Below are 288,358 nucleotides of genomic sequence, written 5' to 3' on the forward strand. Positions count from 1 at the left end.
TATGTAGACCAGGCTGACAAAAAGGTATCTATTGCTTTGAGTGATAATAAGATAATTTTTTTTTTAAAGAAAACACATTTATTACATTTACTTCACAGAACAACACATTCCAACATTTTAAAACAATGAGTAAACATAAAAAAAAAAAAAACAATAAATAGGTACACCCAGAGGTAACCACTGTTCATACTGTTAAGCTCCAAGCCCTTTTCCCGTGCGTATTTCTAAACAAAGGTTTTTAATTTCACACATTTAGTTTTGACCTTACATATTTTTCCTGGCATTTGCTACACACCTGTGAAGTTATTTAAAACAGCTGCATAGCATTCCTGTGGGGCATTTGGTTTATCATTCATTGCCCACAGTAGGCGTATAGAGATGAGTGCGCCCATCCCAGCTGTTTCATTAGGCTCCAGTTAGAAGTGTAATAGTGTGCAACCAACATCACAACCCATATCTACAACATTCTTGCATCTCTAGGGAGTCTCCCATGGCTATTTACGGGTAACCTTTGACCCATGCCCCCTCTGGAAGTAACTGCTTCACGTTGCCTGGTTTCATACCCGTGCCTCTCTCAGGAGAAGAAAAACACATGGTGCCTTGTGTTTTGCACACCTGGCTGCCCTCACTGAGTGTGTTTTGCACACCCAGCTGCCCTCACTGAGTGCATTTTGTACACCTGGCTGCCCTCACTGAGTGTGTTTCCGAGGTTTATTTGGGTCGTGCCATGGCCATATTTCTGTTCTTGAGCTGTTTTCTGCTGATTTCTGGCTCTCTATTTCAAAGCCCACACCCACTTTTCCACTGTGGCTGGAAGGATTTCACAGGGCGAGGCACAGCCAATCTGAGACTAAGCAGAGCCTGGCAGCACTGGGAGGGACGATCTTGTCTTAAGTTTCCAAAGGGAGGCCCCTCAGTGCACATTGCCTGCGCTGGCCTGGGCTCTGAGCATGTAGGGCACTGATGAGTAACTAACATTGTTTATTTGAATGAAGTTTTAGTTTGCCCTCTTCAAAGAGTGACATCAATTTCCAATTTATTTTCTAAAGTGGTTACTCATTTAAAGTTGACCTTTAATGGAGATATTCTTTACTGATACAGAATATAAATAAAGAAATCTTACCTTACTTAAATGTTGCCTTAGTTGTTTTCCTATACCAAGAGCCCCTGCAAACTTCTCATCCCTCAGATAAAGGCGAATCACTGTTTGAAAATTAGTATTTTTTGAACAGGGTATTATCTCTGTAAAGATTTAAAAAAAAAAAAAAAAAGCTAGGCGTGGTGGTACAGGCCTGCAGCCCCAGCACAATGGAGGCAGGCAGGAGGCGTCAGACTGGTCTACACAGTCAGACTCTGTCTCAAAACAATAAGACAAGTAGTTAAAAAAAAAAAAAAAAAGTAATAGCTTGTAAGACTCATCCCCAGGCATGAACTCTAAAAGAGAAAAATGTTCTATTTGGGTTCCAAATTAACCATTACTAGATTGGCACCTAATCTAGCCCTCTGAGAAATAAAAGCTCATGTTTGGTAAAGTAGCTCTCCAGGTCACAGAGACTCAGGCACGGTGCCCACTCCTCCTCCTCCGGCTCCTTACATCCCCTGGCTGTCCTAACTGGCCTGGGTATGATTTAATCTTAAAGCTAACATGGCTGAATCGGGACTCCTCATTTGTATGACTACTTCTATCTGAGGCCCCAGATCCCATGCTTTTCCTTGAACAGGTGACTCTAAACTGTGTGGGTGGCAGCTGGCATAAAACCTGGACCTGTCCTTGTAACCAAAGGTCTTCCTCAGCTGGGTATGGTGGAGGAAGAGAGTACAGAGTTCAAGGTCATCCTTGGCTGTATGGTTAAGTTCAAAGGCAGGAGAGCCTACAAGAGTCTAAATAATAATAGTAACATATTAAGAGATATCTATCCTATTTACACTAAAGATTCATAGTAGGCAGGTGCCTTCCATTGTGGCAGTGTGTACACATATTTCTACAAATCTTCTTTGTCATGATTTATCCTAGCCATCTCTAAGGGAAAGACTGTTAAGTGCCCGCCACAGGTCATTCACAGCTGTTCTACTGTGGGAGGGGCCTTCTGGTCTGTACAAATCGTTTAAGTGCTGTAATTAGCCTGGAATGTACAAGTTTCACGCTGAGAGCCACGACTCCCTTCAGAAGTCCCACTCAGCCCCTGGGCTTCAGCACTCGGCTCTTCAGTGGCTGGGCCAGCAGGGTGGACAGGTGGACAAAGGCTGCTCCACCCACCACCTGGGCCACACCCTGCCTGCTCCCCACAGCCTGCTCAGGGCTTCACTCACAAGGTCAGGCACCTGTAAGTGCTTAAGTAATGGATGATTAACCCAGAACCTGACCCATTTTTTTTTTCTTTCTTTCTTCCTTTTTGTAATGCTGGGGATCAAGCCCACTAGCTAGGCAAGTGCCATAACACTAAGCTACACCTGCAGCCACACATAATTTTGGAGAGAAGTACGTAAAAAAAAAAAAAAATCCTAGATAAGAGCATCTAATATTACTTTCTAGTTAAGTGGAATCTTGACTAGTTAATGACCTGCTCTGACTAACTTACCTGACTGGGATTGAGAGGCGGGGGGGGGGGGGGGGGGGGGGGGGGGGGGGGGGGGGGGGGGGGGGGGGATGGGGGGGGGGGGGGGGGAAGCGTAAAGAGGGTACCTTCTCCTTCCTGCTCTGGGACTGTGAGCCACAGTCTGTGATAAACACGGTGCCATTTTTATTTTTATTTATTTTTACTTTTAAAACAATCTTATTTTACTCTTTCAGAAGTATTGGGAAATTTAGAATAAAAGGATATTTGGTGGGGGAAGAAAGTAACTTAAAGAAGCCAGAAAATTAGTGTTCTTTATTAGTGTAAAAGTTTCTGGACAGTTATGCTTTCTCCAGGGCCTTTGGCCAGAAACTGGGCAGCATTTACCTACAGCGCCACACTCACGAGGAATGTTCTCAGAGGGAGAGCACATTGGTTTACAGGGATGGTCTCCTTAGGCTTCAGTTAATGTGACATATGCCCTTCTAGAAGATCAGGATGGTAGGAAGGCTCCTTGTAGCCTGACAGGAGACACAGGCACATGCACTTGAGAAATGTGGCCCTGCTGCAAAAGATGGAACCCAGCTGCTCCCGCCTAGGGCCAGTGCTGGGAGGCCAGAGTATTTCCCAGCCAAACTCCACTAAACAAATTCCCAGAGTTATTTTTCTTCAAAGTAATTCTGATATTTATTTTTTATAAAAAAGACAAATCACATATCAGAGAATACAGTTTGGATTCTGAGACTCCCATCAGAGAGGTTTTACAATATGTGTTTACACACTCTTGAGTCAAGTCGGGAGCGGACTGAGAAAGTGGGGCCATCCGGGTCAGTGCGAGTGACACGAGGACTTCGCGTCCTTTGGACCATAGACTAGTACCATACTGTTGCTCGAGCCGACTGGACTCGGGTTTGGCTTTGGACGTTCACGTTGGTCTGGAGTGGGCTGTGGGTTGCAGACTCAGCACACCTGACACTGCACTCTTGTTTTCCTATGTGTAGATGAAGTGCGATTTGCCAGGCCTGCTTTGGTGCCTGCCCCCATGCTTTCTGGGCCAGTATGGCTTTCCTCTCTGGAACTGGAAGCCAAAGCAAGCTCCTGCTTTTGGTCATCTGTACTTTATCACACTAACAGAAACAAAACAAAACACTATTGCATCAACGAATGTAAACATTTGACATTTTGAATATTCCTATTTAAAGAAATTAAAAAATTGGAAGCTTTATGTTTGTAGCACCCAGTGCGTTACTAATTGCATCCCACATTAATCAAATATGCATTGTCTTCAAGAGCCACAGGAGATAAATAGTTCAGGGTTAATAAAGAAGAGAGAACAGCAGCATAAAGAAGCAATTACATGTCACAGAGTACGCCTTAGAGGAAATGTGCCCCAATAGGAACAAATTCATGTAGCAGGTCGCTCTGTTTGCTGGTGAGGACAGTGAATGCAATTTTGGGGACTAGGAGGAAAGTGAATGTGGGCCCTTTGCCTCTGACCAGCCCCTCCTCCTCCTCCTTTGCCATCCTCCCATCGCACCGAGCTGCTCTGCCCGTCCTCAGCACTAACTGCCTGTGCACTACGGTGCACACTCTTTCCTCATGGGATCACAGGTTGCTTAGGACATGCGTGCTGCCTTACGCGCCTTCAGCTCCTCCACAGGAAGGGACATTGCTGACTAGTCAGTTATTTAAACAGAATACTTAAGGGAGTGATAATTAAAAACAAACAAACAGTTTTCTCACTAGGTTTCAAGTAGAAGAGGAAGAGAAGGCCACTGATGCAGTCAGTAGCCGCGCAGTCTTCTGAAGCACATTCACCGTAAATGAAGCAGGCTCTCCCAATGGGAACATTTACTCCGTATTCCAAACACATTTTTGGGCTGTGCTGATGACAATGACTTTGCATGATCAGGTACGAAAGTTACCTCTAAGTTTTCCCCTTTCTGGCTAAGTAATAGCGCAGCCCAAAGTCACCCACGGATTTCTAAACAACTCGTTTTAAGTTTTAGTGTCCTCAGTTGTGTGTTAAAGAAGTAAAACCCAAAGGCTCGCCATGTCAGGGCAGAACAGGGAAAGCAGCTGAATTACAAGGCTGGGAGAGATGAGAACAGAGAAAGAAAGTGTAAGATTAACTGTGGGTTCCCAGCTCGGCGCTCTCCTCAGGAGCCAGGGCGCACTGTCATACTCAGAGTTCTCTGACCAAGCCAAGTAACAGACCCAAGGAGTCTCATGGGAAGAGACTGAAGGAGAGAAAGCCATTTGGCTTGTCTAACAGGACATTAGGAGGTCTAAATTGTCCCATCTCCTTGAGAAAACATATTCCTTTTATGTATGAAATGGGAAAAACCACATCCATCATCCTTGACGGTTGAAGCACTACACACCTTTGTTGTGTTAAAGCATTCAAGAACGTCTTTGGGGAGGAAAAAAAAGCGGTGAAAGTTGTCTCTAAAATTCTCAAAGACAGGGCTGGGCGGTGGTGGAGCACGCCTTTAATCCCAGCACTCAGGAGGCAGAGGCAGGAGGATCGCTGTGAGTTCGAGGCCAACCTGGTCTACAAAGTGAGTCTAGGACAGCCAAGGCTACACAGAGAAACCCTGTCTCAAAAAAAAAAAAAAATCTCAAAGACAAAAGCAGCTACTAAGAACATGCAGAGACTAAGTTGGGGCCGTTTCTTAGGACAGCAGCTCTGACTCAGATGTCTCTTAGCAGAACAAGACGGCAGTCATGGCAGTCCAGAGCTTCTTGAATATGAAGGTACATCCCATGCAACCCAACTTCTACAGCAGTTTGCTAGCCAGAGCCTTTGAGACCAGCTCCGTGAGAAATGTAACTAGGCTCAGCGTTTGGGTTATTAGCTGAATATTAAGGTTTGTAGAAATGAAATGACATAATGTCTGAGATTGGCTTTTAAACATGTCAATAGAAAAGTGGGAGGGAGCAGGTGAAGTAAATTCAGCTAAGTCTGCAATTACTAAGCCCAGGGATGGGTGTGCGGGAGTTTTTCCATATTATTCTATTTGTGTATGTGATTGACAGTTTTCATAACGAGACTTTAAAAAGTGTTAGGAATTACAGCTCCTTATAAACATAGGCCCGCGCTCTAATAGGATATAAAGCTACGCTGGAAGTAAGTAAAGCTGGCCTTAAATGTGGGGTGGCTTACTGGATTTACAAAAACCATTTCACATGGAAGGACATGACACAAATCCGCGCACTGCCTCGCGACGTGGAGTCATGATACATTTTAAACAATTTAGCCAAAACTAGAGAAATCCAGATGCTTGCAGTTGTGGGCAGAAGGCAAGCTTACACGAGGCCAGACACCTGGCTCTGGACTCTGGGATTCTTTAATCATCTTGTCACAGGTCTTCCTGAGTAGAGCTAACGCTTCCCTTCCTGTTGTAGGAGCAGGGTCACCCCGGGGCTAGGATGGCTCAGCACACACTGGGCAGAGCCCCACACTTCCCAGCGATTCCCACTCTCTTCCGAGGAGCCTCATTTACCGGCCCTCTCGGCCCATGCTTCCTCCGCTGGGCTTCATGGCCGTCCGTGCAGTTCTCAAGGGCACAGGAAGCCGGAGTCCCCTAGGTCTACGAGGACAACAGTTTTGTTCATGTGTAAACCCTGGGTTAGGAACTGTCACCTCAGTCTACGCCATCAGGCCTGGATTACAGCTACAGGCCACACACGCTTATCCCACACATGTTTTCTTTTGTTTTTCTCTCTCTTCTTTTGGTGTCTTGAGACAAGGCTTTCTTACAGCCAGACTGGTTTCAAACTGGCCATAACCAGCCTGGTCTACACAGTTAAGTTTCAGGACAACCAAGGCTACACAGAGAAACCCTGTCTTTAAAAAAATAAAAGAAAACAAACAACCCCCCCCCCAAAAAAAAAGACAATCAAACTGGCCATGAAACTGTGGGCGACCTTGAATTTCGGATCCTCTTATTCCACCATATCCAAGTACTCACTGACATGTACCAACTACCCCACTGGCCTTATTTTATGTACACCTTCCGATAGGCTGCTACTATGTAACATTGTTTGGCTCCTCGGATTAGTATTTAGTTAGGAATTCATTCCATTAATAACGATGCCATGGAAACTCCTTTTAAAATGAGGTATTTGTTTTACTGTTGGAAACAGCAGAGGCTTGGGCAAACTGTAGGGACGGTCCAGCAAGGAAGAAAGTGGAAGAGAGCACACTGAAGCAGAAACGAGGTCTGGCAACATGCCTCGACCCGAGACCCCTGAGATCCCTTGCTGTAGGCAAAACACAGCCACCTACCTTACACTTATCAACAGACAAACCAGCGGGATCCCGCCTATATTTCTACTTGGAGACTTGAGAATGAGGGTCACTGAGGAAGACCATCCTTTTCACTCCCCCGCCTCTCCAGTACAAAAATACTTAGCAGCAGACAATCATTTCCCTTGCTTCCAATCATCTTAGAAAAAACACGTAGAATTACAGCAGTGACAGCGCTTTCAAGTTCTTTTATGCAGAAGCGTTGCCAAGGTTCAGAACACCGTGAGAAATCTTGAGAAAACAGTTTTCACATGAAAAACTGAGCAATCAGGTTCGCCAGGCCCAAAATGATGATGAAAACATGAAAGACTAATTTAGGCCACGTCAGCCGCTCCTCTTGGCGGAGGCAAATTATATAGATGAGAGAAGGGAATATGAACACGAAAGCCAGGCCACAGGCTGCTCCCGAGTATCTGCAAAATAAGACTTTCTGCATTAATAGTGCATTTTTGATGATTTATAATTAAGGTAAATACAGTATGATTTAAATTGAAACAAAATTTGTCATTTGTTACTGATGGTTGAGTTTAAAACTTGTTAAAATGTGCGAGGTGGCACACACCTTTAATCCCAGCACTCGGGATGCAGAGGCAGGTGGATCCCTGTGAGTTCAAGGCCAGCCTGGTCTACAAAGCGAGTCCAGAATAACCAAGGCTACACAGAGAAACCCTGTCTCCAAAACAAAACAAAACAAAAAAGTTATTTCCTGTTTGTATTTATAATATCTGTATGGTAAAGAGTTTTTATCTATTCCTTAAATCTCAGAAACATCTGGAGAGAGGCTTTCATCTTTGGTCTTCCTGCGTCTACTCCCTAAACTGCAACACCACATTGGTTTATGAAGCGCTGGGGATGGAGCCTCGGGCCGTATGCATGCTGGGAAGCACTCTATCTACCAAACGAGCTGCACCCCTCACTCCAGTTTTGACCTTTATAAAGTCATTCAGGGTTTGTGAGGGATTGGTAGCATCTCTGTATGAATGAGAAAAGATGGATTCATCTGTGGCAGTAAGTGTAATTACCAAAGATGACAAAAAAAATCTTAAATGAGTTTGTAACAGAAACAGGTAATTCCCCATTTTCTACAGAAATAATTTAACAGGAACTTTTAGTCCATTATATCCCACAGGCACCACACAGCACCGTCTCCCACAGGCGCCACACAGCACCGTCTCCCACAGGCGCCACACAGTACCGTCTCCCACAGGCGCCACACAGCACCGTCTCCCACAGGCGCCACACAGCACCGTCTCCCACAGGCGCCACACAGCACTCTCCTACAGCTTCATCTCTACCAGAGATCAGCAACGATGAAATTTAATGAGCACCCTAACAAACACCAGAAATTATGCTCGAACACTACCAGTATTAAACACTTACAGAAAATTCAATTAAAAAAGGCAGCAACAACAGTGACAATAGAGCATGAGGCATACAAGTGTGTACCTTATGATTCCTCCTATGTTTGGGTAGAAACAGGCCATGGTCACTCCAGCTCCCACAATAATTAAATTAAGAATCAGCACATGGAAAATGCTAGAAGGTAGAAAAGAGTTTATATGAAAGAAAAGATATAAAGCAGTTAAATTCTTTTCAATTCTTAGGACATTAAAATTCATTCTTCACATCTTTAAAATGATTATCTTTAATATGCCAGCAAAACTGAACTGTACTGCTCAATGCTGGAAATGAGACAGTGAAACTGGCCTTTTTATCCAATTATATAAAAAGGCAAATTTTGTAAGTGCAAACTAGCAGTATGCACCGAAGTGCACAGTCTATCTACAATTTTATTTGGAATATCTTGAGAAACAAAACCATGAAGAAACCTACTAAGGTACTTAGAGAAAAACTAGAAAATTGTAGAACAAGGAAATCAACAGTTTATCTGACAGAACACAGGAAAATTATTAAAATAACACCATTATTTATGTAGATAACCAAGAACTACCTAAAAAATTTGGAGAAAAGATGGCTGAATTTTACTACACAAGAAAATCTAAAGGAAAAAGTGGATGGTAGGGAGGTATGGGGAGATTATTGTCAATGTATGAAAAAGTCAGAAAAATTACTTATGCAAGTAGGTGGTTACCATACATCCTGACAAATTACAGAGATTTTATTATACACTCAGAATTTTGAGCTTCAACTTTCTGGACCTTTGTTGTTTTACTAAAGGAAAAACTTTGTTTTCTTCAAGGTTGCCAAATACAAATAGCCAAAACACTATGAATGTAACTGTTTCATAATTCCTGATTTGTTTTGCGGTTCTTCTTGCTGTAGATAGTTTATTGTATATATGTATAAAATAATGTAAATGTGTATGTAAAAAAGAAAAAAAGAAAAAAAATGAAACAAAACAAAAAAACTTTTGTTTACTTTCTAAACTAGTGGCTGGTTCTCCAAATGTGCCCGTGAATTCCGTTTCAGGAAGACTTTGAGGTAAGTTCTGTTCTCCTAGCAGTCTAAGATACTGTATGATTTACAAAAGCAACATGTTAGGGCAAAGGTACATATGTGTAGTCTATGATGGAGTTTTTACTGCTAATACTTTCGAGAGAAAATAAACTTTAAAAAGTATTAACCCTGCCCATGAGAGGGCCGGGGTTACAGCTCAGTGCTCAGCGGTTACCTAATGGACTCAAGGCCAGGGTTTGATTTCCAGCACCCATAGGGTGCAAGGGGCAAAGCTTGGAGGAAATATCTTTTCACTATTCTAGGCGGTCCCATGGGAAGCGTTCAAGTACATCTGCACACTTAAGGGCATGGATGTCTGAGGGAAAGCAGTTGTGCAGCAGAGCTGGACCAAACTGTCTGATGGTTTCAACAAACGCTACCGTTCCTCCGAATGCAGCCTGGACAGCAGGCATGCACACTTGGGGAGGAACTGGCATTTCCTGAAGTGAATGCTGATGAGCCTGCCCTTTAAGGAAGACAGCAGGCAGCGTTTGTTGCTGACAATAACAACTGATTTCTCAATAAAAGCTAGGAATTTTAGAGAACTTGGCCTTTGATACTGTGAGTTTGATGGTTTGGATGAAGTTGGTGGTGATGTTAATGGACGGGAGCGTGACGTACAACGAAGAGCATGAACATCTGAGAGACCCACTGAGCGCTGTGAGTCAGCACTAACCAAATAGGATGCTACAGAGCCCCTCAGGACACAGAACAAAGGGCAGGGAGCCCACTGAGCGCTGTGAGTCAGCACTAACCAAATAGGATGCTACAGAGCCCCTCAGGACAGAGAACAAAGGGCAGGGAGCCCACTGAGCTCTGTGAGTCAGCACTAACCAAATAGGATGCTACAGAGCCCCTCAGGACACAGAACAAAGGGCAGGGAGCCTACCGCGTTCTAAGCAACCAAGTGTCGAGTATACAACTCACCAGGAACTATACTGTGTCAAGTTTTCTTATGGTACCAAAGATGAACATTTACAACTATCTGACAAGGCTCTAGAAAGTACCTCTTTTTCCAACTATACATCTACATGATCTGAATTTTCTTCATATTTAAATGAAATAACGGTATAACAGACAACGCAGAAACACAAGAGTTCAGCAGACATTAAAGAGTATTTATCTAGAAAACAATTTGATTCTGGAATTAGTTATTCATAAAAGTATTATCCATGTTAACAAGTAATGGCTTTATTATAATTTTTAGAGGAATTTCAGGGTTTTGAGAATGCTACATTTGTTTTCCAAGAGGCCACACACTTGAGTCTCCTGGCCAACTTCCTGTGTAGGCAGGATTACAGGTGTGTGCCTATATGCTTGGACTTACTGGATTTTAAAGGAATCAGCAGATACTTTAAAGTTCTTGGTTTTAATTTTTTACATTAAATATTGATATATGCATCTTTGGAAATGAAAGCTCCTGGTAAGCCTCAATAAAATTTAAGAGTATAAAAATGTCTTGAGTTGGGCTGGAGAGATGGCTCAGAGCTGAAGAGCACTGGCTGCTGTTCCAAAGGTCCTTAGTTCAGTTCCCAGCAACCACATGATGGCTCACAACCATCTATAATGAGGTCTGGTGCCCTCTTCTGTCCTGTAGGTGCATATGCAGGCAGAACACTATATACGTAATAAATAAAAATAAATCTTTAAAAAAAAAAAAGTCTTGAGTCCAAATAAGCGCATACTGTCTGTGGAGCATGCAACTGCAGGGCAAATGACAGTACATTCTTGTCCCACAGAAGAGATACAATGTGACCACAAAAGGGCAATCTTAGACTGCTTTGAGTAACAGCCACCATTAAAATCATGACAGAAGACAGAATGGATGTATCTGCCCAGAAATACCTCATCTATGACTTCACTGGATTTATTTTATGTTGATGAAACAAATACAGTGGAGTTAACAGAGTAACAAATGGAAACTTTGTATTTCCTGAACTCAGTGCTCTCAATGAGCGCTGTCAGAACTGTAGCTCGCTATGCTTCTTAATGTACAGGAGGACACGGTAACAACATATCAAGACTACCTGGCAGTTCTTGAATCATGTCATGAGGGACAGACTAAAACAGGAACTGCTTGTTTAATATTGTTTAAGAGCTACTTAAACTCTTGTTTAGTATGTTGCTATAAATGCAAAGTTTTCCCATAAGTTTTCTTCCTCTAAAATATTTATTCCTGACACACCTATAATCCTGCCATCGGGGAGCTTGAGGCAGGATCATGAGTTCCAGGCTGCTTTGGCTATATAGTGATACCCTCTCTCGAATACCTTCCTTTCCAAAGCTAAGCCATCATCAATAAAATATGGCTAGGTACTTTTTGCTTTTAGTGACATTTACTATAAGAGTTAACTGGGGGACCAGGAAAAATCTTCAGGAAAACCTGGAAACACAATGGTGCTATGTGGAAACTTCTCTTGTATAAGGATAGCTGACTTCCTGAAAAGATCTTTTTCAGAAGGATGCACAATTCCTTCATGCCCATGAAGAGGCTAAAATTCCCACAGCAATTTAAACTTGTGATATATTAAATAAGAATTTAAACTCATTCTGTGTCTCACCTTCAACTCCAAACAACTGAGCATTTCTATTGAAATATATAGCTATTAATAAACATACATGTGTTTAAATCCAATAATTAAAAGTATTGGCTCTCATTAGTACACACACCAACATAGGTTGCCAGGGCTATAAAGGTCTTAGCAGGCTGTTTTTAGCAGCAGTTAAATCCTCACATAAACATAATAGACATCAGAGCTAAATGACTCTCCTGGAAGGAATGAACATCAAATTGTCCCGGGCAAGGGAGTGGCTTCTTTATTTAAAGCTCTTCTGGGAAAAAGAGATCTATCCTTAGTAACCATTTTCATTAGGCAAAATTTTTTTTTATAGCAAGAGGATCAGTCACACTTTAAACTGACCTGTTTGCACAGTCATTTGCTGCTTGGCACATCTTGCTGGTCAAGAGAGGAACCCTTACCTAGGATAAACGTCACCGAAGATATGGCCCAGGAGCTGAACACGAGCCAAGTAGCCTAAGAGTGGGTACACAGTCACCATCTGGAAGAGCAGGAACATCCTTGCAATGAAGGACAGGGTGTCACCGCTAGGGAAGTTGTCTAAGAAGTTCTAATCCAAGAGAGATAACGAAGTCAGGTCAGAACTCAGTTCAGTGCGTTCAGTCTCCCTTTCCACAGAGGCAATACCCAAATAGCGTTCTATGAGCAGCTGCCCATCTACAGACTGCTGCCTAACTATCTGTCAAGATGTGAGTACAGAAACTAAAATTACATATTTAGAAACTGATGAAAAACAACCTGACACTAGCATATTCTGTTTTATAAATGTTCTGGCCTAAAAATGACTCCACCTTAGAAGAATAAAGAAAACTTTGTTCTTTACAACCGGACAGGCTAAGAAGCACAGATCTAAAAAGTTCAAATACAATGAGCAAATCTGTTTCTAACTTACTTAAATGGCAAACTGAAATCGGTGGCATTGCATCTTTGCTATGGTGCTCTGGCTTTTTCTCCTTGGGCACTGCGGCACTTTCAAAGAATGTGCATGGGGAGATTGTATCTGTCACCGGGTGCCACCAACACTGCAGTCTAGCACTGAGCCAGAAGGACTGACTTTTACACTTAGGCTTGCTTTCTTCATTTCAGTTTGGTATTTAAAAAGGTGAACTCAGAATTACACTTTTCATTTCAACTATGGATGCCACAAATACTCCTATTCTCGGGGAGGGGCTTTATATAGGATTATTACGATGGGGGAAATTTCCGGCAAACACTTGGCCTCCAAAAAGCCTCCACAAGAAAGAGGAGGACACTGCCAGCACAGCTGTGCCTGTCTCCTTGTGGAGAGCCCTGTTGTCAATGCTGCTGAAACATGCCTTGTAACTGGCTTAAAACCCTATCACTGGGCTCCGCGAGGGTTTTCTCTGCCTAGAACCATTGTGAAATGTTGTTTTTCATAAGAAATTCTTTAATACCTAAGATGTCACTCTTTTTTTAGGGAAGGGTTTCTTTCTTACTGTTTCTGCCTCTCACTTTTTAATAGCTAAATTGTCTGTATTTTTCCCCTTGGTACTCAGTCTCTAAAAAGGAGTCCTATCAGTCCTTGAAGACTGATGAATTAAAATCGGTTCAACCAGGACATTTGCACAGATAAGCACTGGGAAACGAAAGCTCTCAGCGGATTCTCGGTAGAGGTTTTAGCAACCCGTGTGAACACTGGTAACTGGTCTATACAAAGAAAAATTCATATACATGATAGTGGTTGTTTGAGCATTACAAGCTGCCAAGTACACAGAGCCTTATTCTGGAATTCGTCTAAAAGCCAAATGGAGCACGCATGTACAGATGCAGAAGAAAGCAGACACAGGCAAAGTGTGGGCCAAGTAAGGTGGCGCTGACTGCACTAGTTCCCGTCCTGCTCTGCCTGCTACGCCTGCTACGCGTACAGAGTCGCACGGCACACATGGCATCTTACCTGCTCAATACAATCTTTGGATAACGGAGGTGAAGGGAATGAGGCAAAAACCAGGACCCCAATGTAGAGGTAAGTCAGTGTCACCAGCACATAAGCAACGCACAGGTCTCTTACCTGTATACAAACAGAATAAAATGCTCACTCAATGTAACAGTTACAGTAAGTCTAAAGCCTAGCAAATACATTCAAATTCATCTTTTTATTTTGTATGTGTCTGTATATTTCCTAATTTTCTCAGAATGCAACACACACACACACACACAATTTGATTTAATTACTCTGTCTAATTAAAAAAAAAAAACTTGTCAAGGGCCAGAGAGATGCTTCAGTAGGTAAGAACACTGTCTGTTCCTCCTAAGGTCCTGAGTTCAATTCCCAGCAACCACATAGTAGCTCACAACCATCTTCAATGAGATCTTGTGCCCTCTTCTGGCATGCAGGCACACATATGGGCAGAATCCTGTACAAGTATATACATCTTTTTTTTTTTTTTTTTTTTTTTTTTCAAGACAGGGTTTCTCTGTGTAGTCTTGGGTGTCCTAGACTCGCCTTGAACTCACAGCAATCTGCCTGCCTCTGCCTCCTGAGCACTGGGATTAAAAGTGTGTGCCACCATGCCTGGCAAATAAATAAATGTTAAAAAATAAATAAAAGCAAAAACCTCATTTGGAGTATGTAGACTCAACTACTTGTTTCAGGACTTGGGAAGCTAATATAAACTATAGTTTTAACAAGACTGAAGTTCTACTTTAACTGCAAAAGGTAACATTTGCCAAATTAAAAAAAATACTTAATTTTAATAATAAAGGCAAGAAATTATAAGCCACTTTTGGTTTGACCTGCAAATTTTTCTAAATTATTTTTTAGCAAATTAGCTTATATCATCAAAGTATGCGTAGGCTACAGGAGTGAAACATATTAAAATATATTTAATAAAGAAGGAACACTAGTTAAAGGGTAGACAACTAAGTGGCAAGGACAAGCTTTAAAAACTTAAACAGTAAACAAAAGGGCATTTAAAAAGCAGCTGTTCAAATAGCTGTCCAAAGCTATTACGGGAATCAGCAAACAAACACAGATTATTAAATAAAGCAGCCTACTTTCTTCTACTGTTGTTCCCGTCCTCCCAGTCCATGAAGATTAAAAGTGCCAAGAGACTGAAAGCAGCCAGCTGTTAGGTCCAAGAGAGCAGATTCCACAGCTTGAAAATAGTCGCCATTGCCACTTAAGTGATAGCCAAGCAAATCAACACAGCTAAATTGTAGCAACAAGCCTATCTGCTTCAGATAGAAACTACCTGAAGGCTGGCAAAGCAGATTAGAGGAAAATTACATGCAATTTTCAAGTTTGATAACATAGTAAGGATGTTTAGACACTTGGAATTAGGGAATATTCTGGAATTTTCTGGAGGCCTAAAATGGGCTGAAGCAACAGTACTGTTTTATAAACTTGAGATTCATAAGTCTGGTTGAGAAACAACAGCAACTTATGAGTAAACCTTAAGGTCAGGTCTAAACTGACACGCTGAGTGAAAACAAGCCAAGGGACTCTATCAGAAAGCAGATAGTGGCTAGGCCTGTGGAGCTAGAGGCTTATGCAAATTTGTTCTGGCTCTTTCAAACCTCTGTGAGAGCTTATTGTCCAGGAAAGGGCTTTGAAGTCTTTCTTCTTTAGTTCCTGAAGCTCTAGGGCCCAGCTCAGGCTGGAATTCAGGTTCCCCTGGGGCTGTGTCCCACTCTTGTGTGGGATGAGCAAAAACAAATCAAGGAATGCCTATTTTCATATCAAAAAGTAGCTGGCTTCAATGACAATATTTCAAAGGCATTCCATACTCCACCTACTTGGACTGGCTCAAGAATTAAGACTGTCCTTTTAAAAAATTTATTACTTGTATGCATGTGTGTGTGTGCTTGTGGGTGCATGCGAGGGCTGGTGCCCAGGGATCCCCTGGAGCTGGAGTTACGGTGGTTGTGGGAACTGGGAATTGAACTCAGGTCCTCTGTGAAAGCAGTACATGATCTTAACTGCTGAACCATCTGTCCTGCGCAATATAACTCCTTGGGGAGCTGGGGAGCTGGTTCAGTGCTTGTTACATAAGCCCAAGGGCTGGAGCTCAGATCTTCATAAACCCACATTCGTGCCAAGCTGGCCGGTACTTCCAGCCTTGGAAGGGAGAGATGGGGATGACCAGGGCAGTATGATTGGCAAGATTAGGCACATCTGTGAGCTCGGGGTTTGATTGATTCTGCCTGAGCAATCAAAGATGATTCCCAACTTCAACCTTGGGCTCCACACACCCATACATATGCACAAGTAACACACACACACACACACACACACACACACACACACACATCAGCTGTGTCAGAGAAAGAGGAGTGAAGGATTTCACTGATAGTCTTTAAATTATGTACCACCTGACTTATTACTTCAGTCCAACTTTCTGTAAAATACATACCTTAGTGAGATTTCAGGAGACAAGAATGGTAATTCCAAGGTGACGGTGCCAGAGCCCAACAAAACAGGGTACCTCCCACTTCTCTGTTCTCAGGCCACACACACAAACACTTAGGTTCTAATTGTCATTAACTTTCATTATAAAAACAATCCACTTAAGAGATTTATGACTATTTTTAAATTTTGTGTGTTGGTATATGCACAGGAGTGTAGGGGTCCACAGAGTGAAGAAAGTGTAAGATACTCCCCTTCCCAACACACACACACACACACACCCTCCATGCCATAAGCTTGGGGTTGAACCACAGCGGCATGGCCCACAACTGTATTTCTGTGTTCTTTTGAAAATAAACTGCCATAGCTAGACTCTTTGGAGCTAGACTTACAGGCAGTTGTGAGCTGCCCAACGTGGGTGCTGGGAATTGAACTTGACCCCTGTGCGAAAATACTCCACACACTTTAAGGCTGAGTCATTGTTCCAGTTCCCAAAATAATCAATTTTTAAAAAAAAGTTCTGCAGGGGAAAGATGATGTCCCTTGACATTAAAAAACATCCAAGTTTAATAGTTCTTTTATCAAACTTTTTTCTCCAAATAGATCCATAGCACTGGATTATCAGATCCTGGACACTAGGACTGTGTCTTTTTCATTTTACACTCCCAACACCCAAGACAACACTGGACACAGCGGGAACTTGTAGGAGAAAATGCAGGCATGAGCTGGCGGCCCCTTTAATGTGCTTCTTCCCCGTAGAGACCCTGGGGGTTGGTATTGAGTGCTCACTGTGCAGTCGGAGGTGATGTGCTGACCGAGCACGTCAGTAGGCTTCCACCACGTTTGCTTACATGTAACAACGCAGATACTGTTGTCTGAAACTGTGTCCAGAATGGCCCTTCTCCATGCTCTTTACGCACCCATGGGCACTGTGGTCTTGCTGGGGAAAGCCCTGGTAGTGACGGCAGGAACTCAATACAGATAAGACCCTATCTACCAGCATCTATACGGAGCCCCGAAGGCCACTGCAGCTGACCCTCATAAAGCATCCATTTCTTCACAGATGAGTTCAACTGACCACAGAAGTCACGAAGACTTGCTCACAGCTACATGGTGAGTAGTTTGCTGAGGTCAGCACTCTAACCTCAAATCAAGATCTTTCTGGTTCCAAATCGTGTCCACTTAGCTACAGTGATGAGGAGTTTACTAGTCTCCAGGTTTTTAAGCCATATCTAGTAATTTAAAAAGAGGCAAGAAAGTAACAGAGGGTATTGCACGAAAGCACAATAGAGACACAAGAAAATTACTAATGCCTGCGAGGACAGCTCTGTTTCATGTACTCAGCACAAATTTAGAGTAGTTCAGACAGAAGTTGTGTGTGTCGGCCTTCATATAGAAATACTGATGAAAAGAAATAGTGCGCTTATCACAAAGTAGCTGAAGCTGAGCACGATCTGGGACTCACGCTACCTCAAAGAGAATACACACATCGGGGCTTGCTCTTCTTTGGTACCCATGGCATCTCTGCGCTAGGCCTAAAGCACAGATTCCTAAAACCGCATCCCACAGGAAGGGGTAGAGAAAAGGTATCTTTTGGAAAACGAGACACTGAGTATGACGGTACCTATCCATAACGTCAGCAACTGTGGGGTAGAGAAAGGACAGTCAGGAGTTCAAAGTCATCCTCAGCTACAGGGTGATTCTGAGGCACCCTGGGCTACACTGGACCTGAGAAAGAAAGGGGCAGGGTCCAAAAAAAAACAAAGAGCGCAGGGGTGGTGGTGGGGGTGGTGGTTAGAGGCTCCAAGCTAAGAGTGTGTTTAAAGAGCGACAAAATCACAGTATGAGGAGATGATGCCACACTGTCAGGACGCCTGCACAGCCAGGCAACCCACTCCACTGCATACATCAGCAAGGGCTGGAAGACTGGGGGGCTAAACACAAGTAGACTGTCAGCTCCAAAGGAGGACTAGATTTACAATAAGGTCAAAAGTAATCCTGGGAACACCTCTGTTTGTCAAACATAGCTTATTTGTTCCGTGCACAGTTCACAGTGAAAACAGTACCCTGTAGAGCACTCACGAAGAAAAATGACAGACAGTAAGTGCACAGATATATCCAACCCTTTAATGAAAACGTGTGATGTGTAGCCAAGTATCTGCAGACTCAGACAAACAGAAAAGAATTATAGCAAACGAGATAGAAGGTATCTCAAGTCACTTTAAAGATCAGAGCCGGGTAACAACTACATAAACACAGACAACAAAACTAAGCAGAAAGCACTGCATAAGGTCTGGCTCAACACGAATTATTATGAGGTGAGCCCACCTAGTCGTAGGCTGAGTATTTTGACAATAAGTTCATTTTTACCCCCTAATGTTTTTCTGGTCAGTATGCTTTAAGAAACAGAAATGATCGACAGTCTAGAAACACATATACAAAGTTACATTTAGTGACAGGAATTCAGAAAGGGAAGTCACACTCGGAAACCTAGGCCACCCTGCTAGTGCAGCTGCTGAGGGCTTTTCCACTCTTTAGGAGCACCAGGGAGGGAGGGAGGGAGGGAGCGAGGGAGCGGGCAGGCACAGCCTCTGGGGACACTGGATGGAAAGACCTGGCTTTCTTTCAAATGCCTTCACAACTCCCACATTTTCTGACTTTAATTCCAAGGAAATTTTGCATCACACTATTAACTGGACATTTTAAAGTAAAATTATTTACTGAAACTCTTAAAAAGTGTAATCATTAAATAACTCAAACAATAAAGTCCATTTAGCTTGATTTATGCCAATGTAAGCCAATTTTGGTATAATCAAGACACTATATATTTAGGTGCCTTTAGAGTGGTTGGAATGCTGATGGCACAGAGCACTTCATAAATGATTGTTTTCTTTGCAGTAATTAACATTTTTAGGTCAAATGAAGTCCAACTGCTTTGTACAAAGAAAGTTAGACCAGGTTCAGCAAGACGGTTCAGCAGGTAACTTTTCCCTAAGCCTCCTGACCTGAGTTCAGTCCCCAGGGCCACGTGTGGGAGGAGTGACCTGAGTCCCCACAGTCGCTCTTGACCTCTCTCTATATATAGAACATTTGTACACACACAAAATAAACAGTTACACAAAAATAAAAAGAAAAGGAAACCTTTTTATAGTCAGGCCATTACTTCATACTGTAGCTTTAATTGAGACAGTAAAAAGGAAACAAATTCATTTAAATGCTGGCAATTAAATCTTTCTTTAAAAAATATTGTCTGTAAGTGTAAAAGTGAAGATAGGTTTTCTTTTCTTTTTTGGTTTTTTGAGACAGGGTTTCTCTGTGTAGCCTTGGCTGTCCTGGACTCGCTTTGTAGAGCAGGCTGGTCTCGAACTCACTGTGATCCACCTGCCTCTGCCTCCTGAGTGCTGGGATTAAAGGCGTGCGCCACCACGCCGGGGTGAAGATAGAGTTTCTTAGGACAGCTAATATACTAGTTTTACAAAGCCCTCGCTGACCAACTCTGCAGAACAGCTCCTGGTGCGCGGCATTCTGCCTTGTTGTGTTTGTGCTGCCTGCTCTTAACTCACGCCTCACACGTCTGTGCTGAACAGGTGGCTACTCCTGACTTGCACCTGCCGGCCCTTGGCTGTTCTAGGAAGAAAGACAGGGGCCTCCTCAGGCCTGCGGACAATGAACCAAGGCGCCCACGACTCTGTGTGGTTCTCAGCTTCCCATAAAGAGGGGCGGACCCTTCCAAATAAACAGGCCTAACTTTCTAGAAAAGCAATTCTACTTGAGACTTTGGGGAGCAAAAGTTAAGCACTAGCAGTCTTCATGTGGCAGTGCGACGCACATGTGACTGTGCAGCCAGAAGCTGTGAATCCCCATTACAGGAACAGAAATTACGAAGGTTGTGTCATCTTTGACAATTTTTGCTAAGACATTAAACTTTCAGTATTTGCTACAAATGGAGAAGGAAATGAAAAAAAAAAAAAAAAAAAAAAAAGATTGAAAGAGGTGCTTATGTAGCATTGTGATTTAGAACATCAGCACCAAAGGAGATGCAGCTAAGTGGTGTCACATCTGCCCACATGCACAGGGTCCTAGCATCAGTACTCAGCACTGCAATAAACGAACGAACAAACAAACACGGAATCAGAAACACTATTAGAATCTTTTGTTTTTAAACTTAAGAGTAATTTGAACTACACTCTGTCTCCCAGAGCTGGTTCTTAAGGGTAAGGTCTCCTGTAGCCCAGGCTGGCCTGAAACTCGCTGTGTAGCTAAGGATGACTTTGAATTCCTGACCTTCCTGCCTCCACCTTCCTAGTTTGGGATGGCAGATGTGAGGTGCAAGGCGAGGTGAACATCGCATTCTTTTAGTGAATGGTTTATACTATGCAGCAAGCAGCTTTCCAGGGCCTTGGTGAAGCGCTGTCCTCCAGCCTCGCATGGCTTCTCACTTTTGATCCTTATGCTTTCAATATTAGGAGGAATCCTTGAGAATTCTTTTACTGTGAAGTTTTCTGACAGTGTCAGTCCTGCTGGAATATCTTTCTTCTTGTCCTGAAAACTAGTTTTCACATTTGCTTTCCCTAAACTTCCCTGGATGTATATCTAGAGTCTCTCAAATGGAAGCAGTCTCAAGATTTCTATAATTGGCTATTTTTATAACTCCACTAGTGTCTGATGAAAATTCATTTTATCACTGCCAATGTTGTTGTTGTTGTTGTGAGCCTAGCCTTTAAAGATTGAGCCATCTCTCCAGCCCATCACTGGCATTTTTAATTACTGCATTTCACCTTTGTATGCTAATTTTTAGTTATCAATTTTATAAAATACCATGTTTATTGCTGACAGGGCAACATGGCTATCTGTTCTGTAGATTGTGAATGACATGCAAGTGATCTGCAGTGAGAGTTTCGGCTTCTTTAAAAACCCAGTTATGTTATGTGAATATGCTTTTGTTTAATCCCAGGTGTGGGATAAGGAGCTGCTTTGGTTTGTCCACAGACATTAACTATGATTGTCTTGTGTATTAGCCGGGGCGTGGTTTTGCTAGCTGCAGAGAGTTTAATTCTGGGGACTCTCGAGAGGGAATAAATGCCAGAGCCCAGAGAGGGACGGGGTGATCCAAAGAAGACGGCAGCTGCTGCCTCCCCTGCTGCTCCTGGTTGCAGTTGTTTCAGTTTGAGGAAACTGACTAGGAAGACTGGACCTGGCCCAGGAAACCTGTCGACACTAATCAGCAGGAAGTAGTCTAAAGAGAGACCAATGCTGCAATGCCCCCCGCCCCGGAAGCTGTCTCTCCTACCTAGCACTGGAAGGACTGGGGTGGAGTAGGGCAGTAGAGATATAAAAACCCAAATAAAATAGATAAAACAAATGCGCCTACAGTGATCAAATGTTGGCTGGGTTTGAGAGCAGTAATTTGATCCGTCACTAATCATGCCATGCCCTTGTTATTTACACAGTGATTTGTGAACTGAGGGAGGACTATTATTGTATGCAAGGCTCATAATTCAGATCCGGGGCTAACTGAAATTTGAACCCTATTGGGACTCGTGTAATCTGATCCATAGTAATTAAATGTGTGCATGTAGGAACCATGCAATGTGACAATTGCCTGCAATTTAACTTCTTATTAAATTAATCCCAGCATTCAGGAGGCAGATCACTGCAAGTTCCAGGACAGCCAAGGCTGCACAATAAGACCTTATCTAAAAAAAACCCAAATGACTTGGCTAGTAAACTACTTTTTGTTTTTTTGTTTTTTTGTTTTTTTTTTACTTTCTGTTTTTTTAAAAACCTGCTCTCCCATAGCCCATGCTGGCCTTAAACACACTATGAAGTGGCAGATGACCTTGAACTTCTGATCTTCCTGTTTGGCACTTGAGAAACAGAGGAAGGTTAGGCTTTTGGTTTCACTTTTTTTTCAATGTAGGTAGGTATTTATAGCTGTACATGTCCCTTTGAATATAGCTTAAGGGGCAATTGCATAAGTTTTGGTACTGAATTTTCATTTTCAGTAATCTTCCGGTATTTTAAATTTCTTTCCTATGACTTCTTCCTTGACTCATTGGTTATATATAGGAAGTCATTGGTTAGTTTTCATATATTTGTAAATCCCCAAATGTCAGTTGTTTGTACTTTTTACTCTGTTGTGCCTAGAGAATATACTTGACATAATTTTCTCTCACATTTATGGACACTTGTTCCGTGGCCTGGCATGTACCCTATCTTGGTAGGCGCTCCTGTGTATTTGTAAGGAATATACATGCTGCTACTGAGAGGGCTTTATACACATCAACTAGATCAACTAGTTTCATGGGATCTTTTTTTGTTTGTTTTTTTGAGACAGGGTTTCTCTGTGTAGCCTTGGCTGTCCTGGACTTGCTTTGTAGACCAGGCTGGCCTTGAACTCACAGCAGTCCGCCTGCCTCTGCCTCTGCTGGGATTAAAGGTGTGCACCACCTCGCCCAGCATTCATGGGATTTTTTTTACTGCTTTCTACACTTGTAATTATTAAGGAGGAGGGAAGAAAAGCTCCAATTATAATTGTAGATTTGTCTATTTTCCCTTACTTCATTGATTTTATTTTTAATTACATTTTATTTAGTGGTGTGTGTGTCAGTGTGTCACTGTGTGTATGTGAAGGTCAGAAGATAACTTCCTATGATCAGTTCTCTCTTTCATCACATGGATCCCAAGGACTGAACTCAGGTTGACAGCTTTCAGTAAGTGTCTTTTACCTACTGTGCCACCCTGCAGGCCTACTTCATTTATTTTAAAGTTCTATCACTGGGCAACTAGAAATTCAGGTTTACTACATTTCCTTCTGCTCTTCCCAAGAGAAAACGATTGTATTTTCACACATAATTTCTGTATAACCTGATATTAAAGCAAAGTACAGAAAGCAGGCAGCACTTCCTCTGCAATGCATGATGACTTGCTTATAGACTCATTCAAAAACGAACTTAGAAAAACGAACAGACTTAACATGAAAAAAAAAAAAAGGAGCATGAACGAAGAACATTATGATCTAACAGTGTCAGCTAAATGGCATTTTATCTGTAACATTATCAGTAACTAAGAATAAATGTACTGTTAACTAATATTTTTATAATTTTAGTAAATGGCAAGATCTAATGCAAAGATAGGAAGCACTTATTCCTAGTAGGGCATTTACTCAAATGTAGATTTTATATGCCTCGCATGGTACTTCCAGGAGAATATGTCCACAAGGACCACATGATCATTCTTCTTTGACTCTGGCGTTATCACGTTGCTGCTCGTAACACTGGTGTGCTTTCTTATAGTATTCCAAGTCTGTATCTTTATATTTAAATTTTCTTAAAGATACCATATAATTAATTTTATTTAACAAATCTGGTAATTTTTTTTCATTGAGTGCTTGGGCCATTAATATTTAGTGCAATTATCAATGTGATTGAGTTTAAATCTACTAGGTTGCTATTTTATCTTTTCCTTCTTTCTTTCTTTTTCTTTTTTTTTTTTTTTTGAGACATGAAACTTACTTTGTAGAACAGGCTGGCCTCCAACGCATAGAGATCCACTTGTCTCTGCCTCTCAAGTGCTGAGATTAAAGACGTCTGGCTAGTTTCTTTTTCATATCTATTTTTTGCTCTCTTTCTCTTATCTTCTTTAGTATCTTCAATTATTATTATTATTGTTGTTGTTATTATTATTATATTATTGGAATTTTATTAGCTATACCTCTTTATTTTTTAAATAGGTTCTCCATAGCAGTCTAGTAAACTCTGGTCTATGGGTCAGATGTGACCTACTATCTGTTTATGTAAATAAAGCTTTATTGAAACACAGGCACTATTATTTGTTTATCTGTGGCTATTTTCATGCCACAGTAGCAGGATTGGGCAGCTGTGACACGAACATACAGCCTGCAAAGCTTAAAATATTTACCATCTAAAATCTCCATGCTCTAGGTCACTGGTCTATAATTTAAGCTTAAAAAGTAAGATGTAGGAATGCAGTGGAAGTTTTGGTTTCTTTTAAAACTTAGTTATGTTATTTAAATATGTTTTTGTTTAATCCCAAGTGGGGGACATGGGACTGCCTTTAGTTTGTCCACAGCTGATAACAGCCTCCTGTGGCTCAGAGAGGAGCGTGGTCTTTGCCAGCTGCAGAGAGTTTAATTCTGAAGACTCTGAGAGGTATAAATATGAGAGCCGAGAGGGAGGAGGTGGGAGAGGACTCTTTGAGGGAAGCTCTGCGGACTGAGGACTGGGAATCGTATTGCCCCAAGAACCTTACAACTCTAATCAGCCAGAAGGAGCTAAAGAAAACTCCGCCTCCTCTCCATTCTAACCTTCTTTCACTCCTACCAAGTGTTGGGGAGGTGGTGGAAAGGAAGTAAAGGCATAAGAAACCAAAATAAAATAGAGTTAAAAAGTACATCAGCATAAAAATAAGTTGTAAAATTTTACTCTAAATATAAAGTGCTTCAAACATTGATTAAAGTTTATTCTTAGAACATATCACAGTCAGTTTTCAGTAAACTACTCACATTATTTTCTTGGTTCTTGTTGTTTTTCAAGAGTGTAATAATACAGTTGTGAATAAAGAAAGCAAGAGTAAGCACTCCAGTCAGCTGTGGAAACTGAAATCTTATCTCTAGGAGAAAAAGAGACAAAGGAAAAAAAGTTAAAATGTCAAGTAAAAAACAAGTTTTATCAGCTATTAAATCAGTCCCCTCCTTATTATCATATTCCCCCCAGGGAATATGAATATTTAAGTGCTTATAAAGTCCCTCAAGGTGAGCATAATATGTGATCAAAATACTTAAAATGAAAGAAAGGAATTAAGGGATGTGCATTCTGTGACTTTCAGTTGTCCCTAGCTGAGATCCCACAACTAGATTTAAATTCAGGCTCTGTCTATGACTCTAAAATCTTCCACTCTTCAAATACCTGTGTTTGTCAGAAAAGTTCCTCCAGAAATTAGAGAGGAAAAATGGCCACCTATGATTCTTGTGTGACAAATGTAAAGCACATGTGCATTTTTAAAAAAACAACAGCAAAGCCAGGTGGTGGTGGCACACGCCTTTAATTGCAGCACTTGGGAGGCAGAGGCAGACAGATCACTGAGTTCGAGGCTAGCCTGGTCTACAAAGTGAGTCCAGGATAGCCAAGATAACATAGAAAAATCTTGTCTCGAAGGGGGGAAATCCTGGATAAACTAAGACACTAAGACACGGTTTTGCAGTATTTAAAAATTATGCTGTTGAGATTTAATAAAAGGACAAATATTTATGAGTCAGGCATATGTCAAGAATGATTTTGATGTTTTGTTTGTTTGGCTGGTTTCAGTTTTTCGAGACAGGGTTTCTCTGTGTAGCCTTGGCTGTCCTGGACTCATTTGTAGACCAGGCTGGCCTCCAACTCACAGAGATCCACCTGCCTCTGCCTCCCAAGTGCTGGGATTAAAAGCATGCACCACCACCACCTGGCTTTGCTGTTGTTGTTGTTGTTTTTTTTTAAATGCACATAAACAGCTATAGACTATGTACTCAAGAAAAGAAAGAAAAAATGTTGACAGAACTACATTGATTATCTCTGGTTTCTCAGATTTATTTTAAATTAACCACTTAAATTTTCTATAATAAATGTGGCTATTTAAAAATAACATTCTTGCTGGGTGGTGGTGGTATACCCCTTTAATCCCAGCACTAGGGAGGCAAAGGCAGGTGGATACATGTGAGTTCGAGGCAGCCTGGTCTACAAAGTGAGTCCAGGATAGTCAAGGCTACACAGAGAAACCCTGTCTCAAAAAACAAAAACAAAAAATAATAATAAAATAAAAATTATTATATACACACACACACACACACACACACACACACACACACACACACTGTGCTCTGCCTGCATGTACACCTGCAGGCTGGAAGAGGGTATCAGATCACATTATAGATGGTTGTGAGGAGCCACCATGTGGTTGCTGGGAATTGAACTCAGGACCTCTGGAAGAGCAGACAGTGTTCTTAACCTCTGAGCCATCTCTTCAGCTCCTAAAAATAACACTGTATAAACACAGTTTGGAGGCAAGTAATGAATAAGTGAAATTAGTTAATATGGAGGGACACTACAATTCACTTGGCTATACTGACAGAGTTAGGCAAAACATGTGGCAAAGCAGAGAACAACCTACCTCAGAGCCAGCTTGATGTACAGAGCAGAGCTGTAGAAAGGGCCACTGACTCTGCTCCACCGTGTTAGGACAGAACGTGAGATCCACTAAGAATCAATCACCAGCTCTAAACAAAATGTTTAGGCCACTAAACATTGACTGTTTTGCTTCTTTTCTTATTTTGCTTGTTTTTTTCTTACTGTCCCAGCCTCCTGAGTTCAATGTGCAGGCCACAGGCATGAGGTACCATGCCTGGCTTATTCTGTCATGTTACCTGTCTGTCAGCTTTCGTCTATATTTTTTATCTGTGGATGCAATTCATCATATATTTCTTAGGCAAATTCTTTCTTTGTAGCTTTAAAAAAATTTTAAAGTAATCTTTTAAAAATACCTCTTAATAAACTGAGATCACTTCTAGTTAATAATAGCATTACACACACGATTACAAAAGCCCTGTTTTTGAAAATGATGACAAAGTCATGTGCAGATGAAATTACTTGCTGATATTTTTAACAGAAAATTAACTGACAGACTCTGTAACTAAGTAAAGAAAGAAAAACCCACCAGTCATAGCAGTTCATGCCTGTAATCTAAGCACTTGATAGGCTAAGTCTGGGGTCAGCCTCGCTATTTGGTACAGTCCAGATTGGCTTGGGCTAGAGGGAGCGCCTGTCTCAAAAGGCTGCCCTGTCCCATCAACATCTCCCTTATATACATGCCGTAACTGGTTACCAGCTGTAAGAAAACAAACCATCCCATCCACATTAGCAAAATAGACATCCACTTGGCCTATGAGTACTTTAGTTTCTACAAGACAAATGTATATTCATGTACTCGGGCACACTGACATGGAAGTACAACACTCAGACCTCCCTTTACGTGAGAGCCTAAGCAAGGAGGCTGCTAGCTGATGGCTTCTGGCCACTGTCCTTGAGTGTCTGCTGCCCTGTTCCTGGACTAGTCATGCTCCGACTGGACAGCTAAGTGCTGCAGTGTGTTAGGGTTTGGGAACATTTGTGTAGCCTTAGGTTTTTCTAGAGGCGGCATTTGCATTAGGGTCAGTGGGATGGCCAGGACTTTCTGAACTTACTTCTGTCCAATCCACTTCCTTCCCTTCCCTCCCTTCCTACATATCTCAGCTGTGCTTGGCCCTGCTCCTAATTCCTCCCGTCTTTTCAGACGTGCTGCTCCACTGCACCTCCTGTTCTCTGACTCCATCTTGGTGCTTGCTTACAGGAGAACCGAGACTGATCCCTCTTGGTACTGGAAGTGGTCTGAGAAACCGGGCTGTGGGAAGGGATTCGAGGCCCGGGCCACTTACTATGAAGCTTTCAGCTATCATCTGCGATGTGTCTATGTTAGACCTTTTTTGCTTAGAAATGGGATCTCATGTAGCCCAGGCTGGCCTTAAGCCCTCTATGTATTTCAGAATGACCCTGAACTACATGATCCTCCCGTACCTACCTCTCCGGGAGTAGAGGTGTCTGTGTATGTCACCGTATTTAGTTTTATGTGGCGCTGAGGATCAACTCCAAGGTCTCTTGCACCCTAGGCGAGCACTGGATGAACAGGGATAGCCCAGCCCCAAAGGTCCCGACAGGGTCCCACTGTTGAGTGAGAGTGACTAAAGGGAGGCAGAGCACCCCTGACCTCATCTTTTTTTTGGGTGGCACTGAATCATGACTGCTTCATTATAAATTCTATTTTCAAGCAGAGAACTATAGGACTATTCTTCCTTCTCCCCGATCGTCTTCTGAGGACACAAAAGCCTATCTTCAAGTGTGGGAGGAGGAGGAAGAGGAAGAGGAGGAGGAGGAGGAGGAGGAGGAGGAGGAGGTCATAACTGGCCTTTAGAGTTATATTTAGCTTTCAAAAGAAGGCTTTTCAGTCTACTTCCTACCATTTTCTCAACAAGCATTCTTTCACTCAGGCCATTGAAATTCTCACAATTTCCTGGATGAGTCATGCTACTTCAGGCCTTAACTGTGCCTGGCACATCCCTAAGAATTCTCCAATTTCTCATTTAGAGGTCTCCTTTTGGTTCTTAGCAGATTCCTCTGAGATCCCTTTTCTGCCTCCTCCTGTATATACAGTCCCTTTGTTCTCCAGTGTCCCCTGTGTGTCTCTTTTTATTATGATTGTCCTCTTGATCAACTGGCATCTCCCAGAGGGCAGTGGGTCAGTTGTAATGTAACACTGTGTGACATGTAGCAGGAATACTTTTTTCAGAACTGAAGGACATGATCAAAATTCTACTTAAAACTATTTCAGAGTTGAGATCTATGAATTTTATTTTGACTGGTCTCACAGAAATCAGCCTTTGTCTATGATGCCTTGTAAACCTGGTCCTTTTCAAGTTAAGGCTTTTACAACTAACTGACACAAATACTTTTTTGAGCAATTTTTTAAAAACTAAGATTTTTCAGTGTTATTTTTTTTAAAGATTTTTTTTATTATTTATACAGTATCCTGTCCACCACAAGAAGGCACCGGATCTCATTACAGGTGCTTGTGAGCCACCATGTGGGTGCTGGGAATTGAACTCGGGACCTTTGGAAGAGCAGCCAGTGCTCTTAACCTCTGAGCCATCTCTCCAGCCCATTTTCAGTGTTATTAAAATATAATTCACATATGTTTTACTGATGTAAAGTGTAAATTTAAATTATTTTTAGTATATACAGAATTACAGTACTTTGTTCCTTTCTAGTCCTGAGTAATATTCCACCATAGGGAAAGATGATCCTACTTTGTATACTCACCAGGGACATATCGGTGGCTTTCACTTTTATGATTATGAATAATGCAGTTATAGACACACACACACATATTATGGAGAAATATGCCAAATATGCCTTTCAAAGACTATAATATTCAAGCTATGATTATTATATCATAATTAAAAAAGACAAGTTCACAAAGAATTTAAAGAAGGCCTAAACCTCTAATCATCTTTAAATCATTTAATCTTTTATTTGGAAAATGTGTATCAAAAGGATGCAAGTGAGTGGGAGGATGGAGATCGTGCTGCTTGCCCGCCATGGGCAAGGGCCGCAGACTGACTTTAAACACTAGGAAGTGAAGAAGATAGGGAGAAGTTAATTTCAATATCTGTCTGTCTGTCTGTCTGACAAAGTACTCATATCCAGAACATATAAAGAAATATAAGTTAAAACATGAAAAATAGAAAACTGCTCTGAGAAGCACTTTACCAAAGAGCAGGTGCACACGTCTAGAGGCAGACGGGAAGTGCCACCTTGCAGGCAGGTCGCCACGCGCCCGCAGTTCCAGCAGGCAAGAGGCTGAGGCGAGAGGGCGGTCAGGAGTTCGGGGCTACCTGGGCTGCACGGAGAAACCTTGCGCAACCAACCAGACAGACAGAGGTGCTACTCTTATTAGCTACCAGGAAAATGCAAATTAAGACCCACAAGGTAACAAATACAGATGCGTCAGAAGGAAGGCAAGACAAACGCTGGACCTGGAGCAGTGACCGTCACAAACAAGGTCAGGAGAACTGAGTGCGCACTAGCGCTGGGCAAAGCTGCTCAGCAACCCTCAAATCCTCCTAAGTGGCACAAGACAAAACAGACTGTGGCAGATATGCACTGCAGTGACAGTGACGGTGACCTACATACAGCACCTGCACGGACGGATCTCACACTGTAACGCATCTGAAAAAGCCAGACCCCAAAGAATATATATTGTATGTTCCACTTACATGATGTTAAAAAGCAAATCAGTCTGTGGGTATCAATCCTACAGGGAGGCTGTGACTGTGGGAGGATGAGGAGACCCCATCTCTGGGGGTATGATCTGGATGCTGGCTAGGTGATAGATACAGTTGGTGAAAATTAAATATACAAATTTTCACATGTGAATACTCTGCTTCAGTATTAAAGCTCCTAAACAAAAAACAAAGGGTAGGAAATAGACCTAAAAGTAGCTGGACAGCCTATTTTATTTAGAGATACTATTAGGCATTAAAGTGGGGTTAAAATATAGTCTGCTGTCAACAAAACTCTTCAAAATGCACGAGTAGGAAAAAATTTATATTGGAAAAGAAGCAATGGAAATAGCAGGCTGGGCTTGGGTCAAGGAATCTCAGTCCGCAGAGCACCGTCCATGTAATCCTGAAGGCTTCCGTTCAGATCCCCAGCAACATGCTTGACGAAACAAAACCGAACCGAACAGCAGCAGCATGCTAGCCCTGGGGAAGTGCAGGCAGGAGGATCCGCAGGGCTCCGTGGACAGCCTCACTAGTCAAGCAAACTCACAAAGGCCTGGTTCATTTGAGACCTTGCCTCAAAAAAGACTGCGTGTTGATTGAGAAAGATACCTGTTATGCCAAGGTGTGGCGCGCGCATGCACACACACACACACACAGAGACAGACAGAGAGAGAGAGGGGGGGGGGAAAGACAGAGACAGAGACAGAGAGACAGAGACAGAGATACAGAGACAGAGAAAGAGAGGGACAGAGAGAGAGGGACAGAGAGAGAGAGAGAGAGAGAGAGAGAGAGAGAGAGAGAGAGAGAACACTAGTGTCTAAAGTCTCCGAACTCAGTTTCAAAGATTTATTTATTTATTTATTTGTTGAGATGGGGCTTACTCTGTAGCCCAGGCTAACCTCTACCTAACACAATACCTCTGGTGCAACCTCCTGGGTGCTGGAATTACAGGTATGAGCCTCTATCCTAGCTCAGAAATGTCACCTTAGTTGCAGTTTTCAGTGTACTGATTGTTAGCCTGGCATGGTGGCATAGACCTGTGATCTTGACACCGCTAAGTTAAATGCAGGAGACGTAGGATTGAAGGCTCAGCTCAGGGTACACAGTGCATTAGGCCAGCCTAGGCTACATGTCTGCCTCCAATCCTGGAGGGAAAATCCAATGGAGCAAAAAATGTTAAATGTTAAACAACACTGGGGACGTGGCCCAGTCACTAAAGTGCTCATGCGCCAGACATGAAGGAGGAACAAGATTCCATCCTCGGCACAGCAGAAGCCACATGTGACGGTTGGTGCTTATAATCTACATGGGCATCAGACGTGCTAAGCAAGCATTGTCTTAATTGGTTGTAAGCCGTGGGATATGGGATGTATTGTGATTAATTCCCTTTTATATAAAAACCCTCTTCAATGACCTGTTTTTTTGGAGAAAATAAATAACTTTTTCTTTTTTAGTTCCTTAATTATCTAGTTAATACTAGTTCCTCCTCAAATTTTATTCAAGAGTTATAAACAAAAAAAAAAAAAGTTATAAACTCTCCCCTCTCAATCTATATAGTACACCAAAAATTTTTTGTACTATTTTTCTTTAAAAAAGTCCCCCTCAGGGCATCTGTCTACCTCTTGCAGTTTGCCCTGGCTTCCCACTTGGGCCATCCCGTTCTCCCTTCATCTGGGACGGGTTCCCAGGCTTCTTGTATCCTGTGTGTCTTTACTATATTTTAATGGGATTTAGGAGGAAGTAAAATAAACACATTTACTTATTCAATAATTATTTCTTTACATCTTTATTTTACTTTCTGTTTAAGTGTGTGCATGAGTCTGAGGGAGCTGGTCCCCAAGGGACTGTGTGTCTTGGAGACTGAACTGGGGGTGGCGGCAGGCATGGCAGCAGGCACCTTTATCTGCTGGATCAGCTCACTGAACTTCAACACTTATTTCTTATTAGCACTCGGTGAGTTCCAGGAAATATTATAGGATTTGGGGATATAGCAGTAATACAAAAGTTTAAAAAACAAAAATAATATCCCAGTTAAAGAAGACAGACATGTAAGCAGAAAATGAATATTTGGTATCTGAATTCAAGAATCTAAAACATTTAGAAACATTTCTGGATAAATTCCTTTTACTCTAACTTTTGCTGCTTTGTGAAACTCAGTAACCAAATGGATTAGAATAAGTTGGGCCCCCCCAAGATCAAGACTCATTTAAGTCAGGAATTATTAACAGAGACCACAGGTATGTGCATACGTGGTTTAGTACTGACAAGAGCTTTAAAGAAAAGTCCCGAGGCGACTGGGGGTTGGTAGGTAGTCAGAGATCTGAGAAAGCAGGGCATTCATGCACAGGACCAGCGCATGCCAAATTCTGAGCTAGGAATGTGCTGGACATTTTCATACAAGAGCGAGGAAGCCAGTGTGGTTGGAGTGAGGGAACGGAGTAGGCAATTAAGTCAGGAAGAATAGAGTCACAGCAGACTGGATCCAAGGGCTATGATAAAGACTTGGTGTTGTTCTTAAAGAGATGGGAAATCATTAAGGAAGTCTGTGTTTTGTTGGTTCTGCATTAAGACAAGGCTTACTGTGTAGTTCAGCCTGGCTGTAAGGCATGCACCACCATGGCTGGCTTGGGTTGTTTTATAAGTATTACTCCAGCTGCTGGGGGTAGAATAGTTCAGGGTGGAGAAGACAAAATCAGTTAGGAGGGCACTACTATAATCCAGGCAAGAAATTAATAGCTCGGCATAGTTCTATTAGGTGGAAATGCTAAGATTATCAACTGTTCTTAGAAATAAAACAGACACACTCTGCAGATGGATTGGGAGTGGATGGGGAACAGTCAAAGACTGTACAGTGTTTGAGCAGCCAGGAAATGGAAGCTTCTGTCTTAAGATGGAGGAGGCTGGGAGAAGAACAAGGCAAGCAGGTTGGTGGATAGGGATAGACACTCAAACAAACAAATACATATTTGGTTTTTGTCAGTTTGAGCTTGACATATCCACAGACATTGAAGGGGAGAGGAGAAGAGAAGAGAGGAGAGGAGAGGGGAGGGGAGCGGAGGGGAGGAGAGGAGAGAGGAAGGGAGGGAGAGAGAGAGAGAGAGAGAAGGCAAGAGCTGGGCACATGAGAATGAGCTTCATGGAGGGTCTGCGCTGGAGACACCGAATGGGATGGGATACCATACAGACACTATATAGAGCTAGTTGACTGCATGGCACTAGTTAGAAGGTAAAAGTCTCTGAGTAGGGAAGAAAGTAGACTAAATGCTTGAGTAGAGCTTTAACCCCACCCCCAAATACTACCTGAGAGCAAGGCTGAGGATGGACTTACTGAAATATAAAGGGTTAAAAATAAGAGTACAGGGCAAGCGAGATGCTCCAGGTAAGAGCACTTGGTGCTAAAACTGACAACCTGAGTCCCACACCCAGTACACTGGCTGTTTTTCCATCAACTTGACACAAGCTAGAGTTATCAGGGAGGAAGTAGCCTCAGTTGAGAAAATGCCTCCAAAAGATCTACCTGTAAGGCATTTTCTTAATTAGTGATCAATGGGGGAGGGCACAGCCTGCTGTGGGTGGGGCCATCTCTGGGCTGTGGTCCTGGATTCTATAAGAAAGCAGCTGAGCAAGCCATGGGGAGCAGGCCAGTAAGCAGCACCCTCCATGGCCTCTGCATCAGCTCCTGCCTGCAGGTTCCTGCTCTGCTTGAGTTCCTGTCCTGATTTCCTTTGATGATGAACAGCAATGTGGAAGTGTAAGCTGAATAAACCATTTCCTCTCTAACTTGTTTTTTGGTCATGGTGTTTTGTTGCAGCAATAGGAACCCTAAGTAAGACACTCAGTAACTCAGAGGTTGGAGAAAATCATTCCCAAAAGGTGTCCTGTGATGTCCACACACATGTTGTGGCATGTATATAAATAAATAAATAAATAAGCAAATAAATAAGTAAGTAAATAAATAAATAAGTAAATTTCATTCTTCTGTCTTTAATTACAGCTTAGTAATTTTAGGAATCCTAACTATGAAAATATACCTTGTTTAATCTTCATTATTTACCATTCATACTATGTAAAATTGGACAATGAGAAACAAATGACCCACAATCTACTGAGAAATTTCTTGTGTTTCCCAGGTAACTACTTATCCTTTCCCTGGTTATACATTTTCAGAAATATATTTATTTTTATGTTTAATTAGATGTAATCACGTCTGTGTGACTATGCAGATGTGAGTACAGAACATGGCTCCCTTGAAGCTGGAGTTACAGGTGCTGGCTGCTGACTGCCACTGCAGGTGCTGGAAACCAAATCTGACAGGAGCAACAAATACTCTTAATTGCTGTCTTCTTTGTAGCTCCACTAGCTATCCATTTTCAGTGTATTATCATTAATAGACACTTTCCTCACTGTCACTTAATAAGTAACCATAGACATAATATTAAAAAACAATATCTTGGCCATTAATGTTAATCAGTGGAAGAATTCAATACTGCCCCACTCCCCTTCAGTATTTTTTGAGACAGGATCTTTCTGTTATGTAACTCTGGCTGTCCTGGAACTCACAGAGATCCAGCTGCTCCTGCCCGCCCAGTGCTGGGACTGAAGGCATGTGCCACCACCATCACCCAATCATTTTCATTTTTTATCTGTATTCTCACTGAGTATAATTCATTTATTTACTCATTGTATTACTGGTGATTTTTTAATGTCATATTATATATATGTGTTTGTATATGTGTGTGTGTGTATGTATGTGTGTGTGTGTATGTATGTGTATGTGTATATATATGTGTATATATATATTTGTTGTTGTTTTGTTTTGTTTTTCGAGACAGGGTCTCTCTGTGTTAGCCTTGGCTGTCTTGGACTTGCTTTGTAGACCAGGCTGGCCACGAACTCACAACGATCCACCTACCTCTGCTGGGATTAAAGACCACCTCCCTAGCATGTCTTATATATTTTAAGTTTGGGTGAAATAAATTGCCATATTATAATCAAGAGGAGAAATGGGGCAGGTGTAAAATCCATTTAATAATCATAATCTTAACACACACACACACACACACACACACACACACACACACACAAACAATAAAATTACAAACAGAAAAAACCCATAGTGGGAATAATGTTTTTTCTTTTTCTCTTTGGAGACAAGGTCTCACTATGTAGCCCTGGCTAGCCTAGAACTCACTATGTAGACCAGGCAGCCTCAAATTCATAGCAATCCCACTTTCCCCCGCCTCCTGAGCACTGTGGTTAAAAGCATATGCCACCGTGCCCACTAGGAACAACGGTTTTTATGAGCAGTATTATTGACATGCAGCACGATATTCTAAGCCTCTGGCATTCTGACTTTATGTTCCTGAGAATTGTCTATAGAATAAGTTTTTGATTTTTCAAGTGCATTATAAATTAAATGGACTTCAAATGTGAAGTTGAAAGCAGAGTCCTGGTTATCCCTAGCTGCCATAAATTCCAACTGTAGTTCTGTTTTGTTTTATCTATTTATTTTTGTTTTTCTGGGCCAGTCTCTCATTCCCTCTATGGCCTACGCTGGCCCAGAACTCAAGGCAATCCTCTGTCGCGGCTTCTCAAGTGCTGAAACTGGCAGGTGCAAGCTTGTATTACCTGTTTAACATTTTATAGTAGTTACCTTAAAGAGCACATTACTGTTTAGTAATTAGTAAACTAGTTACTAATTAGTAATTAGTTACTGTTTAGTAACATTTAGTAATTTCTCATTTTCACAAACTCACCTGGTACGAAAAATTCTGTTGGCATAAACCAGTGGAATTCCAGGTGGAACCCTAAGCGGATAGCCTTCAAGGTAACAAGGAAGATCAAATACAGGACGGACACTGTGCCTGTAAGGACAGAACAAACCCAGAAACCATCTGTCATCTTTGTGTGTATTACAGACAACTTAATTTTATGTTTTTAAAGATGTATTTGTTTATGCTTGTGGGTGTCTGTCTGTATGTACATCTGCACATCAGAAAAGGACATCGGGCCCCATGGGACAACAGCTGTAGACAGTTATGAGCCGCCATGTGGGTGCTGGGAACTGAACTCAGGACCTCTGGGAGGGCAGCCAGCACTCTTAGCCAGAGCCATCTCTCCAGTCCCCAGAGTACTTTAAAAATCAGAACTGGAGAAATTATCATCAATGAATCTTATTGGAAAACAAACAGCTAGAGTCTAAAGAATAAAAATTAGCCTTGTGAGTTATCATAAAATAAAACAAAAAATTAGGTAGTGAGCCTCAGGGGACCCCAAGATGAAGAGCGTCATGGGTCAGCCACTGAAGGGAACCGTTTAAGTTAACTTGGGGATTCAGTGGCAGCAACAAGCAGAATTCATCACAAAATTATCAGTTGTACAAGAGGAGAAAAAAAGTGAATCCAGTTTATTTTGGTTTGGTGCTAAGAGACACCCAACACACTTGAAAAGTCTGCTGAGTTAATCTGACATGATAAGAAAGTAAAGAAGGAAAAACAGCAAACATCTGAGCTTGTAGCTACACGAGGCTCTGCCACACAGAATTTTTAGTAGTGTAGAAATGAGAAGATTTCTATCTTTTAATTAAAAAAAAAAGTTTTCTGCAGCACTGGGAATCAAGTTCAGAGCCTTGTTGGTACACAGCAGGCAAGAGCTGCAGCTCCGACTCCAGGCTCTTCCTCCTGGGAAAGCAGATCCAATCATTACCTGACATGAGACCTACCTCCCTCAGAAGGCCCTGAGAGGCTCCTGCCGTGAGCAAGTTACGGCTGTTAAGAGGAAGGGAAATGGCCAAGGAGGAGACAACAGTAGAGTGTCTTTAAGAAGTCTGGTGAAAGGCTCAGGATGACAGGGTCGCTCTGTAAGCTCACATGCTTGTGAGAGACCCGTGCCACTGGGAAGTCGGCAGCGAGTCAGGAAACCACAATGACCTCTATAAGCTGGACTATGGGCTCAGAGAGGAGCTGACTCAGAGAGCTGAGGACCGGAGGCCGAGCTTGTGTGACAGCTTGCTCTCGTGTGCATTCTGGCTTCCAGTACCCGGGGGTCTGTCAGAGAGGCTTCCTGCACCCTGCTCCGAGAGGGACAGTCTGAGAGGCTTCCTGCACCCTGCTCCGAGAGGGACAGTCAGAGAGACTTCCTGCACCCTGCTCCGAGGGGGACAGTCAGAGAGGCTTCCAGCACCTGCTCCGAGGGGGACAGTCAGAGAGGCTTCCAGTACCCTGCCCCGAGGGGGACAGTCAGAGAGGCTTCCTGCACCCTGCTCCGAGGGGGACAGTCAGAGAGGCTTCCAGCACCTGCTCCGAGGGGGACAGTCAGAGAGGCTTCCAGCACCTGCTCCGAGGGGGACAGTCAGAGAGGCTTCCAGCACCTGCTCCAAGGGGGACAGTCAGAAAGGTCTGTCGTTCCATCTCTGGGGACCCAGCTACATTTTGGTTTTGTACCTCCTAGTTCCCTGATATGATGTGTAGTCTGAGGACTGTACACAACTAGCTGCCTGCTGGGAGAGTGTTAGGCTGGAGGTAAAATCCTAGAGACTGAGCCTAAGAAGTCTTTATAATTTGAATCTCCATTTCCTCAGTTAATGGGATCTGAGCTGTCACTGGATCTCTTTTTGTCAACTTAAATAGGGTCAAAATATCCCTTTGGAGATTTCTGTGAAACAGACACTTTTTTTTTTCTCTATCCCTTTAAGGAAGGAAACTGCTCTAAGAAATCAAAACTGAGGAACAGCAAAAAGTAGAATTAAAGCTGGGCAGCCAAGCTAGGGCTGGAGTGGAGCTCAGCAGTAGAGCATGTTGCCCAGCAGGCATAAAGCCCTGTTGTCTTTTTTGCTTGTTTTTAAAGCATTAGGTTTGATCCCCCAAGACCACATGAATGGATGAATGAACGGATGACGAAGGGAAAAACCTGGCTACAGGAGTGACCCCTATGTTTAAATTTAGATGACAATTCTGTGTAATACCTGTCCACCCACCTTGCTTCTCTCTGTAGCTGAGGATGACCTTGAACTCCAGCTCTGTCTGCCTCTATCTCCTAAGTGCTAGATTAGTGTCATGTCTGGCTATGTTATACTCCTAAGTGGAACACTGGAAAAAACAAAACAAAACAAAACAAAAAAAACCCTCTTTCTTTAGCAAGTTCCAGTGTTTTCATCCTATAAAACTGAGGGTTCCTTTAACTGCCATTTTGATGTTTCCTCAGACTTTAGTCTATCTCCTCTAACTGTATTCTCACAGGAAATAAAGTTAGTTGGGAAACCTAGTAGTTCATATCAAGAGAGCCAATCCTCCTGAAAAGGCAGTGGGAACCTGAAATGGCCATGTCCACTTCTCTGTGCCAAAACACAGAGAAAAGCAAACAGCAACGAAACCACAGTATCAGATGAACAGATATGAACATCCCGGAGGGAGGATAAGTCTCTCCCCCACTCCACTGCTGAAGTTCCATGAAGCAGCGTCTTACCCAGAATATTAAATTTAGAAAAAAATGAAGGCGATTTGAAGTTGAGCAGGGGCAGGAGGAGCGCTATGAGGTAGAAGGGCACCGTCTTCGACTTATCCCACCACTGCTCAAAGTGCTGGACTTCTGTGTCATTGTTGTAGAAAGTCATGGAGCTGTTGTCAGGATGGCCACCACTCCCAGCGCTTGGACAAATCACTGCAAAGGAAAGTAAGTGCCACGTTAGAGATGACGCCACATAAGGTGGACAATCACTGTGCCTGGGGCCCGGCACCTGCCTCGCTGTTAGTGTGAGTGCAGTTGCCCTTCTAGGAAAGCAGCCTGTGGGGTCGAACTCAGGCTGCTGGATTTGTTGCCCTCAGAGCCAACTTACTTTAGAAATCTTATACCGAAATATAAATAGCGAAAGGCAAGGGAATGTTAAAAGGTTTTGTGGTACCGCGTCCTTGTATTAGGAACAAGAGAAAGATCCCACTAAATGCTCCTTGGCCCCATTGCTGGACAGAAAACATTGGGCTTATGGTGTCTCAGTAATACAGGAAATATCATGCAGAGTGATTGCTGCATTATTATCATACAAAGGCCCAATAACAGGCCCTTTTATCTTAAAACTGTCCTAGATTTATTGTTTGTGTGTGTGCAGGGTGCAGCACACGTGCAGAGGTTGGAGGACAACATGGCAGAGTCAGTTTGCTTCTTCCACCATAAAGGTCGTGAGACTGAACTCTGGTCATCAGGCTTGGTGGAAAGTTCCTTTTTATTGAGCCTCTTTTTAACAACAACAACAACAACATCTATGCGTTAGAGAATCAGAAGCAGAGATCCCCGGTCACTAGTGAAAAACCGAAGAATTTGGATCTTAGGAATCTGAAATCACTCTGCCCTTCACCCCACTCACAGAAGCCTGAGCGTTTGGATGACACTTGAGAACTGGGAAGTCTGAGCATGCGCGAAGAACTGGGAAGTCTGAGCATGCGCTGTTCTTCTCTTCGCCCCTTCCTATCTTCTCGCTCAGCATTTGTTCATTTATTTCTCCCTTAGTTACTGTGCGACAGTGAGCAAAGGGAGGCCACAGGTCAGCCTGAAGGAAGAGTTCCCGACTCGCCCATGTGGATCTGTGGGGTCGACCTCAGGCTGCTGGGTTTGTTGTCCCCAGAGCCAACTTACTTCAGCCTTATTTTAACGCTGTTTTTAATCTTTATTCTTTTATGATGCTGAAAATCAAACTCAGTGCTTCCCACATGCCAGGCAGGTGCTCTATCACCGAATCACACTCAAACACTAAAATCTATTCTAGAACATACCGGCAATATTTTAACAACCACTTAGTAACATAAGAACATTTTTCCCCCCAACCATTTACCTAAAATAGGGTCAGGGGTTCTATTTTAAAATCCTTTTGGGGGCAGGATCAGGGACAAGGAAACAAACTGAATTCCAAACTACATACCAGGGTTGCTATTATTGGTTCTTAGTATAGTGTCTGTGTCATTAATGTGATGAATAAAATCTAAAAGTTAAAAATAAACATACAGTTAAACAATGAATGAACCACATCAAATCCCATCACCATCTCGTTTTTTGTTTATAAAAGTGGTTATTTACTATACATAATATTATTGAGTACAGTGACCCCAAACTATTTTGTAGTTACATAGTTTCACTTTTAGTCTTCTTTGCCTACAGGAAAGAAATATTGTTTGCTTCATAGTCCTATATGGAAATTTTTTACATAATAATTGTACATAAAAATTACATAATATTCAAAAATATAAGACCCATTCATAAGACTGAATTAATGGTAGTTAAAATTTTCCCTATACTTACATTAATTTATTGAAGTACAGCTATATTTTATATAAAGTCCTCAAGTATGCCAAAAGGGAAACCGACAACCACACGTGGTTAAGGTTGTTTGGAAAATCACTTAAAGTTTTCGTAAGATGCAGAACACACTTTTAGAAAGCTGAGGCTGCATAGTAATTATCACGCTTGTAAGAACTGATGAGTGAGACTGAAGGATGCACCAAGGGGTAAAGGAGAGTGCTGATGTCCGCGCACTCACGCCATCCCATAGTGACCGTGAGGATGGGTAAGCAGCATGGTGGGTCTACTGTTGCTTGTTTTGAGACAAGGTCATGCTTTATACAAAGAGAGAGGAGAGAGAGAAGAGGGAGAGAGAGAGAGAGGGGGAGAGGGAGAGAGAACACTAAACACTACAGATATAATAATATTTGAATAGAATAGTGAGGGGCATCATGGCTCATGATTTCTCAATGGATGTGGTATTATTAGCAAGGAGAAAAATTCATTCCTGAAGGGAAGAAAAACTTACTTTTAAAAAACAGTGTAGAGCCGGGTGGTGGTGGCGCACACCTTTAATCCCAGTACTTGGGAGGCCAGGCTGGTCTACACAGTGAGTTCCAGGACAGCCAGAGCTGTTACACAGAGAAACCCTTCTTGAAAAAAAAACCCAGCCCCCCCCAAAAAAACCCAAACAAACAAATGAACAAACAAACAAAACCAAAACAGTGTAGAGATACAGTTTATAAAAGGTTTATCTGTAATATTAAAATTTCATTGGAAGGTCAATTGGAATAAAATGTTCTCAAAGGGCAATAATTTTTTTAAAAAGTGAGAGAGTTAGCAACCCCTCTGACAGACTATTCTAGAACAGTAGAATGTTGGCAGCTGTCAAAGCTAACTGAGAGGAATGTGTGGATTCTTTGTTGTTTATTTTATACATGTTTCAATTTTTATAACAAAAGTATGCATTGTATAATAATAGATTGAAAGTACATTTACGAAACCAAATTAAGGCATCAAGGAAAAAATATTTCTAAAGTATGTGAGACTTTTACCAAGAAAAATTTAGAAAACTATGATCATGGATAGGAAACCCCAGTATCCTAGCAGAGTTCGTCCTAGAATTATAAATCTAGTGGAATTCTTATTAATCATAAATCAATAGCCTAATGATATTAATTATATGTTGAATAAAATATTCAATGCAATTTCAATCAAAATCTAATTATGTTGTTTTAGAATTTGACAAGTTGGTTGATTCTAAAATGAATATAAAAGACTTATGAATATTAATGAAAAAAAAAAAGACTAAACTTAAAAATACTAATTTGAAAGAAAGATTGAAAAAAAGAACCCTGAATAGAACCACATTAAAGTGAATGGTATTAAGATGTTTACTGCACAACGGTGGACATGTGGCTAGTGTATAATCAGAGTTTGATCCCTGGAACGCAAGTGGTGGAAGGGATAACCTGTTTCCACAACTTCTCCTCTGCCTTCCACATGTGTGCCTTGTCATATGAACACACATCTGTACACAATACAAATACATGCCAAAAAAGTTCAAAGATGAACATCTTCCATCCAACTTAAAATATTATAAAAAGTACTTGGATGTATTTTTTAAATTTTAATTTAATTTAATGTTATGTGCATTAGTGTGAGGGTGTTGGATCCCCAGGTACTGGAGTTATAGACAGGTGTAGGCTGTCATGTGGTTGCTGGGAATTGAACCCGGGTCCTTTGGAAGAGCAGACAGTGCTCTTAACCACTGACCCATCTCTCCAGCCCCTTGGATGCATTTTTAATACCCTCGTCAGGATCTTAGAACTGATTTGAGCAGGGAACAGCGCTGTGAGATGTAAATAATATATCATTTGCAATTCATTATTTTATTGTTTTCTACTTTTAGCTCCTAGTGTTTCAGAGAGTAAAATCAATTACTGTTCAAACATCAAACTCTTCAATAACAAATACCAGTAGGTTTCATAAAATTTTCTGTTACGGTACTAAAACTTTGAAGAAATACTTCATACTAACTAGAGATTTTGAAAGAATGTCACTTATTAAAAGTTAATATAGCTGGGAGGTCATACACACTGGTGTGGAAGCTACTCCCGTTGTTTGCTGAATGGACGTGGTGTGCCTGCCAAACCACCTTCTACATAACTGTTTATGCTCATGAAATAGCGCTGCCATCCACTCTGGCCAGAGAACCTTCTTTTTCAGTGGTCAGTGGTGACTGCAGAGACTCATAACTGGGCACAGTACTGAGAATAAATGACTGTTCAATGCCCAGCCATAAGTGGGGTGACTGTGACACCCTTTCCATGCTCAGGGAACATCCTGGAAGAGGAACCAAAAAAACCCTTAGGAGATGAGGAAGTCGAGGCAGATGGCAGGTTGACTTCTGGCATGACATGTTTTTGTACTCTTGAACGCACAGTGGTTGTGACTGTGTTCATAAGACTGGGCTTGTCAGCACACTTTCACTGAAGGAGCAAGGCTCTTGCTTCATGAGAACTGATGTGCAGGAAACCACTGACGGGGAGGGAGAGGTGTTTTTGTCAGTGGTGCGACATTGCTAATAGGCATGCACTTCAGTAAGCAAGCTTTCACCATGTTCCTGAGAGCAACCCTAATGAAACTCTCAGGGGGGGGTGGAGTGGAAGGGGCTGGTCGGGAAGAGTGGAAGGGGAACAGGCAAGCATTATGGAAGATGTTAGGATGAAACCCATTATTTATGTAAAACTTAATGTTTGTACATATGATATTTGAGCTCATAAGCATAGAAAAGCCGAATCAAGCACATTATCCAAGATTTAAAATATGTTACATATAAAAATGTAAGGCTAGAGCTAAAATATTACAATGACACTTGAGAGTAACTGTGTTAAAGACTATATCAATACTTACTAAAAATAAACTTTCCAGTATTAAAAAGAAAATTAGACATAAGCACCCAATAAACTATCATTGCTCCAATGAGGGACACCAGGGAGAAAAGGAGACTTGACCATTGCCCAAAGGAGCCAAAATAATGTTTGCAGACATCTGGATATTCCCAGGTGGTTGTGTCTGATGTACCTGGATAAAAATGAGAGGACAGAATAAGACTAGGCACTGTTCACAAGACATGCTTAGAGTTTGTATCCCCCAATTAATTAAAAATATTTAGCAAAATATTATGTCTACTTTCCCAACAAATAAGACCATTATGGAAAAACTAGCAATTAAAATATTATAAAATAAATCAGAAATGTGATCAGTGAAATAGTATAATCTGAGAAACAAATGATCATAACTTTTTATAACCAATTGGAGCATGGATAACCGAGAGTAGGAAGACTAATCAGTAAAGAACAGAATACACACTGGCTGTGTGTGTGTGTGTGTGTGTGTGTGTGTGTGTGTGTGTGTGTGTGTGAGCCCAGGCTAACCCAAACTTACAGCAATCCTCATGCGTCAGCCTCCCAGATTTCTGGGCCTGTAGGCATAAGCCATCCCGTCATCTCATTTAAAACAGCACTTAACAGTTAAGCACTATTTAACAACACGAAGGAAAAGCTGTCTTGAGTCCTATTTTATGCTACAAGCAAATTTAAATTTAAGATACCTAGGCTAAGCATTTAGAAGTAAAGCTAGGTATGGGAATGCACACTGTACTTCCCGCCCTCAGGGTGCTGAGGCGGAGCTGTGCACACTCAAGGCCAGCCCGGGGTAGGCAGCGGGTTTGTGGATAGCCCGAAGATCATCAACACAGCACGACAAACAACAAGAAAAGATTAACAAACTAAAGGTATAAAAGAACTCTACAGAAGTTATTACAAAGGCCATGGAAATACTGAGTGAGAAAGAAAGCCACAAGAAATTATAGATAGAAAACTAGCTGCAATCTCATATACAGTGCTTAGGATTATAAAAGCACTGAGGGACTCAGGGATACCTGGAAAAGAATACAAACCAACAATACAATTAAAGAGAATCATGCCACTTTGCAAGCATAAGAAAACAAAACAAACAGAACTGGGAACACAAAATACGGGCAAGCTTCAAAGCAGCTTGTAGCACTGGGAGTAGTATGGCTTTCAGAAATAAGTTTAAATTTAGCAATTGTCTTTTCTGTTTTGCTCTTTGTGTCTTTGTTTTTTGAGCTGGGGATTGAGCCCATATAGCTTGGCATATGCACATGCGCTCTCCCACTGAGCAGCACCTCCAGCTCACAATCCCCCCCCACCCCCCTGAGGGGTCAAAAGTTAAAGAAAGCAGTTCATAAGAATACACAAAATATGATTATTTTTAGAGAGGCATTACTTGGAAACAACATAGGAGGACATAAATGTGCAACAGTAAACAATCATTAATCAAATGCGATAAAGCAACAGTGCACAACGCACAGTCATTCAACTGATCAGTAAAAATAAACAATCAATCATAAGAATGGTGACTGCACCCCTTTTGCTTAAAAAATAAAATAGGGGACACAATTTTAATAAAACACACTAAATGATAAGAATTTATATTAAAAAGATATTTGTTTAAGAAAGAACATAAAATATTTGCTTTTCTATGGTTGGGTTATTGTTACAGTAATTTCTTTGTTTCAATATTTCTGTAAGGAATAAGAATACAGATAGGAGCTGAGAGTGGTGGCGCATCCCTTTAATCCCAGCACTCGGGAGGCAGAGGCAGGCGGATCTCTGTGAGTTCGAGGTCAGCCTGGTCCACAAAGAGAGTCCAGGACAGCCAAGGATACCCAGAGAAACCCTGTCTTAGAGAGAGAGAGAAAAAAGAATACAGATATGTATAACACAAGATTATTTTAACTGCCATTAAATTTTAGTCACTTTCTGTTATTGATCTTGTTTCCTGGGAGTGGGGGTGGGGAGAATAGTAGTATATGATGTGACTGTCTATGTGTATTATGTATAAGTAGGACCAATCTTGTCCAATGTGTGGATTCTTCTGGTTCCACTCTAATGGCATTCTTACAGATGTTGGGGTGTCTAGAATAAAAATAAACTAGCAAGGAGAAAGGAAAAGCATTTCAGCCTATAAATGTCCAATTAAGACTGGGCTTTGAAGAATACAGACAAGAAGCTTCCTTATAGTCACAGCAGAGAGAGTTCTTCACCAGTGAGGGATGAGCGCCATCTCCTTGGTCGGCAGTCACAGCATTAGTGTTTGGGTGCAGAGTTTCCCTGTAACTTTATACATGACGTTCCTGAATTTGTTTTCTCTATAGGTGACTCTGAGTGTGAAGCCGGGACTCCACCTTGGAGGCATGTGGCTCTTCCAAAAATGTCCTCTACCTTGCCAGGATAATTTCTGGTAATAACCAGTCATTTTGTGATATATTTCTCTTAAAGTTGTTTTTTTTTATTTTTTTTAACACTAATTGTATTGATCAAGAAAATCTCAGTTGCTAGTTTATATGCACAACCTCCTACATATTCTTCTAATATCTTTTTTGTTGTTGTGTGTCTTTTTGTTTATTTTTTGAGACAGGGTTTCTTTGTATAGCCTTGGCTGTCCTGAAAATCACTCTGTAGACCAGGCTGGCTTCGAACCTCTGCCTCATGAGTGCTGGGATTAAAGGTGTGAGCTGCCACTGCCTGGCTTCTTCTAACATATTTATGGCTTTCTTTTTTCACATTTCAGTCTGAATGCCTCTGGAATATATTTTGTATAAGGTGTCTGTATAAGGATTTTTTTTTTCACGCCCAACTAATACTAAGTCTAAGAGACATCAACTATGATTAACCTGAAATTTATGTTAGCTTTTCCAGTCTAATTTTTATAGAGAGTGATTTTTGTTGTTGTTGTTTTGGTTTCTCTGTATAACAGCCTTGGCTGTCCTGGAACTCACTCTGGAGACCAGGGTGGCCTCTAACTCATAGAGATCCACCTGCCTCTGCCTCCTGAGGTGCTGGGACTAAAGGTGCGCACCACTGCTGCCTGGCTAAAGATTAAAATGTTGTTCCATGTGTATGGCTGTTTCATCTGAATTTCTCCGTTCATCATGTGAGCGTCTGGTGCCTCAGGCCAGAGAAGGGCATTTGATCCCTAAGAACTAGACGTGCAGACAGTTGTGAGATGTCATGTAGGAGCTAAGAACAGGGTTTAGCCACTTAGCCATCTCTCCAGTCCCTCCATTCTATTTTCTTCCTATTTCTATGATAGTAGCTTTCTGCTTTCTTATGACTTTATAGTATATTTTAAAACTTGGTAGGTCTGATTCTTCCATACCACTTCCTTTTTTCCCCTAATTTTCCTGGCTGTGTTTGAAATGGGACTGAATTTATACTTTGTGTGTGTGTGTGGTTCACAATGATGAATCTTCCAAACCACACGGCATGTTTTTCTTACTTGTGCAAATTTTGTTCTTTGGGTTTAGGTCGTTTGTAGTTTTCTCCCATGAAATGTGTGTTTTCTTGCTGTATTTTATCTAAGTCCCTTGGAGTTTCCTGCTGTGGTGAGTGGACTAATGTTCTCTGTGCTGTAGTTCTCGCTGTTGGCTCTTGATTTCATATGCAGTTAACTTTCAGATTCTCATATTTTAATAGCACTAGTCAGCATTCTAATAATCTTTGCTGTAATTATTAGTCTTTTCTAGTTTTTATATTAGTTTAAAATTTTTGTCTGCACTTGACTATATCTTGAAAACCTATAAGCACTTGTGAGCATTCCCTACGTTTGTTTTTCACTTAAGTGGAAAGAGCTTTAAACCTTTTATCACTGTAGAGTGCTGCTAGTCCTGGTTTAGGAATAGAGAGACTTTACTTTAAGTGGTGTTTTCCTTAGAGCCTTACTAAGGTAAAGGATGCTGAACCCCATCAAATGCCTTTTGGAGGCAGTTGTCAATTGATGTAACCATGGATTTTACCTTTATTTTGTTAATGTACAATGTTAATTATGTTCGGTTTCTTAATAACAAAGCATCTTTCTCAGCTCACGGAATAAACACATTTTTAACACATCCTATTTTAAACAAAGGGTACTATTTTTGGACATCACTAATCTATCAAATAATATTTTGTAACTATTTGTTTCTCTTTCTTGTTTTGTCCTGTCAGGCTCTGCACTAGAGTTGTGTTGACTTTGTAAAATGAACTGATGAAAGTTCATCCTTTTCAACGCAAGAGTTTAAGAAACCCAGGCGTTGCTTGCTCTGTAAAGCATTTATATAAAGAGCTCTTCCCATTTCAGCCAGAAACCAAAGGCTAAACAATCTCAGCCTAAACAAACAGGAACCTGAATGGCTTTTAACCAAGACTTCTCCCAAGATCTTCAACAACACTCCTCAACTTGCCTGAAACCAGGTTTAACTGAAGAAAGGGGCTGCTTAGTTAAGACAGAAACAACCAGAGGTTGGTTTGTACTTGCTAATAAGACTGAAGGAAAACAGATGATGCCTGTGTAGGCCCTAAAAGCTTACCTGCACTAACACGCACTAACACACACACACACACACACACACACACACACACATACACACACACACACCCCACTTTTTTTTTTGAGACCACCTCTGACACAGCCTCGGCTGGCCTTGAACTCCTGATGTGCTGAAGAACACTGAACCCCTGGATCTCCTGTCTCTAACTTCCAAATTCTGAGATTCTGGGCATGCACTGCTACACTCAGGTTTTTGTTTGTTTGTTCGTTTTAAGATTTATTTATTTATTATGTATACGATGTTCTCCTGCATGTAACGACTGCAGGCTAGAAGGGAGTACTAGGTCACATTTAGATGGTTGGGAGCCACCATGTAGTTGCTGGGAATTGAACTCAGGACCTTTGGAAGAACAGCAAGTGCTCTTAACTTCTGCGCCATTTCTCCAGCTCAGTTTAATATGTAAAAGTGACCTAAAAAAGTTGTTTCTGTATAGGATCATACAATAGTCCCAGCTGCTTGGGTGACTAAAGGTGTGAGTTGGAGCACAGCTTATTTCTGCTCATAAAATTGGAACCAACCCTAGTGATCCAACAAGACCCCAGTTCAAGAGTAAAAAAAAAAAAACAACGAAGAGATTAAACCTCTAACCCCAGCACTTGGAAGGCAGAGGCAGGCAGATCTCTGTGAGTTCCAGGCCAGCCTGGCCAAGCAGACTTCTGACACCCACATGTAGCCATTTTGTAAGTGACACTTTTATTACCTTATAAGGATGTCAGCACTGATATAAATGTATTCTCCAGAGACCACCCAGCTCTGAATTTCAAAGGGAGCCAGTAGCTCATTAGCAGACGGGTCAGCGGAAAGCTGCGAATTACAATAAAGCGTTTGTAAACGTGGACAGCTGGGACCAGTGAGCTGGCTCGGGTCAGGGAGCTGCGGCCAACCTGGGGACCTGAGTTCAACCTCAGAGAACCTCAGGGTAGAAGAACTGACACCTTCAAGCTGTCCTTAACCTCCATGTGTGCACTATGGGGCGCGCGCACACACACACACACACACACACACACACACACACACACACACACGGAGACAGCTGACCCATATGTACAATGTACACAGCAGGATCTGTCTCAGGAAGGAAGTCTATTAGTTCACGTGACAATGGAACTTTACTTACAGATCATACTCCGGGATTTCACCACTCTGTAGCAGCAGTAAAGTGTTAAAAGGCCCATCAACACGATGACACACAGCCCAGTAGTAAATCCAGCCTTGATGAAATGAAAGATTGGATTCCTTTCATTGTGTAAAAATAACTTCATATGCAATTACAGTTACCCAAAACAATTTTGATAAAAACATGACAAGGAAAAAATAAAGAGGACCACCTGCTTTTTTAAAAGAGAGTTTTATGTAAATAATAAAACTTAAAACAGTGATCATATTTCCTACAATACTCACGATTGAACCCAGGGCCTCGCTAGGAAAGCACAATCAATTCATCACCGAGCCATCGTCCCAGCCCCAAACTTAAAATACAAAGTTAAAAAAATTGCAGTTATTAAGCCAAGTTATTTATCTAATTTGGAGACATGGGATACATGGGCTGGCTTAAAATTTACTATGTAGCCCAAACTGGTCTTGAACTTATAATCCTGCCGCCTCAGTGTTGTGATTATAGGTGTAGACAGAATGTCAGGTGTCAGAGAGACGGCCTTTCAGGGCACTGAGGCCTGGCTCACAGCACCCACACTGGGTGGTTCCCAAGTGCCTGTAACTGTAGCTCAGGGAGGGGCCAACACCTCTGACCTCCATGGGCACAGGCATCATATGCACATACCCACACTCTGACTCACACACATAAATCACTAAAAATAAGTTTCAGACAGAAGTGCACTGAAAACTTCTCTCACCTGTTTTATGCCCCAAGGAATGCTCAGTATGGACGTCCCCATCATGGTGTTCCAGATCATGAAGCTGAAGGGGCAACAGCAGGGACAGCGTCAAGTTGGGCTCCTCAAGATTCTAGTGAGGGCAGAACTACATAACCAGTCATTTTCACTCATGTGCGGTTTAACTCACATAGTTACTAGGCTGCTGTTTTTACCGTAGCCTTCGCTGTAACTCTGAAGCTTGTAGGCAGAGCCCAGTGGACTGTACACGTAGCATTCCTCTGGAGCAGGAACGACGTGGTCGGGGGCAATCTTGGGGAAAAGAAAAGAGACACATCAGAACAAGTAAATGAACAAAAGAATGTTTCCTAGTGAACTAGACATACTTTTTTACAGTCTTACACAGAGCTGAAACAGCTGGGGGCTCCTCTGACAACAGATGCCAGGGAGACACTTGACTACTGCACATCTGGGTGTTTGCCCTCCCTTCCTGTCTCAAATGTGTGATCCTCCTGCCTCTGCTACATGAATGTTGACTTAGAGAAACCCACCGGCATGCATATCTTTAAGACACAGCTTTAGATATATTTTTAAGTACCATAAATTTTAACATTATTCATCCTTGATTAAGGGATGAAAGTTCTTTTCAAATATAGCGGTAGATAAAGGAGTGAGAATTTATCCCTATCATCAAAGCCCTTTTCACATTCATGAGACAGAAGGAAGCAGAGAATGAAATGAAGGAAGTCTCCAAGGAGGCGGCTGTCCTCAAGTGAGGAGCTGGTCAAGAACTAAGTGGTGCCTACTTAACTCTGAGGGGAAGGTGGTTTTATAAGAAACAGACGGCGATCTCAGACTAAAGAACTGAGGAGCCAATGGACCATGAATAAAGAAACAGTACATAGATTAGTTTTTAAATGCTTGGGGTAAAAGATACAGGTAACAAAGTACCTTAATGAATGGTAAAGCGCAGATTGTAGGAGAAGACATAGAAGCATATAAACAAAAGGGGAGGAGACAACAGATATAGCAAACATGGCAGAAGAGATGCCCCTTACACACCAATTTATCACACTACATCCTCCGTTTCCTCCTAACCCCACCTTCCTGTTTTGGAGAGGGAAAACCATCCTGTCTCCTGATGACACCCTGCCCATCTCCGAGGATTGTCATAAAACCATCCTGTCTCCTGATGACACCCTGCCCATTTCCGAGGATTGTCATAAAGCCATCCTGTCTCCTGATGATACCCTGCCCGTCTCCGAGGGTTGTCATGGAGAAGGAGAAGTCCTTTCAAGGCACAGGATCTGACGAGTGTGAGCCAATCTTTTCATATTTAACACCCACATGCACATTTACAACTTTGTGCTATGTTTCTTATTACAGAGTAAAGTACCAGCCTCAAAGTGTCTCAAATGCCAGTTGGACACGTGAAGCAATTCGACAAGACTAGAAGGTGCAATAAAATTAAGTCCTTGTTGAAACATCTCACTGGGGAAACAATGAGAACCAAAGTAGCTGGGGGAGACTTGGAGGGAGAGACCGAGTGTCAGGCCCTACTAGGAAGAAAGGCACTGGCTATTAGCACAGAAACGTCACAGCCTTGTCCTTTAATGCAACAATCAGTGGGGTCCTTGGAGGGAAGAATGTCCCAAATGCTATGCATGGTGTGGCTGTAGACACAACTACTTCCTAGGAACGCGGGTAAGAAACACATACGGAAGCTGTTCTTTTCCCTCTCTTTATCTATACCCCTATAAGACCTAGATTTTCTTGTTTTCTGCCATGAATTAAACTGCAGCACTCTGCCATATCAAGAAGAAAGAATGCTGTAGCTGACAAAACAAACTGGGGGAGGGGCAAGTAAAATCAAAACTTATAAGGAGCATGGTTTAATAAGAGGCAGAAAATTCCATGTACACCTCCCTTCCCCCTGTGCCCTGAGCTTAGTCTCTGGGTCTGGGTTATGCAGGGAAGATGTGAGGATAGGGTTGGAAGAGGGGCAGATTCTTAGCAGGCATGGAAAAGGGCTGGATCCCACCGTGGCAGTGGTGTAGGTGGCACTGTCATCTGAGTGTTCCCATGACACACAGGCTCTTGCTCACATGCAGGCTGTGCTTGCCTGGTTCTGACTAAGCCCTGCACAACGCCTCTTTACTAAGCCCTTGGTGACGCTGACGAGGCATTGCTGCTCTGTAGGCACACACAGACATAGGAGACTCTGGCGGACAACTTTCTTCCCTTTCTCAGCTTACAATAACAATAATGGGATTTCGTCCATTAAAGAAAAGGCTTTACTCTGTGAACATTTGATAATGGTGATTTATTGTTCTTCTCCAAACATACTTTTGGGGGAAACAATTTTGGGGTTTCTAGAAAATGTGTGTGGTTACTTATACAAATTTCTTAGACATGGACAGATCATATTAACTTTGGCGATTGGTTAGATGCACTGGTCATCTATCTGTCTTAGTGTCAGTCAGCAGAGGGTTACGGCTCGGTGCACAGAGCTGACTATCTCCAGGCAGTGTGCTCACCCAGCTCTAGATGAAGTCTCTGAAGCCTGCTTCTAAGAATCCAGCCTTTGCAGAGTCTGCCAGACTGGGCCCTCCAACGCCCCAAAGGTTTACATAACTCTACAACAGACTTCACCAGCACTACTAATGTAAAGGCCTGGGGGCAGGGGTGGGGGGTTTTAAAAAATGTCTCCTACACATAGTATTTCACAAGCCTTTTCTTGAGATCTTGGAGCCAGGTATGTGCTGTAAACCAAGGAGAGAAGGCAGGAAGCTCGGGGTTCAAGGTCACCCTCAGACACATAGAGAGTTGGAAGTCAGCCTCGACTTCATAAGACATTATCCAAACAAGCAATGACAGGGGAGTCTTAATGCTTACTTCACATAGCCAATATGGGGCTACATTAGATGGCCACAGTCAGGTGGTACCCACCCCTTGTCCTCAGCAGACATCTAGTGAGGGTCAAAGGCCACTTTCTTGCTTCCCTTTTGTGACTGAGACCCATTTTAACCATAGTTTTTAAGCTCTCACATTTCTGAGTATCTTTCATCTGATCACAGTTGTAAGCAGCAGATTAAAACACATTTTAAAATCCTAAATTAGTAAGACAGCCCAGTCAGTTATGAGTCCACAAGCTGTGACCCATATTGCAAATTTGGCCTTTATAGTATTTGCAGCCCTTTCCTACCATTTGATTTTAATGTTTATAAGACAAAACAATAAACTGTGATAATATGTGGTCTGCATAGGCATTTTTCGTTTATAAAAGAACAATGCAAAAAAAAAAAAAAAAAACCAACAATGCTAAACAGGAAACCACCAGGATATGTATGAATATATTTGTTTCTTATTCCTATAGAAAATGTATATAAATGTTTTTCCTTTGTAGCTTCAAACTTAAAAATTAAACAGACTACCCAGAATCTTACGCTTTCAGTCATTTCAAAAGAAATTTGTCCACTTCAGAGCTCTTGGAGTCCGAGATAAGCAAACATTAAACACAAAGCTCCAAGCTACTGTCAACAGAGAGTTTCAAACTTCTCTCGGTGGGTAGATGAGAATGAAGGAGCCTGAAACAGGCACTAGCTACCACTACTTTGACTTTGCACGATGCTATCTTTGGACTACCCCCAGTGAACAGTTCAAGCCCCAGGAGCTGCTCTGGTTTCGGGTGTTTACTGTCCATTTCAGCTCAACTCTAGACGAGCCGCCCACTTTGCCTCTTACCAGTGCCTTGTCTGCAGGGGTGGTGAGCCGGCCGTAGTAGTGAATCCTCTTGTTCATAGCAGAGGCATGGTCACTAACCCTCTGAGTGACGTCATTCACACTGACGATGTTTGTCGGCTCTATATAGAAAGGCCTAAAGAAGGGAATATATACTTGACAAAAAACATTCAGGCAAAAGTTCTGGAAGTCAGCCATTGCAGAGAGTAACTTCTTGTCCTCCATTTGAATCGGGGTGCACACAAAGGCAAGGCATGCACTTCTCACTTTTGGTGGGAAAAGAAAATGTCACAAAGGAAGGATTACCCTACACAAAGCACAGTTTCATCTCATAATGCTTTTACTTTAAATGCACATGAATCTTAAGGGATTTAGCAACAGAGCAAAAGCTTAAAGAAGTCAATAAAGGGAAATATAGCAAAGAAAAACAAAATGTAGCTCTCCAACAATGTAAGTTAGATAGAGTAGTCTTTTAAAGTACTCGGGCACTCTATCAGAGAAATTATAGACAAAAATGTCTCTACTCTTTCCCCTAGAGGCCAAAGTTACTTCCTTTGACAAACAGAATTCCTGTTTCTCAGCTCATGTCCTGATGAGCAGTGATCTCAGTCACTTTCTCTGTGTGGCATCCACAGTGGATCAAATGCAGCATCAGAGCACGAGAGAGTGCTTGCATCATTCACTTCTCTTGGACCTTGGTAACGCACTCGAACATCCTATCACTAGGTAACGCACTCGAACATCCTATCACTAGGTAACGCACTCGAACATCCTATCACTAGGTAACGCACTCGAACATCCTATCACTAGGTAACGCACTCGGACATCCTATCACTAGGTAACGCACTCGGACATCCTATCACTAGGTAACGCACTCGGACATCCTATCAGTTGGTTTCCTCCCTGGCTCTGTCCTGATGAACTGCAGGTTCTAGCTTTCAGCTGTCATCTCCAGTCAGCCCCTTCAGTGCCTTCCTGAAACTCCCTCATTTGCTTTCTAAGTTCTCCACAATAAAAAGTCCACAACGGAGGGACAAGGTAGAAGTGCATGGAGCACTTCACTCCTCTGCCAAGTCACAGGCCCCTTGCAGTGGGAAAGAGCACTGTGTCCCAAACTGTGGATGTTACTCTCTCACGTTAGATGCTGGTAAACATGATGGAAAGCAAAAGCAAACCTCCGAGAGACTAGTCATTGTCTCCACAGTTCCTCGACACTCACAGTTCTGGAGGAGCTCACAGTCCATTACAGCTGGTACCTGGCTTTGGAGACACTGCTACCTAAGCTCATGGGGGGCAACTCAACATCCAAGAGGATGAAATTTTGACTTGTTCTATTTTTCTAACAAACTCTGTGATACCTAAGAAATGGGGGGTGTTGAGTTTAGTCTTTTCTTTCTACCTGACAAACAGAACCTCTGAGTCACTTGTTATTTATTCTCCATGACGACATCCAAATACAGACGGTATCAACTAGCCAATTTAATGATTAGTAACTAGAGCACTTATAAAGCAAATACATGGGCAGAGAGATCAACATGACATATTATACATCGACCATATTGGCAAATGCATTAAGTACCATCAATAAATTTTAGGGGATATAACGAAAATAAATAGGCAGTGGCCAAACAATCAGTACTTATATATTTGGTAGCCTAATGTCCACCAATCTCTCTAAATGTTTTGATGTGATATATTATTTCTATTTCCACTGTGACAGTGATACTTAAAGGCAATGTAAAGATGGTGACATCTGGGGACCAGGACGATGGTACAGGTAGTAAAGTGCTTGCTGCACAAACATGAACTCAATTTAGACGTCTGGCTTTCACTGGCAAGCACAAGGCAGGTGTCTCTAAGCCCAGTTCCGGGGAGGAGGTAGAAACAGGTGAATCACCTGAGCTCACTGGCTGGCTAAGTCAGCAGACTGACGAGCTCCAGCTCAGTGAGAAACCCTGGCTTAAAAGGTACGATGGAGCGCAAAGGAGGAAGACATTCAGCACTGGCTTCTGGCCTCCAACGCACGCACGCGCACATAGACGCGCACGCGCGCACACCCCTGGTAGGTACTACATCAGGGAGCTCGCATTCTACAGCACATTCCTGCAGCATCAACGCCCCACAAAATCCAAGAATGCTAACTTCAGGCAGATACTCCGGCTACTAAAAAGGACTAATATTGACAGAAAGAGAGATAGACGTTCTTCTCGTAGCCGTTTGCTCTGGAATTCAGGCATTAATATCAACCACTAGATTGGTTTGGAGGTCTGCTGAGAAGCAGTCCGGGAAGTCCTAGATCTTGGCTGCCGCCTCGGGCTGAAGCGTTAACTGTACCAGCTTAGTTGGCTCGGGTTCTCTGAGGACAGAGGGACTTTGAAAGCTTTTCTTTTCCAACCGTTTTCATGGAGATGTTGAGTGCCTGTTCAAACAAATATTTTGGATGTTTTTCAAAACAGATTCTCTTTTAAAATATACAACTCAGCATACTTTCAGTGAACTATTAGAAACACATGCCTAAAGCTTTGTTTGAGAAAGTGAAAATATATTTCCAAAGCGAACTTTAGTTGGATCTTAAAACATTTTAAAAATGAAGACTACTACACAGAGGACAGAGTTCAGGATAAAAGACTAGTGCTTTCTTCCTTGGACACTTTGATTCAACTACGCCCATCAGCGTTATTCGCCATCTGACCCGTAGTTCAGCTGTCCCTGCTGAAAATACGTATGGTCATGCAAAAAAAAAAAAAAAAAAAAAGAGTGTGTGAATTTTGAGCAAAATTTACAAAATATTTTAAAATATGACTCAATTCTCATATATTCATTTAATACACTCATAAGCAAAGAAACCTCACTCCTACTGATGCCTTTTTTAGATTTCTTCTCCTTAAATTCCTTAAAGTCTTTTGGCTTTTCAATCTGTCTCCACCCTTCGACAGCCAAGCCATACTTGTGTGAGGTTTATTAACAACTCCATGACTCACAGGAAGGCTAATACCCAGCATGGAAATCTTGATTTGAAATGGCTCACTTATTCACATTCCTATGGAAGTTGAAGCATTCCAACAGACAGGTTGGAGTAATTTGTTTAAAAAAAAAAAAAAATGACAAGGAAATCAAGTATTCCAAAAACGTTGTACAAATAAATTTTTAAATAATGAGCCCCACTGTGCTTGCTTCTACCTACTTGGTGAAACACTTTGCCAGATAACTTTTCAATAAAAAGGACAGAAAAGAAATTACTTGGGCCACTGTACCTAGAAAGTCCTGCTACTATAGAACGCTGATGAGTGCTGGGCCCGGCTTGTTTCTCACATCCTCTGAAGCCCGTACATCATCCCTGCACAATCCCCTCTTCTACAACCCAGCTTTAAACATGGTTGCCAAGGGTGAGCCTATATAAGCTTCTCTACTTTGGCTAGTTCATTGGTATTGGTTTTCATTGTACAATTTATTGTACAAGTATTATTTAAGTTCCAATCAAGCATTAAACATTTGCCTGAGGTATTAAACAATGAAGAAAACATGCATCCTCAAAGATGGTACAGTAGCCTGCCGTGGAGGTATAGAAATAAGTGATTTAGACCCAGGGAGAAGAAACCAAGTGTTTCAGGCAACAACGGGAGCAAGGCAGTAAGGACGGCCGTGTGATGCTCGGTTTATGTGGGGAATGGGGTAAGGGACACAGAAGAGGGAACACACATACACACCACACACACACACACACACACACGGCAGGGAGGAGAAGAGAAAGAATCAAAAGACAAAGCATGAGACCTATTTTAAAAGCACATGTTGGTTGGTAGATGGGGTATTTCCCACGCTAACACGGGGTTTAACCCTAATGGAAGGAAGCATCGTGTCTGTTTCTTTGACTGAATTTTGACTCTCTAGCTTTACGTGTAAGGGTGCCCTGGAGTTCACAGGTCTTCACAGAGGTCACGCACAGGAGTTCTCCCCTCTACTCTCACTCCATTGGTGGGTTCATGGAACTTGACTCCATATCCATGCTGTCCATACTTACAGTAGGATGTCCACATGGAATAGCTGGTTTGTGCATCCGACTGCTTACCCACTGGGCCTCCCTCTCCCACCTGTTGGTCTTCACCGCCCACCACACTAACCACCGCCCCTCAAACACTGAGAGCACACAGCTTCTTCAGGACCTTTGCTCCTAATTCTGGGTAAACAGGAACCGATGACAGACAGCCGTTTATCTAGGCCCCTGCACAGCTTGGTCGTCATTTCTCGCAGCTCTTCCCTGAGTTAACCCTTTCTCAACAAGACCCTTCATCACTGTGGTCGTCATCACAGCTACAATTTCAGCATCTCTTCTGCACTCCTGCTATCTGCCTCCGCTCCACGGTTCCAATCCTCTGCAGCTACACGCCCTAGTACTTATTTGACAAGTACTTACTTTTTGGTCCCCTCTGGTGAAATGCAAGCTCTCGAGGGACAGGGTTTTGTTGTTGTTGTTGTCACTAGCATATTCTCAGAGCCAACAACTGTGCTTGGCATGTCACAGGAGATGTACACTATGTGGTGACTGGGGGGGGGGTTGGGTGTTTATGTCAGTGGTAATGCACTTAAAAATGCGGTAAGTGAGTCAGGTGTGGTAGTGCACGCCTGTAATCCCAGTACTGGAGACAGAGGCTGACAGATCTCTGTGAGTTCGAGGCCAGCCTGGTCTACAAAGTGAGTCCAGGACAGCCAAGGCTACACAGAAAAACCCTGTCTTGAAAACAAAAACAAAAACCAAAAAATGTGATAAGGGAATACAGAATAAACCAGTACTTGAAGAAAAATGTGTGTGCATATTGTGTGTGCAGGTGTGTGCATGTGTATGCATGTGTGTGCATGTGTGTGCGGGATGCACAGGTGTGGAGGCCAGAGGCCTCCACTTTTTGAGATGAGGAAGCTGGCCTCATCACTTCGGCTGACTGGCCAATGAGCTCTAGGGATCTATCTGACTGTCTCCCAGTCAGACCCTCCTAGAGGTGGGATCACAGGTGCCTGCCACTGCCCAGTGTTTATGGGGTGCTGGGGATCCAAACTCAGGGTTTCACACTTGTGTGCAAGCACTTTATGGAATGAGCCATCTTGCCAGATCCAAGGGGAAAACCATTTTGAAATAACTTTCGATTGCTACCCAGAAATTGGAGAAGTATCAAAGTGTCAAACGTTGCACAAACTAAGCAGCAGCCTGCAAGCACACTAAAGAGTAGAAATCTGCCCTATTAGCTACGAATGCGCCTAGGGCTTTCTCTTCGTTTCCTTCTGCCCAGTGATCCTTCCTACGGAAACCTGTGATCCAGAAAGGTGCTGACATCTTCCAGCACTGTCTAGAGATCTGCTCATGCAGCTCTTCCACTTTGGAAGAGGGTGGTTCCGTCCACTAACTCACCCCACAGAAAGATATGCCACCTTTTATGGGCTCCCTCTGTATCAGTGGGGTGTGTGTGTGTGTGTGTGTGTGTGTGTGTGTTTGTGTGTGTGTGTGTGTGTGTGAGAGAGAGAGAGAGAGAGAGAGAGAGAGAGAGAGAGAGAGAGAGAGAGAGAGAGAGAATGAAGGGGGACACTGAAGTATGCAAGAGAGGAGAGGAGAGGTTGGGGGCTACATACTGATTGACTCCAACTTAGCCCTATTATACTAACAATACCAGTATTTTGAGCTTTGTATGGAATCTGGGGTATGGGAGCTCATGTCTGCAATCCTAGTACTCAGGACGATGTGGCAGAAAGACTGTTGGTTTGAGGCTAGCCTGGGCTGTATAATGAGTTCCAGGCCAGCTTGTGCTACAGAGAGAGAGTGGCCTGCTCAAAAAACTAATCAACAAGAACAAAATTTGTATGAAACATCAAGATATACAAATAGTATTGCAAATACTAAATGTAAAAAAAAAAAAATCCAGCAAATTTCAACAATACCATATGATTATGAGACTGAGTTGAATTTGAAATTAACCTAAATAATTGTTACAATGTTATTTTAAAACACATTAGAGGCTTGTTATTTTAAAGTGAACTTTTGCTATACTGTTAGTATATACAACTTAATTTTTATCAGCATTGCTTATAATTAAAGTTTTTGTGGCATATGTTAATTTATTGCGTATATGAAATTAAATGTAAGAAAGTAAACACGTAGTTTGCAAATGGATGAATACACAGGCACATTTACATGGAGTCCAGTTTTTAAGACTGCTACTGTTATTTTTCTTGTTATGTATTTACTTATATTATGCATGTGTTTTTCCTGTATGTATGTCTGTGTACCACATGAGTGCCTGGTGCCTGTGGAGGCCAGAAAAGGGTGCTGGTTCCCGTAGGCCTAGACTTTTGGACAGTTGTAAGAGGGGATGTGGGTGTTAGGAACCGAACCTCGGTCCTCTGGAGGATCAGCCGGTGCTCTTAAGCATCACACTCTTCCTAGCCCCGCTGTTACTTTTTAACTGACAAGCACAGTATGACGAAGAAGGCTTAGAAAACGTAAATGCCAACAAACACTTGGCTGAAGGTTACACATGCCCTATTTAAGAATTCTAAACTGTTAACTTAGTTGCAAGTAAACATCTTTATCAAAAACATATGGCAAAGAACTTGAACTGAAAATTAATTCTCAGGCTCATGTTATCCTAATTAAATACAGATTCAACTAAGAATGAATTTCAAAATTATTTCTATGTAATTCATGTTTCAAATTTTGGCTTTCAAAAATGCCATAAATTGATGTTTTAATTCTACTGTGCTGAGGGCAGAAAAAATACACTCTCTGTTATGTACCCTCTCTCTGTTACAAAATGATCTGAAATAGGAATGCAAGGATTTGGTTGTTATTTTCTTTTTCAGTATTACCATGGAAGATGAGAGTCACATAAGCACAAGAAGTGTCACAACCACGTTCAGATGAGTGCACCTGTAGGTAAACACCAACAACATGTGTCTTCACTTTTCTCTAGGTTGACGTCAATGGTGATACCACCACTCCACCTCAGCGTCTATTTAGAGAGAGCGATTCCACACAGGACATGGTGAGTGACATTCCCCAAAACGAGACAAGAAAGTGGGGACTTCAAGCAGCTTCTCCTTATCCACTATATGTGAATGCCAAAGAAGTCTAAACAGTCTCAATCGACTTATGTGCAATAATTGCAAGGGCTATCAATGTAAGACTTTGAAACAAAGTGCTTGTTTTAATTATAAGTAAAGATAGGTTTCAGATAGCTAATTGTTATTCTTCCATTTACACAAATCAAGGCAAACCGAAACAAAACAAAAACCCCTCAAAGTATGACTTTCCAGCTTTTGTAACCTAACTATTCCACAATTGGGGGGGAGGGAGGAATAAGAAACATGATAGGCTAGTGGCTCCCATTTTAACCAAAAATTTAACTAAATTTTAGCACTGACCTAACATTTTTTTCTCTTAGAAAATTGAAATAATGAAAAAAAAGTAAAGAATACACCGACACAGACACACACATGGGGGGGGGGTCTTGCTTTTAATCTCTATATATGGTACTAAGAGTGCCTTAAAAAAATATGCTGCCCAGTGTGGCCTTGACCTCCTAGTTCAAATAACTACCACTGTACCTAGTCTGTTTTTGCCATTTTAGTGTACTCACTCAGAAAGTGAAAACCAAAACCCTGAACATGCTTTAATTACATCTCTGAAGAACAGGAGCCTCTTAATCATCAGTCTTATTTCATTTTTCAAGGGTATATTTATTTTATGTGTATGGGAATATTTATTTTATGTGTATGGGTATTTTGCCTGCTTGGATGTCTGTGCACCATATGTGTACCTGGTACACTTGGAGGCCGGGCAGGAGAGGGCTTCAGTGAGCCGCCAGTGGTGCTGAAAATTGAACCTAGTTCCTCTATAAGAATAAGAGCCGGGCGTGGTGGCGCATGCCTTTAATCCCAGCACTCAGGAGGCAGAGGCAGGCGGATCGCTGTGAGTTCGAGGCCAGCCTGGTCTACAAAGTGAGTCCAGGACAGTCAAGGCTACACAGAGAAACCCTGTCTCGAAAAGAAAAAAAAAAAAAAAAAAAAAAGAATAAGAGCTCTAGTCAGGTGTGGTGGTGACGCACGCCTTTGAGCCCAGCACTTGGGAGACAGGCAGACAGATCTCTGTGAGTTCCAGGCCAGCCTGGTCTACAAAGGGAGTCTAGGACAGCCAAGGCTACACAGAGAAAACTTGTCTCAGAAAAATAAAAAGACCAACCAAAACAACAACAACAAGAAGAATAAGAGCTCTGAGCCACCTCTCCAGCCCCTGTCTCTCTTAATTTTATCCTTCAGAATGTGGTGCTGCAAAGGCAAAAACAGTAAGAGGTGGAGCCTGTAAGAAGAAATTAAACCACGGCCTCCTGTCTCATTAATGGTCTTAAGGCCTCCTTAACAGAGGTTTTGAATAGCATTAGTTAACTTGCTCTTTAGCTCTTCTGCCATGTGAAGACACAGCCCTTACTAGACCTAAGGCTTAAGCCTTCATCTTAGACTTTCCAGGCTCCAGAACTGCAAGAAAACAAATGTGTTCTCTTCACGCATTAGAGAGTATGGTAGAAGCACAAAACAGAGTGAGACTTAAGAGGACATTTCTTCTACACATTAAGCTTTAGGCACCGTGGTGACTCTCAGGGCAGGGAGGATGACCTAACGGGTACAGCACTTGCTGCCATGAGCACAAGGGCTTGAGTTTGGTTTGCAGCAACCGCGTACGAAGCTGTGCATGGCGGCATAACTATAACCTCAGTGCTGAGAGCACAGGCAGATCCCGAAAGCTCACTGGCCAGCCGGTCTGCACTAATGGATGTGCTTCAGGCTCAGTGAGAGACCCTGTCTCAAAAAACAGAAACAAAACAAAACAAAAAACCAAGGAGAGACAGGAAGACACTGATCTAGACCTTTAACTTCTATCTGAATAGTCCCCTGAACACATGCAAACACCTATACATGGACAGAACACACACACACACACACACACACACACACACACACACACACACACACACACGATTCTCAAGAAAGGAAGATGAGCTTAGATAGCCACTGGCAACGCTCCACCAACTGGCCGTTTAGGTGCTCAAGGCTGGCTGTATCCTCAACTCAGATGTCAGGTGTAACTTCAGCAGAGACCCCGGCTATGTGTGGGGCATATTGTCCTCCAGACCAGCCCCGGAATAACGGAAGACTGATTAACGCTAAAGTCCAGGGTGAAACTCTTCTTGTCAAATGACCAGCGAACATTTATGTACAGCAGTGGTTCTCAGCCTTCCTAAAACGGCGGCCCTTTAACACAGTTCCTCCCGTTGTGGTGAACCCCCAACCATAAAACTATTTTGTTGCTATCTTATAGCTGCAATCTTACTGTTAGGAATCAGCATAAATATTTGGTATGCAAGACATATGACATAAGGCTCCTGTTAAAGGGTCATTAAATCCCAAAGGGTTTGCAACCTACAGACTGAGACACACTGACATACAGCAAAGTTTTCTAAGCAAAGTACAAGATATATTTTAGGGAAAGAAAACAAATACTGATAAAATAAAATGTAAAAAAAGGTACACTGAAACAGGGCATTTCCCACGTGCCTGGCAAGAGAAGTATAAACTGGTGCAATCTCTCTAGAAGGCAACTTTGCCTTGTGGTATTAAGAACCTACATTGTGTGCATGTGGTACTTTGATAACCGTCCTCTGAGACTCTCTTAGGAGGTCAAAAGTATGATATAAAGTTATGTGGAAACCCCTTATCATAGCACTATTTGAAAGAACTAAAGCTGCCAACAAGGGAAGTGAAATGGTCAGGCAGGTGCAGCGCTTGCTATGCAAGCATTAATAACCCGAGCTCAATCCTTCAGACGCACAGGGTGGAATGAGAACAGACAGAACAGAAGTGCCCTGTGACCTCCACATGCACAGCAGCACGTGTGTGCTCATGCACACATAGCCCAAACACGATAATAGTAATTATAAAAACTGTAAAATGTTTAATATTCATATGTGATAAACTATATTTTAAGATGATATTTAGAAATAATTCCTAATATGATTTCTTTCTTGTGGTCTCAGAGTTTTGTTTTTCTTTGTTTTTTCAGTATTGGGGTAGAACGCATCATCCCACACATGCTTGACATGTGTTCTCCAGCCTCAAGGACTCGTAAGGACAATCTGTACTGCAAATGCACAGCTATGTTTTCAACCTGTCACTTCACATAGCAGTTTTTGCTTCTGTTTCTGTACCTAGGGTTCCTAACAGTCAAAACCTTTTAAAAGAGCAATGGTTCATTTTTATTAATGCGCACAAATGCTTTGCCTATATGTATGCATGTGGATCCTGCTTGTGCCTGGTACTCGTGGAGTTCAGGTGTGTTGGATCCCCTGGAGCTGGAGTTATGGATGGTTGTGAGCCACCATGTGGGTGCTGGGAACTGAACCTGGGTCCTCTGCAGGAGCAGTAAGTGCTCTTAACTGATGAGCCAGTCCTCCAGACCAACAGTTGAAAGCTCTGGATTACATTGTTGAAAGATTTTATGTTCCAGCTGGAGAAGTGGCTCATCAGTTAAGAGCACTGGCTGCTCTTGCAGAGGACCTGAGTTCAACACTCAGCACCCACATGGCAGCTCACAACCCTCTGTGACTTCAGTTCCAGAGGATCTGACCACCTCTTCTTGCTTCCATGGGCATCAGGTGTGGACGTGGCTGCCCAAACATACATGCAGCCAGAACACTCATAAAAATAAACCTCTTTTAAAAACTGTAGGTTTGTTTCATGGTTTGAACTTGAGGGAGAAGCTAGAGATTAATAAAAGAAGTGATGTTAATTACAATGCTGGGTGTGAGTGTGTGTGTGTGTGTGTATGAGAGTGTATGCATATGTGTGTATGTGTGTGTATATCTGTGAGAGTGTGTGTGTGTGTGTGTGTGTGTGTGTGCGTGTGTGTGTGTTGATAGAGATTGAACTAGGGCTTTGTGTACTTGAAGCAAGAACTCTACAAGTAAGCTGTATCTCCAGTCCCAAAATGTTTTTACTAAAAACAAGTAAGCATGGGGGGATGAAGTTAAGGTGAGCAGCCCCCAACCCTTTTAACTTCTCCAGAAACAAAGTCAGATACATTCTCATGGGTCATATCTGTGTGGAGCACCCAGGGCTGCTTACATCGGCGCGCCTGGAACTCCTCGGGCGAGATCAGGGACCAGCAGCATGTGGTCCAGGAGAAGAAAATGATGGCCATTGCCTGTTTCCATTAATAAAACTGGATTTAAACATGACAAGGCTCATGCAGTGATGGAGTACCTGTGCTGCCTTCCACTCTAAAACAGCAGAGGTGAGGCCATATGCTCACATAGCCGGAAATGTAGAAGAAAAGTTACCTAGCCCCTGACTCTAAGAATGTATGGTCGGTGTACTTTGGGACTCAGAACCTGAGCAGAGTTTCCGGAATGCCATTATCAGATCTCCCTTAGAGATGCTTATACCCACATCCCAGGGCCTCATTCAGCTGAACTCTCACAGCTTGCAGAGCTCCCAACCCTAGTGGTTCTCAAGCTGTGTGGGTCAAGACCCCTGTGGAGGTCACACACCAGATCTCCTGCTTACCATTTACTCACACTGTGATTCCTAACAGTAGCAAAATTACAGTTACGAAAGTAGCAACAAAATAATTTTGTGGTTCCTCACCACACCATTAGGAACTGTATTAAAGGGCAGCAGTGTCAGGAGGGTTGAGAATCCTGCCCTAGGAAGTTGAGAACTGCTGCTCTAGGCCTTAAGCAGTGTAAATGGCACCAGCGTGCACATTCAGCCATCTATGACTCCACAGGGTTGGGGAGTGCTGGCTCAGACTGGGTTTAGCTAGTATTTTCCTACTAAAACATAAGTTTTGAAGATACACAGATTTTTAAATTATTTTTACCCATTGCGTCATTTTGTTTCAATTTTTCTTTTCTTTCTTTTTTTTTTTTTTTCCTCTTTTCTTTCCTCTCTCTCTCTCTCTCTGGCCAGAAGGAAACACTGAACAAGCTTAATGTTTGTTGGCAAAAGGGAAGAATGGAGAAAGAAAGGGAAATGAGGGGAAAAGCACAAAAAGATGACAAGAGAGAAGGAAACAGAAAAAGGAAGGCAAGGAAGAACAGAGATACACACAAACACTAGGGCACGACTTACAGAAGCCATTACTGTGTGATTTCAACGTCAATCAACAAGAATGACATAGCGTGTATGTTTCCTGCTCACAGGAAAGGCATCTGGGGGCTGGGAAGTGTGCTTCCGTGTGCGGGACTGTTTCCTTAGGATTCCAGGTTTGATTCTACAGACTCTTTTCATCATCCTCCTCCTAAATCTTCCCTAATTAGAAAAAAACAAAACACAACAGAATAAGCAGGAGCAGCAGCAGCAGGAGGAGGAGGAAGACAAGGAGGAGGAGGGTGGAAGAGAAGGAGGAGGAAGAGGAGGACGAGGGAAATCAGCATCACCCCACAGCAGCACTGGTGATGGAGGCACGATGTTCCAGACTTGTCATTTTGAATCTTGTTTGTGTCTAAAGTATAAGAATTGTGTACTTAAAAAAAAAAAAAAAAGAATTGTGTACTTTACTTTGTTCTCATCAGGAGATCATGTGAACGGTACTCAGGAAGCATCGCTGATGTGCTGGGGATGTTACTCAGCAGAGCAGCATTTGCCTAGCACATGCCAGGCTCTGGGTGAGCCCCAACACTGCAAAGCTAACCAAATGAATAAAGGGAATAAGCACTGCTAACATTGGGGTGCATGTCAGGTTTTGCTTCCTTTTCACTTTACGTAAAATAGAATAACAATCACACACAGTCTAATTTTCAGTGTAATTATTTTCTTAGTCTGATGTTGTAAAACAGGGTCTCCAGTAGCCCAGGCTGGTCTGGAATTCACTGTCCCTGTAACTCTTAGCTCCCAAGTGCTGGGACTGCAGGCTGTGCCGCTGTGGGCATGTGTCAGCTTCTTTTGACAACATGACTTTTAATGTATGTGAGATTCATCCAGCACTCCCCAGAGAGCTGCCTGTCCCCAGCTTCCCAGCAGTGAGAGTAGAAGTGTGTGTCACTGCACCAACTACTTAGGTGGTTTCTGGGGATTGAGCTCAGCTCTAAGGCAGGGGCTATAGACTAAGCTGTCTCCCTAAGACCACAGACCAATTTATGTGCATTATTAGCACTTGGCTTTAAATTCCTTGAAAGCAACCTTGAATCTCTTGTTATCACTACTGGCCTCAAGCTCTGTGGTGCTACTGTACCATTGCGCAAACACCTTCTCACTAGACACTTGAGTTAACACCGAGCAGACAAAGGTGGGACCTTAACTCTTCATAGCTTTTCTGATCAACAAAACATCTTTGGTTTGACCCTGCAGAGCATCAGTCAAAGCCCCGAAGGCTCCTGTGGTTTTCTGGCTTCTCTTAGTAATACCAATGAGGAAGGAAGGAAGGAAGTACAACTAAGTATGGCAAACTTCCCAGAAAGTAGGAAAAAACCAAACCAAACCAACAGACAAACCCAGATCTAACGCAGGTGAGCAGATACTGATGGGGATCATTTAAAAAATAACTCTAGGAGAGGAAGAGAAAAACAAAACAAAACAAAACAAAACACCGAAACAAAGAAATTGAGAGAATAAAAGGATTCCAATGAGACTAGAAAAAAAAAACAAAACTTAATCTAACAACAAAATCACACATAAACTTAAGGTACTCTAACACTAAGACCAAGATTTTTTTTTCTTTAAGCATTTGGCAAAAATATAATTCAAGGGAAAAAAAAATAACAGAAGAAGGTGGAAAAGTACAGAGGTAACTAGGCCAAGGAAAGAAAAAGAAGGAAAAAAAAAAAAAAGAGGTGGAAGGGAAAGGAGTAGGGGGAGAACAGGAAGTGGAGATGGATTTGATGAAGGCAGCAGTACAGTTTGTAGTTCACCACAGCACAGGGTCACCAGGGATAACCAAGGTCCCACCCACCCATCTGGGACTGATTGGCAGCAAGCTCTGCATCATGCAATTCACAGCAGCTTAGCAAACCAGCCTTCCTGGGGAAAATCCTTCTCTGTTTCTCCCCCTCCCGCTCCTCATAGGGAGTTTAAGATCACATCTAGGGCCTTGTGTCTGCTAAGGACACTGTCTACCACTAACCAGTTTTCCTCACTCTTGTAGCCTGTGCAACCCTGAACTATAAAGCCATCAGGCACTAGGGGGCCACTCCCAAGCACTGCATGAGCAGACATGCACTCACCCCTTTGCCTCGCTCATCTACAGTGACAGCGTTGGTGGCAGGTGGAACTGCTGGACGCTGCTCACTCTCGCACAGACGGGAAGACGCTCTAAGAAGCAGGGTGCCATGATGTACCTTACAGGCTCTGAGGGCTTGAGGAACACTCTGAATTTGAAATATTCAATTTGGGGCTGGAGGGATGGCTCCGTGGTTAAGAGCACTGGCTGTACTTCCAGAGGTCCTGAGTTCAACTCCCAGCAGCCACAAGGTGGCTCCCAGCCATCTATGCTGGAGTCTGACGCCCTCTTGTGGCACGCAGGCACACACGGAGACAGAGCACTCACAGATGAAAGCCAACTCTATCCTTACCAGAGCTCATCAGTGCACCAACCATGTTACCAGTTAGCAAAAGCTTGAAAGCGTTCAGTGCTGCAGTAAAGGCAGCATGTAAACCGCCCAATGGTTTTCCACTCTAATACCAAGTGGGCAGCAGAGTCCGACAAGACTATAATAGCTGAGTGCTGGTAAATAGACTATAGGGGAAAAGCACGTGTGCAAAGCATTCTTAGGAGGCTGAAGAGTGAGTGAGCGAGCTCCTGCCGTAGGTAACCCTGGGCCTACGAAGCCCTGAACTCTGGGCAAAGGAGAAACAAAGGAACATGCAGAGAAGGGGACAGATAAAGGCCAGAGCTACTCATGGCAGAGTGCTTGCCTAGCATATACAAGGCCATGGGTTCAATCCCCAGCACTGGGTAAAAATTAAGAATCAACCATCTCATAACTTTTTAGGAGTGGTGGGAAAATATGAAGCAATACTGAACAGCGGCTCTATCAGTCTGCAAAGGTCCGAGAAAAGCCTGTTAATTCTCGATAGAATGTATCAAATAGAACACAGGAGAGTTCTAGGCCTTTCTGCCCTTCCATTTACATTTGTGTGGTTCATTCTACCCCAAACAGGTAAAGACAGAAAGAAAAAAAAAAAAAAAAAAAAAAAAGCATAGGAGGGAGGCATGCTAAAGAAAAGGCGGCCTTACTTTTCAATAAAGTACCTTAAAGATCCAAATACCTATGGCATGTTTCAAAACCCTTCCTCTGCCTGATTTAGACTCTAGCTCACCTAAATGATAAGCATGCAATCAACCCTTCAGTTTGTAGCCGTTAAAATGCTTCTATCTAATTTAAGATTTAAGACTGCCACCTAGTGGGAGGGAGAGAAATAACACAAGCTAACTGTAGGGTAAGTACTAGTCAAACATTTTTTTTTCTATCGTCCCACAGACATGCTGTTTCCCAAATGTAAGATGATGCGTGGCATCACAATCACGAATGCTAGTTAGCTGGAATATGTGGGCAATGTAAATCTGAAAGGTATAAACAATTTAAAGTCCTCGGTTCACAAATATGATAAATGAACTTGGGCTTGGAAAGGTGAGCAGACCACTGGAGACAACAAATTACATGATATACATGGTACAGGGATGGCACCGAAGTAGGGTGACTCAAGGAACAGGAGCTTGGTGACCGTTGTCGAAGTTGGATCGTCTACTGGAAGAAACGGTGGGTCTGAGTTTTATGTACACGTAGGAGGGAAGAAGCCAGATCTCAGCAGAAGCCATGTTTCATAGCACTCACACACTTTTTCTCATCCCATAGCGTCTGCTTTCTCAAGCAGAAATCACCCCACAGGCAGAAGCAGTGAGCACTGCTAAGTTCTTACAGGAGGTTGCTCGCCTTCACCCATGCTTACCAGTTACACCAGGGCTGAGAACAGCGGACTCCTTCGTTTGACACGTTTCATTATAGAAAGTGTATTTCCATTTAATCTACCCTGTTAGATTGAAATTTCAAGGACCTGAAGTCCTGCCAACTTACGTAATGGAATGCACTCTCATGACCTATGTCCTACTGTCACAGTGGCCAATTATTTATCACAGAACTTAGAGGTTTCAAGAACACTCTAAGCACCCAGCCAGCATTTATTAGTGCTCACACTCACTAATACTGAACATGCCACCGAGATCACAGAATAGGTTTCTCTATCTCGCTCGAGAGAGACTATTAATGACAATGACACATTTGTGTGACCAATTTAGCACTACCAGCTTTAGCTACAAGAACGGGAAAATCAAGCATCTGAGAGATGGCCAACAACACCATCAGGGCCAGCTCTCCGCACTCCTTGTCTCCTGGGCTGGAAGGAGCTGCAGCTTTTAAGCAGACTGTCATGCAGCTGATAGACGGAGGTGGCTGAACAGTGTTGAGCATCCACTAATCCTGTCTACCGAGCTCCCTTACCTCAGCTTCTCAGCTCCCCTCAGCCATCTCACTCTCCCCCAGACTCCATTTAGACTACTTAATCACTGCTGGCCGGGTGGTGCTGTGCCAACAAGTCACTGCCATTTGTGACCAAGCCACTCAAGCCACCAAAGAGCCATTTGAGGAAGAACAGCAGTCACAGGCGAGAAGACCTCCCATGACACCAGCTGCTAAGACCAGGACAGTGCAAGTGTGAAGCCCTGCAAGCATGCCGGTGCTTCTGGGAAAAATCACATGCTGCATCACCAGTCACCGGCCCTCTTTACGGCAAAAGGACACTTCTGGATGCAGGAGGGACACACAACCTGCCTGATGACTAAATCAAAAGTGATGCAGAAGAATCAGGTTTCCTAAGTGTGAGTGAGGTGTTAATAAAATCTTAACCAATGCACTCTGTTTATATGGCCAATTTTATATAAGTTACATAAGAGATAAATGAGAAGATAACAAATATGGCCAAGAATATAAAGAAAAAATTCAGTGAATACAAAGAAAAAATTCCAAGTCCAGTTTTTTACATATATAATACACATAGACACATTGTGACTGTGTGTGTGTGTTAAGTGTTTTTTAAATGATCTGTTTATGTGTACCGGTACTTTGTCTGCAAGAATGTCTGTGTACCGTGTACGTGACTAGTGTTGACGGAGGCCAGAAGAAGGCGTCACACCTCCTGGGACTGGAATTACAAATGGTTGTGAGCCATCATGTGAGGCTCATGTTAGGAAATCAAATCCAGGGCCTCTGGAAGAACAGTCAGTTCTCTTAACCACTGAGCTATCTTTCCAGCCCTCTTTGTGTATTTTTATTTACTTTATTACCTGTCTGTCTGTCTGTCTATCTATTTATCTATCTATCTACCTAGCCATCACTCAAGACAGGGTCTTACTATGTAGTCCTGGTTGTCCTGGGACTCATTCTGTAGACCAGACCATCCTCAAACACAGAGAGATATGCCTGTTTCTACCGCACAAGTGTTGGGATTAAAAGTATGTGCCATTATGCCCAGCTTTAAATGCAATTTATAATCGACAGCATCTCAGATTTGATGAACTATTCCAAATCCTATCTTACACCATTCAGGACCATTTTAGTCTTTGTCACAGATTTGTTGTTGTTGTTTTTGTTTTTTCCAGATAGGATTTCTCTGTGTAGCCTTGGCTGTCCTGGACTCACTTTGTAGACCAGGCTGGCCTTGAACTCACAGTGATCCACCTGCCTCTGCCTCCTGAGTGCTGGGATTAAAGGCATGTGCCACCACCACCCAGCTTTTCTCACAGATTTTGTATATTCCTGTTAAAACTACTTTAAGTATATTTTATATATTTTTCTACTTCATTTTCTTACTGGAAGGCTATTTTTGTCTTAAATTTTCTTTTATATTCATGTATTTATTTATTTATTCATTTAATTACTTTGTGTCTGTGTGTCTGTGTGTCTGTGTGTCTGTGTGTATACCCTCAAGTGCCATTGTGCAGAAAACTTGCTCTAGGCAAGTCATCTCCCTCTGTCATGCAAGTCCTGGGGGTTTAACTCGGGTTGTCAGGCTTGGTAGTAAGTGCCTCTTCCTGCTGAGCCGTCTTGCTAGGGCCTGGGTTTTTTGTTTGTTAGTTAGTTTGTTCTTAAATAGACAAGGTACCACTAGTAGCCCAGGCTGGACCCTGTCTCACAACCTTCCTGCCTCTATCTCTTGAGTGCTAAGTGATAGATGTGCCCCACCATTTTTGGTCTTACTTTTGCCTATTTTGTAAATAACCACTCTGTGTATGTGGCCCACAAGTATGTACACACACTGAGGCCAGAGCAGGACACTGTCCTCTACCTTATTTCTACGAGGCAGGACTCTTTCTTAATCTGGAACTCACGTGTTTTGATTAGACTGGCAGACTGCATGTCATGGTGCTTCTCCTGTGTCTACCCGTGACACGCCTGCACTTAAAGGTGTGCGTGGGCTCCTATCCAGTGCCTGTGGTTGCTGGGATGCAATCTCAGGTCCTCCTGTTTGTACTGCAAGCATCTTACTCAGAGCAGCATCTCTCTACACAGAGGCTACTTTACTGAACTCACTGTTACATTTTTCTGAAGGGGATTCTCTTCAGGGTTCCAGTTACAAACTGAAACATTACTTCATCTCAAGTTATCTAAAGTATCTCTGCTGGTGTTTAAATTCAATGAAGGTAAAGACTATTGTTTCTCTATCTTTAGCATGTATGAAGTGGGAAATCAACACATATTTGAGGCAATTACATAAACACACCTTACTTGATAAAACCCAACCCTTTCCTTGACAGACATGTTGATTTTAGTCCAAAGCACAAAATATGTAACTGAGGAAACAGTACTCCTAGCACCATACACACATACGTCAGAGTATAAGTCCTGTAAGAAAGTGGGTATTATCAACTCTATTCATCTTTTTGACCATAATTTATTATATCTTAATTGTTAGAAGCCCTGATTATGAGATAAATGCACTAAAGCCTTACCTTTTAGATCTTAGATCTGACGAATCAAACTGGATATTCATAGGTCCAGGATTTACTTCATGTTCTACCTCAGGGATAAGATTCCTGGACTCACTATCCACATCTGCCATTTTTCTCAGATTCCAGTCACTGAGGAAGCTAGTCCTATATAAATCAGACAAAGGTAATTTAGTTTAACCTTACAAATATTTTGCTATTTTTTTAATATATTTGCATGCAAAAGAAATAGAAAAGATGGGACTTTGCTGAAAGCATCATTTAAAAAGATGGCTCACTGTTACCCAGGTTAGTCTCCAACTCTTAAACAAGCCTGGGAGTATAGATACAAAGCCATCATGACTTCAGTGAGGTATATGACTGACATATTTGTCAGAAATACTAGTAACTAATATTTCTTATCTCTCAGTGTAATGAGGAACAAGTGGGACAATTCGTTGCCAGGAATATACAGAGTCAGTTATTTGGACTCAACACTAGAATAGAATATTTTAAAAAATCTTTTGGAAAGCTTTAAAAAGCAGGAATGAAGATGGGAGCGGTAGCGCACCCCTTAAATCCTAGAACTCAAGGAGGCGGAGGCAGGCGGATTGCTGTGAGTTCAAGGCCAGCCTGGTCTACAAAGTGAGTCCAGGACAGCCAAGGAAACACAAGAAACTTTTCTCGAAAAACAAAAACAAACCAAGAGAGGGGTGAGGAATGAAACCAGATAAGTTGACAGAAAAGGAAAGAATCATGAGAATGCCTGCGGGAAATGGCTGCTTCATCAGAATTGGAGCTGGTGTCTTCAGAGCCTCGAGACTTAGGAGATACACAGAGACCAAAGTCCCCCTAAAGTAAAGACTACAGGAGGTTAGTTACCCTCAGAGCAGAGTTCAACAAGTGCATGGGCCTCAGTCTCTCACAAGGAAGTGAAGTTTCCGTAACACTGTGGCTATCACATTAGGCAGCATGAAGGAAACCCACTGCAACTGTAGAAGGTTCAGTAGATGTAGGCACGCCAGCTTCTACAGTAGCACGCCTGGCCAAACATCTCTCCGGAACGCACACCTGCAGAGCCAGCTGCCCACTCAGCATCTTTACCTGGATATGATTGTACAACTCAGGCTTGGCGTGTTCCAAACTTGATTTTCTTTCTCAAAAAAAAAAAAAAAAAAAAAAGGACACTGTTTTCCTGACTCCAATTAGTAAGATCTTTGACCTTCCACCTGCTCTGGTCACAACTCTTGGCATCGTGAGTGGCTTGTGTCCTCACGTTCAGCATCCGTCCATTAGCACATCTCATCAGCTCTCCCTTCACAGAGACCCAGAACCACACCGTCTCCATCTGCACCACTGCAACTGCTTCTGTTTATGAGAATGTACTACTTTTATTGTTACGGGCATATGTGAAATTTCACTTTAAAATGCTTAAGACATATTATACGCTCATCCTTGGGACCTCATGGTCTAACAGACACTGTTGAGAATGGGACTTCAGGGAGGTTAATGGTAAAGTCTATACTGTTTTCCTCAGCTAGTGAATTTTTATTACATTAGAATTCTTGGAATCTTTCACAGGCATTATAATATAAACCAAATGTTACTATGCTCATATACTCTAGAATAGCTAGCTCATTTACTGAAATGCATTTTATTTTTGCTTACTCTACTTTCATTGAAAATTCATGACCTGTACAATTAAAATGATTTTATCTAAAATAAAAGTCTATATTTCAATAAGAGCATCATATGGAATCTAAGACAATTTGTAGTATGGAAAAGATTGTGAAGGGCTCAGCTTCTTCAGTCAGCTTCCCCCAAACAATATTTAATGAAAATAACTAAAGAACTACAGCAGCTCAGTGGTGCTTCTTGCCACTACGCCTGTCCTACAGTCTAGTCTGCCATAAAGGGACAGAAAGAGGTGGAGAACAGAGCAATACAGAAAGAATTGGACATCGTCCAGTCAAGTGGTGCACGTTGGGGAGGATTGTGTATCTGACACATGAGGGCTGCGATCAGCAGGACTACTGTACAGCTTACACTGCACGACACAACCTCCTACCAAAGATTATCCAGGCAAAATCCTATGACTTCTGCCGCTGAGAAGACGCCAGAGGACACCAAGAGGTTGCAATAGGAAGTACAGGAACTCTCATATGGTAATGACAGTGTTCATTCAACTTCTCCTATCGAATTCTAGTTACAGGGCTATTTGCTCTCTCTTCTCTGTCTCTCTCTGTCTCTCTGTCTCTGTGTCTCTGTCTCTCTCTGTCTCTGTGTCTCTGTCTCTCTCTCTCTGTGTCTGTCTCTGTCTCTGTCTCTCTCTCTGTGTCTCTGTCTCTCTCTCTCTGTGTCTCTGTCTCTGTCTCTCTCTCTCTGTGTGTGTCTCTGTCTCTCTGTCTCTCTCTCTCTGTCTCTGTCTCTCTGTCTCTGTCTGTCTCTGTCTCTCTCTCTCTCTCTCTTTCCCTCGTTGCTGTTGGTATTGCCATTCTCCACGGAAAGATGAAAGGCACAAGGAAACAATCCTGGAATGTCAGAACCAGGCCTGAGCTGATGCTCTCCATCACAGTGCTGTGCTGTCTGTCCCGCTCTGTCATGGCGCGTGTCCAGTATCTTTCTTCTCCTAGTTCATGTCCCTGTGGGCACTAAGCAAGTACTGTCGTATCATTCCTGATGTGTGTAATGGACTCTTACATTAACTTTTCTAACCAATTCTTTTCCTGCTCCCCGCCCCCCCTTCCCTTTTCTCTCTATGATGAGTACAGACCACAGGGCTGTTAGGTGAGTGCTCTACCCCAGAGCCACACCCTAGCCAAACTCATCCTAATTTTCTAACAATAGCAATTATGGAAGGATTGAAAGTAAATAAGGTTTTGTATCAAAACTCAGTACCTGCCATTCAGCCATGTAGTTCAGCACTACCCAGTTAGCTCCATACCATTATCTCTCCACTTGCAAAATCAAAATAATGACATCCACCTCACTAGTTCACATAAGGGTTAAAAATAGTGGTGCATACATTAAAACTCTGTACTGAGAAATGTTCAGCTGTGTAACTATGCTCAATAGACAAATAAAAATACTTTTTAAATGCCACCTTTTAAACTTCTCCCTTTCAAATGAAAGCGTCATTAATAATAAACATATAGGCAATTGCCATCAACATGCCATGAATATGTGACACAGATGTTAGCATCATGTTCTATTCCCCAAATATGTGCATTTTCTCTTCTCTGTTTTTTTCCCTTTCACTTCCCTCTTCGGTTCTGCTTTCCTGCCCAATGTATAAGCCAGTCACGTCCTTATTAGTCCTGCTAAGGACAAGACACAACAAAGGACCACACCAAACAGTATCTGGGAGGAGTAGCATTTCAAAGACAGTGGAAGGGAAAGACAAACGTGGCCCGGTGGCAGAGTGCTTGCCCAGAATGTGAGACTGCAGCACCACAGAACAGGAAGAAAGGCATAACCGAAAAAAGCCAAGACCATCCCAGCCTAACTATTTCGCTTCCACGCGCTGTAAGTGTTAGAATGGCAGAAGTTACTAAGAGAGCCAAAATATAAAGCAATGGTAAACCCTGAACACAGTCACTCAACAGGTGCTTACTGAGTCCCTACAACGCAAAGAGGTGTTGAGAAAAAATTGAAAAGTAAGTCACATTCCCTACCATCAATAAATTTAAAAACATAACTTAAAGAGCTGAGAGAACATCCCCTGAAGCTCTGAAGTGCTAGCCCACTGCCATGCATGCCCAGTGCTAGTTTTCAGTTCATTGTTTCAGTTTAGTTCAAGTCTACACCAAGCACTGGGCCTGGTTTCCAAATCAGCTTAGAAAGAGACCAGTGAAAGACTTGCTCCGAGCTACAACCTGGCTAATGGGGACAGTGCATCAATAACCACGGATGCACACAAACAAACAAGATTGGTCCCAGGTTCAAATATTTCTTCAGTTGGCTCTTTGAAATGGATTCACACTAAAATGGAAGATGGAAGGAACAGAAAGAAGCTGCTTAAGATGGAAAAGAAATTGCCTTATATCGCTTAGCTAGCAAGCCTCGGAGATGACTGAAATCAGATCGTGTTGGCTCCCGGTGCTATTTTCTTTATGTCAGAACTGATACTAACCCTACTTATAAAGTGAACGTTCACAAGTTCATTGTTTCCTTAATGTGAAAAGTGAAGATTTGACTAATTTTTAAAATGGCTCCTTGAGGCAATGGGAAAAAACACGCCATGAAACACCAAGCATAGAAACATTAGAAATTTATCTGAGAAGTGCAGTGGCATCAAATCTTATAAACACTGTAATCATCTTGTAGGCAGGTCACTTTAAGGATTCTGCTATAACATAAAATTTTTAAATTCTTTCAGCTAAAAAAAAAAAAAAAGCATTTTAGAAATTGAAAAGCTAAATACAAGGAAAACAGTACCCTCTCATCAAAAAGAATGGCATGAGGTTGGGGGGTTGGGGAGAAATTTATTTGGAAAAATCTAAAACCCATAAAAGCGTTTCTTTGAAATGTATAAATGTGTGTATGTTTAAGCACTGAGAACCATGCCAAACTATTAATCTGTGTGATGGAGCTGCTGTTATTTAGTATAGAGAGTAAAATCTGAAGTAGGAAAAGAAATAAAGGAAAAGGATGATCTTCATAGAATTATTGAAGAGCTACACCAAAAAATAAAAATAAAATAAAGTAAAATAAAAGCGCTAAAGGGAAAGAATTCACTTTTAGCGAGGTCAGTTGAGAGCCATTTTGGAGGAACTTCAGAGAAAAGGATGCATCTGTCAGTAGAAGGGGCATGGGAGGCAGAGCTAAAGCTATCTTACTGGATGCTCCCTGCTGTGTAAAGTCTTATATGATGCTGGACCTCGGGAAATAAATATACCTTCACATTAGAAGGACGGGAGGGGAAGAAGAGAAGGAAGGAATAAGGGAAAATAGAAAAAAGCAGCCAAAGCTCCGGGAAGAAGCTTGTCTTCGATCACTTAGCTAACAAAGCCGCAGCTGGGACTGAATTGGATCAGGGCGGCGCCCAGTGCCGCGTCCTCTGCGCTGTGGCACGTGCCTTAGGGAAGAGCTTAAGGTCTCTGAAAGACCCAAGAACCATCTGCACAATCAGGTCTCCAGCATCTAGACTGTGAGTAGGAGGACAATTAACAGCCCAAACAGCAAAGGGCCGTCACCTGGAGAACACAGGTGGCAGAAATTCCACGTTGGGCATCCATCATTGGGAAGCAAGCACAACGGTATGTTGTACTTAAGGCAAATTAGTTTAAAGGAATCTGTTTTCTGATGCAAGCTTTTGTGCTTTTATTTTGGTTTTGTCTCAAGGATATTTCCCTGGTCACCATCAGTCCTACCAGGGACAGTGCAGCAGAAGAAAGGAGCACAGCCGAGAGAGTGACAACAAATCTGCTTAAAGAGTGAAAGAGGTAGGTGGCTACCCTTCGCTATTGGTAGAGCAGCACTATTGCTTCTTAAACTAAACCAAGACTGTCCCTAAGTCCAGACAGAGAAGGTCCTTTGAATTCCTGGCGATCTTTTAACAGGAACTGAATCCTACTACACTGAGAAAGAGGGAACATTTAGGAAGAGTCTTTAACGTCAGTCAGCCTTACCAGAAAGTAACATTAGGGGAGTGATATGAGGGAAGCATGACGGCCATTCAGGAACTCAGAGGCTCTAGGTTAACCACGTATGAATATTTATTTTGATTGCTGAATGTTGAAATGTTGTGGCATAGTAAAATTAGTGATTTATTCCAAAGAAGCTGAAAGTTGATTTAAACAGAACAAAACAAAACTCATAAATGAGGAACCCAAAGCTCTTAGCGCCTCTTTTATCAAATATTTAATACTTTTAAAGCAAATGAGTGCAGAACTTGGTGGTTTCCAGTTGCCTCATTCAATTAGCTCACACTGGTGGTTCCAGAAGCAATTTAATGTTTTTTTAAAACGAGTAAAACTGTAAGATACTCTGCTATTTGATGACATACGTTGAGAAGGGAATAAGAGTTCTGCAACTAGGTTAGAATGCAGAATAGTCTACCAATGACAAAAATGCTAAGCACTCATACGCATTTCTTTGCTGCAGTTGTAACAATGATATAATGTGGTGTGTGTTAAACAGGTGAGGCGACACAAGCAGACATCCAGTTCTAGAATCTTAACCCCTGGTGTTGTTTGGTTTTTGTTTTTGTTTTTTGTTTTGTTCTGTTTTTGTTTGTTTGTTTGAGACAGGGTTTCTCTGTGATAGCCTTGGCTGTCCTGTACTCACTTTGTAGACCAGGCTGGCCTCGAACTCACAGCGATCCGTCTGCCACTGCCTCCCAAGTGCTGGGATTAAAGGCGTGTGCCACCATGCCCAGCTTAAACTCTGATTTTGAAACAAAGCCCTAATTTCAAGACTCTTAACCCAAAGCTCAGTCATTAAGAGTTCTTGGTTGTTTAAAACTGGTTTTAGTCCTGGAGTACTGTCATGTTACCTCCAAGGTTTATGTGTTGAAAGTAATTACCAAGGCTTCAGAGATGATTCAGCGTTACAGTAGTAACAGAGAGGCCTTTAGGAGACGAGTTAATGACCAACGTGGAATAGAACTTTATCAAAGGGATGAAGAGGTTGAGCTAGAAGCCCCCTTTGCCTTTCTGTCTCTCTTACTGTGCAAGAACATAACACGAAGGGGCCGTCCTGGTAGCAGCGATCAGGCCCTTACCAAATGCCCAAACTTCAGATGCTCCAGGACTGTCACATATAAATTTGTTGTTTACAAATGACTTCATCTCAGGGATTTTACCAGAATGGCATGAGAAGGCCAAAGACGGGCCCCTAAAGGATGCTGACAGCTTACCTCATTTGTGCGAGACTGAGGTAAAAACAAACGTGAGTTAAAATGAATGTCAGGGTTAAAATGGTGAAGCTGGGAGCACTAGGGATAAGAAATAAAAGGCCTCCTAGCGGGGTATGAGATAGCCCAGCTGAATAGATGAGAAGGACAGAGCTCTGGGAAAAACAACAAAGTTGGTCAAGGCAGGCTCCACTTGATCCCACCATGTCCCTAACCACCCTGAGAACATACCAAGGCACTGGTGCCCTTTGGCCTCTTCTTGCATCTAATTGCAACAAGCTAAATTGTAAGGTGGCTTTTAGTAAAGACCCACCTATTAAGTTCCTGCTCCTACAGGTCCCCAAAGGGGATGGGGCTCAGTTAATATATGACAGGCATATGTGACTCGGTATGCTAAAAGTCATAGAGGGACTAGAAAGGGAAGTATGGCTGATTAATGTGTGACTATAATTCAAGTTGACGCCAACCCCAAGTAGCAAGGAGCTGGGCTTACTGTGCTTGGCGGTAGCGTCATGGGCAGAGATGAGTTACCTGCACTGTTCTCTGGTTATGGCCTGCAGAGCCCAGATGTTCTGACACCCTCCTTATACATATCCATAAGCAAATCTACAGTATTTATGCTAAGATGCTAGCATCAATTTGCAGGATACACTAGGTTGTGGTAAAATAAATATTTCTATGGACATAAACATCCAAGGAGTTTATGTTCTTTTTCAGAGGCTGCAAATAGTTACTATCTAATACATCTGCATATATTACAAAATTTAAGATACTGTATGTTCAGTTTACTAGGCCATAGAGTGAGGTTTTTTTTTTTTTTTTTTTTTTTTTTTTTTTTTTTTAAATAAAAGGGTGGAAAGAAATTATTTAAGTCATTAGGCATCTTCAATTACTCAACTCTGCCTCTAGTATGACAGATGGTATGGAAATCAGTGTGCACGGCTGTATTCTAATAGCAATTTAGAAAAGGAAATTACAGTCACCCGCGAGTGAAATTTGATAAGAGTTTACCTATCTTTGTAGTATAAAAGCAAAGGAATCGTGCTATTTTTTAAAAAGCAGCCTGGCCAGGCGTGGTGGCACACGCCTCTAATCTCAGCACTCAGGAGGCAGAGGCAAGCGGATCTCTGTGAGTTTGAGGCCAGCCTGGTCTACGAAGCAAGTCTAGGACAGCCAAGGCTACACAGAGAGACCCTGTCTCAAAATAAATAAATAAATAAATAAATAAGGCAGCCTGGTAGAAGTGGTGAGTGTGGGTAAAAGCAGTTGGTGTATGTATATCTGTTTTCTCTATAAAGCTGCCAGAGTCTACTAACACCCTTACCTAAATTCCTTCCTTATGAATAATTTACCAGTGTGTTAATAGCTGATAGCCACAGTTCTACAATTCTGATGTCACCAGCGGTACATTTTCTACTCTGACCAACTAACGCTTCAAAGGATGATAAAACCTGGCAGTGTGGGACACAGTGTAGTCCGGAACTCACCAAAGCAGTTACTCTGGCTCCCAAGAACCTCTCCTCCCACAGCAGCAACCCTAGACTCTCTGATGTTGAGTTTTGGATAAAAAAAACTAACCAAACAAAAACAAAACAACAACTGCTAGCCAAGAGCTGACACTTAAGTGTACTATAAAAATGCAGGCCTGCTAGAACATTTTAACCTCTTATAATTTTTTTCGTGTTTATGCCGGGTCCTTTATAAAAACACTATAATGTTTTCGTTTGTCATTCAGGTTAGCGGTACTGTGTTCCTGAGCTTACCCTCACCCTGTTAAATACTTGGAGTATTATAAAACTGCAATGGCAGACTTTCAAGTGTAGAATATGTTCACACTTCTTAAGATTTTGAAAGGAAATCTAAAACTGATTGTTCCCAAAGCACTAGTGGGCAAAGTTTGGGAATGCAACGTAAATTTTATTTGTTTAGAGGTACAAAAACTATGTGGCATCTTTGTTAATATGGAAGTAGCTGGGTTTTCCTGTACATGTGGTGTGTGTGTATCTACGTTTGTGTTGTGTGTGCCCACATGCATGTGGAGGCTAGAAACTGAAGTCGGTGTCTTCCCTCTACCTTACTTTTTGAGACTAGGTGGCTAGCGAGCCCCCGAGTCCAGCTGTTTCTTTTTCTTTGGTTTTTCAAGACAGGGTCTCTCTGTATAGCCTTGGCTGTCCTGGACTCTCTTTGTAGACCAGGCTGGCCTCGAACTCACAGCGATCCACCTGGCTCTGCCTCCCAAGTACTGGGATTAAAGGCGTGCACCACCACACCCAGCTGAGTCCAGCTGTTTCTATCTTCCCAATTATTGGGGTCACTATGTGCACCACAGCAACCAGTTTTGGTTTTACAAAGGTGCTGGGACACAGGACCTCATACTTGCAAGGACAGTAGTTTGGAGACCAGCCATCTCTCTCCACCTCTGGTTTTCAGGTTTGAGAAAGTGTCTCTAACCGGAGACCATCCCTCTGCCTGCTTTACCCTCCTGAGTCCTGGGATTATAGGCTTGCCCCATGTCTATCTGGCCATAGTTCTTTCTAAGGCATGCAGAGTTCTCTTTAACTTATAAGTGTCATTTGACCCACTGAAAAGTTTTGTTGAAGACAACAAAGCCCAAGATAGATAATGAACAAAGCCTTCTTGCCTGCTACTCCAAATGCCAGCTCTTTGATATATTTGAAAACATCAAATACGAAATCGGAGAGGGCGCTCAAATCTACTGACCTCAACAACAGATAAGGCACTACCAAAGGACCCTTACAGTTAGATTTTAGACAAGTTGGCTAATAAGTGACTGATGATAAGCGGGTGTCTCCGACTCGGTAGGTCTTTTCCTGATTTGTAAAGCGAGGAAAGAGCTTTCGCCTAGCTGCCTCACAGCTCCGTATCGCAAGACAGCCAACACACCACTGCCACCCACAATCGGAGCTGGAAAAGTGGCTTGGTGGGAGAGATTTCATTGCATCTACCAGCATCTGTCCAAGCACAAATGAGTCATAACCTTACCACCAGTGTGGTTCCAGGGGCTTCCGCTCGTTCTCGATTCCTCTCTCTACTTTTTCACGGGACAACACTATTCCTACAATTATCCAAGCTGTCCTCTCATGCCGGCATGGGGTGCTCATCTGCTGTAACCCTCCCTGCCTTTTTCCAGAGGCTCCAGCTGACTCAGTTCCCGTGGAATCCCCGCACTTGACCCACTCGACACGTGCCGCTCCCAAGCAGTGTCCCCGACCAGGGGCTTGGCTCTGCCCGCATCCCAAAGACCCCCTCCGTGATGACAGCATGTTGGCCGCAAGCTCAGCCCTTCTCTGCTCACCTGGGCTCCCTCTCCGACTGTCCCAGGGTGAGTTTGCCAGGAGCGAGAACGTGCTCTACCTCAGCAGGTCAATCAATCCCTCCACCTCGGAAAACCAGATGAGGAGGCGAAGACCTCTTCTCAGACCTCGCAGTTGGCAGCTGCTCGGCGACTTGTCCCCCAAAACAGGAAGAAGTAACGACTTAGGCCGCGGGGGCTGGCGGGGGATGAAGTCCTAGGCGCACCCAGCCGGCTGCCTCTGGCAAAGCCCCGCCATCTGGAACTACAACTCCCAGAAGGCTCTGCAGCAGGCAGCCATCCTCCCTTAGAACTCCGCCCTCCGGCTTGGGAGGCGGGGTCGCTGCTGAGCAGGTATGCAAACCTCTGGCCTGCTTTGCTCTTTTCTCTGCTGGAGGGAAAAAGAAGCAATTTCTTGTGAAGTTTTACTGCATCGCAGGCCACGTGAGAAAAAGATGACGTGGCTGACGTCCCTGGTGACTTTCTTTTCAGGCTTTCCTGCCTCATGCTATGTTCTGTGGTCACGTGCTTGGACGCTGTGGATACTAAGGGCAACTGGACTGGAATGGGATTTGGGAGATTAGGGGAGCTGTTAGCTTGCATTGATTTCTCTGTGCTTTTGTTTTTGTTTGTTTGTTTGCTTTGGTTTTTGTGTGTGTGTGTGTTTTGTTTTTTTGTTTTGTTTTGTTTTTTGTTTTGTTTGTTTGTTTTTTTGAGACAGGATTTCTTTGTGTAGTCCTGGCTATCCAGGAACTCACTCTGTAAGACAGGCTAGCCTCGAACTCAGAGATCCATTTGCCTTAGCCTCCTGAGTGATGGGATTAAAATCATGCGCCACTACGTCCGGCTTCTGTTGGATTTTTTTTTTAATGCATTGACAAATTAGACTCTAGAGTAAGAGGAGCTTTCCGAGAACAGAATACTGACTCCTGCACAGTTTTCCCCAAGCCAATGCAAATAAACATACAAGCTGCCCAGCTAACCGGGCAAGGTCTAACTAAATGCAAGCAAGAAATAAAGAGACTAGAATTACGCCAGGTTTCCCACTGCGAAATTCTTAATAACACATTAATATACTATAGAAAAAGATTTTTAAATTACTCAGGGTACAGATAGGCCAACATTAGAACAAATTCTAAGACACACTTTGTTTGGGTTTCTTTTGCTGCAAAAATAAAAAATCAAGTTAGAGAGGAAATGGTTTATTCAGCTTACACTTCCACATTGCTGTTCATCATCAAAGGAAATCAGGACAGGAACTCAAGCAGAGCCGGAACCTGGAGGCAGGAGCTGATGCAGAGGCCATGGAGGGGTGCTGCTTACTGGCCTGCTCCCCGTGGCTTGCTCAGCTTGCTTTCTTATAGAACCCAAGACCACCAGCCTAGGGGTAGCCCCATCCATAATGGGCTGGGCCCTCCTCCATTAATCACTAATAAAGGAAGTGCCCTGTACAGCACACACCCCAGCATGCACACACACACTTGATGACTAGGTAGAGAAGGAAGCAGCTGACGAAAAGTTTGGGAATGAATCGCTCATAGTGATAGACAAGAACAGCCAGGAAAAGCCAGGGAGTGGAGTAAATTTTTTCTTTAGAAAGTTATAGCTCGGCGGTGGTGGCGCACACCTTTAATCCCAGCACTTGGGAGGCAGAGGCAAGCGGATCACTGTGAGTTCAAGGCCAGCCTGGTCTACTAAGTGAGTCCAGGACAGCCAAGGCTACACAGAGAAACCTTGTCTGAAAAAAAAAACACAACAACAACAAAAAACAAAACAACAACAACAACAACAACAACAAAACCAGAAAGTCATAGCCTCCGTATCATCATATTTAAGACATTAAAACTAGCCTAGCACCATTTAGTATCTAGTCAGCTAATAAATTTCCTGAAGCCATGGGGACAGCTCAGTTGGTAAATTGCTTGCCACAAACGCACAGAGACTTGAATTTAACCCTCCAAAGCCACATTAAAAAAAAAAAAAAAAAAGTCCCAGCTCATGATGGCATTGTGGTTGTAATCCCAGTTCTGGAGATACAGAGACAGATGGGTGTCCAGGGCTCACCCACTGGCCAAGCTGCCCGGCTGGGCAATCTCCAGGTCAAAGTAAGACTGTGTCTCAGAAAACAAGATGGACAGCTCCCACGGAAGGACACCTAAGGTTGTGCAAAGCTTCCACGCATATAAGCATACAGACGCGCTCCCATACATAAAAGTATGCATGTACATGCATATACATACACAAATATCTTGAACTTTTTGGGGGTGGAGAGAGGATAGGCCTCACTATATAACCCTTACTTGCCTGGAACATGCTACGTAGGTCAGACTGGACTCAACTCTGTCTGCCTCTGCCTCCTGAGGAGTGCTAGATTAAAGATATAAGCCACTATGCCCGGTCCAATTTCTTTTTTTATATTATAAACTTTATAGTTGATTATAATCTGGATTCATATGTATTTGATCTGTCTCTTATCTCCTGAGATATTTTTTTCCAGTAATATTTCTTGCATTTTGTATTTTATTGACTGCATCTGCGGTGAAACATGACATCCTATGTTTCTTTTATTCGCCATGGACTGGGAATTAAATCTAAAAGTTTGATTATATCTAAAGTTGAATTTTGAGACGAAGCCTCTACATGTAGTCCCTATGGCAATACATCAGACAGCACATTGCTTTTTGAGATTTTTGGTTTTTTTGAGACAGAGTTTCACTGTGTAGCCTTGGCTGTCCTAGACTTGCTTTGTAGACCAAGCTGGCCTCAAACTCACAGCGATCCACCTGCCTCTGCCTCCTGAGTGCTGGAATTAAAGGCGTGTGCCACCATGCCTGGCATTCTTGGAGATCTTTGTTTTGTGATATAAAGGCTATCTGGTGTGTGTGTGTGTGTCTGTCTGTGTGTGTGTGTGTGTGTGTGTGTGTCTGTGTGTGTCTGTGCGTACAGATGCTGTCTTCTGCAGAGAGGCGGAACAAGACAGCAGATAGGTGAGGTCATAGGCCAGCTGCCTCCCTGCTGATGCACTAACCAGTGTGTCTAGCCTATGGGCCTAGGGTGTTACACATCCCAGGCTGGCTGTAGGTAAGGGCCAACACATCTGTAGATAACAACGTCATTCCATGATGTCATGAGGGTGGACACGCCTGCCACACCACCTTCACACGAGCTAAAGAAGTAAGACTGTCCGTGGTGTTCTGATTTTAGTATAGCAGGAAAAGACACATTGAAAAGATGCCGAAGCCTGTATTACCCCTCCCATAATTCCAAGCTTCATGGAGAGTTGTGGGAAAGACTGTAAGCTTTGTCACAGGCCACCACTTTGGGGACTGAGGAGGAATTAAATCCTGACCTCTGACTTGAAGCAGATCATGGTGAGCTCAGTTCTGGGAGGAACACTGTGCATCCTGTGGGCCAGGCTACTGCCTGGAGATGGTGCCACTGGACCTGAGGTAGTCAGATGGCCAAGACTGTGGCTAAGAATCTTCCCCACAATCTCAGCTATGTCCCTCAAAGAATGGACAAAGAAACTGTGGTACGGTTACACTATGGGATACTACTCAGCTGTTAAAAACAAGGAAATCCCAAAATTTGTGGACGAATGGTTGGAACTAGAAACGATCATACTGAGTGAGTTAAGCCAGAAACAGAAAGATTCACATGGTAGATACTCACTTATAATTGGACACTAGCCCAAGAGGCATGTCTCATGAAAGTCTTCACTTACCAGGAGATTGGGATAGATGTGAGTACATCCTATTGAGACTCTAGGTGAGAGACATTTGAGAGAATGGGGAAATAGAAGGATCCAGAGGGTCCTAGAAACCTACAAGAAGAACATCATGATGGGTGGATCTGGGCTCAGGGGTCTGCTCAAACTACTGCACCAACCATGGACAATACATGCAATAAACATCGAACCCCTACTCAGATCTAGCCAATGGACAGGACATTCTCCACAGTTGAGTGGAGAGCGGGGACTGACTCTAACATGAACTCTGGTGCCCCTTATTTGACCATATCCCTTTGGTGGGGAGGCCTGTTGGCATTCAGAGAAAAGATAACCAGGCTACCAAGATGAGACTTGATAGGCTGTGACCATATAGTGTGGGAGGAGGTCCCCCTCGGTCACAGACATAGGGGAGGGACATAGGGTGAAAGCAGGAGGGAGGGAGGGATGGGAGGATACAAGGGATGGGATAACAATTGAGATGTAATCTGAATAAATTAATTAAATAAACTTGAAAAAATATAGAGCAAGACTCCACCTACTGGGTAGCAAAGCACAGAAGCAAGGACTGCCTTGGAGCTCCATGCCAGCCTTAGTAGTCCCTGAGGGACTGTTGCCACCACCCATTCCCAACCTCTAGCCCAAGCATCCTGGGCCAACGCTCACAGATGGAGCTCAAGACATTGTCGCCTGGCACAGTTATGCACACTAGTAACATGATGGACTTGGCTCAGTTTGCCTTACGGCCAGCTCTGACACGGATTGTGGGCTCAGCCTCATGGCATTCACAGCCACGGTTCTGGAGTAGGAACCAGGGCTGGTCCCTCTGGTGATTCTTTCTAGAGCTTCATGGAATTCTGCAGTTCATGACCACACACTGGTGACTTTGGAAGGCACATGTAGGCCTATGCAAGCAGACAGAGGTTTGTGGGGATAAACTACCCTTTGCAAACGCTCCCTAAGTGAGGCTGAGAAACTCACCAGCTGTGGATTTAGGATAAGCCTAAGCTTGGATTGCCTTCTACTACAAACAAAACCAAGCCACATTATTAAGTAATTTGAGAGAATAAGTAATTGAGAAAACGAGTGAACTCCAAGATGGGCTATTTGACAAAAACAGAAAAGAATTCAGAGGAAAAATATGTGTATGGTAACTTTGGAACAACTTTAAAAGGGCAATAGGCTCCTGGGGATCTGAAAGAGACTTGAGAACATCAAAGAGTTAATTGATGCAATAGGAGATTAAGCCCAGTCAGGTTCCAGGTTCTTCAGTAAACTGTGTCTCCAGTGTCCGTGGCATTCCAGAGGCCCTTCTTTATGAATCTAGACTGGTCCTGTAACCTTCTCATAATTGAATGTGGAAAATATAATTTGTGGAAGGATTGTAGGCATTATCCCAGGGGAAGGCAGTCCAGGCAGTCTTTCCTCGTCTGCTGTTTGGAAACACCACCGACACCCCACTGAAGTGGATATTGTTGAATACTGGGAGGAACTATCCTGGGTCCAGAACTCAGGAACCGCACCCAGGCAGGCTACTGTGTTTCTAATCGAACAGCGGTGGGAGGAGGGACCAGAGGGAGACCTAGAGAGCCGCAGGCAGAGAGGAGAGAAGGCTGCAGGTTCAAAGCTTGAGGACGGGGAAAGGACTAGCGTGCAGGCCCAGAGACACCTGGGAATCCGTCTCGTGGAACCAGTACCGGAAGGTTTATTCTTGTTTCCCTTTCACCTTTTCCCCCTCTTGACTAGGGTAGCTGGGTTGTATAATAAAGTCTAATTGTTAAGAAACAGAGCCAGCATTAATTGTTTAGCCTCTTAAGCTAGAATTGAAGGAGCCTTTGCAGCTCTTGCTCTGGTTGCTGGGAGTGATGTCTGTGACATGTCTGTCCAACTGACATGCTGGCTGGAGGTGAGCAACAATTGTGTACAGACTGACTGAGATTGCCCAACAACCTTCAGAGCTCAAACCAGCCACCTGTAGAGAAAGGTGTTTGAGCAGCATTCTGTTATTCTGGCTATCCCAGTCACCAGATGCCGGAGTAAAGAAGTCACCTTGGATGTTTAAACACATTGATATTGGGGCCTGGGGATGTAGCTCAGTGGTAGAGAGCTTGCCTGGCACGCTCAAGTACCTAGGTTCAAACTCTGGCAATGCCAAAAGGAAAAAGAAAAAGTTGATATTAAATTCTCAGAGTTCCAGTCAGCACTTGAATGGAAATTGGATGAGATGGTCTGCTGAGCCCTCTCAATCCACACACCCGTGAGAGAGGATTTTTATAAGCCAACACATGTTGCAATAGTTTGTTACATAGTAATAGGCAGCCCGAGGAATGCTGTGAACCCTCCCCAGGTTAAGATAGTGTTTGTCAGCTTTCCTCGTTGCATTATTCTGGTTTTCTCCTTATGTTCAAGAAAAGGAAAATGGTGGTAACACACCTCATGGACTTACTGTTGTTCTACCCCCCCCACACCCCCACTATCTCCCAATGCTGACTGCTGACTTGTCAGGCAAATGCTGATGATGGCCTCTCTCTGTTCAAAGGCTTCAATCTTTAAGTCTTCATTTTATTAAAAAAAAAAGTGTTATTGTGAGGATGGGAGCTGATGTGTGTGTGTGTGTGTGTGTGTGTGTGTGTGTGTGTGTGTGTGTGTGTGTGTGTGTTCAGGTCATGGTGCTTGTGTGGAGGTCAGAGGGCCACTTGTGGAAGTCAGTTCTCTCCTTCCCTTACGTGGCTCCCAGGGGTCAAGCTCAAGTCCTCAATTGTCACATACAACTCACTGACCTTTGCTTTATTAGTATTATTTATGGATTTTTGGCTTTTGAGGCTGGGTGCTATGTTGCAGAAGTTGGTCTTGAACTAGCTATGCAACTGAGCTCCTGCTTGCCCTGCCTGTATCTCCCAGGCAGTGGTTACAGGAATATGTGCCTCTGGACCCAGTGTTGAACCTGTTCACTCCAAACGTGCACGGCAAAGAGTATGTTTTAAAAACATGTCCATTTTACAAAGTTTGTGCACATTTTAAATGACAGTTCTGTTAAAGTATGTTGTGGTTTGGCCTTTTAAAAATATGATGCTTAGCCGGGCGGTGGTGGCGCACGCCTTTAATCCCAGCACTCGGGAGGCAGAGGCAGGCGGATCGCTGTGAGTTCGAGGCCAGCCTGGTCTACAAAGTGAGTCCAGGATGGCCAAGGCTACACAGAGAAACCCTGTCTCGAAAAACCAAAAATAAATAAATAAATAAAAATAAAAAAATATGATGCTTAAAAAACAATTCACCTTAATAGTCTGGTCTGGTAGACTGTAATGTTCACTAGGTAAAAGCTACTATGTTTTGGTGCTGATATAGGTGGTTCTAGAAATGCAAAGTGTAAAGCAGGTTTCAGCTGGAGTTCCTCATTCTTACATCAGGTTGTATTGGGATTTGAGTGCCTGAGTTTATTTAGAGATTCCTTCAAAGATTCAGAGAAAGGAAAATGATGGAAACTTTTAAGAATAAAAACAAAATTGTGCTTCACGTACGTTTAATTGTTATACTTTTGGGGGGTACTGGAAAAACATTGAGGGATGCTTCCTTCTGAAAGAGGAACAGAACGAACAAGAATCTGTAGTTAATGATGGCTTTAAACGCTGCATGCACGGGCCAGTGAACCACAAGCCCAAATGTAGGCTCCAGCAAACACGCCATTTCTTTCTTTCTTCTACTTGAGGGGCTGTTTTCTTCCCACAGACTAGCTTTCTTGGCAGACACCTAGATAGAGTCTGATCCTTTTGTTTGTTTTTTTCCCCCAGACAGGGTTTCTCAGTGTAGCCTTGGCTGTCCTGGACTTGCTTTGTAGACCAGGCTGGCCTCGAACTCACAGTGATCTGCTTGCCTCTGCCTCCCGAGTGCTGGAATTACAGGGTTACACCACCGCACCTGGCTTCGTCTTCACCTTTTTTTAATGGAAAGATAAAAAAGAAAAGCATCGCCTCCATTCGGTTTTAGTGGCTGAGTGGAGGTTAGTGGATTTCTCAGAGATAAGATGGGAGCGCTTCAGGCATTTAGACCCAGAAGGACCAAGCCCCACACTGTGGGAGGTCAAGAGGAGGCGCGAAGAGCAAGGAGAGGGGGCATTTGTATGGTTCCCAGTTTTATTTACTTATTTATTTAACCTCCCGTTGGTTTTTAAGACAGGGTTTCTCCGTGTAGCTCTGACTATTCTGGAATTTGCTTTGTAGTCCAGGCTGGCCTCGAACTCAAGAGAGTCTCCTGCTTCTGCCTTCCATGTACCAGATTAACCCCCACCACCCCAACCCCAGAGAAAAGTGGAGCTGATAGCCACCGGAGGGCCCCAGCAGAGAGACCGGATGCAGCGCGGTGGTCAGGCTCAGGGTCAGCCCCACTCACACAGGCCTAACGGGCCACCTGGCGTCACCCTGCCTCGGCCTCATCAAAGGCTGAGAACTGGCAAACTCTCGGTGGGGGCGGGAAGCCGAGCGAGCGCCGCGGGCGCTGATTGGCTGGCGGGCCCGGGGTCGCCTAGTGCTATTTGTTGTCCGCCCCCGCGCACCCGACGCAGTGTGCGTCACGGCGTCCGCACGTGCAGCCGTTTAAGCCGCGTCGGCGGGCGCGAGGAGCCCGGGAAGCCTGGAGCGGAGAGGTGAGTGGGGTCTGGTCGCCTTCTTGTCGCCCTGGCCCGAGGCCTCGGCTGCCTTAACAAACGGGGACCAGCGGCCTGGGGTGGGGGCGCTGGGCGCATGGGCCTGCGTGGGGTGTGAGGTCGGCCTCCCGGGCCTTTCCCCCTCCGACGGCGTCTTGATGGCGAGTGGAGCGGGTGTGAAGACTTGAGGCCTGCCGGGGGAAGGAGGCCCGGGGAACCTGCTGCTCGGCGCCTGGGCGGCCATTTCTCGGGAGAAACGGTGTTTGTGCTGAGTGTGCCTCCTCGGGAGGAGGCAGTCAGGCCATCGAGGCACTACGGTTCTCCCAGTCTCCCAAGGCTTCGACAGCGTGTCCACCACTGGGGTTGGGGTAGGGGGGGAGCGCAATGGGGGGGAGCGTAATGAGGGGGGGCGCAATGGGGGAAAGCCTCCTTGAATATTATCTCAGAGAGTCCCGCCCACTTCATACTCCTTTGAAGGAGAACGGACAGATTTGGGGGCAAACCTAGGCACCCCTGGAAACGCGGGGATTGCTGGGATGATTAAATGTCACCCCCAGGCGGGAGTGGTGGGGAAGGGTGGGGAAGCCCATCACTTAGCAGTTGCAAGTGGTGTGTAGGGACAAAAAGATAATTAATAATGTATTATTTTGCGGTGGTGATGGTCAGTGTCAGTGCCTTGCGTTTCACGCCCTGCGTCTTCGGCCTATAACACAGCCCCGTAATTGAAAGCTAACAGTTCTGATGTGACCATGGCCAAAAGTCCTTTCAATTTTTTTTTAAGGAACCTGAAGCTACTACCATGGGAGATGAAGACTGGGAAGCAGAAATCCTCAAACCTCATGTGTCTTCCTACGTTCCTGCATTTGAAAAGGTAATAAAACTTAACCGTGTGGAGTCCTTAAATGTTGCCGGTTTTTATCATTTAAAGATTAAACTGGTGAGAAGTTCCGAATTACTACAGCTTTGTTTGTCTGCATGTGATTTTTATCACCTGTTTTATGGGGAGTGAGGAAGGCAGGCCAAACTTCAGATCGAATGACATACATGGTAATGTGATAATCACAAGCAAAAGTAATGCTGCCAATGCAATTCAAAGCTCCGTGGTTTAGGGCTAACAGATGAACACAAGCTTGTACAAATGTGCTAGAAAAATCTTGACAGATAAGTTGTATAGAGAAAACAAACAGAAAACATTCACTGCTTTGATTAAACTGAACTTGCTTGGTTGGTGGCCTTTGAATGCAAATACCCCAAGTAATAATCCGAATGTATAATATTTCTTGGCTTGGAAATTATTTTAGGTCTAGCACCTTTAGTATATGTTATATTTTAATCATTTTCTTTGCATCATAAAAAATAACATTTTTGGGGGGAGAGAGACAAATTACCTAAAAGTCTTGCTGTCTCGTTAAATTTTGAGTATTTTTTTCAAAAAATATTTTACATAGTTTTAATGATGTGTATAACAACAGTTTTGATCTTGTCTTTCTTTCTTTCTTTTTTTTTTTTTTTGAGACAGGGTTTCTCTGTGTAGCCTTGGCTGTCATCGACTTGTGTTTTAGACCAGGCTGGCCTCAAACTCACAGAGATCTGCCTGCCTCTGCCTCTCTGAGTGTTTGGATTATAGGCGTGTGCCTATAATTTTTTACTTCAGCACTAGCTATTACACATTTTGTAAAAATAATTTTTACAGTATTTTGTCAAAAGAATATAGTGTAATATGTGATTTTTTTTTCCTTTGGGTATTTGAGATAGTTGTAGCATTTCGTTACTATCATTGGTATCTACTGCTTGTTTATTTAATTTTTTTTTTTTTCCCAAAATGGGAATGGTTGGTTCAAATGGTCAGAAGACATTCAATGGCTTGTTGTTCTTTCTGGTACTTGTTTTTATTTGTTTGTATGTTTGTTTGGTTTGGTTTTCCCAGACAGGATTTCTCTGTGTAACAGTTCTTGCTGTCATAGACGTTGCTTTGTAGACCAGGCTGGCCTTGAACTCACAGACCAAGTTCTGGGATTACAGGCAAGTGCTACTGCAACCAGTTCTTTTTTTTTTTTTTTTTTTTTTTTGCTAGCTTGTTTGTTTTTTAAGAGAGGGTTTCTCTGTGTAGCTTTGGCTGTCCTGGACTTGATTTGTAGACCAGGCTGGCCTCGAACTCAGAGATATGCCTGCCTCCGCCTCCCCGAGTGCTAGCATTACAGGCTTGTGCCATCTCCACTGGCTTCCTTCTGGTTCTTAGTCAATTTATATAATAAAAATTTAATTAACTGATACAGACTGTTCTATTTGGACTTTGTAAGTCATCTGTCTGACTTCAAGATTTTTATTGTCAAGAAATGTTCTTTAAACAGCATGCTGCGGTGTGGAGTGTGCTGGGTATATTTACTGCCCTGTGTTTCTGAAGTTGGTGGCTGTTAAAGTCCTGCTCCCCTTCCTCTCTCCCTCTCCTCTCCTCTTCCCTCTCTTTCTCCCTCTCCCTTACTCCCCTCTTCTTTCTCCTCCTCTAACCTTTAAATGCAGGGAATACAGGTGTAGTTTGAAATGTACTTATTAGTAATATAACGATGTATCTTGACATTGAGAATACTAAATTGATAATTCTCCCTTATGATCTAATGTTACTGTATGGAGCCAGTTTGTGGTAAGTTTCTTTGACTTGTCATCAAATTGATAACTGTTGCTGGTTTTATAGTTACTTGCCTTTATTGACTTGAAGGAACACAACATAATCGATGGCTTTGTTGATCTTCCTTGGCAATGAATGTGACACCTAAGGATAGAATAAAGGTGTGAAATTATGAAAGAAACTGTTTATCAGTATAGTTCAGAAATCATAGTTGCTACACAAATTTGAACATTGTTGGCTTATTGGGATGAATGTATTAGACATTCAGTTTGATTATTGTACAGTGATGCTTTTTGTTAACTGACTGGAAGTAATTCTAAATAGTAATCATTTCTGTGTAAGACCTGTTTGCCTTTTTGGTAAGTTTTAGGATGAAAAAGCTCCTGAAATTAAAGTGGAAATGGGTTAATCTCTCCATAATTATAATTTTATTAAGCACTAATAGTAGTAATAATTGATTAAATAAGAAAATAAATTAGTAGATGACATCTCAGAATTAACAGTAAAAATACAGGTAAATAGAAACATACTCATCCAAAGTTATTTGTAGCTAAAGAGAGAATCTTTAGAGGTCAAACATTTTGAAATTTCTATATTGGTGTGTTTGGGTGGACTAAGAGACTACAAATGGCTTGTAGCTAGGTATTCTAAAAGTAAATGAATAACCTGACCTATGATTTATTCAACATATTTTTACTTAAGTCCTGTGTACTCTAAATAGTGTTGGACATAAAATACTTTCTTTGAGAGTCGTATTTTAGGAGACACGTTTGAGACATTTGAGAACCAACTAATTTTGCATGGTAGAGAGAGTCATAAAAATAGAAAAGTGTGAGTCTGTTAGGTTGGGGTGGGCCTAGGTGAGGTGGAGGAAGAAGGCAGTAGGCACTGACTGGTGAAGTGAAGATTTCAAGGAGTCTCAGCAGGACATCAGGTGCAAAGGACACAGGAGGGAACCGATAACATATTAGGGCATTAGGAAGGCAGGTGTAGTCTTCCAGATAGCTGCTACAACAAGTCATCATAAACTGGCTAATGCAAAACAACTGAAGCCTTTTCTCTCATTGTCCTTGAAACGGATGTTAGAGATGAAGGTATCTGCAGGACTGTCTCCCTTCGGAGGTCCTGGGAAGGAATCTTTGTTGCTTTTAGCATCTGTTGCATGTAGACAATCTTTGGCTTTTGGTTTGTGTGTTTGTGTCACCACAAGCTCCTGCCACCTCTGTTGTGTGTGTGTTCTCCCGTTACTTCTTTCTTAATGACACCAGTGATAACAAATTAGGACTTGGCTGGATAATCTAGCGTAATTCTATATCAGAATCTTTAATTATATCTGTTGTAATCCTCTTTCAAATAAGACATTTATTAATTCCAAGGATTAGTAGCATCTGTGGGACAGGGCTCTAGCTGAAAAGCTTTTGGCAGTTGATGGCTCCTGGGGAAGGGAGAGTCATTTTGTTTGAGGGATCCAGCCCCTGAGAGGCTACTTGTGCATATGCTGGCTACAGTAAGCAAGTGGACTTACTTAGTGCATGTACTTGGGGGGGGGGGAGTGTAAAAATAACAAAGTTGGGAGGAAAAAGTGGATAGATGAGGAATTGAAGGAGAGGAAATGGGGACTGGATTTGATCAAAACATTATGTGTACATATAAAATTCTCAAGCAACAAACAACACAGCCAATTCCAGGATTAGGACTTGACGTCTGTGGTGGCCATTATGCAACTTAGATTGCCAGTATGACGAAAGCACGATAAGATAAAGCCAGACTGGTACAATCTGACACTGTCATGTTTGTTTGTTTTTGTTTTTTCGAGACAAGGTTTCTCTGTGTAGCCTTAGCTGTCCTGGACTTGCTTTGTAGACCAGGGTGGCCTCGAACTCAATCGATCTACCTGCCTCTGCCTCCCGAGTGCTGGGATTAAAGGCGTGCGCCACCACCCAGCTAATGTTATGTTTTTGCTCTTAATAACAACGTTGGGAAATATTTGTATGGTTTGTGAACTACACAAAACTTTAAAAGTTGCTGTGTGTGTGTGTGTGTGTGTGTGTGTGTGTGTGTGTGTGTGTGTGTCCGCCGAGGCAGGGTTTCTCTGTGTGTCCTTGACGGTCCTGGACACCATTTGTAGACCAGGCTGGTCTTGAACTCAAAGAAATCAGCTCGCCTCTACCTCCCCGAGTGCTGGGATTAAAGGCGTCCATCACTGCGGCCAGGACTTAGTGTCTTTTGTGAAAGAACAGTGTTAGCTGAATATAGCCATCTTGGTGCACTCTTTCCAATTTTGGCACTTCCTTAAATGAGCTTATCTGAAGACTGTGACTTGTAATGCAGTTATTTTACTTCAATAATATCTGTAACTTGACGTCACTTCATTCTTCAGTTATTCATGTTGCATTCTCATGTATATGAATTTCAGAGCTATAGCCTGAAAGATTTTACTTTGAGGAAGCTTACATAAAAAAATAAAGAAGTGGATTAATGATCAAAAGACATTATAGGTGGTAAAAGTGAGAAAAAAATTACCCAGATTGTCATTAATAGAGAAGCCCTGAGAAATACTGGAAGATTTCAAAGTTAGCTTGGTATTTAGTTATTGATTTTGTAACAAAAGGTGAATCTCCTAAGTCTATTGGTTAGTATAATATTGCTACAGTAATGTACATGCATCTGTAGCAGTTTGTTTTTAAGACTAGAAACAGGAACATGGGCGTGTGAGGTATTGAAGATAGTTTTCAACCACTCTTCATTCTAGTTTAATTAGAATTAACGTTGAATATTTTGATCAGTATCTGGTTATTCAGCACTTTATTGCATTTGAAAGACAGCCCCAGAATTCGTACAGATTTCAGTGCATAAATGGATAGTCTGATAGTCTTTAAAGTCAGTTATTTAAGTGTAGACATAATAATGTATTTGGTTTAATTATTTACAATGGTAGGGCTTTTTAAGACATGTTTGAGCTGGATTTTTTAAAAAAGATTTATTTATTTATTTTATTTATTGCATATGAGTGCTTTTACAGAAGAGGGCAGCAGATCTCATCGTAGATGGTTGTGAGCCACCATGTAGTTGCTGGGGATTGAACTCAGAACCTCTTGAAGAGCAGATGGCGCTCTTAACCACTGAGCCATCTCTCCAGCCAAGCTGGATTTTTTTTGTAGCCCAAGCTAGCCCCAATCTCTTTGTCATCTATCTTAGCATGCTGAGTGCTAGTCCTGCCTAGTCACAGTGAAGATTTTTAAAATAAGTTATCTTTACTGTGAGCCTGACTTCTAATGATTTTGTCCTATGTTCTGCTCTAGTCTGCAGCATTGGTGTGCATACTGTGAGATATCGAGCTCTGCAAACAATACTGTGTATTGTCATTGGTTTGTTTACTTTTTAGCAGTTAATACTTTTCAGGTATGTGTGTCAGCAAGCGTTTCATGTAAAGTACTAGTCTGTGACTGATTTAGACTTTGTAGGTTTTAGTCTCAGCCATAGCTTGGCTGTTGCTGCTATTGATATATTTATAGGTTAATGAATTGCTATGCTCTAATAAAATTGTTCATAGAAATGGATAGCTCGACAGATTTGGCTATGGTTCTAGTTTATTATTTAATAATCTTAAGTAATAAACATAGTTACACTTAGACTATTAAGTTACTGTGTCTTGGAATAACTAGTGAAGGTACATCTAATGACGCACAAAACTTTACTGCTTATCAGTTCTTGGTTTTTGTTTCTTTGTTTTGTTTTTGTTTTTAGGTTTTTTTTGTTTTTGTTGTTGTTTGCATGCAATTATACATTAGTCTCTCTTTATCTGAAGTTTCACTTTTCCTGGTTTTGGTTACCAGTTGCCAACTATGGTGTAAAAATATTAAGTGGGAAATTTCAAAAGTAAAAAATCATTTTTAAGTTTCATGTCATTCCGAGCAGCATGTTACAGCAGCCTCCTAACATCTCCCCTTGTCTTATCTGGAAAGTGAATCATCCCATTGTCTGGTGGTGTCTGACATATAGGTTTATGACCCACAATCACCTGGACCAGTTTATTCTCCTGACATATTGTCAGAAGGTTAATAGTAGCTTAATCTTAGATTATAATGTTTGTTTCATCCGCCCCAGTTCATCTCATTAATAGGCATTATGTCATGTCACAGCTCAAGAGGGGTGAGTAAAGAACAGTAAGATTCTTTACAGTATATTATCATAATTGCTTTATTATTTTCTTACTGTGCCAAATTCATAAGCCTTATCATAGGTACATATGCATAAGAAGAAGTGTCTCCTATATTTTGTGTGTTTGAGTGCATTAAGAGGGACTGAGATAGAAAAAGACATACACAATCGAATTTAGAAAGTACTTACAGTTTCAGGCACGAGGGTCTTAGAATGTGTTTCTCCTGAAAAAGAGACTGCAATTTTCTGTTTGTGAAATAGATGACGTATTCTTATTTTCATAGTTGAAAGCTTGGTTTTCTTTCTTTCAGGATAAATATTCTTCTGGAGCGAATGGAGACACTTTTAGCAGGGCTTCAGCTTCATCATCAGGTATGTGTTAAGGCAAGGCTTTTCTTTTTAATTAATGGTTGTACATAATACTTCAGGGTGGTCTGACAATGTGTTTTTAAATTTTTCATCATTGTAGTTTGGATATGTTGGGATAGGGTAACTTGTAGCAAAAGAAGATACAATGTTAGTGTATTATTCAATTTAGTTAGTTGCTGTAAAACTTTTTCCAACCTTAAGGCTGCAAGTTTGGCTTCAGATTGCTAAAGCACTGTCCCTGCTTCTAATGACAAAGGAGCAGGATAGGTCCAATTATTAAAGCAGGTTCCAGTCATGACGATTGGTATCAGAAGACTAATTTACTGACGTTCTCAAGACTGCTGCTCCTAACCCTTTCTCTGTGCTGTTATTTTATTTGGGCTGCCCACATCCTGCATGCGCAACCTATAGAATCAGGGTATATGGCAACATAGTAGAAGGGGTAGGACTTTGGCTAAGAAATTAAATCATGGCAGTAGTCTTTTGCTTTGTTGAAGCCTGAAACAGGCTGAAATGTGATGGCTGCTATGCAATGAGATATTTTATTATGGTAAAATGTACATAATAGTGACCATTTTCACCGTGTTTTTATTATTGTGTGCATAATGTATGTGTGTTTGCTATGGTGTGTGTGTGGAGGTCAGAGGACAGCTTTGTGGGGTTGGTTCTCTCCACCTTTAGCGTTCTGCAAATCGAGCTTGGAAGGTCAGGCCTGTGCAGCAAGTACTTCTACTGCTGAGTCATCTTGCCAGGCCTGATTTTTGACATTAAAAAGAAAAGATTTACTTATTATTTATGTGTACGAGTATTTTGCCAGCGTGTATGTAAGTGCACCACGTACATGCCAGATCCCTGAAGAGGCCAGAAGAAGGTGATAGATTCTCTGGAACTGGAGGTGGAGACGGTTGTGAACTACTATATGTGTGTGCAGGGAACCACACTTGGTTCCTCGGCAAGACCAGCAAGTGCTCTTAACTGCTGAGCCAATGCTCCGCCTCCAAGGCTGTATTTTTCCTCTCCACCATTTTTAAGTGTGTAGTTGCCTGGTGTTAAACACCCTCATATTAATACGCCATCTACCATTTACCTGGAGAATTTTTCTTTTTTGCAAACTGAAATTCTGTTCCCATTAAATTAATAGCTTCTCACTTCTGTCTCCAGCCACTGGCAGCCAAACTACTGTACTTTCAGTGAGTTCAAGCTACTGTCTACGCATTTGAGTTTCTGCTCATTTTAAGACAGTCAGATGCAAGGCCTATGGGCATGCTCAGTTTATAATTTCTCCCATTGAAAACTAGAGGATGAGGTAGGAGCATTTTATAGTCAAGGGAACAGTTGGCTCACTGGAACCTGGCTTAAAGTGAAGAAATATAAATCTTTCCCAAGGTAGTTTGTAGAATGTGAGGGGAATGTAAGACTCAGTTTATCAGGTTAAAGCAAATTTAATTCCTTTAACTATTTTAAGTTCAGAGTAAATGTGTTGACAAAAGCTTATAGAAACTTGTGCTACTGTCAAGGAGCACTTCTTCTGCAAACAGTTAAATGTATTGGTTTAGTACACTATCAGATTCTCAAAAGCCTCCTGAAAACAACAAAAGGCTAATTTTACTTCCTCCATATGAATGCTGAGATCTTTAAACACAAAAAAGACAAATGTGGAAAAGCATACTTTTTGATAATGTAACCAGCAGATACCTGTTTCTTGGAGGTATAAACCAAGGCAGTTTCAGTAATGGCCTGAAGTAAGCCTATATTATATGAAAGCGTAATGCTCTGTTGTCAGGGAATTTTTAAAAAGCTAGAAGCCATAGCTTATTGATCTATGTATGTTTAGGCTAAATGAATGTAATCACACAAGAAACAGTTGCTTCTTTTTTGGATAACAAGTAGTTTTTGTAGTTCTTCTTAATTAAAATTATTTTCAAAAAGGTAATTTGAGTATTGCATGTGTTTATTGTGTGTATGTTGGAGGTGGCTTGGCTGCATGCTGCAGCACAGGTGTGGACAGGAGCCGGACCCCTTGCAGGGGTCAAGTTCTCCCCTACTATGAAGGTCTGGGACTCAAACTCAGGCTCTCAGGCTTGTAACAGTACACCTCACTGGCTTATTGTGCTGATCCTAGTTTATGATTGTAAATGTAGTTTTTTGGACATAGAAAGCTTATTTTCTGCATAATCTGCAGAAAATATTCTGGTCAAGTGAATATAAAGTAACTGATACCTAAATAACTCCTGTCAAAAATTTAAAGAGAAAGGAATAAACTAAATCACCCCAATTTGTCCAAAATTTTGGCTGCACGTTTTGGCATCCACTGACAGCAACTCTGATTATTGTTAGATTTCTCTATATATTCTGACATAATTGTATCAAATTCTATTTGTATTTTATGGATGCACATTTGAATGTTTATTTTTGAGACACAGACTTGCTTATCTGCTCCTGCTTTCACTACTCTTTTGTCCTGTTAAAATTATACTTGATCTGCCTTCTTTTCATTTCCCTGGCAATGGAATCCAATTATACTATGTTTGCTTTTAATTAACAGTAGTGTTTTGATTAGTTTTTATTGTCTTGACACAGCCTTGAGCCACTTAGGAAGAGAGATTCTTAACTGGAGAATTACCTTGATCATAGGGCCTGTGAGCATGTCTGGGCATTTTCTTTATTGCTAATTGATATAGGAGGGCCCAGCTGGAGCCACTCCAGGCAGGTGAATGGGTCTTTATAGAAGCTAGTGGAATACCGGATATTCTTCTTCTAAAGAGCTACTTACGCACCATCAGAGACGTGAGAAGGAATAAAATTAATTACCTAAGTAAACAGCAAGTGCAGGTTAGCAACTTCCAAAGTGAGAAAATGACAGAGACTGTTTGCTGCCTGAACAGTCACCTAAAACTCCATAACATGAGCTCATCATCTTCAGCCTTCTGGCCCAATATATCTGACAGACATACTTGTGAGGCAGGAACTTTTGAGGACTTGTGTGTATTAAGATAAATGCATATGTAAAATATTTAATAATTTTTTTAAAAAAAGAGCTACTTCTACATATAACGCACTTTGAATCAGGCTCTTTGTCATCATCACAGTTCTTACACTAGAGATGGAACCTAGGGCCTCACGCATCCTCAGCAAGTTTTCACCACTGAGCTACATCCCCATCCTACCTTAACTCTGTAATTTAATTTCGTCTTGAGAAAGTATCTCAGTAAGTTGCTAATGCTGGCCTTGAACTTATGCTGTAGCTCAGACTTGGCATGAATTTGTCACTCTTCTGTCTTAGTCTGCCACTTTTCTTTGTCCCTTTTCTTGTTGGTAAATTAAAATTCTCTGTTATGTATGTGGCACAGGAAAAGGCTTTAAATTTATATATTTAGATAGCATTTTTGTTAGGCTGACTTTGAAATGTTACTGGCTTTAGAAATGGAAGATGGACCCTCTGGAAGAGATCATTTCATGAGAAGTGGATTTCCTTCTGGAAGAAATTTGGGAAACAGAGGTAAGCATCATCTTTCCTTAAACTTAATGCCATAGGAACTTTGACTGTTTGGTGCAAAGCTAAGCCTGCTATAATTCAGTGAATAGTATGTTTTGTTGGTATAATGAGTTAATTTTTTTTTGAGACAGGGTTTCTCTGTGTGGCCCTGGCTGTCATAGAACTTGCTCTGCAGACGAGTCTGGCCTTGAACTTATAAAGATTCACCTGATTTTGTTGTGTGCCATTTTATTTATGGGGTGTGAGGCTGAGAGGCAAAGATAGGTATGCCCAACTAGCTGTAAACTCTACACAATATAATCCCCGCTGGCCATGACTTTCCATGTGGAATACAGCACAGACAAGCATTGAACTTGTGGTCCTCTTTCCATGTCTGCCTAAGTGCTGGTAGTAGAGGTCTGCGCCACCACACCAGGTAGTGCCATGTGCTTCATGCTGTTTTACTTCCTTGGGATAATAAGACATAGTTAAGTGGACTAGACAAACAGATTGTTTTGACAGATTGTCCACAGCTGCTGCTTAATTTAAAATTTCTGTTTTTAGGAATTGATGTGAGAAGAATGTTGAAAACTTTTGGAGGTTAGAGTGTAAGGGCTTGCTTGAATGTTAGCGTACTTAAAAGGTGGTATGGGAGCTTTACCTCTTAGCTTAAAAGTATTAAGTTTAAAAAGTTATTTTAAAAAGATTGAATTTTTAAAAAGTTATTTTTAAGACAGTGTCTCCTATAGCCAGGCTGGCCTTGAATTTGCTGTGTAGCTGATGCTGGTTTTAAACTTCTTGTCTTCCTGCCTCTACCTCCCAAATGAAGCAATTGCAGACAGAAGTCGCTGTGCCTGGCCAAGGCTGAGCTTTATTTTCAGACTATCAACACTGTAAGCCTAGATCTTGGCAAGCTGAGGCAGGAGATTTCTGAGTTTAAGGCCACCCTGGGCTGCAAACAGAAACTAGAAACACTTGGGTTTCGTAGGTAATGATGAAACAAAATACCTTTATTTTCCCATAATTAATAGAATTGATATGAAAGTCTTGAAAACGTTTTGTACTATTTTTTATTTTAATTCAATAAAATTTATTAAAATTTCATGCTAATTTTAATCTTTATGAGCCTTTTATCTTTTAAGGCACAGCATAGCTAGGACTGTTTGGTAATTTTAAAATACTTGACACTCATCCTTAAATTTGTCTTTTGAAAAACTTTATTGACTTTTTCGATTGCTATCATAAAGTATTTCATTTGAAATTTGGAAATCCTAATTTCTTATTTATATACAATTACAAATTTGAATTTTACATTCTTGCTACTAATTATTAATATTATTTTTCAAATATTAATGTACATTTTGTTTTTAAATATCTACATATTAACATACAATGCTGACTTGGATCATGTGATTGATTTTCTTCTCACTTTAAAGACAGAGTTTTATTTTGTGGCCCTATTTGCCTTGGATTTGGTATTTTAACCAGACTGGCCTTACACTTGCCTCTGCTTCATAAGTGCTAGGATTTTACACATGTGCCATCATTATTAGCTAATTTGAGCTAATTACTCATGTAAATGAATAAATACTGTTTTTGTTAGCTCCTACTAACAATAGAAATGTTAATCTCTTAATATTTAGGAGAGAATTAACAGTGTAGCTATATTTTCAAATTTTAAAGAGGCTATGTGATACATTTTGATGAAGGTTTCTAATTAATAAGGTAGAAGACTCTACTTCCAGGGATCTTTTTCTTTCTTCTTTCAGTGCTGGGATTAAAGGCATGCCTGGCCTCAATAGTACTTTTTCAATGAGAAAATGACCAACATAACAGATTTTGTCACAAGTTATTTTCATATGCTTTATCTTTAAATACACATTGATTTTTTAAAAAAATCAGAACTCTGTAATCGCAGTGTGATGATCACATCTGTAGTCCCAGCACTAAGGAGACTTGGCATCATGTGTGTTCAGAATCAGTCCAGAGCTGCGTAGTAAGTAAGACCTGTCTCAAACAAAACAAAAATCCTCTTGGTTGAATGCCAATAACTAAGTGTTATCTTTGTGATATATATAATCTCAGAAATTTATAGCCTCATGAGTAGGTCTTTTCCTTACGACTGACCTAGCATTTAATGTAGTTTGATTTGGAGATGTTCAGTGAGTGTTAGTGTGCTTTTGATTTGATTCTTAGAATTAAAATGTAACATTGATTAGCGTATCATGTCCTTAAAGTGACTGAGTAAATTATTGAATTACATATAATTCTTAAAATATGATGAATTACTTTGTTGTTGGTACATGTGATTAATACAAGCTTTTTGGAGTTTTAAAGATTTCCTTCAACATCTTAGGTAAGACAGTTTACAGGGATCACAGAGAATGCTTTTTCCCACTTGTAGTTTAGAATAACAGTGCGTACTGATTTGGATGTATCTGTTGTTCCCTTCTTTCCAGGTAGAGAAGGGATGGTAAGATGAGGGGGTTTGTGTGTGTGTGTGTGTGTGTGTGTGTGTGTGTGTGTGTGTGTGTGTGTGTGTGAGAAAATATGCTCAAAATACACTATATGAACTTGTTTATCTCTCCTACATGAACTTCTGTGAGAATAAATGAAAATATTATAAACAATAACCAGCTATATTTCTTGTCATGGTATCTCTGACCTTAAGATTATTTTTTCTTTTTTGAGATGAGTTGTGTTACCCAAGTTGGTCCCAAACTGCTGGGCTCAATGGATCTCCTGCCTCAGCCTCCTATGCAGCTGGAACTACAGCTGTGTCCTACCGAGCCTAACTGGCTCTTTACTTAGTGGTGGAGAAGCACATGGACTATTACTAAGAGGAGGTGCAGAGAGCGGCATGCTATTGGGAGTGTGAAGGGCTCTACATGATTAGAGCACTGGAAAGACTTCACAGAGGAGTTGGTCTTTGGAAGAAAGAAAATTACAGTAGGAAAAGTAGGAAAGCAGGGATACCATGCCAAAAGGAACAGAATATAGTGTGCTGGCAAGATGGCTCCTTTGCTGTTGTGAGTCTGCTGTCGTAAATTCAATCCCCAATTCCAGGATGGAAGGGGAGGATAAAGTGAAAGTTATCTTTTACCCTTTGCATGTGTGCCACACCCCAACAACAACAACAGTAACAACAGCAGCAGCAGCAAGAACAACAAATTAAGGTGGCGTCACACACCCTTAATCCTATCACATAAAAGCAGAGGCAGTTGAATCTCTTTAAGTTTGAGGCTAGCCTGTTTACCTAGCGAGTTGAAGGCCAGCCAGAGCTACATTCTGAGACTCTTGTCTCAAAAAGAGAACAAAAGTAGGGTTCTGGCAAGGTGGCTCAGCAGAAAAGGGCACTTTTTGCTAAGCCTTACAACCTAAATTGGATTTGTGGTAGAAAGATAGAATCCATCCTCTGATCTTCAAATGCATGCTTACACACAAAGTAAGTGTAAAAAATGTTTCTGAAGTAGGAAGTTTGGAAATTCTAGAAGTACCAGAAAAGTAAATAATAGAACAATAAAAACACAACACAATACAAAATTTTCAATAGTGAAGATTATCAGGTGGGCTGAATATAATGCCTTGGTCTATTGAGGTGAGGAGGATTCAGTGTGGAGAGATCATGGGATGAACTCCTGATAAGAGGTAAAATAATGGGTTGAACTTACACTTTACCACTAGTAGGTGTATGATTTTTATTTTGTAATCATAACTTGATAAATAAAACTTGGCAAATATATTATTTTTAAGTTCCTTTACTATTTTCTTACCATCTGAAAAAGTCATCTAACCCTATAGTTCATTCCTATTTTTTAGTGACACAATTTTGCATGTTAAAAAGTTTTAACTATCTAAATTTTTTCAGATATTGGCGAGTCTAGTAAAAGAGAGAACGCACCAACGACTGGTAGCTTTGGAAGAGGAAAGGGTTTTGGAAACAGAGGTAATTGTAATATTTTAACAACCAAAATTTTAGTTGACTCTAAGGTTTCTGGTTTATTTTTTAGAAAACAAAATGCAGAAAGTGTGTGCCATGCTAGGAATTATGAGGGTCACAGGAAGTATTGTCATTAGGCATAGTGTAAAAGAAGCAGTTTATGCTGCTTTGGGTGTGTACAGTGTTCATTTGTCTTAAAAAATATTATTACTCTGTGTGTGTGTGTGTGTGTGTGTGTGTGCGCGTGTGTGTGCGTGTGTGCGCGCGCGTACATGCTACAGAACATGTGTGGAGGACAGAGAACAACATCCAGGTGTTGGTTCTCTCCTTCCTCTATGTGGACTCAGGGATTGAACTCGGGTCAGGCTTTTGCAGCAAGCACTCTTATCCCTGTTGGCCATCTTGCTGTTGCCCTCCATTACTTGACTTTTGAAAACCGGCCATTCTTCTTGCTGTAGTGCCATTGATTCACCTGTACATGAGCCCCAGTCCTTTCCTTCTTTACTACTCAGGGCCCAGTTCCCTGTGGAGAATTGTTTTATACTTCAGTAAGGGAACACATGTGCTCATCTGTAGCTGAGCATAGGAATCCAGCAAAGTGTAGCTGCGTGTTCCCTAGCATTTTAGACACTAACATGGACTCTTCCTGGGGACAGGAATGAGGAGAAGCAAGCAGCTGTTGAGGAGGGCAATAGAATATAGACCTTTTTGTAAGCAATTTTGAAGATTGCAGATATTTAAGTGAAGGTAATAATTTAGGGATTACATCTACATTTTGAAAGGAAATATCTGCAAACGGTTTTTTTGTTTGTTTGTTTTTTTGTTTTTGTCAGTCATACAGTGAAGCTATTGGGTACATGCTTTTATATGAGAACTGTTTGTTAAATTTCCACGGTTTTTTTATTGCTGAGAAGTCCCTTAAATTTGCCTAACCCTGAGGATGTTAGATGACACATATATCATGTATAAATTGAACAACTGCCCATATAACTGGATAGTTCTTATTTTAAAGAAACCCAGTTGTAACTGAGTGCTATATAATATAGTTTAGATAATGTTTGATAGGCAGTCTGTATTGACATGTGATTTTAAGGTATGTATCCCCAAGTATCTTTTCTGTGTGTGAGAGAGAGTGGGACAGGCTGAGGTGTCTTGCTATGCTGCCCCATAGGTATCTAGCCCATGAACTCAAGTGACACTTCATGATTAGAGTATCCAAGTAGCTGGGGCTACAGGCATGCACCACCATACCTAAAGGGCATTTTACTAAGAGTCAGCAGGCCTCTCACTGAACCCAGAGCTCATTGATTTGGCTGGACGAACTGGCCAGTGAGCCCCAGATCCTCCTGTTCTTGCTTCCTCAGTGCAGGAATTATAGATGCACATCATTGTTTATAGCTTCTTCATAGTTGTGCTGTGGGCTGAGCTCCTGCCCCTCATGGCTACATGGCAGCTACTGTATCTACTGAGCCATCTCCTCAGCCCTAAGTTTAAATTGTTTTGATATTTTGAATAGAAAATAAAAAATGGTTACAATGATACATACTGTTTTTTGTCTGTATGTATATAAGGAGGAATATAGGGTACTTGAGATAATAATAAATTTAAAACAAATTTTAAGGTTCAAGAATAGAACTGATAATCTAATAAAGGCAGAAATTCTAGGATAATTAGTTGTCCTCCCATGTCTGTGTATGTAGTTGTATAGTTTATCTCATTTTAAAGGGTCTTGATAACTAGTTGTCCCTGAAAGACTTTGAAAACCAATTTTATTTGTGTGTATATGCATGCTGTATGTGTTTCTGCTCACATGGTGTGGAGGCTCGTCTAGGGGATCAGATCCCCTGGAGCTGAATACAGGCATTTGTGAGCCACCTGATAGTGGGTGCTTGATCCGAACCCCTGCCCTGTGATAGGGCAGTGAGCTGTCTTTCCAGTCATGAAAAACTAAACAACAACAACAACAACAACAAACCAAACCAAACCACAAAACTATAGAGGTAAAAGAAATTCTTTCAGAAATTTGCAGTTTTCTTTTATATTTTGCATAGGTTTTTTAAATAACAAGTTTGAAGAAGGTGATAGCTCTGGTTTCTGGAAAGGTAAGTTGTGTTTTTGTGGCAACTTTAAACACTATACTGTTGGATGCACGTGCTACATAGGTTCAGGTTGGCAGTTGTACGTTAAGTTAGGCTCACTTTCATGAAGCAGCTGTGGGGACCTTAGGCAAGGATGTAGACAAAGAAGTCAGACATCTTTAATTTGGTATTTTTGCCACCTTCCTTAGTTAATCTATGAGTACCACCTTTGGAAACTTCTGTATCTGTAGAAAAATGGATAGGTATAGCAAAAGTAAGTCAAGAATTAAAACTCCACGGTAGGGTAAGTGTAGTTGCCAGCACAGCTGATGCTCAGTCTCCAGGGTCACATGGTGGAAGCAGGACGCTCATTGCTGAAAGTTGCCCTGACCTCCACATGTGCCTCTGTCGTGCATAAGACTCCAAACATACACATTCAAAATATGTTTAAGCTCAGGTAAGTCTAAGAGGAAGATGACGAAAAAGTGAATCTCTGCTCAAAATAAAAACATGTCTAAGGTACTGAAACTGGGGAAATAGCATGATGAGAACAGAATGATGTCATCAGAAGTTTGACATTGCTTTATCATGTCTGATGACAAGGCTTGAGTGGGGTCTTAGAACTTGTGTGTAGAAAGCATCGCTGGTGATTCTGATAGGCCTTTTGTTTGAAAACCACTGATCTGTGGAATCTTCCTGACATTGACGTCCAGAGTTTATGGACTTCTCAGCCCCAATTACCTGCTAGTTTAGTGATACTAAAACAAATTGTTCACCCTAAGCTAGTGTTTACTACTCTGTAGAATGGATGCCATCCATTTATGGACTAGCTATTTAGGCTCTCAGTAAAAGAACAAAGCACAACAGTAACAGAGTGGTATATATTTAATAAACGTCATTTCTGCATTAGGTGTTTGCGGTTTGAGATTGGATTGGAGATCAGTGATGGTCTAGTATGCGTAAGACCTTGGGTTCTATCCTCAGCGTTTGGAGGGAAGGATGGGGCCTTGGTTTATTATGTAATCTGATTCCCAAAGTCAAAACCAAGACTAAACACAATCTCTAAAAGCCTTTTAAAATTGAGATTGGGTAATTTGTTGTTTTTGAGACATGACCTTGCTCTGTAGCCCAGGATGGCCTTGAACTTGTGGCAGTCCTCCTGCCTCAGCCTTTTGATGCAGTTCTGGGACTGTGAGTCATCATACCTGGTTTAAGATTGGGTTGTAGTATATCAAATAAGATGGCTTCTTCCAGCCATTGCTTTTAGCCTGCCCCATTCAAAAGGGAATGTATATAATATAGAATTAGTGTTCATGAGGAAAACATGCTTTTAAAAATTTCTTTAGCTGGGCCTGGTGGTGTACGCCTTTAATGCCAACACTCCAGGAGGCAGAGACCAGGCAGATCTCTTTAAGTTCGAGACCAGTCTGGTCTACAAAGTGAGTCCAGGACAGCCAAGGCTGCACAGAGAAACCCTAAAAACAAGAACAAAATACAACTGATTTCTCTAGTTTTTCAGTGCCTTTGTTTTAATCTATTAATTTTTATATATTTTGCTTGTAAACCTCGTCTTTAACAGCTGAGCCTCTCTCCAGCCCTAGTCTATTAATTTTTAACCTACTTACTAGTTATTTTGTGCTTGCTTATAACTGTGATAAAAGCAACTTAGGGGAGTTTGTTTCAAGAAGGCAATAGTCTGTCATGTGGGGAAGACATGGCAGTGGGAGTGCTGCACACAGTGAGAAGACAGAGAGCTGGGTGCGCATGACACTCAGCTCACCTTGTCTTTTTATGCAGTTCAGGATTCCAACACATGGGGGAGTAATAGCCACATGCAAGGTTGATCTTTGATCTCTTCAGCCTCTCTGGGGACATTCTCAGAGACATGGCCAGTCCTGTGGTCTTAGGTGATTCCAAATCCAGTCAGGTTCACAGTGAAACTCAGCCATCATAACTACCAAGATGATTTATTTAAGCACACATTTTTCACTTTTCCCAGTTGAATCCTTTCTAGCAATGGCGAATCAAATAACAACAGAGCATAAATCAAAATTTCGTTGTGCTAAAGAGTGCTTTTTCCAAAATGGCTTTTGCTTTTGTCTCTTTCTTTTTTCATTCTTAGTTCCTCCCAAAGAAGAAAAATGACACAGTGTATCAAGTTCCTCAGTCTCAGTTGTGGACAAATCCGGGAATTGTTTTAAGATTACCACAACAGCTTTTGCTAGCAACACATCTAGTGTTTTATAGCTCTTTACCCCAGTTGGTATAGTGTAGTGATAAGGGCCAAATATTTTGGAGGTGGATGCCTGAAATTTGAAACACAGGCCATCCTCTTGGTACTTGGGTTGTCTCAAAAATGGTATTTAACAATTTTTAAAAAATTATTTTTTTCTGTTTTTAGGATGAGGATTTTAGCCATTGGACAAAGTTTTGTGAGAGTTAAAGTTAATGGAGCAAACCAAAACTGGGTGCCATGGTATGTCCTCCAGTCCTAGCATGGGAGACATTTAAGATAATCAGGCCAGGCGTGGTGGTTTATCACCGTAATCCTAGCAATTGTTTGTTTAAGGCCAGCCTGGTCCCCATAGAGAGTTCCAGAGCAGCTTAAGCTACAAAGAGAGACCCTGTCTTTAAAAACAAAAACAAAAATACAATACAACAAAACAAAAAGATAGGAATATCACTTGTGCCTAGGAGTTTTAAGACAATCCTAGTAAGCCAGGCTTGGTGGCGCGCACCTTTATTCCCAGCACTCAGGAGGCAGAGGCAGGCTGATTGCTGTGAGTTCGAGGACAGTCACGGATACATAAAGTAACCCTGTCTCAAAAAACCAAACCAAACCAAAACAAAAAACCCAAACCCAAAACCAACCAAACAAAAAGACCATCCTAGCAAATGTATTGACACTCTGTTTCTAAAAGATGGGAAGGAAGGCAGAAAAGAAAGAATGCACTAATGAGTTATCCTTTTAGGATAGTGCCAGGTGCATGAGTTCTACATGACATAATTTTTATACCGTGCAATTAATAGGTTGTAACTATTTACTTTCACCTAATTTTTGTTTGTGCATGGTTTTCATCTTCTAGAGTCACAAAGATCAGTTTTTATTTTAAACTCATTTCCAAATAGTTCATAAGAAGTTAGACACATAGCATAGAGTTAGTTTTCATCCAGGTTCGCCTAATGCCATTGTTCTGTTTGACTCCTGAAGAGATCAAAGTAAATGCATGTTAGCTTTAGAGGAATAATTGACCAAAGGTACTTTAAGGCCCCTTTCTTTTTTTTTTTTTTTTTTGGTTTTTCGAGACAGGGTTTCTCTGTGTAGCCTTGGCCATCCTGGACTCACTTTGTAGACCAGGCTGGCCTTGAACTCACAGTGATCCGCCTGCCTCTACCTCCCGAGTGCTGGGATTAAAGGCGTGCACCACCATGCCCGGCAAGGCCCCTTTCTTTTTGCCAGGTACTAAACGGAACAATAGGATATTTTTCTCAAAGGCAGTGTTAGTTCATTCATTATCTCAGAGTCAGTTTTCTTTCTAAAAGCTCTTTCTTTCTCAGTTATCTTTCTTAACTCTTCTTTTTGAGAAAGCTGTGTTGTTGGCTCTTTAATAGTATATGCTGACTGCATCTGAGGGCCTTATTCTGGTCCTTGGCTCTACTGCAGATGGGAGTTCTGTGGTCTGTGCTAACACAAGAAACTATGTATAAGCCCGTAATCCATCCTTACTCGGTCCATAAAGAGCAAATACGCTACTTTCGCAGTGGTACTGATAACTACAAATGCACAGTTGAGAGAGAGGGGCATGGAAGACTTCTGTGACAACCCTTACCTCCACCAAGCCTCCTCACCTGCTAGCAAATAGTAATAGCCTAGGCAGGAAGCTGTCAGAACGCTTAAAAAAAAAAAAAAAGGTGATAGCCAGCAGTAGGTGACTTCCAGTAGGGGTCAGGATGGAAAGGACTCAGCTCCATTTAGGGAGCAGGCCACTGAGAGCTTGACCACATCCCAGTGAATGTATGGATGACACAGGTTGGATTTTTTTTTCTGGGGTGGGAGGAGGAAAAAGGATGGAGAGGACAGGGAAGGACTGGGAAGTAAATGCTGTGGGGCATATGATGTGAAATCCCCAAAGAATCTATTAGAATGTTATTAAAAAAATACGTTGACTACTCAAGCTCAAATAGTTAAGGAGAAGCCTTCAGCTAGGTATCAGGATCATTTTTTAAAAATAAGAAATAAAACGTGTTAGTTAAACGGGTATTTTGCGCAGGACTTACTTGATAGCCTATAAGCTGTTAGTCACTAGACATTATTTCTATTTGTTTAAACTTCTTGAATACTGGACATCAGTGACATGTACAAGATACCTTGAAACTGTATTTCCCAAATAAGCTTTTTTAGAACTTTTGGAGAATTTAGAGTTATATTAATAACATGAAACTTTTAAAGTTTAAAAAATTGCACTTTCCTTGCTGCCATCATTGAACACCTGGAGAATAAACTCTAGGAATGGAGTTTAGGCATTTATTTTCACCCAGTTCACTTGCATATCCATCAGTGTTGTGATTGACCCTCATACCACTGTTCAGAGGAGCCCTGGTGTGTACTTGTAATGTCACTGAAGCAGAAAGGCCATTGAGAAAATGAGTTAGTTAATTAGGAAAAATGAAAAAAAGTTTGTATGGATTTAGGAAAGCACCACTGTCTAGTGTTATTAAGAATGGTAAGTTACAGAAAAAGAAATGATAACATTTTAAATAGCTATTCTGCATAGGGAGTTTACCTTGAACAATGTTTTTTTGTTCTTGTTAAAATTATCTTAAGAATCATAATGTTTATATTTCAACTTGAAGGCTTTCTATTACAGATCTATTCTTATGTCATTAAAGTTACCTAGATGCTATTCACGTGTTACATTTCTATTTAGAGTCTAATAATGACTGTGAAGATAGTCAGACTCGGAACAGGGGATTTTCCAAGAGAGGCGGTAAGGACAATGCTCTGAACAGCTTGTATGTAAGACAAAAATAAACTGACAAAACTGACTTCAGAAGGCCCAAATAAAAGTATGAACGCCTTTAAGAAAAGTACGTTGGGAACTGGGTGCAGTGGTGCACGCCTGCAATCCAAGCTCTTGGGAGGTAGAGGCAGGTGGATTGCTGTGAGTTTGAGAGCAGCCTGGTCTACAAATAGAGTCCAGGACAGTCAAGGCTACACAGAGAAACCCTGTCTTGAAAAATCAAAAAAAGAAAAATATGTTCGTATATGCTTCCTGCTTCTAATACGTGAATCTGTAGGTCCACCTTTTTTACTCTAATACCATTGGGTATTGGGGTTTTTCCTTAGGGCCTCAAAAATGCCATAATTTACAAAAGAGGGGTTTTTAGTGTTTTGATCAATCATAATTTATATGAACTAAGAATGTATTTGTCTCAGAAAAAGGTCATTGGAAATTTGAGAGAGGCAAGAAATTCCACGTTATTTTATGTTCAGGTCTAATGATAGCTCACCATGCTTTGCTAATTCTACCTCTAACAAATTTGAGGTGAGATGGTATAATAATTACCGTTCATACTTTTTGAATATATAGGGAGACATGTTTAAAAAAGCAGCAGCAATACATTAAAAAAAAACACAGTGAATTTACATAGAATGAGTACTCCTTTCTACACGTGTGTGATAAAGGCTTCTGTGTTTGGTACTCTTAGAATTGCATGACTTGGGAGCGTTCTTTCCTTAGCTCTTGAGATAGTTAGCTGACTGAGCAGCAAGCTCTCCCTCTCTCCCTAGTGAAGCTAATCACTCGATTTCAGATTGAAGAAGGCTGTCTCCTAAATTAAGCCTTATAATTTTGTAAAGATGTGATAGTAGAGAAAAAAATGAAATTAAGTACATCTTTTAGCATTGCTTGTTTTTTTTTTTTTTTAAACACTGCTACTCATCAAACCCAGGGCCTCTTGTTCCCCACCACAGAGATGTATGCCCAGCCCTGTTGCTTTTCCTTCTGTTTGCTTTCTGTGTCTTTCTTTTGTTTGTTTTTATTTGTTGTTGTTGTTTTTGTTTTGTTTTTTGAGACAGAGTTTCTCTGTGTAGCTGTTGCTGTCCTGGAACTTGCTCTGTAGACCAGGCTGGCCTTGAACTCAGATCATCTGCCTGCCTCTGCCTCCCGAGTGCTGGTGTCAAAACTGTGCCACTGCTGCCTTGCTTCCTTCTGTTTCTAACAACCAGATTTTTGACACCAACTGTGTGGGAAAGATTGTTTTATTTTAAATATTCTGATTATTTTCTGGAGAATGGTGAATGTCTTTGTGTTACCTTTACTAAGCCAGATTAATTCATATTCAAATGAAGAAACCAGAGGTCATTTGGAGCAGTATGTCCTTATTTCTGAGTTACAAGCAGTATGGGATGATTAGGTGGGATGTAGACATTTTCTAGTGTATTCTTGAGTCCTGTTCCTTGTAGACACACATATTTTAGAGTAGGAAGCTAGCAATAGCCACTCAGTGAATATGTGTGTGTGCTTATTTTGTATGACAAGATACACCATTATTAGGTAGCTCAATACTTAAAAAACAAAACAAAACACAAAAACTGAATACCTCAGTTTATTCACCACATGTAGGTTAAGAAATAGAAATTACTAGCACCTCAGAAAAGCTCATCTTTCATACTCAGGTTCACTCACAGATAACAGCATCCTGAAGGTTAACTTTATTCTGACTTCTAGAAGGATAATTTTGTCTTGTTCTGCTTGATACAAAGGGACTAATACAGCAGGTGCTATTCTGTTTTTGGCCTCCATTTAATGTATTATGATAACCATACATGCTATTGCTCTTTTTTTTTTTATTTTTTGGTTTTTTGAGACAGGGTTTCTCTGTGTAGCCTTGGCTGTCCTGGACTCCCTTTGTAGACCAGGCTGGCCTCGAACTCAGGCAGATCCACCTGCCTCTGCCTCCCGAGTGCTGGGATTAAAGGCGTGCGCCACGCCCGCCATGCTATTACTCTTAGAGATCATTAACATTGTTGAATAGCATTTTTTCATACTAATAACAAGTATTGGAGTTGTTTTCAGTTTGGGGCTATGAAGGTGACGCTGTAGTGTTGTTGTGCATTGGTACCAGGAGTAGGATTGCTAGTGAACAGGCTATGGGCGGTTTTAGCTTTAAAAGATACTGTAAAACATTTCAAAGAGTTGTTAATACTAAGATACATCCTCTCACGCCCATACGCTTTGCACTTCCCTTTTCATTTGAACACTTGCACTGAGTTTTTGTTATTGAACCTTATTGTGCTTTTCGTTTGTCTTTACTTTTGTATACAGAGCAGAAATCAGAGGCAGATGAGATCGTTCAGCGTATAACACTGTGGCTTTTTCTAGTCACGTTTTTTCATTTTCATTATCAAGTCCTTAAACACTTCCCACATCTGAGTTCTTGCATACCACTTTTCATTGAATTAATGCTTTATATATTATATAATGAACTAGTTGATTTCAATATGTTACTCTACTGTACAATCTTGACTAATTCCAGAGCATGGAACAGTGTAATAAATATAGGAGGTTTTTTTGAGGAGAATGAAAATATCCCTTTCTGGAGATTGTTACCAGACATTATCATAAATTGGTATTCATGAAACATAGACTATCTCTCTTCTTACCTTCAAATCCAAGACTGTGGTTCCATCTAGAATGTTACTGTCAGAGTTGGGTGTATAGCTCAGTGGTAGAGTGTCTGCAGAGGGCTGAGTGTGATTTCCTAGTACTGACCTCCCCAGATGATGCTACTTTAGGAGGTCACATTAAAAGTAACTAGTTTCAAAATATTTTAATGACTCAGAAAAGTAAAGAGTACTTTTAAAAAAACATTTGTGTATGCATGCCTAGATTTGGCAAGCACATTTTACTGTATTTCTTTCGAAGCCTGGAAAAACTTAGAATTACGGGATGACAAAGGCTGGTCCTACTTTATATTTTATCTCCCTTGACTAGCTGATACTGGTTTATATTTTAACTGTCCATACTTTGATTAAAAGTTAATATAATGTATACTTACTACTAGTTCATTATATTTTGAGATTCTTTCTATTGAAAATATGGACCTGTGGGTGTGGTGGTTCAGATTTGTAGTCCCAGCACTTGAGAGGCTGAAGCAAAGGATTGCTGCAAGTTTGAGGCTGGTGTGGTGTGGCTCGAGGTTCAAGGACAGCCTGGAACACATAAGAAACCCTTTCTTAAGCTTCCAGCTTCAAGAAAGTGTGGGTCTGTTTGAATTGTTGTTAATTTTGTATTTTGTTCTTTGATTCAGTCTATCTGTTTTAACAAGGTAATTGTTAAGATTATGAGACCAAAGAGTTTATGCCTTCCCTTAAGATAGGGTAGAGTTGCCATAATACCCATGGCTATTTCTACCTCTAGTTAATATTCTAATATAACTCGGAACTGGCATCAACTCTGGAGGGTAAGAGTGTGTTTCTTTAAATGCTTGTCTATTCTATGTGGAGACATAAGGTGCCAAAGCATAGAGGGACTAGGTTTGGGGACCCAGCTTATGCAAGTGTGACTTAAGTTTTAAGGCATAATGGATAAGTTAAATGAACCGGAATCAAGAATAGATCCGAGGAAATTATAATGGAAATGGGAAACAGTGCAGTTACCGGGTTGGAGAGAGAGAGAGAGAGAGAGAGAGAGAGAGAGAGAGAGAGAGAGAGAGAGAGAGAGAGAGAGAGAATATGAATATGAATATGTCTGCTTGCCCAACATATGCCTAAATAGCTTTGCAGAGAAAACAAGGGAAAGCCAACCAGGAAAGATGACCATTCAGAAAGAATAGATCAGACTCCCAGCTAGTCACAAGAGTTCTGAGCAACTTATATAAAAACAAATTCCTCCTCTCATGCATAGATTGAAATTAAACTGTTTCAAAGGTTGAAATCACCAGAAAGGGCAGGGGATGAAATTTATTTGTACAGAACAATATCTTGACAACAGAAGGTTTTTTTTTTTTTTTTTTTTTTTAAAGATTTATTTGTTGCCGGGTAGTGGTGGTGCTTGCCTTTAATCCCAGCACTTGGGAGGCAGAGACAGGCAGATAGATCGCTGTGAGTTCGAGGCCAGCCTGGTCTACAAAGTGAGTCCAGGATAGTCAAGGCTACACAGAGAAGCCCTGTCTCCAAAAAAAAAAAAAAAAAAAAAGATTTATTTGTTATATATAGTGTTTTTAACTGCTTGTTCCCCTGCATGCCAGAAGAGGGCACCAGATCTCATTCTAGATGGTTATGAGCCATCATGTGGTTGCTGGGAATTAAGCTCAAGACCTCTGGAAGAGCAGACAGTGCTCTTAACCTCTGAGCCATCTCCCCAGCCCCGAAAACAGAATTTTCATACATAAAAGTAACTAGGCTATAATATAGAATACTATACTCAGAGTGCTGGGCAGGGAGTAGCTTTGAATCCAAACTGCTGTATTCAGATATTTGGGTGCCAGTGAGGAATTATGCCATTCAAATAAAAACAGTGTTTAAAACTTGCAACACTGGCTAGAGAGATGGCTCAGAGGTTAAGAACACTGGCTGTTCTTCCACAGGTCATGAGTTCAATTCCCAGCAACCACATGGTAGCTCACAACCATCTATAATGGGATCTGGTGCCCTCTTCTGGCCTGATGGCGCACATGCAGGCAGAATACTGTGTAAATAATAAATAAGTAAATCTTTAAAACTTCCAACACATTGTAGAATGACCTGCAAAATCAAAGACAGAAATAAGATGGCAGATGAACACAAGAAAAAAGGGGGAGGAGATGAGCATCAGTGATGAGTGCTGATGGGATGAATGCTGGGTAAGGGCGTGTGGCCGCCAAGGTGGGGAACCCGATGAATGCTGGGAAAGGGCGTGTGGCCGCCAAGGTGGGGAACCCGAGTTTGACCCTGAGACCCACATGATAGAAGGATAGAATTAGCATATAGACTATGGACAGATTGAGTATGTTAGCTAATAGATACATAAATTTGAATTTTCTTTTTGGTGGTACTGAGAACAAAACACAGCCTCTGTCACATGCTAGGCAAGTATTCTACTGCTAAGCTATATCTCCAGCCCATGATTGTTCTCTGAATTAGTTCTGTCTTATAAGTAGGATTTTAAAGTATACATAATCTACTGTAATTAAAATATGTAGGATTTTGTTTAGTTATAAATAGTTAAATGCATTTATTTTCTGTGTATTTGGCATTTGTTTGCAAGTGATCTACTTTTTAGGTGGAGTCACACTTGTAATTTGTAACAGGAATTGAGACTTTACATGTACTTAATTCCTTGTGCTTTTGTTAAAGCATTATTTTCTAAAGGGGACAAATAAAAGCTTGGATTAATTTACTCCTGTAGTAGATTATCTAGATGTAATTTCTCAGCATACGTTGAAATTACATGCATATTATCATTTAGTAAGACCAGGAGAAACTCAGGAATTATGCTATAGAACTTGTTATAGTCTATTTCTCTTATTAAATAAAATACAGTAAAAATTGAAAGTACAGCAAAAGCAGAAATCAGCAATAAAAGTTTAACCTTTATGGTATGCTGAGATGGCATCTAGTTTATAATTTTAGAATCTATGAGTGCAAACAAAAATATTACATGAAACCTGTCAGCTGGTATATAAATCTACATTCTTAGTGGTTTCTGGTTTGTTCATTGCTAATTTCGGAAGGAAATGGGACTAAGACATACTAGGATTTACAAATCATCCAAACTTAATCCTGTAGTAGAAATCCAGCTAATGGTACAGTTGTTGCAACTGTCTGTTGTATTCAGACAACATGTTCCTTTTACTCAGTCTTCAAGCAATGCCTTTTTTCTGGTTGTAACAATATATTGGTAAAGCAGAACATTTATAGGTTGATTGTGACTTTTGATAAATTAACTCTGTTAATTCTTTAAGGTTAAATCCATTTAGATTAAACAAATGTTAAGTTTTGCTACCATGTCTCCAACATTCCTTTGTTGTTGTTATTTGTACTGTTCCTGTGTGTGTTTCAATACAGGCTATCAAGATGGAAATGACTCAGAAGCATCAGGGCCGTTCAGAAGAGGTGGAAGAGGTAGTTTCCGAGGTTGCCGTGGAGGATTTGGTCTAGGAAGACCAAGTTAGTAGTGGATTGCATAAGATGCACTTCGTTTGTTGGAAATGATTTTTAAAAACCCAATTGTACTAGGTTGCCATGAGGATTATGTGAATATTTTAGTAGAGTATCAGATACAAATTAATCACCCATGTCATGTATCATTATTTTTAAAAACATAGGTAACTGAATATTATGTTGAAACACATATTTCAGAAGTTTGTGTTACAAAATCTTTATAAAGCATTATATATTATTATTATTATATTATTATTATTATTTTGGAACCTGGGACTGCAGCTGACCTATAAATAAGTGGTCTTCTGTGTGGCTCTCCCTTCACACATTCTGTTACCAAAATGGCTTTCTGCTTTAAATTCCTGTTGCCATTATTTTCTAGAAAGAACGTATTATTTTCTGAAGTCACCATTGGAATGCATGTGTTTCTTAATAGAGGGCAGATCCATGATTTTAGAAACTAATGACGTAATAAATTTTTAGTACTCATTAAACAAATGTACTAAATTGAGTAAACTACCCTTTAAAAAATAAAAAGGCTTCCGAAGGGTCTGTACATGGCAAGACCAATAACGTTAGAGCTGGCCCTGACGGGGGCAGGCATGAATAACGTTAGAGCTGGCACTGACGGGAGCAGGCATGATATTTTGGCGAACAAGCAGTGAAGTGAGGCAATGTGGTTTCTAGGCTCAGTAAAATTGCCATTTGGTAGGAGGAGCCTTTTGTTTGGGTATAGCATTGACCCTAGCTTATTTATAAAATGACATTAATCTTTGAGGAACTTAATTGTAATGGAAGTATATAATTTGTAGAAAAATCCTGTCTGTGACACTTAGAAAAATACACATTGTGATTCTTGTTATCCTGTTTTACACATCTTTTAACCTATAATACTGTGCCTTGGACTTTTTGCTAAATGATTGTAAAATCTTGTTAAAAGTAACACAGTCAAATTCTGTTTCTTTCAAATAAAGATAATGAATATGACCAAGATCAGGGGACACAGCGTGGTGGTGGCCTTTTTGGTTCTAGGAAGCCAGCAGCAAGTGATTCAGGTGAGAAATGAAACTATTGCTGAGGACTAATAATCATATATGTTTTTATGCTTTAAATATACTAAGGCTAGCTAACAATTTCTTCCAAATCTTAGTTATGTAGGCAAAAATATATGGGTAGTTTTGCCTCTCTTAGAAAATTGGTACACTGTGAATTATTTTTTTCTGAGTGGATGTGAGTAGATACGTTTAATTGGAAGATGAAAGTAAGGCTTGCATTGGTTTCAAAGACAGTTTCTGAGGTCTAGGGGAGAATGATTTGAGGTGAAATGGGAAAAAAGAACATAATTGTAAGTGGACAATGCCTGATGAAGGGGTAAGGGTTAGGAGAACTCTATGACATCTAAACTTGGAAGGTACTAGGAATCCTGTGAAGGACTCCACTGAGTCCAGTTACCTGCTCCTTGTGTATCCGAGGAGAGGGGGAGGGAGGTAAACTCTTCACATTCATTGCAGTCAATGTTTTACAGGGAATGGTGACGCTTATCAAAGCAGAAGTGGAAGTGGGCGAGGTAAGTTCTCACTTGACTTCTCTCAACTTAAACTGATTGTAATCCAAGTTTATTTTCTTTAGGATAAAAGTAATTGTCATTGTTTTTATACACATGATAATTAGGAATTTTACATGGCCTACTTGAGTTCCTTAATTTTTTAGGTTATTTTCTTTCTGATCTGGCAGTCCTGTCGTAAGGCTCCATGTGATAGGAGGGCTTGTAAACACACGCACAAGGACACTAGAGCACTCGGGGTTCTCTCTATATTAAGTCACCTGAGAGATGCTGGGGATGCTCTGATGTATTTTGGTGTTAATTACAGTTGTTGTCTCTGTGAACCAACCTTTTGTTTAATAAAAAGCCATCTCACCTGGGCAGGGCAAAGGAGATAGGTGGGACTAGGAGAGAGAGGAATTCTGGGAAGAAGAAAGGACGGCCAGGAGGAGAGAGACCTGAAGTGAAGAGAGGAAGGCCGCCATGGGTTAGCTGGAGGAGAAGCACATGGCCGCCAGCGTGGATGGAGAATCCGGCCCAGATGAAGAATATGAACAAGTATTTGGGATTATGGGTGGGAGGTAGCTTGATAGAAGTTATTGGAAGCAGATGGCATGGGATTGAGGCAGGGTTAGGGATTTCCATGCCTGAGGCCCTACTATGAAAAGTAGTTTAGAGGATTGATATCTGCCCTGCCCCAGGTTAACTAAGGCTATTTTAAAATATAACAAGGGTCTGTGTCTTAATTGATCGCTAGCCAGACCTACAGATAATATAGATAATACAGATAATTTTTAAAAACAATAGAAATTCATCAATAAATATTTAATATTACCATAAGTTAAACATGCATATATTAAATATTGAAATATTTGTACAAATTATTAAAATACACTTTTTTATGATATAAGAATAAAGGAAAGATAACAATAGTTTAATAAATAAAACTTTTTTTTACTCTCAAAAAGTTTTTCCCTAGAACATAAATATCAAAGTAATGTATGAAACTTAAAATACATTGCAGATTATTAGCTCAATAAAGTTTTTTTGCTTTTTGGTAATCATTAGTCTGAAAGCATTCAAAATAGCAGTGTACCCCCTGGTGGCTTACATTTTCCATATAGAAAAGAGTTGTTACAATCCAGTTAAATCAGATCACTCGCAGATGTTTATAGCTTGTCTGAAGGAGCATCAGAAATATCGCAGAGTTGTTGAACAGCACTTAAATGTAAACGTGATACATTTAAGTGTCCAGTTGACAAGGGATGAATTTATGATAGTTAATATTGTCAACTTGACAAGGTCCGTAATTACTTGGGAGTCAAGCCTGTGGTATGTCTGTGAGGAATTTTCTAGACTAGGTTAATGGAGGTGTGAAGACTCATCCTGAATGTATGCAGCACTAGTCTAAGGGCTGGGATCCTAGACTAAAGAAAAAAGCAGAGTGCTTTCCACTTCCTCGCTGCTAATGCAGTGGGACCATCTTCCTTGGCTCCTGCTGCCTTGAGTTCTCTGTCATCATAGAATCTTCCAAAGCTGAGCCAAAATAAGCCTCCTTCCTCCAGGTGTTTCTTGTCACATCAGTAAGAAAGCTCTACATCTCTTAATCTAGTCAGATTGATTGCTAACTTCTGAGAACTTGGAATTGGGAAGGATTTCCATTCTTCTAATTGATAAAGAGTAAATCATCAGCTGGGTGTGGTGGTGCAAACCTTTAATTCCAGCGCTGAGGGAGGCAGAGGCAGGTGGATCTTTGTGAGTTCAAGGACAATCTGGCCCACAAAGTGAGTTCCAGAACAGCCAGGATTCACAGAGAAACCTGTCTCAAAAGACAAACAAAAAGTAAATTATTGTACCTGAATTGTTTATATAATGTACACAATGTGGTTTATACTGAATACTTACCTTTTTCTTTGAGGGTCTTGGATTTTGTTATTTGGTATATGCTAGGCAGAAAGTACATAAGTTACCAGCTCCATAGTGAAAATTGTGATTATGAGTCTCTGAACTGCTCTGGTAAATATTTGTCTTGTCAAAACTTTTAACACCAATAGAGAAGACTTTGGGAAATTGGACCCATGTTTCTCTTCAGTGTATCATGGCTGTAATCTGAGTTCTCCCAGCGAACCATTGATGCTGGGGGATGGTCTTAGGTGCTTCCCAACACAGTTTTAGTTTCTTTCCCAGCTGACCAGGGAAAGGATCTCATAGTTTAAGCAAAAAAGTAGTGCAGTCTATAATCTATATTCAACCATCATGTTGAACACTAAAGAACTTTAAAATGTGTAAGATTCTCCCTCATACCCCATCTTCCCATATTATTCCTCTCTCTCCCTTTCTTCTCATGGTTGGGGATCAACCAACCCAGGGACTTGTGCACATCAAAAGAACATTTCTACCACGGAGCTGTGCCTACAGCCTCTGTCTCAAACACCACTTGTAAGGAGTGACTTGAAAAATGCTTGCTATTTTAAGATGGTCGTCTTTTAAGACAGTGAGAGTGAAGACTTGCACACCTTTGTGTCTTAATTGATTACCACTCTGAATTTCTTTAATAGGTGGCTACAAAGGGTTAAATGAAGAAGTAGTAACAGGCTCTGGAAAGAGTAAGTTTTATTTTGGAAAAAGCTTTGATCTTTATAATACTATTTATTTTATTCCTCAGTTAATGTTTATCTTTTTGGTTTTATCCCCTTTAAGATTCTTGGAAGTCAGAAGCTGAAGGAGGAGAGAGCAGTGATATTCAAGGTACATTGACATTTGCATCATCTCTTGGAGTACATGTTGCGCTTCACTAATGATAAAAATATTTAAAAGTATGGCTAAATTAAAAACATTTGAAAAATGAAAACTTTAGTAGTGATTTCAACAGTATTTTTCAATTTTTCTCTTGTTTGTACTTTTTATTTATGATACTTTTTACTTATATTACAAGGCCCAAAAGTGACATATATACCACCTCCTCCACCAGAGGATGAGGACTCCATCTTTGCCCATTATCAGACAGGCATAAACTTTGATAAATATGACACCATCCTTGTAGAAGTATCTGGACATGATGCACCACCAGCAATTTTGGTCAGTATTATTTCTATATTGATATAAATATATGATGTAATTAAATTGCTATCAATATGAAAGTTACCTTTTAGGGTCTGGAATCCTTTACTGAAAATTGAGAAGCATTGTTTAACATTTTCAGTAGGATTGTTATATCAAAAAAGAAAATGCTGGAATTCATCTGTACCATATTAGCAACTTTGTTTAAATTTACTGAAAAGGCTACTTTTTCTAGAGATGCAAATGTTCACATCCTAATTACGTGATAAAAGTAGATCGTAGGAAGTAGATTGTATGTGTTTAGCTGTTTTGCCTGAATATCTATCTATTCATTACATGTGTGCCTATTGGTGGCCAGATGAGTACATCAGGGCCCCTAGAACTCGAGTTAGAGATGGTTGTAAGCCTATATGTGAGTTCTGGGAATTGAATTTATATTCTTTGGAAGAGCAGCCGGTTCTCTTAACTGCCAAGCCATTTCTCTAGCCATGGTAAATAGATTTTGTACGGAGAACGGCAGAAGCACTCTATTCCCTGTTAATAATCATCTTCACAATGAGCCTTTGCTTCTTACGGAGCTTTTTGTATCTTATAAGGCTTAAGGGGCCAGAAAAAGTATTTACAAGCAATGGTTATGGGAAATGCTTCTACCATGTCATGAAAATTGGTTCTTGTTTATAGTGGGGCATACTGGTATGTAAAATGGGATCAAAGTTTGAAACTCAGTTAAATGGAATATGTTATGAAATGATGAGCATATGATATGTACAGTTTATCATTTAATTAACTGACTTCTTTTCCTGTTTAGACTTTTGAAGAAGCTAATCTTTGTCAGACACTCAATAACAACATTGCTAAAGCTGGCTATACTAAGCTTACTCCTGTGCAGAAATACAGTATTCCTATTGTATTAGCAGGACGAGATTTGATGGCTTGTGCTCAAACAGGGTCTGGGAAGACTGTAAGTCATACGCTTTCTTGCTTTCTTTTTTTGAGAAATGTCTATATTTAATTTCCATAGTGGTGCCATCAGCTCACATTGTCACTAGTTAGTATATAAGGGTCATTTGATGGCCATCCCCACTGGGATGAGATGAAGTTTGAAAGTAATTTTAATTTGCATTTCTCTGGCTAAGGATACTATATGGATTTTGTTACTATGGCTACATGTCTGCTTTTATGTCAAGACTGTATGGATTATGTTACAGTTGCTCTCTAGTGTTTGAGAGCAGGTATTGTGTTGCCACAAACATTTTTCTTTCTTTTTATGGTTGCTTTGGCTATTAGAGGTCTCTGTAATTCAATATAAATTTTAGGATTCTTTTTCCTAGTTGTGTGAATAATACTGAAATTTTATTTTATTTTATTATTATTATTTTTTTAATACTGAAATTTTAATGGGTGTTGCGTTTCCTCAGTAAATACTTTAGGTAACTCAGCTATTTTGTAAATGTTCCACATTTTTTGTTTTTATTAGTGTTTTAAATCATTAATTGTAGACCTGTTTCACCTCCTTGTTTAGATTTACTCCTAGATATTTATGAATTTTTCTATGTTGAAGTAATAGTGTATTCTTGTGATGAAATGAACTTGGTAATTGTGAGTCCTCTTAAGGTATTCTTGAACTAGATTAGAAAACATTTCTTTAGGAACTTCTGTTTGTATGTTCCTCAAGGAAGCAATTGTATAATCCAAATTATGGTTTCCAGATTTGTATGCTTCCTGAAGCACTTGTGGAAATATTATTACTGATTCCTGTGATAATTTTATTACTGATCTCTCAAAGATTCATGTAAAATGACTCTTTTAAGTGTAGTAATTTACATGATATTATATCTACATTCCTCTTTATAATTAATGCCATTGTTTTGCATACATGGATGTGTTTTTTTTAAAGACTGTTTTGTTGAGCTAGATTAATTTTACCTAACATGTTATATTGTATAACATGACTATGAAGACCTAGCTAACTCCTTGCAGTAAAAGTTATGCTAAGTTCTCATAAATCTACCAGCAAGATGGAAGAGACTCTGAAAGACTATCAAGAAGGACTAGCTTTTGGCAGGGACAAAAATGATACATTGTAAATTAATCAATTTAACTTATAGGCAGCTTTTCTCTTGCCTATTTTGGCTCATATGATGCGGGATGGAATAACTGCCAGTCGCTTTAAAGAACTGCAGGAACCAGAGTGTATTATTGTAGCACCAACTCGAGAACTGATCAACCAAATTTATTTGGAAGCCAGAAAATTTTCTTTTGGGTAAGTACCTCTGGAATGCCATTCATAAAATAGTTCTTAGAGAGTTTTCTTGGTTATTTGAGAACTCAGTAATAATAGACTCATGTAAATTGAAGTATAATTGAATGAAACATTTTCATAATCTTGTTTATAGAAGCCTATTTTATAAGAAACAAAATTAGGCTATACAGAGAAACCCAGTCTTGAAAAACCAAAAAAAACAACAACAACGACAACAAAAAAACCAAAATTAGATAATGTAAAAATAAGAAAATATTACAAATATTGGTATTCAATAGCTTGCTTTTTCTGACACTTAAGGACTGAATAAAGCACCTTGCCTGTGCTAGTTAAGTAGTTTATTACTAAGCTGCACCCTTTTAAAATTTTGAGATAGGATTTTACTTAATTTGTCAAGTCAGTCTCAAATTGAAATTCTCCCTCAGTTTTCCAGGTAGCCAGATTACAGGTGTCTGTTACTACACCTGGCTTTTTTAGTAGTTAAAATACTTTTAATATGCTATTTCTGCATTTGTTTGTGAATATTTATTGTATGCATGTGCCATGGAGGTCAGAGGACAACTTGGAAGTGCCTGTTCTCTCTCCTCTTGCCATGTAGGTTCCAGGGATCACATTCAGACCATGAGATTTAAAGGCAATGCCTTTACCTACTGTACTGACTCATCTCACTGACCCTTCTGGGAATTTGTAGCGCATTTTTAAGAGTAAATTTGGGTGGGGCTGGAGAGAAGACTCAGGTTAAGAGCACTTACTACTCTTGCAGAAGGCCATGGTTTGGTTCTCAGCACACAGTCTCTATGAGATATCAGCCAAGTTTGCAGTGGGTTGATTGGATTGTGTCTTAGAGTTTCTACTGCTGTGATGAAACACCATGAACAAAAAGCAAGCTGGGGAGGAAAGAGTTTATTTCACTTACTCTTCCACAACACTGTTCATCACTGAAGGAAGTCAGGACAGGATCCTGGAGGCAGGAGCTGGTGCAGAGGCCATGGAGAGGAGTGCTACTTCCTGGGTTACTTCTCCTACTTGCTCAGGGTGCTCTCTTATAGAACCCAGGACCACCAGCCCAGGTGTGGTATCACCCACAATGGGCTGGGGCCTCCCTCATTGATCACTAATTAAGAAAATGTCTTACAAGTAGCTCTCATGGAGGCATTTCTTCAACTGAGGCTCCTTCTCTGATGACTTGATTTTGTGTCAAGTTGACACAAAACCAGCCAGTACAGAGTGCCCATAAAGATACTTAACTCTCCTTAGGAAATGGCAGTTGGTTTGCTGTAGATTAATTTCTCAGTGAAAGAGCAAATAGGAGGCTGCAGTAGTTGTAAAATCACACACTGCCAGTATATTCCAGTATACTCCAGTATACTCCAGTATGTCATTACCTTGTCCACTCTCAGGACTGATTATATAATTTACCAGAACTTATATAAAATTGAAGTTTTGAGCCCATTCCTATGAAGCTATTAAGCCGGTTGCAAGATAGCATTAAGCCAAGCACCAAGGCTCTTTGGAGTTTGAGATGCTGTGTGACTATATGTTCAACACCTATGAAGCCAGCTGTGCCCACTGAAAGCAATGAGGAATCCTATTTAAAAGATGAAGCATTATTTCAATCTGCGTGTTTTTTTTTTTTTTTAAGCCCTCCCTGGTGGAGTTGCCTTTGCCAGACCACAGGGAAAGAGGGAAGAGTATGCGCTCAGTCCTTCTGTGACTTGATGAGCCAGGGTGGATGAGTGGGGCAGGGATGGGGAGAGGGCTTTTCTGAGGAGTAGAGGAAGAGGGATGGAGGAAGAGAGAGGGTGGGTGCCAGGGGGCAAGTAGGGGGCTACAATCTAGATATAAAGTGAGTAAATACATTTTTAAAAAGATGAAATGCTCAAGATGGCAGTGGCCACCAGCACCAGTGGGGCTAGGGGTCCTCTCTGAGGAGCCTGAGATACTCAGGGAGGTTTCTCATGGAGATGTGGAGATGGAGGATAAGCCTGCAGAGCACACAGTATCTCCAGAGCAACTAAATAAAGGGAGTTTGTGGGGAGAAGGTTTTTTAAAAACCTTTAAACATGTTTTGTGGAATTGGAAAGGGGGAAAAAAAAGACGACGACGGTGGAGGTGGAATGAAGTGGTGATGAGAAGTGGAGCTAGTGACTCTGGCTGTGGCAGCAACAGGGGCAGTCAGTCTTTGGGTTGCCTGGAGGCTTGGGTACCAACCACCTTGCCATGCCTCCTTGCTGCCTGGTAGGTCAGTGCTGCCACTGGACCTGCAGGCCCAGCCTGAAGCCTGGAGCCATGTCTGCTTCTGCTGCTTGTTTTCACTGCTTGCCCTGCTGGAGGGAGAACTCAGGGTGAGGCACTGCCTGTGGCCTACAGACATGATGCTTGTGCCCAGGGCAAGGTGGTGCACAGCAGCCTTGAGCTCTTGCAGGTCCTGCCCCTGAACACACTAACTCTGAACAAGATATCTGAGATGAAAATGGTTTGTTTTCTGGATTAAGTCTCCTGAAGATCCGTGCTGCTGCTGGAGGCCATGCTGGTGTGTGTGGTCTCTGCTGCCGCTGGAGGCCATGCCGCTCTCTGGTATCCACGCTGCCCCTGAAGGCTGTATTGATGTCAGTGCTTCATGTTGAGACCATGTTGATGCCCAAGGTCTATGCTGCCTCTGGCTGCTACGGGCAAGGAAGTTTCTTTTGTAGTGCTAGCAGTGACTAAAGACTCAAAATGGAGAATAAGAGACATAGAGTGCTTCTGTGACAACCTCCCCACACCCCACCTACCCTAGAAAAGAAAGAAACAGTCCAGCAAGAAGCTACTGAAGAGAGTTCTTGAAAATTGTGAAGTGTAGCTCTTCACAGTTGATGGTTTCTGGCAAGAGGCTGGAGAAGGACTAAGTTTTCTTTAAGAGATTGGCCACTGGGAGCTTGGCCACGCTCCGAGTGTATGGGCAACACAAACTGGACTTTGTGGGGGGGGGTTGGGGGGGTCGGGGAACAGGGTGGAAGCGTGGGCCTGGGAGGAATGGGAAGGAAGGATGATGGAGTACATTTTATGAAATTTCCAAATAATAAAACTATTATGTTTGGGGGAAAAGAGATGAAATATTGAAGAGTTTGTCATTACTTAGAATTATTGTTGGTAACTTCTGTTTTGTCATATTCATTATTATCAGGTAGAACTACTTTTAGAGTGCTTGCTTTTCCATGAATTATCCATCTGTTATCTATAGGTTATCCACTGGAATTTTAGTGTTTTTTTTAGCACTTATTATTTATAAACCACAAGCCTTTTATTTTTTATAAAATTTAAAATGATTATTAAAATCTCTTTAATGTCAATCCTCCTTATAACGCTTTTGCAAAAATTAGGTATAAATTGCTTAGTATTGTGTTGGTATCTGACTTTAAATTGAGTAAAAGACAAGAACCATTTTCAAAAACAAGAAGCAGCCGGGCGTGGTGGCGCATGCCTTTAATCCCAGCACTTGGGAGGCAGAGGCAGGCGGATTGCTGTGAGTTTGAGGACAGCCTGGCCTACAAAGCGAGTCCAGGACAGCCAAGGCTACACAGAGAAACCCTGTCTTGAAAAACCAAAAAACAAAACAAAACAAAACAAAAACAAAAAGCATGCTTGGTAACTTTAGATACTATCTGTACCTAGAGATGGATATTTATATTTGGAAGTTGGTACTGACCAGGAAGCCTCCTCCTTACTGGCCAGCTGTCAGTACTAGAGAGTGCGGTCGGTGCAGGCAGTGAAGGGAGAAAGGCACCCGCCAGTTTTTGTGATTCTTTTGGGTGAATCAGTGATTTGGGGAGGAAGGACGATAGTGGTATTTCTCACTGTTTTAAGCAGCCCTTTAATCAGATTGCTTTTCGGCATTATAAACTTCACTTTCTCAACAGAATTTAACGTTTTTTTAGATAATTGAACTTTTTTCTTTATGGATCTTGCTTTGTAAAGTGTTAGAAACAAACGAATAATTTCCAAATAACTAGAAAATGATACTTCTCTTATCTATAGGACTTGCGTAAGAGCTGTTGTCATATATGGGGGAACCCAGTTTGGGCATTCCATCCGACAGATAGTACAAGGCTGTAATGTATTATGTGCTACTCCAGGGAGGCTGATGGATATCATAGGTAAAGAAAAGGTAAGCCATGGTTACTTTATAGGGAAAGGAAGTGAATAATGAGAGACGTATTTCCTATAGAGCGCTAGTTATGGCTTGGTTCTAGCAGGTGCTTCAAATTCATTTTCATAATTGTCAGGATAATCCCAACAAGGCATAGGATTTTCCATATTACAGTTGAGGAACAAACTCAGATAATTATTTAAGAAGTCTGTAGTTGGCGCAAGTCAGTAAGTTAGCGTTAGAATCTGGATCTGATTCCAGTAATATGTTATTACATGGAGGAATACAATTAATACTTTTATATAGTTTCATCTGTGTTCTTGTAGTCTTTCTCTAAGACATTCTTTGGGGCATCAGTAACTTTATCTTCTATTAAAATATGTGAATGGTAGTAATATGATAATTTTAATTTTGTTAATTAGCTGGGCGCAGTGGTGCACACCTGTATTTCTGGCACTCAGCGGGGGGGGGGGAGGGGGCAGAGGTAGGCAGATCTCTGTGAGTTCAAGGCCAGCCTGGTCTACAAAGTGAATCCAGGACAGCTAAGGCTACACAGAGAAAACCCTGTCTCAGAAAAAAATTTGTTTTTGTTAAAGTTGTTAATTTTCTAAGTCTTCCAAGAAGAGATTTTTAGGGCTATATATTTACTTGGGAATATCAGACTCAATTATTATATCTCTTTCTTTGTTTTTTAAGATTTATTTGTTTTTTATTTACAGTGTTCTGTCTACATGTATACCTGCACACTAGAAGAGGGCACCAGATCTCATTCTAGATGGTTGTGAGCCATCTTGTGGTTGCTGGGAATTGAACTCAGGACCTTTGGAAGAGCAGCCAGAGCTCTTAACCTCTGAGCCATCTCTCCAGCCCCAGTTATTACTTCTCTTAATTCTTTAAGATCATGCTAATGAACTGCAGTAGATTATTTTGTGTTCTCTAAAGGAGGTACTTAAAACATGTTCTTTTATGATAGATGTACCTCCAAAAAAGAAATTTGTTAAAGGTAGCTAGAGAAACCAATGTTAGATTTTTTACTAACCATCTTTGTAGTATCAAAGTCACTTGTAGTTCCAGGACAGCCAAGGCTATATAGAGAGATCCTGTCTCAAACCAAAAAAAAAGTTAATAGAGTTGAGTATTTCATGTTAGATTTTATTTTCTTACATCAAGGAGTTTGGCTTCACCCTGTGATACAGTATGAGTCCATGCTGTCTAGTGCAAGGTAGCTGCTAGCTGTATGTGACTACGTGCATCTTAAAATACAAAACTCAGTTTCACATTTACTCATGATTCAAACTATACATGACTAGTGCCTAATAGGTTAAACACTAGAGATAATATAACATTCAAGTAATTGCAGTAACTGTCTAGGTTAAAGTATTACGGTAAATATGTTAGGAACTGTTTTTGTTTTTGTTTTTACTTTTTAATTAATGGGTTTTTTTTAGAGGCAGGGTTTCTCTTGTGTGTAGCCTTGGCGGTTCTGGACTTGTTTTGTAGACCAGGCTGGGCTTCAAACTCACAGAGATCTGCTGCCTCTGCCTCCCTGAGTGCTGGGATTACAGATGTGTGCCTCTGTGTCCTGCTTAGGTTCTTTTAAACTTAATTTATAAAATAGTTTACATACTAGTAAAAGTTTAGATCAGCTATATTAGTATTATCTATGATGAGGCTAGCAATTGTCATCATTGTATGCCTTGACTTTCTATGTAGTAGGTACGTTTTCTGTTGCTGTGATAAAACACCATGACCAAAACCAGCCTGAGTAGGAAAGGGTTCCACATTATAGTCCATCATTGAAGGAAATTAGGGCAGGAACTCAAAACACAGCTGGAACTTGGAAGTAGGAAACTGAAGCTCAGGCCATGGAGGAAACCTGTTTACTGGTTTGCTTGCTCCTTAGAATTTGCTCATCCTCCTTTCTTACGGCAACCTAGCACCACCAACCAGAGGTGGCGTCAAACACTGTGAGCTGGACCCCCAACATAGATCATTAATCAAGAAAAGGCCCCAAAGGCCAGTTTGATGAAGGCATATTTTTTTCAACTGAGAGTTCCTTCCCAGATGATTCTAGCTTGTGTCAAGTTGACATAAATAGCCCCTAAGAGTACTTTTAAACAATTGAATTGTGCAGCATATTTTAGCAAAATGTAAACTAGTATGCATTTTCTGTTCTTGTCTTTGACAATATCCTTAAAGATTGGTCTCAAACAAGTCAAGTACTTAGTTTTGGATGAAGCTGATCGAATGCTGGACATGGGTTTTGGACCAGAAATGAAGAAGTTAATTTCTTGTCCAGGAATGCCATCAAAGGAACAGCGCCAAACCCTTTTATTCAGTGCAACCTTTCCAGAAGAAATCCAGAGGTAAATATTTTCCTTCTCAAAAACAAAGGTGTGCATGGTAATGTGTTCCTTTGGTTCCAACACTTAGGAGACAGAGAAAGATGAATCTCTGAGTTGAAGGTCAGCCAGGGTTACATAGTGAGACTGTCTCAGAATTAATTACTTTAGGGATAGGTAAAGTACCTGTTATTCAGGTGTGAAGACCTGAATTTAACCCTCAGCACACATGCACAATGTCGGCTTGTTAACTAGTGCTGAGGGTGAAGAGATAGGCCAATTCCTGTAGCCTGGTAGGCAGGTCCCAGATTTCAGTAAGAAACCCTGTCTCAGAAAACAAGGCACAAACATGCAGATGTATGGACATGTGAGCACACCCGCATGTAGACACATACACAATAACATAGCTATTTACCAAGTGAAAGCAATGTGAATATTCTGGGTTTAGATAGTTTAATTGCTTTTTTAAAAGAGCTTTATACATCCAATACAAAAGTAGGTGTATGCTTTAAAGTTTGCCACTTTTCTTTATATTTCCAACTTCTTTCTCTGACTTTGCATTATGATCAGAGTCTCAGCCTCTCTCTTCCCCCCTCCCGTGTGTGTGTATAGCTGGAAACGGATAAGTGTTACGAAAGTTACTTTCACTGTGCCTTATTTTTAATCCTAAAATGTATAGGATTTAAGAGAAGTGAGCTTTGGTAGAAAGTTCACATACCAATTACTGACAGATACTTGGGGATCATCCTGTGTATCCTGTGGTTTTATGAATTCAGGGACTGGGATGACACATCCCTCATAGGATGGCTTTTCTACCTGCTAGTCCCTTACTTGGCACAGGGAGCCTAGAGAGTCAAGGCAATGCCATTAGCCTAGACTCTGTAGAATTCTTGCTTGTTTGTCTGATGGAACTGTTCTCTTTCAGAACTAGGAACTCTGTTCCTCCCCATCTAAGAGGGAGAGGTCAGGAAGCACAGATTTTCTCAGTGGATTGACTCACTGGGGAAGTAATGGTAGATTATCATCTCTGGCTTCCACATCATATAAAGATCCTGTTTCATAAAAAGTTGCCTCCAGGGTGGTCCATTGGCTATTCTTTCCACAGAAAACACAGTTCTCACAGGCTTGGAGGCTGTGGGAGTGCTGGGTGTGATGTAATCTGTGGATCCTAGAATATAGACCTGCTTCTTTGATGCAAAGTTGGTCTCTTGCCTCACAGAATACTGTGTGGAATCTTGTGTTAGTGTATCGAACTCCACAGGTTCTTGGTTTGATTTGACATTGGCCTTTGATTTGTTTTACTTATGTGATCAAAACTTTCCAAAGAAATTAGAAAGATCTTTATTGTAGAAAAACGAAATCGTAGAGCATTAGAACAGTTTCTTAGTGGTACTTAAGATAGCCATTTCTTTTTCTAAAATTATTTTGTGTATGTGGGTGTTTTGTCTGCGTGTATGTCTGTACCATGTGTATGTAATGCCTGAGGAGGTCAAAAGACATTGGGAATGGAGTTACAGGCAGTTGTGAGCTACCATATGGGTGCTGGTCCACGAGATGGGCAGCCTGTGCTCGTAACTGCTCAGCTATCTCTTCAACTGCACTAATCAACAGTGTACAGTGCTTTCATAGTAAATGAGTCATGTTTGGTTGTTAACCTTGGACATATCTGATAAATAGAAGATCTCTTGATTTTAAATTATTTACATTTTGATTCTGGATTTGTTTTTATTTTATAAAGTGATTTGTTAGTGATTGCATTGTATTTTAAATTTGAAATAGAGTGCCAGCATTCCTATCAGTGTTGATAATATGAAGTAGACATTAACCTAACCAATTAGAAGATAATATTTCTGCTGCTGTTCCTTTTAAGATTTTCTTCAAAATAGCAAAGTATTTTTGTTTTGTTGTGGTTTTGGGTTTTTTGTTTTTTGTTTTTTTGAGACAGGGTTTCTCTGTGTTGCCTTGGCTGTCTTGGGTTTGCTTTGTAGACCAGGCTGGCCTCAAACTCACTGAGATCTGCCTGCCTCTACCTCTCAGAGTGCTGGGATTACAGGCATGTGCCACCTTGCCTGGCTAGGAAAGTATTTTTATGTTGACCACTCAAAATGATTCATGTATACTACTATCGCTAGTGGTATGTGTGGATCTTTTATGAGTAATGTTTGATTATTAGCCTTGGATATATGTGATAAGTAGAAGATCTCTTGATGTTAAATGATTTACATTTTGTTTCTGGGTTCATTTTTATTTTTAAAAAATAATTAAAATTAATATAATCATACTATGTTTACATCATTACCCCCCTCTTCCCTTTAGCTGCTCCTGTATCCCTGTTCACTCTGAGACTCAGGGCCGCTTTTTCCTTATTGTTTTGTTATTGTTGTCTTTATTATTGTTATATATACATTGTTTCTCTCCCTACACCCCTCTCTCTCTCTCTCTCTCTCTCTCTCTCTCTCACACACACACACACACACACACACACACACACACACACGTATATGTATTAGGACTGGCCACTTAGTATTGGATAATTAATTGAGACTCTTTCTTGAGGAATATTGTTTCTCCTTCTCTTAGCAGTCATTAATTGCCTGTAGCTCTTCATCTAGCTGTGGGGCCTTGTGGGAGCTCTCCATCTAAACTGGCATGGCAACTGATGGTGTCCTTGTGGACATCTCATTTAGCTACTTGTATTGTTGAAACTTCCTAGCGATAGTTTCCTTGACATGTACAGAGTTTGACAGCAGACAGTCCTTGGCTATTAGGATTCCCCACACCCTTTTTTTTTTTTTTTTTTTTTTTGTAATATCCCCTGAGCTTTAGTTGGAGGAGTTATCTTGTAGATTTATCAGTTGGGGCTGGGCATCCCATGGCCAGTTATCTGTAGTTTGACCAGTTGTGGTTTTCTATAGTGGTCTTTTCCTGCTGTAAGAAGGAAGCTTCTTTGGTGGCAAATGAGAGCCACACTTGTATGGTAAGTATTTAGAATGCCTCTAGAAATCATCCTGGTCTAGTAAAGCAGCAAATAGCAAGGTTTCCTCTAGGTTCTATGGCCGTAATACCAGGCCTGAATCCTGTCTTATTGAATGGGCCTTAACTCCAGTGAAGATAGCTGTTGGTTATCCTCGGGGAATAAATGCCACTGTTGCACCTCTGCTGATATTTTTCAGTGCTGGTCATTATTGGGGTTTGTAAGTGTCACAACTGGGTGGTGTCTTGCCCTGAGGGCATCATCATTCCCTTTATTCCATTCAATATCTGGCCTTTCTTTAAACCTCTTTTCTTGAGCACAGGAATGGTCTTCAACATTATATACCCTGGTGTTCTTTTCCTCCTCAACTACATTTTTTATTTCTTCTCTACCCCATTTGTTCTTTCATTGTAGATCTCCATAAGAATGATCATTAATAACCACATGACACAGTCAGTACTAGGCTGTCTTGAAATTTCGTCTTCCAGTGACATTAGTCTAAAATTCTTAAATTTAGCCTCTGGCAGATTTTTTGGACAAAGGCAAAAGCAACCACATTCTTTGCCAAAATATCATAGGAATGGTCTTTAGGACAGTTGATACTGTTCTTTGAAACTTTTTGAGCTGTGCCTCTACTATGCACATTTCTGTCAGAACTCTTTATTTCCCATGCTCCACTAAGCTCCCCTGCTTAAGCATCCAATTTTGGATTCCTAATCCAAAATCCTAAAGTTCACATTCCACCAACAAGCAGCATGGTCAGGCAGTACACCACTCCCTGGTGCCAACTTCTGTCCTAATTGCCGTTCTGTTGCTGGGATGAAAACCATGACTGAGGCAACTTTTAAAAGAGCGCACTTCATTGGAGGGCTTGCTTATCATTTCAGAGGGCTATTCCATGACCATCGTGGTAGTCTGATCGTTGGCCGGCAGGCAGGCATGGTTGCTGGAGCAGTAGCTACGGGCTTATATTCTGATGTGTAGGCGGCAGAGAGTTAGAGACTGGGCAGTGTGAGCTTTTAAAACCTCAAAGCCCACCCTAAATAATATACTTCCCCCAACAAGACCACACCTACCCCAACAGGACTACACCTCCTTATCTTTCACAAACAGTACCCTAGCTGGGGACCATGAATTCACACTATAAGCATATGGCGGCCATTCTCATTCACTGCCTCTGAAAGCTAGTCCTCCGGGAGGAGGTTCCAGGTCATATCTAGCTTGATTTCTTCCAAGTCCACTGTTTGAAGTTGAAATCTTCAGCCATGGGGACTTAACTTCAAATCTGTGAGGCAACCAATGTTTTGGGGACTCCATTGGCTAACAACGCAAAAAGAGGTTTTTCATACTGGATATAGGGGGCTCACCCCAAGTATTCACTGCGTGCATTAAAATTTTACCTGTTGCCTATTCTCTGCCTATTTTTTATTTTTATTTAATTTAATTTTATTTTAAAGATTTATCTATATTATTATGTATACAGTGCTCTGCCTGAATGTATACCTGCAGGCCAGAAGAGGACATCAGATCACATTATAGATGGTTGTGAGCCACCATGTGGTTGCTGGGAATTGAACTCAGGACCTCTGGAAGAGCAGCGAGTGCTCTTAACCTCTGAGCCATCTCTCCAGCCCTTTGCCTAGTTTTTAATCTTTGTAATTTAAAATTATATTTCTCTTATATGTGTGGTATATGCATGTATGTATGTACAGGTACCATTTGGGCATGCCTGTTGACGTCAGAGGACAGTATCTTCCATTTTTGGTTTGAGATAGGTTCTCTCACTGAGCCTGAAACTCCTTGATTGGCCTAGGCTGGCTGGTCAGTGAGCTCTGGGGATCTGCCTGTCAGTGCTGCCAGAGCTGGAATTACAGATTCATGCTGCTGTGGCCAGATTTTGGCATGGACGCTGGCGATCTGAACTCAGATCCTTGGGGTGGGGATGGGGGTGGGCCTGGGGACCCGGCTGGTGGCCATAAGCCCCAGCAATCCTCTTGTTTCTGCTTCCCACAGAACCCTTTCTATTTTTAAATTAAACTTTGCACTTCCAAGAAGCTGCATGAGATGTTTATCTTTCTCCATATAGATTATTTTGTTTAACAGTTCTATCCATTTTTCTGCAAATGTGGGCAGTGAGGTTGACTCCTTATATGGAGTACTGTGAATAACTCAACACTAAACATGGGTATTCAGGTGTCTTTTGTATGCTGACTTCATTTCTTTCAGGAATGATACAGCTGGATGTCATGTCATGGTAGTTCAGGAAGTTGTTGCTGGTGCCAGTATCCTGAAAAGTTGTTTGCCTTTCTTCTAGTAGTTTCAGAATTTTAGGTGTCTGGTTGTGTTGAATTGATTTCTGTACAAGGTTAGAGGTGCATGACTAATTTCAGTGTTCTACGTGTAGTTAGCTTTCCCAAAAACCATTCATTGAGGCTCCCCCCCCCCAGTGGTTTTTGTGTGTGTGTGTTTGTTTGTTGTTTTGCTTTATATTTAAGATAGGGTCTCACTATATTGTCCTATCTTAAAGGCACAGCGTTTCACCTGACTCTTCCCAAGTTCTGGGATTAAAGGTATGTGCCACCAAGCCTGGTACTTTTTAGTGTGCTGTTGATGCCTTTATTGAGATTCACTTGATTGTAGATGTGTACATTCACTTTTGGGTCCTTTATTCCATTCCTCTGTAAGTCTGATTTTATGCTACTACCATGAAGTTTTGTTACTATGGTTTGTATTGTATTTTTGAAATCAAGTATAAAGACTTCAAATCTTTGTGTTGCTTATCTCTACTATTGCTATGGGGAAAATATACAGGGTGGCTTGTTAGAACCCTTCTCACTGTGCCTTCCTGGGGTCAGGTCATCATCTGGGGATTTTCAGGCACTCTATTACTTAATTTGAAGTATCTGCTAAAGTTCAAGCAGGATTGGCTGGTAGGTGGATAAAGTCCAATTTATTTTGGTTGTGCTTGGTGGTGTAACTCAGTGGCAAAATTTGCTACCCAACATGCTCAAAGGGTCAAGCTCCATCCCCAGCACTACATCGAAGCAATCAAACAACCACAGATTGAAGCAAATCAAAGATAGTCAAGGTAAAAAATAACTACCTCAACAACAACAGAAGAGAACGTGGCAAAACACAGAACTGAAATGTTAGACATAAATTAATTTTATGAAGGAAGAAAAATCTTAAATGTCAAAAGAAATAGGCAAAAATAATCTAAAGAGGAGGAGGAAAAATTAATTACCAAAAGAAGAAGGAAAGAAAAATGCGTATCTTAAAGTAAAACAGCAGTGATAGAAAGTCTTAATAAAAGTCTTTCTTCTCTTGTGGTTGACCATTTAGGCAAGAGTGGATATGGCAACTCAAGGTGGTCAGAGCTTTCTTTTGTGTCTTCATAGGCTGTGGCTCTTGGGAAGAGCAGATACTTAAGATGATTGGCTAGAATAGTTGGGATCCCTCCCAGTTGCCTAGCATGTCAGTATGAACTATGTAGAAATAGAGGTTTTTCTCCTTCAATGCTTTATCCAGAACTATTTGACATGTCTAGGCCAGGGCTGATGCATGCCCCAGGTGCCTTTTGTGCTGCCCACATGGAGGGTAGAGAGAATCGATCAGCTTACAACTACTCTCCAGGCTGGGTTGAGGTTGGGGGGCTTCCATAAATCCAGCTCTTTTAATTCTGATATTCTAAAGTTGGAAATGATGTCCCATGGCTATTGTACTTCAGAAGTCCTGGAGCTGGCTTCCTAAGCTACCAGTATGAAGAGGGAACACAAAGTATTTTCGTAAAGCATGGAACTTTCAGTGGCTTTTTCTGTTTTCTTTTTGTTGTTGTTGGATTCCCCCTTGCCCATTATTAATTTATTTAATCACTTTACAGCCTGATCTTAGCCCCCTCCCTCCTCTTCTCCCAGTCCTACCCTTAGACCCCCCCCCAGCCCCCCGCCAGTGGTACAAACCCACCCTAGCACATCAAGCCTCAGCAGGACTAGTGCACCCTCTCCCACCAAGGCCAGACAAGGCAGCCCAGCTAGGGGAAGTGGATCCAAAACCAGGCAACAGTGTCAGAGACAGCCCCTACTCCATTTCTTAGGGGGCCCACATGATGACAAAGCTGCACATCTACTACATATATGTAGAATGGCTCAGATTAGTTTACTCTGTAGGTCTTCTTGTAGTGTCCTTTACCCTTCTGGCTCCCTCAGTCCTTGCCCCACTCTTCCACAAGAGTCTCCAAGTATGCTGTTTGGCTCTAGATCTCTGCATCTCTTTCCATCAGCTACTGGATGAAGCCTCTCAGAAGACAGTTAAGCTAAGTTCTCATCTGCAAGCATAGCAGAGTAACATCAAAAGTCAAAGGGTTGGCTCTCTCCTATGGGATGGGTCTCGAATTGGGCCAGTCATTGCTTGGCCAGTCCCTCATTCTCTGCTCCATCTTTATTTCTCTACATCTCGTAGGCAGGACAAATTTTAGGTTAAAAGTTTTGTGGGTGGGTTGGCTTCTCCCTTCCTCACTGAAAGTCCCACCTGAGTACAGGAGGTGGCTGCTTCAGGCTCCATATTCCTTTGCTGCTGCTAGGAGTCTCAGCTAGGGTCACCCCCATAGGTTTCCTGGAGACTTCCCCCCTCCCAGAGAGACCCTCCACTAATTTCTGTTTTCTCTCTCTCAGTGCTCTCCCTTCTCCCCACACTTGATCTCCACCTCCATTCCATTCCCCCCTCTCCGACCCAGTTTCCTCCCTTCATCTACTTCAGATGTCTGTTTTATTTCCCCTTTTGAGTTAGATTCAAACATCCTCCCCTGGGTGGTCCTTGTTACTTATCTTCCTTGGGTCTGTGGATTATAGCATGTCTATTCTGTACTTTATGGCTAATATCCACTTATAAGTGCATACATACCATGGATATGTTTATGGGTCTGGGTTACGTCAATTGGGATAATATTTTCTAGTATCATCCATTTGCCTGCAAATTGCATGATAGCTTTGTTTTTAATATCTGAGTAGTATTCCATTATGTAAATTTACCACATTTTTTTTATCCATTCTTTAGTTGAGGGACATCTAGATTGTTTCCATTTTCTGGCTATTATGAAGAAAGCTGCTATGAATGTAGTTGAGCAACTGTTGTGGTATGGTGGAGCATCTTTTTGGTATAGTGGTCTTGAGGTAGAGCTATTCCCAATTTTCTAAGAAACCACCAGATTGATTTTCAAAGTGGTTATATAAGGTTTCATTCCTACCAGCAATGGAGGAGCATTCCTGTCTCTCCACATCCTTGCCAGCATGTGCTGTCACTTGAGTTTTTGATATTAACCATTATGATAGGTGTAAGATGTTATCTTGGAGTTGTTTTGATTTGCATTTCCCTGATGACAAGGATGCTTGAACATTTCTTTAAATGCTTCTTGCCTATTTAGAGATTCCTTAATTGCGAATTCTGTTTAGCTCTGTACCCCATTTTTAAATTGTGTTATTTGGTTTGGTGGGAATAATATATATCTCCAATATATATTGGATATCTGTCAGATGTTGGGTTGGTGAAGATCTTTTCCCATTCTATAGGCTGCCATTTTGTTCTATTGATGTTGTCCGTTGCCTTGCAGAAGCTTTTCAGTTTCATGATGTCCTTTTGATTAATTGTTGATCTTAGTGTCTGAGCTGTTGGCGTTCTGTTCAGGAAGTTGTCTCTTTTCCAATGAATTTAAGGCTGTTCTCACTTTCTTTTCTATTAGATTCAGTGTATCTCGTTTTATGTTGAGGTCTTTGATCCATTTGGAATTGAGTTTTGTTCAAGGTGGTAAATATGGATCTATTTGCATTCTTCTACATGCAGACATTCAGTTAGACCAGCACCATTTATTTATTGGAGATACTTTCTTTTTTTCCATTGCATGGATTTGCCTTCTTGTTGAAAATCAAGTGTCCCTAGGAGTGTGGGTTTATTTCTGGGCTTTCAATTCAATTCTATTGATCAACCTGTCTGTTTTTATGCCAATCTATGTGTTTTTTTTTTTTTTTTATTAACTATTGTTCTGTAGTACAGCTTGAAATCAGAGATGGTGATACCTCCAGATAATCTTTCTTCCTTTGTACAGGACTGTTTTAGCTATCTTGGGTTTTTAATTTTTTCATATGAAGTTGAGAATTGTTCTTTCAAGGTCTGCAAGTAATTGTGTTGCTATTTTGATGGGAATTGCATTGAATCTGTAGATTGCTTTTGGTAAGATGGCCATTTTTACTATGTTTGTTGTACCTATCCATGAGCATGGGAAATCTTTCCGTCTTCTGGTATCTTCTTCAGTTTCATTCTTCAGAGACTTGAAGCTCTTGTCATACAGGTCTTTCTCTTGCTTGATTAGAGTTACACCAAGATACTTCTTTATGTTACTTGTGGCTATTGTGAAGGGTGTTGCTTCCCTAATACCTTTCTCATCTCCTTTATTGCTTATATAGAGGAGAGCTACTGAGTGTTTTGAGTTAATTTTGTATCCAGCCACTTTGCTGAAGGTGTTTATCAGCTCTAGGAGTTCTCTGGTAGAATTTGGGGGGTCACTTATGTTTGCGCTCATACCATCTGTGAATAGTGATACTTTGACTTCTTCCTTTCCGATATGTATCCCTTGATCACTTTTAGCTGTCTTATTGCTCTAGCTATATTGAATAGATACAGAGAAAGTGGACAGCCTTTTCTTGTCCCTGATTTTAGTGGACCTGCTTTAAGTTTCTCTCCATTTAATTTGATGTTGGCATTGGCTTGCTGAATGGTGCCTTTATTGTGTTTAGTTATGCCCCTTGTATCCTTGATCTCTCCAAGACTTTTAACATGAAGGGGTGTTGGATTTTGAAAAAGGCTTTTTCAGCATCTAATGAAATGATCATGTGTGGTTTTTTTTTTCTTTCAGTTTGCCTGTATGGTGGTTTACATTGATGGATTTTCATATGTTGCACTGTCCCTTCTCCAAGCTGAGTTCAAGGCAATACCCGCTTAATCAATTCAGAAGCAGTGCTGTTAGATGGGAAACTATAGGGGAATAAAATTTTCCGAGTTCAAGTTTAGGTAAAAGCTGCTCAGAATGGTTTTCCTACATTACAGCTAAGAATATTTGCTGTGCAGTATAAAGAACTTCTCCATGTGCCAGGTTGTAGGCCATTGCCTATTCAGGCTGTACTTCTGCAGAGTGCTAAATTCTTTGCCAGAGGCGTTCACTTTCATTTCTGACCAGCTCTTTGCCAGGCTGCTTTGCGATCTATAGTAGAAGGCACTCTTGCTCTGTTTCACTATCCAGGATCTGGGTTTCTCTAGGTTTGTGACTGTTACTATTGAATTTCAGTGTTTTTCCACAGCCACCCTCCTTTTGAAGTGGGTGGTCTTCACTTACTTTGATTCAGTCAGAGAAGAGGGTGTTTGGTGCATTTTCTAATTTACCATCTTAAATATAAAGTTTTTCTCATTCAAATTTCTGAACCAGGGCAGTATAATATACATCTACTTCTGATGGCCTGTTGCAATTCCATGAATAGCAAAGTCAATTCTGAATTATCAGGAGTAAATTCAGCAGTTTCTATATGCAGAACAACTCTTTCTGCATATTGAGTCAGTAATTTATTAAGAGATTCAGGACAGTCTAACAGCACCATAAGGATTGCATACTGTAGGCTCCAACTCTTCCAAACCTATTCTATTTGGGGGGATCTTTAAATGCTTATACCTCCCTTCCAACCTACCTACCCTAGATAGGAGAGAAAGGAGGTTTATGGGAACAGGGAAGTAGACCTTGTTGGATTCAGTTCCTGGGAGCGACTCGCCTGGTGTTTGTATCTACTACAGTGCAGTCTCCATTCTTGTCTACCTGGGACTCTCTCAAAGTTGTCCTTACACAAATGATCTCTTCTGTCAGCCACAGACTTTGCTGTTTAATTTGGTGGAGTACTTCTTCTTATAAACAAGTTAGTGGTGACTCTTAATGAGGTTCAAAACTGAACCTACTTTCCCCTTTAATTCTGCGTTTCCTTATTTGGATAATAGTATCATATTTTGAAGCCAAAAATACTGTGAATCATGATAGTTCCTCCTCCACATTCCCTTAATTTTCTGATTTTGAAAAATTATTCACATTATTTGAAAATTAATCAAATATAAGGTCCTTACTTGCTGCTCCTGTGGATCAAGCCTAAAGTTTTTGAGGGCTCTTTTACATAGGTTTTACTTCATCCATGTCCTGCCCATATCTCGTGTAGAAGAAACTGTAGGAAGCACTGCACATTTCTTGGCGTTTAATATCTGTGCAGTAAATGCTAACTATTCTAATGCAGAATTTAAAACACAATATATTTGTCCTACTTGAGGCTGATGCCCTGTATTCATCTATGTGCTCTTAATGCCATGAGTGCCTGAGTAAGTGGAGGGGTGACAGATACTAAGAATTTCAATTGCCTGGGAGAGAGGGTGTTAACTCTCTTAGAAGGAGGTATATTAAAAAATAACATTCTGAAAACATATGCATACAATTTATAATATGTGATACTTAACATTCTATAGAGTGGTTAGGCTGTGTTTATGTATTTATGAATGAATGTACATACATACATATATGCACTATGTAACAACAATTTAAAGACCATAAATTTGAAAATGGGCAAGGTAGAGAGGGCTAAATGGAAGAGTATAGAGGGAGAAAAGAGAAGGGGAAATGAAATAATTTTTTAAATTAAAAAAAGAATTGGAGGAAACTAAGAAACATTTTTTTTTTAATATAGCAAGAGGATAGATAAGGAGCAAGAAGAAGCAGTAATTTATCTAGATTTTGGGTATGTTGAATCAGCTATTTTGTGACATTCAAGGAAACAACTAAAAATAAGGGACTGCTATACAAGCTGGTAGAACTTACTGAAGACTTGTGCCCTCCTTACTTAGCCCTAAAAGCCCATAACTTACTTGACAGTGTCCCCTAGAGCTGCACGTATAGATGCTGTAACACAGCGCCTTCAGTTGCCTGCTGATAGTAAATTATTGTGTGTCAATGTGTTGATCCTTTCAGTGTTTCAGGCGACCTTGCACAACTTAATTCTTCATGGCCCTTAGGCCTCATTTTTCTTTAGTATTGTGACATGAAAATATTGACCTGTAATCTGGTTTACTCATAATCATTTATTTAAAGAATGGGAGCATAAGTAATATTTCATAAAACAAATTGAGCAATCACATGTATTCATAAATGTTGAGATTAGACTAGAACTGGGCTTTAGGTTTACATTTCAGTCAGGTCTTCCTTCTACTCTTCCCTCCCTTCTATGAGACAACTCCTAGGGCTCATCCTGCCTCTATCTCCTGTCCTGAGATTATAGGCAAGTACCACCACAGCCTAGTTTATTTGGTGCTGGTAATCAAGCACAGGGCTTTGTTCATGCCAGAGGAGCACTCTAACGATTGAACTGCGTCTATACCCAGGCCCCCTTACAGTTCAGTTTTTAATTTAAAAAAGTTCTTTTTGTTATAGTCACTACTGTAGTTCACATTTTACATAACTTTTCATAGACAGAGAATTTACTCAAAATTCCTATGTATATAATCTGACACAAATGTTTTTGCTACTAAGTGTCTATTTTTAAAATCTTAACATTTTATCCTGATCTTTGAAAATAATACTTGGATGATACAAGTAACAACTTCACCACTGTTCCACATTGCTGTCTAGTTAATATGGAATGACATTAGCAGGACTGAAATAGCACTAGTGGACATGGGTAAGCTAAAGAGTAATATTTTTTCTTTTAAGATTGGCTGGGGAGTTTTTAAAGTCGAATTATTTGTTTGTTGCTGTTGGACAAGTTGGAGGAGCTTGCAGAGATGTTCAGCAGACTGTTCTTCAAGTCGGCCAGTATTCAAAAAGAGAAAAACTTGTTGAGATTCTACGAAACATAGGTACCTTTAATATAATTTTGTCATGATTCTGGATTTTAAAACATTACTTGGTTTTTAAATGATATTGTTTTGTATAACTTAATAGATCTTATTTTTCTGTAAATCTTTTATAGATGACTTTATGACTTAGTTTTTATATAAATTATATAAAATATTCTATAAAAATTGAATATAGAAGATATTTGAGATTAATTTAACAACACTGGGCTGAAATGTATTTTAGCAGAAATACATATGTACATTACATGTATGTATGCTATATTTCTAATACATTGGAAAACTAGAAAGGCTTAATGACAGCACACTGTTTTTACCACTGTAGCTCTGTTGAGCACCATGTATGTTTACCAATACCAATGAGAAAAATTTTTCTCTGCCTTCAAATTATTTTTTATCTTACGTTGCTTGTTTTGCTTTGTTTGCTGGAAGTAGTGATATTTTGTGCAGGCGCTAATCTGTGTGGTCATCTTGATGTCTCCTTAGATGCTGTAGTTTGCCTTCACTTTCTTTCTCCTACTTTAGTGATTCTACTTCAGTGTGAACGTCAGTGTTGAGGCAGAGACATGAGAAGTCAGTTGTAATAATGAACAGAAAAAAAAGCTAGACATGTGAATTAGCAAGTACTTAAAGGCTTTTATTTCACTTTCCCAGGTTAATTTTTAGACAAGGTCTTGCTGTGCCTGTCTGAATGCCCTAGACCTCTGTGTAGACCAGGCTCTTCCAGCATGTGAGGTGATCCTCCTGCCTCCTCTTCCCCAGTGTTGGGATTACAGGCTTGACCCACCATGCTGAGCTCTGATTTATACTGGTTTATAATGTATTTGCCATTACTTCCCTCTCTTTCTCCCTTTTTCTCTCCCCTCTTTCCAGCCCTACCTCCCATCTGCCTGTCTGTTCCCTGTTGATCTTGCCTCAGCTTCCAGAGCGCTATGACTGCAAGTGTGATTCATACTACCCAGCTTAGAAAAACTTGGAAAATAAAATACTTATTTTGAGATGAACAGCTTTATCAGATGTTTCCTAATACTAATAGCATATAAAAGTGGAAAACTAGTTGTGATTCACATAACATTTTAATAGTTTGACATGTTAACACACTTAATTCTCTCTAAATAGACGACGAGAGCAGGTGCTTTATTTTTTTATTTTCAATATCTGGAGTAGTGACAGGCAATCATGAAATACTTGTAATATATGAAGTGAACTGACAAGGAGGTACGACAGAGTGCTCATGAGCAGCACACACTCTTCCTTATACTAAGCTGTAGAGCTCTTACCATCTTTCCTTTTCAGCATTTTATAAAGTAATCCCTCATATAGAATAATCTGTGGCAGTTAGTACTTTAATCTAGCAAGTAAATACTACTTAGTGAGTTAAGCCTTGCTATCAGGGTGGCAGTTAATTTTGTATCATGTTCTCGGAATGAAAGGATTTGAATTCAAAGGTAACACTGGGACTATAGAGTTTAGCCTCTCAGGGTCAGATGTATTACTGTAAATCCTTGACCAGTCCAGGCAGGATGGAAGATTGGATCATTGTTGGAAGTAACAGACATGCATAGGAAATGGACAGGCAAAAGAGACCGAGACAGATTTGTAACTACTGAGAGACAGTAGGAAGTTAATTATATTACAGTCATTATTGTTTCAAATCCACCTACTAGGAAAGAAATTGTTTCTTTTCTTGACATCCGTCACTCAGGAAATACTTTCTCCAAATCAGGTGCTGGCAGTACAGTTGTGGCTGAGGCAGATTACCCTGCTCTAATGTGCCTTTTTTTTTTTCTTTCTTAATTTTGTAGTTTGGATATTAATAATTTTGTTTTTGTAGGTGATGAAAGAACTATGGTTTTTGTTGAAACCAAGAAAAAAGCAGATTTCATTGCAACTTTTCTTTGTCAAGAAAAAATATCAACTACAAGTATTCATGGGTGAGTACATTAACAAGATTTTCTATTAAAAATAACTTTGGTTCACTATTAAAAAGGCATGCTCATGAAATATTTTGGCCAGTGAGAAACTGCAAATATAGACAATGGGTCCCATAGATTCTGTCACATAGTGAGACAAAATCTTAGTTTGTATCTGTATATTCTGTTTGCACAGATGAAATAGCTTAGGGATCCATTTCTCAGACCATGTGTTCCTCATTCAGAAATACATGGCTGTTGTTATTAATGTGATTTTAGTACTAGGATTAGGATTCATGGTTCTGTATCTCAACTGTTAACTCTCTTATTTCTTTTTTCCTCTCATATCAGGGAACTGCATCAATAGCTAGGAGTTATTCTTCATTGTTTTAAAACTGTGTATTATTTTAGTATTGTTTTTATGTGTGTGTTCCCACTACCTTGTGCATGTGGAGGTCAGAGAAGAACTTTTCAGAATTGGTTCTCTCCCTCTATATGAGTTTCAAAGGTAGAATTCAAGTTAGCCTTGGGCACAAGACCTTACTGGCTAAGTCACTGGTCCTTCATTCTTTGTTTATAGAAACTTTTGTTTTTATAGGTAGGGACAGACAAGCTAAAAGTGCCTTAAACTCTTTATGAGTGAGAACTTGTCAAGAGAGGTCCTTAAGGGCTCATGCTCTTAGATTTAAAATTACTTTTTATGCTGAATCTAATCTTTCTAATGTCTGACTTTTTAAAAAGTTGGAATGCTGAAAAAGGCACATTAACACCAATTTATTGGTACTTTACTAGAAGATCTAAAATAATTTTTGAATATGTAGAACTCTGGAATTGTACTTGAAGACTTTTTTTTTCAGCAATCATTATTGCCCCAAGAATAGAAATGACAAGTTGTATTACTGGAATTGATAATCTGGTCCTGTTAGATGTTTCTTACTCCATCTGCTAAGAGGGTGGTTGTTCCTACTAAAGACTGCGGAGAAGGTGGTGGCTGGGGGCATTGATAGTAATTAATAGGAAGTGCTGTAACTTTTTCTTTTAAAATACACTGGTTAATGAACTTTAATAAATTCCTCAAAAGTAGCTCTAATGCAAACTTTTTTTTTTTTTTTTTTTTTTTAAAGTGATCGGGAGCAGAGGGAGCGAGAACAAGCTCTAGGAGATTTCCGCTGTGGAAAGTGCCCGGTTCTTGTTGCTACTTCAGTAGCTGCCAGAGGGCTCGATATTGAAAATGTTCAACATGTTATCAATTTTGATCTTCCTTCTACTATTGATGAATATGTTCATCGAATTGGGCGTACTGGGCGTTGTGGAAATACTGGCAGAGCGATTTCTTTTTTTGATACCGAATCCGATAATCACTTAGCACAACCTCTAGTTAAAGTACTGTCAGATGTAAGTTTAAGCATTTAATTTTGTAACTTTAAATACTTAAAATTGAATAGTTCTTTGTTGTTGAGAAATATTTTACAATTTTTGAGATTTCATGTTGCATAAGAAATTTTTGTTTTCCCAAGGCTCAACAGGATGTTCCTGCATGGTTAGAAGAAATTGCCTTTAGCACATATGTGCCTCCCGGCTTCAGTAACAGCACAAGAGGAGCTGTGTTTGCATCTGTTGACACTAGGAAGGTTAGTTGGGAAACATGAAGAAATGAATTTCTAATTACTGTTTGAAAATGTGCTTGATTCTGTGGGGTAATGCTATTTAATTAATCTAAAACTATCCTTTTAATTACACACACATTTGAAGTTTATAGTTGAGCACCTCAGTTCCTTTTGCTGGTATTTGTTGAGATCTTCTGAACTTTCTAGAAAATTCTTTAATTTTGGCCACATCATTAATACAAAATGCTAGGGCTGTGGGCTACAAATCTTACTGATAATGCCAGGTTTTGTTTGCAGTAAATCTTGATATAGAAGAGTGTTCTAATGCCTATTTGAAATGTAATATTAACTTTTTATGCCCTCTAAAACCCAGTGACTTTAAAAATCATTATCTTGAGTTATTTTGTACAAATTAGAAGTCACATGTTTGTATGGGCCTTTTTTTTTTTTTTTCCAAATGAATCATTTTATAAGAAAGTCATTACTGGCTGGGCATGGTGGTGCACACCTTTAATCCCAGCACTTGTTAGGCAGAGGCTGGCGGATTATTGTGAGTTCAAGGCCAAAGCTACACAGAGAAACTCTGTCTCCAAAGAAACAAACAAACAAAACAAAACAAAAAGAAAAGAAAGAAAGAAAAGAAAGTCATTACTTGCTTTGGATAGTGGAAGTAGAGAGTATGAGTCTCTGATGTCAGTCTGGATGGTGTAACATGAGGGCTGTCATAACTTGTTTCTCTCATTTTTCTTTTTTAAAAAAAAGAATTACCAGGGCAAGAACACTTTGAATACAACGGGGATTTCTTCTTCACAAGCTCCCAATCCAGTTGATGACGAATCATGGGATTAAAGCAAACAAACATACATCAAGTCTGATAGTTCTGATACAGAGAAGAAAAACAGTTTTTATTTTTTAAATTTTAACTGAAGTGTGAAACCTGATATTCTTACATCTTCTGTTCATCTGTTCTTACTCCCAACCCTTAAAGAAATAACCAGCTTCATTGATTAGTTATGTGAAATGCTGAAAGTTACAACATTGCAGTTACTGATACAAATGGTGTTAACTGGAAATATTAAAGCATTCTAAATGTTTTGCTTATTTCTAGTATATTCTTCAGAAAGTTAAGACATGTTTCATGTCCAAATGCTAAAGTGTTTATGGTCCTATAAAATAATCAATAGGATATGCTATACTCTTAGTTAATTATTGGGTCTAATTTCTATTTGATCCTTTAAAAGAATAGTGTGTTGGTACAATGTGATAACATGATTTTCATGAAACAGTGGAGACAGAAGCCTTTCAAAGTTATTTGATTTTTTACATCATCAAACATGTAATTAAAATGGTTCAGTTTGCAGTGTTACCTCTGTGCTTGGTAATATGACAAATGCTTGCTTTTATAATATACAGATTTTCCTTGGAAATACAAAATAAAACACATTTCCTCCCCTAAGTTTTTCAACAGCATTTTTCATTTTCTTGTGGCATATTACAGTTCCTAGCTTTCATATTTGGAAATTTTGTTATTTTGTGAAATCAGTGCAGTGGGCAAGAAGTTTTAAACAAAGCAAATATTAATGTATAACACCCATTAATACCAGGACATTATAATGAAAATTAGTCTCAGAATATAACCTACTTATTAACAAACAGAATGTTCAGTTTTATTATAATTTTTTGTGTTTTACAGTTAGGGGAAAGAATTCTGTCATGTTCATTCATTTTATATCTTGGATTTACCTACTCCATGCCATATTAAAAAATAATTCCATGTAAACTTTGAAAAATGCTTTATCCTAATTTTAAAAAGCCCAGACTACAAAAAGTATAGAATTAAAAAAAATCGTTTTAGTTAGGAATTAGGTTGATTTGAAGCTCTGAGGACAGAAATCACAAAGAAAGAATAGATTGGCTAAAAATGTATTGAGCCTATAGAAAAAGAATGACAACTAGAGATGTATCAGTGTGCGTCAGTGTATGGCTCTTTATGTGTAGACATACAGGAATTCTGGTAAGTAATACAGCACCATTCACAGCTCGAGAAGGGGGCTTCAACTAATAAAATATGGAAAATATTTTACTTTGTAATCTCACTTCTTGGAAACATTAAATGAATGAAGATGTTTGCATTATCATTTGCAACATCTATGTGTTTTTATTTTCTAATGTGTGTTTGCAAAGGTTATTCATAGTAAATGCTTGTCTCTTTTTTTTCCATCACTCAGTCTTAGTCATAGCTATCCTGATTACTTTCTAAGTTTGTGATTTTGCTTTAAAAATTACTATAAATAGCATCTTTGAATTAAATATAAGGCTGGAAATGATACAAAGCCCACTACATCACAAACCAACTATGAGTCTTTTTATATTAACCCTCATCTCTAGGTATAGGTTTAAATAATTTCCTTAAAAATTATAATTAGGAAATAAAATTCTATAAGAAATATTTATAATAGCAATATTCTTCTGTTCCCCTTTTTTCAAATTCCCATCCCCATTTCATAATAACCACCTATGACAGTTTCTTGCTGTTACCTTCGTATATTTATACATAGTTTTGGTCTATGTTTAGACATCTGCTAATTTTGATATTAGGATATAATTGATTTCTCTAACTCACCATAGAAGCATATTTTGTGAGGTACTAAAGGCAACCTTTCTCTTGCCTGTCTTCCTTTTTATGTAACAGAATGAACTGTATAATTACATTTCCAGACACTTGCAGTTCTGTTCTATAACCATGATCTTCCTTGAATCTATTGATTGATTCAAAAAACAGTAGCCAGTATTTATATTGTACCTATGCAGATACCCTTGAGGTGGCCCAATTAGCATCTTGATAATCTTCACCATTTTCCTAGTTTTATGACTTCTAATTATATATGAGGAGAGAAAGATGATTGTTCAGTCCAAATGGAAATTCCATAAACTTGCCTTAAGTATGGGTTATAGTTTGAGTAATGTGTTAATAACGTATTAACTTTTTTCCATCATATTGCCTAGGAGATTCAAGTTTCATAATAGTCTTCTATTTTATAATGATGAGTAGGCCTTTTAATCCAGGAGTGATTATTATGTTATTTCATAAAAATTTTCCTCCTAAATTTTCTGGGTTTTTTTAAAGCTTCTCTTTGCTCCCATAACTATTTAGTTTTTTGTATTCACCTTTCATTAATTTTTTTGCTTGTTCTTACATTGTCATTTTTATTGTCTTTCAAGCCATTTAAAAGCAATAATTTTTTAATAACCCAGAGCTTAATTCCCTCCCCAGATTTTTATTTAATCAAGTTTTCTGCTTTATTAATACCACTTTCTTAGAATTTAACTTAAGAAATCAGTTTTCCATTGAGTATCTGTCATTTTGTAAATTACGTATTTGATGAAACTCAAGGACACCCTTATTTAGACTGAGTGTCCATTCCCTTTTTGTGTACAGCAGCCCTTAGAGTCTAATGCTCTTTTCTGCTTGATGATCACTGTCTTCTTCAAGAGAAGGCAGAGGTGATGGGTGTCTAATATGGGCTAGTTTTCTTCCTGGAATCCTTTACATTTTAGCTAGGAAACAATAGCTGTGTCAGGACAGCTCTAATGTGGAATAGCAAGAAGCTGCACATGTGAGGGTGTGGGAGGAATGGTGACAGAATTGGTGACAAAGGTGAGGGGTGCTCTTGATTTAGGCTTAGGGCAGCCTACCCATTCTGCCCTTTCCTGGGGTCGTGAGACTGTTGGAGTGGAAATGGTTTTTCTGATAAGCACTGAAAAATCCTTGTGGTCAGACAGTATGAGTGAGCTTCCTGGGCCGCCTTTCTCAGCTCTGTATTTGAATGGTTCTATAGTTACTGCTTGCTCTGTTGCCACTAAGGGAAGGCATATTTCATTTTTTGTTTTTTATGGTGTGTGTGTGCGTGCATGTGGGTTTATATCTGTCTCACTAAACTATACACCCAGGCCTACCTTGATAAATTTTTATAAGCATTGAAAATTGGGGCCCCACACTTAGTGGTGGGAAACATTGCCTAGAGTCTGCACTTAAAATTTAAGCGCTCTATCCCAGATTAATACCTTTCCCTTCACCCCTTACTATTCTTTTCATCTGATCATGTTTAATATACTCTCAAGACACTCACTGAAAATTGAAACGTGACCAAGAAGAGTTAATTTTTCTTTTTTGAACTCTTTAGCTTCTTCCATCCTACACAAGTAAGTCTCTTGGTACGCATTTTGTAAAAATGAATTTCGTGTTTCCTGTGAGGCTCAGCCAGGAAAGTCTAGCTCCTGTTGGCTGGCGGCTTGCAGCTGCCTACCTGTGCTGGAGCCATCACAGAACCACAGCTAGTCCTGAGAAGCCGCTGCTGTCCTGCCTCACAGAACACAGTGCAGGAGGTAGCCCTGTGCAGAGTCTCCTCCCACTCAGTACCTGGTGGCCCCAGCCTTCTCTGGATGGAAGGAGAGGGTGGCCAGGTAGGACCTGAGGGAGCAAGCTGAGCAGCCAGAAGAGATCCTGCAGCCAGGAGCCATGGGCAGCCATATCCAGGTGAGTGTTGCTGTGTGTCTATAGTTCTATAGATTATAAACAAAAGTCTTATGTAAGAAGTCAGGCAATTTATCAACTTGTCAAACACTAATCTCTTAAAAGGAAGAGTTGAGAGCTGCAGATGAAGACATCTCTGCTGTAAGATAAATGATGCCACAGGAAATATGCCCTAGTGAGAGGAAAAGAAGACTAACATGAATGTGTTGATTTCAATGAGCAAATGAGACTCTTACTACTTGGTAAATTCCTTAGTCCTTTACATAGAGATTATTTTTGCTATGATATAGAGAGTGACTATCAAATCATCCAAGAGGGCAACAGTAAATTATTTTCTAATTGGGGGATTCCATAGAGAATTTTGTCTCCATGCTTAGCACTTAGTATATTTGCCGTCTCGTATTTCTGTGAAATTCCCTTTCACTGTTGAGGAACAAACCCTTTTTCCTTTCTGAACATATGCATTTACCCTAAAGTCTTGGGCTTATCTATTTCAACTTGATTTCCATATGGGAGATTGAAAATTTCTCAATAGGTGTCATAGCACTTCAACATCAAAACTTACCCTTGTAGCAGCTTTGGCTACGTGAGAGCGTGGGGCTTCATAGACTTTGACTTGGGTGGTGGTGGTAGTGGTGTTGGGTGGGGAGAGGGAGGGAGAGAGGAGAGGAGAGAATTAGCACATTAATTATCCCCTCATGCCACAGTTACCTGTGTAAAAGGAGGATGGTGACTGATCTCCTCCCACGCTCTCACATAATTAAGCCAGACAATCTGTGTAGTCACAGGAAAGTTTGGAGAGGCAGACTTGTGTACGAATGAAGACTGTCACAGCTGAATGCTGGCGCACTTGTGAGGTGCTCAGGTCTTATTTCAGTAATGTGGTAAATTCTCTAGGTGTTAAATAGACAGTTGGTTTTTGAGAAGTCACGGACCACATTTCCAGCTATATTGTTTGTATTATAAGTGGAATTTTCCTTGAGCTATCACACAACTTGCTTAATTGGCTATCTTGGCATCCTACCACATACCTAATCAATTGTTTGATCAGAGGGTTTTGCCATTGGAGACTTGTTTATAGTACTCTAGGAGGCCGATCAGCTCGGGCTACTCCCTGTTGTCCTCCTGCCAGTAACTGTTACATTGTGAGTTCTGATCATTGCCTCTTAACATACTATTTGATTGGCTTAGCAGTCATCTGAAAAAGAAAGTTCAGTTTCAATAATTGACTTTATAAACAGAATTACCTGTGTAATGCTTTAAAAATTAATGAAATTGTTTAGAATTTATAATGTGTCTATGTCTCAGTAAGTACAGTTTATTATAGAATACTATGAGTAAAACATGTTGCATTGGGCTAATCACTTTTGAGTAATTGCAGACTTCAGTTCTTTCATCTGTGTGTAGAACTTAATAGGAAAAGAAACCCTATATTAAGAAAATAACTTACATTGACCACTACTCATTATGTGATCTTGTTTATGGTAATTTATTTAAATTTTTATTCTATTTTATTATGTGTCTGTGTGTACATGCTTTCTAAAGTCTTTATGCTTCTCTTTTGTAAAGCCACAGAAGTGAAAAAATAGGAGTAAGGTTAATAGAGGTGGACATAAGATTGCTATAACATAGACAGCTTAAGAGTAAATACACACTGGTATGGAGGCTAAAAGCAGACATTGACCTGGTGAGGTGCCTTACCAGGTCACAGAGGAAGAGGATACAGGCAGTCCTGATGAGGCTTCATAGGCTGGAGTCAGTTAGTAGGAGAGAAGGGCTCCCCTCTCTGAGGACTAAGAGGGGGGAAAAGGGAGAGAAAATGGGACCAGGAGGAGATGAGGGAGGGGCCACGATTGGGATGTAAAGTGAATACGTTTTTAAAAATAAGTTTAAAATTTAGGAAGTAGACATTGGGTGTCTTACTAATCCCCCTTAGTTCTTTTAGGCTGGATCTCTCACTGAATTGGGAGCTCATTGAGTAATTATACTGGCTGGCCAATGAGCTTCAGGGATTTGCCTGTCCTGCCCCCTTCCACTCTGGCACCAGGGTTTCTGAAGTAGGTCACCACACCTGGGTTTTATGTAGGTGTTGAGGATCAGACAGAGACGTCTTGCTTTGTTTCAGATACTATGGAATCCATACTTCAGCCTGAATTTGTTTTGCTTTAAGAGTTGGAAAGGGGCTGGTCAGTGGTGGTGCTTACCTTTAATCCCAGCTCTTAAGAAGCAAAGGCAGGCAGATCTCTGAGTTTGATGCAAACCTGTTTTACAGAGTGAGTGCTACACAATGAAACCCTATCTCGAAAAACTGAAAAAGAGAGAGAGTTGGAAAGTGACCATCAAAGTATAGGAAACAGGGCTGGTGACGTGGCTCAGTGGGTAAGGGCTTGCTGCCATGGCTGATGACCTGTTTTTGATTCCTGGACCTCATATGGTAGGAGAAAACGAACTCCGACAAGCTTTCTTAGGACTTCCACAGAGCAGATAACACAACACAAACACAAATAAACGTTAAAAATAATACAGGAAACAACCTACTAAATCCATTCTGTATGCTGGGGATATAGTGTAATGGCAGAGAACTTGCCTACGTTTATGCCCAATAACGAGCTTCAACCAATAGGAAATGGAAAATAAAAATCTCAAGCCCTGTCATAAAATCTCAAAATTTATCAGGGCTTAAATCTTCTCGGTTTTCATCTACTTGATGCTTATCTTTTCCAGGGATTGCTAGGATCTCAGATTGTTCCACACTTTTCTGGGCATACCTTAAAGTCTTGCCTAGGAATTTTGGAAAACAAGTGACATGACTATAAGCGAAAATTGACATTCATTTGTTTAGCTTATACATAGGACGGGAGAATAGGAAGATGAGCTGGTAGATGCTTCCTTCTGGCTGTGACACAACAGCGACTGTGATTGCCTGCACAGATTTACACAAGATCCTGCAGTCAGAATTCCAGCATAGATGGGGAGGGGCGCTCAAGGGCCCACCCATTAGGAAGGAGTTTATTGGCAGTGATAGTTGCTGGATGTGGAGAGCCATATTTCCTTTGGGGCTGTTGTGACTGGTGGGTTGCCTAATGGGAAACCCCATATCTATGTCCATCGGAAGCATTAATTGGACTTATGTCTTACTAAAAAACCATGAGGATGGGAGAGGCATATGTTGAAGGGAATTTATGGGGAATGTGATATGATCTTATATATATATATATATATGTATGAAATTCCAACTTTATTTTAAAATTCACACATGAAATAGATCACTTCAGTGGACTTTCTATCAGGAGTGCCATGAGATATTCCATATTCTTCCCAATGCAAAACAAATGAATTAAAAATAAAATGTTGTGTGAGCAACTTTCAGGGCCCAGCCAAAGCCATTTTACCCACACCCGTCTATCACATCTGCCCAGAAACAAGAACTGATGACATTGTGATGATGTCCCTCTACACTGCCATTAACTTTTACAGTTTGAGAACTGTATCCCCACTGGGTTGTATGTTGAAAACTTTGTCTTCAACTTGTGGAAATGCTTTAGGGTGTTGTGGAATCTTTAATACAGAAGGGATGGCTGGAAGAAGTATGTCACTCTGAGCATTGCAACCTAGTTCCGCTTCCAACCTGAGCTCTGTGTTCTTATCTGACAAGGTGTAAAGAGCTGAACCATTGGGTGGAAGCACCAGCTTCCTTGCCTTCCCTGCCCTGATGATGGACTGATAGCCCCTGAAGCTGAGGCAGAATGAACTCTTGCCTTTTGGTTGTTTCTGTCAGGTATTTGTTTAGAATGAGGAAAGTAACAGAAATTTTCTATTGATGCAGTTTTGGATACCATAACCAAAAAGTAGAGGGGGAAGCCAGAGTCTTTTTATTTTTTATTTTTGTGATATTGGGGACTGAACTCAGGACTTTGCATATGCTATGCCAGTACCGTGTCTCTGAGACACATCCTCATCCCCCTATTTTAGCAAAATCATGGGTCATTAGCCCGGGAAAGTTTTATTTATAATGGACTCACACAGGGGCTTAGAGTTAGAATGCCCTGAGATGGAGCTTCTTCTTAGCTTCCTTTACCATTCATGTGTTTCTCCCTTCTAACATTGCCTTTTCCATGGGTTATTCTGATTTTGTGCACTCGTACTTAACTATTTGCCAAAGTTACATGACTGTGTGTTCTGGTTTTCTGCTTCCTCGAATTTTGCTTTAGTTACTTATTGGCATATAACTACTCCTAAGTAAATGACATAAAACATTTGCTATCTTAACTTTTGTATAAGCTAGAAATATTAACAAGGCTTAACTACTTCTCAGATTTTAGGTTCTTAAGAGGCAAGATCTCAGCTACAATATAGTGAAAGCACAGCTTGTCTGAGAAACTCAGATGGGTGTGACTTTATCAGTTTCTTATGAGTGATTAACCACAATTGGCCTGGAGTTCCTTGACTTGTGTACCTCCCCATAGAGTGGCAATTGATGTCATCAAAACAGAGGTCAATAGTTGGGAAAGGACATGCAGTGTTTTAACTGGATCCAGACATGCCCCATCACTTTTACTGTGTTCTCTTTGTTAAGTGTGAGTCCATAGTGTCAAGTGCAATAGAGAGATTACTTAAGAGGACAAAGAAGGCACAATCACTGTGAGGCATGTTCAAAGTTTCCCGCGCTATTCTGTTCCTTAACTCTTGAGTGTAACTCCTTCATCTGTTAGGCATCTAACTTGAATCTAGCAGTTGTCTTACCGAATTATCCAGACATTTAGTCACAACTTCTTGCTTGTATTAAACTTGATAAGGACAGTCTTAGCATCTTGCATATAATGGTGAAGTGTGGAAAAATAAAGCACTAATTAAGCTTTCAGAATTACCTCAGTGGACAAGATACCAAGAGAAAAACATCATTTAAATATGATTATTGTGCCAAGTTGTTAATAATATTTGTGAAATTTTTGTTTTCTTTGGCTGTCAGGCCTTATGAAAGATACTCTGTCCTCTGCCCTATTTTTGTTTTCTTTGGCTGGCTGTCAGACCTTATAAAAGGTTGATTTACCTGTATACTGTCTTCCGCCCTGTTCAAGCTTGTCAGTGGAAGTGCTAATTGCTTTTTCAGTCTTTGTTTATTTACTATTAGTGTGTGTTGCCCTTAGTTATCACAGGTAAAGCTGTGAGTCTCCAAGCAAAGGATCATCTGCCTTGCAGAGTTTGCTATTCTTGGCTGTATTTTATAAGAACGTCTAATTCCTAACAGACTGCTTTAGTAACATGGGAGTGTCTGCCATCAAGAACTAGTAAAACTTACTTCAGTTACCCATTCCCCACTTCAGTAGCTGAAGTTTACATATTTTTATAAAATATAGTTTATTATAGGTAAATATAAGAATTGAAATAATTGTAAACTTAAAATATAAACAAACTAAAGCATTTATTATGTAATGGAAGTATTTTTTTGTAACTAGTGAGGTGAAATGAAGTTTACTTTTTGTTTTGGGGCAGCTTTGAAACACTGGTCTCTGTTATATTTTATTCTTTTGTGAGCTGGAATTATTTTTCTTCATATATGTAATTGATGGTGAGAAATTTCTCCTCTAAAAGTAGTTTTCACTATTTAAAAATTATACGTGTATATGCATATATATACATAAACATATATTTTTAACTACAACCTGCTGAAAATTTGTATATCATATATATTCATATGACATACATATATGTATATGCACATGCATAGGTACATTAACAACAATGAAAAGATACCACGAATTAGAAAGAGAAGGAAGCGTATTTGGGAGGATTTAGAGGAAGGGAACGGAGCAAGGGGGGATTGATATAATTACACTATCTGAAAACTAAGAAAATTAGTGTATTTGGTGGTGTGTGCCTATAACTTTTGCTCTCTGGAAACTGAGGCAGTAGGTCAAGTATTTGAGACCAGGGGCTGGAGAGATGGTTTAATGGTCGAGAACACTTAGCTGCTCTTTCAGAGGACCTCCATTTGGTTTCCAGAACCTATATGGAGGCTCTCAACTCTGTGTGAACTGCAGTTCCATGGGTTCCAATGCCCTTTTCTGGCCTCTGCAAATACTCATGTACATGGATGTACATACATAAAGGCAAGTAAAAACCCGGATACATGTAAAAGAATTAAAATAAGAACAGCAACAACCCTTGAGACCAACTTGGGCTACATAACAAGTTTCAGGCCTGTCATACAGTGAGACCCTGTCACAGATGGAGAAGAAAGTTTAGCTGACACTCACTGTTCATATTATTTAATTTTACCTTCAAAAATTTATGCCATGCATGGTGGCCTAAACCTAGAATCCTGGTGCTCAGGAATCTTAATTTGAAGGGTCATGATTTGGAGGCAAGCCTTAACTACCGAGTTAGACCCTTTCTCAAAGAAACCGAATAACTAGAGCTGAGAATATAGCTCAGTTGGTAGAATATCTGTCATTCACGAAGTACCTGGATTACTCAACACAGTTTAGAACTGAGCAGTGTCTAAAAACCAGCACCTGGAAAGTGGAGGCTGGAGGATCAAAAGTTCAAGAACAACTTCATCTCCATACAAGTTGAAAGCCAGTCTGGGCTACATGAGACACTGTCCCATGCCTCCCCACCCAAATCCAAATTAATGAACCTTCATCTGAAGTATATACATGCATCTAGTTTGAGATTGGTTAACGCAAAGTTATTCTCCCTCTTTGATTCATCTGTTAGTGCACTAAAACAATCTTGAAGGCTAGGAAGCTGACTTAGCTGGCAAAGTGCTGGCCGTGCAAACATGAGGTCCTGAGTTTGGTCTAGAACCCATATTTTAAAAACTGGGTGTGGTAAACATGGTGGTATATGCCTGTAACCAAGCCCTGGGTGGTTGGTGCAGGGGATGCCTGAGGCTTGCTGGCTAGCCAGTCTAGCTGAATTGGGGAGCTTTAGGATGAGACCTCTTAATAAGCTGGAGAGCAAATGAGGAAGATAGCCAGCGTCCATGTGTCTCCACGTGCACGTGCATTTCCTCCCACTTCTGCAATGTGTTAGCTTTCCACCACTGCAGCAAATACTTGAGACAGTCAACTTATAAAGAATAAAGGTTTATTAGTGCTCACACTTTTGGAGGTTTTGGCTCATTACCAGTTGGCATTTTTTTTTTTCCTTTTAGGCTTGTGGTGAGACAGTACACTGGAAAAACAAAGCTATCACTTCATGGGTGTGGAGGGAAAGAGAGGGAGGAGGAATCCAGAGCTCTAAAATTGTCTTTAATGACATGTCTAAAATCCCTTAGGACTCTCCACTAGCTCCGTCTCCTAAAAAACCACTATGTCATTGTAGTGCCACGCTGCCAGGCCTTTTACCTCACAGACCCACCTGGAAGACACTGGTCCCTATTTTAGAGCCAGTATTCTGAAGGCTCCCCTTCTTCCCTACATAGATCAGATAAGACATGTACATTACATTCTGACGAGACTGCAAGCCTTTGACAAGAAGTGCACAAAATTCATGCATGCATGCACAGTAAATAGTTGCAGGTTGATTGTGCCAAAATTTTCTTGGTACTTACGCTACATGTAGCTCACTGGTGTTGGTGTAGTTCCCATCATTTCTGCCAAGAGGGAAAGCAGGAGAGAGAGGCTGTGGCACCTAGGGGTCAAAATTGCAGTAAGAGTTATAAATATGAATGGCAACTGTATTCAGGGGAAGAACTTAGATGTTTCTACTTGTCTTTACTAAGAACTGGCCTTATAAATGGGAAATTTATGCAAAAGGAAAATGTGGGGCTCTTTGTCCAAAAAAAAGATAAAGAATTTCAAGGCAGCTGGGCTTGGTAGCACTGGCCTTTAATCTCAGCACTCTGGAGGCAGTGGCGAGGATTTCAGTGAGTTCTAAGCTAATCTGGTCTTCATAGTGAGACTCATCTCAAAAGACCAAAGCAAAACCAGAATTTCAAGGTAGTAAAACCACGATTTTAAAACAAAAAGAGACCTAAGAAGAGCTAGATGATATGGTCACACAGGTCATGTACCCTGTGTGTAAAAGATTATCTAGGAGGAATGGAAGGTTGCAAAGTGACTGAACCCAAAGACTCATTTGTGTGAAGTCAATAACCCAGAAGACTGGTTGCATTCGATACAGTGTTTTACCAAATCTTCCTATCATGTGATATGTAGAAGATTGATGTGGTTTTTAGTGTCAGAGACAATCAAGTAGATGGAGTCACATTCTCAGAGGCAATGCATCTCATCTTTATGTTGATGAAAACAAGAAAGCCAAAGAAAAACATCTAGAACAGATTGCCAACAGACCTCAGCTCTTCTTGTTGAGAGCTTCTACTCTGAGTACAGTAAAAAAAATAAGAGCCTTTAAGACAATAAACGATTAGACCTTGAAAAAGAAAACAAAAGTTTCAAAAGTTGAGAACCACAGCCATAGAAATGCATAAATTTGAGTATGAAAGCACCATGGAAGCTTTGCAGGATACAAACTACATCTATTCAACAAATAAGAGTGTAGTAAACCTCTTCAAGGTGGGAATTGCTTGTGCCTACTTTACTTTTGCATATAGCATGCTCACCAGTGCCTATGAAAGGGAGAGGAGGAAGCAGGCTTGGCACGGAGGTCAGCAACCCAGGAAGCTTAAATAAGAGGCAGGTCCAGCAAAACCGAAGAGTCATTGATAGACTGTGGCTCATACTATGAGTAAAAACTGAAAGACGTGAGGGACTTGTGTACATGTCCAGGATTCTCTATAGTTTCTCTTCAGTCATAATACTGTGGGAAAAATATTATGTACTAGTGAGATATGCATAATTATGAGAAAGAACAGATAACTTTTCCACTCACTGTTTTTAAGGAAACATTGTTAAGAGTAATTAGTGAGGCAAAAGCTTAAAAAGCCTGAAGAGTTTCCAGGAAATTGTGATAATACATTATGCTTGGCATGACAATGTAATGGGATCCATTTGTACTCCCTGGCAAGGGACTACATCTGTGTCATTCTGTTGTATTTAAGGAAAGGTCTCAGAAACCCCACTAAGTGCCTGCTGTTTTTTAGTGGAATTGCACCTTGCCGCAGCTTTCCTGTACTGAGTTAGTGGACCCGTAATTGCCTCATAAGCTTCCAAGGTCAGCAGTGGGATAATTGCTTCTTTCAAGGAAACAGTTGGAGGTGATAGAGGAGGCATGAATATATTAGGTTAAAGATTTATGTTTTGAAAACATCAGAATTTAATGACCTAAAACAATACCGACTATCAAAGTGTCATGAGATTACAACTATATTCTAAGGGTATTAAATTGTTTAACATTTAATTCACACATATTTTTGGATAATTCCTTCATCTGGCATTTCTAGGGTGTTATTTGTGAGAGATAAGCTTTTTGAGAATTCTCCACATTGATTTCCATAGTGGCCGCACCAGTGTGCAACCCCACCCGTAGTAAACGAGGGTTCCGTTTTCCTTCCTCAGGCCTCTCCAGCATTTGTTGTCAGTTGTTTTGTTGATCTTTGCCATTCTGACCCGGGTTAAAAAGCAAAATCTCAAAGTTCTTTTGATTTGCATTTCCTAATTCCTAGGTACTTCCCCCTGCCTTTTTTGACTTTTTTTTTTTTTTTTTTTTTAGACAAAATTTCTCTGTGTAGTCCTTGCTGGAACTCTCTCTTTCTCTCTGTAGACCAGGTTGGCCTTGAATTCAGAGATCTGCCTGTTTCTGCCTCCCAAATGCTATGATTAAAGGAATATATATATATATATATTGTGTATAAATCCTCTGTCATGTATAGCTGGGAGGATATTCTCCCTTTCTGTAGGCAACTGCTTCACTCAGTTTCTAGAGCTTTTCAATTTTGTGAGGTTCCACTTGTTAATTGTTGGCCTTAATTCTTGAGCAAACTAAGCCCTATTCAGAAAGTCCTCTCCTAGTCCTGTCGTGAAGGGCACTGCCTATGCTTTCTTCTAGCAGCTTCAGGGTTCCAGGTTTCACATTTAGGTCTTTGATCCATTAGGGGTTAGTTTTGAGCCAAGTGATAGATACTAGCCTAATTTCTTCATGTGGGCTTTGAGTTTTCTCAGCACCATTGATGGAGGATGATTTTTCTTCCTCATGTGTATTGTTTTTGGCATTTTCTTTTTTTTTTTTTATTTGTTGTGACTTTTTATTTTATTTTATTAATTTATTCTTGTTACATCTCAATGTTTATCCCATCCCTTGTATCCTCCCATTCCTCCCCCCCCCCATTTTCCCATTATTCCCCTCCCCTATGACTGTTCCTGAGGGGGATTACCTCCCCCTATATATTCTCATAGGGTATCAAGTCTCTTCTTGGCTACCTGCTGTCCTTCCTCTGAGTGCCACCAGGTCTCCCCCTCCAGGGGACATGGTCAAATGTGAGGCACCATAGTACGTGAGAAAGTCATATCACACTCTCCACTCAACTGTGGAGAATATTCTGACCATTGGCTAGATCTGGGAAGGGGTTTAAAGTTTACCTCCTGTATTGTCCTTGGCTGGTGCCTTAGTTTGAGCGTGTTTTTGGCATTTTCATCAAATAGTAAGTGGCTAAAGTTACGAGTAGTCATGTTTGGGTCTTCATTTTTTATGCCATTGGTCTACACATCTGTTTTTGTGCCAGTACCATACTCTTCCTGTCACGGCTTTGTAACATGTCTTAAGGTCTGGAATGGTGTTTCCTCCGTCATTGTTCTCTTTGATCAGAATTGTTTTGTCTATCTGGGGTCTTTCATGGTTCCATGTGAAATTTAGGGACAGTTTTTTTTTTTAATTTCTATGAAGAATGAGATGAGGATATTTGGTTGGGATTGCATTGACTCTGTAAGTAGCTTTTAGTAAAAATGGATATTTTCACAATATTAATCATGCCAAGCCATTAGCATTGGCTGTCTTTTCATTTTCTAGTGTCTTTATCTCTCTTCAGAGGTTTAAAGTTCTTCACTTTCTTGGTTAGGTTTAATCCTAGATAGCTAATTTTAATTTTTGAGGCTACTGCAAATGGGAATGTGTCCATAATCTCTGTCTATATTGTTGCTCTAGAGCAGCTGTTATGCTAGTATAAGTTGACTCTGTACGCTTCCAAATTGTTGAATTTTTTATTGTTTTGAGAAGTTTTCAGGTAGAATTTTTGGGGATGTCTAATGTAACCTGCAAATGTGGATAGTTTGACGTCTTTTCTAAAAATTTTATTTTATCCCGTAATTTCCTTCTCTTGCCTTACTACTCCAGCTAGTACACCAAGCATAAATTGAGAAGAAGTGGGTATAGTGGGCACCTTGTCTTGTTCCTGATTTCAGTGGGATTGTTCCAGGCTGTTCTTCATTTAGATAATGTGGGCTCATTCTAGCTCATATGTAGTTTTTATTATGTTGAGGTATATTTCCTCCAGCCCTATATTCTCTAGGATTTTGATCATGAAGTCATATTGGGTTTTGTCAAACGCCTTATCTGTATCTACTGAACTGATCATCTGATTATTTTTCTTTAAGTCCATTTATGTGGCTTATTACATTCGCTGACTTGCATATGTTGGACCATTCCTACATTTCAGGGGTAAAGCCAACTTGATGATGCTTGAGTAATGATGTTTGATGTGTGTCTGTATTCTGTTTACTAGTATTTTATTGAGCATATTTTGAGTCTATTGTTCATCAGAGACATTTGCCAAGAGTTTTCTCTTTTGCCCTGTCTTTACCTTGTTTTGGTATTAGAGTGATATTGACTTTAATAGGAGTTTTGGAGTGTCCCTTCTATGTGTTTTTAAATAGTTTACAAAGATTTGGCTGTAGGCCTTTTTTGAAACAGTAGAATTCTGCTGATCTGTCTAGCCCTGGACCCCTTGTAGCTGGAAGGCTTTTAGTTACTGCTCCAATCTTCTTCCCATTTGTTATGGGTCTGTCTAGGCTGTTGACTTATTCTGGTTTAATTTTGATGGTTTTGCTGAATCTAGAAATTCATCCATTTATTTTAGGTATTCCAACTTAATGGAGTACAGGTTTTTTAAATATTCCCTTATAATTTTATGAATTTCTTTAGTGTCTGTTGTAATGTTTTCCTGTCCATTTCTGATTTCTGTTAATTTGGGTCCTCTATTTCTTCTGGTTAGTTGGGACAAAGGTCTGTCAATCCTATAAAAACAAACAAAACAAAACAAAAACAAAAAAACAGGCTCTTTGATTTGTTGATTCTTTGTATTGTTTCTATTTCATTAATTTCTGATCTGAATTTTACTTCTTGCCATTGAATGGTTTGGATTTGATCTGCTCTTGTTTTTGCAGATTTTTGAGTTGTTATCAGTAAGTCATTTCTTTGTGCTTTCTGGTTTCTTAATTGTAGACAGTTAGAGCTATACATTTCTCCTGTAGTGCTGTGTTTGATGTGTCAGAGGTTTTGTTGTGTTGTGTTTTCATTTAGTTCCAGGAAATTTTATTTCTTGGTTTTTCTTTGGCCCATTCAGTAATGAGTTGCTTAATCTCCATGAGTTTGTATATTTACTAGAGACTTATTTGTTGTAAATTTTAAATTTTGCTGCATTGCAATCAGACAATACACAGTGTTATTCCACTCTTTTTTAACTTGTAATGATTTGTTTTGTGTCCCAGGACGTGGTCTGTTTTAGAGAAGCTTCAGGTTTTGCTGAGTAGAATGTGTATCTTTGGTCCTTAGGTGGAATAGTCTGTAGATATCTGCTAAGTCCATTTGATGATGATGTTGTTTTTTCTTGGTGGCCTGTCTGCTGGAGAAGGTGGGGTATTGTAATCTGTACTAACAATGTGTTGATGTTCATCTGTGTCTTTAAATCCAGTAGTGCATTTTAAATGAAAGTGGTTGTACCAGTGTTGGGTGCATATATATATTTAAGATAGCAATCTCTTTTCAGTTCCCTTGTTAAGTTCCCTTGTTAAGTGTCACTTACCTTTCCTAATTTTAATTTGGAGTCTATTTTGTTATGTATTAGAATAGGGATGGCTGCTTGTTTTCTGATCCCATTTTATTGGAGTACTTTTGTCCATCCTTTTACTATAAGGTGGTGTCTATCTTTAAAGGTGAAAGGCATTTCTTGTGTCCTCCTCCTCCTCCTTCCTTTTTGTTTTTTGTTTTCTGAGAAGGGTTTCTCTGTGTAATACAGCCCTGGCTGTCCTGGACTCATTTTGTAGACTAGGCTAGCCTCAAATTCACAGAAATCTGCCTGCCTCTGTCTCCGCGAGTGCTGGGATTAAAGGCATGCACCTGCTGTCCCTCCTCTGAGTCCTATGAGCGGATACAGGGGGAGGTAATCCCCCTCAGGAACAGTCATAGGGGAGGGGAATAAGGGGAAAATGGGAGGGAGGGAAGGATGGGAGGATACAAGGGATGGGATAACCATTGAGATGTAACAAGAATAAATTAATAATTAAAAAATGAAAAGAAATAAATAAATTAAAGGCATGCACCACTGCACCTGACTTTTAAATGTATTTTTTATAGATAACAGATAAATGGATTTTGTTTCTTGATCCACGAAAAGACCAACCTTCAGTAAGCCTGTGTCTTTTGATTAGAAAAAAATGAGGCTATTGATATTTATAGTTATTATTGAAACATTTGTGTGTTGATTTCAGTAATCATGTTGCTGGTTTTTGGTGACATTGTTTGTGTTTTCAGTGGTATTTTGTGTTTTAGTGAATATGACTGCAGTCTCTTGGCTCTGATCACTCCTTTCTTCAGCTCAAAGTGCTGGCTTCTGTATTTTCTTTAAGTTTAGTTTGTTGGATATAATTTTATTTTAAGGCTATTCATTTCATGGGAAGTTTTTTTCTCCTTCAACTTTGGCAATAGTTTTGCTGGGTATATTAGTCTAGGCTTGTCTTCATGGTCTTTTTGGACTTAGAATGCATTGCTTCAGACTCTTCTGGCTTTTAGAGTTTTCGTTTAGAAATCAGCTATTATTTTGGTGGGTTTTCTTTTATATGAGCTTTGTGTATTTTCCATTGCAGATTTCAGTACACTTCCTTGTTCTATATACTTAATGTTTTAACTATGATAGGCTGTGAAGATCTTTTTTCTGGTCTTGCTTGGTGCTCTGTGTGCTGCTTGTTTCTTCTGTATAGGTGTGTTTTTCCTTAGTTTGGGAATGTTTTCTTCTATGATCTTAAGAACTTGGAATTCTCCCTCATCTGTGTGTATAATCTGAATGTTTGATCTTTTCCTGATGTTCCACATTTCCTGTGTGTTCCTTTCTAGTGTTTGACAGATTTGTTATACTCCTGTTTACTTGCTGTAGATGCTCCATCTTTGAACACTGAAAGATAGATACTCTATCTTTGAGTACGGTGTCTTTTTCTTGATACGTTCTACTTGCAACGCTTGCCTTTCAGTTTTCTACCTGAGTTATTGGACTTTTCAATTCCATCTTCATTTCAGCTTGAGACTTCTTCAGTGTTTCTCTCTCTCTAGTGAATCATTAGAAAGCTGGAGGTTTGCCTTCGCCATGTCCACCAGCCTATCTTCTGTGTTTTCTTGGGCATCACTCACAAGCTCATTCTCCGTAAGTTCTTTCTCCTTGTTTCTTTGTGTCTTCTTTAAATCCCTTGAATTCTTTGATAAAGTGTGTGATTGTTCTCGGGTTCATCTAGGTATTTTCCATTGGTGAACATTTCCACAGGACTGGTAGGTTATAGAGAGGAGAGACTGGCCTGGCATTTCATATTGTTTGTAGATTTGCGACAATCTCTGGGGCTGTGGACTCCTTTTGTTCCATGTCTCATGTGGACAGAGAAGGTTCGGGCAGATTGGGCCTAGAGGTTGGGAATGGCTCCGATGGAATACAGTCAGAAGGACAGAGGAGATGTGCATGCTGGTCCACGTCTGCAGTGTAGGGGAGGTCTGGCCGACTAGACCCTAGAGAAGGATCTGGTTGGGGTTTTAGTTTACCTAACAGGCTAGGTGTTGTCATAGTACCTTCATCCATATGTGTCCTTATACTTGGCTCTGATTTACTCCTCCTCACCACTGGCCTTCTCCATGCCTGTCTTCCCTCTCAGTGGTTCCCTTTCTTCCTCCAGTTGGTCCCTCTCTCTCTCTCTCTCTCTCTCTCTCTCTCTCTCTCTCTCTCTCTCTCTCTCTCTCTCTCTCTCTCTCTGCTTTCCTATGATGTTACCCTCTCTGTTTCCCACCTCCCTGAAGCTCTACACACACACACACACACACACACACACACCTTTTCAATTCAAGTTCTGAGTGTGAGCAAAACCACACAGCATTTGTCTTTAGTCTAGTTTATTTTGATATGTAACAATGATTCCCAGTGGCGTCCATTTCCCTACAGATGTTATACTCATCCCATTTTTCTTTATGGACACATAAAATTACTTTGTGTTGTGATTATGCTTCACATTTTTTTATGCATTCATAGCTGTTAAGGGAGATCTCTAGTCTAGTTTGCTTTTCTGGCTTTTGTGAACAGTATAGCCAGAAAACTGGACGTGGGTCTTTGTGATATGCTGACTTGGGGCACAGAGGGTCATATGGTAATTCTATTTTCAGTTTCTACTGATTTTTAGTGCTTGCACGTTTATATTGCAACCAGCAGTCAGCTAAAGGATTGTCTTTCCTCATATCCTGGTCAAGCATTTCATTTGTTTTCTTGATGAGAGCAGTTTTAATTTACTTTACTTCAATTAATTTAATTTAATTTAATTTAGTTTCCCTGAAGACTACAGATGTTAACAAATGCAGATGCATTTATTGGCTATTGCTATTTCTTCTTTGGACAATCACTCATTAATCCATTTATTGTTTGGGTGGTTTGGGATTTGGGTGCTTAGCTTTGTAGTTCTTTGTATATCTAGATATCAGTACCCCGTCTGATGTGTAGTTGGTAACATCTCACCATCCATTTCTAGCCCTGGCTGTTGTAGTCTTGCTGTATTAGTCTCATGTTCATTGCTCTGAGAAAATGCCCATACAGAAAACAACTTTGAGGTGAAAGGGTTATTTTAGCTCACAATTTCAGGTTACAGGTCAAGTCAGAAATGTCCAAGGAGGTCTTTTTTTTTTTTTTTTTTTAAACAAAAATTTTAAAAAAGATTTATTTGTGTGTATGTGCACGCGCACGCACGCACGCACACACACACACACGCGCACACACACACACACACGCACATGCACTCTAGTATATGTATGTTGCCTTATGTGCTAGAGAAGGCTAGAAGAAGGCCATAGACCATGGAACTGGAATTAAAGCCAGTGTCAGCCACTAGAAGTAGTTGCTGGGAGCCAAACCCAGGTGCCCTGGAGGAGAGCTGCCAGTATTTTAAACTTTTGATCCATCACTCCAGATTTTGTTTGGGCTTTTTAAAATTACGATAATAATAATTCTTGAGGATGTGTCTCCAGAAAACTCCATCATTATTCTTTTTTAGTAAATGTCTAAAAGTGGGATTCCTGGATCGATGGCATACCTGTGACATGCCTACTGCCCTACTTGTCAGAGTATTGTTATGAGTAGAGCAACCTTAGGGATTCAAAGAACATTTTATAGCAAACTGTTCATCAGTCTGTCAATTTGACATTTAGCTGTTAGTCTCTCACTTTTTCCTTTCAAAACCAATAAAACAAACAAACAAAAGAAACAAAAGAAATAAAACAAAGATCCTTCTTAAATTCTTTAGTTACCCAATAAACCAGTTCCATTTGTTCTTCTTGGCAGGAAATGGTTTTAAGTATCAGATTGAGAATGACATTTCCACATTCTTTCTTTAGTGGGAAGAACACATTAATCCATCTCTTCATTCTCATTATAATGTCATTTTATGTGTTATCACAGCACTCTGTATTTGTAGTATGCACTTCAGATGCTGATGACCAGGCAACCCAGCCAGATCTCTTCCCAAACTCTTGCCCAGAAACATTACTTTAGTTGTATGGTGGGGACTGAACCCAGATCTTTATGCGTGCTAGGTAGGTGCTCTAACACTCAGCTTCACCCTCAGCACGTGCAGTTCTCAGATACGATCTCACTGTGTAGCATGGGCTAGCTTTGAACTCAGGATCCTCCTGTCAGCCTACCAGGTGCTGCAATGAAAGGCATGCATCCTCATATCCAGTGGTGTAATTTTGGGGATTTGAGTCTCAGACAACTACTTACTATCTTCTTGCTATAAGAACTTAACTCCCAGGAGTGAAAAATGAGCAAATTACGCTATTGTTAAATAATAAATTTTAATAAAACCTCATTTAAAAAAGAGAACCTCCTTGTTAATCCTGCACACGCACACACGCGCACACACACACAGAGGTAATACCTTGCAATTTTATAGTTATAGATATCTCAATTTTTGGTTGAGTCTATCAGTGTTTAAACTGTAATCACTATGTAGTTATTCAAAGCTGAGCTACACAATAAACTGTAAAGATAATTTTAAACATTTTTTTCTTGAAATCATAACCCCTCACAATTTATTTTAAAATTTATTTAAACTTTTTGTGAGTGCATGTGTATGTGTGTGGGTGCATGTGTGTGTGTATGGATGTGTGTGTGTGTGGGTACATGTGTGGGTACATGTGTGTGGTGGGGTGCGTGGGTGTGGGTGTGTGCATGCATGTGCACGCGTGTGTGGGTGCATGTGTGGGTGCATGTGTGCGCCTACGTATATGGGGGGTATGGGTGTGGGTGGATGTGGGTGGATGTGGGTGCATGTGTTTGTGTGGGTGCATGTGCTTGTGTGGGTGCATGTGTTTGTGTGGGTATGGGGGCGTGCATGTGTGTCACTGTGCATATGGAGGCCTGGGAGATGCCTTGTGGGAGTCGATTGTCTCCTTCTACCTTGTGGCCCTCAGGGATTGACCTCAGGTTTCAGGCTTGCAGGCCAGGGCCTTTGTGCACTGAGCTGTTTCACGGCCCTGCACTTCATTACGTAGCACTATTTCTTCTCCAAACTTATAATAGACCAGCCAAGTTTTTCCAGTTTTAATATTTGTCATTTTTTTCTTAACTCATTTGAGCTTTGTGTCTGCCATTTGTCTAGTAAAGATGATTTCTAGTTAGTGTCATGTTGTCATTTGGGGTTCTCCTTGTCATCATCCTTGGAATTTTCTCTCGTATTGGAAGAGCCTGCATTTCTCCTTCACCATATTTACCTATAACATCTTGAAGAAAATTATCTTGGTATAAGAACAGTTTTGTAAATTTTTCATGTTTGAAAATATCTTTACCTTTCTCTTTTGATACTCAGATGGGTACAGCACCCTAGGGGAGAAGTAATTTTCCCCAAGTGTGGAAAAGGCATTGACCCATTGCTTCCTAGCTTCTTTCTGGCTTTGCCATTGAGAAGTTTAAGGCCATCCTCATGGCTGAATTTTCCCTTTTTTCCTGTTTATCTGATACCTAAATATCTTTCTTTTGTACTTGAGGATGGACTTATTTTTATTAGTTATACCTGGTACAGTGGGAACTTTCAACCTAGCCAGCAGTGTTCTTCAATTTGGGGGAATTGAGATTTTTCTCATGATTTCTCCCTGTTACTTCTCTCTTCTGGAACCAGTTATATAGTCAGATGTTTGTTACACTTCATCCCTTTATTTTCTTCTGTTTTATGGAACACTGCCAACTAAGATTTCACTTCCCATGTGTTTAATGTCTAAGGGGGTCTTAATCTCTGAGCATAGCCTTTCCTTAGCATATTATTATTTTATAGGTATGGCCTTTTTCTTTTTTCTTTATTTTTGAGGGCTTCAGTAATAAATTTATAACTAAAAATACTTTGCTTCATACACTACATCTCTTTCCACTTATTTTTGTGCAACTGTTGTGGGGGAAATGGAGTCAGTTTAGCTTTGTGGAGTTTGGAAAAAATTATAGTATATTTTCTGCAGATTTTCAACGAATATTTCATATCTACATTTCCCTGAAAGTCAGTTGTCATTATTTCTGAGAGTTTTGTTCTCTAAAGAAAACACTGAATTAGCCAGTGCTGAGCCATTCTCCCTGGAGAATACAGGGCTGGATTCCTCTGGGCCTCTGTTCAGCTTTGTGCTTCCGTGAGGATTTGTTTTCACTTACTGTGCTAGGGACAGCGAGACCTTTCAGTTGGCAACAAATGTTCTCCAATTCTGGGAATTATTTTAGTTTTCACATGGTATTTCCATCACCTAATAATGCATAACCTAGTTCTGAGTGTATTCCCCTTAACAACACCTTGTTTGTAGTGTATTGTTACCAACATTGAACTCAACTCATGGCTAAACACTGTAATTCATGCCTGGATGAAGCTTTGTCTAACATTTATTTGCTTCATAAAGCACATCCAATAGAATGGTAGCTAACACTCTATGGATGGGGCCATTTGAATTAATGTAGTTGGTAAAAATTGGTACAAAAAACAAAAACAAAAAAAAGGTCACTAAATGGACCGTGAAGAGGACACTTGTGTACTCTGAGTGCAGATCAGAAGGCAGCCTTGTTTGGCTTCACCTGGAAGTTTCTACATCAGACAACCTCATTTTTCTGACACTGTATGCCTGTTAATTATATGACCAATCCTGTATTAATTTGAGAGTTTACAAATGTTAGTAAGTCAGTAAGTTTTCAAATAAAAGCCATGAAAAATGAAGGTCACTTGTACCAACTCATATTTTGAATTCCTGAACCATGTGTGAGTCTATGACATAATTATACCCATTTCCTATTGACATTCTTTACGTACCTTTAGGCCTCAACTTTCTCATTTACCATCATTATCACTTCCCAGTTTTGGAAAAAATATATTTCAGCATTTTAATTAAAATATATTTGCTTCACTTTTCCTCTTCCCTGTCCTCCCTCCATTCCCTCCCATATCCCTTCTCTGAAAGTCCTTCCATGCCGTCCACTCCCATTAAATTCTATGGCCTTGTTTTGATTAGTGTTGTTACATATGACATAAATGCATAAATGCAGGCTGGTGAGTCCATTCAGTGCAGCTGTGTGTATATAACTTCAGGGCTGCTCACTTTGAACTAGGTAACCAATGAGGGTGCTCATCCCTGGGAGAGACTGCCTCTCAGGGATCAGCATATTCTTGATCAGGGGACAGCGCCCTATGGAATGTCCTCCTTCCCTGTAAATACGTCTATTGATACTATCGTTTGTTCAGGTCTTGTTTAGTCAGCCATACTATTGATGTCACTTCTGGGAGACACAATTCCCAGAGCAGACTTCCCGGTCCTCTGGCTCTTACAATCTTTCTGCCTCCTCTTCTGGGATGTTCCCTGAGCCAGAGGTACAGGGCTTGTGTTCAGGATACATCTGGTGTAACTGGACTCTACATAATCTGTTGGTATTGACATTATAATATGTTGTGGTTTTCTGTAATGGTCTGCAGTGAGGGGAGAGAGCTTCACTTGTTTGTGGATATAAGGATACATTTTAGAATGTAGTTAGTGTCCTATTCACGTGGTGGTAATAGGTGCTCTCCCTTGGCAGTTTGCATAGTGCTGCAATTTTCTGCCATTATGAAAGCTTGACCACAGAAAGGAGGACTTCAGGTTAGAGCCAGCCAGCATTTGAGTTCTGTGTCCAAAGTGTGCACTGTCTTCAGTAATAGGAACTTAACCTTCAACCTCCAAGAGGCAACCAAGGGCAACAGCAAAAGCCTGTATCATTTTGGGAATCATTTGAACTACTCTGATCAACAGTTCAAATGGAGGTTTCTCATGCCTGGTGCTTGGGGTCTCTTACTGTATTGCTCTTTAAGGGAGCATTGTCAGTCCGTGTGTGTGTGTGTGTGTGTGTGTGTGTGTGTGTGTATGTACATACATGGTTATATGTGTTAGGCATAATCATAGATAAACATAAAATAATATGATTCCTTGCAGCTTTATCAAACATGCTTGGTGTTATTTGAACTCCCTCCGTCCCTCTTCATCTATTTTAACTTCCCTGAAAATCCTACTTTCAAAAAAAAAAATCATTTCTTATATGTCATCTCTTTTCTCATTTACTTTGTTTGTGGCTCTATAGTTTCCTGAGAGTGAAGGAGGATGCCTTCAATTGACCATGCCTTACTAGAATCCCCTTTGTACATGCTTCTAGGCAGGTGCTACACATACATTAGGGGATAAGTATTGGTTGTATAAAGAAGTGCTTTGTGCTTTCTGCTATCGTTTAGCTTTCCTGTATAGTACATTGCAACAAGACTTTATCTTATTTATGTTCACTATGTAAACAGCTAGGTCTGCCTCTCCCCTGGGTTTCTGCTAATTTCTTCTAAATTAGCCTAAAGACCATGGAGGAGTGGGTTTTTAAAAAGCTGCCAGTATAGCAACCTTAACTTGTCTTAAAACTTAGACTGCATTTCTTTCCTGCTGTGTCACAGCCTCTTCCCTGGGCTTTTAATTTTTCTGTGTTGATGATTTTATTAGCCAGTTTAAAAAGGCTGCAAAAGTGTGGTATGCAAAGGATTCCCCCAAATAATCTAATTTGACCTTGGTATAAAGGAAGTGACACCAGGTGGCTTTGGTTTAGTTCTTGGTTTCTCTCTTAGTCAATTTTCTACTGCTGTATTAAGAGCACCATAACCAAAGCAATTTATGAAGGAAAGGGTTTATTTGCTTAGCTTATCCTGAATCATGGTCCTTTGAGGGAAGTCAGACAGCATCTCAAAGAGGGCAGGAGCCTGGAAGCAGGAGCTGATGCAGAGGCCGTGAAGGGTTGCTGCTTACTGGCCTGCTCCCCGTGCCTTGTTTAGAGTGCTTTCTTACAGAACCTGGGGCCACTGGTCCAGGGATGGCACCACCCACAACAAAGTAGGCCCTTTCCCATAAATCACTAATTAAGAAGATGCCCTGCAGGGTTGCCTGCAGACATTTATAGAGGCATTTTCTCAACTGAGGATCTCTCCTAGATGAATATAGCTTGTGCCAAGGTGACGTAAAACCAGCACAGCCCCACATTTTGTGTAGTTTCTCAACTGTTTTGAATTTAGTTTCTTCATCTGTGCAGTAGAAATACTATCGATATCACAAGATTATTGTGAAGATAAGAGAGAAAATTCAAGTCTAGTACTGACCCCAACACATAGCAAGGGATTCATATAGTGTTTGTATTCAGCATTAGTGTTGGTAACTAAGCTGGGCTTCTGCTCCATTCATATGTAGGTGCAGAGTTCAGCTTAGATAGAAATAAGAACCATAAACCTCTTCTCAAAGTTACTGCCATAAGATCTTTTCTCTGGCTCCTTCCTACTTATACATAATGTCATGGCTGCATACTTCTTTTCTTTTTCTTTTTTGAGTTGAAGATTTGCTCAATATTTCACATCCACTGCCACATTTGTCAGGACTACTGAATATAAACTTGAAAATTGAGTAATTTTCTTGAGTTGTTTATGGTCTATCGGATGACACTTCCTTTAAAGTTGAGTGGTCTAACAGAAACAGATGATTATTTATTTAATTGGGCAATTACAGTAAATGCAACCCATTTCCCAGCAGAAGTGGGTAAGTGCTAACCTGGGCTGGGCTGGGCTGGATTTGAAAGCCAAAGGAAAGCCCTCAGATAAGCAAAGAGGAACATCTCTCCCTGAGGATAAAGTGCCTGTCACCCTGTAGGTCCTGAGTTGTACATAGCATTGGCCTCCATGAGGATCGTTTGAACCAGCTGGACATTATGGGGTACCACCTAGTCATGAAGGTAAGGATTCATTTGATAATCAAAGCTCCTTTTTTCTACTATGTATGGGTTTGCTGAAATGATGGGTCAGAACCCTCACATGGCTTCCTCCTTAGACAGTTGTTGATAGTTACAATAGACTCGTTTGGAAGATCATGTTTTTAAAAGCTGTGACAAGGAGTCATGAGGATTGAGAGGAAGAGGTTGTGGAAATTTTCTGAAAATGTAGATTTAAACTATAGTCTAGAGAAAACTAGACCAGGGTGAATTGTAGCGAGATCCCTGTAGGTAGTAGAGTTTTGAAGCAGGAGAGATGAAGGAGAATCAGTCACTGAGTGTAGCCATGTAACTCTAGCTTAGAGCAGCCACTTAGCTTTACTGGAGAACCTGTACTGGGGAGCTGGGATTTGTTTTTCCCTCCTCATAAACTGTATTTTTGAAGTGAGTACAGCCTCTAATGTTGGGCTTGTTTATCTATGAAGTGGAGATGATAATATCTCCACAGGGATCTGTAGTTGAGGGTACAGTTAATGGAATGTAATTAGCACCCAGTAGGCTCCTACTGCTAACACTGGTCATGTGCTTGCCAGTCTAGCTGAGCAAGGAACATTCTTCCTTGGAAGCAGCTCACTTCCCAAATGGGCTGACTGACTTTGGGACTGAAGGCAGGTAGGCATCTTAACTTCATCCTGGGGAAGCATTTGATGTCCTTATATAAAAAGCAAGGGGACCATTGTTTGTTGTTTAAATTGCTAAAATTTGGCTGAGTTTGATTTATGAAAATAGCAATTTCACATAGCTTAGTGTAAAATATAATAGATAAAATATATTTACACAATTTAAAATATATAAATACGAAATATAAGTTACATACCTTATTTTCTTCAAAGACCTAAGTAAAAATACCTGTGTAAGTGCTGCAAACTGAGACCATTGTTACCACTTCAGGATCTAAACCAGCATTTAAGAGAATGAGAGGGGCTAGAGAGATGACTCAGATGATAACATGCTTGCCACACAAGTGTAAGCACCTGAGTTCAGTCCCCTGGAGCCCACAGAAAGAAGCTGGGCACAGCAGCGCACAGCTGTAATCTTAGCACCGGGGAGGCAGAGATGGGAGGATCTCTGGGACTCTGCCCAGCCAGAGTAGCCGACTCATGAGCACTAGATCAGTGAGAGACCTTGCCTCACTGACGTGGAAGGGGTCAGGAGATGGAACAACATTCCTCATTTTCAAGAGAAAACAGGTTTCGGTCCAGTTCCCAGCACCTACATGGTGACTCACAGCTGTCTGTAACTCCAGTCCCATGGCATCTAATGCCCGCTTGTAGCCTCTGCAGGCATCAGGTGTGTGTGTGATATATAGACATATGTACAGAAAAGTAGCCAAACATTTTTTTTTAAAGGTGGAGACTTTGTTGTTGAGCACTGGCCTCTACACATATGCTCTCACATGAACCTATACACACAACAACAAAGAATGAGAGCAGGGGACTGTACACCAGATTCTGAGGAATTCTGAGGTACTGTTGTCAGTACTGTATTCAACCCTACTGGGCTGGGCAGCTTGTTGCTTTGTAAAGACTGGGGAAACAAGTGGGCGTGGCCATAAAGGTCCAGCACCTTAGACTTAATACAGGGGGTGATAAAGCCATCAAGCAAGCTGCCCTGCCTACTCATACTCAGTCCCTCAGAACCTCTCACAAGCTGAGAGGGCTGGGTTGATAGCGCTACTCTGCCGTGCCTGGAATGGGTATTGACAAACAGTTGGATGAGTGACGAGGGACTAACTGAATGAAAGAAAGTAAAAGTGGAACCGACAAGCATCTAGGACCCAACTTTGGTTGAGAATGGAACTGCCAAAAGTGTCATGTGGAGTGGAAGGTTGCTAGGGAGTAGAGCAGCCACCCCTCATGGCCTTTCACTTTGTGCCATGTGATAGGATATGGGGAGGCAGAGACAAATTAACATCTTCAGGTCTATAATATCTGCTGCCAGAGGCAGGAGACGCCCACTTTTCTCCTTGCTTCATCCTGGCCTCTGGTTGTCGCCAGAAGGAATTTTTGGAGCTGTTTGCTCATCCGTGACAGCCGCTGCTGTGGGAGAGGTGGAGAAGGCACTGAGAGCCCACTGTGGCACATTCATTGTACTGTTTGGAAAATCTGCACCTCCACCAAACAATCCATTCAAGTGAGTTTCCTCTGAGTGAGAATGCCAGTTTCTAGGAAGGGGTCTTTCTCTGAAGACCAGTTACTAAGGCTGATGACCCAGGGTCAGGAGATGTTGCTGGTTCTCCCTGGGAGCACAGCAGACTCTGTGGATTTCCCATAGCAGACTTGTGGGGGAGTGATTCACCTCAGTTAAGCCTATAAGAGACCCATGAGGGATGGTCTGTTTAAGACAGGGAGTCCCACGTCCCTCGTCCTGGCCTCCCACTTCTGTAAATCTATAATCAGAAAAGGCTTCGCTGATTCTGAGCAGAGAAAGGAGACTTGGTTTGGGGGTATCTTTCACAAGGCTACGGTGTGGTCTTGTGGCCTCCCCATAATAATCTATCATTCTGCTGACAGAACGTTTGGTAATTTCCCCCAGTAAATGGTACTGGATAAAAATTGCCGTGTGTGTGTGCGCGCGCGCGCGTATGTGTGTGTGTGTGTGTGTGTGGTGTGTGTATGTGTGTGTGTGTGTATAGCATTCCAGCCCACAAGTGCATGTGTAGGCCCCTTGCCAGCCTGCTTTGTCTGCCTCAGTCCCTTAAGACACTAAACCTGGAGCTGTGTTGGCTGCCCCAAACCCCAGTGATCACCCACTACTGAGCTGTGGTTACAAGCATAGTGTTACTATGCCTGGTTTTTTTTTTTTCATGGGTTCTAGGGATTTGAACTCAGGTCCTTGTGCTTGTACAGCAAATGCTTTTACCCAGTGAACCACTTCCCCATTCTGACTTCTGTCTTTTTGAGGCAGGGTTTCTCTTGTAGTCCTGGCTGTCCTGAACTTGCTTTGTAGACCAGGCTGGCCTCAAGACTTCTGTCTTTTTTAACCATCAATGTTTTACCTTTTAAGATGACTTCCTTTCAAGGACACACATCCCCTTTACCCTACTGCCTGTGGGGGTCGGGGAGGGCTTGAGGAGGGGGGGGCGGTGGTGGAGCCACAGGAGGTTAAGAATGAAACCGAAGACAAGTCATCTTTGCAGGCACTGGGTTGGAGTCTTCCAGAGACTGACCTCATGGTTTACTTTTCTTCCACAGTTAAACTTGTGACCTGTGACCTTTACAAATAAGAATGAATTCTGTTGGCTGATAAACAGAGCTCAGGGCTAGAGCCTAGAGGAAGGATCTGCGACAGAGTCTGTAGGTGGAGGGTGCACCACCGCACTTTTTGATAAGGCCGTGCGTGCTCTACTTGCTGCAGGGTTAGGGCCTAAAACGATGCTCAGGATTTTGGACGGTTTCAGGTGGAGGCTGCTCCGAATTGAATAGCAAAGGCTCACTGGGTCACTCCAGTTGATTGACCACTTTTCACGCTGGCGTTCCAGGTGGCTTAGACATCATTCATTTCCTTTGTTTGAAAAAAAAAAAAAAAAAAAAAAACAGGTTCATGTGATTGACAGTCTGGTTTCTTCAATTCCTTTTTTTTTTTTTTTTTCTATTTTTTTTTCAATGCCTATTTTAAACTGCGCTTCCTACAACTTCTCCATTATCCTCAATGTCTTCTTTTTCTTTCTTTCCTTTCCTTCTCTCTCTCTCTTTCTTTCTTTCTCTTTCTTTCTTTCTCTCTCTCTCTCTCTCTCTCTCTCTCTCTCTAGTTGAACCTGTTGAGTAGGTTCCTGTGAAGTGTCTTAAGAAAAGCCAGATTGCTGTTGCCCCATCCCATCACCCTGTGGGAGCCATATTTTCCTATGAACAAATGGCTTCTCACCTCATTCCTGGTCTGCTTCAGGTATGATGCCATTGGAGCCTTCTCACTTTAAGAACCCTACTGTTGGCGGGGCATAGTGGCGCACACCTTTAATTCCAGCACTCGGGAGGCAGAGGCAGGTGGATCTCTAGGAGTTCGAGGCCAGCCTGGTCTACAAGGCAAGTCCAGGACAGCCAAGGCTACACAGAGAGACCCTGCCTCAAACAATCAAAAGAAAGAAAGAAAAAAAAATAACCTACTGTCCTTCGTCTTGGCACCAGGAGTTTTTCCTAGCCACGAGCCTGCTCGTGGTCAGGAGGCTAGAGGACTCAACTTACTCTTTAGACTTGGCTTCATGTAGCACAGTGGTCTGTTACTTTATCATGTGGGTTAGCTCACCAGCAGTCCAGCACGAAGACGGTCCATATGTGACTCTGGGAGGTGATACACGGGTCCTTGCCTGACATTTTCAGGGAGCCTGAGCTCTTCAATTTACCAGTTGGAATCCCTAAATGAGCCTGTTTCTGAGCCACTGGGAGAGTCCTCGCATCTATTAACAGGTAGAACTGATAGGCAGCTCTTTTTATATATTTATTTTTGTTTTTTTACTTTTTAAAATATTTTATTAATTTATTCATATTACATCTCAATTGTTATCCCATCCTGTGTATCCTCCCATTCCTTCCTCCCTCCTGCTTTCCTCCTACTCCCCTCCCCTATGACTGTGACTGAGGGGGACCTCCTTGCTCTGTATATGCTCATAGAGTATCAAGTCTCTTCTTGGTAGCCTACTATCCTTCCTCTGAGTGCCACCAGGCCTTCCCATCCAGGGGACATGGTCAAATATGGGGCACCAGAGTTCGTGTGAAAGTCAGTTCCCACTCTCAATTGGCTAGATCTGGGTAGAGGTTTGAAGTTTACTGCCTGTATTGTCCTTGGCTGGTGCCATAGTTTGAGCAGGACCCCTGGGCCCAGATCCGCCTATCATCATGTTCTTCTTGTAGGTTTTTAGGACCCTCTGGATCCTTCTATTTCCCTATTCTCCCATACTTCTCTCACCTAAAGTCCCAATAGGATGTCCTCTCCTCTGTCCCACTTTCCTGGTAAGTGAAGACTTTCATGGGACATGCCCCTTGGGCTAGTGTCTAGATATAAGTGAGTATATACCATTTGACTCTTTCTGCTTCTGGATTAACTCATTCATTATGATCATTTCTAGTTCAATCCATTTGTCCACAAATTTTGGGAATTCCTTGTTTTTAATAGCTGAGTAGTATTCCATAGTGTAAATGTACCACAGCTATTCCACTCCTTGAAATATACCCAGAAAATGTTCCACCACACAACAGGGACATGTGCTCAACCATGTTCATAGCGGCCTTTTTCATAATAGCCAGAACATGGAAACAGCCTCAGTAGAAGAACGGATAAAGATAGGCAGCTCTTTCTGCCGTGGTGCTTACTGTGAGAACCACAAGCAGAACTGTCCCTGGAGGGCAAACACTCACATTAGAATGGGGGCCCCATCCTGAAGACAGCAGCGTTTGCCGGCTTTGCACCATCATTACTTCATTTCTCTTCTTAGCTGCTCTGTGTCCTCCCTGCATAGTTACAGTCACAGTCCATTCTCTGACTCTACAAGGAAACCCAAGACTTGGACCCGTTTTGTGCTCAGACTCCCTGGAGGAATTATATCATGATAATCATCAGTCATAAGAACTGCTCGCTCTGGCATCAGTAGCTTGAAAAAACAACTGCCCTGCTGTCCTCTCTCTTTATCCCTTATTAAGAAGCCACGATCTGCCTCTTGGGAGTCAAAGCTGGCCTCTTCTACACTCAGTGCACAAGGCTGAAGGAATCCAAGAAATCCAGCTGCTGCTGTCTCTAAGTGTCCAGAAAGCCGCTCTCCTCAACCGTGCGGTCTCCGGCTCTGCTCCTGGGTGTGACCGTGCCCTGAATTGTTTAAAGCTTCTTTTTAAACGTTCACAAGAAACAGGTAAGTGTTCTCATAATAAAGGAATGAAGTGCTGATTGGCGCTAATTAAAAAATATTGCATGTTAAATTTTATTTGACGTGAAATAGCCCTAGATTTAAAAATTAAAAGTAACTCATTGTTAACAATGTTAGCTTTATTATGCAGGTAGTAATTAATTGACTTAATTATTGGGCTGATGACATCTGTTTTTATAGAATTTTCACATCTGGATTTCCCTCCCATTCTAATAGTGCTTTTTGAACATGTAAGTAAGTAAGAACGAAGTCTAAAAGACCTGTTTTTTCCTAAAACTAGAAATAGATTAATATAAATTTCTAATGAGAAACAGAAGAATGTTATTGTGCAACGATTAAATTTTTTGTTTCTTTTTAAGTTTTTTATTTTTACCTTGATAAAAAATTTTATTGTGTGTGTGTGTACATGTGTGTGAATATCCCAGTGTACCTGTGGAGGTCAGAGGACAACTTGGCAGGAGTTAATTCTCTTCCATGATGTGAAACCTGGCACCAGATGCCTTTACCCACTAAGCCATCTTGCTGGTCCATATGACAAAATTTTAAAGACATATATTTTGTTGAAAAATTAAATATTCCCACTGAAGTTTTATATTCGCTTATATCCCAGTGGCTACACTGTCAGTGAAGAAGTTCTCTAGAGTGACGTCAGGTATCAGCTGCTGCTGCTGCTGCTGCTGCTGCTGCGCAGCCAGACGCCCAGTCTTTCACTGATGACATTTCCATCCTTCTTACTTTGTTGTCGGTGTTGTGAATTGAGCTTGTCCGTAGCTTAAATTGTCCCCAAACTTGGTATGACGAGTAGGTTGGTTCTGAACTCACACTTGAACTTGGGCCTCAGCCTCCTCCCTGCTGGGATTACAAGCAGGTGTTAGCACTCCTGACCACTTTTGTTCCTGTAGATCTAGGCTCCCATTCTGCCTTATAGCTTTAGGTACTTTCATCCAGCAGGCATTTTAGTTGGCGTATGCATAAGAGGCTTTCATCCCTGTAGCTTTCTCCCGAATGTTTCATTTGTCATATTTAAAACTTCCCCTTTCCACACATCCCACACTCCGTCTCAGGGAAGTGAAGCATTATCTATTTCTTCCTGGAATGAGTTATGCTGCTACATTTACCTCACCCTTAGCTTCTCCTAGCCCAGAGCTAGTGTTCATTTTATTCCTTATTAGCAGGCAATGCTACATGAGCAGTACTGAGTGTCTACCATGTAAAGGCACGGCACTGAGGAAGCTTCATTCTCCCAAAGCTGCCAGAGTGAGGCAAGGCAGGCAGTATTTTCTAAGCACCATTCATGCAGCTCTGTGGGTAAGGCTCAAAGGAAGGTTCAGTGCGTGTCCAGGGAGGGCATCCTACCATAGACCGGCCTTGGCATGAGCCTAGGAAAGTGATTAATGTGCTGGGAATAAGGATGTGGTGGGCAAAACAGAATGTCTTGATTTAGTAGACTGTTTACACCACAGTCATCACAGAAATTTCTAGTAGCAGATGGGTGGGGATTTCTCACATAGCAAACGATTGATTCTGTAGCACCAGATGCCAGATACATGTCCTCTAATCCAATTCAGTTCTGATGCCATATGCCCGGGTGTAACATCACTCCCCTCAGATCAGTTCTGATGCCATATGCCCGGGTGTAACATCACTCCCCTCAGATCAGTTCTGATGCCGTATGCCCAGGTGTAACATCACTCCCCTCAGATCAGAGGCACAAACCCAAGACTGGCTCCCTGAAAGGGCAGCTGGTAGTTCCAAGCCTTGGGTGGTTTTATTTGTGCATTTAACCAACTGACTATAAATCATTATTATTAGGACTTCCTCTTTGAGTTTGGCTATTTTGCCTGAACCACTCACTGAACTCAGAGAAGTAGGCTTATCGGGTTATTATAAAAGGAAATTAGAAAACATACAGATAGAGATGCATAGTAGAAGGTGTGGGGTAGAGGTGTGGAGCTTCTACAACCCTCCAGAAGTTTTTACATGTTTATCTGTCTGAGAGCTCCTGGAACCCTGCCCATTGGTTGGTTGGTTTGTTTTTCCATTGTATAGGCTTAATTGCTAGTAAGTTGGGTGGAAAAACCCAGCAAGTCTGTGTGTAAAGACTTTCTTCCTCTAAAAAATGGAGCGGGCTCCCTCTGCAAAAACTTTTACGACTGTTGATCCTACAGGAGAAGAACAGATAGGAGTCTTCATATATGCCCAGTAGCAAGACAGAAAGGCAGGAGAAGCTGGTATGGTGATGCATTCCTGGAATCCTAGCACTTACAGGAAGAGTGCTCCCTTGAGTTCAAGGTCAGCCTTAGCCACATGCAGCTCTTGGCTAACCTTAGTTACAGTGTGAAACCCTGTCTCAGCAAAGAAGCAAGGAAGAAAGGAAAGAAGAGAGAGGGAGGGAGTTAGAGAAAAAAGAGGAGATGGAGGAAAGAAAGGCAGGGAAAATTAGAATTTCTGTTAGAGTTCCTATGACTCATCTCAGGAAAGGAAAAGTTTGGTTTTGATGGCCTGCCTTGGGGAAGGAGCTATGAGCCAAGAACCAGGTACAGAACCAAAACATCATGTATCATAATTTTATAATGGGAAGGGGCCCTGGCAGGCAAGCACAGTTTGGAGACATGAAATAGAATGGTGTTTCTGGGAAGCGAGGGCCTATTCCATTTGGCCCAGTGCTCAGTAACTGAGGCAAAGGCTACAAGCTGGCCTTAGATCTGTACAGATTGATAGTATCTTCAGCCTGTCTTACCCTGCGCTTCATGGTCGTTAGCTTTGGGTATCGCAGAGTGATACCTGTTGCCAGTACACATCTCTAAAATGGGGACTGGGTTGAGGTAATAGATGAGGTCTGTGTTGGGCTAGACAGCCAGCAGGATACGATGGGATGGACATAAAGCTCCCCTTGCTGCCTAAGTGTCTAGAGCCTGTCACTGGTGTAACGTTGTCAGAGAGACAGGAAGCAGCCTCTCGCTTGACTGATGACATTTTGAGCTCTCTCTCCAGCCTCTGCTGTGAATTCTGGAACAATGTGGACCTTGGTACTATGGGTGTTCCCTCTGCTCTGCAAATTCAGCCTGGCAGGTAGGTTAACTTTTCATAGATCATGTAATTTATGTTTTTGGGCAAGAATTTTTAACTCTGGAACAAAGGGATTCTGAATATCCATAGATGGACAATAGTAGAATCTTTGACATTTTGAGTGTGTGTGTGTTTGTGTGTGTGTGTGTGTGTGTGTGTGTGTGTGTGTGTGTGTGTGTGTGTGTGGCCATGCATGGGCACAAGCTTGAATGTGTGTGCTGACAATAGAAAATGCGTACTCGTACATGTGTAAATTTGGAGAGATAGTCTGTCGAGTTATTAAGGGAAGAGATGGCCTCCTAAAGATGAAGAGCATTCAGACATGTCCAACATGTGGTCCATGGGCTGCCAACATTCCAGGATAGCTGTGAATGAGACTCAACACCGTTCTAGATCACGGCCTCATACCACAGAGTCTAAGGCCATCATGCCACAGTGCCAAAGGGGTGGACAGCTGAGAGTACAGCCTGACATAAAAGTGTAAGCTTGCTTTATGAGATTGCTTTTGAATTTTTTTAAACTCAATTATGTGGTTCTCAAGAATGAACTTTGTAGATGGTAGTTTCTTGTGCCAACATCAAAAAGTTGATCACACCTAAACTATGTCAACCTAAGAACAATTCATTTTATCACAACCTATGTTTTTTTTTTTTTTTTTTAAGAATAAGATTGAAAAAAAAAAAAAAAACCACAGTGGGCTGAATATTGAAAGGCAGGGTGGTGCAATTTACGAGCAATTGTTTCTTGCTTGCCAAATGGTCAGGGCACGCCCCGTGGCCGTTCCTAACCTTACAGTCAGCCTGTGTGTTCCGGAAGAAGAGGCACTGATGCTGAAGAGCTGTTTAATCTACCTGAGGTTTCTTCTGCTAATATCATATCAGATTTCTTGTGTATTCAGCAGGCTCTGAACTAAGGTAGCCCCACACAAACAGCCCCAGTTGAGTGGAAAATTGTTTTTTGGAACCATTTTCTTTTCTCCTGATACCTCGTAACATTTTTATTTCTGGAAAGTAGATATATGATTCCTTCTGCTTATGGATTTTAATACATATTAGCCAAAGCTGCTTCTCTGTCTTTGAAAATCAGCTTTAATGAGACAAAATCCACATATCCTACAGTTACCTTGAAAACTTAAAATCCAGAGCCTCTTGGGTGTGACCATCCTTCTAGCCAGGTTTGGGGCTTGAGAGGTGATGGCTCAGCAGTTAAGAACGCCTGCTGTTCTTGAAGAGGACTGTAGTTCAGTTTCTAGCAGCATACAACTACCAGTAACCCCAGCTCCAGGGCATCCCAGGTCCTGCTGTGCCCTCTGCAGGTCCTGGCACCTACATGGATTGTGCCTAGTAAAAAGTAATACAGATAGCATTGTTCAGGCACTGCAGAAGAGTAGAACACCCTTATTTTCTGTGATTATGCTAAATCAAACAGAGCCCCCTGTCCACTGCAAGAAAGTCAGGCAGGAATTGAGAACACAGGAGGGCTGAGCAGCCCTATCTGACTGTTCTCTGGTTTGCGGTGACTTTGCGGTAACTCAGTCCTTCTAGGGTAAAAACTTCTACTTCCAAAACTCGCTGCTATTCCCTTGCTCTCTGAGCATTAGAGCCGGACACCAGTGTCTGTCAGAATGGGCCCTTATGCTCCACTGGTCTTCTCTGAGCCAGCTGGCATTGCCCTGTCTGTCCTCTGTTAGGTACCCTAGGTCAACTGGCTTTACCTGAGCACTGGGGCATCATGTTTGAATTTACACCAAATCCCTCTGTGTATACAAACCTCTTCAGCACAATCCTAGGCCTAGCTTAGTCTTGCAGATCTATCCTCAGCCCACTCCCAGCCCTGAAGCACAGGAAAGGCTGAGTCCCCAATGCCATGCTCACCTACAGGCCGCTCACCGGAAGCGTTGCTCTAGGCCTCCGCTCGGCTGGAGTTGGTGCTGAGTATAGAAATCTGGCTTCTTCTGCCTTCTCTTTCCTACCTTCTCATGCTGAGCCCTGCAAAACAGGGTGTTTGCCTGTTTATCTTGCTGTGCCTTCTTGTCACTCCCACCTCTTTCTCTTTGGATGCTCCCTGCTAGAAGGGATGAAATCCATGGCCACCTGCTATAGCTGATGAACCCACTTCTTACAATAATATGTGTAGATGCAAAAGAAAAACACCCACCCAGAACATCACAATATAAGATTACATAGAAATCCATACATGCTAGATATCAACTTTTCAAAAAAGAAAATTTATGACACTTCTTCTAAATAGTAAGATCTAATGATTGACTTGTGCCCAGTAATAATCAGATGTAATCATTACCTTAGCCTAGAAATTGTTACATTGGTATTTTGTATCTCATGCTATCTACAACTGAAATAAGGTGTAAAAATCCGTAAGTCAAAAGTAATTATTCTATTTCCACAGTTTGTCCACTACATTTATGATGAAAGCAAATTCTAAATTTCACATAAGTTAGTGAAAAACTCAGATGCAAAGTCATCACTGTAGATAGAGGCCATGGGGCCTGGGAGAAGGGAGCCAGTAAGCGAGGTGGACTGACGTCTCACACAATAGCCAGGTTCATTCAGAGCACCAGACGATTTAGATTCTGAGGGTTAAGAAGAGTCAAACGAATGAAGAGCACAATCACAGGGACAAGCCACACGTGGCAAAAACAGGTTTTTCCACAGAGGCATGTTAAAAAATAACAATAATCAGTTGCAATGAATAATCTGAAAGAAACTCAGTCCTATCCGCCACTCCTGGGAGGGGCACAAAAACGCAGTCCAAGAGACACGTCACAAGACTCTTGTTTTCTTGGAGTGTCCTCATGACTCTCCTCATACAACTCCATTCTTGATTATATTCTGACAATGCGATCTGTTCCCACCACTGTTAGTGAATATGTAAATCCTACTACTTGGGGACCCCTTTAGGCCGCTAGACCTCTGTTCTAGATGAGACAGTACATGCTCTTCCTGTTTCATGGGGACTTTCAGGAACATCAGCTGCAGATGTGCAAACATCATCCACAAAGCTGTAGTAAACATCAGCACTTTTGAATTTTTCTTATATCATAACCTAGTTATTCAGTGCAATTCATTTGATGCCTTGCTTATTATTTTACCCACATCCAGTGTTTACATTAAAAAGCTTTTGCTTCTAAGTGCTAATTTTTATTAGCACTGCAAAAATGTTTTTTTTTAAAGTAGACCTATCTCTTCAAAGGGAATAACTGAAGTAACAGACTTTTTTATTGCTGTTGTTTCTTTGTTAATTGTGAAGTAACACTTTATGAGTCTGATCAAGTCTAGGGTCCTCAACCTTTCACAAGGTCACTACCCCTTTCACAAGGGTTGCTTCAGGTATCCTAATATCAGATATTTATATTACAATTCATAACAGCAACATCGCAGTTATGAAGTAGTAATGAAATAATTTTGTGGTTTGGGGTCACCACAACCTGAGGATCTGTATTAGGGGGTCACAGCTTTAGGAAAGTTGAGACCCACTGGGTTAGGAGAATCTCCTCTACCTAGCGAATGGCATCAGGAAGGCAGTGATTCTTGTGTACTAAGTTGCATTTCTGTGACTTCCCTTAGTCCCGCCAGCTAAGCCAGAGAACATTTCCTGCATCTTATACGTTAACAGAAATATGACTTGCACTTGGAGTCCAGAGAAGGAAAACAGTGGCACCAACTACACCGTGAGGATGACTTAGTAAGTACAGGAACTCTGTGTGTGTGTGTGTGTGTGTGTGTGTGTGTGTGTGCGCGCGCGCGCGCGCGTGCGTGGATATATGCTCTCAGCAGGAGGCAGGGGCCTCCTGAGTTACCCCTGCAGTCAAGTCACTTAGGAATGACACTTAGGACAATGACAACTTGTGGGTGACAGCTGCATCTGTAAAGTGTCTGGGTGTCATCCCAGTTCCTTGCAGATTTGCAGACAGGATTGAAGCTACAAAGGAAGGACTGTAGGCTTTATGGTGACCTGCCATTGGAGATGCCAGAGTGGCTGACAGTGGCCTCCAGGCAGGAGCATAGTGGGAAGTCTTCATTTACCACATGTGGTCGCGCTCCTTTCTAGAGAGAGCTATACAGCTGTTTTCCTTCATGAATCCAGATATAGTGTGACTGGCCTAGAGCTAAGAGGACTTGCCTCTGTCCGCACTGATTCTTACAGCACTCTTGTTAGTTCAGTGGTTACTGATTTTTTTCCTCACTGCCTCAAGCATCCCTTTTGGTTACATTTCCATTAGAACAAAAGCTTTTATCATTTATAAATTACAATTCTAGCCATAAGCTAAGTGTTTTGGTATGTTCAAGTTTTTAAAAAAGCAAAGGCATTCGGGCTGGAGATCATAGAGAGCCAATTGTTACAAGGTTGTGTGTCTGCGCTGAAAGGGAATTCTCCCCCCTGGGGAAGAGAGAGGACGTGGGGACGGACTCACAGCAGGTTGTTTTTAAGTTGAGATTTCAGAGAGATCTGGAAGTGTGGAAAGATGAGAAAGGGTGCCGGTCAAAGGCTGTGGCACGAATACCAGCACACGTTAAGCACAGCACCAGAACCCATCACAGCCCACACTTCCTGTAGAGTACTCTATGTAGCTTTGTTATTTCACCCTGTACACACCTGTGCATGTGACCATGACATCACTCTACCCCAGGAGTCTGCATCAGAAACCCTCAAGGTCCTTTCTGCTCCTGCCTCGCACAGCTTGCAAGCTGATCCTCCTATTCAGTTCTGCTCCATGTCCACAACCTCAGGACCACATAGGTGCTGCCTGTGTCCACCTGACATTGCTCTAGAGGCACCGCACCTGGGAGAATGGAGCTGATAAGTGAGGTGGACTAAAGTCTCATGCAGCTTTATCCAGAGTTCTTATGAGGTCTGGCTCTGTACAATGACAAGAGCAAGCCACGTGGGGCAAAAACATGTTTTTCCCATAGAGGCGTATAAAAGATAGTTTAAACATTTAATTGAATAACACCAGCAAGCAATAATGAGTAATCTGAAGTAAACCCATTCCCGTCTGCCACACCTGGGAGGGGCACAAAAACACATTCCAAGAACAATTCTGTGTTTTGAAGAAACTGAGGTCACAAGACTCTTGCCTTATTGGAGTGTCTCACAAGTGCTCAGAACTCTCCTCACCTGTGTCCATTCCTGGACACCCACCCACCTGGTTCCTGTTAATGACGTGAGACTAACAGCTTGAGAAGTTCTATCAATCAACCATGGATAATTATCTGTTATCTCCTGTCTTAGTTACTGTTCTATTGCTGTGAAGAGACACCATGCCCAAGCAACTCTTACAAAAGAAAACAGTTATTTGGGAGCCTGCTTACATTTTCAGAGGGTTAGCCCATTATCATCCTGCTGGGAAGCAGACAGACACCGCACTGGAGCAGTGCTGAGGGGTTTACATCCTGGTCCACACGTGCAGCAAGCAGAGAAGGAAGGGGGGGTGGGAGAGGTGAGGGGGAAGGGGGCGGAAAGAGAGACAGACAGAGACAGAGACAGGGGAGAGAGGAACACGTACACACATAGACTGGGCCTCAAACAAGGCACCCACTGGGTACGAAGCGTGCAATTATATGAGCCTGTGGGTGGTCGTTTTCATTCAGATCAGCACATCCACCTATCCTCTATCATTCATCTGTTGGCCATCTCTCTAATCTAACTTTTATCTGTTATCTGTCTGTGTGCATAGCTAGCTAAGTGAGCCTTTTAACTATATATAAATGATAAAAATTCTGCTTGAAACATACAAATTTTGAATTGCATCATCAAAAGACAATTATTCAAGCATTTCTATTAACAGCTTTCCAAGCGTCTCTGAAAAATCACATAAATACTTGTTTTTATAAAATGGTGATGATTCTGTACATGACATGTAACCCAAATTAGGAGATATGGGGTATTTTAAATATTATTTATATTTATAATTTATTTAGCAAATTCTCTGATGTTTTGAAAGAATACTTTTTTTTTTTTTTTTTGAGACAGGGTTTCTCTGTGTAGTGCTGGCTGTCTTATAACTTACTCTGTAGACCAGGCTGGCCTTGAACTCACAGAGATTTGCCTGCCTCTGCCTCTCGAGTGTGGGAACTAAAGGCACAAGCCACCACTGACTGGCTTGAAAGGACAAATCCTTCAGGCTCTACCTTCAGTATTTTTGATTCTAGTCTGGAATTTGAACAATCTGTTGATTATCCCTTAAATTAGGAATGCATTGCATGTAGTCTACACGGTTGCCCGTCATCTGGACTTTGACCAGTGTGTTCATCACCTCTTCCAGTAAGAATGCACTGTGTCATATGGTCTGCGAGGTTTCCAGGATGTCTGTGTGGCTCACAGCATCTCAGACAGGCAGGAAGCTGGTACCCTTGGCAGATGCAGCAAATCCCCACACAATTCCCCAGAGAAACCCATAGCAAGACTGGCAACTGCTGCTTGCTCCATGTGTGATTTGTTTACAAGCTTCCGTACTGGAGCTCACACTGAATTCCTTTTCCTTCCAAAGCTCCTATGGGAATCGCAATTGCACTGCTTATACTGCAGTGGCTTCCTGCTCTTTCCTGCCCAACTGCACAATACCCCCAGATAACTGCAGTGTGGAGGTCGAAGCTCAGAATGCAGGTGGTAAAGTGAAATCCGACATCACGTTTTGGTATTTAGACTCCATAGGTAAGTGGCTGACACTGTCTCGCGGTGGCACTGACTGAATAATTCTCTCCCGCTTCCCTCCCTAGTAGAGGCGTCTTTAGATGCCGTGCAGCCTCAGAGTTTGAGGGACGAGTAGGAATATGCTGTTGGCCTGTGTAGGTATGTAGCATTAAAGGAGGCGGCGGGGGGGGGGGGATTAAACGAGGGGAAGAAGAATGATGGCAAGGAGCATCCTTCTGAGCACTGGTGTCTTTTGCAGCACGTGACATAGCTGGTTCTCAGAGAGATGAGCGTGGCCCTTCTCCAGTGTCATCGCTGCTCAGGAAGGAAAAGAGGAGCTCTTTTTTTAAAGTGTCACCAATTGTGCTCTTTCAAACTTTTTTGAAAAGTTTTTTTTTTTAACCACGTAATTGAAAGTAATTGCTTTATCTAAATACAATTAATATACTATAAATTCAAAACTCTATAGTATGCAGTCAGTGAGTTTATTATATGCAGAAAGTTGTACAAATATCACCAGTAATTCAATAATAGGATTAAGTTCAATGTAGTCAAGAAAATACATATTTATCTGTAGCAAGTCCCCAACCATGTATATACGTTTCCCTCCAACATCTAGCTGCTTCAGACCTGTTTTTTTGTTTTGTTTTGTTTTGCTTTTATCCTTATGGATTTGCTTCTTAGGAACATTTCATATAAGTAGAATCATATAATATGTGGTTTAAAATAATCTGGCTTTTATAATGTTTTCAAGGTCTGTCCATGCATTAGGACTCTGTTGCATTTTTATGGTTGAATTGTATCCCATGAGACGGATATATATTGTGTTTATCCATTTGTCAGTTAAGGTAAATTTAGGTGGTTTCTATTTTTTATTAGTATGAATAGTACATCTGTGAATATTTTTGTAAACTTTTGCTTGAAAATATGTTAAATTCTCTTAGATGTACTCCTTTTTTGCTGTGTCATGCGATAACTCAGTTTTACTTCTTGAAGATTTACCAAACTTTCAAAGTGGCTGTGGCGTTTACATCCTCCCTGGCTGTTTATGAAGGCTCCTGGCTCCCTAATTATCTTCTGGGATACATTTTGTCCCTCTTTTTCCAGTTGTCCTGGTGAGAGTGAAGTGACACCTCACTGTGGTCCTGCTTCACATTGTGACACCCACAATGACTAATATTTCATTTAAAATTTTTGCCCATTTTTATTGTCTTTTGTCATTGTGTTACTGTTTTTTCAAGGCTGGGCTTCTCTGTGTAGCCTTGCCTGTCTTGGAGTTCATTCACTCTGTAGACCAGGCTGGCCTTGAACTCACAGCGATCCCCCTGCCTCTGCCTCCTGAGTGCTGGGATTAAAGGTGTGCACCACCACGCCCGGCCATTGCTGTGTTTTTTTGTTTTTTTTTTAAGGTTTGTGAATTGCTACACTTTGATAGTTGGTTCATCCTAAGTAACTGCTCTGTTTGGTTTTAGTGTTTTGGGACAGGTCAGCCTCACATTGTACAGCAGGACTGACCCCGGTCTCATGACCTCCGCCTCTCAGTGCTAGGGTTATAGGCATTGCCACCATGCCTGGCTTAGAGAGCGCACTTTTTAAAAGGTGCCTTTTTATCAGTTGAATTATGTGTAGTTGTATGCTCATGAGTACATCTGCTTACGGAGGCCAGAGACGGCGAAAGCTCCTGGAGCTGGAGCTAAAGGTGCCTGTGAGCTGCCTAGTGTGGGTGCTGGGAACCGAACCCGGGTCCTCTGCATGGCACTCCACACCCCTAACCACTAAGCCATGTCTCTCTAGCCTCCTGAATTAGGTTTTTCATGTGATGTCAACTGTGTCAGTCAGCTTTATGTTACTCTAACACGTATCTAGACAGTTTATAAAGAAAAAAGGTTTGTTTTCGCTCACAGTTTTAGAGGTGTCAGTATATGCCGACCAGCCCCATTGCTTCAGTGCTGTTATTTCACGGCTGGAGAACAAAATAGGAGAGAGAGGAAGGGGTCCGGACTCTTGTCCTCTTCAAAGGTAAACGCCCAGTGACCTCCAGATCTCCTCCTAGGTCCCCAAACCTTAAAAGGTCCCCAGCCTTCCAGCAGCCACGGGTAAGAACCAAACTTCTAAATGCAAGGAGCTACAGAGGAACTGGTTGACTTTTTTTTTTTTTCAAACTTAGGATTTTTAAAGAAAATTGTATTTATTTAGTTAAGTAGAGCTCTTGCTTTGTATCATCCAGAAATTGTTTCAGTCTTCTTGCCTCAGTCTCTCAGTTTCTGGGTTTATAAATGTGAACCACCAAGCTTGACAAAAATACGTATTTTCAAGAAAAGAAATGTGGAGCTGTGGTGTTTGCACTGTGCGAGGAAAACGGGCAGCATTTGCTGGTGGCCATTCTGCATCACAGGCCTGCTAGACGGTTATGCAGTCTCTTCATAAACAATTCAGTTGTAGTTTACTCTGTAAGCCACATTTTGCTTACGATTACATCATCAAACGCATTTTATGTTTTGCCATCATGATTCTGGCATTGAATAAGGGGCTGATTCACAGTGAAATCACAGGAGCAACCTTCCTTTTGATGGACCTGCTCTTTCCACTGGTCCAGCGCCTAGGGAGAGTGTCATCCTCTCTCCACTGCCGTGCTAATAATGCATCTGTGGGCTGTGGACCCCACAGAATACGGCCTGTCCCTGGCTCTCTTGGCTTAGGGGTGGATATTATTAGCATCTTCTCCGCTGCTATAAATATGAAGATTGTATGCTGGTTTGTTTTTTGTTTTTTCCAGTGAAAACTGAACCACCTGTGATTTTAAGTGTGAATCCAATTTCAAATCGAATGCTCCAGATACAGTGGAAACCCCGTGAAAGGCTTCGTTTTTATTATTTTAAGTGCACACTTCGGTTCAGGACTGTCAACAGTACCCACTGGGTAAGTTGCACCATTATGGTATTTCTACTAGAGACCGAAGGAAGGGCCTTATTGACAACTTTTGTTCATCTGGAACTGTATTTTTACTTTTTACATGGAAAAGTTGTTGAATCTGTAACGTGATTAGAAATGAGTAGCTCAATTTTGAATCTCTCTGGAGGCACTAGATCCAGAGACTTTTGGAGCTTCAGTAAGGCAGAGTCCTCGTTTCACTAATGACAAAATGACACAAGGAGAAGGGAGTGGACTTGTAGACCTCCATCTTCCCAAGAGAGTGAATTTATACATCTAGGCTGCCAAGATTTTTTTCGCAGCTTGGACGGTCATCCAAAGAGCAACAGTTAGAAACGGAAGGCTTGGCTAAGTCTTTCGATTTAACTTAATTAATCTTTCTAATTTCTTTTAGAAAGAATCTAAAAGAAATCTATCTTCTGCTGATCACAGATGTTGAGGTTGTCTGAGTCACTTAACTATGACAGGTTAATCCTGATGCCACTTTAGTCCTTGTTCCCCCTCTCCAGGTTCTATGAGGCTCGATTTCTCGGTGTCAGAATCACCCGGAGTTTAAGCCAAAAGACTGTGGCTCTGCAGCTTTCACCTCCAAGAGCAGTGGCCCCTGAGCCTCTGTCCCATAAATTTCCAAATAGGAAATGAGGAGTACAACGGTGATTCGGGTGTGATCCGTCTCAGCAAGAAAGCACTGTGGCCGAAGCTCTCTCTGTTTTCACTCAGAGCCCATTCTGTCTTACAGACAGAAGTCCATTTCGAGAGTCGTGACTGGGTCTACAACCTCACAGGGCTTCAGGCTTTCACAGACTATGCCATAGCCCTGCAGTTCAGGACCGACAAGTCAAGATACTGGAGCAACTGGAGCGAAGAAGAAACCGGAACGACTATGGAGGAAGGCAAGCCACTCCCTCTCTGCTCTTCTTCACCTGCTTATTCTATTGTGGGCTCCCTGGGTCTAGCCTTGGTAGGTTCTGACACATGCTGGCCTTGAACTCGTGGCTGCTTGGGAAACCTGGTCCTGGAATATCTGTAGGTCTCCTCTCCACAAGTCTGCTAAGCCCCGGGTAGTGAGCTGTGCATTTCAGATGGCTTAGTTACTGTAGCAGCGTTGTGTTTCCAGAGGTACAGGACCTCATGGGTCATACTCTTAGGAGACTCTTACACTCCAAAAGACATCCCGTGATGAGTGGGAGAGAGGCATCGCAAATCTTAAGAATGGCTACTAAGTATATGAAAGTAGAGGGAATACAAGAAAATACATCACATTTTTAATGACAGCAATTTAACAAATTGGGCCGCACATAGCCAACTCCCACACTGGTCTTTGGAATCAACTTCTGTAGTCCTGGCCCAGGAATGTTTTCTTCCCATTCCTGCTGGAGTTCCCATGAGACCAACTTGGACCGGTCAGATATTTGACTTATCTAGCCTATTGGCTAAGCCAGGGCCCATCCTACACCTTCTGAATGTGTGTGCTCCACTGGAGGCAGCCCCACTGAGGCTGATTTCACTTCACGGATGGAGCTTCAGGCATCGTTTTGGCAGTTGGAACACTTAGTGCCTGGGCGCCCTTCTCATCCAAGATGCAGTTCTTACCTGCCATGCTCTTGTGCTGTGTCGAAGAGATCACAGAAAAATCCCACATCACACGCTTAAGTGTTAGAACCCGGCCAAACACAGTGATGGAAATATAAATGAAATAAAATAAATTTTTTTAATTAAAATTGTATGCATTTTGGCATATAGTCTGTATCATCTCTAACTGCTTAAGCAGCACCAGTGTCTACAGGTATAAAACAGCACATGAAATGCGCGGTAAGAAATAGCCAAATGGTGCTGAACCAGTCAGTGCCGTGGCTAAGGTGAGCACCCCCTGTGCAAACACCAAAATGAACCTCACAGCCTTGCTCAAACTTTCCTCCTCAGCTGCACCTTGCACCAGACAGTTTGGCGATTCAGTAATACCTGGAGTGTTGATGTGGCTTGTCCAGATCTCCTGGCCGTGGCTATAGCCTGCTTCTCAGTCCAGTATGTCCTCAACTTACTTTGCTGTCAGTATTATAATTTATCCTCTCTTCTGATTACTAGTTCAGCCAGCTGCCATTTGCTGACTAAATCAGATCAGCACTTAACATATCACTTTTAGAGAACTTTTGCTCTACACATTTCCTTTACTATTTTTTTTTTTTTCTAAAGATTTGTTTATTATGTATACAGTGCTATGCCAGCATGTACCACTGCAGGCCAGAAGAGGGCATCAGATCACATCATAGATGGTTGTGAGCCACCATGTGAGTTCTGGGAATTGAACTCAGGACCTCAGGAAGAGCAGACAGTGCTCTTAACCACTGAGCCAGCTCTCCAGCCTCTGCTCTTATTTTTCTTCATTCTTTTCCAGGATCTGAGATGGATGGATAGAAGTATGACCTAAACCCCAGGAATTCCTACATTTTTGTTTTCTAATTCATAAACCATCTGCTCCCTATTTCCTAGTGGAGTGCTAGCTAGTCTAGTTCCTGTCAACTCAAACACTGTAATTATTTTAAAAGCTCTAAGCCAAATTGAAGTACTACTTTTTTTCTTTCAACCTACATTTAAGTGTTTAAATATCTACTCATATGGTACATGTGTACTTAGATTTAAATCCTGGCTGTACTGCTTAAAAGCTTGTATAATTGAGAATAGTAATGTCACATCCCCAGTGTTAGGCCTGTAGCAATTAAGTGAGCTCATTCAGGTAAAAACACTTAATGCAGTGGTACTTGGTAGAAATTAGCTATTGTCGCCGTTGGTCATCAGTAGTACTACTAGTATGTGTCTGATTGCAGATGGAAGGTCTATTGTATTAATGTACACAGGTATCAACTCTCAGAGGATGTAAGATGGCGCATTTCTATACAACTTTAGGTGCCCGGTGTATTCCAGTGGAATATATTTTACTTCCTTCACCCCTGATGTTAGCTAGCGAGTTATCACCCCAACGGTGCTTTTATTTTGAAATGTGGTTGATTCCAGTCCTTCTACCACAAAATGGAGGCCTTGTTAGACATTGCAAGGCTGACTTCCTCCTCTCTGCAAACTTTCTCCTTGCCTAAGGCAGGGTGCCCAGTGGCCAGTGCATAGCCATCTCCTGCTGCAGCTGCCTGCTGGCAGTCATTAGCTTCCTCTTGTTTTTTCAGTTCCACATGTCCTGGACCTGTGGAGAGTCCTGGGACCAGCAGACATGAACGGAAACAGGAAAGTGCTGTTGCTGTGGCAGGTGACCGCTCTTTGTCCTACTTAACCCTACCCTCTGGCTAAAACCTTTGGTCTCTTCCACTCAACACATGGTGATTCTTGATGTTTTACCTTCTAACTTTTCCTTCCCATAGGGCTTTGTGTTGCTTCAAAGCTCCCAGTTGTTGTGCAGGTCAGAAACTCCCCATAGGTTACCCTGTAGGGGGCTCAAGTACACAATACAGACCCAGGCTGCTTTCTTTGGTCTGGGGCAGTTACAGAGTACAGCAGTGGGAGGCTCTGTGGCCTTCCAGAGGAAGCTCTGTCTGGCTGCCATCCCCTAGAATACAGTGTAAGACTCTGCAGCCTCATCCTTACACCCAAGAGGAGCATTGGCTGTGGTCCTCATCGTACCTGGGGGCCAGGTCACCTGCTATTACCAACACACTGGATATGTGTGTCCCTTTAAGTACTAGGAGAGAATGGTGTGCCACGGCATGAGAGTGGTGAACACATGACCCTAAGGGGAGAGGAGAAGGTGGGAGGTGATGCAGGGAAGAGGGGAAGAAGAGGAGGAGGAGAGAGAGAAGAGAGGAGGAGGCGGTGGCAGGGCTCCTGAAAGGAGAGCAAAGTGGTAAACGGAAATGGAAGGGGCAGTTAGAAGAAAACCTAGAGGGAACAGAAGAGACTCGTAGGAACCCTTTACTTCGTCTCCAGAGCTATCAGGAAATAATCTGTTTCCTAAAATTCAGCAACTTAGGCATTTTAGTGGAGATAAGTGACATCCCAAAGCCAAGTATTGTAGGGTTGACATTGCCTTGGTCCATCTCAGAGGCATGGACACAGGAAAGCACAGCCAGGGAGGTGGAGATTATTCATCTCACATGTGGTGAGACGTGGGAAGAGGTGACCCCGCTGAAGTGTTTTGGGGAGGAGAATGAACAGCAGTGAAACCCTTGCAGGGTTTTAACTACACTGTGGGAGGAGTCCAGTAGGCCACCTGGGAAGTAAGTGACCAGACTTCCCTGCCTACCTCCTCCTCCTCCTCTTGCTAGAGGACTGGTTTTCTCTGTGCCTCAGTGTTTTTTAAAGAGGGTTTCTCTGTGTAGCCCTGGCTGTCCCAGAACTGTAGACCAGGCTGGCCTTGAACTCAGAGATCCACCTGCCTCTGCCTCTTGAGTACTGGGATTAAAAGCGTGCTCCACCACCACCCTGGCTAAGTTTCCTAAGAATTAAAGTTATTTAGCTAAGTATGCACTTAAAAACTCAAACGTTTGATGGTGGTAAAGGATGTGAGATATTATGACTGTCTTGAAAATCACTGACTTATACACATTTAAGTAGTGAATTTGACAGGTTCAGTGGTAGGGTGCTTGCCTAGCTACCATTGGTAAGGCTGTGGGCATTTCCAGCACTGAAAATGAACAGACCAATAAAACCCTGCAATTTTTTTAATGTATGCTACATGTCAGCAAAGGATAAGGAGAGAGATAAGGATTCATCTTGAGACAAAAGAAGCTGTAGTCTAGACATTATAGAGGTTCTCACTGGACCATTGCTGTGGTCAGTCAGGGGGAAAGCCCTGGTCTAGGATGACTTTGGGTCAAAGTGAATTAAAGCTCTCTCTGACCACACATCCACTCACTCTGTTCCATGTATGTTTGTAATTGGTAATAAGCATCGAAAACCCGGGAGTCCCCATGGCTCCCTGGCATGCTTACCCCAGGGGAATCTGTGGTCAGCGGGTCTGAGCAGAAGACAAGAAGTAAGGGTTCAGGTCAGGGCTCCTGTTGAGGGGACAGGCAGGGGAGCCCTGAGTATTTTGATCATTTTAGCTGGATTGCCTAGCTGGACATCATGCCCAGGACACAGCTCTCTCTCTAGAGGGGAACTACGGGAATAAAGGATGAAGGCACAGCTACCTACCGCCTTTGATGACCTCTGACCTTGAGTTGGGCCCAGAAGGGAATGCCTCGAGTCGAGCTTTTATACCTCTGCTCATATGAGATTGAATGAAAGACATGGAAGAAACTAGAGGTGGCTTAATTAAACCAGCTTGGGCCTATGAAACTGTGAGTTAAGAGTTTCATACCAAGGTACTATTTGGTAGATGATCTCTTCTGGAACTTGAAAGGTTGACATCACCACACAGCAAATGCTGTTCACCTGTTCACAGCTTAGCTCTGAAGGCTGACAGGACTGCTCTGCCTTTATCATTGTTACTGCTGCTCTCTTTCTGGTGTTGACAATAACTTTTGTTTTCTTTGGGTGCAGAAAGCAAGAGGAGCCCCAGTCTTGGAGAAGACACTTGGCTACAACATACAGTACTTTCCAGAAAACAGCACTAACTTCACGGAGATAAACAACATCACCACCCAGCAGTATGAGCTGCTTCTGAGGGGCCAAGCACACTGTGTGTCTGTGACTGCTTTTAATTCTCTTGGGGAGTCCCAAGAGGCTGTCCTGAGGATCCCGGCTGTTGGTGAGGAGGGTAGGTACCTCAGGGCAGCTGTTGCTCTTGAATCAGATTGAAGAGGGAAGGAACAGGGGTGCCCTAGGATTTTGTGGGAGAACAATCTGCTTAGCAAGCCCTTCTACCCGAAGTAGTTCTTCTGGAACAGAGCTTGTGCTAAGAGCTAGAGACCGAGTCACACGGCACAATCAGAGCCTAGAAGCGCTGTGTGCTGTTTCGGTTGCATCTGGTCCAAGTGGTTGAATGCTGGGTTGGGCCACGTAAAATCGTCATATTTGACACTGACTCCTCAGAACCGTGTCCTCTACTGAACTGTCCTCTCCCCAGATGGCGCCATGTCCCAGCTGTGGTTTACTGTTCACTGTCCTGGTTTCTCTCCTCCCCTTCCATTTGGCCGCCCAGCTAAGGAAGAGGGCTTATGTGTATATAGACTTGCCAGTAAGTTGCTTGTTAAAGTTTTTTGAGAGAAAGATCTCTCTCGGTAGCTGGCCTGTAACTCTCAGAGAGTTCTGCTTCAGCTTCCTGAGGCGGGTGATGCTGAGGTCAGCCACCCCGCCTGCCTCGATAGACTGATGAGGTCATTCCGGACGCCCTACTGAACGCAGGCAAAGGGCAAAGCCTTGTTTTCAGTTTTGGAATAAAAAAAAACCTTGGATTGTGTGTGAGTGCCGTGTCGTGTGTGTGTGTGTGTGTGTGTGTGTGTGTGTGTGTGTGTGTGTGCTGTGCCATGTATGTGTGTGAGTGCCATGCCATGTGTTTATGTGCATAAGTGCTGTGCCGTGTGTGTGCATGCATGTGTGAGTGTATGAGTGTGTATGTGTGTGAATGCTGTGTCATGTTTGCGCGCATGTGTGTGTGTACCACTGTGGAGCCCAGAGCTTGATACCAGATGTCTTCCTCTCTGGCTCTGTACCTTTTAGGATGGGGTCTCTCACTGAACAAGAGAGTTCAGTGAGGGAGTGGCTGACTAAATTGCCTGGCAGGAAGCTCCCTGGGCTCTCCTGCCTCCCTCCCAGTGCTGTGAGTGTAGGATGTGCTGGCATGCCTGGATTTTTACATGTGTGCTTATGCATGTTCAGCAAGCACTCCATCCACTGAGATTTCAGCCTCCGCTCTCTTCATTTGTTTAAAACTCAGAAACAGTAAATGGGACTCTGACGTCTACACAGTCTCATCTTCAGGTCTGCCTGTCAGTCAGTCTGTCTGTCTCTCTGTCTCTGTCTCTCTCTCTCTTTCTCTCTGTGTATATGTCTCTGTCTCTCTTTCTGTGTATATGTCTCTCTCTGTATATATGTCTCTCTCTGTATATATGTCTCTGTCTCTTTGTCTCTGTCACTGTCTCTGTCTCTCTCCTACCCTCCTTCCTTCTTTCAACTTTTCTCCTTCAAGAGGATGCATACTTCATGAGGGCAGTGATTTTTTGAAAAAAAAAAAAAAGATTTTATTAATTCTTGATTCATACAATTCATACAGTGTATTTTGAACATCTTCATCTCTGTCTCCTAACTCCTCCCAGGTCCACCCTTCCCTCCTTCCCCACCCAAATTAGTTTTCTTCTTCTTCTGCCCTTCCCCCAAGAGTCCAGTCTGTGTTGCCCAACTACTCCTGAGAGTGGGCCCAGAGTACAAGTTTTTGTTTGCTTGCTTGCCGGGTTTTGTTTGTATCTTTAAATATATATATATATAATTTCTAACATGCCAAATAACATAGCACCTGGCATAGACGTCTAAGAGCTATTCTCCCTAACTGATAGCTCCGTGTACCTAGTCCAGGCATTTGTACAGCCAGCTCTACACTTCTCTGCCTGTCCTCCTCATCTCTTCTTCTTAAACCTAATTCTGCCTCCATTTTAGAATTCTGGGAGGTTCATAATTTTGTGTTTGGGAGTCAGTGTTTAATAATGTCCTCCGTAGTCTGTAGTTGCTAACATCCTAGTTCCAATCTCCAAGAGTCTAGTGATGTATTCAACAAATGACAGGGCTGGAATAGACATTCTTTGTTAAATGGAGGCACTGCCCAAAGTAATTAGTCTCCCTTCCCACTGTTGTCCTGTAGTGGGAGCAATAGAGCGCAGAGGGTAGAGGCATTCTCCTTGGAGCAGCCCTAGGTTCAAATCTTTGCTGTTCTACAAGATACCGTTACCTCTGGGTGATGTCTTTAAGATGCTTGTGAACTGGAACCCTTACACAGTGCACCCGTCTCGCAAATAGAAATGCTTTGTCTGGCACTGATCACTGTTGTTTCTGTTGGTCCTGGGACAGGCTCTCATGTGCCTGGGCTGTCCTCAAGCTCACCGTGAAGCCGAAGATGACCTTGAGTTTCTGACCCTGGGTCCCTTTCCCCAGTGCACATCATACCAGGCCTATGGCCTGCTGAGGATCACACGCGGGCCTTCATTTGTGCGAGGCAGGCACTCTGCCAGTTGACTTACACCTCTAGCCTGTTGTCATTCTTCTCTCTGTGTGTCTGTCTCTCTGTCCCCCTCTCTCAGGCTGGGGAGTAAACACAGGACCCTGTGCATATCACACAACAAAGCCCTCTACCACTGAGCTACTGGGCTATATATAGTAGCCCAGTATCATCACTTGTAATAAAGTTCTGATTAATTATATTTCTATTAGATATGGCTTGTCACCTTAAAAATACCATAAGATATACTTTAACTAAAATTGTGCCAAATCTAGCCCAACACACTTTTTTTTTTCCAGCAAATGAAGTGTTTGAAATATTGATATATACACATACCCCCCCACACACACACACTTTCATGTGCTCGGTGGCTTCTCTGCACAACAGGTATTGTGCATTGAGAAACTGTATTGGAGACTGTGTAGCCTATGCACACTAAAATGCTTGCTGTTTAGCTCTTTAGAGAAGAAATTTGAAGAACACTGTCTTAGGTCATCCTCTTTCCCTGTTAGTGATGGCGGGCGACAGCAGGTATTTGATGCACTACACATGTGTGTCAAAGGCATAATCTCTGCATATTAGTGGAGACACAGGAAAAGATAATGTCTGTCACACCTCTGACTATGCTTTCACTGTTTATCATAATTTGTCACAGAAAAAGGAGACCACAGAATTTTGTTTAATAAAATAAAATCATCTGGGAAAGAGTTAAACGATAATAATTTTGATGGCTTTTATAAATGGAATTAATAGGATCATCACATGCTGTGTATGAGGATGTGCAAGGCATGTTGACAAGGTGGCATAGGCTATCTCAGCTTTGAAATGACCCGTGAGGCAGATTCTTTTAAATCTGTCTTCTGCATAATGCAAAGATCCAGGAAAGTTTTGTAACTTGCTCAAGATTTTTCCAATGCAATTCCAGCCCAAGTGTGCACGACCTAAACTGGAGTCATATATCTTAGAGTCAGTGATTGTGGCGTGACTCGGAATTCTGGCCACAGATGCTGTACGAGCCAAGATGGCTATTTGCCTCTGTAGGCCTCAGGTTCAAAGGATTTGCAGAGATAACCCTTCAGGGTCCTTCTGATTGAACTTCTTGAACTTTCTGTGTCTTTGGTCATAGGCAGGAGTGGTCTGGTACCAGATGAGGAAAAGCAATTCTTGTTTGCTGAGTTGGCCTGAGGAGCAGTGGGGACCGCATCAGGGAGAGAGCTGGGGTTGAAGGGGAAGTGCCCTGAGAACGCATTTGCTAGACCTCAGCTGGCTGTCTTCACTGATGTTTACAGTCAGACCTCTCCCCTGCTTTCAGGGCTGGTCCTGTTCCCCTTATTCTTGAGGGGGGTCTTCTCTATTAGCAGCAATGCTCACTGAGTTCTTGAAGAGTGGCGACTGGTCTTTATTCAGAAGGATGGTTTAGAAACCTTTCTCCTCGCACTCCTTCATGCATGGCTGCCTCAGTTGCTGGACTCCTTTCTGACCTCCCCAGGAGCTTCTTCCTAGCCCCCATAAGCGCACCTGGCACTTTAGGCCCGGCTCTTCTGATCTCTCCGAGCTCCCCAGGATTGCTGAGCAGGAGGAGTGTGGGTTTGGAAGCTGTACTCCGTCATCTTAGGGCAGAGTCCTGGCCAGGTCACTTGTTAGGAAAGTGCTTCCAGGAGACCAGAGGAGGAAGTGCACGGCACAGGTCAGAGGCTAACTAAGCCAAAGTATTGTCCTGAGGCTGCTGTGGTGAAGTGCCACAAACTGGGTGGCTTAAAACAACAAAAACATGTCGTCCTGTGGTTCTGGAGGTTAAAGGTAAAAGAAAGCAAGTTGTGGGCTGGGCTGTGCTCCACAGGGTCTCCAGAGGACGACCCTCTTCAACCTCCCCGTGCTTCTCGGGCCCCTAGGCCCTGGCTTGAGGCAGCTCCCGTGTCTTCAATTTCTTCCTCCTCCCTCCCCCACTCACTCTTCTTTTCCTTTTGTATGTATTCTTGCACTTGTTAATTTGTACACATGTAGAAGCCAGACGTCAGTTGTCTTTTTTAATTGCTCTCCACTTTATTTTTTAGATGTGTGTGTGTGTGTGTGTGTGTGTGTGTGTGTGTGTGTGTGTGTGTTCCTGTGCATAGATGTGTGCATGTAATAGGTGCCCATGAAGGCCAGAAGTGTGGGACCGCTGGCGCTGAAGTTACAGGCACTTGTGAAAACCCAGTGTGGCTTCTGGGAGCCCAGCTCCAGTCTTCTGCTGCAAGAGTGATGTACTCTCTTTACTGCTGAGCCATCAGAGTCTATCACTGATCTTGGAGCTGACTAGTTTGGATAGACCAGCTAACCAAGGAACTTTGGGGACCCTCCTGTCTCTGCCTCTCCAGTCCACTGAACTCAGCGGTGGGGATGTTGGGGACCAAATTCCTCCTGCTTGTGTCTTAAGCACTTTACTGACTGAGCCATCTTCCCAACCTTGCCCTCCCCTAATATCCCTTTCTTTCTTTCTTTCTTTCTTTCTTTCTTTCTTTCTTTCTTTCTTTCTTTCTTTCTTTCTTTCTTTCTTTCTTTCTTTCTTTATACAGTGTTTTGTACCAGAAGAGGGCATCAGATCACATTATAGATGGTTGTGAGCCGCCATGTGGTTGCTGGGAATTGAACTCAGGACCTCTGGAAGAACAGTCAGTGCTCTTAACCTCTGAGCTATCTCTCCAGCTCCGAATTTCCCTTTCTTATAAGGCTATCAGTTACATTAAATGCAGCGCCCACCATCCACACAAAATCTACATTGGTCTCATTGCCACATAAAGCCATTTTCTCTTGCACAGGGGATACTCAACTCATAACAGCTATGGGTGGGGGAAGGTGGGGGAGAAGAGGCAGGACCCCGGGAAAGAGGCAGCAGTGATGCTCAGGGTCTGTGCTTCTCACCCTGGCTCTGCCCCTGCCTCGGCTTCACCTTCTTCAAGCCTTAGTTTTCTCAGAGCTAACTTTTCAGGCTGACTATTAACTGGTTTAGCTTCCAGGAGTAACGCTTCAGGTCTCAAATACAGAATCAGTTTGAGAAAGGAACCTTTCGGCTGCAACTTTTAGGGATAAAATGGGTTTCCACTCCTGCTTGTGGAATTAGGCTTGCAGAGAATGCATAGGACATAAATCCTTCCTGGTACTAGATCGCTAGTGAGATCCATTTCCGGAAACCGGTTAGTTTGGGGGAGGCTAGAGCAGATTAAGAAGGCTTTTAATCTCGTCAGAGGTATTCAGTGAGGGAAAAGGAAAGTTGTAAAACCTATAATGGAGATCTTGAACCTTGACCTTCTACAGTTTGGCAGTGGCTGGATGCCAGTGGGGCTGGAAGCCAGTGGGGCTGGAACATCTGGGCTGAGCAGGTCAGCTGTGAATCTGTCCTTTTCCCTGCTCTTCAGCCTTCCGGTGCATCGAGGCTGTGCAGGCCCACGTTGCTGGGTCCCTGCTGGTGGTGGAGTGGCACAGCTTCAGTGCCAAGGTGGGCACGTGGATGGTGGAGTGGCTTCCGGAAACAGCAGGCTCCACGTTCCCCACTCGTTGCTGGCAATCCGTGTCTCAGGCCACGAACTGGACCATTGAGCAAGGTAGCCAGCTACAGAGCCTGCAGGCTCCCTTGGTACGGGATTCGGTTTCATTTAAATCAGCTTTGGAGGCTGCGAGACCAACACTGTTCTGAGAAGTTTAGCAGTTGTTACGGTTCTCAGCGTTTCCCAGGTGAAGCTGGCACAGAAGGCCTGCCCCAGGTGGGAAGTAAACATAACGTTATCTACGCATGTTAATGGAGACACAGGAAATATAATGTTCACCAGCTACTGTACTGGTGCTAATCGTAATTTAACAGATAAAAGTAAGGCTTTTAAAAATCATATTTTATTTGAGTCTGATAGTTTCATATAAGCATATGATGTATTTTGTCCATATCTACCCTAACTCCTTCCAGATTACTCCCCATTTTCCCCACCCCTACCTACTTTCTGTCCCTCCTTTTTCTTTTTTCTTTTTTTTTCTTTTTAAATAACCCACTGGGTTTAATTAGTGCTGCCCATACAGGACATCCACTGGGTAGTGGTTGACCTACTGGGGAGCTGCAGGGGGGTGGGACGGGGAACCTGTTAAAGAAAACTGACTCTCTCCCCAAGCCATCCATCAGCTGTCTATAGCTGCAGGTGGGCTTAAGGAATTCCTCCCCGCTTCATCCTGGGGTGTTGACTAATTTGATCCTGTGCAGGCAGCCATGCTGCTGTGAATCTGTGAGTGCACTGGTCCTGTCATGTGCAAAAAAACCATAATCTTGATTAGCACCTACCTGAGGAGAGTCCCGATTATCCTGGGTGACACCAGAGTTTTGGTCCCATTTGTTCTGCCTCAGAAATCCCCTTCTATTCCAGTGGCCTGTTTAAGAGCTAGGCCCCTTCCTTGGTGACTGATTTTACTTCAAATTAAGTCCATTTCCCATGTAAGATATAAATTAAGCTTTGCCTTCTAACTCTCATCACTCCAGCTGTTTCCAAATACTTAATGGCATCTGTATTAAGAAATATACCAGCCAGGCGTGTTGGTATGTATCCATAATCCCAGCCCTCTGGAGGAAACTGAGGCAAGTGAAGGACCTCAAGTTTAGGGCTAACCTGGGCTATCTCACAAGACTGTCTCCCAAAACAAAACAATTCAACACAAAGCATTAAGGAGGGATGCAGGCAAATGGAGGAGCTAGAATACAGGGTGTTTGAGTATATACTGTGTCAGAAGGGCTAAATTTTATCCAGTATATCCCCAAATCTTATGATAAAATCAGTGCTGAAGGGAGTGGCTCCCCATCCCCCATACACACTCTTTCATGACGGAGCTGTAATTTTATTAGACTTGCCCCCAGTTCTGTAATTTCGTTAGAACACTTGAGAACAAGAGTAAACATTAGAGACCATGGCACCTAGAAAGCAGAATATCTTCTGCCACTCTCAGGTCACAGCTCAGGCCCTTCATTTTTTTCTACTCTGCCATTATGTGTACTTACATATCTCTCTCTCTCTCTCTCTCTCTCTCTCTCTCTCTCTCTCTCTCTCTCTCTCTCTCTCTCTCTCTCTCTCTCTGCTCTCAAGACAAATTAAAACCTTTCTTGTGCTATAACATATCAGTGTATCCAGTGTCGGGACACCATGTGGGGGAGCCGTATTCAATCCAAGCTTATGCCAAAGAAAAAGGTAGGTGTGTGCCAGCCTTGGGGAAGGGAAAAGGCTTTTACAAACTCAGCTGTGGGGCTGTTTAAAGCCTATTTCTACCACACCTTCATCTTCATCTGTGTGTGTTTGGCACACTTAGACCCAGGGTACAGAGTCACTAAATTTCAAAGGTGGGTAGATATAGTCCAGTCACAGCTAGGCATGGTAGCACATGCCTGTAATCCCAGCACTTAGGAGGCAGAGGCAGGCAGGTCTCTGTGAGTTGGAGGCCAGCCAGGTCTACAGAGTGAGTCCAGGACAGCCAAGGCTACACAGACAAACTTTGTTTTTTGGGGGAAAAAGTTCAACAAGTCCAGTTACTTTACAAATGGGAAATTGAGGTTCATGGAGGTGAAACGTGAAACTCCTTGCTTAACACAACAAAATAGCAACTGGGGCTGTAACAAAAGTTAACATTAATTAATATCAATTCAGGAAGCCTACCAACTTCACCATACACATGTTAAAAATGGGCATACGCGTGTGCTCATCTTGGTCATTTGTGTTTTGGTGCACATGTATGGAGGCTGGCAGTCAACCTTACTTGCCATCCCTCAGAAGCCATCACTTTGTTCATGTTTTGAGGTTGTCTCCCTGGGACCTGGGGCTTGCCCTTTAGTCTAGGCTGGCTCCCGTGACCGGCCTCATTCCACTTCTGCAAGTCTTACACAAGTCTAACAAGCATAGGCAGCCCTGGCCAGCTTTTTACCTGGACCTTATACTTGATGCTCGCATGGTAAGTGCCTCCAGATGGCTTTACTGGCACTTTACTCAGACTGTATTATCATTTTGGAAATGAGCATCTTCTAGATTGAACACTGGAAACATTCTCCTGCTGTTCAGAGATAAACCAGGGAAGTCAGTGTTCAGCTGATCACAGCTACACTTCACAGACAGGAATGAAGCCTGGGTGCTCATTGCAATGGGGGACCTATAAGAAAGTACGTTTCCTTGGGGCTTTGAAATTCCATGTCACGTTATATAAGATGCCTGACTGCAAGCAAACAACAAAAAAGCCAACCTCTACAAACACGCTTATTCTTCAGTTCTCCCACTTAACTCTTTATCCCACCCACAGGGTTGTGGGTTTTGCCTGAACCATGGCAGCAGCTCTGCAGCAGGGGGTTGATGTTTCCACGTGTGATTCAGCCTTGTTTTTCGTTTTTAATCTCTCTGTTCTCTGAAGCTCCATTAAGTGGTCCTGAGACCAGAGTGGAAAGCATTGGTCTGAAGACTGCCACAATTGCATGGAAAGAGATTCCCAAAGGCTTTAGAAATGGATTCATCAACAATTACACGATATTTTGCCAAGCTGAAGGTGGAAAAGAATTCTGTAAGTGTGCACGTGGCCGAGCTGAGCAAAGTGAACCCACCCCTCCCCACAGATGATGTGTATAGTTCTGACACGGGGGTGACTCCCAGGGCCGTGACCTGTACATTTATGCAAATACTTAGCTTATTTGTATCTCTCTGAAAGTAGTCAAAGGCACCACCTCAGGAGTTGAAAAAGGTTGAAGGAGTCCTGAAGAGAACCGGGAGGAGCCTGTGAAATCTCTCCTGTTCAGTCATGGCATGGGTTGGCCCAGTCCCTCAGACTTCCAGGCACTTCATTCTTGAGTCTACAGTATCTCCTGACATCCTAAGCTCTGGGCTGTGCTTGGCTTCCTGTTGAGATTAAATCTGATTTCGTTATGGTGTGGCATACATAATGTAAATTTTGTCAGTAAACATTTGAATGTGTATAGTTCAGCGGTCCTGAGAGCATTCACTATACTGTGTAATCATCCGCTCTCTGTCTCCTCTTCATGTATGCTTTTAGCCAGTTGCTCCCCATCCCCTCTCCCACACCCATTCAGATTGTTTCAAGTAGGTAATCAGGGCTGAGGGGGCAGCTCAGAGCCCAAGCACCAGGCTTCGAGTCAACTGCAAGATAAAATTGGTTACTCTGTCCGCATACCTCATCTAGGAATGCCCCCCCCCCTTCACTAGTGATAGCGAGCACCCCTTTGTGTGGTTGTTGGTCATCTGCATATCTTCTCTAGAGAAATGTCCTCTTCTTCACCCATTTTAGCATGGGGGGGGGGGTCTTTGTGGCTTGAGATTGTGAGTTCCTTGTGTTGAGAGTATGAGCTTCTTATCAGATGTAGGACTCACATTCTCTTCAGTTTTGTAGACAACCATTTCAGTCTTTTTTTTTTAGTCATTTCAGTCTTGATGCAGTCTTTTGATGAACAAAAGCTTTTTTAGCTTTAGTGAAGTTTAGTTTAATATTGTTTTAAGTAGTTGCATGTGCTTTGGGTATCATATTTAAAAAACAATTCAAAGTTGTGGTTTATTTTATTTTGGCTTTTGAAACGTTTTAATACTGTTAGCTCTTATGTTTAGATCTTTGGCCCATCACAATGGACTTGTTTTAAGCAGAAGTTGAGAAGCTAGAATCACAGGTCAGATCTCCCAAGGTCAATAACTAACACATTTTCAGTTTGGCTTCTATTTTTCCCTTCAGCTGTGACAGTTAACTCCCGTGTCCTGCAGTATGACCTGGAATCTCTGACACGGAGGACCTCTTACGCTGTCTGGGTCATGGCCAGCACCAGAGCTGGGGGCACCAACGGGAAGACAATAAACTTCAAGACCTCCTCAGTCAGTGAGTACTACATTCAGGCCTTGGCTTTTGGAGTTTGTTTACCTTGGGTTGGGAATGCCATTCGCCAAAAGCAAGGGAAGCCAGCAGAGGGCAGCAGGGTGCGCAGCCTGTGCTTGCTCTGGTGCTCTCACATCCTGGAAGGTAAAATGAGGAGTTGCTGAGGAGCAGGCACACTGGGGGTTGACTTGGACTTCTGGCCATTTTGCTCTGTTCTGATCGAAGGAGCAGTCGCCATCAGGTTGGTCCTCAGCCATGCTGAAGGCTGTCGCCTTACCCCGCACTCACCAGTTTCTAAATGTCAAGAGTTGTGCAATAGGACTGTGGAAGGAAAAACTGGCTGATCAGAGGTCACTGACAAACAAGAGACTTGATGCTACAATATGTAGCATTCTTTTTTTTGTTTTGTTTTGTTTTGTTTTGCATTGAACTTAGCAGCTTTTATATTGAAAACGTGGAGAACAAGAAGAATTTGAAGATGTAACAAATAATGTAAAATATAATAGTTTCATATGGTGGTTGGTTAAGGAAGATATTTACTGGGAAAGCAGAGGCTAAATAATAGACAAAGGAAAAAGAAGAGGAAAGCTAGCCTGGTCTACATTGTGAGTTCCAGGACAGCCAGAGCTACACAGAAGGACCTTGTTTCAAAAAAGTGGGGAAAAAAAATCAAGTGACACTGTCAAGTTTTGCAATAATTAGTATAAGCCAAAAACATGTCTTCTTGATGCATCTCAAAAGCCGCTTATTTATATTTTTAAAGAATAAAGCAGACTTGTGGCTCTGGGAACCATGACCAGAACATACGCCTTCACACAAAGAATGTTCTCTTCTGCCGGCTAAGGATGCCTTCTTGGAATTCTTTTTAATGCTACTTTTAAAAAATCGTTTAGAAATCATGTTGTATTTTCAGAACACTAGGTACAAGTCGTGTCAGCTCAGGAGACGTTCTCTTAGGATCAAAGTGAAAGCAAGACCCGATGCTGGAGCCTGAATCTGTCCCCTCGGCCTGTAGATGAGGCCGCTCCACTTCCGTCCAGGCTCCTCTACAGTCCACCCTCTTTTCTAGAAGACTATTATTATTGTTGTTGTTATTATTATTATTATTTGTGTGTGTGTGTGTGTGTGAGAAAGAGACAGAGAGACAGAGGGGGGTGGGGGGGACATGTGGGCACCACATGCCTGCACAGGTTAGAAGACTCTTACATGACTTGGCACTGGAGTCACAGGCAGTTGCGAGCAGCCGGGTGGGTGCTGAGAGCTGGTCCTGCGTCCTCTGCAGGAGCAGCCAGTGCTCTTGACTCTTTCTCGGTCCTCGTAACCCACTCAGACACAGTGTAAAGCTGTGGCTCCCTGTTGACATCTCACCAGTCGCAGCTTTATGTTTTAAACAAAATACACGCTGTCTGCCCCTTCTTACCTCATTTCCTACCACTTTCTGACGCCACCGTTTCTCTAACTTGCTTTCTCTCCCAAGCTTTCGCATCTCCTCGACTGCTTTTCTCTGTAATTCGGAGCAGGCTCTTTCTGGGAGTCAGATTTAGCCAGGCGAGGTACACTCAGCCTCAGCACTCAGGAGGCAGAGGCGTGAAAAGCTAAAATGTGAGGCTAGCTCGGCCTACGTGGTGAGTTCAAGATAGTTTAAGCTACACAATGAGACCCTATCTGGAAAATTAAATAAGTAAAACATAAGTAAATACAAAATTAGGTTGTTAACCTCCCTCCATTTTAGCCTAGATCCTCTATTTGATTATTCTGTTTCATTTGAAGTACTCTCCTGTTATTCTATTACTTAGGATCCTCTAAAAGAACAGAACTGATAGGATTTAAGTGACTGGAGGCTGGGCTTTCCAGCAGTGGCATTCATGGTGCCAGCGAGGCAGACCCTGGTAGGTCCTAGTTAGGATCTTGAGGACAAGAGTGGGGTAACAGCGCAGTCCCTGTGTAAAGCTGGAGGCCTGCAGGCTCTCTGGAGAGTTGCTAGAGTGGGTCCAGATCAAAGGCTGGCTAAGCTGAAGTCTGAGATCGGTGGGCAGTGGCCGCAGCCGTGAGTGTTCGTGCTCAGGAGCTGACTGTCCTCTTTTCCCACGGGTAGCCCATCTGGGCCCCAGCCTGTCTGAGGGCACTGCCTACACTCATGGTGGGTCTTTGCCTGAGTTGTTCTCCCATGTCAGTCCCCTGGACACACCCTCACGGACTCACAGAAGCATGTGTTACTGTTCTGTAGGCATCTCTCAGTCGAGTCCAGCCAACGATCAAAAATGAACTATTTTACTCTGCGAGTTTTTCTACCCCAGTACATAAGAGCCGTGTGCGTAAGGATCTGATATTTCTTGCTTGTCTGCTTGCTTTATTTCTCAGGATGATGTCTGGCCAATAGTTCTGCTCAGTAAGAACTGACTAAATAAATGGAGTTAGATGATGATTCTGGCAAACATGCATCTATCAGTATATAAAGTTATGATGTGTAGTATTGGGAGATGTCAGTGGAGCTCATTATTTTGTATAGTGATATATACTAATACGAAAGAAAAGATATCAGTATCAGGTTGTCTAGGGAGAAGGCAGCTAGATGGGGAACCAGAGTGTCAGTGGTTCCAATAGAAATAAGTTGAATTTAAATAGAAAATGTTACTGAAGCTAAAAATAAAAAGTTAATATTTGATTTTTGTTAAGGACTCAGGGAACTTTACTGATAATGGTATTTTGTTCTCTTTGTCACAAAGGTATCTTTGAAATTATCCTTCTAACATCTCTAGTCGGAGGAGGCCTTCTTCTGCTTAGCATCAAAACAGTGACTTTTGGTCTCAAAAAGCCAAAGTGAGTTCATACTTGACAGCGAATGCCGTAAAAAATCAGCCGCAGAAAGCAGTGGGTGGCATCACGGCACGTGGTGTGAGGGGCGCCCACCCCAGGGGGTTCTATTCATTCGTACACGTGGTTGCTATTTGTGGAAATGATTAAAGACCACACCCTCAGGCTCATGAGGATTCTGAGAAACAAGAAGACTCGTTTGTTCAGGTCTGTACACCAAGTGTAGATTCTTCTGAGGCCAAGGGAGTACCAGGTGCTCCATAGGCTCTTTCTGCCGATGTCTAGCACCTGAGGCTGAAGCAGAGCCGAGCCCGAGCCCTGGAATTAGGGTGTTAGGCAGCTGGGTGAGAGCACAGACCTATTCTGTGTTTGTGGTGCAGAGTTGGAGGGCTGGCTGCCCTTGTCCTGCCGGCTCTTGCCAGTGTGGGGCAAAAAGTTTATCTTCAGCACCTCATGTTTTTCCCTGCAGTGGGCTCCTCCTTGGTAGGGTGCTCTACACTGGCCCTGTGAGCTCTCCCCGCCAGGCAGCTGTGCCTCGCTCTTCATTAACTCCCAACAGTCTGCTGCAGCCAAGTCACAGACAAGTCTTGGTACATCATGCGCTTAAGCAATCATCTTCAATCTAGGCGCATGTCAGAAGCAGGTCCTTCCTCAAGGGTTTCTGACTCCAAGTTCTGGGATAAAGACTGGGAATGTGTACTTTGGTTAGCTGGCAATGCTGGTGCTGAAGCCGGGAACCCCTGTGCACCAGTGTGGGTGGTTAGTGCACTAACTGCTCCGGAGAGCACATTTGCCAAAGTGACTGTAATGCAGTTTCCAGCATCAGGACCAGGGTAGGGATACAGGAGTGATGGAGAAAGGAAGGTAAGGATATAACTATATGGGGGAATCATGTGCCTCCTTTTGTGTTGTCCCACAGGCAACAGCGTCATGTTTCCTGTCAAGAGTGTGGAAACTTACTGAATAGAGAGATGTACAGTTACCTTCTGTCTTAGTTATTTTCTATTGCTGCGATAAGGCATCGTGATCAAGGCAGCTTACAAAGTTTTTATTTGAGGCTTATAGTTTGAGAGGGTTAGAGGTCGTGACCATTATAGTAAGGAGCATGGCAGCAAGGAGGCTGACTCGGTGATGGAGTAGTAGATGAGAGCCCCATCCTGAGACACACAAAGCCATGAGACAGAGAGCACTAGCTGGGAATGGTGACACACCTCCTCCTACAAAGCCACACCTCCTAATCCTTCTCAAACAGTTCCACCAATTGAGTGGGGGGGTCAGGGTTGGGGGGTTCAGTGGCAGGGGCTAAGTATTCAAGCATAGAAGCCAGCAGGGGCCATACTCATTCAAGCCAGCCATACCCTTCTTAGTAGGGAGTCACATAGTTGTCTTTAGTCAACCTTGCCCTGAGCTCAGCCACACACCACACATGGACCATGTCCTAAACTCACTTCTCTCTTAAAATCTCATCTTTTAATAGCCACTTGACTCGTCTTTGTTGTCCTGATGTTCCCAACCCTGCTGAAAGTAGTTTAGCCACATGGCTCGGAGGTGATTTCAAGGTACACATTGCTTGGTTTTGTCCAGGAGATTGTGCAGGCTGGCTGGGAGGTGGGGGGGGGGGGAGTTGAGGGGTGGTGGACTGGGTGGATGGGAATGGGAGAGGCTTTCCCCAGGGTTCATAGAGAAAGAACTAGAAGTTTGAAAGACCCAGGGAACAGCTGAATGGGCAGATGGAATACGCCTTCCTACCGTGACTTTCACCATCCACCCTGGACTGGAGGAAAGGCCCTCACTGGTGCCTGAGGTGTTCCCGACATAGAACTGATCCTGTGAGGATACCATGGATGCCACAGAAGAAGGACTGCTCCACTGACTTGGCTCTGATGGGGAGTCTGACTATTATCTCCGTGGACATTTAAAAAGCAGCCACAAGCAAATTAATCTGGGGGACACTCAGAGACACAGGAAGACTGGGGAGATAGCAATCCAAAGGCACCTTTATCCCTCCAATGGCCAGTATTGTTAATTAATTAGCAGTAGGGCTTCCTAGTGTATTTTTCCAAGTAAAAATCCTTTAAAGCATATTTTTAAATAGGAAACTTGAAAAATGTCTGAGCTATGATTTCCTCCTGAGTGGAAGCGCAGCTCTTAAATCCCTTCCTATTGAAAGTTCTTTCCCAAGTTGGCCTTGGTGCAAGAATTTAAAACATTAGTCTTTTTTTTTTTTTTTTAACTTAGAAAAATTGTTTAAACATGGACATCTCTATAATAACGAGTGCTATTTTTGCTCCATCCTTTTCTTCACTTGTGTCGGCCTCTTTGCTCTCCTGTTTATTAAGTTGATGAGACATGCCTTGCGTAGTCTGTGGGCCTGTCCTCTACAGCGTGTTCTGTTTAATTGCAAACTGTATGCCAGGCCCTGGGGCTGGTCAGCAGGAGACAAAGATGACAGGGACCCTGCCCTGTTGTAAGGCCACCTTAGAGTTTCTCCTGGTATCTTTTCCAGTGCCTTTATGTTTTTTTCCCTAAGAGTTCTCACCTCAGCCAGGCGAGGTGGCCCATGCCTGAAATCCTAGCACTCTGGGAGGCAGGAGCAGACAGATCTCTGTGAGTTCGAGACCAGCCTGGTCTACAAAGTGAATCCAAGATAGCCAAGGCTACATAGAGAAACCCTGTCTCCAAAAACAAAACTAAACAAAACAACAAAAGAGTCTTCATCTCACCTGGAGTTTTGTAAATATGGTATGGAAAATAGCCTTGAGTTCTCTAGAAGGACTGTGGGGCTAGTGGGTGCTGTTCCTCTGCAAGTGGAACGCTGTCGCCAAGCTCCCGAGGAAGTGGCTGTTCACTGTCTGGACCAGGGAGGGATGTGGGAGCTAAGTGAGGGGAAGGGCTTCTGGGCCCCAAATCTATGATTCCACTCTGTCATTTGTAGTCCTTACATGACCCCTGGGGTGTCCCCCTTTTTTTGTAGGGCAAATCAAGTCTGAAGGAGTCCAAAAACTCTGGGAACACAGAAGACAGGGTCCTAAAACCATGTTCTGTCCCCGCTGACCTCATTGACAAGCTGGTAGTCAACTTTGAGAATTTTCTGCAAGTAGTTCCCACAGAGGAAGCTGGAAAGGGTCAGGAGAACGTTTTGGGAGGAGTGAATGAGTATGTGACCTCCCCGTCTAGGCCCGACTGTCCCCCGGAGGAGACAACTTTTAAGGAGCCCTCTGTTTTAACCGAGGTTGCTTCTGGAGACTCCCACAGTCAGTGTTTAGAAACGGAGGAAGAGACATACTCAAAATCTGACAAGCAACTTCTGTTTTCTGGTCAGAGCCTGGAACAAGAGCCTCCCCGTGAGGAGCAAGCTCTGACTCCATACCTGAAAAATTCGCTGTCAACCAGGGAGTTTCTTGTGCATAAAAATGTCCCAGAGCACAACAAGGAGAGATCTAAGTGCCCTGTGGTGTGAGGACCACGGAAATTGAACGGACCGCCCCCTCGTAGAGACTGAGCCTTCCAGAAGCTTCCTTCAGCCCCTTCCTGTTCATTTTGCTGCTCAGCTGCCAGGAACTTTGTGACACAGACGTCGACTTAGGCCAGGAAGAACAGAGTTACTTTCCTCCGAGCACTCTGACTGAGGCGCCTTGAGATGATGCTTTCAAGAGAAGGGCCGAGCTTAATGGACCCCTGGGTGGACACAACTGATCTCATCCACAGGAGCTGTCATCCTGGCCATTGCTGAAGCTGCCCTTGGGCTCCAGGATGGTTTTCTGTTGGCACTGGGCTCTGGTGGGAACCTTATCTCGACTATTCCCTGCCCTGTCCCTGTTCCCGCAGAGGCCATGAAGTGGAGGGGATTCCTAACTGTACGCCAGGCTCCTCAGTTCTTACTCTGTCTCAAGGGTCTTCAGCAATGCCTTTCCTCGGACTCTTCATCCTCACTTCATTTCCTCTCCCCCTCCTCCTCCTCCTCCTCCTTCTCCTCCTCCTCCTCCTTCTCCTCCTCCTCCTCCTCCTTTTTTACTTTGCAACATTGGGGGTTGAACCCAAGGACTTGTTTATGCTAGGCAAGTGCTCCACCCAGCCCTTTCACCCCAAGTTTATCACACCTTGACTGCTGGTAAATCAGGAAATCTGAGAAGCCTCCAGGAGGACTGGCGTGGACTGTGGGCCAGGTATCAGGCCTGCCTGCTTTGTGGGCCTTTCTCAGCTCTTGCTGCTCCTGTCTTGTGCTGTACCTGGTAGCAGAGAACACCAGACACTGTGGTCGCTTTCATTCAGGGACACTGACCCTCAGCTGGCACGGAGCCCAGGAATGCTTACTGAGAAGACCCTAAAGGCCTTCTTTTCAGTCACCCGAGCTGGGCCTGGTGACCACTGCTGTATCAGGAGGACCTCTGCTCCTCTGCTACAGCCAAGCACAGAGCTTGTGACAAGAGGGAGCCCTGGGCAGACGTGCCAGTCACAGACTCTGTTTGCCCACGTCTTGGGAACCGTGTGACTGCGGTCCAGGTCCCTAGGAACCTGATGAAGTTACCGCGGGTGGGGCAGTGGGTGAGCAGCTATGAGTCATAGGAAGCCTGGTGGTTTGCGTAGGTGGTACTTGGGCTGCAGACAGTTCAGGTGGCAAAGCCATCACTTTACATTCCTCTAACTAGAATTAATTGGTAGCCAAGAGCCCTGACATTTCACAATAATGTCAGAGCAATCTTCATGTCAACATTTGACCTCTCTTGAGGGTGTTCAAGAGGGTGGCAGCTGCAAGGCTGGGCGGGCCAGTAGTCTTTTCTAAAGTCATTTGTCCAGTCACGGATTGGCCAGGGGTCTCACCTATGTACCTATACCTCCATCTGCCCTGTTGGGTCATCGGCCACTTTTTTTTTTGGTTGTAACCTTACTGTGGGCACAGGAAGGTATGACTGGCCCATTAAGTCCCTTCTCCCTCATTTAAGTAGGAGTCCCACCTTGTGTCTCACTGGCTGTGCCGCCTCAACCCTGCTCTTTGTCCCTAGTTTATACAGTGACTATTCATAGATCAGGAAACTAGGGAGAGACATGGGCGAACAGAGCTCTCGCTTTGGAGATCACCCTCCTCTCAAGCCTGGGAAGTGACGTACGAAGGGCTCTTTGATCCCAGGGCTGCCCCAAGCCGGTTCCCTTCCCTCTGTGTAGCTTTGTGCTGCTGTTCTATGCTTTTCTCCCTGGAGTCCCTGGGCTCTGGCCCACCAGCCTTTTGTCATGGTCTGAGGAGAGACAACCACCAGCACTCCCACACCTCCAGCCAGGGGACTCTCAGCTCCCAGGGGAGCTTAGTGGATCTGGCAAGAGCCTCAAAAGGATCTTGGAAGAAAAATCCATGATGAGGCTTTGTAATCTAAAGTCTTTGAACAGTAGAGGGAGAGAGGGAGAGGAGAACAGAGCTGCCCTCCCTAGTACACACACACAGTGGGCTCCCAGTGCTGAAGACGCCACCCCCTGCCCACTCCGTGGCACTCCTGATGGAGAACAGAGCGCCCTCTTTGCAGGCTCTCTGAGTGGCTCCTCTCTCCACCTCCCTGTTGGTTTTCACTTCTTTCTTCCCTTCTCAGCCTTCCTGTACCATGCCCTGTGTTGACCTTTGCTACCTTTGATGGGTAGGATTATTGAGAATCCTGTGATGTCCCTGGTGGACTTTGGGGTGGTCTCAGCTTTAGGGACAGTTGATTTTTCCCTTCACACCAAGTTCTCCAGGTGGACTCACAGGAGGCAGGCTCAAGGACCATGATCCAGTCACCACATTTCCCCTTAGGTGTTGCCTCTGTGGATGAAGGAGGCCATCTGTGTTTTCTCTCTTCCCTGTCAAAGAAAAGGGGCATTGGGAGGACTCAGGGAAGTCAGCAAGAGATGATGAAATTCCTGATAAAGAGCGTTCTGGGCCCCTGGGAACCATGAAAACAGCTGGATTAATTCCATCAATGGCCTTTCATTTTCATCAATAGAAAAAACAATTAAAGAACAGTGGAGAACCCAGTATGTTTTTAAAAACAGAAAAACAGAGACCAAAAAGCAGTGCTTTTCTTCCGGCACCCCAGGAGGCAGGATCTTGAGGAACCCTGCAGTACTGGACCCCACAAGGAGTTTGGTGGAGGTGGGGGTAGGGGGAGAAAGGAATTGCAGTGAGGACCTCCTCAGTGTGCCCTACCACTGGCTCCAACCCACCTCCTTTCCATCCGGCTCTAGGTACCCTGTAGCCCAGGGGCCTCAGGCAGCACCTCCCCTCAAACCCGTCTTGGTGCTATCTGTATAGAGCTAAGAGCAAATAATGGTATTGGTATTTTCAAATGGTTAAAGCCAAAAACCAATGGAAGAATTAATATTTTGTGATGTGAAAAGTGTATATACAATTTCAGTGCTTGCAAATAGAGCTCACCATACCTCACTTACATACCATCTGTGGCCGATTCAATCCCCCCCCACCCCAAAGCAACTTCAGTGACTGTGGCAGAGACTCAGGACTGCAGAGCCTGCGGTGCCTCCCACCTGGCCCCTTGCAGAAGGTTTGTGCATATCTGTTCCTCTGTGAGGCTCAGACAGCATTGCTTTAACTCTGAAGTCGCTGCTAAATTTAAAAAAGAAAAAAGAAAAAGAAAAAAAAAAAAAAAGCCGGGTGGTGGTGGTGCACGCCTTTAATCCCAGCACTCGGTAGGCAGAGGCAGGTGGATTTCCATGAGTTTGAGGCCAGCCACACAGCTGAGACTTCCAGGTCTGGCACGCTGTGGTCTGTCAGACACTGCTTTAGTCAGTAGAGTTGTGCTGAGCATCTTTTTATGTCCTGTCTACTTGGGGCTGCTCACTTCGCTGACGGTCTCATGATCTCATCTTGCCTGATACAGCCTCAAAAGGCCACAGCACTGCAGTGGTGCCAGAGATGCCTGAGGGATAGCTGGCCCTTTCCACCAGCAGTCAGCTGCTCACTGCTGTGTGCTTGATTTTGCTTCTGCTAATGGTTAAATGTGAGTGTTAGCTGTCTTAGTGCCTATCCATAATCAGTTGCACGGAGGTGTTGGCATCCTGCACTCTTGTGGTGGGAGTCTGAGAGGATGAAGCCTAGCAGAAGAAGGTAGGAGTCCCCGCTCTCTGCACACTGCAGTCAGTGGGGAGTTTTTCTGCAGGTGCACAGACAGCCCCAGCCAGTGCCACAACCGCCGCTCTGTATTGAGTTCTGCGTGTGCAGTCCTGACTAAGGTGCCTGCCCTGAGCTGCTGAGGTGGGTGTAGAGCTGGAAGAGCTTGGGAGGACCACAGCTGAGCCGCCATCCTTCAGCGGATGCATATGCTACCAATTTCCCAAATCCAGTCTGTGTGGGTGGGGTAAGATGGCAGAGAACTGTCCTGAAGCCTAGACTTGAAATGGAAATAAAAAAGCACACAAACCAGGAAGGCACAGAGTTCCAAATGATGACAGCAGCAGGGAACAGCAGGCCTGTGTCCCCTGAGGCTGGGCATGTTCAGCTCTCCACAGATTCATTATGTGTCTGGGTTAGTACATGACATGAAGGGGGACTCTGTGCTGCAGAGTAGGGATGACAGCGTGGTGACTGTTGCGATGGGAGGAGCTTCCCAGATACTTCTTTGTCAACAAGTTTGTTTTTTGACCATCCATATAATAAAGCCATGAAACCCCCTTTATAGTGCTCTGTACTTCTAAGGCTTTGCCTACTTCATTCTTCCCCACAACATAATACCTTGATTATTTGCGAGTCTGACATCGTGTACGTCACACTCCCCAGTACTCCCAGGCCTGCCCACCTCACCCCCAAAACAGGTAGAAAATACAAAAACATGTCCAATTTGTGTTGCCCACATACTCACTAGAGTCTGGTTTAATTCCCAGTGACCAGCCCCTTAAGGACAACTGAGTCACTCCCCACTTCACCCCAGCCAGAAGCACCAGTTGTAGAGTGCTACATTTCAGTGTCCTTATCACACATTAAAGAGTTCTCTCTCTGATGGCTTCCTGTCCAGGCGGTTACTTTGGGGGTGTGGTGGGAGTAGGGATTGTCTCAGAAGTCTGTGTTCCTCTTTCTCTGCAGTCATCAGTACCACTGCAGACGTAGCTCCCTTGCCCTGGACAGTCAGTGGGAACATGGACCACAGACATCCTCGTGGTCTCCGGCATCAGCACCTCAGCATGGTCTCTGGTGGCAGGACAGACCGTGGACGTCAGCGTGGTTTCAGGTGACAGCACAGACCATGGGCACCTGCCTGGCCTGGGTTGCAGCACAGGCCACTCTAATCAACATGGCCCCCTGCGGCTGTGCGGCCCACAGACACTTAACATGGACTCCTGACGTCCACCTGGCCTCCAGTGGTAGAAGGGGCTACGGACATCTCCCCATTGTCAATGCTGGCCACCAGGCACGAGCTTTGTGTTTGCAGCCTGCTGGCTAAGATGCGGTGGCCCAAGGATATAGACGCGTCAGCTGCACGCAGCTCTCTCCTGCCATCTTTCTAAGTTTCTGAGTTCATTTTTAAAAAGCATCTCCCCATAAGACCTGCTTGTTTTTCTCCTTAGTTTTTCTGGAGCTGTTGAAGGTTCTGCAGACCCCCTTTCTGCCATTGCATCACCCTTCTGAGCCTCCCTGGGTCTCTCAGACTCCTTGGAGCACTTGGGCAGCTGCTGTCATCTTTGTTGTGTCCACCTGTGGTGTTGTCGTTCTTTAATCTGTAAATCTGGGCAGGTGTGATGATGCCTGTCATTGATCCCAGCACTGGGGCAGGGGGCAGGGGCAGAGGCAGGAGGATTGCTTCAAATTTGAAGCCAGCCTGGTCTACACAGAAAGCCATGATTCCAGACCATGGGGACACAGAATAAACAGAGATCAGGGCCTGTGGTGTCAAGAGAAAGAATTGCAGCTGACCAGGACTTTTCTAGGTCATCGCATCCTTGGTCCCTCCTGTCAGGAATCCCATCTGTTCCAAAGTCTCTGTTCTGTTTCCTCTGTCTCTGTTTCTCTCCCCCGTTCTCCCCTCCTCTTTTTTTTTTTTTTTCCCCCCTTAGCAGAATCTTCAAATTTCTTCTATTTCCCTGGTTGCCCTGTAGGCCTCATTTTTCTAGGCCCGGCAGATGACAGTGTACTCATATTTCTGACTTTGGGCCACCAGCCCATCTCTTCCATTCTGTCAGATGAAGTTCCTGGGAGAGTCTCAGGGTGACAAGTGAGTGACTCTTCTTCTTCCTGGAGCTCTGGCCCCGCCTCCAGTCTGCAGCTTCATCTCTTGCTGGCGGTTCCTTCCCTCAGCCTTTAAACATGCTTGCTCAGGTCTCTGCCATCTTAAAGAGATGAGCTAGCTCTCAGATTTTCACCTGCAGAGGCCAGGCTGATGCTTAAAGTACACCCTGCCCTGTGCAGCAGGTTCTCGGTATCTGGAAAGGTGTGTGTGTATGTGTGTTTGTGTGTGAGTGTGTGTGTTGTTTTGAAAATGAATCACTTTGCTGGAACTTTCTAGCTGGCGGAGACCTTGTGAACAGATAGTTTGAGGACAAGGACGTAAGAACAGACCGATAACCCAAATACCAGGCAATATCCAGCCATTTTTTCAAGAGTAACAAGTCATACATTACACACAGCAATTCTACTGTAACTTCTGCCCATATTTTGTCATTACTTTGTGATAAGAGATTAACTTGACAGCAGTTGTTTTTGTGAGGCTCCACACTGGGGTTGTGTACATCTCTCTGGAAACCTTCTCAAGCCCTTGTCGTGAGGCACAAAGCACTATTGTTACAGATGCCAAGCTCTGAGAGGTTAAGGGGTGTGGCCTGGGTTCTGTGGTGAACGGGAGCCCAGGCCTCTGACTGCCTTTGCTGTATTTCACTTTGGGCTAATAATGCATTTGATGGTAGGCTATTTCAGGTCCATAGTGGGAGAAATTTTGAATGTTCCTAAAATACAAAAATATTAAATGTCTGAGGCGATATGCTAAATATACCATCTGATCATCACACATTGTGTACACAGAAATGTGCTTCTGTGCAGTTTCTAGGAAATTCTATTAGAAGGAAAGAGGAAGGGAGGAAAAGAGGAAGCAACAGCTTGGTGCCAGAGAGAGAGGGAGGGGTGTGGCATTTGGGGAGGGAGAGAGGGTGAGAGAGGGAGAGAGACTCATGGGGTAGGTTCTTTAGTGCAGTGGTTCTCACCCTTCCTAATGCTGCGGCCTTGTAATAAGTTCCTCATGTTGTGGTGATCCCCACCTCAAACCATAAAACTATCTGTTGCTACTTTATAACTGTGATTTTGCTACTGTTATGAATCTAATGTAAATCTCTGATATGCAGGATACCGGACATGTGACCCCTATGAGGTGGTCACTTGACCCCCAAAGGGGTCGTGACCCATGGGATCAGGGTCTCCTTGTGATGGGACGTTGAACTCCCTTCTCCTTGATGCCTTCCGGGACTCTGTGCTTAGAGCCAGCTGACTCTGAGAGCGATGCTTCTAGCAGGAGAGGTGATGAAGTGAGAGGAACATGTCCGTGTTCACACAGCACAGGGATGGTGAGAGATGACCCAGAGGACCCCAGGCCTTAGGATGGGCTGTAGCAAGAAGTCTTGTGGCAGCGTCAATTTTGTGAGCGTCTGACTTGGGTAGGCAGTGGAGGTCTGGTAGGATGAGCTTAAGCATGATGGTTAGGCTGACAGAAGCCAAACGCCACTTCCCACCTCTTCTGCTCCTTTCTAGCCCCAAATCCCTTCAGATCTCTTCTTAATTCTCTTCACTTTTCCTAATCAGCCGTTGGCTCTCTATTTCTGTCTTCCCTTGGCTAGCCTGCCCTTGATCCCAGGAGTCCTTTGTGATCACAGCCCTGGTCACATGCTCATGTCACATGAGCTCTCCGTTTTCTACATCTGGGCTTTGGAAGCCTATGTGTCACTAGCCCCCACCCCCAGATTCACCCTCCCTTCCCTTCTGATCCCAGCACCCACATTTTTAGCTGCTCCCTGGGAATCCCCCCTGGAAATGAATGTTGTCAAGTACAAACTCTGTGTGTACCCCACCTTTCCCCTTTCCTCTCCACAGTACCTCATTCTCACCACTTCTTGCCCCCCCCCTTTTCTGAAAAACCTTTCTCCTTATTGGTCCTAAGGTTCACCTTCCCCAGTCCCATGGCAGTGGCAGCCTTCAGCACCTCACAGAAGAGCCCCTCCCTGCTCCTGAACCGCTGCTTTGGTGGATAGCTCTAGCTCCAGCTGCTGCAGCCTCTCAGTCCCCCATAACTTATTGGTAAAGAATGAATGACAATGTGAGAAGGAATGAAATTTCTTCTAAATTAGTGCCTCAAGGAATGTGCCTTCAAATAACTAAGTCCAAGAGTATCTTTTGGGGGGGGGACCTACTACTATTACATACGTGTGTGCATAATGTGTGCATGTGGGTGTGGGTGTCACGGCACAGGTGTGGAGCTCAGCAGACAACATGGAATCCATTCTGTCCTTTTTACCTTCACGAGGGTTCAGAGGATCCAACTCAGGATGCTAGGCTCACATGGTAAGCCCTTATCTGCTGAGCCATTTCATTACTGTAGCACATTGTTGTAAAATTTAATTAAATAGCATAAATTAATTCCTTTAGGGTTGTGCAGGTTGGGTCTTTAAACTGTGCTCTGTTCTGGAAAAGTACCATGGCCCTTTCTAGCTCCTAGAATGTGTCATCCTCCTGTGGCTGTGGCCTCTCCCTCCCTGTACCAAGTCATCAGGGCTCTGCTCCCCTGCTTCCCCACAGTCACGTCCTGCTCAGCCTGCTGGGCCTGCATGTACTTTGAGGCTTGGAGTTCATCTTATTGTTGGCACCCTGCCTAGAAAACCTACACTAGAATTTGGTCACTAAAACTCTTGAGTTTACACCAGGTTGCAGGCCCAGCTGGACTTTTGTAGTTCTGTTTTACAGAGACAGAGGCAGCCCTTCAACGTTACTGTGGCACAGAGCAGGTGAATGCACACCAGCCACTAGGCAGGCTCCAAAACCAAAGGAGTGACGGAGGGGTGCGGCTCCAAGGGCAGGCCTAAGAACTTTCATCTCAAGTCACAATTCCAGATGAGCCACAGGACACACAGGTGCACCTCAACTAATGGAACGTTCGGAGCACTAGGAGGGCTGAAACCAAAAGAGGGTAAGATGTTGTGCTGTACCCCAGGAGTACCAGCGTAGCACATGGGAGACAGGTAAGGAGAGTTCGAAGCTAACCTAGGATATATAGTGGCCCTGTCTCAAAACAAAATCCAGCTAACAAATCATCCATCCATCCATCCAACCAACCAACCAACCACAGCCAGACACGTGGACATTTCCATTTTCTGTGCTTCAAAATGGCCTTTATAGGAAGCAGCTCAAAAGAGCTCACTCATAGCACTGCAGCCGGCTTTTCAAAACCAACAGTTTACTCAAACACTAGGTCGCAGGTTTCTCCCTGTATCCGCATGTGCTGAAGGGTCGGTCCAGCCCCTCCTGGGATATGTGTATCTGCCAGGCTATGTTGCCCTCCAGGAAATAAAGAGGAGTTCCAGGAAAAGTGACAAGACTTGCTGGCTGTTGATTTCTACACAACCCTGGCAACAGCCTTTTCGCTGACGCGTCAGGACATCTTGTGGACGGGCTCCAAGGAGCATCCTTTTATCTCTTCGTGGGGGGCGGCATGTTCCACCCAAAGGCAAGTGCTCTCCAACTGAGAACAATGTTTTTTCCTCCTTTTCTAGAATAGAGGGCCGCACCAGTCCTCCCCAACCCCAAATTAAAACCAGAAACAGTAACAACAAAACCCAATACCAAAAAAAAAAAAAAAAAACAAAACACTAACTAGAGGGACAGGGAATCCTGCTCCTGGGTGTTCTGTGAAAACCCCTTGATGTCCTTGGCTGGGAAAGCCAAGGGGATGAGGCCAGGACTGTCCCTTGGGCAAGCTCTGTGGTACCTGAGGCCCATTGCTACATAGCAGTATGGATGCTTAGGGTCACACTAGGTCACTGTCCCCACAAAAGCTGACTGGTAAGTCTGAGGCAAGATTTAGCTAATTTGATGGGTGGGAAGAAAGGCAAGATTGTGGAGTGGATCTCACTTGCTTATTCATAGTCCAGAATGTGAGTTTGGGACCAGACCTCAGAAAGGGACAGAGGGGAGGAAGTGAGAGGTGCTAAAGCCTTGGAGACGTTTACATACCTTGGTGGTTACAATCCCAGGCGACGCCATCATCAGATTATGGGCCCAATGACAAACCAACAATCACTCTCTGCCTGCAACACTCAACCCAAGGGACGGACCCTTCCTTTGTAGCCCCGCCCCTATCCCCTAGAGCAAAGAGTGACAACAGTGACTTTTGAGCTCCTGGAAGCTTTACAGCTATGCAGTCCATCAAAGGGTGGAAGGCGTTCTGGTGATCCCCACTGCCCCCTACTCTGGAGGAAGGGAGATCTTATGGGGGTTGAGATGGTTCTAGCAGCTTCCCTAGAGGATGACCAAGGCTTCCCACAGGTAAAGACCACACAGGGTGACTGGTGACCTCACGTTGCGTTGTGGACTTATTGGTCTCTTACCAAGTACAGAATATCTGGACTTGAGTAGATCTGGGTGGCAAGTGTGCCTTGGCTCCTGGAACATCCAGAACAGTGGGCATCAGCAGGTGGATGTGGAGATAGACAGTGATATAAAGGATTAAGCTTATCTCAAGGGTGGGCAATCACTGCTCCCTCCCCCAAGTATGGGCAGAGCTGGCTTAGTATGGTCTAAAGGTGGATCCTCGGAGTGCTGTCCTGTGCTTAAGGGGCCCACATATTATGAAAAAACACTTAGGTTAATGGGCTTGATGGTCTGTGCCTGTAATCCCAGCACTTAGGAGGCAGAGGTAGGTGGATCTCTGTGAGTTTGAGGCCAGCCTGGGCTACATAAAAAGTTCCAGGATAACTGAGGCTATGGAGAGAGACTGTCTCAAAAAACAAAACAAAAAACTAAAACACTAAACTTTCCTCATTTCATGCTAACTATATATTTTTTTGGCTATAATTTTTTAAAATTGTCAACAAACAAAATTTTTTAAAAAGATTTATTTATTTTATTTATTGCACATGAGTGCTTTATCTGCAGAAGAGGGCATCAGATCACATTATAGGTGGTTGTGAGCCACCATGTGGTTGCTGGGAATTGAACTCAGGACCTCTGGAAGAGCAGGTGGCGCTCTTAACCACCGAGCCATCTCTCCAGCCCCCAAAATTTATTAGTAAATGAGCAAATACATGTGTTGTATTTTAAAATCAGGATCTCATAAAATTACTGAGATCAATTTTCCATTTTCCTGTTAGTTTCTGAAATACTGTGTAATTTTTTCTTTCACTCCTGAGCAAATATGAGCTCTGATTTTTAATGTAAATAAAATCCATCAAAAGTGATAGTGAAGATTCTAGCACTTGACTATTTGCAGGGAAAAAGCTTTAGTGGTAATATTCTCAGAGGCACGTTAGTGTGGGAAAAAATGTATTACATCTTCCAGTGTCGTAACAAGGACCACACAAGTTCTAATTAAGAAAGATAGACAACATTCTGTAAAGGTTTTAATGTGTTTTTGAAAGCATTGGGTGGGTCTGTAAGGAGGAAAAGTTGCAAGTATTCATGAGTTCTTAGGAATCACTCACTTTTAAAACATTTTTTGGAGTCAGCTCATGCTGTTGAACTCACCATGAACTTGCTATCTTCTGACATTTGTGTCCCAAATCTGTGACTTACAGGTACGAACCACGAAACTGGCTTAGTAATCCTATTAACCGAACAAAATAGTCATCAATTCTAATCATATTTGTAAATGTTTTATAGATGAGTAACATTTTATAAATTCCAAGAAAATTATGCTGACATGTCTTATTATACATTTAATGAAACATTATTTCAATTTCATCATTTTCTTGTTGGCTTGCTGGCAATAGCTCTATTATTCAGGTTAAGAATATTTTTTAGCTGGGCAGTGGTGGCGCACGCCTTTAATCCCAGCACTTGGGAGGCAGAGGCAGGCAGATGCTGTGAGTTTGAGGCCAGCCTGGCCTACAAAGTGAGTCTAGGACAGTCAAGGCTACACAGAGAAACCCTGTCTCTAAAAACAAACAAACAAACAAAATAATATTTTTTTAGGGCCCTGAAGAACTCAATAGCTTTGGATCTGGCCTATTGTACCAAATATATAGATGAGAGCTGAGTATTAAAATGGACACACCCAACTAATAGTTAATCAGAAATCACTTTGGTGGCTGCCATCACTTAGACATGGCCTATGACGCACAAAGGGGGATTGCTATTCCCTTGGACGCAGGTAATTTTAGGTGAAAGGCATGGGTCAGGTGTGGAAGCAGGATGTTAGCTGCCAGGCCGACAGGATCTGGACAGTTTTCCAAGTGGAGCCCAGTGGCCTGCTGGGTGATAAATGACAGGTCATTCCATTAGCCTTGGAAGTCTGATGAACCGGGGCTCAGTGACTCTGATACTTTGTGATTCCACAACTAACCATCACCTGGTCTCCTCCCTTGCTCACTAGGCCACTGTCACCCCACATAGAGGACTGTGCCTACTCTGTGGCAATTGGAAGGCTGCTGTTGTATGGAAGTGAGGTCGGGAATGGCCTAAGTTCCCCAGAAACAAATCAGGAGACCAATTCAGGTTCAGTGATTGAAGGGCCTGCCCGGCTTGAACTGACAAGGAGGGAGGGAGTCAAGTGGTGGGGTGGGAAGACCCCTGAGCAGGGGCAGCACCTGCCTCATCCATGGAAGACCCTGAAAGTGTTTCCCCAAGCATCCACCCTAGTCGACAGGCAGGACTCTGACACCCCCAAACTGCTCAGCCACTGCTGAGACCATCCCCACAGGACGTGTAAGCTCCAGCCAGCTTTTCAACTCTGCTTGAGGGAAGCTGAGTAGAAGCGCTGGGGCAGGGCTGCCAGACTCAATGGAGTGCGTTCTCAGAGTCTTTGTGTGTCTGCACCCCCCCCCCACCCCGGGCTCTGGAAGGGCGCTCCCCAGTATTTAAGGCAGATGTAGCTGCTTGGAGCAAGAGTGTTGAGGTTTTTACCCATTAGCCTCAGATTGGCTGCTTACTCAACTATAGCCTCATGATTTCCTAAACTGTGTCCAATCTGTAGAGGGGTAACAGAATTGCCCCTAGAGGGACTGCGAGATTAAATCCAGTGTTGACAGTGCAGTGCGGAGCCTGGCACCTAGCAGCTGGTCTGTGAAGAGCAACAGCGTTTTCTGTTGTCATCTCAAGTGAGTGAGTGTCTGAGAGGTTGTAACAAGTCTGCCTGCCTTCCAACACCTCAACTCTTTCTAAACTTGGTTCTGTACTGTTTTTGGCTTCAGGGTAGATCTCTGATTAGAAAGGACTGAACTCAAGGAAGGTGTGGACCAGTCATTACTGAGAAGACATATGTTCCTGTCCCACTTTTCCCTGACACCATCTATACATGGAGTGAGGGACTGTTCAAGTTGGAGGGACACAGAACTTCAGAGGCCTAGTGGCTGGAAATAAGGTAGGGGGGCGCGCGCGTGTGCGTGTGTGTGTTGGGGGGAGGAAGGAAGGAGGGAATGAGGAGGAGGGAGAAGAGACTATAATTGGAAGTGGGCTGTTTCTCAGCTCCTTGTCATCAGTGCTGAGTGAAGACACCCTGGCCAGAGTACCTACTGTGGTCCTTGCTGTTGGCTTCACCCTCTTGAGCTTATAGGCAGCCTTGATGGCTCTGGCCTGGGCCCCTGACACTAAGACCTCCTTGGGTGCTGCCCTAGGAATGAGGCTGGGTTTCCTGGACCCAGAGACTGGGCCTCCATACTGGTCCATGGGAGAGCTGTTTAGAGCTGTCCACGGCCTCACGACTCTTTTGTCACACTGCACAGCTCGTCACCTTTTCTTTTTTAGGAGTCTTGGTCTGACTAGTCAGTCATGCTGCCTGACATCTTCGCTCTCCCACTTTTTCATTGCTCTCAGCCCCCTTCAGACTTTACCGAGGATCAAAGAAACAGCCCTAAATGGTTCCTCTCAAATTTCTCTCTCAGATGCTAGAATGCCTCTTCAGAGTCAACTGGAGAAGCTAGAACATCTCCCACTCTACTGTGGTGACAATCTCACCTCTACTGACCCCTGTGCATGGAAGAGCACACGTGTAGTCTGAGGGAGAAGTTTTATATATTCCTCTAAGAAAACACAGGCAATGGGAAGTTAAGCATCCTCAGTAAGATAGTCATTGCCCTTGAAGGGAACAGAATGGCCATCTTCTAGAAGGCAGGAAGAACTTATCTATGCACACAGTGGGACTGGCTGAGAGACACGGTACATTAGAAGGCAAGCTATGCCTCTAAGACCTGCAGTGGATGTGGGACTTAAACAAATACTCCAAACATGTTTCTGATGGGTGAAATGTACTACTTGACCTGGTTTGTAGGGTTTTGTTGTTGCTGTTTTGCTTTTGTTTTTTGTTTTGTTTTGTTTTTCCAGATGAAACCTAAGTAGTTGGGATCTTTGCTTAACTTGCTAAGTTAGCTTCATGAGGGACAAGCGTGCAGACTACAGCAGCACAGATGCAGACCAGCCACAAGGTGGCGCAGCACCTCTAGATTCGGTCCCTGAGTAAATACATAGGAGATCATCCACTGAGAGGGAAGATGCTGGAATTCCATGGTTTATGAGCGAATCTGAAAACTCTGACTGTCATGTCTTCTGTGTATCAATTTATCCTAACTCCTACTTCACCATGCCAAAAAAGGCATTGGAAAGGTCAGAGCATCATCTAAACCACTATTAACCAACACCAGTCCTGATAAATACCAAAGCATTAGGCATAATGACAGATGGTGACCACACAGAAAAAGGACAGCAATTTTTTTCTTAAATTTACTTAAAGGATTAGAGCGCATATAATAAGACATTTGTGGTAGAGTCAACATGAAAATGATAGCTTTGGTTATACTCAGCACATGCAACTTACTACAGAGGTAATACATCCACAAACTCTCCAATGAAGAAGCTACATGGCGGGGGTGGGGTGGGGGTAAACAGTAGGCGAACGAGAGAACTGTGCTCACGCAAAGCACAGCTAAGAGCAAAGACACAGAAAGGAGCTGCCGCACTGGGCTAGCAAAGTGCACTTGCCTTTCCAGTCTATTACACACAAACATTAAGGCTACAGTTTGCAGAATCTCCCCTCTGTACCGTGCCTTTGCTTCCGACATCACATTTTTCTATTCATGTAACAGCATTTGCAGCCTGTCGTCACCAGACTAAGCTGGTGCTCACAGGACTAAGACTCCCCACACAACCAGCCTGGTGCATTTTCATCCCAACTCAACAACAGTATTGACAACTCGGTAGCTAAAGAGACAGACAACAGCACCCACAACAACAACAACAAAAAACTGACCAGTTTGTGGGAGCTTACAGGAAGCCAAAAGCCTTGAAAAAGTAGAGTGACACAGGAGCTCACCTGGAGCACTCATCTTTTTATCTTAACATAGTGAGCATATGCTGACATACATGTGACAGGAAAACAAACCATGAATCCAAGAGATAGTACACCTGGCTTGAGAAAATTTTGTCTTGACAATGAATTGTTTAAGAATAACCTGAAATGCAAATGGTGCCCAGGCCCCAGAGTGGGTTAAGAGTTTATACCTTGGACACCTGTGGTACCCCATTTTATGCTAGCCCTAAATAGCTAGCCATTCCAAGGCCAAGTATTTTCTAATTTATAGGAAGGCACATTAAAAAAGTAATACTTCCCCCAGCACACTAATATAACACTAATACCTACTGTGGAAAGCTAGCCCAAGGGGTTGTTTTTAATAACTGACCTTTTCTCATTACAAACCTTACTAAAACACTCAGTGACATGAGACAGAAGAATGAACAGCTAAAGTCCCCTGATGTGCATACTTGGTAATGACAAACACTGTATTTACTAGGTCTAAATAAACAGGTTTTACTAATTGTGTGGGTAGAAAGACAGCTTTAAAAATAGTATGTGATGCCTGAAGCTATGTAAGCTGTCCTACTTTAAACACGAGCTTTGATAGTAATAGTGCCCTGTAAACCCTTCCCTGTCTTTTAAGTTCACAACTACGGCTCCACTGGGCGGTGGTGGTACATGCTTTTAATCCCAGGCAGGAGGTCTAGGGCAGCCAAGGCTACACAGAAAAACCTTGCCTAAACAAACAAACAAACAAACAAACAACAACAACAAAAACAGAAAACCACATAAAACAAAGAAAGAACTAGCCCTGCATGGGCTGTGAGCATGCATGCGGAATTTTGCAGGAACTCAGGGAGCTGAGTAGACGGGAGAAGCACATGGGGCCGCACCTCACTCTCCTCGCGTCTGCTGGTCTGTTCCTGAGTGCTGACTCCTGTAGGGCTAAGAGTTTATGGTTGAGTGGTGAAGACTACACAATGCTACAGCTTTCTTACTGTGATTCAGCATCAGACTTCCCTTTTCTCCGCGTCCTAAAGAAGCAACTGCATCAGAACTAGTTTTGGCCACAAGAGAGGCTTTCTGATGCGCCTTATTTTAAACTGTACTTTACACATGGACAGAATTAAAGAGTAACTGCACAGCTAGCTAGCTTTTATTAGGCTGGTTTTACATAAAGACCCCAGATTAGCTTCTCTGCCTGCCTACCTAAAATGCAAGGCACATGCAGCAGCAGGCACATGCACCCAGAGTGCTCGAAGACATGCTGTAGCAAAGTGTGTCCTTTAAGATGAGTTTTATGACTTTCTCTCTCCATCACACGGTTCCTGAGTGAGTTTCCGTGCATAAGCCCTGCACCATCTCTGCTGGCGGAGGCACTGGCTCCCTGGGACACTTTCCGTATGGGAGTCAACATACAGATTTGCTCCCATGAGGCTCCTTCACTGATCTCCCATGCATGTTCGTGAACTCACACTGGATAAGGACTCCCAGTGTCGACGTCACACTGCAGTGTTCACAGCTCCACTCTTTGATATGAGGAAGGTGGTCACAGCTAAACATGAATGCAGTCACATAACTAGACTACTTACTGGGAGAAAATAAGAAAGTTAGCAAGTGTTAATTTCCTGACAGATACATAAGACATCTCAGCCCTGACCTGGACCAGGCTTTGATGTCCAACTTGAATGGAGATGATACCGTTACCTTGTAGTGTGAATTCTGGCCACTCTGACCCTTATCTGACCTCTCTATGCCTTTTCAATTCTGTCATTTTACCAATTTCAGGTTAGTTTTGCCAAGAAGGCAACTGAATATATGAGAACAAAGCATCTACTGTGTCAGGGTCATACATGCTAAAGAACTCAGAAAAGTATTAGCTATTATAAAATGTAAATGATAACATATATCAACAAGTCTTAATATAAGCAAATTCTGAGGCACAGGTAAAACTGCATCCAACTAAGTGAGTATCGGTTCTTCTTAGCCATGCGTTTGGTAGGCTCTGTAAATGATTTTAAGTGTGCCCATGTCTGAAACACTTAACACTTTTCCTGTGGGCACAGTTAGTGGTATCAGCCACTAACAGAGCTCAGCCATTTCTTGTCCACTCAGCATTTACTTTTAGTCCCTGCCTCCATGTCACACTGGGAACTTAGGCACAAAAATATATTAATGGCTTTAGTGCTAAACCCTGGATGCTTGGTTTAAGATATTCCTAAATCATGTGTAAAAGTCTACCTCCGAAACGGCAGATATTAAAAAATACCATCTTTTTCTAGGTGTGGCAGCATACACCTAAAGTCCCAGATACTCAGGAAGATGGGACAGGAGGATCACTTGAGCCTAAACAACATAATGAGATGTGTGAATGGGTAGCTCAGTGGTAGAGTGGGTGTCTAACATGCACAAGGCCATGGGTTCAAATCCCTAGCCAGCAAACTAACAAAACCCTTGTGGCTTTATCAGCTCTGTATGAGGACCTCTGACACTGGTGGTCGCTGAGATCAGTGTGTGTTCTGGGACTCTGCTTGTGGCTATGGGAGTACCACCCTTCACTATTGAAAATAAAAACAAGGTGGAGCCAATTAAAATAGTTTAAAGCTGAAGGCTTTCTATATGAAGCACTTCCTGAACTGATATGTGGTCATCTGTCCCTGGCACGTTTATCTATATTCAGGAAAGTATCAACTACTTAAGACTTTAAAAATAGCTTTTTTTCTTTTTTTTTTTTTAAAGCTGGGCAATGGTGGCTCACACCTTTAATCCAGCACTCAGGAGGCAGAGGCAGAGGCAGGTGGATCACTGTTAGTGTGAGCTCAGACTGTCTACTAAATGATTCCAGGCCAGCCCAGGCTCCATTACACACGGCGGGAAAAACCAAGCAAGTTTTCAAATGCTTCAGATAGTCTGCGGTGTTCGGTGTAGCCCTATCAGTGCCCTCTGTGGGGTTGGTGTGATTCACTTTGAAGGAGGTCATCAATTAAAAAGCAGACTTTTGTGAGGTTTTGGGTAATATTAAGAAAATGGGTACTTCTATGTTGCTTGTCTTTAAAATTCATCCCTTTCTTCAGAAACAATTGGCAGCATTGATACCAACAGCAAGGAGCAAACCAATATCTCTGATTGGTAGAACCAGAAATGAACTGGCCCCCACTATTTCTTTTGCCAGATGACAAACCCTGGACAGCCTGGTTCTTGGCACTTTTCAGTGATGCTGTGGATGAGGAGGGCTTCTGCTCCTGGCATCTGGATGCCTGGTCGCATTAAATCCAGCACAGCTGTGCTATGCCACGGCACATTTAAACTCCCTGTGTTCCAGGTAGCAAAACAAAAAGCTCTGTAACTCTCAGACACTTTGATTTCGGCAGTGCAAACAGCCTGACACGGCACAAAGTCCTTCAGCTATTCAGAGTATCGAGTTAGTTCATGTAGTGCTTGAAGGAGGACCCAGAAACCGTGGGGTGGAGACGGCTCAGGTGTGACTCTGTCCTTGGGGGCAATGACTATCTTCTGGAAATGAAGACCAGTTTTCACCGGGAGTCACAGACAAGTATTTTAGCTTTTCTTCCCCCAGGTGTGACTCTGTCCTTAGGGGCAATGACTATCTTCTGGGAATGAAGACCAGTTTTCATCAGGAGTCACAGACAAGTATTTTAGCTTTTCTTCCTGGGGCCTGCTGAAGTTGTACAGGAGCCAGACTTTCACTGCGGCATGTAGCCGCCTTGTCTCACCGTCTGTGGCAAGTAGCTTTTAGGAATTTCTTCGTCAATCGCTGTCTCTGTTCCAACCGCTTCAAACCTCTCCACTTGTCCCCCAGTCTCTGTGCTGAGAGCATGTGCTGCAGAACTTTGCTGAAACACGCTCTGCTGCTCGGCCCCACGGGACTGTGAGCTGGGATCCGAACCCTGCTGCTGCTTCAGTCTCACCAGACCCTCCTCGCTGCCCGACAACGCTTGGTTTGACCTTTCAAAATGTGAGCTCTCTGGACTGGCTTCAGGCTGACTGCAGTGCTGTTTGAAGTACTGCTGCCTGGGCAAGACTTCCTCGCCGCTGTCCACATGGTCCAGCAGCTGCAGGTCTTCTGGCCGCTCCTCGGAGTCCAGCAGGGGCTGGGTGGACTCAGACCTGGAGAACACCTGCACTGCCGGGACCTGGTGCCTGTAGCCGCTGTGCACCACCGTGGAGTACTGCACAGTGCTGGCCGTGCTCTGCGCACACTCGGCCTCCTCGTTGCTAGAGATGCTGGGCCTGGAAGATGACATGCATGAAGACCCCCCGATGCCACTGCTGTGGCCTTCCGTACTTATTTTCTCCTTCTTGAACAGGTCCAGCGACTTCAGGTCATCTGGACAAGGCTTCTTGTTGTTTGCTTCTATTTCCACAACACTTACGTCAGTGAAATTGCCGTCTGAATACAGTTGATCTTTGGAGTTAAAATTGTGCTGGAAAGAGAGAAAAATGAATGATGACTCTGGGCATATTCCAACTTTTTTTTAACCACTGAGCCATCTCTCTGGACTCCATATTATGACCTTTTAAAACTAACCCTTCCAAGAGCTCATGCATCTTTGGAACTTCAATGGCTGTCAGGGTCAGCAACCATCCATTTCCATCTTGGGAACTCTCTGTAACCAGCCAAATTGCCGATAAAGTAAACTAAGAAGTCTGAATCAGTCTGTATTTCCAGTTTCCAAATTAATTTCACTGTAATCAAGCAGGCTATAAACAGTAGACTCAAACTCAAATAACTGAGGTTTCATAGACTATAACATTAATTTGTTAAGTTCAGGGCCACTAGGGTAACAGAAGAATTTCCCTGCTAGGGTATGTTGAGTGTGAAGAGTCTGGTACAGTTCCCAGAATGCATCTACTCAGTGTGAAGATGACGGAACACTAGCCAGGACTTAACACCCTGTGTAGCAGTCTCAGTTTCCATTTACAACAAAGTATTTGTTGTGTTTACTGAACACATGAGGAATGTCGGCACAGATATGCTACAATAAACCATGTGCCAGAATGAATAGGGTTTACTATTTTGACAACTGTCATTTATGTACTATTTTATTTTCACTCAGTCTGAATATCTTTTGGCTAAACTATATAAATCCTAATAATTAAGCCTGTGTGTTAAAAACAATAAGAAGATATTATCTTACCCTTGGGGGAGTGTGAGGTGACCATTGGGCAATATGACTCTTCGAAGGATCTGGAACATTAGGCCAGATATGTTTTTTAATTCTGAAAAGAAAAGAAGCAAGGCATATGTAGAGCCATATGTAACAATGAAAGGATATTTAACTTTCAATTAAAGTATTCAGTCAGAAAATTAGATAAAAATGGTATACTGATAAAAGTAAAACACGATAAACCTGTCTCCCCCCCCCGCCCCGCCCTGCCCAAAGAAGAAAAGACATTGTGGAACGGATACCAACGTGAACGTAGTAACACACTCGTGTAAACCCAACACTCAGAAGGCAGACACAGCAAGAACAGGCGCTCAAGACCAGCCTGGGCTATACGAAACCCAAGCTCAAAAATTAAAAATTAAGAAAGAATAAACATAGTTCGAGGAAAACGAAATCAGAGTCTAGAAGTAAGTATGGGCTTACAGGAACAAATGTATCTACTGGAAAAGAGAGCTATTATCAAAATCAGCAGAACTGGATGGAGGGTGGGGCAGAAACCTGACTGATCTGTGTCATGTGCCAAAATTAATTCAGAATGGATTACAGATGTTAAAGCTACAGAACTCCTGGAAAGAACATATGACCCTAGGTTAGACAGATTTCTTTAAAACATTACAAAATCCAAGAACCAGAGGAAAAGCCTGGGAAAGGGAACTTCAAATTTTAAAACTTCCGCTTCCCCAAAGTCATAGTTAAGAAAACGAAATACACAACCTGGGACAAAATTTGTAAAACCTGTATTTTTTGTTCTCAAATAAAAAGAACATTTACAACTCAATATTAGCAAAAGACCCCAATTTCAAATTGGACAAGAGACGCCTCTAGACACAGCATAATGGAGCTAGGTGACTCATGACGAGGGCACAGTGACTGGGAACAGTGAGGTAGTGCAGTGAGTGCTGCTCCCACAGTGACGCCTCCGCACCTGCTGTGAATGCCGGGAACACTGCAAGGCGGTAGAGATGCTGAGAAAGCTTGGGGTTATTGCTTTCTTCTTTTCCTGGGGCTGGGAATGGAGCCTAGAGCCTTGCACATGGCATTGATGCTCTACCACAGAGCCACATGCCTGGTTCTAGCAGCTTCTTATGAAGTTAACATAACTATCTGAGAGCCATGAAAACATGTCCCCATACAGTTTGGAATGTGATAAGATATTCATAGCAGAATTAGAAACCTGTACAGTCTCTTACACATCCACACTGCAGAGCATGATTCAGTAGCATGAAGGGGAAAGTTAACATAAGCAATGGTAAGAATGAGCTCCAAAATTGCCAAATGTGAGACTTACAGAAGTCTGCAAGCCTGATTCATACACATGAAATTCTAGGTAAGACAAAGCTCCACCAGCTGAGAGCAGGCTGTGTGGGGCAGGGGCTGAGAGAGGACAGTCTAGACATGAAGGAGGATGCTTTGTAGGCGTGGGAATGAATGTGGGGTGGTGGTTAAGCATCCGTGCACAACCAGGGCTCAACAACAAGTGTTAAACACCATCACGTGAACTGCAACTTACAGGTCTCGCTTGTTAAAGCAGAACAAGACTCCCAGCAGAGTTGTCAAGAGGAACGCTAAGCACACAGGCACGACTATGGCTTCTATTTCTCCTTGAGCTAAAAACCAAAGGGTACAATGAGAAATAGCTGTGAGCACACACAAACAGAGGAGACTCCACCATGTCCTCACTGCAAGCTGCTTGCTTTCTTTGCTTTTGGAGTCAGTGTCCTACAACGTATCCAGGCTGGCCTGGTCGCTGTGGAGCCCACCCAGGCTCTCCTGTCTAAAGTCTTTTGGGACAAAACTCCTACACCATTAGAGAAAGCTGTAGTCTAAACTGCAGATAGGTAACAACAATAAAAAAATCAAATTATGAAATAGTTTTAGTATAACTGATCCATTTAAAATGTAAATAGAAGAGACATTGTAAATTATATTTGAGAATGGAATTTGAACAAATTTATATTCCTCTTTACAATGTATTGTCAAAGTTTCTTATACTGTTTTTTCCAGTTTTTGTTTCAGTATTAACTGTTATGGATCTATTAACATGTCATCACATGAGATCTTATCCCAGAAACAACATTGATTTTCCCTTCTAAGAAAGACCAGGATTTTATGTAATTATATTCATATGTTTCTTTATATTCAACAGTGATTATGGATGGACATTGCTACAGACCACTCCCCCGTGGCCTTCAGGGAATTACAAATACAGTTTCAATTAAATAAGAAAAAATCTACAATGATTCAAAACAGAACGTACTGTAAGTCTTCAGGGAGGCTACATAAAAGCCACCAAGATGGTAAGGATGCTAATGATGACTATCCTGTTAGAAAGACAGGACAGAGGAGAGGGAGCGATGCGCAAACGGTCGAAGGCAAGCTTCGATTATGCAAGGGAAAATTACACAGACATTTATTGCAATTACAATTAAATGTCTGGTTTTTGCACATTGTTGCTGGCTGTAGGAAGAAGAGGGCACCTGGGGCTGTGTAAGGAGTCTGCGTGGGCACAGAAGGAAAACGGGCTGATGCAGCACTCTGCAGAGCACAGAACCTGTGAGCGTGCAATCCAAGCAGGAAAGCAAGAGCATGGCTGTGAAAACTAAGGGCCCCAGGGTTAACAGAGTCTGTGCTGGAGATTAGGGGGAAAGAATTAAAATCCAGCCCTGGACAGGACTTGGGCCCTTAATGAGTGACATGTGGCAGCTTCCCCAGGAGAGGTAGGGCTGGGAACTGACTTCAGCAGGATAGCGAACGAGCCAGACTAGTTTCTCAAGCAACCTGACTGTAGTCAGGACCAAGGGCAGGGAGGGCCCAAGTGGAGAAGGGACATGGTCCACCCTGTGCGGAAAAAACCTCAAAGCAACGTCAGTAAGCTCTTAGTCCACAGCAGAGGTGAACCGAGTGGCACAGCTGAGCAGGCTCCAGAAAGACACCAGTATCCTAACATGCACCCTCACTCTAGCTAACGTGCACCCCCACTCTAGCTAATGTGCACCCCCACTCTAGCTAATGTGCACCCCCACTCTAGCTAATGTGCACCCCCACTCTAGCTAATGTGCACCCTCACTCTAGCTAATGTGCACCCTCACTCTAGCTAATGTGCACCCTCACTCTAGGAGACCACCTGCCCCAAGTCAAGCTGCAGCCTGAGCCAGGGCTTTGGTGCTGGAGAGCGATCTACTGCTCAGGTGCCACCATCCCCCAATGGTGCACTTTTAAATAACATCTTAGCACAGTAAATCCATTTCTAGTCAAATTAAACTTAAAATAGATAAAACTTGACGCTTTCTTACCAAACTTTGATGTTGTGAAAGTGAACTCCGGGCCATTTTTCCCGCCTTCGTCTGTGTACGCTGCCATTTGGACCATGTACAGCGTGTCGCTGCTCAAAGAGGACAAGGTGTACTGTGTGTGGGATGAGTCCACATTCACAACTGCAAGGAAGACAGGGTCTCTTTTACACAGTAGCTTTGATTTATCTGCCCTATATTTGGCACTATGGAATATTAAAAATACTTTTCCAGCAAACACTTATCACTTAAAATTCTTTAAGGACAAAACAACATATATTTAAAGCTTAAAGTTTGTAAAATCACGTTTATTTACTCTGCATGTGAACGAGACTGTGTGTGTGTGTGTGTGTGTGTGTGTGTGTGTGTGTGTGTGTGTGTGTACATGTGTGTAGGTCAGAGGACTTTTGGGAACCAGTTCTCACTTTGCTCCATTCTCCCTTCAGCACGCGAGGCCCAGGCATTGAACTGAGGTCATTAGGCGTGGTGGCAAGTGCTTTTACCTGCTGAGCCATACTGCCAGCCCACAACACAACAGTTCACAAAATAGAGTCATAAACGTAACTGTAAGGGACGTTTGCAAGTATATACTACAAGACACATTATATGAGAAACTAGCATTTAAAAACAGGAAAAGGCTTTAGTGACACATCCTTAGCAGTCAGCACAGTTTCATTACCCATTGCATTCCCATCAATGGTTCTGTAAGATATCGAGTAGTTCCTAATGAATCCATTCTGGACATCAACAGGAAGTTGGTCCCACTCTAAGACAGCTTCGCTTTTCCCCACTTTCTTCGTGCGGACAGTCGGCCCTCTAGAAGGAGCTGTAAAGACAGTACGTGTGTTTGGTAACTGGCAGCGCTCAGCCAGGGCCCTCACGATGACACCTGAGGACTCTGTCTGTTTTTAAGATGAACTTTCCCGTGTGCCCCAGTTTGTCATGGAACTCACAGAGATGCACCTGCAACTGTCTCCCCAGTACTGGGACTAAAGGCGTGCGACACCACTGCCCATCGAGGATTCTTATTTAAAAGTGATAAAATACTCCTGTGAATGTTAGAAGCATTTTTCAAAGCAAGTAAGGGTGGACCCACCGGCTTGTTTGAGGTATGCCTTTATGGCCTCCGGCCGTCCCGGCTCACCGATGAACACGGGGGTCACTGTGATTAGATAGCACTTACTCTCCAGCAGCTTGCCTGCAACAAGAGCAGAGAAAGCAATTTCCCCCAAATGAGATTTTTACCTTATAATGTTATGACTATTTAGTTCTCCTTTCTTCTAACCTGCAGCTTTATATATAAAATTGTCTTTTGTATGCCAGACACAGATTTAATATAGTCAAATGTTGGCTGTGTAATTCTAGCATTCAGATGGCTGAGGTGGGGGGAGGTAGTGAGCTGGAAGCTACACTGTGAGGTCAAGGTTATGATGAGCTATCTAGGTGACAACAAAAACTAAAGGGTTAAGTTTATTGTCGATACAGTGAACCAAAAAGCATAAAAAGTATTTATATTGTTAACAGAAGGAGTGACTACCTTTATGTTTAGATTAGTAAAATGACTCAAATTATTCTGGGGCAGTTTAGATATCTGTGGTGGTTGGAAAGAAAATGGCCCCCATTGGCCAGTAGGAGCAGCATCAGTAGGAGGGGTGGCCTTGCTGGATGGAGTGTGCTCTGTGTTGTAGTTAGTGAGGGGAGTTGGAGAAAACAATGGAAAGGCTGCTTTACCCTTAATTTTAAAAAGAAAACAATCTTAAATGTGGTACCTTATTTCTAACCCGTCCAAATTATTAAAGTAGGTTAGCAGATAAGTATGCTTTAGCACACAACAGTTAAAAGTGGTCTTTTATAAATTATGTATCATGCTTACCAAAAAATAAGGTGGTTATTGCATCATTTATACCTTCACCACGAATTTCTATTTCTTTCACTAACATTCATAAAATTATATGCACCTTTTGTCTTTCTAAAATGAGCAATTTTACTATTTCTTGATACCTATTATCAGAGAGCTCCTCAGCTGGCTGCTCCCAGCTCCTCAGCTTGTATCTGGTAAAGCTGACAAAGGAGACATCCAAGTTTATTAACACTGAACAGCAGGTTGGTGAGAGCCCAACGTGCCGTTTTATGAGTAAAGCGCCAGCACTTTACAGCAGCCACACCTGCCTCGGGTGCCCTCCCTGCCCACAGCTCAGCTCTAATGATTCCCCTTCCTTATGACACATACATGGAGTGGTTGTGTTTTCTTTCAAGCTTATATGACTTCACAACCTCACAGCAGTGGGCAGCAGCTACAGACATCCGGAGGAGTGATTGGAACCCTGCAGTATCACTGCCATCTGCGTTAGAGCTTGAAGTGCTAAGGAAACCTAGACTCTGCTGGGGTTCGGCAGCCCTACGAGGTTAAACTCAGGCACCATTTTACATCCGGAAGGCGAAAGACTTGAGTTGAGCACACGTAACAGCTACCAACTGGTTGTAAAGGGGGGACTTGATTCTCTATTATAGTTTTGTGAGCGTCCTGTTATGAATAGAATAACACAAGATTTTTTATTTTTATTTTAGAAAAGCGCTAGTCACCATACGTAGACCCCGAGGTTCAGAGAGGCTAAGTGTAACTTGCTGAGAGTCACACATCTAGTCACTAGTGAGGCCGTGAGTCTTTTTAGTGGCTCACAATACCCAGGAAACAGAGAACAGAAAACAGAAACAGAAAGCGTGCAGAGGGAGCTCTGTCTGGGAGTCAGGCAGATGGCACCTCCTTGTGGCCAGGCAAGTGTACCTCGTAAGCAGGTTTTGTTCCTGGGGCCATCTTCTTGCTGCCAGTCCAGGACACAGGGTGACGTGTCTGACAGCACACACCACTCAACGATGTATTTGACCACAGACTTAGGCGGAGGAGTCCATTCTATGCAGAGCTCGTTCCCTTTTGGGAATGCTTTAAGATCCACTACAGGGTGAGAAGCTTTAAAACAAAGTTTAGTGCAGATAAAATTAGTCAAAATTCACAAATCCGGTATTTCAGTATTTTACAGTCATATCCAAAGCATGTGGCTTATAAAGCTCCAAAATAAAAAGTACTTATACACAGGTAGTCAATTTATTTTTAAGCTCAAATTCTCACCTTCCCCAATCTCCAAAGGTTTTATGTATTTATATTATATAATATATATTATATATATAGTGTTATAGTTTATAACTGTGTCTTTGTCCTTGATAGCTAGAGATAAACTATTTATGTCACATGCAAACAAAGCTCTGAGAACCTTGAAAAGGTATTTCAAAAAACTAATTAAACTATCAGGAAGCATTTAAATGAATTAGTAGGCTAGCTGAAGAATTTAAATGCACCACCCAGGGCTGAGGTACTTCCTAAGTGCTGGCGGAAGGAGCCTTCTGATCACAGTCATGTCCACCGTACCGTGATGACAACCATGACCCACCCTGCTCGCCGGGACCCTGCCCACACACAACCCTGGCGCCCACAAGCAAGGCGCTGCCTTACCACAACGCACCTTTGAAGTGGGATCTGGGGATGGTGAGGACAGTTGCATCTGATTTGCCAATCTTAGTCCTGGCTGTTAGAGATGCTATGTAGCGATTGTTGGTGAGATTTACTGTCAGTTCTGTACCATTAACTGTGTAATTCTGTGGGAGTGATTTCCACTGTGTAAGAATCACTTCATAATCCAGGATGTTTCCATTGGCTTCAGAAACAGGTAACGCCTATAAGAAAAGTTTACCAAACATTATTTCATGAACTTAATAATCAACCTTTCATGAAAACAAATTCTGCCAGTATGTCAAACCTGTAAATATTTAATTGGAAGGAAAAGGCAAACTCACTTAAAAAGAAACCATTTATTTTTATGTATATTAGTGTTTTGCCTACAGGTCTGTAACTGAACTGTGTGCGTGCCTGGAGGCCAGAAGGGAGTGCTAGATCCGGGAATCTGGAGTCACCATGTGGGCGCTGGAGGCCAGAAGGGAGTGCTAGATCCCGGAATCTGGAGTCACCATGCGGGCGCTGGAGGCCAGAAGGGAGTGCTAGATCCGGGAATCTGGAGTCACCATGTGGGCGCTGGAGGCCAGAAGGGAGTGCTAGATCCCGGAATCTGGAGTCACCATGTGGGCGCTGGAGGCCAGAAGGGAGTGCTAGATCCCGGTATCTGGAGTCACCATTCGGGCGCTGGAGGCCAGAAGGGAGTGCTAGATCCCGGAATCTGGAGTCACCATGCGGGCGCTGGGAACTACACCTGGATCCTCTGGAAGAGCAGCCAGTGCTCCTAACTGCTGAGCCTACTCTTCAGCCTGAGCTCATTTTAAATATAGTACTACTCACTAAGAAATACAAACAAGAACAAACAAACAAAAACCAAAAACCAAAACAAAAAAAACCTTCAACTGAACCAGGGCTGTAGCATGGTCTAACTTCTGGTACTGCAATGCTTGGCACAGCTGAAATGTTGGTCTACATTAGTTCATTTCAGCATTTTTCCTCTTTACACTTTAAAGTCGGATGTGCAGATGCACAGGTGTGGCCTCATGAGCGGATATTGTACTCTCTCCAGCCTCCCTGAGTTTCCTGGGGCTCCCCTAGTGAGTTCAGGGATGCTCAGGACACAGGTCTCGCTCGTTCAGAGACTATCCTTCTATGAACTGTGCTCAGATCCCAAATGAGGGACCAGCCACGTTCATGAACTTGGTTGGCCTCTTCATTAGCTATAAAAGGCTTTAGCGTTTCTCTACAGCAATATTATTAAATGTCTGGAGGAAATTAAGGCGAACAGGACGAAAATATAAGTGTTAAAAACTTAAAATAGCATCTAAATGCATTTCTATGAGTATAAATCTTTTTTTTTACCTTCCATATGAGCCGTGCAGATCTAGACTCTTGAGTATGGGATGGATTTATCTTATACCAGAAACTTGGTGGTTTGGATGGTCCTGAACAAAACACAAACTTTGTAAAATAAAATGCTTTTTGTCTTCACAATTCAGTAAATTCTGAAGTAATTCTTTTTGTTTTTAATGGTCTTGCCCTTCAACCACAGCAGCTCTCTTTCCAACAGCAGGCCACTGCAGCACAATGCACTTGGGTCTGTCAATAGTTGAGATAATTTAGATCATCATCATCTTTCTTATGTCTTTATTTGAGATGGGATTTTGCTATGTTACCCAGGCCTGGTCAGAACTTCAAAGCTCAAATGATGCTCCTGCCTCAGCCTCCTGAACAGCTGGGACTATTGGCTTGTGCCACCATGCTTGGCTGCCGAGTACACTGGAATCTTTTTCTAATCCTAACATTACAGAGCTGAAAGTACATTCCTACAAGTAGACAAGAAGCACCACTATCTGTCTGTGTTGGCATGCTCTCCTCCTCACAGGCACATCTGCCTCGCATGCAGCCTCCTCCCGCCTCCTCCACCCGTCACTGCTCCCCTTCGCCTGCTCTAACGCTTGTGCAGTCAGCACACCCACTTCTTATGCCGACGCAAATCTTCTCTCATTCTCTTAACTAGTATGTCTTCAATTATATTTGATAATAATGCGCTCTCTCTCTCTCTCTCTCTGAAAGAGGTAATTTTATTAGAAAAACAAAAGGAAACAAAAAGAAATCTTGTCTTTTTTGATGATGTGGACAATGATGCCCAATGATGCCACGTGGCGTGCCGGTCCACAGCACTCAGCATGGCCTGGGAAATGGTTCCAGACAGGTGTTCTGGATCCATGTTGGCTCCCAGAGAGACTCACACATCCCATACATTTGTTCAGAGCAGTTACCACTGACTACAAAGTCATCAGTCACCATGGGGCAGCCAATGAGTTTTAGAGAGCAAACGAAGGCTTAAAGGTCTTGAGGTCCCACCCAGCAATGACAGGCTCTGTGTAGTAGGGACCAAACCGTTTCTCATACAAGAGGTTGGCCGCCATGCTCACAAGGGTGTCAGGCTTGATCTGCTGACCTTCCTCAAGATCATACAACTTCAGCTGGGACTTGAGGCGCTGGGCGACTGGCTGTCGGTGGCCAGGCCAGGCAGGCCTGTATAGAGCCTGTCACCCGTGGGAAAGATCTTCTGGAAGTCCATGGCTACCATCTGGGCCTGGATCCCAAAACGCCCGTCTGCAGTGATGGCCACACAGTTCTTTCCCTTCATGGCCATGGCGGCCCCTCCATTTGAGGACATGATAGCCATGACTGTGCTATCACCACTGTGATGCCTGCACACCAGCTCTGGCTTTCTCTGGGCTAACGCTTGTAGTGCTGTCTTTAAAACAGAGATGGAACCCTGTGATTGGCCAGGCTGATTTTGTGACATTCCAACCTCAGTTTCTCAAGTAGCTGTGATTCTAAGAACAAGCCGTCAGACCTAATTTAAGAAGTTTAAATAGCCAGTTGATAGTACTGAGTTAAAAAAACAAAAGTGTAGTCTCTGTGTGTGTGCATTCATGTAGTGTGGTGGACAGAAAAGAACCAAGTCTTAAAAATAAAGTTCATCTTCCAACTGTTATCAAAATAATGAAATTGAATTATTTGATATAGCTTTTTTGCTAAAAATGAAGTTGGAAACACATATGTTGGTTATGACTGCAGTCTCTAATTGTATAGGCATGATTTAAAAGGGCAATCCCTGTAAGTCCTGACTTTTCAGAGCTGTGTTAAGAATACCTACAAATATAATATTCACTAAAACACACAGTATTTGAAAGAAACCCATGCAGCAATGTGCTAGTTATGAGAAAGTGACAGTCGCAGGGAGAGTGAGGAGAAGACGGGCCAGCAGGGAGATGTTTGAGAAGCTACCAGAACAGGACATTGAGATCTCATGCACTAGCATGGTGCTGCTCTCCAACGGAGTAAAGAACATGGAGCATGCAGGAAACGGACCAGACGCACGTCACACAAACAGCATCCAGAAGCTTCATGCTGCAGGCTTAAGAAATGCCTCCTGTGTCCAGGCGGTGGTGGCGCATGCCTGTAATCCCAGTACTCGGGAGGCAGAGGCAGGTGGATCTCTGTGAGTTTGAGGCCAGCCTGGTCTACAAAGTGAGTCCAGGACAGCCAAGGCTACACAGAGAAACCCTGCCTTGAAAAACCAAAACCAAATCAAAAGCAGCTTTTAAGAAGGCTGAATGCTCACTTAACTATATTATGCCTACATTCTGAGCTGTTTCATGAACTTGTACAATTGGACCCATAAACCTCTAAAAATGCACTTTAAGAATTGCCTGTCAGCAACTGGGTGTGGTGACTCATGAACACCCCTAATACTTGGGAGGCTGAGACAGGAGGACTACTGAGAGTCTTAGACCAGCCTGGGTTACAAAGTAAAACTCCCCACCCTCCCCCATCCCCATACTCCCTCTCCCCAAATTCCTGATCAAGCCAAAGGAGCCTAGTTAGTTAACTGAGCATTTCCAATCACAGAGACTGCTTTCTTCACTGTTTATGAGAGTGAGAGGAAATCTTTATAGAAGGAGGGGACATGTCTGTCTTGACAGTCTTAGTCTTAGTTCACACAGTGACCTAAACCTCTACAAGAAGGCATGAAGGAAAAAGTTTGTAAGCTAAAGCTGCTGTGGAGACTATGGTAGGAGAAGGTCCAAAGACAAGCATCGACACTGAAGGACTGCTTCTTGGTGGCTGCTCAGGAGATCCGTAACGCTACAGCGGTGTGAGGAGAGTCTTAGTTTTTCAGATGAGTTCATTTTTATTTTATGTGTATGAGCATTTTACCTGGATATATGTCTATGCACTGTACATATGTAGTGCCTGTAGAGGCCAGAAGAGAGTGCCGGGTCCTCTGAACTAGAGGCAGATATTATGAGCTGCCATGTTGACATTGGAAATGGAACTCCAGCCAGGCCTCCTCGGAAAGGGCAACAAGTGCTCTCTATCACTAAACTGCCTCTCCAGATCCCAAGAGACCCTTTTTTAGACTCTACACCATTTTGTTTTATCTTCTATAGAGTATATATATTTATAATTTAATCAGTGATGAAAAAAGAAAAATTAAAGCAAACCAACCAAATCCCAAATCATTCCTTTTCCACGGGCTTATCAAATGCTGCTAGGAAAAATTAAATAGTTTTGAGACAGTTCCTGCCTCTGCCTCCCCAGTGCTGGAATTAAAGGCATGCCCTATCACATCCAACTTTAACAGTGTGATTTTTTTTGTTTGTTTGTTTGTTTGTTTTTGGGGGGGTTGGTTTTTTGTTTTTTTGAGACAGGGTCTCTCTGTGTAGCCTTGGCTGTCCTGGACTTGCTTTGTAGACCAGGCTGGCCTTGAACTCACAGCACTGGGATTAAAGGCATGTGCCACCACACCCGGGCCCCAACAGTGTGATTTTAATGAGCTAGGATACAATTCTCTAGTTAGGGGCATCTTGGGATCACCTTTCTTGAAAAAAGTGAATGTTTTTGTTTTTTAAATGACATCTAAAACACTCTTTCATAATAATATAACCTAATTAGGTATCAAATACATTTATACTGCCATTAATACATATCAAGTTCTTTTTGTGATGGTCTTAAAAGTAAAAGAATGAAACAGTACAGCCTGACTAAAATAACCCTGTGTAAGAAGCAGTGAGGACAGCGGCTTTAGAACCCGGCAACACAGTTCACAGCCAGAATCACATAGTGGTCTGTCTCCATGCACTTGTGCACTTACTGTCTTCATACGTGACTCCGCGTGCTTCTGCACTCCAGTCGCTCCAGTAGCCCCTGCTGTCCTCCTTGATGGTGCGGACCCTAAACACGTACTCTGTGAAGGGCTGAAGGCCTTGCACCGTGAAGGAAGTCCGGGGAGACACTGTGTCTTCAAGAGGGACCTGAAAACAAAGCAAACTGAGCAATCATATCAACACCCCCAGGTTTTAAGGTTCCCTAAATTGAGTACAATTTTAGAAATTAATATAACACAAGATTAACAAACTCAACCACTGGAAAGGAAGAAGTGGAGGTAAAAAAATGACAATCTATAGGTTTCATCCATTTTTTCTTTCTTTTTTCTGAGACCTATAATACTCAGGATTCTCAACATGGAAGAGAAGACACGTGCTTATAGATCAGACAGGAGGACGAAACTCCCACAGATACAGCAAGGAGCAAGTTCTAGGCCCGGCTACTCTATTTGAAATGAGATCCTATCTCAAAGAACCAAACCTAGCAAACAACTAAACACAACAACAACAACAACAAAACACCTCAAGGAGGCTTAGTAGAAAGATACAGGCAGGACTGGTACACTGGGAATTGAAATGTTACCAACTAGTTCTTTATCCAAAGGGGACAAAGAGCCTGGAGAAGAGTTGGAGAAGGCAGCGCTGACAGGAGAAAGTAAGCCTGTTGTTCTCACATCTGCCCTCCTCTTCCCACTCGATCCCTCCCACCAGCTGTGAGGAGTTAGGTGGAATGGGGGTGCATAGTAGAGTCAGGGCAGCACAGCACGACAAGAGCAGGGTGCAGAAGGAAGGGGTCCACCCTGCCAGAGGACAGGAAGCTGTCCAACCCCATCAGGAAAAGAAAAGCGAGGGCTGGCGACCTGGGTCAGGGAATAAAGGTGCCCGCCACTAAGTGTGACGAGTGAGCTGGACCTCTGGACCCCACACAGCGGAAAGAGAAAACTGTCTTCTGCAAGTTGTTGTGACCCCTATATATATGCTGTGATATGTACACACACACACACACACACACACACACACACACACACACAGTAAAAAAAATAAATATTGAAAAACAAGAAACTAAAAGCAAAGCGGAAGCTAGCCTAATAGACAAGCTTGCTCTTTAACTGAGGGGGGCGGGAGAACAAATGCACACAGATGCTGCCGTCGCCACGCTGACTTCAATATCGAACACAAAATAGATGCTAGTGTGCTGACTTTTGTACGACTGAATTAAGATTCTATAATATTAGAATATACTTTGAAGAACTTTAAGCACACATTGTCTCTACACAGTCTGAGTCCTGTTTTGTTGCTTTTTGTGATTGTATTCTGAGCCAGTAAGATAAGTGGCATAGCAGGAAGTAGTACAGTATCTTAATAGCCTTGTAAGTTCATAACAGCAACCAGTGCAGTAAAATAAACGAATGGACTAATCAGTCAATAAGTGAACGTGGGCCATCGGTGATCAATGGAATTGCAGCACAGTGTCACAGGCAGCATGGTGGGGCGTGGAGACAGCCGCAAGGGCTTCCTGTGCGGCAAGCAGGGCATGCAGCCCTTCCCGACAGCCTGGCAGCTCCACGGCACCTTTTCCCATACTTTAGGGGCTGGCAGGCCCTGCCAAGGGCTAGACAGTAAGGGTCTTGGGCTGTGGGCCAAAGTATCTGTTACAACTTTCAACTCTTTCACTCTAGCCCCAAAATAAAGACAGCAAATGTGTTCCAGTAAAATCCCATTTCTAACAGCAGGTGGCGGGCTTAGCCCACTACGGCACATGCCAAGCCCTGCTCTGCTGCATCCTGAAAGTCTCCTTATCAACCAGCATGTCCCTGCTCTGCTGCATCCTGAAAGTCTCCTTATCAACCAGCATGTCTTTCAGTTCTGTCAAAAGTGCTGTTCCTACCACCCTTTTACTTCCTGATTTATGCTTTTCCATCTGCATGTCTATCTGCCAAATAAAATGTTTCACCGAATCAGAAACTTAAGACATTGAGAAAACAGGGGAGATTTTATATTAGTGTTCAAAAAAACAAAACAAAACAAAAAACCCACACCCCAAAACAAAAAAACAAGCAAACAAACAGAACACACTATTAGAATAAACAGCAACTTTCAATTTACCTGGACCCAGGTTGAGGCATCTTTGGCCCTATACTGAATGTCGAACTTCAGACTTACGATACCACCAAAGCCTGAGTTGACCCATGTTAACTTTAATATACTGGATAATTCCTCTGAGTTGGTCACTGATAAGTCATGTGGTGGGTTGGGTTTCACTGAAGAATAAAACAAGTCCTAATGTTGGTCATGCTTTACTTTTTAGATTTCATATATTACAAAGTCAAACAAACTATGATCTTCTTTATAAGATTTTCTTTATAAAATTTTTACCAAATGAAATTTCCCTAGAAATGATGCTCTGCTATCTAACGGAAAGGAATCCAAAGGAACATATCCTTGCCTATTCAGTATATTTGTTAATTTTTAGGCACTGACATGAAAAATACCGTATTTTATAGCAAATTACATTTTAAAAAGAAAATAAAAAATAGAACAAAGTCACTGTGATTGTAGTGGTATATGATGTTGGAAAACCGGATAAATGAGTACCAAAAGGTGACATTCTAAGTGACACAGATGAGTACCAAAAGGTGACATTCTAAGTGACATAGATGAGTACCAAAAGGTGACATTCTAAGTGACACAGATGAGTACCAAAAGGTGACATTCTAAGTGGTAGAGGCTGGAAGACCAGGAGCTTGGTGTTAGCCTTAGATACCCAGCCAGTTTAAAGCCAGCCTGGGCTCCACGAGACCTAACAACACAAACAAGCAACCATGATAAAACATTCCAGAATCAAACTGAAAACAGCTAGAGTGTGGCTAGGCTACAGCTATTTTTCTGTTTCCAAATTACATTTAATAATACTATAAAAATGGCTGAACTAATAAGCATTTGTATACTAATTAAAGCCTGAAAATAATTCACAAACCATTAAGTAGTCTAATAAAGTCTCAAATTCTGTCTTACAAGTACCTTTATCCACAGGGTCAAAATTGATGGATTCTGAGGAGACTTTGCCAAGGGCATTTTCAGCTTCCACCCAGACTTCAATGTAGACAAAATAGATAGGAGTGTAGCTGACAGTGCAGGACGTGTTGTATTTCGTTTGACAATCAGGAAACGTATCTGTTGCCCTAAACATAAAATTGGAAGAATGAGTCATTAGAAATAGATTTAAAAACATAAAGGTGAAAAAGTTACTGGAAAGGTGTTGGCTATGACCCAGGCTATCACAGTAAAGTTTGCAATAAACTGTTGCTCACCAAAGACAGATCACATATTTTTAAAATTGCACTCGATCTATACCTGTGGTATGATTGCCATACTTTTAATCTAAAAGAACTTCATTTCAGACTTTATGCTTTGTTTTTATTGACCCTTCACTAAAAGTTATCTATTTCCTTGTGATCTCAGAATAGCAGCCTCACCTCATCCATAAAGGCCTGTTCTAGAAGCCTCTGTAGATGCCTGAAGCACTAGGTAACACCAAGCCCCAGGTACACTACCGTTTTTTTCCTACGCATGCTTTACCATGGTGGTAATTCGTCTCTAAATTAAGAATGGTAGAAGAACAATCCTAACATGATAACAGTCATGTGAATGTACTCTCTCCCTAAATTCCACATTGTACTCACTTCTCTTGTCACACTGTAAGATGACACAATGCATGTAAGATCTGAATTGAGGTGAGTGGTCTTCGTCCTGCAGACAATGATGGAACACGACTGACAATAATCCAGAAAGACAGCTGTGGTGGCTTCAGTAACAATGGCCCCACAGGCTCCTATGCTTAAATGCTTTAGTCATCAGCGAGTGGTGCTCCCTGAGGAGAGAATTAGGGGCTGTGGCCTTGCTGGAGTGTGTGTGTGTGACCTTGTCAGAGAGGAGCGTGTCACTGATGGTAAGCTCTGAGTATTCAAAAGTCGCAGCCAGGCCCAGTGTCTCTCTCTCCCTTCCTGCTGCCTGTGGATCCAGATGTGGAGCTCCCAGCTCCTTCTCCAGCACCGTGGCTGCCTGCCACACTGGAAATGGACTCACCTTTGACACAGTAAGCAAGCTCCCAATTAAATGTTTTCTTTTATTAGAGCTGCCTTGATTACAGTGTCCCTGCCCAGCAACAGCGCATCAATTAAGAGAAGGACTATCTGCGTCAGGTGATCCTAGATCAAACCAGGATGACATTTGTGGCAGATGATGCTCATGATTGATTGGTAATCTTAGTGTTTTAAAGTTTTGCTGCAAGCTTCTAGAAGAACACTGTAACTGCAACTTGCTTCTCTTTAACTCACCAAAGAACTGCTGGGGAAGGCTGTAAACTGCCGGTGATCAGCAGCCTGCCTTTAATGCCGTATTACTGCAAGGACTATACAAGCCTTTAGTCTTCTATTTCTCCAATGACTACATTCCATACTTTTGCTCCTGTCTGTGTAATTCAAACTCGGCAGATGTCCTGCGTTCTCAAGCCTCTGTTCTATGGGGTTCTCTGCAACATGCTGGCTACAGAGGCTGTCTCTATAACACGCTGGCTACAGAGGTTGTTTGTCTCTGTAAAATGCCGGCTACACAGGCTGTTTGTCTCTGTAACATGCTGGCTACACAGGCTGTTTGTCTCTGTAACTGCTGGTTCTACTTCAGCTTCCTCTTCAGATTCTGTAGGCGAATCAACAAGTCGGACCATTCCTCACTCATTAGCGCTTCTCAATGGCCTTTATTGAGGCCCCACATGTCGGCAAACCATTCTCCACCAACTCACCTGCAGTGCAAACAATTTTCCTGTCTTCTTTGATTGTGACCTTTCATCAAGCTATGCAGGAGAGAGTACAAATACTCAGGAATTGTTTATTCCTGGAATCATCCATTTACTATTTTTAGAATGAAACAACAGATTAGGAGGATTTGTAGGTTTTCCTCCTCCTTGAAACAGAATCTCTCCTAAACCAGCAATGTCTTTGCTATTCAGAATATGCTGGATGACAAAAGATTGGGTGAAGGAGTTCTTCAACCTTTGTAGCCAAACCAAGGAACCACTTGCTGAGTGCTGTCAACCACAGAAAGTTTACACTGTTCACAAAATTATGCCTCAGTTTAAAACATTCCTATAAAATAAGCCTTTTAAAAAAAACTAAAAAGACAAAGCAAGCCCTTCCTCTGGAAGAGCCACAGGCATCCTAGCCTAGGAGCCATCTCCCCAGCCCTTACTTCAAACGTTTTAAAACAACGATTTGACCACACACACTTGTGAGAAAAGCAATCTTAAAACCGCTTTTAGAAATAGCATCACCAGCCCTAATGCTGGAATTGTGTCTGGAATTGCACCTGTTTACTGTGGGAAACAGTGAGAAAGACGTTCTAATATTGTTAGGAACTAGCAGAAAAAAGAGAATGTAGCTGTTTGATGGATTACATATTTAAAAAAATCAAACTAAAGTCCCCTTTCAAAGTTGAAAATACCAACATGAACTCAAGATGAACCTTGTATTTGTACGCTGAGAGCGCTTGAGTGGCGCTGGCACTAGAGGCAGAGCTGGAAGGCAGAGGGCCTGGGTGCACTTGTTTGATTACCACGAGCCACCACGTCAAACACACAAAACAAAGGAGAATGCGGTCATTTAAATGCACACTAGCAAGCACTCGCGCATCTGAAGGACAGAAGTGGGGAGTGAGCTGGTTCAGCCTTTTAGCTGCTTCACAGGTTGGGGTGGGCACTGAAATTAACTGAGGAGCATGAGAAGACTTTTCAGGGAGCATCTGATTTCCACAGGTTTGTCAAAACTGCTGCACAGCTGATGTACTTTAGATCTGTGACTCTATATGCAAAGTTTAGGACGATTAGATGTTGACGCTAATCATGCAATCATTGGAGAGGAGCTGACTGCTGGAGAGGAGCGTGCGCATGCATGTGACAGAGTGAATAAAATGCAATTGTAGAATCTAGGTGACAGGTTTTTAATTTAACACCTCAGTCACACTGAAGGTGGCAGTAAGCTCCAGCCTCTCCTAGGAGCTGACATCACAGAGGTGTGGTGTGTGCGTGCTGGGGATCGGAGCTAAGAGCCTCAGGCTTGTACCGTCAGCACTTTACTGACTGAACCATCCAGCCAGAACGATATCCAAAAAGTAACTGAACTGTATGAAAAGGAAACAAAGGCAGGTAGAACCTTCATTTAAGAAAGAGAAGAAATTACCCATTTATAAAGTAGGAAGGTCTTCAAATTTTTTTATTTAAATCTCAATTCAAAACTATTTTTGTTAAGAAAACATTTTATGAGAGAAATGAGAATTCATACTAGCTGAAGGTTTGATATTAAAATATGTTAAATTGTTGGGGTACAACAATAGTGTGGTAGTTTAAGTAGGAATGGCCCCCTAGGGCATACATTCGAACACTTGGTCACTAAGGAGTGGCACTGCTACGGGGTGTGCCTTGGTTGGGGAAGGTGTGGCTTTGCTGGAGGAAGTGTGTCACTGGGGGTGAGTCTGGGTTTCAAATGCTCAAGCCAGGCCCCATGTCACTCTCTCTCTCTCTTGCTGCTGCCTGCTGATCCTGATGCAGAAGTCTCAGCGCCTCCAGCATCATGTCTGCCTGTACGCTCCCATGCTCCCCGCCGTGCCAGTAGTGCACCACCCCTCTGAATGTACACAAGCCCCACTTAAATGTGTTCCTTTATATGGACTGCCATGGTCATGGTGTCCCTTCTTGGTGTGAGAACATTCACTACGACAAATAGTACGTGGTTGTGTTTGAAAGGCACCATTTGGAGCAATGTGCTGTGGATGGAACAGGGCTGGGCTTTTCTGAGTGTGCACACTGCTCACTGCTGACTCAGGTGACAGTGCACATGAAGAGCACAGCATCCTACTGTCAGAGGATGTGAGCTGTGCCAAAGGATTTACCTAATACTGCTACTGACAAAGTGATAGTCCTAGCAGCAGTGTCTGACAAACCAGCAGAGGGCGGGCATAGCGGGAGACACTTACCACTCTGATTTCAAAGTGTAGGTTGTCTCAAGGTATGTCTCTCTTCCTGGGTCCCACTGACACATCATGTTCTTCCCCTCGTTCACAATGCAACTCAGATTTGTGGGTATATCTGGGGGAACTAGAAGGAAATAAACATTCAAATAGAAAACAAAAACCTTATATACACAAATATTATCTAATTTATCTAACACCTAAGACCTACCTCAATCAGATAAATGAACACAAGATAAAGACACGGGCAGAAACAGATGTTAATTTCTTTTTCTTCAAACTCTTAAGTACTTTTTATGTCATTACATATATTTTTGAGTGTTACTCTCTTTAATTACTTTCATGTTAATTTCCTATATAAAAATAAATTCTTATTTATAACCAGATAAAGTATCAATAATGTCTCCATTAAGTATTCTAATTCTAATAAGTAATATTAAAAGGCAATTGTAGGCACCAGAACAATTCACATACAATTTATTTTACTTTCGTATTTCCAACAGGGTCCTCCAATGTAGCCCAAGGTGGCCTCAAACTCTCACCCAGGTGCTGGGGTGACACCTGGCTGCTGAACGTCTGTCCTTATTGCTTTCTAAAGGATGTACAGAAAAGCAAATGCCAACACTGTGTAACTGCTAGCTGACCCCCACAGGTCTGGCTACTGGTTCCACTCTTTTTAAAAAATAATTTTCTTTGAGATTATAATTAAGTCACTCCCCTTTCCCTTTCTTCCTGCCAAGTCCTCCCATATACCCTCCCTGCTCTCTTCAAATCCATGGCCTCTTTTTTTTTTTTTTTTTTTTTTTTTTTTTTAGTGTTTCCCCAATTTCTTTATTCAGGGACTTGATTAACTTGAGCCTTTTTCTCAGTAATGAAGTGCACTCAGCAGACACAGAGTGCAAATCAGTAATACTCTTAGGGTCACAGAGAGTCTGGTCAAAGCACTTTTCAAGAAGCTGATCAATGTTTGTTTTTTTAGGATTTGTGTATAACAGTGAAAATGTACACAGTAGTTGTAAATGTTTTTCATAAAGTAAGTATATCCAAAAGCTACTGAACCAAGTGACTGTGCTTGGAAAGGAAACAGAAACCATTAGAAATGTGTTCAAGGGTCTGGCCAAAGGGAAACACAGTCTTACAGCCCGAGAGGATGGTGACTCCATACACGTTCTGCTCGATCTGCCCAAACGACAGGACGTTGCAGGTGAGCTGGACAGCCTGGAGGGCTATGTCTGTGAACGTGACACTGGACGTGGTTCTGTTGACGACGGTGACCTGCTCCTTGGGAACAGCAACATGGTTTGTCTTCCACACGATGTAGCTAGCATTTACTTCATACTGCTGGAGACACTTTTCCTTCAGCACACAGATGGCAGTGAAGTCAGAGCCACGCTGTACGACCGGAAACGCAGGGTAGATAAAACCACACGGTTCCAAAACCTGACCTGAAAAAAAGCAACGGGCTGTGCTGAGGGGGCCTGTGCTTGCCTAGCACATGTGATGCCTTGGGTTCAATGCCTGGCACTGTGACAGGAACAAGGCAAAACAAACAAACAAACAAACAAACAAAAAACCAAAAAAAACCCAAAGACAGTATTTCCAGAACAAAATGGTATTTGCATAGCAGCACTCAATAGAGACTCCACAAATTCACTACAATACTTCTCTGGAGAAAAAGGAAATGGAAGACTGAAAACAATGTGGTCTGATTTTAACAGCTAAATTTGTAAAGAAATAGACAAATTATAATGTACGAAATATAAAAACAACTGAGCCCGTGGCCCAATACTCTGATTTTCATCAGAAAACAGACTGCTTCCAGCACAACTCAGACGTGCCCATCACCCATGTGCTCCCATGGCTCAGGCAGCCTAAGTGGAATTCTAGGAAACAGTTGGATGCGCTCTCCAGCCCTGAATGCCAGCAGAGGTTAGGATGCAGGGACAGAGATGGACATACTGTGCATATATCAAAACTGACACTTCAGCAAGACAGCAACCCAAGCCAGAAAGACTAAACAATATGGGCAAGTTTGTTTTACCAAAGTATAGGGGATTTTCTGAGAAAACAATTGGAATAAAATTTCCTATTTAGGGCTGGAGAGATGGCTCCGAGGTTAAGAGCACTGCCTGTTCTTCCAGAGGTCCTGAGTTCAATTCCCAGCAAGCACATGGTGGCTCCCAACCATCTATAATGAGATCTGGTGCCCTCTTCTGGCATGCAGGTGTACATACAGGCAGAACACTGTACAGAATAAATAAATCTTTTTTAAAACTTCCATTTAGAGAGAAGGGAAAAAACAAGAAACAGATAAGAACAAGAAATAAAACACAAATATAGAGTTGAACTGCACAGATTCCACTGCCGATGGCTGTGGCAGCTCTAACCTCGTCTGCTTTCAATACCCTGTTAGACGCACATAACTTTGTAGTTATAATGTGGTGTACCAACAGGTATTCATGTGGGCAAAATACTCATACACATAAATTTTTTAAAAGTTTTTGGAGTATACATTCTTAATTTCTTCATTCACCTCACTTTAGACCAGCAGATCTCACACTGTCGTGAGCTCTTGTTGGGAACAAGCGAGAGAGACTTATTCTAATTCCTCCCATTTCGTTTTCAGACTCCATTCAATCAGAGGGAGAAACCACAGTCAAGGCCCCAGGCTGGGGAGCTGGGGACTCCCCAAAGCTGAACAGCCTCTGTTGTAAGGAGACACTTGTCTGAGTCCAGACATCTCAGGGACAACTTGTAAGCAGACAATCGTTGGAGTCCAGCCCTTTCGAGCACAGTTTCTCCATCTTGCTGCAGGGTCAGCTAAGTTCATGTTCCCAGGCCTGAGGGACCCACTGCTGTCCTGACTGATGAAACTCCCCTGCTCAACCCCTCACGACAACATCTGACTGGACAGGGCCACAGCCCACCAACGCCCCTTTGCTTAATGGCTTCATCCTTTAAATATGCTGCACGGTGTCCCTTCAGGGCTGCAGTTCAGCTCCTCTGTGGCCCTGACCCATCAGCAGCAGCTTGATCACAGTAAATGTCCTTCATCTGCGCTGACCTGGTGTTTGAGCTCTGTTGATTTAAGTGGACCCCACGACACTTAGTACCCACAGTACTGCTTCCACCACCACTCCCTTCTGTATACCACACTGCTAGATGACTTTTGGGTAACTGAGGAGAAGGGAAGTGCTAAGAATTAATAGATTTTTCTCCCATTGCTTTATTTAAAAACATTTTGCATACCTCCAAACTTAACATTATTGAAATATAGCCAATTGGCATTTAATATTGATGAAACTCAAATAATATTGGGTATATTTCTACTGAAGACACTTCTTTTAATAATGACCCCAGAAATAATATGTAAGTATAATTACATAATCACTAAACAGGAGACTAATTATATGTAAGTTTAATTTGTAGAGTTGGGACATTTCATGAGCCTTACCTATTGATTCAGTGGTGAGGAAAATGAGCAAAGCTTGGGCTACCCAAATCCTCAGTGCTGACATCTTGCAAGAATATTCCTGTAACAGACACAATGAAAAATTAAAAAAACCCATTCCCTTACACACAAGCTAAAACACAGGCTTGTTTCTACTGTGTAGCTATTGTCTGGAAGGTGGTAAAATACCCATATGAATCCAGAAAGGCAGTCTATGTTTACTAAAGTTATGGTTGTGCAAACGTCTCAAGTCCTCCATCTCACAAATAACTTGTATATAAGATTTCAGATCATTAATAAAATAAAATGTGATCGGTCCTTAACTGTGGATGTCATTTAGCAGTCCTGTGCTACTCGCACTCTTCTTGCTGTTGCTGTGGCTCAGCTTGTCTGCTACGCAGCAGCTTCATGAATCCGAGGAAAGCATTCTGAGACTTCTGCTAACGACCAGCTCATCCCACAGGGTGCAGTGCAGTCAGGTGACACTTGCCGACTGCAAGTGATCTCACAGGGACACAAAGATGATACTTAGGAACCCACCCCTTAAAGTGAGCAGAAAGCATGTGCCTGCCTTTAACTCTACAGGGGCCATTACAGCCAGCCTTTAAAACTGTAAACAAGCCTTCCTAAGTGAGATAGTATTTCAACATCCTTGAAATGAACATTTGGGCGGGGCAGTCAGGGCTTTTGCAAATAAGACATGTAGTTGGCAAAAAAATATGACCTATAGATTTTTTTTAGCATTTATATATTAAATCTTAGTTATAACCAAACAACACTATACAGACAAGGTATAGTGAAAGACAAGGTATACACTGAGAGAAAGACGTGCTAGGACCTTCCAAAGGCTACACACAGAGGAATGTTTCATAGATGCCTAAGGCAGGTGCAGCCCCACAGTTCTGGTGCTCCACACAGGTTCAGTCCCCAGCAATAACAGAAGCCAAAGCACAGCCAGAAACGGATGAGAAGCAACCAGACACACTGACCCATAGCAAACAGCAGGAAGAATGTACAAGGACACACAGCGTGCTGAACTCACACATACAAGATGGAATTAGAGCAGCTGGGCTCGGGACTGAGCAGGGCCATGAGGAAACGGAAAAGCCTTTCACTGTAATGACTAGAAAGTATTACTTCCTAATTTTTAAAACTGTCACTGAGTTGTGAGAGGAAGAAGCTTCTACCAAAGTGTTGGGCATTAGAGTACAAATGCATTCCGTGTTGCATTCTAGCTTAGTTTGTTTTAAAATGGACAGTATTCACTAAGCTTTCCCTTTGATGCTGTGGAGGGTAAACACTCAGATTAAAGGTGTGTTAAATGCTGCGATCGTTCCACACCTCTTGCCGAAGATGCACATCTAGCAGCAGCACTGCGTTCAGTGGCTTCCTGGAGTCTGGCTTTCTAGGAAGCCTCCTCAAAGCTAGACCGTGACTAGCAACTGTCGGTGCGAAGGCTTATTTCAGAACTCAGTAACTCGTCTATACTGGTAACTCCTCGATTACAGCGAGCCAACAGTGGTGTGCTCAAAGGACTGTCACACGTAATTACAACAGTAATGCTGGTCACACAGATTGTCAATGGTTTGTTTGCTTGGGAAATCAGAACAAACACACAGTAGCTGTATTGCTGCTGCTCCTTTCAGTCCAAGGATTTTCTCAAGTGGGGGGGGGGAAACATTGTAATGTAACTGATTAATATGTAAGAACTATGCCACTTTAAATATTGTTATTGCTGATACTGTGACATTTATGTTTAGTTCCATTTAAAAAAAATTTAACCCAAGGACAGAATGGAGACTGAATAAGGATTGCAGTCCTCGCGAAAGATATCAGTATAAACTGTTACTATGGCAAGGTAACTGTTATACCTGCAGAGCCTTCCCTCAGAAATAAAGCAGGCCATGCTCACTGGTGAGCCGGGTGGGGACGGGGTGACCTTTTACAGAAGGCGTAACTCTGAATGCATCTGCAAAATACTGGCCACAGCTCCGTTACAGTATTTTACAACCATCCACCCTTTGCTCCTGTCCAGCTCATGCTAACAGGCAGTGGACTGCTAAGCTGCACAGATGCTCTCACACTAGTCATTTCTCCCAGGAGCCTAGGGACGCAGATGGGTACGCAGGGATTATTTATTGAGCTTTTACAAAGGAAAAACAAAAATTCAGACGAGACACATTACTTACCTAATTCACAAAATTAGGCATTGAGGCACGAATCTGAAACAAGTCCACTGCTTCTAAAGGTCATCTTCCTCCTCTCGGGTCTCCCTGTGAGGACAGAAGAACCTTGCTCAGGAAGCTGACTGTGGCAAGTGTTGTAGTGTGCTGCTCTACTGCAGTCTTTGGGAACTGCATACACACATCCAAGCACAGTCACACCCACCCTGCTCCTCCTCCACCTCCACATCCACTGTACATGTGCTCTTTAAACCCTCCACTGTGCTGCCTTTTTAGGTTTGAACCAATTAGCACATGTTAGAGATATAAACTTCAGAATAAAACAGTCGCACAAATACTTGGGCGAGTATACAATAACCCAGTGGTGTGGTTATTACTGTCTTTTTTCCTGGTTGGCCATTAACTACTGAGTTCAAGTCACCTTCCTGCTTCAGCCTTTGGGACCATGAGGGCCTAGAGCATGTTTAATACAGTGGTTCTCAACCTGTGGGTCACGGCCCACTTCACAGGGCTCACCTAAGACCACCGGGAAATATAATCACATTACAATTCATAACAAAAGCAAAATTACAGTCATGAAGTAACAGTGAAAACAATTTTATGGTTGGGGGTCAGCACAGCATGAGGAATTGTATTAAAGAGTTGTAGCATCAGGAAGGCTGAGAGGCTCTGGTTTAATTAAGGTCACTTATCTCTCATTCACCCCATGACGTCTACATAATGTCAAGGGGCATTTTGCTGAGGTCACAACAGCAGGTCCTTAGCACAAGGTTGATTCCTTTTGTCTTCCACTGACACTGACTTAAAATTGCCGACTCCTCAACTGTTCAACAACGCTCAGTACTGGCTTAGGTTCTAGCATGAGCAGTGGCAGCCATGTTTGGAAATAGCTTAGAAATCCAGGCCGAGAGTTGAATTCTGTCTTGTCATTTACTATATGTTGCATCTTTGATATGAACCAATGACAAGAAAGGAAATTTGTAACATTTTTTTAAAAATTCCAAATAAAAAACTGGGGGGCCAGGGGCATGTAATGTCTCTGTAATATTACCAAGAAAAATAGCATGTGAAAATGCTGGTGGATAGTCCAGCAAAATTCTACACCTACAACTTTGAACTGTGTACGTAAGTACATGTTTCTTCCTTTACACAGGTGAAGGAAGGGCTGCCACTGGCTTTCCTCATTGTAACACTGCAGACGTGAACTCCACTAGGCCTGCATAGGTGCAGTCTGTGCAGCCTTTCTTCTAGCTCCTTGGCCTCTCTGAACTGCCTCCACTACCCCACTCTCCTAGTTTTTCTTTTCTCCTTCGTAACACTTGAGACACGTATAACAGACTGGCAAATAGTTTACGTAATGGACCAGATCAAGGTTTAGACTCTCTTTTCTTTACAAAACAGACTGCAAGCCAGATTTGGTCTGCAGGCCATTGTTTGCCAACCCCTATTCTAAAATATATTATAATTTTCTTACTCTGCTTACTGTTTGTTCAAGGTTGAACTGGTTCCCCTAAAAAGAATTCACTCAAGTCTCATGACCTCAAAATATGGGCCTTTTTGGAAACAGGACCATTGCTGATGTAATCAGCAAAGACGCCCTAGTGGAGAAAGTTAGAACAATGTGACTTTTATAAGAGAGACACAGAAGATGACAGAAGAAAGTGACTGCAGTGAAACAAAAAACCTGTCAACACATGGTGACGGTTGCAGGCCAGGGAGAGCCAAAGGATTCTCTCCAGCCTTAGAAGGACTTCTGGCTTCTGGCAAAAATAAGATTTCTGTTATCTGTCTGTCTGTCTATCAATACTCACCCCACGGTAGTATCTATCTATCTATCCTCGTTCCACAGTAGTATCTATCTGTCCGTCCGTCCGTCCGTCCGTCCGTCCATCCATCCATCCATCCATCCATCCATCCATCCATCCTCGTTCCATAGTAGATCCGTCTGCCTCTGCATCTGGAAGGCTAGTCCTAAAGGCATGGACCAACACTACCCAGGATCATTTTTGTAATTTTAAACCACCTAATTTATGGCACTTTGTTACATTACTCCTAAGAAATGAACACATTGTATGTATTACCCAAACTGTAAGCAAAGGAGGCAGTTTTCTGTCTGTGTTCTTGACTACCTCTGGAATTCAGAACCATATTTAACATAGGATATGCTTATTAGATAAAGAAACATCATTCCAATGTGTGCATAACATAAAACGCCGCAGCTTCACTAGGGCTGAGTGTGTGTGTGGACACAGTCTATCATTTTGAGAAGTGAATACCGGGGGAGAACGGCCAGGCCACAAGATAGGTGTTATGTTTATCTATAGAGCTTCCTGCGTGATATGATCATTTGAATATTCTGCTACTTTTTAATTACACTTGTTTCATTATTATTACGTTTGACAGTTTAGAACATATATTCGAGATATAATCCTTTGTTAGAAATTTGATTAGTACATAATTTCCTGCAGTTTTGGCCTGCTGCTTAATGAAAAATGTATTTAAAAAATTTTTAGTGCATGCATGCATTATGCTTTTACAATACTTTACTTAAACAACAACCACCACCACCACTAAGAGGTGGGCTTTAGCTTACCCGTTCCCATCTATTTGCTTACTCTTGTACAGCTTTTATACCATTATGATAAATACTTTTAAGCAGCTTTGAAATAAGTAGCTGCTACAATGTCAAATAAAATGTTAAACTAGCAGGACTCCTAGACATTCAATGTAATGTTTTGAACAAATGATTATTTATAAAACTAGCACTCCTGCACATTAATAATAATCAAGTAAGAAATGCAACAGAAAAATACTGCTCATAACAGCACCAAAAGCAACACTAGAATAGGGGAAATCCAGTCAGAGCTATACAAAATTGTCACAATATAAAAATGCAGCATAACCTTACCTCAAATAGCAATGTAGTTTATTATAGAACTTTACACATCTATTAAAACTTTACATTAAACATTAGAGACTGCGAGCCGATTTTCTTTTGTTGTTGTTGTTGACCAATGAAAAGGATCTGCTGTACCATCATTCAGAAATACTATAAAGATAATTAAAACATGCATGGGCACAGAAGAATAGACAAGTCGACAGCATGAAATAAAGAAACTCAAGTGTATGCAGTCACTTATAGGACTGGGATGTAGTTCACTGGTACACAGCTGCCTTCATGTGTATGACTTTGTTCTTATCCTTGGCACCACAAGACAAGCAAACAAACAAACAAAAGACAGATAAATAATTTTTAAAAATTGTAAGCTGGTCATGTACACACCTGCAAGTCTCAGCAGGAGGCTCGAAAGGAAAATCAGTTGAGCCTAAGACTTGACAGTGAGACTAAGCACCATGGGGAGAACAAAAATATGATTTTAAAATTTTACATCATTATTTAAATGTACATGTTGTAACAATTGGTCCAATGAGCAAAAATATAAAAAGATGTTAATACACAAACATATTCCAGAGTTAATAAATAAGTACAAAAATCAGATAATACACATACTGGAAAACATGAAACAGTTATGATCTTGAGGACGTAAGTCTTTTACAAATGAGAGTTTCATGAATACGCTGATAGAGTTCTCACCATCACTTAAGAAATAAAACGTTGCAAGTACAATTGATGCCAAACAATCCTCACTAACAGGAAGCTCAAACCTAACAGGTAAAATATGTGCAAAGTGCTTTGGGAACAGAGAATGTCCAATTTAGGGCTCAAGAGCACTGGGCTATCAAAGTATGTTTCGAGAATGAGAAAACAGTGCCTGGATGGCTGAAGACCACCAGTGGGAAGGTCCACCAACCAGAACTGTGCCATTTGAAGCACAGCTCGGAGGTGCTCAGCTTGCAGTGAGGGCTGCAGTTGCAGAGGATGTACGTGAGACAGAACATCCCAACAAGAAAGGATTGTACAGAAGACACTAGTGTGAAGACAGACACCAGTGTGAAGACACCAGTGTGAAGACACTCACTATTTACAAGTAATGATTAATTTACTCTTCTTAAAACAAAGCGTGAAAGTGACTCCTAAAGAGAATCTGGAAATCTGGAGGCAGGACTTCCACTTTTAACAGGGCAGCTCACTTGCTGCACTGAAAGGGATGCAAGCTCTGGCTCTAGGGTGAGTGCAGGCAGCTTTAAAGCAGCAATGCAAAGTCACACCGCACACTAAGAGGCACAGCGCTGATTCGGGATCAGTGATCTTCTCATGAAATCGCTCTAAAACATACTCACTAGCCACAGAAGGAAAAGGTCCTGGGAGCGCTGCGTGACCACCACAAGTGTTTCTGAAGCCTTCCACCTACCATACCTGCTCTTCAAACCCCCATACCACGGAGGTCAGTTCCTTCCGTTAGTCACCTGCGGTATTCTCTGCTAGCTTTTATCTCCTGGCCATGAATGTACCTAAAGATAAAGTACTCAAGAGCTTCTTTTCCTTTAAAATATTTACTGTGATGACATGTAACCTATTTCCTACCTTACCTTCAAACTCAATTTCAAGAATTTTGGCTTGAATCTTCAATTCTAGATATGTATCACCCTAGATCTTCTGTCTCTGATACAAATCAATTTAATAAGCCTCCCCCCGCAACTGATCTCCAATATTCAGTTCTATTTTAAAATACAAAGAACAGAGGAGCTGGGCGTGGTGGCGCACGCCTTTAATCCCAGCACTCGGGAGGCAGAGGCAGGCGAATTGCTGTGAGTTCGAGGCCAACCTGGTCTACAAAGTGAGTCCAGGACAGCCAAGGCTACACAGAGAAACCCTGTCTCGAAACCCCCCCGCAAAAAAAACAAAAAACAAAACAAAAACAAAAAACAAACAGAGGAGACGGGGTGGGGGGCAGGGTGTATAGTTGAGAGAGCACTTGCTTACAGTGTGGAAAGGCCCTGGTTCAACCCCCTGCTCACAACAAGCCAGCAATGCTATAGTCCCGGAGCGAATTACAAGCAATCTGTCTTTTTACGCCAGTTTTGCTGAAATGATTGTTTTAGTTTTCCTACTGCCAAGCAAATATTTAAGCTCCTTGTTTTGTGTGGCCTCAGCAAACTGGTGTTAACTTTCGTCATTTCTATGTCAGCTGCACCTACAGGGTAAGCTCGAGTTACAAGCAACTTCTAGGATTCTTCCAATGTGTGCTTGCATGTGCACTACAGTTTGATGCCACAATGCCAGTGCCCTGTTGACTCTGCCTTGCTCCACTGTTCACGACCCAGACGAGCATCTATCTCTTCTGTGGGATCTCCCTCACAGTTACAAACATCTGTGTTCCCACTGCACTTTCACAGAGTCCCCTGAAAGGATTTAAAATGTAGCACAGTAATTATGCAGTTTCATGTCCTGAGAATCTTTAAGCATTTAATGAAGAGCTAAGAGTGGTTAGTTCATGTATGTAGGTACATATGTAAGTGGTACTGACAGAGAATATATGCATGTATGTAGTGCTGAGGATTGAACCCAGGGCCTGGCACATGCTAGAGAAGGCACTCAGCTATTGGCTACATTCCCAGCCTAGAAATAAGTTTTAATTTACTCTGTCACTCATGAAGACAGTATGAAAAAGCAACATGTATATCAGTTAAGAGTTGAGACTGAACTCAGGATATCTATGTATAAATACAGACTCTGACAATACGTCTGTATTTGTCTTTGTGTAGAAGAGGCTAGTAAGGTGTACTTTAAGCTTCAAGGCTGTGTGCTGCACACGGTAGTCCTTTGCTAGGCTCAATATTCTCTGCTCTGGCCTCTGTTCTACATTAGGAACGGGACCGCTCTCAGTTCCCCTTTACCAAAGCTTATCGAGGTTTCCAGGTTGACCTCTGGAAAACCCAATCCTGAACACCCGCAGCACTCTCTGTATCGCTATTTAATTGAAGCCACTCTGTATCCGAGTAACGTGTCTCACACAGTCTGTTAACCCTGTTTTGTAAGCTTTGCGGAACTTGCATGCTATCTCGGCCATCTTTATGAATTCCACAGCAGGCTGAGCGCTTTCTAAAACAATCTCAACCACCTTTGCAATCCAACACACGGAGAGAGCTATAGGAAGCCCCTTGCTTCTTTAGCAGACAGGCTGCAAATACAGCAGGGCCAGGTGATGTGGAGCAGCAGGAGGTTTGAAATAACGTCTAGAGGAAACCCCATTCCAGCTACTGCAGTGTTGTGGGCAACATTCAACTTCCCAGACCAAATTATAGTAATGAATTCTCTATAAGAAATCTGTCAACAGGACAGTTTGGGAGCACAGTGCTCAGAGTCTTGGAACTTTTTGAGTCTGTTTCCTTTTCTAGAGTAGACATTGTAACACTGACTTCATAGGTAAAAATAATAATCAGCATCCCTCCTAGTATTTAACTGAAATATAACATTCTCTTTGGAAAATATCTTAAAGTGAATACACAAATCATAAATAAAACAGGACAAAATGTCCAGTTATATAAGAATGATGCATTAAATTAGCTGGTAGGAGTACATGTAATATTCTAAATCACCTAATATCAGCAATACAGATGACAAGAGCGGGAAAAAATTGTACTATAAAGTTTATTTTTATCTGACAATCTTTTGGTTCACTTTTGTGAGGAAATAAATGGGCACAATTATTCCCCCAAAGAAACCAGTGGAAACCACAATTTAACCCACTCTCAGATAACTCTTGCAAAAGCAGCATCCCAGTTTATAGTTCAAAAATAATTCCAAATGTTAAATATGATCACAAACTCAGGAAGTTAAGGCGATGGTTAAGACTCTAATAATGAGTCAGTAATTTCAAATTAAGAGTTGTTCCAACTGGAAGCTGGCAGTCAGTCACGCACGGTCTAAAAGGGTTTGTTTACAGCACTGACAAGGCCAAACAGCTTAATCTTTCAGAACATTCACCCTGACTGACATTCCAGTATCGGATGACTACTTGGAAGCCGTACAACTGCTGGAACGTCCACTAACTATATACATTAATCCCAAATGGGATTCCTTTTGATGGATAAATGACAAGGACAGAAGTGGGCCTACCCTTTGATATTATTCTTGTTTGGAGTTCTGGATTAAAATGTTCATCCAGGAAAGGAGAGCCTGCTACTTGGGGAAAACAAAAAAAAGATTTACGCTTAGGAGGTGAAAGTTTAAAGACAGATGGGTTTGCTCCTGGGATGTAAAGGTACGCGGGACTGATTAGGAAGGGTGCGTAGAACGGACCAAAGGGAAGGCTAACATTTGTAAACACTGAACTTCCATCAACGCCGAAACGTTGCGATTTTTGAGTGAAAAGTTCACTCTGGGTTAGAGGAGATACATCAAGAGCAGAGAGTGAAGAGTGAAGTCTCTCGGGGCCGGTGGCATTTCGGGGGACACCGAAGACCACAGGTTGTGGGGCCGTGCCCACAGTTGGCCCAGGGGACAAGGCACAGGAACAAGGGAGAAGGCAAGACGCGGTCACTCTGGACGCGCGAGCCCGAGGGGGACTTTGGGGCGGGGGCTCCGGAACCGTGCGTCAGGAAAGCGGCTGGACAAGGCGGGTGACATCGTCAGGGAAGTCGGAGCCGGGAGGGAAGGAATGCGGGGATTCCCGGGCCAGCCGGACGAGCTCCAGGCGCGCGCGCGCCGCGCCGCCGCTCTAGCCCGGCCCCTCAGGGCCCCGGGTGCCAGGTGGCAGCCCGCACCCTCCCGCGCCGGGGCCCTGCCCTCCTCACCTTCAGACCTCGAGCCTCGCCGCTCCCGCGCGTCCCTCAGCCCCCACGGATCTCGGCCCACTCCGCGGGCCCCGCAGCTGAGCCGCAGCCCGGCTCGCACGAAGCTCTGGCCTCCCGACAGCACACGCTGCCCTCCGCCCGCCGCTGATCCAGGCTCTCCGAGCTCCGCCCCCTCATTGCCCCGCCCCGCAGAAGCAGGATCCCGGGGGCTGATTGGCTGTGATCGACCCCGAAGCCTGAGGCCATTGGTCCGGGGCCGCTGGAGACGAAGGGGCGGGACTGCGGACTTCGGCGATTCCCGTAACGCAGCTCCCAGCCTCCCGGGTTCCGGAGGCTGAGCCCAGTCACCGCTCCAGGAGGAGATCGGAGGCTTCCCCGCGGCTCCTCGGTGGGTGGCCAGAAAGGAACGTTCCATTTTCCCGAGGGTAATGGGGTCGCGGACCGCAACCCGGGTGCCTCCTGCGATCCCTCTCGTCCACCTCCCTGGGCAGTCTTCCCGAGGGCCCTGCGAGCCTCTGGAGGCCTTTGGGATTCTGGAAGCGTAGGAGGTCCCTGGGGACAGGGCAGGGTTTAATGGCCCCGACTTCACTAGCCCGTGGTGACCGCTTCAGTCCGGGCCTTAAGTAAACGAACCTTGCCACTGTGCAAATTTTCGTCTTTAGTAAATGAGTTTGGGTGTGATTGGTTGATTAGTGAGCCCCAGAAGTGGTGGCCTGCCAAGAAACTCGTGGGTTTTTTTGCGGTTTGCCCCTCCTGATCTGTGATTAGAAACGCCAAGGAAAAGCCGATTTCATTGTAATTCACCACCCTTTCCTCGTTTGGAAAATGAACCTAAAGGAGAGAGAGAGAGAGAGAGAGAGAGAGAGAGAGAGAGAGAGAGAGAGAGAGAGAGAGAGAGAGAGAGAGAAGAAGAAGAAGAAGAAGAAGAAGAAGAAGAAGAAGAAGAAGAAGAAGAAGAAGAAGAGAGAAGAGGGAGTGTGTGTGTGTGTGTGTGTGTGTGTGTGTGTGTGTGTGTGTGCGTGTGTGTGCATGTCCCCACCCCAACCTCCAAGCAAGATGAGAAGCTTATCTCTAAAGAAACACTCCAATCTGCGTTGGTTAACTTCCACTGCGCATGCGGCCTGCCCTGGAGTGTGGTTGACATAATCAGTGTACCTCCACTGAAGAAGATTGATTTTCTCATTGCCAAGATCTATCCATTTGGCTTGGTTTTGTTTTGCTCTAAAGGAGAGAAAGGACAGGACGTTGAATGGATGGAGGTTGGTGTGATAGGAGTTGGGGAACAGCAAAAAATGTGGTAAAAATATACTGTATAAAATTCTTAATAAAAATCTTTAAGAAGATTAAAAGTGAAGAAATCATTAAAAAAGAGAAACACACTGAAGGGTAGAGACTTTTGGAAGAATGGTAGGCTACAGTAATGATTTAAGGAGCAAATAATACCCATAAATTAGTAATTTTAAAGTTCTTTGTTATGTTGACGATTCAGATGGAATAAAATGAATCAGACCTCAACCTCTCTCCCTAACCCCGCCCCCTTTCCTTCTTTTTCTGCTCCAGATCTCTATACTCCCAGCTCTAGATTATGACCTCTTAGGGTGCTGCGGGTCAGACACTTTGAAAAGACACCAAAAAGGGGCCTGCTAAGAGTCCTAGACACACTTGAGAGTGGTGATTCAACTAATGACGTGTTCAGGTCTTGCCACTGCTGCTGCCTGCTAACCTACAGGGTGTGACAAGATAGACAGGTGAAAAGACTTCTAAGGGCCTTTGTTACGCCCACGATCTTACAAAGGTGGAGCTAGCGTTGCTTTGGGGCAATGCATAGTGGGTCCCTGGTAGGTCTGCTCCCAGACTCCAAATGCAAATCCTAGAACTTCTACTTCCCATGGCTGTGAGGAGAAAGGTTCTGACCTTTGCAAGAATGAAATTATTTAAAATATAGAAAGGGTTTGTTTGACACATGGGACATATTCAGCAAATATCAGTTATCCTTGAATGTCTCTTCTGCCATTGTTCCTCAGGCCTTTCTGCATTACAGCATCTATTTAAAGCTCTGTCCCTCTGAGATGACTGTGGGTAGAAGGAAGTCAATAGCTGTTGTTGTTGTTTTGTTTTGTTTTGTTTTTGTTTTCCCAAGACAGGGTCTCTCTGTGTAGCCTTGGCTGTCCTGGATTTGCTTTGTAGACCAGGCTGGCCTCGAACTCAGAGTGATCTACCAGCCTCTGCCTCCCGCCCCCTACCCACCCAAGTGCTGTAATTAAGGGCACGTGCCACCACCTCGGCTCCCCCGGCTGGAAGTCAATATCTTATAATACATTCACCTTCCTTAGCCCGTGGTGGGGAACGCAAAGCCTGTGCCGCCCGTGTCGCATGTATGACTTACCACTTTCTTCCGGATGTCCGTATTGACTCAGCTCAGTCCTTGGCACTAAGAAGCTCACATTTTGTGAGAGTAATTCAAGTCCTAAGCAAAGGGACTGGAGAGTTGGCTCAGCAGTTAAAACCCTCAATGCTCTTGCATAGGACCCAGGTTCAAATCCCAGCACCCATATCAGATCGCTCACAGTCAACGTAACTTTAGTTGCAGGGAATCCAACACCCTCTTCTGACCTCCAAGGACACCTGCATACACATGGTGCACATAAACTCACAAAGGCAGAGAGAGAGAGAGAGAGAGAGAGAGAGAGAGAGAGAGAGAGAGAGAAGGAGGGAGAGAAGGGAAAGAAAGAAAAAAGGTTGACATACAATCCTAAACAGAGAAGATAAATCAATGTTGGACAAAGAACTTCTAGTACTGCAAGACACTAGGTAGCACCCACTCTGTGGAAGTTGCTTGATTTTCCAGACCCCTCTGGAGAATGTTGATCCTGAAATAACCACTTTCTGATCAGGAATTTTATCACTAGAAAGCCCCCATCAAACATTGCAATGGGCGCTTTTTTTTTTTTTCCCAGTTGTAACATCTTGTTGGTTCTAATAAGTACTAGATCAACCAAGTTGGTTGATAATAAGTACTAGATTGTGGAAGAAAGGAAAGCAAGAAGAACAGGCAGAGCTGTGTCATACTCTGTGTTAGGGATGGGTGAACAAAGCTAATGACACATGCTGTAGGATGAAGGTGACAAATGGAGGAGACAAACTTGACCTGCTTCTGTTTGCCTGGCCAGGATGTAAATATAATTCCTTGTCTGTGCCCTGGAATGTTTCTGAAACTCTGTGTCAGTCTTGCAGTTAATCACCCATCCTGTTATCTAATGATTTCAGCAACTTGTTGATGATTCAGTAACTTCTCTGAGCTCACAGCTTCTCATCCTTTTCCAGTGCTGATTAGCTTCACTGTAGGTGCAAGCGGCCCACAGGTAAGGCCACACCTTCATCCTAGTCATTTAGTGAAATTACTCCATCTCCATCGGCCTGTATTTCAGTCTCAGTACCCTTAGCCACCTACATCTGTGTCTTCGTATGTGCTCACTCCCACAGAATCTGCTGTTTGTCCTCAGTGTGACCTCCAGACTTTGCTCTCAGAGTTTATCCGTTATTTCCTACCTACTCTGTTCTTCTTAAGCAATAGGAAACTTTTTAATCATCCATTTAAACTGTACTCTCACTAGTATCTTTGGCTCCTTTGATCTTCAGCCATCTTTGCCTTATCAACCTAGTTCCTAACAATTTTCCCTTTCCTTGGACTGTACTCAATGCTTATTTTTAGTGTAGAAATTTATGTCATCATTCTTGAGAAAGATCAGGACTACCATTTGTGAGCATCCTTGACTTTATTTATTTATTTATTTCTATTTAGGATTCAACTAATGTAGATATGTCTCCGTTTTCTCCTTTTCCTTCTGTCTCCCGAAAAGGAAAGCCCTTCACACACACACACACACAAAAAAAAAAATGCCCACAAAGAATATTATTTCACATTCAATCAAACTTTTCTTAAGATCTGCAGCTGGAGAATGACATAACATCAAGCTATTTGGGGGCCCTGAAGTCCAGGAAGGAGGAACTAATTATTGCAATGTGTTCAGTTTATTTCCTCAATATGTGCCAGCACTGATATAGGTCTAAAAGAGTCCAGTTTTTTTTCCTTGAAGGGTAGAAAGTGTAACACAACATGTAAAGAAGCAAATAACGATGATACCGAAGTCACAGCGCAGTAGAGAAGGTTTTTAAAAAATGTTTTGGGGTCCCTCTGGCTTGAGTAATTCAGGACCTGGGTGCTCTCTGTCTCGCTCATATTCCCACACACCCCTGGGTGGATTAGAGGCAGCCACAGAACACTCTACAGTAAAATTAGATCTAGCTCCCTTCTTGCATTTGAGCTTGAGACTGCACTAATCAGCGTACAGAAAAGTGCCCCTGGGTGAACTGGGGCCTTCCACTCTGTACATGCTAAGACGCCATGTACAAAGTCCAGCTAGCTCAGGAGACCACCTCGAGAGAGCTGAGACTATCTGGCAGATGAAAGTGGCCCTGCTGGTCTGGCCTTGCTGCTCATGGACCAAGTATATGAGTGAGGCCATCTTGGAACGTTTAGATCACCTTAGCCATGGATGCATAAGTGACCCTAGTCAATGTCATCTAAGGCAGAATTGTCTAGATGAGCCCTGTCCACATCTCCAGCTCAGATATCATAGGACATGTTAAAGTTTAGTTGTAAATCACTGTTTAAAGAGCACTAAATAAAATAAACCCTCAAATGAATTGTGCAAAACACTGGAAATCTGGCCATGTAAGTCCTGTACAGCACTTGCTATTGCCTAAGCCCTTTTTTATTTACCACGATAGTTCTCCATACCTGGCCTCTCCTCCTAACCTTATCTCCTAGCGTGACCTCCACATATAGGGGCTCTAGGTAACTCCTATTACCTATTTGTTAATGGTTCCTGGGCCAAGGTCCAATGTACTGTTGTTTCCTGCTTCCATGCCAAGAAGAGAACAGCTTATGTTGTTCCCATGGCCTATTGGGGCCTAACTTGCTTGCCATTTTCCAATGTTCATCTAAAGACTTGTTTCCTCACAGAATTCGGCTCTAGGCCATGAGAAACTTACAGCAAAAATTCAAATAATTTCAAGTGAATGACCTTTCATCTTAGAAAAGGACTTCAAGAGGTTGGAGATTTTTGACCACAGAAGGAAAACGGATTGGAGTAAAAGAGAGAGTGTGACTTGGGTGTGGTTTGAACGTGTCCCCTGGCTCCACCCCCCTGCCTAAGGTTTGGCTGTCAGTGTGGTGATGTTGAGAGGAGATGCGACCTTTAAAAGCTGGTGCCTAAAGGTAGTCATGTTACAGGGGCAGCACAGGGGCAGCATCTTAGAACAGATTACTGTTGTCTCGGTAGATAAGGTCGCTATAGAGATAGCCACCCCCCAACCCCCGTGCATGACCGCATCTGCACATGGCATTTCCTTCTACTGGCCTGCCATCTTGTGATGTAGCTGAGATACCTTTACCAGAGGCCAAAAAGATAGAGTCACTCCATCTTGGACTTTGAGCCTTCAAGAAGGAGCAAGCGAGCTTTGGATGCCTGTGGTTGTAACCGTGCGCATATGGAGGCCAGAGCTGAGAAGTCGACACCGGTTATCTTTCTCTATTGCTCCTCATCTTAATTTTGGGACACTGAAGCTCTGTTTTGGTTAGGCTAGGTAGCCAGCAAGCAGGCAGGACCTGGCTCTCCATCACCCTGGTGCTGGAGATATGGACAAATATGCCACCGCACTTGGCTTTTGTGCGGGAGCTGGGGATCCAGACTCAGTCCACATGCTTGTGCAGCAAGCACTTTATCTACTGAGCCCTCTCCCCGGGACTGTTGTATAGTGTGAACTGCATCGCTTCTACTCAACTCGCACACTTTTCTGCTCTTACAGAACCAATGGCTTAGTTAGGAAAACAAAGACTTAATATTTTCCCGCTGTCATTACTCAGCGTCTGTTAAATAACTTTACCTTTGAGTTGGATTTAAAAATCTGCTGTTGGAGTTACTAACTTGAGTTTCATTTAAAAACTGATGAATACATTTTGGCTTTGATTTATAAAATAAGCCTAAACACACTTCTGCCAATTTTCATTACCTATTAATACGAAGTATGAAGTATTCTAAGTAGTGAAGGTTATGAAACCAAAATACCAATCAACTGCATAACACTGAAGATGCGCCGTGTCCCTGAAGTACCAAATACTCAGCTTCAGGGCTGGGGAGAAGGCTCGGTGGAGCCTTGTTCTGTAAGCATGAAAACCCAGCAGCCATGTAAAAAGCGGGGCACGCTGTCTACTCACCAGGAACTCCAGTGCTGTGGGTGGCAGAGACAGGACAGCTGCTGGGGTCGCTGCCAGCCTAGCTCCAGGTGCAGTGAGTGAGAGCTCTGTCAAAGGAACAAGGCAGAGGGCGGGGGAGTAGGGTTTCTGTGTGAGTGTGTAAGAGCATGCCACCTACACACCTACACACACACACACACACACACACACACACACACACCATAAACACACACATAACATGGATACTCAGGCAATCATAATGAATAAAATAAATCCGGACGGCAGTGACAATGCCCACTCATGCTTTGTATCACAGCAGTTAACTCTTCCAACAGCGCATAGCTTCCCTTAGAGACAAAGTAAGTGACTGTCAGAGGAGGAAGGCAGTTCCTACTGACTCTGGGATTTGACTCTCATGCTCTCAAACACTGTGGAAATGGTATTCACAAATTACAGAGTAGACAGTTGCCTTTACAATGTAGAATTCGTCTTCATAGAGAGTTATGCATCGGCGAGGGCTCCTTAACATTTCTGAGAAGCCCATAGGCATCAAATAAGCTTTGCTCCACATGGCCAACGAAGACCAGCCTTCTCGCTGTCTGTCCACTCAGCCTTGACAATATGGCTTGAGGCTTGGTTTCCTTTCTGTGGTTACCTGAGTCATTTTCACGTTTTCACTCTGTGGTAACCAAATGATTGCAGCAGTTTCAAGGCACGCCATTCCAGCAGAAGTGTGAACTCTTGCCTTTCCTCGAAGCTCTAGAAAACCTATCCCAGTGTCTCATTAGATTATGTGTTCCCTTCGTCCCAACAGGGCTGCCTTGCCTGGCCTCAGTGGATGAGGATGAGCTCAGTCCTGATGTGCTGGGGTGGGTTAGTGTGTGTGTGTGTGTGTGTCTGTGTGTGTGTGTGTGTGTGTGTTTATGTGTGTAGAAGGGGGGATAGGAGGAAGAGGGTGGGAGAGAGGGACCAGACAGAGAGGAGGGAGGAGGCTACGATCGGGATGTGAAGTGAATATATAAATTTTTTTAAAAAGTTATGTCCTTACACAAACCATGGACATAGGATGATTGCCTTCAGTTCATTGGATGCCTTTTCTGTAACTTGTCTCAGCCACACCCCTAGGAATAAAAGAGGGTGTTCCTCAAAGCCACTGCAAGTTTCCTGGAGAGAATGTACACTGGGTAGGAAGAGGCAGCTGTCCACTGTGCCCTTAGGGCTTTAGGGTGTTACCAAGTTGGTGCATTTCTTTTAGATATTTCCTAGAAATTGTATTAAACTTGCATTTACTTTGTTTTGATTGTTGCCCCTATGGCCTATATAACCCCCACCACCCCCATGTTGTTTGTAAACTCACTTTACTGACTACACTCAGGATGTTTTTATTAGTCCAGTGAAATCTCCCAATAGAGCTTGCACACATACCGGCAGTAGCATAGCTGGTAGCTCTGTTATCTTCAGATTGGCTTGAGTTAAGGTCCTGGAGATTCAGATAACATGTCCACACTGTGGCCACTTTGTCTGTCACCACTACCCCCCTAATAACAAAAACACTAGACTCGGATTCACACTCCTTCATAGCTTGAAACACTTTCTTTCCTGGGTAAAAAGGACCCCAAAGTGGGAGAAATTGTCTCTGGGATTCTGAAAATGGTGGGGGGAGGGAGCTAGCATCACATGAACTTGAAAACCATCAGCACCCGCTGGCACTGGTCTCTTAAGAAACACAGGAACACTTCTGTGAAATGTGGTTTTCATTTGGGTTGGACTTTTCAAGGGTAAGAAAGCCAATTTCTTTAGGCTTTTCCCAGAATGTTTCAGATCTGAAGTTTGTGAGCCCAAACTCATGTGTTCATGGTCTAAGCAAACTCGTCAGCCTGAATTCGGAAATTAATAGTTGTCAGCATGCCAACCAAAATATTTATCTTCTTTGATACAACAAGTGAGTTCCAGTATTTTTCATTAGCCTTTCTTATGTAAGGAAACGAGTTATTTCATTAAGACTTCCCTGGGGAAAATTATATGATAGCCTTTGTAAACATACCATTCTAGAAAGGAGGGGGTGGGACAAAACCCACAGAGACAATGATGCGTTGTGTTTTGTGACTTCAGCTGGCTTGCTGATGTGTGTGTTGCCAAAGCTCATGGTAACCACATTATAAGCAGAGGGGAAGGTTCTGGTTAAAGGGTGAGAGGCAGCTGGCTCTGTTGGTGCTTGGTGGAAGCACCCCTCATTCGGGTAGAGAAAGAGCCAGAAGTGACATCTCCCGCATCTTACAGAAACAGCAACCTTTGTGTTTTTGATGAATCCAGGAGAACGTCCAGATGTGGAGCAGACGACCTGGAGGCTCAGTCACAGCAGACACGGAAGCTTGGCTTCTTTGTCTGTAAAATGGGAATCCAGTCTCTCTCACCGAAGGACTGTCTCGTCTATAGGAAAATCATTTCTTTTCCTATAATTTTAAGGCATATTGTCATCGTTTTTACATTAAGGCTTGCACGTGAAGACGTATCATTTGACTGTGATAGCTTAGTTGGAAGTTGTGGTTTAAGGTGTCAAAAGTAGCAATGAAAACATGATTGATCCTTAACACACAGGGACACAGACATAGTCACACTCACTCACACACACACACACTCACACGCACACGACGTATCAGTGTAACTGGTGCTCATTTTGAACTCACAGGCCTCCTGCCACAGCCCCTGAGTACTGAAATTTCAGACCTGTGACACTGGGCCTGGCTGTAGAATTTTTTATTTTTTTATTTTTTATTTTTTTGTCTCCCTAGCAATAGTTAGGCTTATGAATAATCACAGGATTTTGGTTGTTTCCTTACATTACTGAATTGTATCATCTGTGCGGGTGCAGCATAGAAAGCACGCTTACTCGTGGCTTAGGGTAAGAAATACCATCCACCATACATCAATCAAGACTGTGAACCCTGTTACAGATGAAATCAAAGATTTGGGATGCCAACTGTTCGGGGTTTTGCTTGTTTGATTTTTGTTTTCAACAACTTGACATAAAGTAGAACATTTTCTGAGAAGAGGAAAGGCACAATTGAGAAAATGCCTTCATAAGTTTGGCCTGTGGGTAAGCCTGTGAGGCTTTTTTTTTTTTTTTTTTTTTTTTTTTTTTTTTTTGGTTTTTCGAGACAGGGTTTCTCTGTGTAGCCTTGGCTGTCCTGGACTTGCTCTGTGGACCAGGCTGGCCTTGAACTCACAGTGATCTCTGCCTCCCAAGTGCTGGGAATAAAGGTGTGCTCCACCACCACTCGGCTGTGAGGCATTTTCTTAAAGAGTGATTGCTGTGGGAAGGCGCAGCCCTCAATGCCATACCTGGGCAGGTGGCTCGGGGATGCATAAGACATCAAGCTGAACAAGCCTTGGGAAACAAACCAGTAAGCAGTGGTAGGCCATGGCCCCTGCCTTCCGTTCCAGCCTTGGCTTCCCTTGACGGTGGCCTGTGATGTGTAACTCTAAGACAAAGGTAGATGGCAGAGCCAGGGTACTGCGTTGGGGCGTTAGATCCCGACCCCACATTTTTCCCACCAATGCACTGAGTGCATATGGATGACTCAGAGGCGGGAACCAGTTGTTTCAGAGGAGCACATCTTTTATTCTTAGCCAATTTGGAAACAAAACTTCTGTGCACAGATCGCAGTCCCTACAAAGAGCTGCTTGCTGGACATCGTCCACTTCAAACAAGGCCTGGCCACCCTTTTTGTGCTGCTGACATCCAGAACTTTCCCTTATACTGTAGGCTCCCTCTCTAGTTTCCATCGCACTTGAGATCCCTTCCTTGAATGTAAAGGGAGAAAAAGGACAATTGTCTAAATTAAGTGTAAAATCTCTGGTGGAATAAACAGTTAAGGTAAAGATTAGAGCAAATGTGGCTCCACGTGTCCCGGAAGAGGTCTCTGCACGCTGCTGGGGCTTGGAGCCGGAAGTGTGAGCTTCTCTGTCAGGACGTCAGAGCGTTGTTGGTCTCATGGAGGGAAAGGATGAAGCATGGGGTCCTGAGTGATGGCAGAATGAGGTCTGTGTCACAAGATCCATCCAGGGGTTCGAGAAAAGGAGTTTTTTTTTTTTTTTTTTTCCCTCTTCAATTAAGTGTTACTGCTCTTTTAGCTGGGCTGCCTGCACCAGGCCAGGTGGCAGTAGAGAGCTCAGGGCTCTGAGACACAGTCAGGTGGCCACAAAGCCCCTGCCTGACTCAGGCGAATTGGGTGGCTGCTTCCAGGGAGATCTGTGGCAGCTGGCTCCTAAAGATCGTCACTGTGGCTGGTGGAGACAACCGCAGAAGCTTGCAGCAGCTGGGCAAGCTCTAGTGGTGACTTTAGAAGTTCTGCAGTGACTGCCTGGCCAGCAGTCAAGTAGGCCCAATCCATAAGCCCCACAGGCAAATATTCAGATTGAAAGGTATCAGCTTACAATTTAGGATAAGATGGGAGAATACATGTACTTTTGTTTGTTTGTTTGTTTGTTTGACACAAGGTCTCTCTATGAGCCCAGGCTAGCTTTGAACTTTTAGTGATTCTCCTGCCTCAACTTCCTGAATACTGTGGTTGCAGGCATGCGGTACTCTGCTAGATGACAGTAAAGACAATTAAGTGAGGGGTCTATCCCTTTTTATGTTGGGCACCACATACAATGGGTCCTAAGGAGTTCTTCACAACTCTATTGTGTGGCTGAAAGAATATTGTACATAGAACATACACTCTATGTGTTTCACTGGAAAATCTCCCCCCCCCCCCCCAGTGCAGTGCACAAGGCCATGAAGGGATGAGAATGACTCAGTCTGTCCCGGACCATCTGGGTCTGAGCCCTGACGGCAACTTCCTGGCCCTACATTCTTCAGAAAATCTATTAGTCACCAGACTCTGCATTTATAATAGGTAAAAGGAGACTTAGCAAAGACTGTCCTTAGCTGTTATACAAGGCTGCTGTGAAAGAAGAAATGAGAACTGGGCTTTTGAGCACTGGAAAGTGCTGGGTGACTGTAAGAGGAGTGTCTTCTGCAGAATGTGGTAGTTAGAAGGTACTATGTGAAGGAGGGCGTTGGCAATGTTTTTATATCCAGGCATTAAAGCGTTGCAGTTGAGCAGGCAGAACACCAGGGCAAGCTACACTCGAGGTCCCGGCTCTGTCTTTTCCTTGTCCCTGAGCTCTGCTGCCTATGGATAGCTGCCAATGGATAGCTGCCTATGGATGGCTGCCTATGGATGGCTGCCTATGGATGGCTGCCTATGGATGGCTGCCTATGGATGGCTGCCTATGGATGGCTGCCTATGGATAGCTGCCTGCTGTAAGTTGCATCTTGAATGTCCCCCTGAAGGCCCATGCTGTAGTGAAAGGCTTGCCTCATTAACTCTCGGTGGTTGTAGAAACTTCAGGAGGCAAGGACCATGCAAGATTGTTAAGGCATCGGGGGCATGCTCCGGAAAGGGATGTGGGGACATGGACCCTTCTTGGTTTTCTCTTGGCTTCTCAGTTGCTATGTAGCGAAGAAGCCTTCTTTGCTACACATCTCTCCCCGTGTTGTGTGCTTTGCCACTACAGGCCCAAAGCAACAGAGGCAAGTGACCGCAAATTGAGACTCCTGATACAAAACAAAACTTTCATTTACTGAGTTGGCCTCAGGTATTTTATTATAGTGGCAGAAAGCAGACTATCTCAACAGGAGGGTATGTAAAGACCATTCCCCCTCTACTCACTCATGAATGGGAAGCCAGAACCGAGCCATAGAGAGGTTGGGTTGCTAACAATGACTAGCATTTATTGAGTGCTCACTGTGTGCCAGACAGGATGCTAAATGGCTTATGAACATGACCTTTTAAAGAATTCCTCATGTCCTAAAAGGCCAACAGGATTATAATTCTCATTTTTTTTTCAGACAAGGAAACAGAGGGGCAGAGACTATAATTGCGACTGTAATTAGACAACAGCCCCCTCCCAGAGTCATATTCAGGTGCTCTAAAACCCACCTCTTCAAACACTAAGCTACACTGGAACTCCTGGCTCTCGTATAATTCTTGAACTTTCTGCTTCCTGCAACAAAACACAAACCTGCTGATGCTAGCTAGCTTCTGAATGAAGCAGACACTGAAGAAGGGCAGGATGCTGATGTTGGCCTGGCACCTCTATTTCTTCCTTGCTGGACAAGTGTGGTGGCTTGAATATGTGTGGTCCCCATAGACTCATGTGTTTGAAAGCTTGACCCATAGGGAGTGGCACTATTAGGAGATGTGGCCTTGTTGAAGTGGGTGTGGCTTTGTTTGAGGAAGTGTGTCACTGTGGAGGTGGGCTTTGAGGTCTTCTGTGCTCAAGCTATGGCCCAGCGTGGCGCCCAGTCTCCTCTCGCTGCCTTCAGACCAAGATGTAGAACTCTCAGCTCCTTCTCCAGCACCATGTCTGCTTGCCTGCCGCCATGCTCCCCAGTATGATGATAGTGGACTAAACCTCGGAAGTGTATGCCAGCCCCAATAAATGTTTTCCTTTATAAGCATAGCATGGCCATGGTGTCTCTTCACAGCAATAGAAACCCAAACTAAGACAGCAGGTATCCCTCCGTGTCTGACTCCAATCACAGTAGGGTGAGAGTTGCAATTGCAATTATAGTGAGGGTTAGTGAGGTGATGACAGTTAAAGATGATCCATGTCTTAATGGTGGGACCAGCATCTGGTACCCCAGCAAATCCTTCTCTGAAGACCAGTGCATCATCTCTTGTATGTCTACTTACCATCTGTGGGATGTCATGTTCAGTGCCGGGTGCACAATAAGGTATTTAGTCAGGGGAGAAAGCAGAAGGCTATATGTGGTGGCTTTAGAAAGTAAGTGGCATCGAATCCCTAGGTGGGGACACAGTCTGGGGAGAACAATAGAGGCATCTTTTATGAAAGACTTAGGAGGATGGGCGGGACCTGACTCAATGAAAAAGAGGCAGAGACTTATTGGAGAAAACTTAGAGACGATGGCATTGTGGGAAACAGAGCAACAACATGTTGCAAGCGAGTTGAAATGAGTGCTGGTCTTAGAATGCTTTCAACTTCTTGAAACAGATATGCCTTAAACCAGCAGTTCTAAACTTGTAGGTTGCGGAGCCCCTGGTGGGGTGTTGAACAACCCTTTCACAGGGGTCGCCTGAGACCATCAGAAACACAGATAATTACATTATGATTTGTAACAGTAGCAAAATCGCAGTTCTGAAGTAGCAATGAAAGTAATTTTATGATTGGGGGTCACCACACCATGAGGAACTGTGTTAAAGGGTTGCAGCATTAGGGAGGTTGAGAGCCACTGCTTTAAACCGTCAGTCATGATGGTGTATGCTAGCAACTTCCGCACTCCATGGAGGAGGGATGGAAGAAAGGTAAAATAGAAAATACAAGAAAAGAAATAATTGGCTTAAACAAATTATTTATTCACAGTCTAGAGATGGAGTGGGTTCCTGGAGGGCTTGAGTCAATGGCCATCGAGTGCCCTTAAAGAGCCAGTCTTTGATCCACAGTACCATAGCAGTCAGGCAATATGCCTTTTCAGGCACATCCAACAAGATAGATTCATTATCTTTCCTAGATATCATAAGATGGGCTTTCTTTGAATTTCCATCAGCTCAATCTGGTCTTACTGCTGTCCTTTCCTATGTACAACAGTGATAAACAGACTGGAATAGGACTGGCATCCATCACTGAATTGCAAGTGTCCGCCCATAATAAAAACAGTATTGTCCTCCACGGTTTCTGCTGCACTAGGTCTGGGATTACATTTTGCATTCCAAATGAGCTTCTGCATCACAATTGCATTGCTGTCCCATGGCCACACTATGAAGACCAGTATAAGATATGCAAGGGTGACAAATGGTGAAATGGTGACGCATCAGCCACCATGTCTCCTAGAGACAGGGCAGCGCAGGGTCCTGCGTTTGCCTGCCTGTTTGTGCTGGGTTTTCTGGAATCACAGAACTCTCCACACTCAAAAGCGATCAGCCATCTTCTTGACGTCCAAATGACCACCTGCTACAGGGTGTTTTGAAGTTCAATAAGGAATTTATGTTTTGGGTTTTGAGGGCACAAAATACTTATTAGAGATTAATACTTTAAGAGGGAAAGTGGAATGGAGTTGGTGGTACGGCAGAATTGGGTAGAAGAATTTGAACTCTAACCAAATGAATAGAGGGTAGAGCAAGTGTTAATGGTCCATTTAATGATAGGTTGTTCCGACAGTCTCTTCCAGCCCACAGAGGAGGAAGTGGATCATCAGAAATACAGAGGTCTTGATAAGTGTATGGGGTAGGTATGGGAACACTAATAGTTCTAGCTCTATCTTATTTATTTTTCTATACCCCAAGTTGATGTTAAAAATGAGTGAATTTTTTCAAATAAATGGCAGATGATAAACTTATGTTGTTCTTCTAATAGAAAAAAAATCATTATATATTTATTCATCCATTTTTATTGGGTAATAAGAAGGAGATTTTGAAATTGGTGACAGGGCTTGGAAATATCAGCTCCAGGAAGAGCCTAAGTAAAACGATAGCAACCCATTCAGTTACTCCATCTCAAGAACGTCTCAGAAGTGAAGATCGCTTTTAAGTCCTTGTACCTGCAGGATGTCAGTGGGGGTTGGAGCTCATTGTCGGCTTGTATGAGTTGAATGGCACAGGTTATAACACAATTATAGGAACAAACCAATGAAGTGCGTACTACGCTGTAGAGACGCCGAAATCCCACAGAGTTCTACACAGCGCAAATACGTGACTCAGCATCATTTTCTCTTACTTTTCAGCTGTGTATATAGAGCAAATCCACCAGTGACAGAAAGAATCTGCATCCACTGGTGCAGCCAATATGGAAATCTTCCGAAAGACCCAGCTATGCCACACCTGGACAGACACCCTAAGACGTCAGAGCCTATTAAAGGAGCACTTTTTCTCCCGCTTTTGTTGCACTGATATTCACAATAGTTAGAAAAATGGAATGAGTCAATTGATAGATGGATTTAAAAAATATGTACTACATATATATATGATGGAATTTTATTCAGCTGTAAAGAAACAAAATTGGCAGAGGAAAAAGAGAGGAAGGAAATAGGGTTAACCAAATAAAAAAAAAATGAAAAAGTTGTCTAGAAACTTAGTATCTTATAATCCAACTTAAAAATGTAACTTCAAAATGTATTTTAAAAGATTGATGTTCAGAAACCCAGCACTTGGGAGGCAGAAGCAGGTGGATCAATGTGAGTTCGAGGCCAACCTGGTCTACAAAGTGAGGCCAGAACAGCCAGGACAGCCAGGACAGCCAGGACAGCCAGGACTGTTACACAGAGAAACCCTGTCTTAAAAAAAAAAAAGAAACAAAATCAAACAAAAGAATGACGTTCAGTGCCTTGTGACTGTCTCCAAAGCCTGGTTAGCTGAGTGCTACAGGAAACACTTCACCAAGCCTGTTCCAGGAGCCGGGTCTACTGTTGGCTTTGTATTTTCTTCCACTTTTCTCTTGTGATGCAGTTTGATGTCTTTCAGAGTGTACACTGATAAGGAATCTTTTGTGTGTTGTATGGATGCAACGCCTGCCAATTAAAAAACAAACAAACAAACCCATGGCTTAAGCTGAGGCAGGAAATAGAAAGTGGCAGGCAGAAGGGATTCTGGGATAGGGGCGGGCACAAGGGGTTTGGCTGCCAAGATATGAAGAAAGCAGAGAGAGGCATGGATCCTGAGCTCAGGTACGCAGCCACACAGCAGAATGCAGATTAGAACAAATGGATTCTTTTAAGTTATGAGCTAGTCAGAGAAAAGCCTAGTTGTATGGCCTATAATATTTAATGGGTATCAGCTGGGAGTGGTGGCGCACGCCTTTAATCCCAGCACTTGGGAGGCAGAGGCAAGGCGGATCGCTGTGAGTTTGAAGCCAACCTGGTCTACAAAGTGAGTCCAGGATGGCCAACATAATATAGAGAAACCCTGTCTTGAAAAAAACAAAAACAAACAAGCAAATATTTTATGGGTATCATGAGTGGTTAGTCCAAGAGCTTGAGAAAGGGAGGAAAAAGCACCTACAACACTTAGGTGGCTTTTATGTGAGTTTTGGGAACCCAGTTACCTACTGAGGCCTCTCTGAGCCAGGTGATGATGGCTTTCTGTGACATTCATGTACAGCGTTAATACATAGACGCTCATGAGTGTCACAACTCCAGAGGGTAGAGCTGAAAACAGAACTGCCAGATGGTTGGTTCCTTCTCTGAAAGCACCAGGTGAGGATTCCTGCTCCCTCCCCTCCCCTCCCCTTCACTTGTGCCTGTTACCGGCAATCCTTGGGAGTATCCCTTTAATTACCCCCTCTATCTCCACACAGCCATCACCTTTCGGCTCTGACTCAGACCCCAGTCTTCACCAGTCACACTCATCTGGCGGCCCACCAGGAAGAAGACTGGAAGAAACTACTGAAGAATTCAACCGGGCAAGGAGGGTGGAAAAGAACACAGCTGTAAGTCTTTTCTGCTGCTCAAGGAAGACTTTCTCTAAACTGGAGATGCGTTGACTCTTCTCTGGGGCTTCACACTGGGGCCTATTTTACAGCCCAGGTCAACTGCTGAAAGGGTGGTAAGACTGTGCTCGGTGAGGGCACTCAGTCGCACATTAGCAACGACTGAGGACAAGAGGAAAAGGAAAGAAAGAACAGTGTGCCTTTTCTCTTTTCCTATTACAGTTAACAGCAACCAGATAGCATCACACAGTGGTAGCTTTTAATGTCTTTACAAAGCTGGTAACATTAGCAAGAAATTTCAGCAACCTAAGGGTCTTATGTATTTTCTTCCATAGGTAAAAATGGCCATGGGGCTCTCTTGAGCCGCTTATACTTTTGTTTTAAATTGTTCCCAGGGTTTTGTTATGCTTGTTTGCGTGCGTGTGGGAGGTGGAGATCATAGGATGACATCTTATCTCCTTTATTGCACTATTTTATTGAAATAGAGTCTGCCTAGACTACAGGGTGAATTCAAGCTCTCGTTCTCTCTCTCTCTGTATGTGTGTGTGAGTGCACATGCACATCTCTTAATGCCCATTTTCTTAACATTCTTAATAGTGTGATTCATTTTACTAAATAGTGGGGCATCAACTACAGTGAACTTGTTTTATTGTCTTATGCTCAAGGTTTTTCTAACATGTGTATTAAGCTAAAATGGCATGTACATATAAACTGCTTATAGCTCAGCTCACAGTAAAACAGAGCTCAGACTTAACAAACAGGGTTGGTTGCCGGGTACTTATGGATGAACTATGATTCCAGTTTTGGCCTGGTGGACTTGCTACACCTGCAGACTTACTAGGAAATCATGCAGTTTGTGGGAGAAACATAGTGAAAGAATATTCCCGCTTTTCTTTCCTAATCTAGTTTCCTTGCCTAGGCTTTTTCTACCTAAGGCTTACCAAGGACTATGTTTGAAGTGACCTTACCTATTAGACACTTCTAATCTTACTCATGGACTCTGCGATAACCTCTTTGAAGGGTCTTCTTAAGAAGCCAGTAAGAAAAAGTGTGGAGGGTACTGTTCAACAATTAACGTAAGCCCCACCCCCAAGTCCTCACAAAATTGCAAACCGCTGCTTAGCCCAGATTAGGATCAGACCTCAGGCCTCACAGCGGAGCCAAGAACTGTGAACTCTTAGTTCATGGCACATTGTTTGGATGCTGTTCTAAGTCTTCTGTTAGACTTTTCTCTCCTCATCCAAATCGTCACTAGTGGATGCAATCTTTCGGAGCAAGGGAAATTCATGGTGAGTGTATTAAAACAGCTATGCCAAAACATTCAAGTACTGCAGAAGTTTTTATCTAGAGAGATCCTTCATTCATCCAAGGACTATGTTTCCCAGCATCCTGCAGGGAGACAAAGCCACAGCTTCAGGGGGTGGGCAGCTAGTTTCGTGATTGAGCGGCTTTAACTAGAATGCTTTCTCAGAATGAGTCATGCTGTGTGACTGACCACATTACTTCAAGGGACCATTGATAGAAGTTTCACTGCCCTGCGTCCTCCTAAACCCCATTTGCTGAAGCCCTAACCCCCAGTGTAACTGTATTAGAGACAGGACTTTGAGAGGGTTGATGTTGAAGGCAACTGAAGTCATGGGGAAGTCAAATGATTGGCAGCTCTGTAAGACAAGGAAGAAAGAGAGAGAAAAACCTCTCTAAGAACAGCTCATGTCAGGACACACCAAGAAAGTGTGGCTATCTGCAAACCAAAGAGAGCCCCATCAACTTCCCAGACTCCAGAACTGTGAGGAATAGGGTTCTTTTTTGTTTCTTAAAGTCACCTAGACTATGGTCTTTTGTTATGATGGCCCGAGCTGAACATATGTGTATATATGTGTATCCTTTTTTATACCCGTACTATCTTTAAAGTTATACTGCCATCCATTAGTCTCCTCCTCCTCCTTCATTATTATTGTTGTTGTTGTTGTTTGTGTATGTACGTGTATGTGTGTGTGCATGCGTGTGTGTGTGTGTGTGTGTGTGTGTGTGTGTTAACATGAGAGTAAATCTGGCACAGAGGATAATTTTCAGGAGTCAGTTTCCTTCCACCATGTTCCAGGGATCCGAGCAGGTCATAGGCTTGTGCAATGAGCACTTTTACCTGCTGGGCCATCTCCTCAGTTATAGCTGCTTCCATCAGTCTTTAAAATTAAAGTTCAGAATGAAGTCCCTTATTTACCTCACACAATGGCCAGGGTGCTGTCCAGACTGAACACCTAGTTTGAGGTCACTGCGGCTCGTGCTGGCCTCGTTGAGATTGTCTTGTCAGAGCCGTGCGTGGTGTTCTGAGTCGCACTGAGATTTCACATCCTCCTGTGGACCACACATGAAACCTCACCGATCTTCCTCTTTTGAAAAAACACTCTAGGGCTGGGGTTGTAGCTCAGGGGAAAAGCAGTTTAGTAGCATGCATGAATCTCTGAGTTCTATTTCCAATACCGTAAAAACAAAAACCTACCGCGCCATCAGCACCACTCAAACCACGAAGAGAGCATCAACCTGACCCCCACCTCCTACATGAAAAAAAAAAAAACAAAACCAAAACCCAAAAAGCACT

The 288,358-nt window shown here is 42.5% G+C and overlaps 4 protein-coding genes and 1 pseudogene across 8 annotated transcripts; 2 read left to right on the plus strand and 3 right to left on the minus strand.

Annotated features, from left to right (window-relative positions):
* Positions 1-6,572: 6,572 nt before the first annotated feature.
* On the minus strand, positions 6,573-82,881 carry Slc38a9 (solute carrier family 38 member 9). 5 transcript variants are annotated; one of them, XM_051172302.1, is made up of 15 exons: positions 82,625-82,881; positions 72,477-72,620; positions 53,441-53,573; positions 49,887-50,008; positions 49,718-49,781; positions 48,982-49,075; positions 43,322-43,492; positions 40,050-40,109; positions 38,603-38,797; positions 35,896-36,003; positions 24,794-24,900; positions 13,819-13,932; positions 12,305-12,453; positions 8,314-8,403; positions 6,573-7,280 (listed from the first exon to the last, which is right to left on the minus strand). In XM_051172302.1, exons 2-15 carry the CDS (start codon positions 72,584-72,586, stop codon positions 7,115-7,117), a joined length of 1,683 nt encoding a protein of 560 aa, XP_051028259.1. In that variant the 5' UTR covers positions 72,587-72,620; positions 82,625-82,881; the 3' UTR covers positions 6,573-7,114. The 5 variants fall into 5 exon arrangements, 4 of the variants coding, with proteins under 4 accessions (XP_051028259.1, XP_051028261.1, XP_051028260.1 ...); XM_051172304.1 differs by lacking the exon at positions 82,625-82,881 and adding an exon at positions 55,772-55,856; XM_051172303.1 differs by lacking the exon at positions 82,625-82,881 and adding an exon at positions 55,772-55,856 and having other exon boundaries at positions 53,441-53,703.
* Positions 82,882-91,786: 8,905 nt separating this feature from the next.
* Positions 91,787-149,976, plus strand: Ddx4 (DEAD-box helicase 4). Its single transcript, XM_051172263.1, has 21 exons — positions 91,787-91,858; positions 98,086-98,146; positions 101,565-101,642; positions 105,487-105,564; positions 107,610-107,660; positions 112,565-112,624; positions 118,687-118,788; positions 119,757-119,837; positions 120,308-120,349; positions 122,884-122,931; positions 123,026-123,073; positions 123,261-123,403; positions 124,194-124,346; positions 125,494-125,648; positions 129,666-129,795; positions 131,977-132,143; positions 144,872-145,017; positions 146,849-146,948; positions 148,052-148,322; positions 148,445-148,558; positions 149,297-149,976. The coding sequence occupies exons 1-21, from the start codon at positions 91,787-91,789 to the stop codon at positions 149,381-149,383; spliced, it is 2,187 nt and encodes a 728-aa protein (XP_051028220.1). The 3' UTR covers positions 149,384-149,976.
* Positions 149,977-183,360: 33,384 nt separating this feature from the next.
* Positions 183,361-216,732, plus strand: Il31ra (interleukin 31 receptor A). The gene is made up of 15 exons (XM_051172411.1): positions 183,361-184,152; positions 184,610-184,687; positions 188,269-188,386; positions 191,193-191,356; positions 194,112-194,254; positions 195,006-195,159; positions 197,443-197,522; positions 199,754-199,970; positions 205,757-205,942; positions 207,458-207,559; positions 208,764-208,910; positions 210,084-210,224; positions 212,948-213,041; positions 214,513-214,594; positions 216,010-216,732. The coding sequence occupies exons 1-15, from the start codon at positions 184,113-184,115 to the stop codon at positions 216,493-216,495; spliced, it is 2,232 nt and encodes a 743-aa protein (XP_051028368.1). The 5' UTR covers positions 183,361-184,112; the 3' UTR covers positions 216,496-216,732.
* An 18,416-nt stretch (positions 216,733-235,148) lies between these two features.
* Il6st (interleukin 6 cytokine family signal transducer) lies at positions 235,149-259,210 on the minus strand. Its single transcript, XM_051172238.1, has 15 exons — positions 259,132-259,210; positions 256,817-257,122; positions 255,684-255,804; positions 251,679-251,839; positions 250,764-250,918; positions 248,645-248,804; positions 244,834-244,916; positions 243,485-243,695; positions 242,752-242,934; positions 241,063-241,164; positions 240,646-240,792; positions 239,970-240,110; positions 238,187-238,283; positions 236,647-236,728; positions 235,149-235,932 (listed from the first exon to the last, which is right to left on the minus strand). Exons 1-15 carry the CDS (start codon positions 259,193-259,195, stop codon positions 235,192-235,194), a joined length of 2,754 nt encoding a protein of 917 aa, XP_051028195.1. The 5' UTR covers positions 259,196-259,210; the 3' UTR covers positions 235,149-235,191.
* On the minus strand, positions 245,642-246,166 carry LOC127212161 (proteasome subunit beta type-3-like; annotated as a pseudogene).
* Positions 259,211-288,358: the final 29,148 nt, after the last annotated feature.

The sequence above is a fragment of the Acomys russatus genome, chromosome 30 (genome assembly GCF_903995435.1).
Source record: "Acomys russatus chromosome 30, mAcoRus1.1, whole genome shotgun sequence".
Lineage (NCBI taxonomy): Eukaryota > Metazoa > Chordata > Mammalia > Rodentia > Muridae > Acomys > Acomys russatus.

Bases quoted from the DNA above. Each gene is read 5' to 3' on its own strand.
- Il6st (XM_051172238.1), bottom strand. From the start codon at position 259,195: ATGTCAGCACTGAGGATTTGGGTAGCCCAAGCTTTGCTCATTTTCCTC. The intron at 257,123-259,131 runs GTAAGGCTCATG...GCTTTTTTTCAG, and splicing joins CCTCACCACTGAATCAATAG to GTCAGGTTTTGGAACCGTGT. The intron at 255,805-256,816 runs GTAAGACTGTGT...ATTTCCTTCTAG, and splicing joins AGTCACCATCCTCTCGGGCT to TTCCCCCAGATATACCCACA.
- Ddx4 (XM_051172263.1), top strand. From the start codon at position 91,787: ATGGGAGATGAAGACTGGGAAGCAGAAATCCTCAAACCTCATGTGTCT. The intron at 145,018-146,848 runs GTACCTTTAATA...TTGTTTTTGTAG, and splicing joins TGAGATTCTACGAAACATAG to GTGATGAAAGAACTATGGTT. The intron at 146,949-148,051 runs GTGAGTACATTA...TTTTTTTTAAAG, and splicing joins TCAACTACAAGTATTCATGG to TGATCGGGAGCAGAGGGAGC.
- Slc38a9 (XM_051172302.1), bottom strand. From the start codon at position 72,586: ATGGCAGATGTGGATAGTGAGTCCAGGAATCTTATCCCTGAGGTAGAA. The intron at 49,782-49,886 runs GTGAGTTAAACC...TTGCCCCTTCAG, and splicing joins AACAGCAGCCTAGTAACTAT to CTTCATGATCTGGAACACCA. The intron at 7,281-8,313 runs GTACACACTTGT...CTTATTTTGCAG, and splicing joins AACATAGGAGGAATCATAAG to ATACTCGGGAGCAGCCTGTG.
- Il31ra (XM_051172411.1), top strand. From the start codon at position 184,113: ATGGCCTGCCTTGGGGAAGGAGCTATGAGCCAAGAACCAG. The intron at 184,153-184,609 runs GTACAGAACCAA...CTCTCTCTCCAG, and splicing joins AGCTATGAGCCAAGAACCAG to CCTCTGCTGTGAATTCTGGA. The intron at 188,387-191,192 runs GTAAGTACAGGA...TTCCTTCCAAAG, and splicing joins TACACCGTGAGGATGACTTA to CTCCTATGGGAATCGCAATT.